A 272,186-nucleotide genomic window follows, 5' to 3' on the forward strand; every position below is an offset into this window, starting at 1 on the left:
GCTTTTTCTCTATGAACCTGAAACCAGATTTTGACTTAGTGAGATCATAGCATGATCTCTTAGCTTTCTCCTGTTGTCAGAAGGGAGTCCAGAGAGATGCAAATGTACCTTTAGGGTCTATCACCATAGCTGGGACCTCATATCTGTGATGCATTGTGCTCCAGGATTAGATGAGAAAGAAGACAGTTAAGCTTTTCTATCCCAGGAAGAGAAGATGGGTGCCCAGAGATGCTTGCAAGCATCCCTGTTCCTTATTTGAATATTGAAATAGGAAAACAACAGTTTCCAAATCAATAACATTCAACTTGTACAGAGAAAAATGACTGCAGACACAGGGCTTTGTGATAAAGATGTGTCATATTGGCTATCAAAGCCAAAGGCTTTGATTTTCAAAGCCTGTTATAATTGTTCTGGGTGTTGGATCTAATCCTGCTAGATCCCAGTGATGAAACATATGAATATCAAAGGAGGGATTATATTTACTGTAACTTCACAGTCTTTTTCCTACTCCCTTCAGGTGGATTTAGAAATGCTTGTTTAGTTTCAATTTACTATGGGGTTTAATCTCCCCAGACAACAGGAGCATATTACTTAGAAATTACTGAAATGGTGAAAATATTTCTCCTCTACACTGGTCACCAGAGAAACTCTTGACATAAAAAAAGCCAAAGAGGGAATAGGGTATTTAAGTAGATTTCCAGATACAAAATACAACTCTGATCAACCATATACTATCTTTTCCTCCAACTACTTCTAAAAACATACCTAAAAATTGCAGTGTTGCCCAGTAGGTGGTTGGGTATTCTAAAGTGCTAGAATAGCTTGTACATGGAGAGTACCATGACTTGTCTAATGTCAAAGAGCAAATCAAAATTGCTCTCAGGAAAAGGACATGGGGACTTATATGTGTAATCCTGTGCCCCACCCATGAAGGTGATGATGAAAAAGAAAATTCCTATCCAGAGCACCACTTTTTCTGAAAGTATCCTGAGAACTTAGTGCATCACCATTTAACACTTGTTCTATTAGTAAATATGAATGTCAATGAAATGTTAATGTGACATTTTGCCACAATCAGGGCATTAATTTAATTATGTAAAGATCCTCATTAATTAACTTCTCTAATTGCTACGTTATTTGCTTCCTACGCCCGAAATTATTAATATGATCTTCCTGCAATCATTTCCATTTCAATGTCTGCATAAAGTCCCTGGACCCACAGCCTTCTCCATGACCCATTTAATAAACTGCATTACTTTCACTGACGTTAGTGACAGGAGTGTTTGAGGTTTATCATTACAGCACCTCCTGCTTTTGATTAAAAAAACCCCTCTCTTAAAACAGGTGCCTTGAATTGAGGCACTTCCTTGATTTTGCAGAACTTCTTTATGAAGAGGAAATAATCTGACAAGGTCACATGTGATTTAGTGGTTTGGTTATATTTTATGGTTTGGTTTAGGTTATAACTCATGACTTCTGGCAAACACAATGTGAAAGCTCCACCAAACATGACTGGAACCAAAATCAAAGGCCACTCAGCATCATTTGTGCAAGGATATCTCAAAAATCTGCAGTGTCTCTGCTTCCAGTTAATCCTACCTTGTGGTTCTAAGTCTTTGTGGCTCTTTCTAGGTTTAGTCCCAATATTTCTTTGCAGGTGGTCAGGATTGTCTCTATTCCAGCATCACCCTTGAAATCCAATACCTGCTCTGGAATACAAAGTGCTGTCTATTTTGGGTTTTCTTCTAATCACTTGCATTGATTCTTTTGTAGTCAACCAAATTGCTTGTAAATCAGATAGACAGCCAAATAAAATAAGCTTTCTTTTGTACCTGCACTGTCTGTTTCTCAAACATCCTTCCCAACAAAGGAAAGCTTGCTAAATGACCCAAAATACATTTGACAGCAAATGTTTTCATCTCCATCTTGCCTCAGACTACCTGCCCCTTCTCCTGGGAAGGTGGAGCAGAAAACTTTGACAGATTATTTATGGAAAACTCGCTAAAAACAAGTAGATGCTGAAAAGATTTCCAAGCTTGGTAGAGGATCATATATTTTGCACTGGCCACTGGTTCAAACTCAGAAGCATGGGGATGTGTTTCTTTCCATTAGCCAGTAGCCTGGTGCAAATTCCACCCCCAAAGTTCAGCATCAGGAGCTCCATAGCCATCAGTGGCACACATAGATACACAGCCACTGTTTGCCTTTTCCCATCAATTCCAAGTGCTCTTTACAGTGTCCTAAAGCACCATCCCAGAATAAAATGTTATTTTTCCTTCACTTTAGCAAACAGGTACTCAGGAAGGTGGAGGGTTGGCTTCCTGCGTTGTCAGAACATTTCCAGCTGACGATGACAGGAAACAGAGAACTGTGTGGTGATGAACCACCAGTTTGCCTGACTTTGAGATGCTCAGCACCATGATGAGCTAAGGAACATTCAGCAGCAGTTGAGATTTGGAGCTGGAGAGCTGTGTGTCCGTGGGGTAATTAGGCACACAAGTCCTCTGATCCAATGCTCCTTGTCATTTGTGAGCTCCAATGTGCAAATTATCACGCATGGAGGGAAGAGAATGTCAGTCAGAAATAGCTGTTTGTGTCCATGTGGGAGCTGAGGAAGGTGGGCAGCACATGGGAGATCCTTGCAGGGAATACTGGGATGTGATGGGGGCACCAGGACTGTTGTTCCCTCCACATCATGGTTCTGCAGGAGGTGGGACATGCAGATCCTTTCTGCAGGAAGAGACCACACAGTCCCACAGGTAACAGGCCCTGTCCCCACAGCCTCCTTTTCGTTTGTTTTCCCCTTTCTTTCTTGTTCTTTCAAGTGGAAATGACTAATTTGTTCCAAAGGACACTGATGGAGAGCAACTTATTTATGTCCCTTCCACAGCTGGCCAGGGCCTGTGCAGGAAATGCAGGTGATTTATTGGAGGCTGTTCACAAGCACAGAAGATGGGCTTCCTGCACAGCACATTCCTGCTGCTCTTTCCCTCTTTTATTTCCTTTTCTTTTCCACTCTTTCTTTTTTATGAGCATTTCCAAATTCCTCTCCAAGGGCGATCATGTTTCTGTTAAATCAGATTCCTGTGATACCTAACAAAGTGCTTTGCCCCTTTGAATGCAAATTTTTTCCTGCACCTCTTTGTTTTCTTACATCATTCCTGGTTAACAGTCTGCTTTCTCCATCAGTTGTAACCACAGCTTTGAGCTAAATGTAGTAGAAAACCACATGAACATAATCTCTGTAGCGATGAAATGACTTCAGTATGCACCACAAATCTTAAAAGTTGTCCTAAAAGCATGAACTCATCACATCTGCATACATCAATTGTTACCAGGATCTCACAGTCATGAACATAAAGGTTTTCTTACTGAATGGAAAACTGGCCAGATATTTTCTGTTGGGTAGCACAGATGTATTTGCAGATCATCACATGAGCAGCCTCAAGGATAAGCAGAAGACGCCCTGGTGGGACCTGAGGGTGGTTTCTCACATCCCTCATGCCATGGCACAAATCAGGGCACAAATGCATGAGCTCATGTCCAGCAGCTGTTGTCCTCCTCAGCAAACCTCACTTTTCCCCCCCTCACTCCTTTCTCCTTCCAGGTTTTACCTCCTCAGCACCACCTTGTACTTTCTGCAACGAGTTTATGTCCATCTTCATTCTGACACAACCTTGAATTGCTGAGACCTACAGTGTCACATTTCCCAGCATTAGGTGTTGTCACAGAATCATGGAATCATTTAGCTTGGAAAAGCTCTAAGATCACTGAGTCCAACCCTTCCCCCAGCACTGCCAAGGCCACCACTAACCCGTGTCCCCAGGTGTCACATCCACACAGCTTTTAAATGCCTCCAGGGATGGGGACTCTACCACTGCCCCGGGCAGCTCTGCCAGGGCTGGACAGCCCTTTCAGTGGAGAAATCGTAATGTTTTTTTGGAAATACCTGACTTCTCTATTGCCATACGTATTTCTACAACACAAGTAGTGCTTCCTGCTATTATCATGCTTCCTGGCATCCTAATAAGAAGGATGTTCATGTTTCAGTGGGACCACTCCTGTCAGAATAATTCCCACATGCTCTGTACAGGCTACGGCTGTTCTGGAAGCATCAGAAGGACACTGACAGTCACACCCTAATTCCAGGAGCACATGGAGTGCAAGCACAATTCAAAATCTTTCCCTTATTAGTAATTGATGTGTTGTTTTCTTTCATCCGCGCTGGAGAAATCAGAGGAGTTAAAAGAGGCAAAATGATTTAAACCCTCACTTTCCTGTCCTGAGGGACTATAAACACCATTTTTCTTCCTTGATGTACCGAGTGAAGTCACTGACAGGTACTGCATTAGGGAGCAGAAACACTCTGTGCTTTTCAGCCTGTTATAAAAGCAGGAAAGGCAAACCCAGTCGGGGTTTGCAGCTGTGCTTGTGGCTCCTGTGTCTGCTGGTGACAGCTCACGTGTGAGCCAGGAAACAGCTGCACAGGAACGGAGCAGTGACATTTGTCAGAGTGCTGGTGACACTAAACTTCAGGTCCAGGCAGCTTGTTATTCAGCTCCTGTGTTGTTTTTTTTTTATATACTCTCCCTTCTAGAGGTATTAGTTGTCTTTTTTCCAGCCTATGGCTGAGTAAATCTGAGTAACTGCCGAGGATATAACCACCTTCTCTTTCACCCCTCTGGACCCCTGCAATTCTCCCACTGGAATTCCATATAGGAAAGGATCCAGTGACAAAGGGTCCTCCTGACCCTTTACATCCAGCTTCACACCCCTGTCCTACACCCAACAAGAGAGAGACTCACACACCAGGCATTCCCCTGCTGCTGGACTAAAGGGTTTCCAGGAGAGCATCCCTGGAAACACACGTCCTATTTGCATTGACATTTACAGAGGTCATCTCCCTCTCCTTTGAAAACCTGCTTGGAAAACAGGAGACACACATGTCGAGCTGGTGCTTGGTTGAAACTGTGAGGAGCGAACAGAATTTTTAGTGGGCCTGTCACTGTAAATTTTGAGTTTCAGTTGCATGGGGTAAGTCTTTCAGCTTGTCTTGGCAGTAGGTCACAAGGATGTCTAAGTAACTGTGTCAGGTAGTGAGGGCTTAAGTACTTTGAAATGATCATAAAAGTGTCCAATGACTAGCAATTTATGGAATATTACATTATTTTTAGGAAAAAATGAAACTTCATGCAAAATCATCAGTTAGTGCTTAGAATCTCAGATTAATATATGTTCAGTGCTAGAGGGTGGGAGAGAAGCACTTCAGAGATGTGTTGGCACTGCTAATCTTTTTTTTCTTGATATCCCTTCTGTAGCTCTTTTTCCTGCAGGGAATCACAGAGCAGAGGAGCAGAGGTCCAGAGCCTGTGAACTCCTTGCTGGAGGCATCTCTCAGATGGAGACAGAGGATGGACCTGTAGGAGAAGCCACAGAGCCCTGGGCTCACATACCTGATAAACTGCCTTGGTGTTCCCCAGAGAAGCCTCCCTTTGCAGCACAAACCCAGTAATTAATTAGGCAAAAGATTGATTAGTGCAGCTAATGAAACCACTGCTCTGGAAACTACCAGGAAAGGCCATGAGCCTGAGGGGTGAGGGATTTCAGAGACTGACACCAGAGCCCACAGAGGAGCACAGAATACAAGTTTCCTTTGTAGCAGCAATACTGTTAATCCAGGTAAATATTTCATTAAAAGAATGAGAGTGAAAAATGTTCCCCTAAGTGCTTTTATGTCCTTACATGGGGAAAAAAAGCAGGGAGATTAAAAGGTCATGTACTAATGCTAATTTTTCAGTATATGTTTTAGTTTGCCTGTGCCAAAAACTATTTTTTTGGGGTGGGAAAGCACAGCAAAAGGCAGGAAATATCGAGTGCAGACAAGATGCCAAACATCTCCAATTTACATCCCCAGCTGGTTTCCGGCCATTTTTGTGGACACGGATCAACTGCGGAAAAATATCCATAAGAGATCTGTACCTTCTTTCTTCCTTTTTCCTACCTGTGAGTGCCTTTATAATTCTGGGTTTCCAGTAAACGCTGTTGATTTTTACAGCTGAATAAACTAGGGATCACCCTTAATGAAACACCCTTCCCCAGGATCAGAGGACCATGGACACCATGGTCCCAAAACATTTCCCACCCCAGTGGTTCCCACCCTCCTTCTCCCAGGAGGAAACTCCAAGGATCCATCTCTATTCTAGCCACAAAAACCCAGTTTGCTTTGATCATCAAAATCTAGCTGGGAGTCATCCAGGGACAAGGCCCCGGCTTGGGAGCGTTCACGGGGGTTTTGATTACATTGGACACATCTTCTCTTTTCTGCCTCTGGTTCATATTTGTTCATGAGAGGGGAGTGTGTGATCTCTTTGTAGTCTATAGATAGCCAGCCCAACGTGTCAGAGTTCTAAAGCTGGACACAGTAGGCAATCCACACTGGATTAAATCCCAGGCCACTGCAGGGGCTTTGCAAGACAGTCTTATCTCAGCAAATAAGGGATTCATGCTTGACCTTCTCATGGCAGATAGAGTACAAATATGAATCTCTCTAGAGATTATGATAAAGACTTAGTTTAAACAGGTGTAAAGGACGCATCATCCTGCTCCAGTTTTCCCATTAGGAGCGGGGGACTTGCCAGTAGAAATCTCCTTGCCAATCTTTTTGTTCTTCGGTGACTGAAAGAAGAGTTTTAGCCATTTTTGCATTGATGCAGACTAGTAATTAAAACTGTGTGACCTGAGTGTGATTATAAAAACAGTGAGAACCTTGTTAAGGTTTTATACTTTATGACAGCAAAATTCTCCATTGAGTCACAGAAACACACATCCTTCTGCAAAGGTGAGATTTAACTGGGGAAGTCTCTAAATTCAAGCACAACGAGTTAGCAGGATGGGTTTTTTTAGATGGGTTGTCTCTCAGTCCTTCTCCTGGACCTGACAGGAGTGATGCTGGTCTGGGTGGCTGCCCATGGGGCTCCATCCATATGCAAGGCTCAGGTGATTCTGCTGGACAGACAAACAGAGGATGTGACCCTCAGTGGGCTTGGCTGTTCACCAGGAGTCTCCCAGGCTCTTACAGATATAACAGAATCACTGGAAATTCCCATATTTTCTTTCAAACAACTTTTCCTTTTGGACAGGAAAAGCCACTGAAGTTTTGTTTTGGCTTCCTTTTTAATCTAAAAAAGGCAGGCAGATGGGAACACATGTGAATGCATAAAAAGGGCTCTCCTGCATCTTCAGAAGAAAGACTCTTCCAAACCTCAGACCAAAAAAAGTTAGTTATAGTCTCATCTCAGAAAATAAGGGATTCATGCTTGACCTTCTCATGGCAGCAAGAGTACACATATGAGTCTCTCTGAAGATTAAGATAAAGACTCAGTTTACACAGCTGTAGCTCAAATCTCTGCCTAAACTCTGCTGAACTTTTAATGGCTCTGACAGCCCAGCCTCACCCTGTAAAAGCAAGCTTTGGTGCCTCCATGCATGCAGGACAGAAAAGTGGGACTCTTCCAGGAAATGCTATTTTCATTTCTCAAAAAAATATAACTACCTTCAACTGGTCTTTGCTCCCTGTGTTTTGGGTGCCACCATCCACGGGTGCCCACCAGTCATGGCAACCTGTTACATGTCAAACTTTGCGCTGGGGTTGCCATCTAAGTACTCAAACACATCTCCCTGGCTGGGAATGGCTCAAACAAACGTCAGAGTGTCATTTCCCCTGCTGAAGGAAAAGGCAGAGGAGCCTGCCTTTTTCCTTCAGCACCCTCCTTCACTAAAAAAAAAAAAAGCCTTCTGGATCCTGTGGTGTTACTTCCCACATAAGAATTTTTTCCATTGTCCTTGGCAGCTACAGGAGTCAAATGCCAAGTTGTGGCAGATATTTTCTATTACCATCAGGCTTCCTGGCTGGCTGCTCTGTCAGTTGTGCTGTTGACTGTGGAGTTAACTCTGTTCCCGTTAGATGTTTAAATTCATAGAGTTGCTTCGTCCCCATATGCTGTTTTCCTTTCTCACCTTTCAACTGCTTTGAACATTTTTCCAAAAATTAATACTTCCTTGTGTAATTTACACATGGGTTCAAGATGAGAGATTTCCCTGAAATGGCTTTTCTCCTCATGTTAGGAGAGATCTGGAGAAATCTGCCAAGTTCATCCACGGACACAATTATGACATCGCTGAGTTTTTTCCCATGGCTTTGTGACAGATGGTATTTGCTCTAAAAACAACCATATTTTCTGTTAGCTCAGTGCTGCTCTGTACTGGTGATTGTCTCCTTTGGAAAAATATGTGCCTTCCACCCTAAATCACTTTTTATCTAAAATATTTGCACTGTTGTTTTGTAGGAAATGTATTGATTTGGTTTGTTCTAATTACCAGGGGATACAAAAGGCTGGTCCTCAGTGAAAAATAATTTAAAGGCAGAGTTTTTCACAAAATTGCAGAACACATCTTAGACAGGAGAGATGCATAAAGCTACTGACAATAAACCCTGCTGTTTTGATTCACTGAAACAATTAAGGATTAGTAGGATCAGACTTCGTGATTTTGGGGGGTGTTAGTTTTTAATAAATTTTGTATAAAACCAGATTCTCAACTGTTATAAATCAACATATCTTTATTGAGTCAACCATAACAGCTCAACTAGCTCAGAATTCAGCACCTTGCTTTCACATCTATTGAGAAATACTTCCAGACAATTTTGGGAAGAAAGAAAGGGGGAAAAAAAGTCTTCCAATGACATTAAATTTCTGTTACCTGACAAGAAGTTCAAAGGCTGGCATTTTTTACCCATGAAGGGAAGCTGTCCTGCTGCTGAGCTCAGCACTGCAGAGTTCTCCCAGAAAAAGCCATTTCCTACTCATTCCTTATTAAAATGGACATTTCTCTTCCTCTGCTCCCAGTAGCTAAAAAGTGACTGCACTCATGACACCAGGGGCATGGGAATTTGTGCACTGCCAAAATATGCAGCCAATAGAGGGAGAGATGGGCAGATAGTGACAGGACAAGGGAGAGTGGTTTTGAAATAAAAGAGTAGAGATTTAGATCAGATATTAGGAAGAAATTCTTCCCTGTGAGGGTGAGGAGGCCCTGGCACAGGTTGCCCAGAGAAGCTGTGACTGCCCCATGCCTGGAAGTGTCCAAGGCCAGGTTGGACAGGGCTTGGAGCAACCTGGGATAGTGGAAGGTGTCCCTGCCCATGGCAGGGGGTTAGGAAAAGATGATCGTTAAGTTCCCTTCCAACCCAAACCGTTGTGTGATTGTATGAAAACCCCTTTGCTGGATGCATCCATGACACCAACAAGCCTCACTGGTGATGCATTGATGGTCCTGCCAGAACTGGAGCAAGATGGAGAGTTAGAAAATGACTGAGAACTCCTGTTCCTTATTGGGAAGGTGAAGAGAACAGGTAATACACCCAATAAGTGTTGCCTGATTCATCTCAAACTTTGCTCATCGTGATTTGACCTAAGCCTTGTTCAGGGGAGAGCATTAAATCACATCTTCCCTGAGAAGGAAAAGGGCAGTGAAGGAACATCAGTGCTCAGACAACTTCAAAAGAGGAAGGAGACTCATTCAAAAAATATGCACCAGTCTTGAGTTGTGTTGCTAAGCACTCTCACTCCCACCTCTAGTTTAAAGTCCTCGAGATGTGTGATTGGTGTTACAGCTAAAACATTCATTCATTCATACAGCAACTCACACAGAGCACATCTAATAAAGCACACAAAGAGGGGCCAGGAAAATCAGATTAACCCTAGAGCAGGCAGAGAACAGGCCTTGGATGCTCATATTCCTCCCCAGTCATATTGCTCCAAAGTACCACACCAACCTAGAAGGCCCTTGCTCATGCAGAGGTGACTGCTGAGCCCCTCTCTGATGGTAGCTGGGGGTAGGATGTGCTTGCTTGTCCCTTCTGAGTCCCCATGACATGAAAGAAATGAATAAGCAGCTGTTAGACATCACAGTTGTTTGGCAGACAGGATTAAGCCAGAGCATGTGTGAACTGAGGACCCAAATTACTATAAATCTCACATCTTATTAATTACACCCTAAGCCATGTATATTCCACAAATCAGTACTTTTACAAACCTGCATAACCCTTCATCATTGCAGCCTTTTCTGTTTTATACTACAACAAAAGGGAAAATTACTTTTTTAGTTTGGTGGGGTTTTTTACGTTCTGTGGTTATGGGTTACAATACCTTGGAAATTAAGGTTTATGCTACAATGTCAATGTTACCTCAACTATAGAGGAGAAGATTATACAATCTCAGAAGACCATCTGGTAAGAAATTGTTTTTGAAAGACATAAAAGCCAAAGGATAGCACTGTTCATCAGCTTCACACCATCAGAAAGCACTGGTTTTATCTTTGTACAGAGACCGTCCGTGTCATCAGTCACACAATTTAGAGTGAGAAATATATAAAGATTCTGTTCAATGGCAATTACAGTTATGAAGACCAATAGAGAAGTCGTTTACCATGCTGTCAGCTCAAGGATTACAGATTTCATGTGTGGTTTTAGTGACCTTAGGGCACTAAAAGTGATATCCCTCTCAGCACAGCAGATTGAAAACTATTGATGAGAGTCAAGATGAGAGAACAGCAGCTTGCTAAGACATTCCTCTGCCTCTGCCCATTTACTGCTACATTAATCTTTCCTTGATCTATTAAATTCCATTTTCTTGAACATTTATTCTGGGGACACATAGGAAATGAGCTAAACCTATATCATCCCATCAGCTGGCACCCTAAAAGGATTTCAAAGCCATGAACCCAAAAGGATAGGAAATATGTCACTTGGCAATGCAAGATATGAGCTTTCCACCAACAAGAGAGTGAGACTGTGACTTCCTTTTGCCCTACAGGTATTGACATCAAGGTTTATTACTGAAATTGAAAGCATTTTCATTTTGCCAAGTTACAGAACCACACCATAACCAATATGAGCTTCATGGTAAAAATGATCCTGCACAGGTAGGTGAGTAGGTGAGTATATTGAGTTCATTAGGGCCAGGAGTCCACCTGCTTGTAGCTACTGAGCAGAACAGTCAAAAACATGTGGATTTCCCACCCCTGGAAGTGTTCAAGGCCAGGCTGGATGGGGCTTGGAACAACCTGGTCTAGTGGAAGGTGTGCCTGCCATGGGGTGGAATAGGATTAGCTTTAAGGCCCCTTCTAACTCTTTTTACTCTCTGCAAGTCTCTGCCACAAAGACCTTCAGAGAGATAGTAAAACGTACCAAAAACTTAAGATATGCCATAATCAGTACTTCACACACACTGAAGGAGCAGTGCCAACAGCTTTTGTCACCACAGAGCAACAGGCTTTCTGGAGAAGTCCTTGCTGTAAAGCAGGAGGGCAAATTTCCGCAGCACAGTGTGGATTTCCCTGCTCTTGCACAGTATCCCTGGAGGAAAATTAACTTCTAGTTTTAGAATTGCAGATTCAATATTAATTCTTAGGAGTCTTGAAAGGCTTCAGTCTGCTTTAGTGCTCATGAGGTTTTAGCCCTCAGTGCCCCCCAAAATGTGCTCCTCAAGGCAATGAATGAGTTCTTCCTTTGCTGAGATGATGAGCTGTGACCTTGTGGGGTCCCAGTAGGACTCAGAGACATTCCTTTCTGTACAGCCTTTCTGAAAGGTTTATCATATTCCTGTCTGAAGGAACAGAAACTCCTCTTCTGTTCCTCATTACAGCCCCCAAATCCATGTGTGAGCTGTCCAGCCTGCACAGCTGTACTCTGGGGCACATTGTACTGCTTCTTTACCACGCTGCAGACAAGCTGGGGCTCCCTGAGTCACCAAAATTTTCACAGTGAAGCATTAGCAGAGGGAGAGGTGAAAATAAATAGTCAAAAATAAAACAGGCTTTCATTTGGTTAGATTCCTAGGAATTTCATTTTTAACAAAGGAAAACCTTATTTAATCTCTTCTTAAGGGGCAAACAACGCTCAAAATTGTTCATAACTTTGTTGCTCAAAACCTCAGCAAGTTTCAGCATTTAGAGGGGTTTTCAGTGTAAATCTTAGCTCCAAACTAGATGCTCTCTGGGGTGTGTTCCAACCCAAACTGTTCTATGATTCTATGATTTAGGGAGCAAAGCACCTGTACAAGAGGCACTTGCACTCAGCTGATGTACTCAGTTCAACAGCAACCAAACTTAGCTGGCTGTGCATCTCATTTCTTTTCCTTCCTTTGTGCTATATGATTTGTATTCCCCAGAAGTAGTCACTATTTAGGATTTAGAAAATAATCTACGTGTTCTGGAGAAAATCAGACTTTCTTTTTCATCTCCTTGTCTCTCTGGTAGTCAAAATCTTATTTTATGGCTTTCTCTCGCAATCCATCTTACTGATGGCAGTGACACAGGTGATATTTCGCTGTGCTTGGTGAACTGGGGGTCACTTGCTTATATAACTGGGGGGACAATGCTCCTGTCTAAGTCTTTGTGGAAGATTTGAGAGCATAAGGGGGAAATGCTGTATCCAAGCAGCATTTCATTTATACCCACACAAAGAAACCAGCTCTGCAAACCAGTGTCTCATCCACATTCAAAAATGAACGTGGATGAGAAAAATCAAATCAAATCAAATGTAATCAAATGAGCCAACACCCCAACACAGTGAGTCCAGCCAGCCCAGTTTGCCTCACCCAGGTTTATCATCCCTCCAACTGGTGTTGTACTGGATTTTCTTTATTCTGATTAGGAAGGTGATAAAACAATTTCTTACCAGTGTGATATTGGGTTAATAGATGTCTCAAAATCCCTGGCTGTGATTCCTCCTGATCTTTCATGACACTTTTTGTGTAACATTCATATCTGTGCAAGAAGCAATGGGACTAGCTGATAAAATACAATTCAAAAAGGAAATGCAGCCTTTCACAATGTGACATATATTTAAAAATCATTAAACTAAGCAACAGAAGCTAAACAGAAGCACACAGCCTAAATTCATTTCTCATTATTTCCCTACATAACAGTGTCTATCCTCAGAAACCAGCTTGCACAATGTGCCTTGCTGAAAAAAAAAGCAGATAAATATCTATGATGCATCACAAATGGTGGGGTTTATTTATTTATAATTTTTTTTTTTTTTACATTTCTGTAACTGCAGCACTCCAATTCACAAAGTTTTCAGATTTCCACACTGGAACTAGTCATGATGCTGAAGAAATTTCAGGGGAAGGATGTGCATAACTGAACCAATTTTGTCACAATTCACTGCATTTTTGTAAAAGCCTGAGAAAGGAAAAGATTTTGGGAATATTCTTGTACAGTGAAATTACAGGCTGGCCTTGTTAAGGGCGGTGATAACAATGAGGAATGAGCACTGATTGTTGTTACCTCTCCCAGTTATATTTTAAAAGACAGTTATTTCACATGAATAATGCATAAGCTTGAAATCACTTCTCAAGGCCTGAGCTGAGATGCACAGCACGGGCACATTGCTTTGATTGCCTTCAGAGTGTGCTGCTTTATTGTTCTGAAACACAGCATTATGACCTCCCTTAAAACACCAGTTTGTGTAACTCCCACCCAGCAGAAGTGGGGAGGATTTGTATGAATGAATCTCTTACAGCTCCTGTGCCTCACAGGCACCTCAAACCCAGGTTGGTCAGTTGTATCTTATAACCAGGAAACAGAATTTGGGGGTTTTTTAGACAGAATCATGTTCCTGCATCACCTCCAAGGTTGCTATGTGCCCTCTGCTTCTTTTCCAAAGGTAATGGTCTATTGATCAATGCTGATCAGAGGCAAACGTGCCTCTGATGAATATCAGACACAACATCATGAAGGCCCTGAGCATCATGATGTTTTCTACATGGCTGCATTTTCACCCCAGGTTTTTTTGTGGTTTTTTTGTTTGTTTTTTTTTTTTTATGACTCCCTTTGGATCTAAATTCAAATGGATTCATTTATACTCAATCCAACACCCAACAAATCACTTGGAAGACTGTTCCCTCAAAATGCCATGCCAGCCCTGAAGCCTTGCTATCCCCATGCTCTTCTTGCCAGATCTCTTCTCTAAAGACACAACAGTGAGGCTGAATGATGCCTTATTGCAAGGAAATTCAGCATCTCCCAATTATCCTGTTTGCAAACCTTTGCAGAACAGACAAAGTCAAAGCATCACCTTATTCCATTTTTAAACCTCTAGTCATGTGACTGCTTGTCTTGACAACTCTTACCTTCCTTTCCCGGTGTTTCTTGTTAAGGGACAGCATTTTCATGGCTCACAGCTGTGGTAGTATGAGTGGTGCCTCAGGTTTGCACTGAAGCCTGAAATGATTGGCTTCTCTTTAAATAACAGAGAATATTCTCTGACCCAAAAGTCCTTTTTCCTATGGAGAAGTATCAGGCAGAACTAGGGAGAACTATGGAATTTAAAGTAACAAGTGTTTTCATTGACAAAGTCCTGCAAACACACTCATAAAATGTTCTCCTCTGCAGCTTATTCAACACACAGGAAACTTTGGATAAATAGGATTTCTATTAGTGTCTCGGTTATGAATAGATGTAAAGCCAGGCAATATTAAAAGCAGTTTCACAGCTGTTTCAGGATAACAATTTCTTTGTAAATAAGGTGAATGTTATGTCAAAACAGCTGTGAAAGCGATTTTATTGAGTCACTAGGCACAAATATCATGTAACTTACTCTTTAATTATTCTGCAATTTTGTAGATTTCACTAATAAATAACATGTGACAACAGTATATTTATGGATTTCTACAGATTACTGTGTAATTTCCCTTATAGAGCTTTGTGGTGCGTGTACTATAAAACTGTTATGTCTTTATTTTGGTACGTTGCAGTCTTAAATCTCTAAAGCATCCCCTCATTCACCACCACTCCTGGCAGCCACTTTGCATTCATGTCAATGGAGGCTGTCAGGGAGCAGACACAAATCCTAACATGTGTCTTCCCTAAAAGAATTGACTTTTGCTGTGTTTCTTATTACTCTTTTCCCTGAAGGGTAGTAGAAGTCTTTTAGATTGAAAACAACATCATTGTGCCATGTGTGGAAAAAGCAGAGCCGGCTTCAAAAGTGGCTTTAGTGTAAACTGTGCTTCTGTTTAGGTGACAACAAAAGCATCCTTATAAACTCTGTATCCAAGGGACTAGGAATAAGAGTCTGATTTCCAGGGCAGTTAAATTTGCTCTGTGTCACTCACAGCTCAAAGCAAGCAGAAGCTGAGGTCGCCAATAGCAGAGGGTGACACGGCTCCAAACAAAGCTTTTGGTGGAAGCATTTAATGGCTTCAGATTTCTCTAACTGGAAGAGGCTCGAGGCTTCTCAACAGTGTAGCTGCCCATACAGCAATGACAAATCCCCTTGGCCTTGGTAGCAATATTTGGTGGAGCACCAGGGGGAAGTTGGGAAAATCATAAGGTGGTTTGGGTTGGAAGGGACCTTAAAGACCATCAGTTCCAACCCTTCCATTAGACCAGGTTCCTCCAAGCCCCATCCAACCCGGCCTTGAAGTCCAGGTGGTTTTGTTGGGAAGCTCCCAAGGAGAGTGGGTAGGTGATGCCATCACTCTCTTTTGTGGATATGCCAGGACCAAATCTGGATGCTGCCTTGGGAATGGGAATGTGACCACACTGGGTGCATGTGCCACCCTCAGCCACTTTGATCTGGAGGAGGAGTCTTTGGCTTCCCCACCCCATGCACATACCCCCTCTCCTCTCACCAGAGTGGGTTAGGAGAGCCTTACCTCACCATGAGAAAGGGATATAAGGGTACCAAAGACTCTCCAGGTCAGTAGTAGCTCTGCTGTTTTTAAAGAAGAGCTACCTAACATTTTTCCATTTCCACATCCCCGTGACGTGAAGGGTCAGGAGACTGATGTGTCTTATTGGTATCTGCGTCATTTTGATGGTTAAAAGTTTGGAAGTGGCTACTGTCAGCTCTCCTGACAAAATGGAAAACATGAGGCCCTGGAGAAAATGTAGATGAAAATTATAAATAAACTTGTGAGAAGAAGATTGCAGTGCAAAACGCATCACGTTGTTCTTCAATGATCTGGGAACTGACTGAAATTTTTTTAAGACATTTCTGTGACTAATTCTTCAGTAGCTTTTCAAAAACAAGCTTTTTCTTATTTAGTATTACTTTATTATTCTTTTTTTTTTTTTTAGTGACCTGGCTTCCAATGGGAATATTTTCCAATAGAAATTTGGTGCTAATTTAGTGTGGATATTCTTCAGTGGTTCATAATAAGATAACTGTTCACTAAAGCTTTCATGGAAATGACCATCATGCATTCAGCTAAAGGAAGAGTTCTGTGAAGCCACACCAGTATTACAGAGGACACTGGAGTGTCAATAATTGCCCAGTTTCCCCAGATAAACCACACCGTGTAAAGTACAATGCCCTGTAATAACAAAAACATTATTCTCAATAAAATTATGTTTGTCAGTCTCATGATTGTTACCCTTGACATTTCTTTTCCAGGCAAACTAGAGAAATACAGCTCCAGCTATGGGACAGCTGTACCAGTCTCACTTGATTTTTAACTGGCTGCATGTTACCTAGAAATCTTAAGGAAATTAATTAGTTTCATGTTAATTTTCTTATTTATTCCCAATGGTAAAAGAGTTGGAGTGAGTACAGAGAAGGCCATGAAGATGCTCTCAAGGTTGGAGCACCTCTGCTATGGATACAGGCTAAGAGGGGGGTGGTTCAACCTGGAAAAGAAAAGGCTCTGAGGAGACCTTAGAGTCCCTTCCAGTGCCTAAAGAGACTCCAAGAGAGCTGGAGAGGGACTTTGGACAAGGGCCTGGAGGGACAGGACAAGGGGGAATGTCTTCACGCTGCCAGAGGGCAGGGTTAGATGGGATATTGGGAAGGAATTCTTCCCTGTGAGGTTGATGAGGCTCTGGCACAGGTTGCCCAGAGAAGCTGGGGTTGCCCCATCCCTAGAAGTGTTCCAGGCCAAGCGGGGCCTGGAGCAACCTGGAAAAAAAATGGAGCCAGTGTTTAGAAGTGGATTGGTAAGTCAAAATGATAAAACCTGTCAAAATGTGTGGTTTTTTCAGAAAAATCGTGGTTTTCTGGTTGCCTGTCTTCCCTACAGCTGTGAGACAACACTTAGCACCCTCAACAGTCTGTGAGGCCCCCAAGAAACCCGACTCTGTAACACAGATGTGTCTGCCCCTGTGATTTTAGGGGTCTCAGTGGTAAAACAAGGCCATCTGAGGACAGTGAACAGCTGAAATTGAAATTTTCAGTTGTCTCCTCTGTTTTACTCTGGAAAAATGTGTCATGCAGCAGCAAAACTCTGCGTCTGATAGGGACAAATCTCAGAGAACTAATATATCATCTATTTTCCTTTCAGGACTTTGGGAGGTGTAGTGGTCACAAAAGTAAGAGTTGCTATTGCCATTAGTTTGGGGGCAAATATTAAAGAATTACAATCAAAAAGAGTAGAGAAGCCAAGTGACACTGAGCTGCTGAGCCAGTAGAGCTGTGGTGATTCATTTCATATATCTTGGGCTGTGAAGCCCAACCTCTTATTTTCCAACATCTGACTGCTCAACACTTTTCTAATCCAGCTATTTTCACAGCTATTTTCATATGGGACTTCAAAAATTGTGTGTCTAAAACTGATCCCATCTTCAGGTCACTGGCAGCAAAGACCAAAGAGAGCATTTTTTTAGCCCCCATCTCTTCTTGAATGCTCATTTTGAGCTGGCCTCATCACCCATGAGCAGGGTTTCTGTTCACAACCTGATTACACGCCAGCCCTGAGCAGAATGAGAGTAGGTTTTGAAGAGATCAAGCAACAATTGATAGATTAAGGCTGGGAATAAGCTCTCTTTATCTAGAAAAACTATAATGAAAATAATTGGAAAAATGTATTTTGTTACTTTCCCAGAGGAGATGATTAGGGAACCTGAAGGTGAAGGCAGCTCTATGGAATGAATGGTTTGGGTTTTAACTGAAAATGCTGAAGCTCAAATGAAAAACTGTTTTAAACAGCAGGAGGGGCTTTGCCCATTTTTTAAAATTGGGGGTTTTTTTATTTGTAGGAAATACATTTGCTTAATTTGTTCATCCAAAGTATACCAACTGGGACTAATTATCCACTGTGTTAGACAACATACAAACACGCACAGAGCCAACCTCTGATCTGGGAGTCACAATCCAGTGCTCAGTTTCAGCAAATAACACTTGATAAGCCAAAGTGTTCGTTCTTTTTTCTCTTTTTTTTCTCCCCATTTATTAAAAAGGGCTCCTAGCCAAACCCTCAGTGGCCCTTTCAGAAGCCAGAAGAACAAGGAAATACTGTGCCCTGGATAGTGCAGAGGGCTGGGTTTTGCAAATCAAAGCCAAGTCTCCATAGTCTGGAGCAGACTTTATGTCTGACATGAGCAGTTCAGCTCCTCTGTGCCTTCCTGACCTATTTGTAAAATGATAGTAGCACTCCTTGACCTCTTAGGGACAAGTTGAAGGTGAGGGCAGCAAGATTTGTAAAGAAAGTCCTGGAAGACTTTAAGATAAAATTAATATTTATAGATTTTTTTCATCCCGAGCCCCTGGGTCTGGATGGACTGGTCATTGGGTGCAGCTGTGTTTCCAAATGGAAGCAGTAATATTTTTATGCTTTCCAGTACTAAAACTCAGCACTTCCAAGGTTGGAGATGTGTTCCTCCATCCAACTTTGCTATTGCTGATAACATCACTGCTTATAAATGCCTGTTCCTGCCTCACTGGCAGGTGCACAGAGCAACTTCACTGCTTTTAACCTGATGCACACTCATAAAACCTGGGCTGATGTTCAAATCCGATTCTACCTCGTGAGCTGAACCATCAAAGGGAAAATGCCAGCCACAAAACTTGTGGAGTTCCAGCTTCTGGGAGGCTGTAATTTGCGATGTTCCAATGGCTTGTTGAGGTCAGTAATGAAAAATGAGCCAGTGAGGCTTTTATCAGATACATCACCAATTCTTTAGGATGGATTTCTCCTCTTTATTCACAGAGGGCAAAGCCTCACTGCAGGAGGGGAGCAATTGGCAATGGGAGCTCTCTCTGAGAGGGCAAAAAATCAGGAGGCAGAATTTTATTTCTTGATGGTCGTGATGAGCCGCAGATCATGGCTCACTTCAGCGGGATTATTTTTTGTTATATACAATAAAATGTATAGTTATTATATTATATTGTATCATATTATACTATATTATATATATGTAATTCCATTTTCTTAAATGTTTTTCTGGCTGGTTTGCTGCTTTTCCATCATTTTCCACCTTGCATTCAGGCTTGGTTACATTCATTTCACTGCCATTAATATCCAGCCTCCAGCTCTAGTCGGAAGCTGAATCCTTTGGAATCCTGCATCAGCCTGCCTCTCAAGGACCAAGCATTTATACCCCTGATGTGACCTTCTGTTTTTTGCTTCTTACCTGGGGATACCAATTTCATATCCTGGTTCTTAGTCCATATGCATACCTCCAGCATTTTAAAATGTGTCTTGTACTTTGGAACAGGCTCCCCAGGGCAGTGGTCACAGCACCAAGGCTGGCAGAGCTTAAGGAGCATTTGGACAACGCTCTCAGGCACAGGGTGGGATTGTTGGGGTGTCCTGTGCAGGGCCAGGAGCTGGGCTCAATGATCCTTGTGGGTCCCTTCCAACTCAGGATATTCTGTGATTCTCTGATCTTTTTATCCTGCACAAATACCAAACATTTGCAGTGAGATGTCCTGGTAAGCAACTCTGAGCTGATTACACTCAAAATTCTGCAGCTTCTCCAGAAACTTATTCTGAAGTCAGTATGCTATTAGTGGTAATGCAGAGGGGAAACACTGAGGAGGAGAAAGGCTGGTATGGGTGAAATCTAGTCATGAAGTAAGAATAAACAATCACTGTAAACAACAAAAACAGTGCCCACTTAGAGCAGTACCACAGAAGGGCATCTAGTGAATAAACTTATTATTTTCAGACCTCGTCAGACTCTTACACATACTTCAGTTAGGACCTGTCTAATTATAAGAGTGGGGAGAAGTGCTGCCAACAATACCAGTTTGCCAAATATTTTACTTTGCAAATGTATTCATTTGTTGGTTGAGCAGCAAGAGCTCTGGAATAGGACATTTCTACCCAACAAGATTCCAACTGTGCAACAAGATGCAGAGATGATGTACATGATCTGGGGCTGTTTGGGCAGCACCAGCGTGGGATCTCTGGGTAAACAGGGAACTGCATTTGCAGAACACTTTAGGAAGTTTACTGACAGCACTGGAGCTGCATGGTGGGTCACCACCATGCAAGAGTTAAAAAGTGTTCACCTGACAGTCTACCCTCCTGCTGCAGGAACCTGCTACCTGTAGGAGTTCAAGTGGGAATTAACTCTTTGTTGGCAGAAACCATGCCCTGTGCAGCAGGGAGGCTGTCGTGGGGAGACATGGTCAGTACCAGCAGTTCTGGAAGCAAAGCATCCCCTTTCTGTCCCACTACAGCCCTCCAGCTCCTGGGTATTACCTGAAAGTACCTTAAAATCAATTTTTATGAGGGCACTTCATTTGATATGACAGAAAAAATAAACCAGGGCCATTAAAAAAAAAATTTCTCCTTCTTTTTAAGTTTATGCAGAAAACAAAATGGGCCTATTCAAGAGTCCCTGGATGTAATAAATTAAATTTCTGGTTTGGTCAAAAATATCTACTGGGAAATGAAAAGTTACTCCTAGAGAGGTGCCCCACAAGTCAGCTATTTTAAGGGAGAGCAGAAACAACAGGGTATGTGGTATCACTGCAACATTAACCACTGCTGTAAGGTTATATGGGAGGGAGAACCTGCCCCCTGAATTAAGAGTGCCTTAATTATGTGTCTCTGAGCTTCTGCTGGGTCCCAGGCTCAGCATGATTCATGGCTTTGGGCTTTGGAGGAAAGCTGACTCCTCGCAGGGCCATGTGGAGAGGCACAAGATGAGCCTGCTGTGACAAGCCTCTCCTCTTCCTCAGCCAGAAGATGATGAGCACAGTGAGAAATCACACGGGCTCTGTACATGCACACAAGCACTGACATGTGGGCTGTGTTGTTTGGGTACTTTGGACAGATTTTAGAAGAAGCAAACCAGACTTGACTCCAAGATGTTACAGCGTCATAGCACCCAGATAATGTACAGACTGAGTGATAAACTGGGAGTGAGTGTAAAAGTGCATGTATCTACTGAAAACTCTTCCCCAAAGAAATAAAACTGCGTGGTTTCCACAAAACCCCTGGGGAGAAGCTTACGCCCCTGGAGGCAGCAATGCAGACACACAGGCAATTAAAAAATCATCAGTTCTTAATGATTCTCTCAGCATCCACCACTCACCTCCACAGCAGAGATTTTCCTTCACCCAGATTTGAACTCCTGTAAGATTTGTTCATTCTGTTTCCTTGACTGCCAATATACCATCTGAGTTATACAGTGCCTCTTGCTTCCTTAGGGGTATATAAAGGAAAGCCAACAAACTTTAAATTGCAATTAATTTATCACTAGACACATTATCTTCGGATTGCTTCACTATTGCCTCAACAGCATTTGCTGCCTGTCTTTGGTGAGGGCAGGGCTGACAGGAGCACATCAATCTCTTCCTGTTTGCCCTGTAGGTCTGTAAATACCAACTACTCCCAGGCACCTCTTGTGAAAGGAGTTGCACAGCCGGGAAGGTGTGTTGAGTCAAAACCTGCAAGCCCAGACATTCATCAGGAATGATAATAATGTGCCATTTTCTGAGTTATGTGTCTTCATCTAAGGGTAGGGAGGGGTACAGCTGGTTAGCTGGGGCTAGGGCAGCTGGGGTAGCCCAGATTGTCTCCTTAGGAAGGAGATTGGAGAGAGACTTCAGCCGAGGCAACTGCAGTGGGGGGATTTCCTTGGAGAAACTCCTGGGATAGAGTCTGTGGGAGAACACCAAGGAGACCATGGGGCACAGAAGGACAACATCCATAACAGGTGCTTTTACAAAAGCATATTTCCACGAAGTATGGAAAAATATGCCATGCTATGACATGGGATACACGCTTTGAGCAACCTGGTCCAGAGGAAGGTGTCCCTGCACAAAGCAGGGGGGTGGAATTAGGTGATTTTTATGGTCCCTTCCAAGATCCCTTCCTTTGGCCATTTCTTAAAACACAATTTCAATACCGCTATTCCAGGTAATTAATTCTGATCACAAGGTCCCCCCAGGGAAGGAAACCAAGACACATGAGAGCTGGGACACGGGGAAACTGAAACAGAGGGTGCAGTCACAGTACATCCTAGGCCTGAGAGGATGCAGGGCTGAGTAATCTGTATATAAAGAAAAGGTCATTTTGAGGGAGGATTTGCATGGAGGAAAGTGGTTTACAAGTAGTAGAAATAAATAGTCCTTGTAAACCACTGGAGGTGATATAAACCAGCTGGGATGAAAAGAATCAGGGGAAAAAAGCAGACTTTTCTATACAACCCCAAGAAACCATAAACCCCTTCCTGCCATCCTGCCCTGACGTTGTGTTTTACACACACCTCTAGCTCAGAAAAAAAAAAGATCTGCTGCTTTTTATCAGTCTAAGTAAAGGCAAAAATTTTTCCTACCCTTAAGAAAAAGGTTTGCTTCAAAGCCTTTAGCCTTATGCTGGAATAAACCTTCCATAGGGCCTATAATTTTAATCATATTTGAAAAAATCGGTTTAAAAGAACAGAAATTGGAATTGGGGGAAGTATCAGGCAGTGGGATAAGAGTCAGTCTAATGGACTGCTTCTTATTTCCTCTGTCTGGCTTAATAAAACCAGATCCAGCAGTTTATTGCTTAATGAAATGTCATCAGGCAACTTCAAACAGATCAAGTTCCTAAGCTAACGAACAAGCCTGGAATATTCCTTCACCATGTGTCTTCCACAAATTTGGAAGAGTGCAATGGAAAACATACAGAAACATGCTCCCCTTGACTGCTGAGCAAACCCAGCATTGCTGGGTCTGAAGGCAGGAAATGCAACAGTAGGTGCGTTCCTTCAGTATTTTGGGATTTTCCAGGCAGAACTGCACCGTCCCTGCTGTGCCCAGACAAACACCTACCATCAATTTATCAGTAAAAGCAGTCCCCTGGAAGCCACCCAGATATGGGAAACACACCCAAACTTGCCAGGTGGCCTCAAGGATGTCTGAGATGTCCTGCAGATGAAAGAGTCAAAAAGGAGACCTGTACAAATGGATGATGGAGTGGGCTGTTAGCAAGGGTGGCTTTTATTCCAGTGCAGGAGTGGAAAGGGTGAGCAAGATAAAGGAGAGATCTGGGAGCCCTGCAGACCACCTGTTCCCAAATCAAGGCAGTGTGTGCACTGATTGGTGTGATCTGAGCTGTTAAACATGTCCTGGTGAAGTTTTATAAGCCAAGCTTTTATAAGAAAAAAAAATACTTCAGGTTTCCAAAATGCAAGGCACGTGTTCTGTCATGTAGAATGAGGTGAGTCGGTGTTCAGTGAGTGACTTTCCATAGATGTGGACATTACATGAATGATGTTCTAACACAATTCCTCTCCCGAGGTATTTGTGGGCGTAATTAGGCAGACCTCTTAGAAATTGAAGGTGATGAAGTTATAATGAATGAAATTTTCACTTAAGTCAGGCTTAAAGAATATAATTAATGAGGAACAGGAAGAGTTGGGAGAAGGGAAAACATCCTGGGAAAGTCCAGTTGTCCTGGGGAAAGAGTAAATGCAACTGAACAGCAGAACATCCACTCCAGAACTTCCAGTCTCCTTACAAAACTTGCTGTTGCTGTTTGCTACACAGCAAAATGCTTTATTTATGTTCTGTGTTTCCTAAAGGAAAATATTGGGAATTGCACTGAATCTCTTTGGGAGGAATGAGGTAATTGGATATAACATGAAAAATCACTGTTCCCATTGCTTTTACCTATGACTTAACTATTTAATCATGCCCATTACATTGTGCTGATGGGTTCACCATGGAATGCAGATTTTAAAACAATCCCTGCCAACTGCTTCTCAGCCTTCAATATTTCTTTTTTGCCAGCCATGGAACAGTGTCAGACAGACTCAAAACACGTTTTTATAAATCTGTGCTCAAAAAAATGTGCTCACATCCAAACCTGGGCATGCACTGCCAGAGTTCTGAAGGCATGACTGCAAGGTGGCACATAAATCACATCACTGCATGGGTAGCCCTTGCTTTCAGCACACCAGCAAATAGGTCAGCACCAGTAAACAGGTCAGGAATTCAGGATTTGAGTTTAAAAATGAGATTATCTAGCAAAAGAAGAAAGCTGATCCCTGCGGTATGGACATTGCAAGAAACACAAGGTTTGGATTTTTCTAGTTCAGCATGAAAAAGCATTTTCACAGTGGGGTGAGGAATGGGAAAAAGAAGCTGTTAGGGGTTTTCCAGCTATATTTCTCTCACATCAGGGTGTGTATGATGGTATTACCCCTTCATGAGAGTACATCACATTTCTCACTTGAAACAGAAACTTTGGCCAGGGCATGAATGCCAGCTGGGGACACAGATGCAGCTCCCCCAGCATGTCCCAGCTGCCTTCAGGTCTTCTGGGACTGCTGGGACAATGTTCCACATGTACAGTCTCTCAAGATAAAATTGCATTAAGGCTGTGATAAAAGCCAAAGTACACAAGAATTAAGGCTAGAGTTGACCTCCAGCAGTATGGGGATTCTTCAGAGGTTTTCCTTATCTGAAAAGTGTTCAAATTGTTTGCCTTAAGAAAGTTTTTGTCTGATATAAATAATTAACGAGATCACTTGCCAGCACAGTAAACACACATCCTTTGGTAGTCAACACTGTGTGCACTGCTCTTACTTCTTATCTGCTCCTCCTTTTTTTGAAAGCATGTGCCACATTTTAACATCTTGGGAATTGCTTCCCACATTTGCCATCCTTATGAACACATGAATACACAAACTTGTGCCCTGGGAGCAGAGCTCGACTTCCCCTCCAGTTCCCCCCTCCTGTCAGGGTGTTGCAGAGCCAGAAGGTCCCCCCTGAGCCTCCTTTCTCCACCTGAGCACCCCAGCTCCCTCAGCTGCTCTTTGCAATGCAGACCCTTCCCTAGCTCCATTCCCTTCTCTGGACTTGCTCCAGCCACTCAATGTCTTTCTAATCATGAGAGGCCCAAAACTGACCCCAGGATTCAAGGTGTAGTCTCACCAGTGTCCAGTACAGGTGGACACTCACTGCCTTAGTCCTGCTGGCCACACTAGTGCTGGTACAAGCCAGGTGCTATTGGCCAGCTTGGACCACTGAGCACATGCTGGCTCATATTCAGCTGCTCTTGACCAGTACCCCCAGACCTTTTCCCACCCATCAGCTTTCCAGATGCTCTTCCCCACGCCTGGAGGTGGTTGTGGGTTGTGGCTGAGGGCCTGACAGGGCAGGGGTGGGAATCAGGCTTTATGTCGCTGGTGCTGGGAATGGTGATGGGACATTGAATGGATCCTGGTCTTCAACATGCTTAGGATATCACAGTTGGCACAGTAGCTGATAGAGCAAAGCCTCATGGGCTGAGACAGTTTAATAAGGAAAACAAACCAGAACCAAACAAGTGATGCAAAAGGCCACAGTGGCTCCAGGCCTGATGCCCTGCTGGTCCAGGGGCAGCAGCAGCAGCAGCAGTTGTGCTGCTGAGCAACATCATGAGGTGTGGGGCTCTCCCTGGGGTCACGGTAGCCAGCTGTCCTGGCTGTGTCCCCTCCCAACATCTGGTGCCCCCCAGGCTGCTCCCTGCTGCTGGGCTGAGGAGCAGAAAAGGTCTCAGCACTGTGCAGTCCCTGCTCAGCTGTGGCTCAGAGCTGTGTCCCCCACCCTGCTTTGGTCACAAACCCAAAGCATGGCCCCATGCAAAGTTAACTCCATCTTATCCACAACCAGTGCACATGCTCAGCGCTGCCACCGGCTCCACACTCAGTGAGGTTCCCATCTCTGGGCTTGTGTGTCCCCAAACCCCAAACTGTCGAGGTGGTGGTGATGTCACAGCAGGCACTGTGACATCATCACCCAAGCCAGTATTGGCAGAGCATGCAGTCGGTGGTGGCAATGTCACAGAAGTCACTGTGACACCATCTCCAAGGTCTAAGGCGTGAAAGATGGCTGCTTGTCAACCAGGAGAGAAGGTGGCTGAGGGGGGAGGTTAACTGGGGGGGGGGGGGGGCTCTGGTGTCCCTGAGGCAGCTCACATGCATCTCTGTCTTCACTCAGGGCTGGTGCACGAGTGTCAGGAGGAGAAAGGCCAGCTGTGTTGCAGCAAAGGCCCTCCAGACACTCACCATCAACCTGTTCCATACCTGCAATGGCACAGCAGGACAAAGTCTTGAAAGAGCAAGGTGAGAAGTCTCTCTCCCCATAGTTCCTATGGCAGCAGAGGGGATGCCAAAGCAGACTGTGAGCAGCCAAGAACAGTGGCAGAGGGAGGCAGGAGCTTCCCGACTGCCTTAGGGCAGGTACCCTGCTCTCCTGGGCCAGCCCAGGCTGGGCTGTGGGCACCTGCTGGGGCACCTGTACCTGCCCTATCCTGCCCTTCCACCAGGCCATCAGGGACAGAGCAGAATCTGGGGGACGATCCTGCAGGTGCACTTCCCCAGCCCCACAGAGGTGCTCATCCCAGGGCCATGTGCTCTCTCTCTCTCAGTGTGCCTGCTGTGTCGCCGGGCAGAGGCAGATCCGGACATCTGTGGGATCAAGAGGGTGAAGTTCAGGCTCTGTGTCCATATCTACTGCCAGGTGAGTTCTCGCAGGGCTCCCTCCAGCTTTCTGCCAGGGAAGGGCCCTTACTTGCTGAACTAAGGAGTTCCTGGCTTTTCCTGCTCTGCAGTTCTTTGCCAGCGGGCTTTTTCCACAAGAGAACTCGGAAGAATTTTTTGTTAGGGACACCAGACGCGTCATCCAGGAGGCAGCCAAGAAGGTGAGGACCTGGAAGGAGCAGGGAGCTTTGCACCAAGAGAGGCTCCTGGATTCCAGGAAAGAAACCCCAGCCCCAGCACAGGCAACAGCCTTGTGCACAGGCAGGTCTGGGGCTGTGAGCCCTCAGTGCCCACATCCCATGCCCTGCCCGGAGCTGCAAGGTAGCCATGCAGCCCTGATCCTGCTGCTCAGGGGCTGCTGTGCTCTTTCCAGCATTGTTTCGCTTGCAGCAAGATGGGGGCCACCATCACTTGCTGGAAGACTGGGTGTGACCGCAGCTTCCACCTGCCCTGTGCTCCACAGGGTGAATGCGTCACCCAGTTCTTCGGGCTCTACAGGTAAGGGCTCCCAGCCCTCGTGCTAGAGCCTTCTCGTTTGTCTTCAAACCACCTCCTGTCCACAGTGGCCAGGCAAAAGAGAACCCACAAGGACAGTTCCCAGCAGCCTCCCACAGCCAGAGGCAGAGCCCTCACAGGGGCTGGGGCTCCGTCACAGCTCCTCCGCCGTCCTCGCCATTGCTGGGGAAGGACTCGGCACTTCCCACCTCTCCTCACTCATCTCTTCCATCATGCCCCCAGGTCCTTCTGCTGGGAGCACCGCCCGCGGCAGGCAGTGCAGGCCTGTCCAAGGCAGAACAACACCTGCAGCATCTGCCTAGATACCGTGGAAGACAAAACATCCTACAAAACAATGGTGTGCCCCGCGTGCCAAGATGCCCACTTCCACCGGCCCTGCATCCAGAGACTGGCTCTCCATGCTGGCATCTGCTTCCGCTGCCCATGCTGCCAGAACCAAGAGCTGTTTCTGATGGAAATGCTCACCATGGGGATACGAATCTCCAAGAGGTTGTTTTTTCTCTTCCCAACTCACAAGACATCAGGCCCAAGTGCAGTGCCAGCCTAGAGACTGCCCCAGCAGGCCTGACTGCCTTCTGTCCCATGCCTCTTGTACTCAGCTTCATGGAGGAGCTGGAAACGGGGCAGGCAGAAAAGTAGGGATTGCCTGGGTCTACCTGGGGCAGATGGGGCTCAACACTTTCCCCTCCTTCTCCAGCAGACCTCCATCATGGGAGAGCGACCCAGCAGTCAGAGCATTAGATCAGAGGCACAGCCACTGCGACGCCAGCACGTGCCTTTGCCCGGGAGGCAGGAAGCACCCAGAGGAAGAGGGGTAAGTTGCCAAAGCAGCAATCCAGGGCTCTGGACAGGATCTTTGTCTCCCCACAGGCTCAGAGAGGAAGGACTAAGAAGAAGGGCTCTGCTGGGCCATCCCTTGCTGCGACACTTTATCCTCACAACCAGTATCTCGTTTTCTTCCCCAGACCCTGGGAACTGCTCCTGTGCAGCTCCTGTGCTGCAGAGGGCACCCACCGACGCTGCTCCTCTTTGGAGAGCAGCACCAGCTCCTGGGAGTGCAAGGGCTGTGCTGGTACAGAGACTGGTGGGTGGCAAAGCACTCGGTGCCCTGCACTGGGGCCAGAGGCCAGGCTGGGTCTGGCAACAGGACCTGGGGCTGGGCTTGGCTCCGGGAGGCCCGTGGGTACCAAGTGGCCTCTCCTGCCCAGGGGCTGAGTGCCCATCCTGCTGACCCTCCTGCCTCTCCTTGCAGCCTCCACTGACAATTCAGAGCTTGTCAGGCCCAACACCTCCAGCCAGGCAGCATCAGGGCTGTGCCATGCAAGCAGCAGCCTCCCCAGACACCCTGGGCCAGCCCAGATCCAACAGTGCACACAGAGACTACGGCAGGCACAAAACTCAGGCAGCCCCACGGTAAAATGCCCAAGGATCAACCGTGTGCCACTGCTGAGTGCTGAGACCAGCAGCCCCAGCACTTCCAGTCAGGCAGTGTCGGGGTTGTCCCAGAACACGTTTCCTGTCTGCTTTCCCTGCCCTCGGCAGTGCTTGAAGCGGCAGCGCCCGGAGCAGGACAACGAGTCCTGGACACCCTACAGCCCGCCAGCAAAACGCCGCAGGATCTCCGAAGAGCCAGCCCAGAGCGCTCCAGCCAGCGGGCCCAGCACCTCCAGTCAGGCATCGTGGCTGTACCGCAGCATTTGGGTGGCCAGCAGAGCAGCAGCACAGTTACTACCGCTGTACAGGCCGTCTTGGCTCTTCCCCAGCTCCGTGAGGGAAAACCGCTCCCAGCTGGGGCCGGTTCGGATGCGACACATCTCACGGCGGCGGCGGCGGGCGAGGAAGCCCTACAGCCTGCCCAGAAACCACCGCAGGACCAGGTGTGCACCAGCCCCACGCGCTGGGCCCCCACCACCACCACAGAAACACAAGAAAAAAAGAAAATAAAAGTTCGTTTGCACCGGGAGAGGCCACACTCCTTCCCCAGTCATCTTGCAGCCTCCTGCAACTGATGTCCCAGTTCAGGAAGGCACTCCAGCATGTGTGGCCCCTCAGGGACTCAAACTGTCTCATCGTGGCACTTGGTGTCAGGTGAAGCTTGTGGACTCAAAGTCCTGTAAATACATTGTATTAGCAGCAGGTGACGCGCAAAAATTCCACCTCCTCGCTGGAAAACATCTGGAATGCAATTCAGCAGCTCTGGTAGAATATTCCATTAGGAACCGGGGCACAGGGGACAGTCACTGCCCTGGTCCTGGTGCAGGCCAGAACGCCACTGCCATTGTCAACATCAGCTTGTGTTCAGCCACTGCTAACCACCACCTCCTGGTCCTTTCCTGCCAGGCAGCTTTCCAGACAGTCTTTCTCAAGTCACGTTATTCATGTTGTCCAACGTGCCATGTTCAGGGTTGACCTCAAACTCTTCAGGACATCGCTGATCACATGCATTAGGTGTGTTTTTACTAACACGTCCAAAAAAACCTTGAGTGATGTGCAGAGGAGGCTTTGGGAGCCTGGAACAGTCAGACAGGCATTTCTTTCTGTGCACAGGGCTACAACTCCCAACCAGAGATTAAACACCCATAGTCTGAGTGGAGACAAAGTGGCTGATCCTATAGCTCCCTACTAAGAAGGTGTGAAGGGAGGAGAGGTGGCCAGGCAGGGTGACGGGCTATAAATAGCAGCTGCAATGAGCTGCTGACTGTGATCTACCAATGACATAGGGATTTCAAGTCGGGGCACAGGCCCGGGTGTCTGAGATGTGAGGACAAAACTCATTCAGAGAGCTAGGATGGCTAACAGAGGGCTAAAAAATGCAAAAATAAAAAAAAAATCACATCCTCAGTCTCACAGAACATGTAGGAAAGTGTGTCCTAAGTGAATCTGACCTAGACTACATTTTATATTGGTTTTGAATATTAGATTTTCTTTTGAGCCTTTATCTTGAGCCTTGACAAATACACTTTTACTTCTGCTACCCCAGGAGCGTGGGGTTGCCCATGGGCAGTGATGCTCCTCATACTCCACTCACCCTCTGCCAAGAAAGGTAAAGAGGAGAAGGGGAGGAACAGCATGTTATTGTCCCTCAGAATTTTCTCATCACCTTTTTCTGCAGACCAGTGCTCTGCCCACACAGGCAGCCACAGGCAGGAGCCAAGAAGGCACAAGTTGAACCTGCTGCTCCCACAGCAGTCATCAAAAAGGGGCTCAGTTTTAGGCTGAAGAAGCCCAAATGCAGCTGGTGAGCCACAGTTTCACATCAAGACAGGGTGACAGTAGCTGTGTGCCCCAGCAGGAACAGTGCAGTGGAATTGTGGGATTCATGAAAACAGCCTGGGAGAGCTGGGGCTGTTCGACCCGGAGAAGAGAAGGCTCTGAGGAGACCTTATAACACCTTCCAGTACTTAAAGGGACTCCAAGAGAGCTGGAGAGGGACTTTGGATAAGGATATGGAATGACAGGACAAGGTAAAATGGCTTCAAACTGACAGAGGGTAGGGTTAAATGGGATACTGGGAAGAAATTCTTCCCTGTGAGGGTGGTGAGACCCTGGTACAGGTTGCCCAGAGAAGCTGTGGCTGCCCCATCCCTGGAAGTGCTAAAGCCCAGGTTGGATGAGGCTTGGAGCAACCTGGGCTAGTGGAAGGTGTCCCTGCCCACGGCAGGGGGTGGAATGAGATGACCTTTAAAGTCCCTTCCAACCCAAACCAGTCTATGATTATATAATACAGTGTGGAAACTAGGTTTGGAAATGGTCAGGGAATTGAGAAAATGCTTTTATTGTCAAAACCTGTGAGCAGCAGCTGCTTCCCAATCAGTTTTAATTCAATCTTCTGCCGCTTTAAACTTTTATGGATGAGCAGGAAGAAAAAATAAAACTTGTCCCTGATGAAGCTTTCAGACAGCGCTGGGATTAGGGACCTGATGAAGAGGAGGAGGAGGATGTGCTGCAGAGGCAGCAGTGGGTGATCTTAGAATCATAGAATCATAGAATCAACCAGGTTGGAAAAGACCTCTGAGATCATCAAGTCCAACCCTGGATCCAACCCCGCCATAGTTCCCAGACCATGGCACTGATGCTACATCCAGTCTCACCTTAAAAATCTCTACCACTTCCCTGGCCAGCCCATTCCAATGGTTGATCACTCTCTCTGTAAAAAATTTCTTCCTAATATCCAACCTAAACCTCCCCTGGCACAGTTTAAGACCGAGCCCTCTTGTCCTACTGCTGGGTCCTGGGAGAAGAAACCGACCCCCACCCAGCTACAGCCTCCTGTCAGGGAGCTGGAGAGAGGGATAAGGTCTCCCCCGAGCCTCCTCTTCTCCAGGCTCAACAGCCCCAGCTCCCTCAGCCTCTCCTCACAGCACGTGTGCTCCAGTCCCTTCCCCAGCCTCGCTGCTCTTCTCTGCACCTGCTCCAGCCCCTCCATGTCCTTCCTGAACTGAGGGGCCCAGAACTGGACACAGCACTCCAGGGGTGGCCTCACCAGCACTGAGTACAGGGGAAGAATCACTTCCCTGCTCCTGCTGCCACACCTGTTCCTGATCCAGGCCAGGATCCATTGGCCCTCTTGGCCACCTGGGCACACTGCTGGCTCTTGTTCACCTTGCTGTTGGTTAGAACCCCCAGGTCCTTTTCTGCCCAGCTGCTCTCCATCCACTCTCTCCCCAGCCTGTGGGGCTGCCAGGGGTTGTTGTGGCCAAAGTGCAGGACCCAGCACTGGGCCCGTTGGAATCAGCCCATCCCTCCAGCTTGTCCAGGTCCCTCTGAAGAGCCCTCCTGCCTTCCAGCTGATCAACACTCCCCCCCTCTTGGTGAGCTCAGTCAGATAAAACAACAGAGAAAGCAGCTGCAAGGATCTAGCTGTAGTATCCTGTAGGATCTAGCAGGGATGTAGCAGGGATCTAGCAGCCCACTCCGCCTACAACCTCTTCTACCACTGCTTAATATTAAAGTCTGCTTTAATTTTCTGAGATACATCTTTACCAGTATTGCTTGAATGACCCTCCTTCAGAGAGAGCTCTAAGGTGGTGGTTGGGGGATACAAGCCCATGGGCCAGTGGTCACCCACGCTGTGTGATGTGTTCCTGATGTTAATTGTCTGCTTGGAGTCTGGTAATGAGCAGGGATCATATTCTATTAATAGTCTTCATTCTTTCTCAGTGACTAATCTCCCTCCTTAAAAATTTCAAAGCCTCACATCCACAAGATGGATGGAACTTAATTGTGGAGTTTCTGGCTGCTCTGCTACTACTTTAATATTTCCTATTCAAATCCACAGTGACGTCTCACCTCTGCACTGGGTACTGTAACAAAACTCACCTCTCACACTGATTAGCAGGCAGGAAAACATCACTTAAATCAATGTTAGTCCCTTCCACAACAGATTGACAGTATTTGTGAACAAGGGAAAAGCAGCAGTTGTTGTGGATCCTCACACTGGGAAAGCTCTGGCTGCTGCTCTCAGAACTAAGCTCTGAAAACAAGATCTGCATGAAGACAAAACATCACTGGAAACATTTAAACATCTGGCTTGTTTAGCCTTAATAAAGAGTGAGGCGTCATGTGCTGAATCTTTAAGAGAAGAATGAAGTGTACTCCAAGCCCCGGGTAATAAGAGCAGGGAATCAAGGCATGAAAGGGATGAAGTGGGAGATAACGACCCCACTGGGCAAAGGAAGAGCACTTTTTGACACTTCCCAGGTTTTGGGAGAGAGTACTTGCCTGGAAAGCAGGGCTGAAAGTAGCTCTGTGACCTGCTGCCATTGCCAGCACTTTGTTCCTGCTCTTGCAAAGCTTCATCGCTCTGTGCAACCTCAGTGAGCTGTGCTTCCTCCCACTGAGCTATTCCAGATTTTCGTATCCTCATCACTTTTTTGTTCTTTAGATAAATATTGATCACATCCCAGGTTTGTCTTAAATTGTGCAATTATCTTAAATTCTCTTAATTGATCACACTCCAGGTTTCTCTTAAATTTAAATTCTCTTAAAACATATTCTCCAAAGATCCAAATTTTAGCTGTGCCAAGAGAAGGGAAACCCTCAGGACTCTTTCACAGGGCAAGGCAGGCAGCAGTACTTCTCTGACTGTGCTGGATTTCCCACCAGAGCTTGTTCTCCCCCTGTTCAGTATTTTTACCTTCATTTCTGGATTGAGATCTCACCTGTTCCAGCCTCACTGGAGCACCAACACAGTTTCATGGGCAGAGTTGGCCCAGCCATAATGAGACAAGGAAAGTTGTGCCACATGGGGAAGGAGGTCTCAGGCACCACCATGGTTGTCAGCCTTCCTTTTTGGTTTTAATTTATTTGTTATTGGTTTAGCATGTGACCACCCACTAGCCTGCAGAAGAATAGTGTGGGCAGAGGACTAGATTAAACCAAAATGTTCCTGCTCAAGCTCATGGTGTGTGAATTACAAACTGTTGACTTTCAGCTCGGAAAAAGAAAAGCCATCCCCACCCATCTCTGAGCACCCTGCACTCCCCAGGCCCCCACCACAGTGCCTCCCCCTCCTCATAAGAAGTCTGGGCTGCAGCAAACATCCATTTGGAGGATCATCAGGAATACCTTGAGACTCTCCTGGGAAAATCTGACAAGTGGATTCCTCACCCACAAAATAAAAAACCCAACGAGTCCTCAAAGGGCCTCTCAGGGATGAAGTTCTTCCAGGTTGCCTAATGACAAGCTGTTGCTCCCACCTGTGGACATAACCAGTGCTTAAAAAGCCCTGGTATGTGATCCCAGTTCATCTCCACAGGGCCACAGAGAGCAGGGTCTTTCAAAATTATAGTCTTTGATCAGCTCCTTCACCAGAAGAAGCAGCCCTGCTTGAACAGGTCCCTCTGCAACCACCCAATGTCTTTAATGATGCCGGTACTTCCTGCTCCAAACGCAGAGGCTGCACAGGGACACCTTCCCCATTTGGCTTTAATCCTGTTTTCATTTTTGTGCTCTCCAAGGTTAAATTCAGAGCTGGGAGCTCCAACCCAAGCCCTTTAGCTCTGAGCCTGTACCACATGCAAATACCAGTCCCTTTCTCACGCTGCCTTTGGCCTTGACGTGGAGCAACTGTTCCTGCACATGGGAGGGAGAGATCAAGGACTGTATCAGCAAGGCCACAGCTCTGTGTTTCTATTCCAACTGCCTGACATTTGTTGCATCCCAGACAATACAAAATGTCCCAATTGCATGGCTCTGGTCCATGCTCACACAGAGCCTCCCCCAGGGGAGCTCAGGGGGAGCAGCCTGATGCAGAGGCACAAAGCCATGCGATATTTTTGCACAACAGCATCATTTTCTTGGTCTTTTTCTCTCTTCCCCTTATTCTGCTTTGCAACCCTGGGTGTGTATCAGCACCATTTACTTAGGGATCACTCCATGATGGCACTGTTTAGATGCCAGAGGAGGAATCATGGTCCTGTCATGCCAGGCACAGGGCACCATCAGAGGAAGGGACACTCGCTGATGTCTCAAGAGCTTGTAGTCCATCAAATGGGGTGGCAGATGGAAAGCACATGGATTATCCTTGTTCTGTAGAGGGAGAAGGTGCTGTGCTCAGCAGCAGGGCAGTGGGATCTGTCCTGCATGGAGCTGGGTGACTGAAGGTCACTGGGACTTATCCTGCATGGAACTGGTTACCGTCCACAGGTCACTGCAGTTCTTTCAGCACCAGCTCCCCAGGAGTGACCTGGGACTGTCAGCAGCTAATGAAGCATGAAGTGCCATGGACTCCCCAAGAGGAGCTGAGCACTGAATGGTTAACGTTGTTCCACTCCTTACGTCAGAGTGAGCAGTCAAAACTCAGTATTGGGGGTTTTTCCCTGAAGACAAAATGGGGACAGAGCTGGGTACTCCTCCAATGGTTTCCTGTCCATATGAACAATATAACCCCCCATAAAGGATCCTTTTCACAACTACCTGCTCCAACAAGGCTCCCCCCACTCACCACAAGGACAGCCTGTACACAGTTACACATCTGTAATGCAAACAATGAGGAATTTCCTGCTAAATCTTTAGTCCTGACCAAGGTTTGTGTGTTAAACTACTGAAATACAGTATACAAAACTGTTTGAGTTTTTCCCCCTGCACCTCCACAGTTGCTGCTGCTCCCACCTGTGATGAAAGGGCTGGGCAGTCCCTGTGAGACTTACCTTATCCTGGTTATTCAAAAAGATGAGCATTTATCATCAGAGAAGGCAGGAGCTGCCAAGTAACTGGTGGCAGAAGGTGTGGAGCACAGAATAATCACCAAAACTTTCATGTGCTTTGTGATTTCCTCAACTGTCCTACCTCCATTGGGATGGAAGTGAGTGAAGGCCCCTGTTGGAGAAGCTGTTCTATTCATGTTATTCAGAAAATGCTTCCAGTATAAAAATTAATTCATATTTATAATGATATCTGATTGTAGTTAAGGGTAAAAGATGAAAAACTCTAGAGGACTACTGGAAAATAGATGTTCTTGTCACCTATAGCTGCAGGTAAGGGGAGCACTCCTGTGCATCTTCTCCCTCAAAGGTCTCAGGATGATTTCTGAATGCCAAGGAAACTCCCACCACATCCATGTGAGGCCTGTAACTCCTCCAGCACAGCCCTAATTGCCAAATACTTTAATACATATTGACCAGGCCTTGATTGTATTGCCAACAAGAGCCAGATGGAATGTACACCACTGCCATTCCTACCAGGACAGTCCATTTGAGCCATGGTTTTACTCCTTGCATAAAATTAGGCTCTGATACAACTCATCTGAGGCAGGACAGCCTCAGAGTCTGCTAAAAATACCTATGGCAGACAGGAACGGAGTGTTTAGAGGGTAATTACTCGCCTTTCTCATTTCACAGCTCTTCCAAATGACTGTATTAGCTCGAGGATTAGGTCTCCCATGAGTCAGACCCCAAGGAAGAGCCAGGAGTTCATCCAAGGTCCAGGCCTTTGTTTGGTTTGAGCATTGTGCAAAGGGTCAATACTCTTGAGGGGCTTTCTGTGCAGCCTAAATCATGGCAGATTAATAGGATTTTTTTACAGGAACAAGTAGGAGTTGCTTTCTACCCATATTTGTTTGGACAAGTGCCAATAACAGCCTGGGGATTTTCCAGACAGCACAGTCTCTGCTCAGATTTCTCCAAACAAGCCAGAGCAGAGGGGCAGAGAGCGTTGAGGGAAACAACTGAAGAGGGTTCATTATGGCCACCTCTTATCTGTGCCACGTCAACATCCAGCACAATGGGCTGCAGGGGGAGGACAGGCTGCCTCAAGGACAAAAATAAAAGCACAGTAACTTCCACTGGAAATTAAAAACAAAGCACCATTCTCACCAGCAGCCCAAGACAGCAGCTCTTCCTTGACCCCCGAGCAATCTGACTGCAAGGGGCCAGGATAACTTCCTCCTGCTCCCTGTGTTTTACAGATGAAGCAGGACAGTTGGACTTCATGGTCTTGGAGGTACTTTCCAACTTATTCTATGATTCCACGATTCCATGAAAATTACCACTCTCAAGCATTCGATGACCCTCCAAATGACCCCCAAGACCTGTTTCAAGTGATGCCCAACACAGAAGCTTTGTGGGCTTCCCACCAGAGTAGTAGGAGGAATTTTTAATTTAATTTTTAATGTTTCATAGTGCCAGTACCACTTTTTTCCTTGTCTGCTTCTCCTGCTGAGGGTTGAGTGAACGTTCAGCAAAGCACTTCTTTTTACTGCACAAATGCAGCAACTCCAACTGTTTAAGCCTCTCACTCAGGATTGAAGCGCCACAGGGAGGCCTAGGGAAAGCAGTTCCCAAGTTTAAAGGTATATTTGAAATTTTGTCTCAAACCTCCACCTTCTCCTTTGCTCTACTTCAGTACTGTGAGAAGGAAAGCCTCTTTTTTCCCCTCTCTAAGCTTTCCCTACATCCCTCTCAGCCAGAATTACTGGGCATTTGCCACGCTAGAGGTACAGGAATTCTTTTTACAATCCCCTTTCACACAAGATTAGCCACAAGAATGCACAGTGCATGTTACTTTGAGATAGTGCTTGGAGATGAGACTGAAGTTTGTGTCACATTTTGCTATTAGCCAAGACCAAAACCAAGTCCCCAGGAGCCCCAAACTTCAAAACTCTGCACCCGGCAGTAAATTCTCAGTTTAAAACCGAGCTTCTGGCTCCACCTGCTGCCGGAAGGATGGAAGAGATTAAAAAGTAGCTACAGCCAAAAAAAAAAAAACAAACAAACAACTAAAAAATAACAAAGAAACAACTAGGGCCTGCTTTTCTACTCAACTTGTCCACCAACATTGTTGTTAAAAGACAAAAACAAAAGAGATTGCTTCACCATGGAAAATTCTACCAGGTTCAAGATGTGCAGCTCTTGACCCGGTCATGACCACCAGGCACTTGGGTCCTATTAAGCAATCTATTTTGGTAACTTTTTAACTTTAGAAAATGCTGTTTGATGACACAAATTCATGGCTGAAAAGAAGCCCAGGTAAAGGACAATGTCATAAGCACGGTTCCCAAGACTGCCAGCAGGAAGGGGGGAAAAAAGGAAACCCTGCATTTTATGTTTTCCCATCTCCCCCTGTTCACTGTGCGGCTCTTGCCTCTCAGTGTTTCACTTGGTGCCTTTAAATCTTGGTTTATATTTGCCCACAAAGAGTCTAATTTTTTCTTTCTATGCCAGGATATATATTTTGTGATTTCATGCCAAAACCCACGCACGTTTCCTGTGCCAAAGTGCACAGGTGCCAGCACAATTGGGCATTATTTCCGCACACAAAGCTCCCAGTGAAGCCAAGGGCTGCCCTGGGTGCCCCAGGAATGCTGGTTTGGCTCTGGGGTGCTTGGATTACCTCCATGTGTTTGCACAGCACTGAAGGCAGAGTCACTGCTCATTTAGAAAAACATTGCATGCACCTGATGGAAAGAAACATTAGAAGCTACTTCACAAAAATACATGCAGGTCATATGACAGAGGCAGATTAGGCCTTTACAGCCAAATGCTTAAAGGAACATTTTGGAGATACATATTCCTACCTTTAGAAAGTTACATTCCTATATAGCTCTTGCTAAAGAAACCTAAACCCTCTGGACAAGCAATGCAAGCTCCTTCCAATGCCATTTTGAAAAGAAACTTCAATTACAGCAGCAAAAAGCATCACCAAAGCAATGCCATTTCCACACTCTCAACTCCAGCTAATTAAAACTTAAAAAAAAATACACTAGGAAGGTACAGAAAGGGCATTCTCTGAGTTTGCATTTATCACTTCTTCACCTCTTAGAAAGGTGTCATGCAGAAACCAAGCTCATAGTATTTTATGAAATGTCTTATATGTTTTCTTTGTACACTCTTGTGTGCATACTACACTAATTTGTAAATTATATTCAGTTTGGCCTCCTTTGAGTCAAACTTTGCTCAGCACCAGCCTTTGGCTGAGCTACCTGCACTTGAGCAATCAGTGGAACAAGTACAAACCCCAAAGCACTGGGTTTCTGGCACTCAGCAGGTGAGGGCACTTTAGTTATCTACATTTTTTTGGTAATAAAAAGCCCTGAAGAAAATTTCTGAGGCTAATTAGGATCCCAGACAATAAAAGCACAGACGGATTTACAAGCACATTAGTTATACAAGCAGCTGTATTTGAGTTTGAGAGGTTGGAGCAGCGTCACTGACAACAGGCCAAATTCCACTTTAGGATTGCCAAAAAACACTTTCCATGATAAAGCAAATCCTTCTTTTGCCCCCCCCCCCTTCTCAAAACAGACTCAACATTCCAAAGGCAGATGATCTTCCTGATTGCCTGTCATTTTGTCACTTTGTACAGGAGGAGGATCTCTGACATTCCCTTTGGCCATCCCAGCTCTTTCTGTCATCTCACAGACAACTGCCAACTTGGTTTTTATTGTTGCTAGGCAGAGGTTAACTGGTGACAGGCTGAGTGTCTGGAAAGAGAAATCCTGGGTACCTGTCTTCACCTCTGAAATAATACATATAATTGTGTACTTGTTCTGGCATTGAACTGTAATTAAACCAAAAATCAAACCCCTCTGTCTGTTCCAGCTCTGGCTGCAGTTACACACCCTGGTCCCTGCTTAGTTGAGAGGGTCAGAGAACTTTCAGGTTAAAACAGAAAACTCAAATTACCCCATCGTTAAATAAGGGCAATTTAGGATGACAGTTTCTGACTTGTCTTCAGAAAGTCTATACACACCCCGATTTCCATAAGCTTGCAAAAAAAATTAGACTCGTGAAGCAACTATAAGATGAACAAAAAGCCAAGAGATCCAGCACTGGTCTGCTGGAGAAATATTTCTCCAGTTCTGAAAAGTCTTGGCCTAGCAAATCTGCAACCAGAAAATAGGCTGGACAAGATTAGGGCTCAAATTGATCACCAGCAGCCAGAGAAATACTCTCAGAGGACACAAGTCAGTCGAGCAAGTTGCAGAATTTTACATGCATGTAATTCTTGCCTATTATACAAATAAAAAAGGGGGGGAAACAGCTTCAAAGCTGTTCTTCAAAGCAGTTTGCACAAAAAAAATAAAACCCACAATACTGGGGCATAAATCACAGTACTGCATCCAAGCCATGTGAACTAGTCTGCCTCTACCCAGCATTTTTGAGGGCACAGCAGAGCAGGGAATTGCAGGAATAGCACAGCAAGGGCTCTAGAAAACATTGTCTCTCAGGAAATACTCAGAATTTTAACCAGAGAAGGAGCAAGGACTGAAACAAGAACAATAACAGACTTTAGGTATGTAAGAGGCTGTTGCATGGAAGGAAAATAAAATAACCTGTTCTCTGTGGCCTTAGGGACACTGTAATGGGCAGCAAAACAGACAGATGTGGTAGGAGACTTGCTGCCAGTAAGGGCAGGGAAGCACTAAAACACACAGTGAAGCCTTCTGCCCTCCAGCCCTTTCAGGCAATCAGGCAAACACTGACAGAGCTGTAACTGGGGCAGGGGAACAGACCTGATCATCTCCTTCATCCTTGCCAGCCCTATTACTCTAAAAAAGTAAACTTTCGGGCTGCCAAGGAGTTTGGGTGTTTACCTTTTGCTGGAGTCCTTTCAGAGACCAAATGCTGTTTACACCGTGGTTTCCTTCAGTTATTTCCCTCCTTCCCAATCACGTTCCATAAGCACAGCTCTCAGAAATGTCAAACCTCCTCAGCAACACCCTGCTGCATTTCTTTCTTATTCCTAAGAATAACAGTCCCAGTGACACATTACCCCTTGCAACAATGAGGCTTTTCCAAATGGAAATCAGTCTCCCTTCACCCACAGATGACTAATCATTCTGTCTCACCCAAACCAAGGGGAGGGTAAATGGTTCTGAGAGCCAACCAGCAGATTGGTTCACTTCCATGAACTAAGCTGCCTTTAAAACAGCAAGGGATTATTTACCACTTCCCATTATGAACATGTGACTGTATTTAACCCCTATGCTCAGCAAAGGGACCATTTTGCACTAACAGTGATTAATCAGGGTTTAGTCTCAGCTAAAACCAGGTCAGTTAAGTATTAAAAACTCTAAGTTTCTATAAGCTTTGCTCTTTTTGAATAGACTGAGTATCTTAGTTGCACGTTAACATTTTTTTTTAATGCAAAGCATGTTTTAATATAAACATCCCAATTGTAGAAAGTTTTGTAACAGTAAAAACAGATATATATGCTCAGATTTATTTAACAAGACTGCAAAGCCCAAACACTGAGGCCAGGCTTGAAAACAGCATCTCTTGTCATACAATCAAAATATTGTACACACACAACACAGCTCGATGCTTCTCAAGTTCACCAGCATAACACCCAGTTTGTCAAACCTTCAGCATTAGAATTTTTTTTCAAGCTACAAATGAGAAACACAAATTTCATCCATAATGACAAGTGCTTCCTTCCTACAGACATCTCGCCGGGGGGCAAAAATGCCAAATGTTTTTGGAGAGTGACATGAGAGTGCAAGACAACCCTTTGTAAAATATAGATATAAATCACAATTTAAACTGTGGCCAGGACTTCCAGCAATTAAGCACATTTCTACAGATACCTCCCCTCAAACATTCCGACTCGACTGTTCAGTACCAGATGAACAGCGCCTCACCACTTTATTTCCAAGTATTCCAAGACTGGAAACTCTTTAAAATCATCCTGTATTTTCTTTATCAAGCCACTATAATTTAAAGATACAGCTACAAGTCCTCTTAGATAAAAGGAACGAGAGATGATTGCTTCAAGAGCAGGCCTTCATCGCACGTATTTCAGCACACCACCTCGGAGCAGTCAGCAGACAGACTGTAAAAGCCACGTTTTTCAGAAAGACAGGATGGTCTTGTGAATTATTTCGATGCACTCTCTGATTTCATCCTCCTTAATCACCAGTGGTGGTGCCAGACGGATGATGTCCCCGTGAGTGGGCTTGGCCAGGAGTCCGTTATCGCGGAGCCGCAAACACACCTTCCAGGCATCGTAGTCTGCAAGGACAGGAAAGAGAACAGGACACTGAGGGCATTTACACCACAGCAGAAGAAGTGTCACAACTGCAGCACGGGGTGTGTGGGGCCAGACTCTGTGTTTGCCACCCAGCAGCGAGATGGAGTGTGTTCACAGATGGAGTCACTCCGAGCAGCTCCCCGGAATCTGCACTGAGCAGAACTGCTGCAAAGTTCTGGGATTTGTCTCACAGGTTTGCCTCCAGCACACAGAGTTCTGGCCCCTTCACAGCTCAGTGCTTGTCTAGATAAAGTGCTTGTCCCCTTTAAAAAAGGGGAGCCATGAAAAGGGGAGGTAAAGGAACATCTGAACAGGACTTTAGACAAAGTTAGATTTGTGCAACCTGGATTTCAGTGCGCCATGTGCATGTCTTAGAAAATTACACCACCTCCCTACAGCACTTTATCCCTTGATAAAGAGCCTTGATATCCAGTTTTCTGATATAATTCGAGGTGTTAATCCCTAGAAACATACTCTCAGTCATTAACTTTTTTCTTCCCTGAACCCTCCTGTATTCATTGTACTCTTCTAACCATCCTGAAAACAACCAACCTCGGCCAATCCTTCCATAATCTGGCAAAAAATAGTGTTCCAAATGTGGCCAGTTTTCTTCCAATGAGGAGACAAAAGGGTATTTGTTGAGAGGCAGATTCACCATCAGGTTTGAACATTATCAAATCATAAAGGAATTCAAACAATTTTTAAAAAATTGTTCAGCCTTAATTAAAACCACTTATTTTCAACAGCACACACTTGAATAAATTTTCGGTAGGTACCACAGTACTATAGCCAAGATCTGAACACAAACGTGATGCCTACATACCATCTCCCACCTACAATTTAAGCTGAAAAGTACTTTTTCATGCTGTGATGGTGCAGTTGACTGCATTTCCTCACCTTTGGTTTCCCGGATTACAATTGCATTTAGCAGCCCCCTTCCTCTCACAGCAGTTACAATGTTGGACGGCGTCTTCATGAGCTCATTTCTTAGGAGGTTACCCATTATTTCTGCATTTTTTGCCAAGTTTTCATCTTCAATTACCTAAAGGGAAGTCAGATCTAGTCAGCTGAAGGGCACCACATTTGTTTTATGTACCATGCTGGAAGGGCAAATGACATTATATTTTATGTACCATGCTGGAAGGGTAAATGACATTACAGCTACTGAGATACAAAAGCTGTTGCAGCCAGAGTGTCACTGCAAAGGTTGCATATCCCAGTAGACTGGTAGCAAGCCTTTACTCATTTTTACAAGAAACAATAATATTTTTGAAATTTTGTTCAAAACTGACATTTGCAGTTATTTACAAGTCAACAGTGAAGCTCTAAAGATTCTTAATCTCTCCAGATCTGATGAGGCTTGCTGAGTGACCTGCATCCCATATAGTCAATTAGGCAGTCACAAAATAATTAAACCACACACTCTGGACAAGACATTTTAGCTTCTGTTTGAGCTCCAGTAGCACACACATTTTATCAGGCTCACAGAGCAGCAGCCTCTGCTGGTATATCCAATATAATCCAATTTCAAAGTGTCTTCATGAAATTAGTGAAGCTATTTGACCAAATTTACATAAGTGCCTTGAAACTCCCTCTGCATAAATTTTATTTTGACATTTAAGACATTAAGACCATAAGAACACAGGAATTAGGACACACTTCCAACAAAAACTTTTGAATTTGTTTTGTGATCTGTGCAGATAACCACTGCCAATTTTCCATTCGTACTTAAAGCTGGATTGATACTCCCAGCATAAGAAATAATATCATTTATTTAAGCAAAGATCCTGTCAGTGTGACACACTTTTTTCTTTGGATTCCAAAGCTTTATCAGGACACACAAACCTCCAGTGCTGCCATTGCCACACGGCAAGCCAATGGATTTCCTCCATATGTAGATCCATGTTCACCAGGCTTAATGGTCAGCATGATTTCATCATCACACAGTACAGCTGAGACCTAAAATGGGGAGGTCAGCAAATTCACTAACAGACATATTTAAAACAGTAAACTTTAATATCTCTGAAGCAAACTTTTCCTCAGGGCTCAGGAAATTTTTAGCCCATGGTAATAAATTACATTTACATTCCCAGCTCTGTACACAGCAGAGAAGATCTGGCAATCCCCTAATTAATCCCTTAAATATACTTAGATATAGTGGTAACATGTAACTCCCAACTACAGCAGAGAGGCATTTCTCCAAACTGAATATTATTTCAAGACCTTAAGCTTCAACACTTGGTTTAACAACTCAGAAATACCTTTAATCAGCCAAAATAGTTCAAGGCATGTTGTAATTTCCAGCCTAATCAGCAGGAATTTAAGTCACTCCAAGAGGATAAAATCAGTCATGCAGACATGCCAAACACATGAAATCATGCCAGTTGTTCCAAAACAGCTCCATAATGTGTGTTTTAACACATATTAGTATTTTATTCTCTACAGAATCCATCTAGAAACTTATCACAGTCTTGTTGTGATTAACTTACTCTCCAGAGAGAGTAAAAAAGACTAACCAGAAATTCCATAATGAAAAGCTGACTACTAGACACTTATTTTCCTGACAGAAAAACAGCCATTAGGTATTCCACTGTTTTATTATGTATCTCTCACAGGTTGGGCAGTCTGGTCATACATCATAGCTAATCTTGTAAGCAACAAATTCCAAGCACAACAAATATCGGAGTTATTGTTCTTCCAACTGGTAGATTTTCAATGTTAATTACTAAAAAAATAATTATTCAAGAAATGTTTGAATAATTTGATATTATTTCAGATTATTGGTATTTCTTTGCTACTCACAGGATATAAGCCACCAGAAAGGGCCTTTCCAAGAAGAACTATATCAGGTCTCACATTTTCGTGGTCAACAGCCAGCATTTTCCCTGTTCTGGCTAAACCAGTCTGTATTTCATCAGCAATAAACAGAACCTTCAGAGAGACAAAAAGAACAGAGATCAGACAACGAGTTTCACTCCCATCCCTAACTCAATTCAAACAATACAGCTCTCTTTTTTTGAGGTATCACAACAATAATAAAGACAACTTTATTAATAATATGTCAATACCTTCCTCTGAAGGTATAGAAAGAATTATGATTAGCACTTGCAAATTAAGACTGAATTCTGTTGGAATAGAGACACTTGATTTTTAAATCAGAGATCACTGATAACCATTTTCTTCAGTGTTTCACTCTGTGACCCACTGCTGTCACAAATTCTTGGCACTTATGTACTCCACCAACAAGGGCCCCTAATAGCCATGGTAATTATTAATTACTGCAGTAATTTGCTTTGGTCCCAAGAAACTTAGAATGTGAGAAAGAAATTAAAAGCTAAATTAATTTAAAATAAATGCAGTTCAAGAACATTCATCAGTAACTTAAACCAGTGACAGGGGTAAAAAATAGTGAAAAATGTGCATTGCTAAGAAGTACTTTCTGGTAAGGTATTAGCAGGAAACACAAGAAGTATCCCTGCCCTATTCCACTGAAATAAAATGAGATTATTAAATCATATATGAAGTCCTGCACCTAGTATATAATGATGATCTTACAAAATACAGCATTAAACATAGTAATGTTTAAACCACACTATTACAGTGAATTCCTTACATTGTGTTTTGTGCAGAGGTCCCTCACTCCTGTGAGATAACCCTTGTCAGGAACAACCACACCTGCTTCCCCTTGAATTGGTTCAACCATGAAAGCTGCCACGTTGGGATCTTGAAGGGCCCGCTGTAAAAATGGACATATGGGTGGGAAAGACAAAAAGAAAAAGCCTTTACTCAGGTCAAATTTAGAAAATACATGTAGCAGAACCTAATCCTAGCCCCAGTGTTTTTCCTCAAGGCACGATAATGGCATTTATGTCAAGCAGTTATCCCTGAGTGCCATTTCAGTTCCAACACAATGTCACTATTTGCCTTGTAAAATGAGCTGCTGTGCTCGCTTGGGAAGGTACAAACCTTAAAAATTGCAGACTCAGATAAGCAGATTATCAGATCAGTCCATAAATTACCTCAGAAATACCCTCAGTTTTGCATGACCCCATACAAGACAAACAATTGCTCAACTCTCCCCTCAAACAAAAAAGAACGGAGCCTCTCCAGAACAATTTTGCCTTACAGCAAAGTCCACAGGTACATTCTTGCACTATCAAGTTCAAAAAGGTTTAGAAGTCCACGAGACACAAGAGATGTGATGATTCCCAGCATGAATTTCCTACAGCTTTTCTCAGTATGGCCCCATAAACAGAATGGATTCAGCTCTAATGAAGCCATTAAATACTTACAGGCCTTTCACAATGGGCACCCTGATGTAGGTTCAAACCTGAGCAAGCTTTTCCACACTGCAGCTAAAACACTGAGAGACCTTTGTTCTCATCCTAACCAAACTCTAAGGAGACAATCAACTCTGTCCTACAATCCCTCCAATCTCCACAGCCCACCCCCTTGTACAAAGCAGAACCAACAAAACTTTTTTGCTCACGGAGATGATGTACCCAGGTAATGGATTGGAAAAAGACCATCTTTAAGATCCCTTCCAATCCAAAACATTCTGTGATTCTGTGACAAAAGTGGCAATGCCAACATTCCAAGCCCTTCAGGACTACCTGTATTTGGCTGGAACCCTCTTGCCTCCCAGGTCCCAGTTCCAGCTGCCACCAAGCCCAATATACCCTTTAATATATAAACCCACATTATGAAGGTGGAAAATTTCAGACAAATCAAGGTCAACCTTCTCCAACAGCTTGACAGGACAAAACTCAGGAAACCCAGGGAAATGCAGAATCCCTGGCATTTCAGTAGCTTAAGTGAAACACCAGCCCAAGCACAGTTTTGAGGATGCTGTGAAATGGAAATACTTATTTTCAACTGTGTGAATTCCAGTCATACAAGCACAGAATGGTTTGGGTGGGAAGGGTCTTTAAAGCCCATATAGTTCCAACTTCCCAGACATGGGCAGGGACCTTCCACTAGCCCTGGTTGCTCCAAGCCCTGTCCAACCTGGCCTTGGACACTTCCAGGGGTGGGGCAGCCACAGCTCTGGGCAACCTGTGCCAGGGCCTCCCCACCCTCACAGCCAAGAATTCCTTTCCAATATCCAATCTAAACCTACTCTCTTTCAGTTATCTAGTCATTGAAGAATGCACAGCATTTCTGAGAAAAGTAGCTAAAGGTATTAGTTTCAGAAATCAAGTCCTGACTTTTGGAATGTAAGCTATGGATGGATCTGAATTCCATTATGGTTTATCTGTTGGTCTTCATTTGTACCTTGAACATCTTAGTGAGATGTGAGAGGAAACAGATCATGTGGTTTTTCTTTTACATCCTAAAGCAAAACTGAAAATCAAAACCAAAGCAGAATTTACACACATTTCCTCTGCACATCAATAACATATATATTTATTAAATAAATCTGGGCACACGTATCTTAGTGTCAAAGGGATAAGCTTCTGATTTGCTTTATTATTTACCAAACAGACATTGTAAAATGATGAAATTGTCAAATACCTCAAGAGCTGGGAGGTCATTGTATGGGATCACTTCAAAACCTGGCATGAAGGGCCCAAATCCATCATAGCTGGATGGGTCAGTAGAGCTGGAGATGGCAGACATTGTTCTGCCCCAGAAGTTGCCAGCTGAAAAAAAAAGAGAGGGGGATTGTTACAAAACTGACCAAGAGCCAGAACAGTTTAAAGGACATCATACTTTCCATTTGTTACTGCATTTTAAGTTATCTAACATCAGCATATTGTCATCCTTCTTCTAATTGTTAGCATTTGGTATTGATGTCATAAATATACTGTGTTGCTATACCAAAAGAACATATCAAAAAACAAAATAAAATTATACTCTAAGACCTGGTAAGTTTATTCAAAATAATTTCCTTAAATTTTGTTAGTAGTCTGAAAAATTGAAAATAAGTCAGATAACATCTTTTTAAGGAAGATGTTCAGCTTTTATGTAAATATTACTTATTAAATAATGGGGGGGAAAATGAACACTATCCCTAATTTAAGTCCTAAAAATAAAGCTGCCATTAAGCCTAAATCAGAAAATACACTCTGTGCATTTCAAAGGCCCAGAAAACCCCACTTACATATGTAAAAATATTGTGATGTTGCACTATTCTATTTAGAAACATCAGTTAAAATGTTCAGGAACCAACTGTCACTAAGTCAGTAATATCTTCATTTTAATAGTTCAGTGAAATCAACAGACTCTCAGATAATTAATAAGGTGTTTAATAAGACTAAGGAAGATTAAGGGTTCAATATCTTCACAGCATAATGAGCTTTCTCCTCCCCAAACAACTCCTTTGTGTAAGTGTGATCCTGGGGCAGAGGATGATTCCACTCTGCAGGGAACCCCATAAACAACACTACACTGAGCACCACACCCTGTCCCCCAGCACAACAACCCCTGCTTGTCACCCCAAGGTTATGTGAGAGCAATTCCCTGTAACCCCAAAGCCCAGGAAGCAGAGCAGTGGATCTGCTGAAGGCAGCCTGTCTCCACCTGGATGCTCCAGTGCCTCACTATCCAGCACAGAATCCATGCTGAGTTCTCTAAACTGATGTTTCCCCTTAGCAAACCAAGAGAGTTCTTTTTTCCTGCCAAAATGGAGGGAATATCCACTTTATCAAGATGAGAAGCACTTACTATAAGTAAATTGTCTGAAGAGCAAAACAAAATATATGCAGAAGAAAAGGAAGGAGAAGTACCTTTGTTCAGAGAATTCCCAGAAGAAATTTGAAAAAAATCTCTATTCAATCCCAGAAAACATAATGCAATATTCAACTATGAATTGTAACTTACAAATGCTGTCTAATGGCACTTATGGTTCAGGTACTATATGTACCAGAAGTTAAAACTAGTATTTGTAGCTGTAGCAATCTCAGGGAAGAAGGTCAATATTTAAGTAGTAAGCTTTATTCTGAAAGGTTTAATAAAATACAGAATCATTGAACAACATTAGCACTGAACGAAAATACTTTATCTATAACCAAAGAGCACTAAATATCAGATTTTTTTATTATATGTGGGGTTTTTTCCATTTTTTTATTTAGCTAAGCACAGCAGTCTCCTCAGGGGCAAGTAACTTCTCCCTGTTATGGAGCCAAGCAGAGCAGGCAGGTAAAGGGAGGAACTATTTCAACAGGGAATCAGGGCCCAATATTTACCTCAGCAATACTACTTTTACTTTCATTATATGATCAAGAATCTAATATGGATTTACTGAGTTAATGTAAATCTCTGGAAGACTTCAAGGATGCAAAGAAAACCACTGGTAAGTGAAGCCTAAGAGGGAAGCAGGTTTAACCCTAATGTGCAACCTATGAGAGGCATGGCAGCAATTTGAGGAGTGATTTCACAAAAAAAAGTTATACAAAAGACAAGCAGTTAAGAATAAAAAGATACTAAGCTTCAAGTGGTTAAAAGAGCATGGAGGACTGGGTGTACTTTCCCTGTGACTTCAGGCTGCCTCTCAACAATCCAGTGTCCAGAGCTCTCTTCCTCCTCAATGCCTCAACTCATAACACAGAGTTTTAAGGAAGTTGATCAGCTCTGAACACTTTACATACCTGCAAAAATAATTTTAGCTTTGTATTTTGGGACTCCTTTCACAGTGTATGCCCATTTCCGAGCCAGTTTACAGGCAGTTTCTCCAGCTTCCACTCCTGAAACACAAAGCAGCATCATGATCACTCCTGCACATGAGAGAGGCCATCAGTGCAGTACCAAATGTTACACAGCTGCTGAATCTCACAGACAAGAAATAAAAGGGAAATAAAATCATTTCTTCACCTGTGTTCATTGGAAGAACTTTGTTGTAATTGAACATTTTGGTGACGAGCTCCTCATATTCACCAAGTACATCGTTGTAGAATGCCCTGGATGTCAGGGTTAGTTTTTCAGACTGAGCTTTCAGAGCATCCACGATTTTTGGGTGACAGTGACCTTGATTAACTGCACTGTAAGCACTCAGAAAGTCAAAATACTTTCTACCTTCAACATCCCACACATAAACACCTGGGAAAACAAACATATGGTCAATACACAGAATAAAAGATGACATGAGATAATACTAAATGGTGTAAACTAAGGGTTACAACACAACCTGGCCAATTTAAATGGTATTCTCTCTATCCCTGAGGGCATTCCTGAAAGGGTCTCCAGAAAATAATCAGCTGACAAGGAGATCACGAGCAACAAAACTAATACAGTATAAATAAGGAAACAAAAAAAAAAAGCATTTCCAATATAAAGCTGCCATTCCATGGAGTTAGTAATATCAGGCTATTACCTCCCCTCCAAGTTTCTGTTTTAGGTACTAAAGGGTAGATAGAGAAGAAAACTTCTGTAAGAGAATTAACTGGAATCAACAGAACCCAAATAATCTCAAAACTCAAGAAGCTGAAGGCTCTGAGCTGTCAAAATGTGCCCTGAAAAAGAGAAACTATTGGATCACTACGCTGAGAGCATTTTAACATAAACTCACAGGACAAAAAAAGCCCCTTAAACATAATTAAAGACCAGAGTAAATTTAAATTAAGCAATAATACAGGAACAGTACACAAGGACTTAAATATTAACAGTACACCTCCGAAAACAAGGCAAAAGAAGAAACAAAGTTGCTTGACAATTTTCCTGCTGAATTATTCTGGAGATTATCGGAACTTTGACCTTTATTTAGATAAAATATTTTAGAGACATCACCATTTTAACAGATGGCTTTATGCATAATGATCCAGCTCTCAATCCCACCCTAAAAAATGTACCCAACAAAGGTTCAGAAACTGATCCCATCCCACCTGCACAGACACATCTCCTCCACAACACTCAGGGAAACCTAAATAAAATACCTTTCCCTCTTTCCAGAGCAACAGGCAGCGGGTGATAGTTGTGGGCACCATATTTAGCCTCACGTTCATAGATGGACTCAGAGGAGACGGGCCTTTGAACAGTTTTTTTGGGAGCAACTGAGGCAGCAGAACTCAGTGATGCGTGGAGACCTCGAGAGAGAACAGCAACGCTCTGGGGGTGGCTCAGCTTGGAAAACATGTTGGACCTCAGGTATTCTGATATAGATCTGAGGGGGCAAAATAAAGACAGTTAATAATTAGCACTAACGACACTTTGGATGTGACTTGAAGGGGTTTTACTGCCAGGATTACGGGTTTCCCAACTCTTTTGCAACTCAAGCAAGAAATGTGAAGTATAAATTAACGTGGGATTAAGTTCAAGCTAGTATTTTCTTTCTATTTTAATGTACACTCACAGAAACAGAAAGAAAACTAAGCTGTGTGACTCACCGAGTCTATGAACTAGTTACACCATTTCTCCTGTAAGAGCTCTTTTTTCACTGTGCCTTAAATTCTGGTTTACTAATATAAACTACAAGAAGAAAGTAAAGTTCATCAAACTTCTTTTTCTACTGAAATGCCTTTTTTCTGCCAAAGACTACTGTAAGTCCAACCTTGTCACAAAATCAGAAAGTAAATAATATAATACGGGGAAGAAGCACCGGACACAAATCACCTTTAGCTGATAATATCAACAAATTTGATAAAGGATTGATTAGTTTTAACTGGGATCAGCTTTAAGAAGCAAAATTTGTAACTTTTTACAGAAACTGCACTCTGGATTTTAAAATGTTGCATTCTGGATTTTAAAATGCTGCCTACCATATAAAGCACTCACTGTCAATACTTTTTTAAGACCATCATTCTGTTGAGCCTGGAGAAGAGAAGGCTTTGGGGTCTTAGAACCCTTTCCAGTGCCTACAGGGGCTCCAAGAGAGTTGGAAAGGGACCTTGGACAAAGGCCTGGAGTGACAGGACAAGGGGGAATGGACTTAAGCTAAAGGAGGGTCTGTTCAGATGAGATACTGGGAAGAAATTCTTTATTATGAGGGTGGTGAGGCCCTGGCACAGGTTGCTCAGAGAAGCTGTGGCTGCTCCATCCCTGGAAGTGTCCAAGGCCAGGCTGGATGGGGCTTGGAGCCACCTGGGATGGTGGAAGGTGTCTCTGCCCATGGGAGGGAGGTTGGAACAAGATGAGCTTTGAGGTCCCTTCCAACCCAAACCATTCTGGGATTCTGTGATCAAAAAACAGATGGAAAGTAATCATATGTCAGATATTAATGATTATTAGAGCACTCTCTATTTTCTTAGTAAACTCAGCAATTTTCCCTGAACATACAACCTTGTACTGTTACCATCTATGATAATCTGAGGGTTTCATGAGACAAATGCACTTGGATTTCTTCCCTGTGCCTGCACCTCAGACAACACAAAGATACGTCCCAGAGAAGGGGAAGTGAGTTGGCACTTTTAAAGCTGTCCAAACAAGCTCTCCTCACAGCAGGGAACAGCAGAGAGCCACCAAGAGCTCTCAAAGCTCAAGTTTCTAGTCTTGCAGAACATCACACTTATAAGCTGCCAAATGGTTTAAGCCCCAAAGGAGGATCACAGATTATAATAAGTACTCTGAGTATGAAATGCAGCCTCCTCTGTATCACACTCCACAGCAAAGTGAAGAGCTGAGCAGCCCTGACACTGCTGCAGCACCCAACCAAAGCAGATCATAAAACCTAACCAAAATATAGGTGTTAAATGCCAACAAGAGAATGCAAGGATGGTTTACACAAGGGTGCTGTTATTTCAGGCTCCTTGCAGAGACAGAAGTGTTAAGTCATGGATTTATCCCTAATTTATTTTGGAAAAGATCAGCACCGTGGATGTGTCCCCTTGAACAGGGAGGCATTTCTTTCAGCAAACTCCTCAGGTATTACTTTGCTGTTCCTCACTTCTTACCAAAGCCAAAAGACTATTTGCTCCACCTACTAAAATCAGCTACCAGGAGTTTAGGAAGAGTCAACAGTCTCCATTCCAGCAGGAGACGAACAGCAGCTGCACAGCTCTGGGCATGTTTCCAGCTGTTAAATATTAGACATTTGTGTTAATACTTCTCAAGATGGTTATTCAAAGATTCTGCAAACAAAAAAGACAAATAATTCTCTGTGCGAGAAAAAATTCTGACCACACAAAATTGCAACCTGCTTAAGTACTAAAATGTAATTGGTCTGTGACAGCCTGGCCCCTGGCACACCTCCATGGCAGAGCAGCTAATCCTGTCACAAGCTTCTATATTTCTGCAGATTTCCCAGACATTCCTGAAATAATGGGTGTAAAAAAACTAAACTCTCATCTGCTCTGTATCAGAGAGGTACCTTTCTGCACGAAGACCTACAGACCCCCAGTTTGAGGTTCTTGTTTTACTTCTTTCAAAGAGGCTGGAAAATAGTAATCAGAATTTTTTAAAAGGGCTTTCCCCTCCATGAAGAGAAATGCCCTGCAAACTGTGCTAGTGAGGCCACACCATTTTATCCAAGGTTTAGGAGATTACATAGAGTAGAGCTGAGTGAAGCTGGGAAATTACAGACGAATCTGAAGTTAAAAGGTGGAGAAAAATCTGGCTTTGATGATACACAAGAGAAGATTAACAGAAATTTCAGGAAAGAGGAGGGGCAAAATAAGGAAAAAAAATAAACAAACCAAATGAAGAAACCCAATCTTGTTACCAACAATGAGGAAGTGAGAAATATGATCGTGCCCTGAAGCAGGCAGTACAGGAATCAGAAGACAGGGAATTACACCAAGTGGAAAAGGTCTTGCATCAGAAAAGAAGAATCACCCAAAGCACAGTTGTGAAAACCTGAACAACTCTGCTCAGCTGTTGAGCAAGAATATCCAGACAGGGGCCAGTGCCTGCGATTTCACAAGTAAATTGAATGGCTGTACGTCCCCAGCCCTGACAGACACTGAAGCACACCCCAAGGTAAATGGCAGGTACTGTCAAATACATAAAAACAGTCAGAGTCATGTTGATACAGCAGAGAGGAATCAGTGCCACACTGCTGCCTTTACCAGCTGAATGAAAGGGGGTGAACATTCCAGGGGACAAGCAGGAGGGACAGCAGCGTGGACATGCCAAGCTACCTTTGCAGACATCAGGAACAGCTCAGGACCTAAACTGGCAGAGAAGAATCCTGAATCACAGAATCAGTTTGGTTGGAAATGACCTCCAAGATCATCAAGTCCAACCTATGACCCAACACCACCTTGTCAACCAGATCAGAACGCTGATTGCCACGTCCAGTCTCTCCTCAAACACCTCCAGGGACGGTGACTCCACCACCTCCCTGGGTAGCCCCTCCCAATGTCTAATTACCCCTTCTGTGAAGAAATTCCTCCTGATGTTCAACCTAAACCTCCCCTGGCACAGCTTGAGGCCGCTTCCTCTCATCCTGCCCCTTGTTCCCTGGGAGCAGAGCCCGACCACCCTCCTGTTAGGGTGCTACAGAGAGCGAGAGGGCCCCCCCTGAGCCTCCTTTTCTCCAGCAAAAAAAAAAAAAAATAATAAAAAGCAACAAACCCAGCAGTGAAACAGGAGATCCCGCTCGCCATCCCCCCGCCAAAGCCAACGCCAAAGACACTGCAGAGGCAAAGCTGCGGCACCGCGGGCCTTACACAGCACAGCGGAGGGACGGGCTGTCACCGCCCCCGCTCCCCGCACAGCGCCCGCGGGGGCCTTGGCGACGGGGCCGGATCACACCCTGCCGGGCCGCGGGAGGCAGGAATATCCCCCGCGGGAGGGCCGGGCGGGCCGTACCTGGAGCTGGAGGTGCTGCCGGAGGTGCTGCCAGTACCGGGGCCCGCGGCGAAAAAGAGGGGGTGGCCCCGGGCCTCTGTCACTTCTCCTCGCCCCGCGCCTGACGTCACCGCCGCTGCTCCCGCCGATTGGCTGCTGCGGATGATTGACAGCCACGGCCCCCGCGTCCGGCCCCGCCCCCCGGCCCTTGTAGGGGGCTCTCCCCGCCCCTCAGAGCGGGGGATCCGCTCTCCTCTGCCGAATTGCTGCCAGGGACTGTCCAAAACACACTCGCCACTGTGGAGAAAATTAACTCTACCTCAGCCAAAACCAGCACAGGAACAGTCCTTGTGGCCACAGAACCCCCACACACCTCGGCGAGGTGAAGCCCCCCAGGCCCTGCCCGAGCGCCCTCGTGTCGCTGTCACCAGCCCTTGGCCCCGTCGGGGAAGGTGCTGCAGGACAGGGCGAGCACTGAGTAAAAACTGAGAGGGACTAGGAAATGGGAACTGTGTGGGATGGTGGTGGTAACTCTGCTGGCAGCTGCAAGTTGCTCCCTTGGGATCAGAGAATCGTAGAATGATGGGGTTGAAAGGGACCTTCAGGACCATCCAGTTCCATGCCCTGCCATGGGCAGGGACACCTTCCTCTATCCCAGGTTGCTCCAAGCCCTGTCCAACCTGGCCTTGGACACTTCCACGGATGGGGCAGCCACAGCTTCTCTGGGCAACCTGTGCCAGGGCCTCACCACCCTCACAAGTAAAGAAATTGCTCCCAATATCTGATCTAAACATACACCCTTTCAGTTTGAAGGTGTTCCCCCTTGTCCTGTCCCTCCAGGCCCTTGTCCAAAGTCTGTCTCCAGCTCTTTTGTAAGGGAAGGGGTTCTAAGTTCTCTCTGTAGCCTTCTCTTGTCCAGGCTGAACAATTCCGATTCTCTCAACCTCTTCTCATAGCAGAGGTGTTCTATCCTCATAATCATCTTTGTAGCCTCCTCTGGACTCACTCCAACAGGTCCATGTCCTTCCTGTGCTGAGGACCCCAGAGCTAGACACAGTGTTCTAGGTGGGGTCTCACAAGAGCAGAGTACAGAAGAACAACAAGAGTATTTCACTTTTTCTCTTACCCACCCCAACAGGAAGGAAAAAAAAACCCAAAACAAAACAAAACAAACCCACCAAGCGAAAAAAACCCCCTCAGTCTTAGCAGTAATGAATTCTGGGTGCCTCTTGCTCTTTGTTCATAGATTGTCCTAACAAATTTATCCGTGTTGGAAAAGAGTTTATTTCTTCCACAAAGAAAACAATATCCTAGTTGACACACGAAATTTGCATATCTTGCCTGCACTAAACAAGCCCTCATTTGAAAATATTCCTGAATCTTGTCATATCTTCTAACCAAATTGCCCAAACCTTGGATGTCAGGGAGCAGCACTGCTTATGCCTTGGGAGAATAATGCCCTCAGAAAAAAATTCCCCAATGTGCAGTCAGCTTGATGCAGCGAGGGCTGGGAGGAGAACAGATAATATTGTGCTCTTTATAAACACACAGAGAGTTAGGCTCAATTTGCTAATATGTTTATGTCTCCTACTAGCCTAATTCTGCCAACAAAGTGCCCTACATTGGCTGCCAAAGGTGGGTGGAGTGCACAAAGCACCAAAAGGTGGTGCCTTAGGGGCTAAATTGCAAAACGCATTTCAGAGTCACGGCTGTTGAATGAGTACACATTTGTACTGTGCCCAGTTTCTTAAGTCCAGAGGCAGTTGTTATCTAGGAGCTACTGAAACCCCTTTATTTCTAACTGAAGTTATGATTTTTTGTGAAATCCCTAAAATTTTAAGGCTGAAAATAAGCAGTGACCCAACTGTTTTGAGCACTACACTTGGTCCCAGCTCATTCTGCCCCTCTGCTCCACTCTGGTGAGACCCCACCTGCAGTGCTGCATCCAGCTCTGGGGTCCCCAGCATAGGAAGACATGGGCATGTTGGAGTGAGTCCAAAGGAGGCTCTAGTGACCAAGGTCACTAGAGGGGTGGAGCATCTCTACTATGAGAAAAGGCTGAGGAATTGGGATTGTTCAGCCTGGAGAAGAGAAGGCTTTGGGGTGACATAATTACAGCATTCCAGTACCTGAAGGGAGCCCACAAGAAAGCTGGAGAGAGACAATTTACAAGGGAATGCAGTGACAGGACAAGGGGGAATGTCTTCAAACTGACAGAGATAAGTGACAGATGAGATATTACAAAGAAATTCCTCCCTGTGAGGGTGGTGAGGCCCTGGCACAGGTTGCCCAGAGAAGCTGTGGCTGCCCCATCCCTGGAAGGCTGGATGGGGTTTGGAGCAACCTGTTCAAGTGAAAGGTGTCCCTGTCCATGTCAGAGGGTTGGAACTGGATGATCTTTAAGCTCCCTTTCAACCCGAACCATTCTGTGATATCTGGTGTAAAGAGGAAAAATGCATAATTTTGTTTGTTATATACTCACGTTTCTCAAAGCACATCCAGACATTCATAGTCACCTCCAGTCACCCTGCTATGTGTAGGGTCTGAATGAATTTTCAACACGAGATTGTCACCTGCAGGAGGTTTGTATTTCCTTTGGTTTTTTTACTAAAATTGTATCAGAAAGCATAATACTTTCAGTTTTGAGACACTGGATGCATTACACTACACTATAGACCCTCTGCATTTCTTCAACTGGACTTATAAAGTAATTCCCTGATTTTATCATTTTCACCAATCATACAGTTGCTCCCACAAATTAGGCAGCCTGAATAGCTGAGGATCTTTAAAGTTTCTAGGGAAACCTGAAATGGGAGCTGATTCCTTTCTTCCCACGTAATGCCTTGAGTATTTAAAGGCCAACATCTACTTGTCTGCAAGAAGTAGCTTTAAAGTGATTGATTTTACCTGTAAATAATTTATTACACAGCTGAAATCCCAGAAAAGAGTCTTTATAAATACACAGTGTATTTCTTGGGGTTTAGCAAAACAATAATGTCTGCTACTGTGTATTAGTAAACTTCCAAGCAGTTTTGATGCCATGCCCTAGTGAGAGAGGAGCCTGTAGCCTCGATTTCACTTTAAAAGAGAGAGTTGCTGTACTTTGTTCAACTAAATTTAGTCTAACAGGAAGAGAACAAAGCCTAGCCAGCAATTAAACTATGGATTGGTATGGTGTTCAGTTCCATACTCTAAGGAGCATTTAATATAATTTGGTACTGATTAAGTTCCCTTAAACAAAGTTTCCAAATATTTAAGTGCCTAAAGATAATGAAGACAATCATAAACTAGAGAGTGAAGAGTAGATTGTGTAAAATAAACAGAAAGAAAGAAAACTCATCCTGTCTAATGTCAGAATTTTATGTCCCTTGGATTCTCATACTCTGGTTCATAAATTCCTTTAGTCTTGATTAAAAAAATTGAATAATCAGGCCATCAGTCAAAGTGAGAGGATTTCTAAAAGGATATTTCAGTGCCATCAAGTGGGGTTTTCATGTTACGAAAAAAATGTTCCCTCTCATATGACAATTTTTACTCTATAAACAGAAAACACTTTTTGCTACCGCTACATGCTTCATTTTTCTTCAGTTTTATACATAATTATGTTGGATATATTACCGTTAAAATATTCGTGTTGATTTTTTTCTCAGACCATACCGTTTCTGTGTAAAAATAGAATAAATATCACCCAGTGTGGGAATATACTAAACTATATTGTGTACAAGGAGGAGGCACCATTCTCTGAGACTGACACCAATAATTTAGCCAGGCAACTCCCCACATGTTGGAAAAAAATACAGCTTCAGTTTGAAGATTCTGACTGTGGAGATGGATCAGATTTGTTCTGCTGACTAATTGACATGCTGATCTTTGTCTAATTAGTAGTTTGAATGTGTTGGTTGTAGTTTCTAGTCCTTGTTTTTCTTTATGTTCTCTTCCCTGAGGTTAAAAAGCCTTTTAATACATGGTATGTTCTCTGTGTGTTAGTACTTCTGTGCTACAATCAAGTTACCTTTCAAAATTTCCAAAACAGGTTAGGAGGGCAGAATTCCCACCTGATACATCTAGCTGGACAGGGCTTGGAGAACCTGGGATAGTGGAATTCTAAAAAAAGAAAAAAAAAAAAAAAAAGAAAAAAAGAAGTCAGCTTATGCCTGAACTAGAAGTTTGATACAGGATTGTACATGATACATGCAGTTAAATTATTTCATGATAATCTCACTATAGCACAAACAGGGAAAAGCACTACAGAACAATGAGACTGCTCAGTGGCTCAGTGTTCACCAAGACATTGAAAAAGGAAGTGTTCTAAAAATATTTTTAGCCCCCTGTACCAAAGCACAAAGAGAAAAATAAAAGTTCATTATTTATGGTAGTTGCTAATTTATATTTCTCAAGAGGCCAGAAAAACATACAGTTAAATGTTTTAAGATGTACAGGCCAGTGAAACTGAGGAGGAAGGGGCAAGAATAAAAAGGCAGGGGGAACCAGCCAGGAGAGGGGATACAGTTTTACAGCAAAACATGGAATTCTCAGGGCAGAGTGAGTTTTCATGGCAAGCACACACTACAACAAGTGTGAGAAGGCAGAAGTGAAAACAAAAGCCTAAACCCCAAAATTGCATGTTTGCTGTTTGAACCGACCTTGTCAGAGACCTTTGGGGAGTACAGCAGACGAAGACAGTAATTTTCCCTCCTCGGATAACCTGCTTTATTAATAAATGCACACTCAGTTCTTTTCTGCCTCTTTTACTGAGTTAAGAGCGGGCATGGAATTTCTGGGAAGTTCACAGTGTTGGTGACGAAACCTCTGGTTCATTCAAGAAACGGAATGCCCGTCAGCTCTCCCCTCCCCTCAAAGCCTTTTGGAAACGGAACTAAAACAGCCCTCATAAAGAACCGTTTACCACAGCAGCCACAGTAAAAGTTCCCGTAAAGGACCGGGTCACTTGTAACAACACGCTCAGAAAAACACTTCCCCTTCTCATGTGCCACCCCTTCTCCACGCCTGTGTTCCCTGTCCTGTACCCGTCAATGCCAGGAGCCCGCAGCGCTGGAAAACACACATTCCTGGGCTGCAGCTCCCAAAGGATGGCGCGGCCAAGAAATCCACCCGCCGCTCCCACCCTCCCGGCCGGCGACAGGTGGCTGCTCTCCGGGAATACCCCTGGAAGCGATCCCGCCTGCCCTCCGAGTGTGGGACAGCACACCTGCCGTGACTCCCCTCTGCCCAAAGTTTCCGCCGAGCAATCATTGCAAAGACCCAAATTCCAGCATTTGGCACCCTCTGAACGTCGCTGTGATGCACCTCCCCGGCAACCATTCAGCCCCAAAATCGTGCTCCGTTAAGCAGCGGGCAAAATCCCCTTCTCTTTTTCGCTTGAAAACCGGTCCGGCAGCAGCAGGAGGTTGCCTTTGCCCACCCGAGCCACCCCGCCCTGTCCAGAGCACCTCCGGAGAGGTGTTTGTGCCACACTTTGTCTCTCGTGGGGGGCTTCAGCAGCCAACAGCCCAGAACACAGAGCTGCCCGCGGGAGAGGCTGCCCGCGGCAGCTGATCCCTGCTCCGGTTGATCCCTGGCTCGGCGGCGCTTCTCGTGCCGACCCAGACACGACCACGGTGCTCGGTGCCCGCTCCCTGCGGGGGCTCGTCGGTAACTCCCCCCTCCTCGGGGAATGACCCGTCCCCAGGAGGAAGGGAGGGAGGGAGCACAGACCTTGCAGGGCTCTTGCCTGGCCACCCCAATTCTGTCCCATGCACCTGAGGCTGGGCAGGTGAGGCCAAGGCTCCCTTTCCTCCTGGGGAGTCATTGTCCGAGCACATGGATGCTCATTCTGGGCAGGACCTGCAAACAACACGGAAAAGGCAAAAGGAAAATGGTGTCTTCTGTTAGAAAAGGAGTATCTGTGAACACAAATTTTGGACCAGTGATGCAGCCATTAAAGGAGGAGAAGAGATTAGAGAAACTGAGGAATACTTTTATTACACACAATAATCAAAACCAATAAACACTGAAATGGACTTTATTGAGCTGCAACACCAGGACGGTCACAGGAGGCAAAGGCGAGAGGAGCATCAAAGCAGCACCTGGGAGTTTGTTTGAATAGGGTAGATACCTAAAAGACTCCACTTGACAGTACCCAAAATATGGAAAAGAGAATACATGAAGTGTTCACATATTACAGTAATTTGCCCTGCAGAACTGATGAAAACTCTGACCTACTTGAGGAAAGAGGGTTATTATATCCATTCTGCTTATCCAGAAAATACAATTTGACATGTGAGTAAACCATAAAGTTATAAGAAGAAACAAGTTAAGTCATGCCAGTTGTTAGGAGTAATTCTGCAGCTCTGTCTCTGGCAGAAACGCTCATTGAAGTCGTCGGGAATTAGGCATGTGAAGAGACTGAGGAATTGCATCCCAGTTACTGTGGTTATTTAGGGGCAGGGCCTGTACAAGGGAATTACAGCCTTGGCCTCGTATCTCTGTTGGGCTGCACAAGCTCAGTGGGTGCCAGGGATTCACATGCTACCCTGGATGCTGCTGAAGCCCCAGTGCCATGGCAGGGTTGCAGAACCCTCACTCAAGTTTAACGCTGCCTTAGGAATGCTGCAGGAAGTGTCCAGAGTGCCTCAGCAGGTGATGTTCAGCCCCGGGGCACCAGTGTTCAATTCTTCAATGGCATGGGAGAGTCCTTCACCTCACAGCGAGACCCAGACCAGTCAGCAGGCTGGAGATGGAGCTTGTCCAAGTCAGGAAGCTCGAGGTGCAGGTTCATAATTAGCTAAAACCAATACACATCAACAGTGCTGGCAGGAGGACAGTCTCAACCCTCTTCCCATCCGTAGCAAAGCCACAAGGGTAGTAGACTTCACCCTTTCTCCTGTTGATGAAACTGTGTTGCCACTCAGCAGAAAATTTTAAAAATGCTTTTCTGAGTTAAAGGCAGATTTGAAGGCAAACCTCACAGTCAGTATATTTTACTGGGGAACTCAGCCTTCAGTCCTAGTCTGATGATGAAGGATATAAAGCTATTGGGAAGTGTCCAAAGGATTCTACAAAGATGGTGAAGAGTCTGGAGGAGAAGCCATCTGAGGAATGGCTGAGGTCACTTGGATTGTTCAGCCTGGAGGAGACTGAGGAAAGAGCTCATAGCACCTACAGCTTCCTCATGAAGGGAAGAGGAATGCCAGACACTGATCTCTTCTCTGTGAAGACCAGTGACAGGATCTCAGGGAATGGCTGGAGCTGTGTCAGAGGAGGTTTAGGTTGGACATTAGGAAAAGGTTCTTCCCCCAGAGGGTGGCTGGGCACTGAACAGGCTCCTCAGGGCAGTGGTCACAGCCCCAAGGCTGACAGAGCTCAAGGAGTGTTTGGACAACTCTCTCAGGGGCATGGTGGGATTGTTGGGGCTGCCCTGTGCTGGGCGAGGAGCTGGACTTCAGTGATCCTTGTGGGTCCCTTCCAACTCAGGATATTCTGTGATTCTGTAATTCTGTGACAGCTGGTCCTTCATACTGAACAACCTTCTGAGAAGAGTGTGATGTTGTCACACACTCTACAGGCCAACCTTGCAGGTGTTTGTGTCACCTGAGCAAGGACTGACAAGATACTATCACACAGTGAGGGGACCCTCACAACACATGTGAACATGGGGACATGAGCCATGTGATATTCCTTGGTTTGCCCACTGTTAGAAAATGTCTGGTGTTTTACCAATCCTACACAGGGGGAAGGCTTTTCTGTGGCAGGTTTTCCTCTTTAAAAATATGTGTCTGGAAAAGACCCAAGAAGAAGATGAAGGTGATAAGACTACAATGGGTAGATGGGTGATTTCAAGAATTTTCTGCTTGTGCACTTTCATTTTCGTAAATGGGAGTTGAATTCATGCAGATTTTTCACAGTGCCTTACATAGAAAAATGGCTTTCCATGGCCCATGGTTGTGTTATTCTGGTTATTCACTGACAGCACAATTCTACAATAAGACATTTCTTGCAGGACGAGTAACTTTAGCCTTTCCTGCGTCACAGCTGGAATATTTCACAGAGCAGTGTGTCAGAGCAGTGGAGCAAAAAATCTTAATGTACGCAAAGCAGATCTGCCTCCAGTTCAGTTAAAGGTTTCTTTTTTAGCTCATACCCTTCGAGATAGTTTGGCAAAGCATAGCACAACCTCCTCAAAATAATGCTGTTTTATATGATGAGTGTTAGTTAACCCAGCTTAAAGCACCACGGACAACCCTTATAGCTGATGTTTCTATTGCAGTATAAACCTTGAGCTATAGTTAATACTTATCCACCCCAGTTTGTATGTTAGCTTATTCTACAAAGATTTCCATGACACTCTGTTAGATGACAGCATGGATAACTGAATCACAGAATGAAAATAGTTTAAATTACTGTCTTCTGATAGGCATTGTTCCCCATGTGTGAACTTACATTCTGTTATTTTCCTTTGCAGCTCATCACCTATATCCAGAGCCTTCCACATGTGAGACATTTTATTTCCATGTGAAACCTAAAAGTAAATTATAAGCCCTTTTATTTCTTGAACTTGTAGTTCATTAAATGAAAGAACCTTTCTACATACATTTCTGGTGAGCATCACATTCTTTGGATGTCATACTGCCGAGAGGACACAAATTGGAGAGAATTTGGCATAAACAGTTTTCAGATGTCCCAAGACTGTTTAAAAGAGCTTTATGAGTGGCACTTTCTAACATAAAACTCAGAAATGGTAAAATAAAGTCCAAAGAAAATGGGAGTGAGACTCAGTTTAAATTTCAGGCTTTCAAGTGCCTCGTATGTGACCTTGCTACTTCCTTGTACAAATGTATTTTGGTTTGGATCCTGCAGACACTGTGCTTCCTAACTTCCAATCTTCATTCTTAGATTTTATCAGGACAATGATTTCTGGAAAAGACAACTACTTTACGTGCTCTTCAGGCTTTCAAAATCTGACCCAGATGGCAGCTATAACTGCCGTGAGAGCCCACAGGAAAATGAACATAAATACATCCAACTGGGTAATAAGAATAAATACTTTGTCAATTTGGTTAATCTCAGGATTGAGCCCTGAACATCTGGATACACTTTATCTCAGGAGCTGGGAAACTCTTCTCAAAATTCTACCATGACACATCCCCACCAGCCCTGCTGTTCAAGTGTTGCTAACCTTGCTAAATGGTGAGCACCCAGCTGCTCAGGGCTGCTGTGGTCTGGAGCAGGGCTGCTGTGGTCTGGAGCTGAAGATCTTACATAATACTGCCACCAAGTCAGGCTTTAACTTGGCATCACCGTGGTGAAAGATTAGCAATGTAACCTATTGCATCACCTGCCACTCGTCATTACCTTGGGATGACCTGCTGTCACTTCCTGGACTTCCCTATTCATGACTTTAAACTATCCTTAGATTTTTTTTTAGAATACCTGATAATTCAGAAAATTAAAGGCTTTCTTGATACATGTTAGGACAAAAGACTTTTTTTTTTTTTCAAGTCCGTCGTTTCAAAACAGGTTCTTTCAGAATAATTGTTTTCAAAAATCACACAGCTTGAGGTATGGAAATATGGAGAGCATATTACCAGAAGGAAGGAATCTTCAGAAAGCAGAAAGACCTTGACAGAAAGCAGCTACACTTAAACTGTCATGTGGCTCTTTCTTAGGAGGGACAAATAAACTATAAAATAATGTAAATGATTCTTTGCCCTCTGCATCTTTTCTATCAGAGTTCCCTGCCCACAGCAGGGATGGTCTTTAAGGTCCCTTCCCACCCAAACCATTCTAGGATTGATTCTATGATTCTTCAAACCAAGGCTCTTCTGGGGCAATTTCAGTGAAATGCAGTATTTATACCATTCACTGATTCCTGTGACTTTTGGGGTAGTTCCATGGAAGTGATTGGAGGATAAGGAAAGCTGTCAATCTAATGGCACAAACACCACACAAGAGATGTTTGCACAGGTGTTGGATGTTGGGACATCATCACAGAACTGACCTCACCAGAGAGGACAAGATTTCAACTCACCTGACTCTCTGTTATGTCAGATTCTTAGAGATCCACAGATACAAAGCCTGACATCTTTTAAGGCTCACTTTTTGCAAAGTTTATGTAACTCTGTATATTCTCTCCTTGTTAAAAAAAAAAAAAAAAAAAAAGAATGTTTAAGGCTTCTTCCTTTAACCAGTAGCAGTAAAATAACTTCAATGATCAAAGCTACTATAACAAATCACCATGTGTAGAAAGGAGTAAAATCTTGTATTTGTATTGATCTTGTGCATAGATCTGGTTTTACTGAAAGTGTTTTTAGTCTGTCAGAGGCTGCTCAGTAGAAAAGCACAAATCTTGAATACTGCTGAAATCCCTCTGCAGTGTTCCAGCGTGCATAAGCCCCATGGAATACCACATTTTCAATTACAATTTTCCCTGTGGCATTACACAGAACACAGAAAATGAGATGATCAAATTGAGAAAGAAGATAGATTGGGAACTCTTTAGTGTTTGAAGGGGGAAATCCAGGAGAAGTGGAGTTCAGTATTTTTTCTGCAGTAGAAGGCAACAGTAGTGTTGCTACAGGCTACATGAATCACAGCAACCACAGAACAGCTCCTGTGAAGAAAATGGTAAAGATGCCAACTTAAGAGGCTAAAGCAAACCTGTCACAAGCAGCTCATAAATTAGTTGCACACATCATTATCTTCCCAGAAGCTTTTACTGACTACACTACCAGAAACAAGGCCCAGAACATGAGTTTTCTGTGTCAAGAAAGTGCTGTAAAGATTTGATCAAGGTGACTTCAGCTGATACAGGGTCATACTGGAAAACAAAAACCGTGTTCAGGCCTAGTGATGCTTGAACCCCATTATCAACTTTTCTTCAGGAGGACCTGACCCACTAAATATTTTGCCTGACATTTAGTCTGCCTGTGAGTTGTAAAGCTGCTGAAAATCAGACTTTGATCTCATTCCTAAGAGGCCTGTGGGACCAAAGCAATTCTTCTCAATCATTCCTGGCTCACTTGACCACGTAGTGGGTTGATGAGGCATTTAATAGATCACCTGTTATATTTTATGAGGCCTTTGATAAACACATGGGTTTGACTTTCATTGCTTTTCTGAACGTGGTGTGGAACTGGCTGGCCAAGAAGAGACAATGCCAGAAGACACTGCCAAGTACCTCTCAGCCTCTGCTGCCACCAGGAGGTGACACTCACATGTTCCACAGTGAGCACAAAAATCCGTGGTCATGTCTCTTCCAAAGGAACTCTTCTGCCAGAAGCAGGGACAGTAGAAGGCCTCTGAGTTCCCTCTCTGCCTGCTCCTTGTCTTGGGTCATCCTTGCTCCTCTCTCCATGGTCCTACTTGAGCAATCCCCAGATGGAAAACAGGGAATTCTGTGCTTAGCTCAGGAATTTGTGTGTGGGTAGCATGTAGCTTATTACAGATGTTCTAATAATAATGAGAGAGAGAGTAAGAGAGAGATTTCTAGGAAAGAGAGATTTCTAGGAGACCTCGAGGAGAGATTTCTGGAAGGAAATTTTCCAGTCACGTACTACACAGCAAAATGTACTGATTTTCTTCAAGAAAAATGCTTGGTCAGTGGCATTACAATAAATACACTTATCTTTAGTTCCTCAATATATTTAATTTTTCAGTGTGTTCTCCCAACTTAGCAAACCCAACTGCACGAATTGTTTTGGGGTTTTTTTCTTAAATACAGGTCTGAAAGTCTGGTTAAATTGACATTTCTAACATTTCCATAACTGTGATGCTGTGGCATTCCCTCGTGTACTTCTTTCATTATCAAGTTAAAGGCAGTTGGTTTCCAAAGTGATTTTGTGGTTCTTGGACCCAGAAGTTACCAGTAGTTTGGGCAGTTTGACACCAGCTGCTGCTGCTGCTGCCCGCTCACTGCAGACACTGTGAGTACAGATGATGTGATGGGAATCATGGAATCGTGGAATGGTTTCGGTTGGAAGGGACCTTAAAGACCACTTAGTTCCAACCCTCTGCCATGGGCAGAGATGCCACCCACTAGATCAGGCTGCCCAGGAACAAAGGAGGCTACTAACTTCCCTATTCTCTCTGGAGCATTTCAATTCAAAGCTCTTTTAATTTAATATAGAGGCATTCCTTACTTTTCACACGTAGGACTCACTTGTGATTCCCCTTAACATCTATATTCAGCTGTGAGTAAAGTCAATTTTTGTCTATGCCTGAAAATATTGCACAAATCCGCATTCAGAATTGTTAGAGATAATGGATACTCAGTGGGGCGTTTCCAGAGGTGTTACCAGTGTGAATGGCCTAATCTGGGCAAAGTGGTGTTTGACAGTGGCTGCTGCTTCCAGGACTGCTTGGAATCACAGCTGTAATAAGTGCCCAGTCACCACATCCCTAACGAGAAGCCAGAGATCACCCTCCCGAGCAACTCCACCTCGACAAAGCAGGGAGGGAAGGGTCTGTCCAAAGGGCTTGGAAGCATTTAGCCAGAAAAGCTCTGGTGGCCTGGGATCAGAGCTGGAAAATCTGCATTTCCATTGACATGCATTTCCCTTCCAATACTGTGCAGAGGCACAGGTCATGTAAAGTGGGGACCAAGACGGATATTAACTGTAATTAACTGTAAAAAATTTGGGGGAATCTGGGTTGGAAGTGACTAGACAGAGTGGTAGAATAAAAAGGCTGGAGTTTCTTGCATAGGAATCCAGATTTCCTATAAAGTTAATTGCTGGCAAAGCAGAGCCTTGAAAGGTTTATGAGCAGCAAAAAAACACATCTCAAAGGAGGAGGCAATTTATACTATCTGTTTATTTTGATTTGTAACATTCCCTGGGTTTTGGGGTTTTTTGCTATGCTTTACACTTCTTAAGGAAAAGAACTAATCATATGACCATAAGAGGGCATAAGTCTTTTTTACACCAGAGATTTGAGTACACTGTGGGTCACCAGCCATTTCATGCTCTGGGAACCTCTTAGAGAGACAGCCAAATGGTATCAAGACCTGTTTTTTTGCATGCACAGTGATGGTAATCACAAGTAGGAGGTCACGAATAGTCAGGAGGGTTTAAGTCTGGTTAGTCCTAACTTGAGGCAGAGAAAATGGACTGGACAAGCTTGCTGGAACATCTTTCCCTTCCTGCAGGGCTTGAGCTCTTAATTGCCCCCAGGGCAGCCAGAACAGAAAGATAGTTTGTTAGCAGTGGTGGATCCTGGTGGCTTGGACACCTGAGACTGCTGATCCACTGGTCAGAAAGGAGGGCAGCTCTGGATGTACACTGAGGGGCTAAAACAATCCCATCTTTTGTAACTCTAACTTAAATTAGAGATAAAAAGTTACTTTAATTAGCCTGCAAGTAAACACATTCATATAGCAGTTATGACTTCCCAAACCCATGACCTGAGGTGAACCTCATGTTCTGTTAATAGCTCTGCAAATCATTGAGAAGACACTGAGTACCTCCTCTTCTGCGTGGAAAGACAACTCAGGCCGTTTCAGCTGGCTGAAGCCTGCTCTTGTGGGTCTCACAGCTCCATTCCCTGCAAATCTGGGAGTGGAGAAGGTGGTTTTTGCAAGAGATGGGTGTCCCATGAACCCCCTCCTTGCAGCCAGCCCAGAGGAGATGAGATACAACCCTCAGCCACTGACACACAACACAGGGCACTGTCAATATCCACACAGGGAGGCAACCAGTCCACAAAGCAGACACTGCTTCACCCAAGTACAATTAAAAACAGCTAAACAGGGAATAATTTTAAAAAAAACCCTTTTTATTTAGATCAACACAAGAAGAGCTAGATAGGATTTATGAGCTAAGTTTTTTGGTTGGAGAGCCAATGTGTACTTTAAAGCATCATCAGAGACCAAGAAGATACAGTCTTGAACACCGTGTTGCAATAATTTGTAAAACTGCATGAGACAGATTTTTTTAAACCAATTACTTCCCGTCCACTCAGAGACAGATAAGCCCCCAGCTAAAATTCCTTTTCATTCCAGTGCTTGTAAAGATGAAGATGAAATATGATTTTCCTTCTAACAAGTGCTCCAAAAAGCAAAACCAGAAAAAGCACATGTTTCTCTGTTATGGAAAATAGGTCTCGGCATGCTGCAAATTCTGCGTTTTACTTACTTTCTACCACAAATGCCCCCTCATTAAAGAAATGAATACTGTAATCATTTTCTCAGATTTATGTTTTCTTTTCTGCCTCATTTGGCACTAATGCTGTGTTATTACAAGAACAACTGTTCGCTGCAAAAAGAATGATCTTTAGACTTCTCATCCAAGACCTTTGAAGTCACTGGGAATGAACTGCAAAGAAAGGCAGGGAGGCCGTGGACATGAGCAGCAGTTGAATCCTTTCCCACTGACCAGGCAGATTTTCTTGTTGCCTGATGACACAGAGCTGCAGTTTCCTACCCCTTCTCAGACAAAAACTCTCCTCCAGGTAGAGGCTTGCAGTTTTCAGGAACGGTAATAAAACGTGGGTCAAACAGGGTGCAAACAAGTCCCACGAGCAAATTCAGAGCCTGGGAACATCTTCACCGATGAGCGTCCCTGGGATTTGAAACGGCCACGTGCACCATCATCAGGATCAGGATCACAGCAGTGGTAACGAGTGCCACAGCTCCCGAGCCCTCGAGGGTTGAGACATGTGCTGGCAAGCCAAACGGCTTTAACAATGAACTTGGAGAAGAATCTGGAGGGAATTAGTGTCAGGCATGTGTAAAGAGGGTTACTTTTCCCATCTCCAACACCTATAATTACATCTCAAACGTGCTAATAAAATCCAGTGGTTACAGTGGGGTTTTTTTTTCTCTGTGTCAAAGTTAAGCATGCTGCCGTGATGCCTAAGAAAAAAAAAATCAACTTTCTTACACTTCCAATCGCCATGCAATCACCAGAAGCGATGACGGCTGGGTCAGAAGGGCCGAGGTGCGCTCCTGGCTCCCGGGGGCTGGGCTCGGGAGCGGCCCGCCGCCCCCCGCCCTGCTCCGCTCAGAGGTGCGGGGCGTAGAAGGGGCCGAGGTACGCGGGGCCGAGGAAAGGGGCGAAGGGGCCGGCTCCCAGCGGGAAGGGGGCGGCCGGCGGCACCAGGACGTTGGCGGCGGCGTAGGAAGGGAAAGTCTGGAAGGGCAGAGCGGCGGGGCCCGGCGGGCTGGGGCTGCCGCCGCCCGCCGCCGCCGCGGGGGATGCTGCGGGGGCCGCGCCGTCGGCGCCCGGGTGCTGCTTCTTCCACTTGGTGCGGCGGTTCTGGAACCAGATCTTCACCTGCGTCTCGGTGAGGCTGAGGGACAGCGCCAGGCTGAGGCGCTCGCAGACCGACAGGTACCGCGTGGCTCGGAACTTGTTCTCCAGGGCCACCAGCTGCTCGTAGGTGAAGGCGGTGCGCGCCCGCCGCGGTTTCCCGCAGCCCGGCTCCGCCCGCCGCCGACGGGCGCCCCGCGGCGAGCCCGGCTCCTCCGGCCCGGGAGAGGGCCCGCTCCCGGTCCCGTCCCCGCTCGGGTCCTCCTCGTCGCGGTCCTGCCCCGCGTCCTCGGCGCCGCTCTCCGCCGGGCCGTGCGGATCTAGGCGAGATGGCAGCGCTCGTCAGATGGAGCGCACCCTCCCCTCCCGTCACCCCTCCCCGCTCCGAACCCCGGGCTTCTTCTCCGACATTTCCCCCCCCTCCCTCCCCTCTCCCCAGCGTGGAAATATAAGGACAATCATTAAAAATAAAATAAAAGGGAGAAAAACCCCGCCCGCCGTGCGAGAGGAGCCCCCCGCGCCCACCCCCACCGCTGTGCCACCGCATCCGCGGCGGGGAGGGGGGAGGCGTCGATATGGATTTCTTACCAATTAAAAAAGAAGTTATTAAAGTCCCCTTCTGAAGCGAAATAAATCCCCTCCCCCCTCCCCATCCCCGCGCTAATGGAGTTTCAGATTTGCGAGGGCCAGATCGATAGATGTCATCTATTAAAGGTAAGTTTTAATCGAACAATATTAGGATCAGGCCGGGGGAAGGAGGTTTGAAGTGGGCACCTGCAAGCTGCGGGCAGGAGATAGGCGGGAGTCGGTAATAGGATATCGATCACCAGGAGCTAAGGCATCCTCCGGTGGGGACGGGCTGAGCAATTACCCAGCCGGCCGTCCCGCGGGCCGGGGCAGCCGACCGCTCCCGCCCCGGGGAAGGGGTGCGCCCGGGGGCCGCCCTTCCTCGTGGACAAAAAAAACCCAACAAAATCCAAAACAAAACAAAAACGTGCGGTGCCCCAGTAAGAGCCGCGGTCCGTCCGGAGCCGGCACGGGGCGGCGGCGCACCCTGGGATGCGCCATCCTTGTCGGGCGGTAGAGGATGCCCCGCACGCCAGGAGCCGTGGAGGACACACGGATACCGAGAACTTTTCCCTTTGCATCATCGAGACTTAAAATTCAGTTCCAGCCCCCCCTTCCCTCGCTCCTGCGGGAGCCCCGCCGGGCGCGGGGGCCGGGGGTCCCCTCTGCCGGCGCCTCCACCTGCGCGCCCCGCCAGCGCCGGACGGAGAAACTCGAGCGCGTTCCTACCATGTGCCTCTAGTTTATTCCTCCCGCTGCCGGGAGCAGCAGCGTCCTTTCCTACTTCAACTCTTCCCAAACTTTTCTCCCGCTCGCCCGAGCGGGGGGCGCTGCCCCAGCTCCCCGCGGCCGGTTCGCGTCTCCTGCTGAATTTCTGGGGATCCAGGATGTCTAAGATGGAGAAGGAGATTTTATGATGGATGGGGGCCGCCTTGGCCCCGCGGTCCGGGCATTCCGGCATCCCACCCCACCCTCCGCGCCTCCCGGAGACCTGCTGGCTGCCAGCGCTGCCGGGCGCGGAGCGGGGCCGCTCCCGAGCCGCAGCCTCGGCGCTGGCGGCGCGGAGTGAGCGGCGGGAGGAGGGTCGGGCGGGGAGGCGGAGGGGCCGGCGGCGGGGTGGGGGCAGAGGAGGGGGCAGCGCAGCCATTGGCACGCCGCCCCCGCGCCCCCTCCCCGCCGCGCTGGCTCCGCGGGGGCGCAGCGGGCGCCTCCCTCCATCCCAGCCTCTCGGCGATGGAGCTTTCCCCTCACCTGCCTTGGGATGGGAGGGGGAAACGCTCAGCGAGGAGGGCCGGGGGCGGCCAGGAGCCTGCTGGGTCCTCTGCCAGCACAGGGATGCGGCTGCAGTCGCAGCCCGCCGGCAGCTGCCGACCCCCGGGTCCGGAGAGCCCCTCGGCTGCTCCTGTCCCCCCACCGTCCGCTGACACACCTGCAGGTCCCCACTCAGTGCCGGCCCAGCGGGGTGACCCTCGTGTTCAGAGGGCCCCGGAGAGGAGGGATGGCTCCTGCATCCCTCTGCTGTGCCAGGTGGGCTCTGGGCTCCAAGCGCTCCCTCTGCCAGCGGCCACTCTGAGATGTGGAACTACTGCGTGCTCCACAGGGAGAAATGAGCAGCTTTTCGTTTCGGGGCAGCTTAGGATCAGTCTGGTTCAGACTTTGGGCCAAACTCCTGCAATTCACCCGTGGTGCTCAGAACTATTCTCAGTGAGTAGGGAGGGAAACTGAGGCTTGCCTGTGTTGGAGGAATTCCTGCCCCACTGAGCAGCCCCCCAGACTAACCCTCCTTGCTGCGGGGGGAAGCACTTTGTTGTCTGGTCATACTTATAACACAGGGTAGGTGACAGCAGGCCAAGCCTCTCTGCACCACCTTGCACCAGCCACATGATCACTTCTAGCCAGCCCTGCTTATTGAAAACATGCTAGTAGCGTCTTTCTGTACAACTCTCTCTGTTCAGGGGGACCCTTTTCTCTCTCCTTAGCATTTCAGCATTTGTTGGTACCACAAATCACCAGATAGATGAAGGAAAAGGCACCCTTCAGCCAGGGAAGACAACCCTCAGTAGGAATCTGCTACTCCACCTGATTTTATACCTAGGGAAAGATGCAGAGCACAGCCTTCTTCCTCTTCACAAGTGCCTGATCAGAACTGGGCTTACACATTAATCTCAGTGCTATTGCAAAGGCCTTAAGATAGGCCTTAAGATAACAGGAGAGCAAGATGATGAGATGCTGATGTGCAGGGTGATGTGATTACAAGTAGCTGTCGTTTTTAATTATGTGGTGGCAGGATCCAACAGCCCATTTGGCCTCTGGGATGGGATACCACAGGTATGTAGAAGCAAAGGGAGCTCTAGCCTGAGGAGTTCACACTCAGAAGCTACAGGTGGGTAAAGGTTGGTTTTGGGAATGCTTTGGGTGAAGAACTGGAAAAAAAAATTAATCTGATATATTTGAGACCACTTCTGTTAGAGTTGTTGGGTCTGCAGGACCTCAGAAGGTAAATTGTAGCACTGAGATTATTTTGTGAGCTAACAGACATCTTCAAATATCATCCATTTAACACCTGTATGCACAGCAACCTGCAAACACACACACACACACACACGTGGAAAGGCACAAGTGAAAAAGCACACACTCAGGGACTAGTTTTAGCACTCTGGAGTTGGTCCGTTTCCCAGCTCAAGCATTAAAATTCAGCCCGAGTGCTGTCTTCGAATTGCTTTGATGCTAGGTGGGTTTCAACCCTGACCTGTCCTGACGGCAAGTGATGGCTGTAACAAGCTGTGGATCAATATTCATAGCGGGTGTCCTGGACTGATAACACTATCCAAGACAATGTTCGCTATCGGTGCAGGCAGCTGAGATATTGCGCCATTAGTAATGTTGTTTTAAATAACCTGATCCATTTCTGGGTCTGTTTAATGAATTTCACAGTTTAGATATAATCTTTAAGGAGAAGCCAGAGGCTATTCCAGAAGCGGTGATGCAAATCAATGCTGCCAAGGCTCCTCTGCTTTCCTTAAAACAAAATGGACTATAATTCCACCGCAGCTCCTTATATATTGTGGGGAGTCGTGGCGTGCTATTGATGGTATTAGCAATGAGAAGGTATCTGAGAGAAAGCAGTGTTATCTGTAAAGTTGGAACGCACCTGATAAAATCTTATCCGTGATGCAAAATTCTTTATATGATGAGTCAGTGTGGTTTTTTGTTTGTTTGTTTGTTTTGTTTTTGTTTTTTTTTTCTTGGTTGTCATATGAATCAGAGAATGGCTTGGGTTGGAAGGAACCTTAAATATCATCTGGTTTCACCCCCATGCCAGGGATGCTAGACCAGGTTGCTCCAAACTTCATCCAGCCTACTTCATCCAGCCTGGGCTTTTAGCGCTCGCAGGGCCGAGGCAGCGGCAGTGTCTCAGTGGGAAGCTCAGGGTGAGGTGCCGCGGGGCGGAGCGGAGCCCGGGACTGCATTTCCCGGCAGCGCCCGGCGCGGGGCCGTGCGGGCGGCGATGGCGGGCTGGGCTCGGGCCGTGCGGGGGCTGCTGCTGGATGTCAGCGGGGTCCTCTACGACAGCGGGGCCGACGGCGGGGTCCCCATCGCCGGCTCGGCCGAGGCCGTGCGCAGGTGGGTGCGCGGCCCGGGACCCCCCTCCGGCCGGGGTCGGGGCTGGGGGTCCGCCCGCGGTGGGGTGGGGACACCCCCGCGCCTGGGTTTGACAGCCCGGGGTGGGCGGTGGTCACCTTCGAAAGGGCATTTAACTCCACCGAGTGCAGCACAACCTCGCAGTGCAGCCCTCGCTGCGCCGTGTGAAGTCCCGGACAGGACAGCAAACGGGACCTTTTGGGGTCGCCTTGGTGTTTTTTAGGGTTATCGAAGGTAAGGGAGCCCGCAGACCCTGGGCTGTTGGGGAAAGGAGCGTGGAGCAGCGCGGCAGATCGCATCGTGCTCGGGTTTGTGTTTGCTGTCGTCAGCGCACACGCAGCAGGGGCGGGTGATACACGAGAGGTCTGACACTGTCCCCGGTAGTAATTTTTAAAATACTGCACGCGCTGGCATGGTGCTTCTGCAAATTGATTGACTTTGCTCTCAAATTAGCTGAGACTTCTCGCGGAAAATTTGCAACCCAGCAGACATGGAGAATTTCCGTGCTGGAGTTAATGATTGCCCAGCTTGGAAGTGACTCCAAAGCAAAGTGTGGTTGGGATGAGTTAATCCCCGTGCCCACGGGTAGGGACTTCTTTCCCTTTTAGCTGGGTGATGCAATCCGTGTCACACAAGCCAAGTAAATTTGATTTAAGTAACTTGAATTAATTAGGTTGACTTGCCAAGTGTGTCTATACCGGCCCTGCTGGACCAGAGGAGCAGGATGGGGCCAGTGACTACAACTTTCTTTAAAGACAGGTATTGATTGGTGTATCTGCCCTGCTGGATGAGGTTGTGGGTTTGTGTAAGAGACTTTTGGCTCTACACTGATGTTTCACTAACCCACTGCAGAAAATCCAGGTCTGTTTCAAGTGGCAAGTGCTGGAAATGGCTTGGAGCAACCTGGTCTAGTGGAAGGTGTCCCTGCCCATGGCAGGAGGGGGAACTAGTTGGACTTTAAGGTCCCTTCCAACCCACACCATTCTGTGATTGTGTGCTGCTGTGTGTACCCCATTTGAAATGTTTTAAAAGTCTAAATTCTGAACCCTGAAAGGTTGACAGCTCGGTGAGCACCTGTGCAGTTTCTGTCATCTGGGGCCACTCAGCACACACACAGTTGTGGTGAGTGCATTATTGAGCAGGAAAATATGCAGGAAGAAATATTGAAAGCAGTAAAATTAATCATATGAGGTTAGTTAAATACGTGCCTAAATGTTTGTGGAACCAACTGGAGAAGGTCCAAATATACTAGCAATAACAGAAGTCTTTGCTGAGTTTTTTAATGATTATGTCTTTGTTCATACTTCTTGAAACACATGTAGCAGGCACAGAAAGTGTCATCAGATGAAGCTGATGAAGCATCTCTAGGATCAGAGTTACCAGTGCTGTCAGAGAGCAGTGTTTGAAGCAAGATTAAGGCTTACGGAGACTCGTGGCCTGTTTGTGATGCTCAGCTGGCTGGTGGAAGCTGCAGGTGCCAGGACAGCCAGTGGGAGAGCAGCACTTCAAGGGAATTCAGTGATATTAGGCAGAGGGAAAAGTTGCTCCTATAAAGACACTGTGTGGGAGTGCTGTGGCACCGGGGTCTTTCAAGGAGCTGCATGTGTGCAGTGCTTAGCATGGAACAGCCCAGATCATAGCCAAGGCCTCCAGGCATGGCCAAATCAAGCATAAATAGCAACAACTGCATAATTACTGCCAGAGATCAGATCATTCCTTTAAAATTCAGGACGTAGTCAATAATACCTGTGTTGTGGTTCACTGGATGCTTTTGACATACTGTTTTTTCCTCCTAGGTTTTTAAGCATCATTTTCTGTCGGGTTACAGGCTGTCATTTAATAACCTTTGTCAACTGCCTTTGCTGAACCCTCTTGCATGGAGGCAATGTAAACTGCAGTTTAACTTACAGCAGTATCAGAAATATGCTGATGAAACAACAGTAAAACTCTGGCCTTAGGCTGAAGAAATTATGGGATTTCTCTGGAAGTACTGGAAATGTCTAAGACCTTGTTCCTCATTATTTGCAGAAACCCCTCAGCAGCTAATCTGACCTGTCTGCCTGTCTGGAAGGGTTTGGGGGGTGTTTGAGGCAGGTTGGGAGATGCAATCCAGCAGCAGGCTCTGGAGAGCTGCACTGGGAAAGTTGATCTCATTTGGTCAGGATTTGGTAAGCAATGGAGAAGCAGCAGTCATAGCTGTGGGAACTGGGGACAGCAGAGTGGAATTGGGGACAGCAGAATGGAAAAGTGACAGGAAGGAAAAAAAACCCAAACCCAAACCACTGTTCAGGTCATTCAATGTAACTGGTTAAGAATAATCATTTTCCTTGGGTAAAGTCAAGTAGCCTTATTTATCTGCCTATTAGGTTGGTAATTGTTCTAGCTCACACCATTTAAAATCTTTATTGACTCATTATCCTATTGCCAGTTGGTCATTAATATTTGTGTCTGCGTCACAGTACAGCTCAGTGGTTTCAAGCAGATGGATTAAAGCTAAAAGGAGCTCTTTTTTAATTAATTCCTTTTTTTCTGTATCAATTAAAAAGTCATAATTGCAGATAGCTAGGAACCTGATAACTTATTCAAATTGATACGGTCTTTTGCTAGAAGAGCTGTCTAAAATCTTTCAGTGCATATATATGTCCAATAGGAGCCTTAAATACCATTTTGATAACTCACAGTACAGATAGGGACTCTGACAAAATGACAGCTGACCTCTTCTTTTCAGGCTGTCTTGCTACATCATCTCCCACACTATTACAGCAATTAACTTAGTGTAACAACATATAGTACACTCCAATAAAAATGATAAGCAAACATATTAATTTGTCAATTGGTTTCATGTGACTGAAGCCATTTTGACCTCTTAAAACTGTGTTGGCTGCATTATTTCTTTTATTTTCAGCCAAATTCTACTCTGCAATTATTTGAGTTAGTGTTTGAGGGAGTAGCAGTGGAATTTCTGCCAGCAGAATTTGGCCTGGTTCATATTTATGGTGGCTGCAGGGGGGAGTGCTTCTCTCTTGTTTGTTTGTTTTTAGCTGACAGTACAGTCAGATGGAGCAGAAAAATGACCAGAGAAGCTGATGGACACTGAAACATCCTGAGCAAGATGACATTCAGTAACACACTTCCCAGAGCTGTAGAGACCCTCCTGAGGAAGGCATCAATAGTCACTATCCAAGTTGGTATAACCTGTGGTCAAACACTAAGTGTAACCACTGGGAATGCTTTATTTATTGCTAATATACCCACGTCTCTGATAAATTTATCCTAGGATTCAGTGTGCACTGAGAGGGAGTTGGTGAATTAGGGGCTGAAAGGATGAACCACAGGAGTATTTGTTGTACAGAGCAGACCTTCTGCTGCACTCAAGTGGTAAGGTGAATGTAGATCCTTCCTGTTACTCAGCTATCCTATGGCAGCCAGACCTTACCTGTGTGCCAAAGGGTGTTGGCACCACTGGTTTAACCCAGGAGCCACCGTGCCAGGAATGTCTTTAAAATCTCCAGAGACTCTTGCTGTTAACTTTAGGTGGGGATATTAGAGCAGTGGATGAATAAAAAAATCCAAAAGCAGCTTGATAAGATTATTTGTCCCTTTAAAGCTTTTAACCTGTAACATTTCTTGATTGTTTAATTTACCGTGGGATACGTTTGTTGTTGTTTTTAAAAATCCTTATAACAAAGTTAGACACATCTCTTTTCAGTGTGTGTGGTTAACTGGCAGATGCCGTGGAGCAGATCAGAAAGCCCATGGACAAGATCAGAAAGGTGACTTAAAGGCTTGTCCTGGAGCCAGCCCTAACAGTGCCTCTGTGTTTGTGCTCTTATTGTCTTAATCGATTTACACAGCACTGACACGAGGTGAGCTAGTCCCTTTTTATCTTACAAATAGCAGGGAGCTGGTCTCTTACAAGACAGAAGGTGGTTAAACATCCATAAAAGATGCTCAGCCTGTGCTCTGGCATTTGCATTTACAGCTGTGTGCTGATAGTGTGTCCATTAGCATATCCATATGAAAAGCACACAGTAGTTGGACATTTACAACATCCTGTTGTTGGGCCGGGGACGGTGCATCTGTCAGCACAACTTTCCACTGAGTCCTTTAGAAGAGCAGCGGAAATCTGGGGAGCGGGGAGGCTGTGGAGCAGCTGGACAGTCCCGTTAAAATAAAATACCTGGAGAGTCTAACAAGGCGAGGATTGCGAGGAGAACAAGCGGAACTGGGACTGTAAAGCAATTCAGCGCGTGGGGGTTCGGGTGGGACAGTTGGGAGCTCACAAAGAGCCCTTTGGAAGTGTGTGTGCCACAAGGAGCAGGAACTCTTTGTTGTCACAGAAGATAACCCAGGCTCAGCACAGGCTGTGCAGAGTTTCAAGGCTTGCCGTGCCTTCAGGACGTGTGATAGCAAAGGAGTTGTTTCTCTTAGAAAGAGATTTTCAAATAAACTACACCAACTCTTGTGTAAATATCTTTTTGTTTGTCTTTCTACTTGACTCTCTTTGCACTTTCTGCCCGTGGATCCCGAAGAAGGGTAGGTGTCACTGCCCTTTCTGAAACAGTAGAGACACAAAAAGATGAAGCACTTCTGTATTGTCATATGGCTGTTCCATGGCAGAGACGGAAAGGGATCCAGGAATTGATGCTCAGTGGATGCAGAGTTGTCACAGCTCCACTCTGTAACATCAGCTATGCCCTCAGTTTTTGAGAGCAGCAGATGTTCCTAACCCATACTAGTTTTCCTAATCAGCAGTGTTCTTCTTTTTCTTCTTTTTTTTTTTTTTTTTTAAAGATCTATGTCCCTGAAGTTGTGGGTACTCATGTGCTGTCTACACAAATTGCATGAGTAAGTGCTTGCACTTTTGGAATTTAAACATCATTAAGCTTTAGGGTCTGAGAAATAGAAATAATTCTTTACAAACAAGTGCTGTTTGTATACAAACTAAGAATTCAACCCTGACAAGGATAACTTTGTTTTGACTGAATTTTTAATGGAGTAAATAGCAGCTTCAGAGGCAAAAAAAATCTCAGCTTTTCATGGAATCACAGAGTGGTTTGGGTTGGAAACAACTTTAAAGATCACGTAGTTTCAACCCCTGGCCCTGAGATCCCCCTTTTAGCACAGAATGAAAGCTACTGCAGTATCATTCACTGTATTGTCAATACAAATATTTTGCTTAATGCAAATAAATATATTCATGCTAACTGAATGCCCAAAGATCTGATTTTTTTTTTTCCCCTGACAGCTTCAAAGTGGAGATTTACCAACTATTTAAGCTCTACCAGAGTTTAGTTATTTACCCACTTGCAGTGTGGTTCAAGTCTTTCAGGTGTAATACATTAAGCTGCTTTGGTAATCTGCAGCAATTAAATGCGTCTTGTTACTGAATGTAATGGACCAGAGATATTTTTCTTATATTCTGCTTTGTGCTTCCTTTCTGCAGGTTCCTTTCAAAAGTATGTGTTGTTTTTATTGAAGGCTTAATTCTAGTTTACACTGTTGTACCATATTATTGTCTACCCTTCTGTTCAGGGAGGGGTACTATGATTTATGATGTCAGATAATTTGTGCAGTAATGCTGGTATCCAGCTGTATTTGGTGGCCTTTGTAGAGATTTCAGGACTAGATGGACTTTGTGTTTGTTTTGATGTGCAACATCCAGTTTTTTACCCCCGAAAAATTCTAAATGACCAAAATACCTAAATAAAGACATTGGTGGGGTTTTTTTAAGTTTTCTTTTAATTGCAGTTTAGTGATTTTTTGTTTTTAGTTTTTGCTGTCAGTGTCTCAAAGTGGTGTTTCCAGAGGGTATAGTTTTATAACTGTACCTTTCCTTATGTCACCCTTGCCCACCCTTAAGTAACATTGGCCTCTTCTCGTGGCTCCTTCATATGTGCCTATTAATCTGCTTTTATTCATGTTCAAAGGTAATGCCCTCCCATTTTTTAATCCCTTTTGCAATCCCTCCTTTGGATTGCCTCCAAATTATCCACTTCTATATATAGAGAGAGGTGAGCCATATGGATCTCGAGAGGAAATTGTGCTCGTGAGATAGCAGATGTAGAGATGAGTTTCAGACACAAGAATGCAAGAGGGAGTGGGGCCAGAAAGTGCTGTGTGTAAGGATTTGTCAGGCCAACCTTGCTATATGGAGCAGAAAGCTGGATCACCAGAGAATGGGAATTTTAATGAGCTTGGCTGTACTTGGGACCAATGACAGGACATCAGTGAACGGAAACACCAGGAGATCAGGGGACAAAAGTAGCATCAGAGATGTGACAGCAAGATTTAAGCAGTTTGGACGAGCTGTGATGGCAGAAATCAGAGGAATGGAAAGGTTTGGGCGCTGGGACAGAGAAGGAACAACCCAGGTTTCATCCACAGCCCTCATTACACACACCAAGTGAAAAAAACACAAGGAAGTTCAGTGTTTCTGTGGAATTAGGAGAGGGTTGTGCCATATAAGGATGGGTGAAGGCACTTATGGCTGGCCTCCTTCAGGCTTCTGAAATAATTAGTGTTGTTTCAGAAGATGAAATTAAAGGTGAAAAATTGCTGCTGTTGAAATCACCACTGGAATGATGGGAAAGCAGATTTGAAGAGAAAATACAATAGATTATTGCCACAAATACACTTTTTAATGTACTCCCCCCACAGGCATTTCCACAGCTGGGTTATCGCTGTCAGCCAAAACCCTTTTGCATCCTCAGGCCTGTGTGATGATCCCATGGAGGTTCTCCTGGGAAAAACTTGCAAGATCAGCCTCAGAATTAGCATTGATTTGTAAACATAACATAATCTGATACTTGGAGGTAACCTGTGCATTGTGTGGGCTGGAAGAGGGAGTTTTACCTTCCCTGTAGAGCAGTGGTGACTTTTTGGGTGAATTACTCCCTGGAAGTGGCAGGACCAGCAAGGGAGGCTTCCATGGCACCAGAAAAACATCCCATTGCCTACTAGACAGCTGTGTCAGAAGACACAGGAGATTTTGATCCCTCCCTTGCCCTGATCACTCACCATTCTGTGGTCTGGATGAGATTTTACATACTGTTACCCAGACTGCTGAGGACTAGTACTGACTTCTTGTTGCAAAACCTGTTTTAATTTGTCATTTTGAGTGTGTTTTTTACACGATGTCTAAAGCTGCATCACGTTCTGTGGTTTTCCATCATCCAGCCAGGCTAAGGAAGTATAAATTTCTGCTCTTTTCAAGCTTTCTTTTGTATTGACCTTGTAACTAGACAAGTCATTTCTACTTTTGACCATTATGCTTAGTTTTGTCTCAGCTCAGCTTCATGCCCTTCTGACAGGAGATGTTTTACCTGGAGCACCAGCACCTTGGCCCTTGTAGAGGGCAATAAGATGAGTCCTACCCAGGTGGGAGGAAGTCCTGGTTTTGTTTATTGTTTGGTTACAGGTAGATAACTCTCTGGTACTGTTGATTCCCTGTGTTTCAGACAAGGTATTAGAGTGCTGACAGGTTTATGCTGGAGCACACTGGTGTTTGTCCACTGATGCAAAAGACTCAAATAGGATAAGTGCTTAGCATGCTTGCTTTTAAATTAAGAAAACCTAAAACACTCTGAAAAACCAAAAGCAGGATAAAAGGCCAATTCTGGAAATCTCAGAACTAGTGCTCTTCCAAACCCCTTTGAAGTTGTTGTTGGACAGTTGCCAAGCTCAGGCTTGTTGCCTCTTCCAGGGTTTTTGTTTCTGCCCTCCTGCCCATCTCCTCAGGACCTGCTGCTCCTCCTGCTCCTGTGTTAGGAAAAATCTTTGTCACGAAAGCGTCTATCCAAAATCTGAAGTTTCGTCTTTTGCCATGTCCTTAGTTGCTTCAGCCATGTACAGTACAATGTGAATTTGAGGAGTGATGGCTTCCAGCCTAGATTCCAGGACCATTGCTTTTCCTACTGGTGTCACAACCTTTACATCATCTGAAAGAACAGTTTTTTGTGTTTCGTGTGCCCAAAGGCTGCCCATAAAGGTTGGCAAGGGCAGTTGGCTGAGTCTGCACAAGGTCAGTGAGGATGTCTAATAATTGTCCTAACACTTTACCTGTTATGGAGCAATAATGAGAGTTTTTTTCATTATTTTCGGGTGAGTGAGCCTGGCAGATGCTGACAGCCAGCAGATGTGTAAAGTTCGAGGTGATTTGTAAGGGACCGGCTCATCTGACGCATGGTAATTGCATTGTGGGACATTGTCACTCAGCCTCGTGTCCTGCTCCAGCAAGATGAGGTAAAGGTCAGTTCAAAGAGCTGCTGTAGTGTGAGGGGCAGCTCAGGGCTGAAATTAAACCCCTCATATCCCTCTCTTCCCTGTGCTTGTGCTCACGGTGTGCCTGGAGCGGGGTTGGTGCCCCAGGTCTGGATTTAGGGTTTGGGTTTGGGTGACTGAGGGGTTGTTTTGATCTGGAGGGGGCTTAAATCCCTCCTGTGGTAAGGCTTAGAAAAAGACTCCTTACTACCTGTTGGTGTGTTAGTTTGGTGTTCATCTGTCTGCTTATAATTTTGGGTTTGGACGTTCTGTGTAGCTTCTCTTCAGTGCCTGTGTGCTGTGGCAGTTCCCCGGCAGCTGGTGCAGAGCTGGTGCTGGCACAAAGCTGGAGGGGGACAGCTGGATTTTCTGTCTGCTCCCTGCTGCCCTGCCTGCTCTGCTGTGCCCTCTGAGAAGGGATCCAACAGGTTTGTTTTGCCATAGAGATGCTTTTAGCCGAGTTTGCCGTTTGTGGCACCCCGAAAGGTCAGAAGCTGCTCTCCCTTCAAGTTCAGGTTCGCCTGTTCCTGCTTGTGGGCATTAGGAGTGGTGTGAGTGGATTTGATCCATGCTGAGCCTGTGGATGGCCCCAAACAGGGAGTGAGAAGCAGCCTTGGGATGTCACAGCTACCTGGATCATGCTGAGTCCCTACGGCGTAAGCGCAGTGCTGCCTGTCCATGTGCTCGGCTTGTGCTCGGATCAGGATTGATTCCTGGTGCTTATGGAGTTGGAGCGGGATCTTTATCACAGCCACGATGTATGGAAGTCAGCTGAAGCCTTGATTGACTGGGTTTCCAGGGTGTGCTTGCGCCTCTGTAATAAAACTGCTGAGAAATCTGTAATACACTGGAGATCTTGATAAAACGTGTGTCGTGTATTTCATCTGCTGGTGTCTCATTCTTCTGTACCTGCACTCATCTAATCCCTTGCTCTTTATCTTATAAGACATCACATTACAAATCGTGTTCTTTATTCTTCTCCCGACATCCCCACACTTACCAGCACTGGAAATTGCAGTAACTTGCTCTGCACGTGCTTCCAGAGATATAAACAGTGGGATCAGTTCAGAGCCTGGCCAGCTCAGCAGCCGTGCCCCCAGTGCAGTATAGACTCACTGAGCAAAGCATCTCCCCTGTCAGACAGAAACCTTCAAGCCACCTCTTTTAGTTCCTCCTGGTGCAAAACCTACCTGACCAGGAAAACTGAAGGAGAGTTTTGCTGTAAACACGACTGCAGCCAGGATTTCCTCCATGTCGGTAAAAGCTCTCCCTAATTATTTAAGCTCTGAGTTAATAGTTGTTTCCTGATGTGTGTTTGCTGATACTGAGCATCCAGGGACTGATTCGTCCCAATATGTGTGTGTAATTATGCACACACCAGCAAGTGTGACTGTTCCATAAAAGGATTGACAGAGTAGCAGGGGGTCTTTTTAGGGTGCTCATTAGAAAGGAAAAGGTGGATCTACATTGGAAAGATATTTTTGTAGAAATAAGTCTCCTCTGGAGTTTTTGTTGATTTTTCTTTTGTTTAGTGTTCCGGGATATTTTTGAAAGTCCTTTTCACGTGGACTCCCATTTTCTGTCCAGCTTGGTCTAACACTCTGTAGACCTCACCTAAGCATTTGCTGAGCTTGTTTGCTGGGGTGATAAGTGATGGTGGGAGTTGGGGATGATTCCAGACTGCTCCTGCTTTGGTCAAGTCTTTCAGAAGTGTAATTCTGTTTTTCATGTAAAATGCTGAAAAAGAACTTAAGTTTGTAGTACAGGAAAAGTGAGTCTTTGCTTTCCCCAAGCTGACCTGTGAGGGTGTTTGTTTGTCTGTGCAAGTCAGTGTTTAGCGTTGTCCCTGGATTCATGTTGTTGACCTTTAATAGGAGAAAGAATAGATTCTCATTCAACAAAGTTCTGCTTCCAGGCACTTGTGATTCATGGGATTTTTTTTCTCCAGGACTGTGTAGATAGGTTTTGCATTTAGAATACTTTTTTTAACCATGGCACACTCTGTTAGAGTTTGTTATGTATCCAAATTACACTGCTTTGCTTTTAAACTCCAGCTGAAACCGTGTCTCGAATAACAGATGTGGAATACTGTCATCCCACTGTCACACCGATTGTTCATTGTTCTGAGAAGGTCACATCATAATTCATTAACAATAATTATTCCCTGGGTACACCCTGCACTTCTTCACTCAATTGCTTCATTAACTTGTGAGTGAATCTCACATTCAGTGCTCCAATCAATGAAGATATATTTATAATGTACAAGTGGATGCTATTAGTTACAATATATTAACTGCCTAATTTAAAATAGAAAAGCTATCTTTATGAAGGGCAATTAACCACTAAGTGTAATTGATAATTCGCATATCTATGATTAGGAAAGACAAATAATAAGAAAGAAATGAATCACCAGCGTTATGAAAGAAGACACTGGCGTGCAGTTTTAATGAGTAGAAGGGCCTCTCTGGGTCAGGACCAGATTTCCAAGAATCCTTTGACAGAAAGTTCGTCATCGGATGCGTTGCCTCGAGGTGGTTTTGGTGTTTGGACCAACCAATTGAGGTCATCTTCCCTAGAAAACAAACCCAGCATTATTTTGAGAATCGTTATTTTGAGACCCAGCGTTCTTGAGAATCAGTGCAGGGACTTTCTTAATAGAAAAGACCTTTTTAATCCTAACAGAAAGAAAAGTAATAATATTTTAATAAGAATTTAGAAGCCTAGTGCCATTTTTACCTAACTGTCTGAACCTGCATGAGCTCAGGTCCTCAAAGATAATTATACACACCTTCACACGAAATCTGACAAAAATTAGGAATTTTCACATATTGAGGAGCTGACTGACAGTCCCTTAGGCAAATATTTATTTTTTTTCTTAAATTGTGATACATTTTCAATGCTTCTGATTTTCCGTGGCCACTTTGAAAAAGACCGGGTCTTCAAAAAGCTGAAAACTCGAAACTCATCCTTTCAGAAATGGCCTTTTGGTGACCAATAGGTCATCACAGCTTGAGTAAGGAAAAAAGCCACTCAGAGGGAGAGGACTTGCAGGAGATTTATAGTATCTTAAAATGGTTTGGGTTGGAAGGGACCTTAAAGATGCTGTTTTTCCACCCCCTGCCACGGGCAGGGACACTTTCCACTAGACCAGGTTGTTCCAAGCCCTGTCCAGCCTGTCCTTGAACACTTCCAGGGATAGGGCATCAACACAACTTTTGCAGAATACCAGTCCTTGGCTCTGGACACTTGTGGCCATGTTTTCTTCCCCTGAGAAACATTTATTAATGAATCAGTTGAACTACCATATTTTTCAGGATTACCCACCAAGTGACAGCACAGGTGTTTTATGAGAGATGTAACGACAAAAGTAACCGAGTCCATGCCAGTGTTGCTGCAAGCATCACTGCAACTAACTGGCCTCTCACCTGCAGTCTGCAGAAGTGCCAAGCCTTGCTGTTGCCTGCAGCAGGTGATCAGTAAGTGGAAAGGTGAAAATCCAAGTTAAAATGTCAAGAGCCAGTGGTATCACACCAGTGGTCAGGTGTGACGGCATCCATGAACCAGTTTAAAGGAAAGGAACTAGATTTAAGTGTTTTTATGTGTGGAGGGAGTGTGTGCCTGATACACTGGAGTATTCTGGGGGTGGTGGACATCCCCTGTGCTACCTGTCCAGCTCAGCTGTGTGCTCCAGAGGGGCAGCTACGTGCTCTGGCAGCAGCTCTGCACATGGAAACTGCAGCTGCAGTGCCCAGAATCAGTATTTTAGGTGTGTCTGCTCCCGTTCTGGAGTATCATCTTAATATAATTTTTAGCAAAACTGATGCCCTGAGCTCGTTTTCCATGCCCAGTTCACCCCTGCACCGCTCTCCCTCCCCAGGATCAAAGCGTCTGGGCTGAAGCTGCGGTTGTGCACCAACGAGACCCAGGCCACCCGCGAGAACTTCGTGAAGAAGCTCCAGAGGATGGGCTTTGACGTCTCCGTGTCTGAGGTCACGGCCCCAGCCCCAGCAGCCTGCCACATCCTGAAGGAGCGAGGCCTGAGGCCACACCTGCTCGTGCACGACGGTGGGACAACGCTGCAGCACACGCTGGGACACGTGGAGGGACGGGAAAGGGTTTATTTGGCTCTTTGTCACAGGGCAGATGAGGGCAGCAGGAGCCAGTCTTGAACAGGGAGGTCTGAAGAGCAGTTGATCCAGACTTTGATTTAAAGGGAGACACAAACTTGAGGAAACACCATCAATTCAGTGGGCTCTGAAACGGTGAGGGATTTGTGACTGATTTTCTTTTTTTCCTCCTTCTGTAGATCTTGTGCCTGAATTTGCCGAGATCGATAAAACAAACCCGAACTGTGTGGTTCTTGGAGATGCAGCAGAAAACTTCACCTATGCCAACCTTAATGAAGCTTTCCGGGTTCTGATTGGGATGGAGAAGCCTGTCCTGATCTCCCTTGGAAGAGGGTGAGTCAAGCTCTGTTTTTTTTCCTCAATTCTTTGCATTTTTAAATTTCCACCAGTGTCTTTAATGGAGACCAGAAATTGGTGTGAGCGTTCATAGTACCAACTTTTAAGCAGTTAATCTGTTTGTCTGGGCTGAGAGTCTGATCTGCTCAGGTACCTGTCAATGAAGAGGACTTTTGTTGCTTTAGGAGAGCCTATTAAAAACCCATGGAAATCATGGAGAGTTTGGATTATGATGTGTGCAGCCCCCAAGTGAGTGAGTATTGCAAGAGGCCTGTAGGATTTTAGGCATTGCTTGTCTTTTTGTCTTTGCTCCTGCAAGATCTCAGAGGTGAGAAACATTGGTTTAACTGCTGCCTGTAGCCTGAACTGAATATAAATGATTTTTAATAGTGAAAGAAACCCAAAAATCCAACAGGCCACGCTTGGAAAAAGGACTATTGGTGTAGGTTTGTGATGCAATTTGATGCTTTTGGTGCTTTTGTAGAGACAGATCCATATTTTTTATAGTCTGAATATCAAGCAACATTTTTAATTATTCTCTGTCCATTAAAGGTAAATTTGATCTCCTGCTTTCATGTACAGGAAAAGTCCAGTCAGCAAGTTTGAATGTTTTCCTAAAACCAGTTAATTTATATGTATTCTGAGGTTTTTAAACAGGAGGTTATTAACACCAGTGCTGAATAATGCCAAATCCCAACAGCCTTGCAGGAGTTATTCTTATCTGTCGTGTGATGTATGGGCTTTAAAAAGACTGGGCACGTTTAGCTTGGGGAAACTGTAGTGACAACTTTTCTCAGTGGTTCAATAGACCATAATGGGCATGAAAACCCTCCATAGTTTGTAGGTTATTGATCCAGCTGGGTAGAACTTATCAGTGGGAAGGAGCAGTTAAATTCATTGTGTTGCCTCACCTGACACTCACGCTCTAATCCGACAGCACGGGTGAAAAATCCTTACTGCTTCTCAGAAGGATAAGGAGAAAATGTTGAACCCACAGCAGAATGGCTGATGGGCATAAAATAACCAGGTTTTGTGTTATGTAATATCATCTTTCAAAAAGGAATATAGAATTAACCGTTCCTTAGGAATTGTAGTGTGTTTAATGCAAAAATGCCTTTGTACCCTGTGCATATGAAAGTTTTTGTTTGGTCATTCGTTGATATAAATTAATTAAAACCCAGACTTGTTGTTACTTATTTTAAATATTATTTTTCATGTAAAAATATAGATTTTTTGGATATTCAGAGCTCAGTTTTCACCATGACCATTTCCTTTTTTTTTTCTTTAATGATTGATCATTTAGGTAATGTGACTATGAGTTCTCTGGTGAGTTCTCTGATTTGGAGAAGGGAGATTATAAATTGCAAGAAGTGTTCACCTGACTACAGAAGCCTTGTTGATGCAAAGGGCCATATAGAGAACCCAGCCACCAGTCAGCTTTGTTTTTAAAGTGCAGAATTGGCACAATTGGGTGGATCTTTGCAAGGTGGGCAAGTAGGTTGGTTTTGGTCGAAGTTTTAGTTCATTCCATAGAAAACCAAAGTGTCAGAGTCACTGAAGCAGAATGCCCTCCTCCTGAAAATGGAGTGATTTACATTTAGCATCTGTTTTGGGCTGAGAGTGGGAATTGGCTTTGTAATTTCTTCTGTCATGCCACTGTCAGAAAATTAAGCTGTTTACGCCAGACTATAGAAGGTTAATGGCTGTTCTAGCAAAGGTCAAGTGGTCATTTTAAAGGAAGGCTATGCTGAATAATCGAAAATGGCAGAAGGATAAGGCATAAAATCTTAACTGACTGCTCATCCTACTTTTTTTTCCTTTCATATAGAAACCTGTCTTTGCTCTGATCAGGAGAGCTTGGAAGACCCACATTAGTGTGAATTGCTATTCTGGAAAAACACTGTAAAGATAATATCTAATTTCATGAGCTTCATGGCAATAGGGACATTTTTAGAAGGAACAAAATACAGCTTAGAGGGCTTTCTTAGTCACAGCAAACAGTGCCCTGGCTTTCCTCATGTGGGAGGCGATGGTGGTCAACTGTTTGGGGTCTCCTTCCAGATACACTTGAAGGGGTCACAAATGCTGGTTGGTGCCAGCTATTTATCTGCCAGGGGGTCTCTGTCACTGTGCAGTAAAACACTGGCCAAGTTCATCCTTCATATGAGCTCCTTGAAATCCCTTTGAACCAGTGGAGTTGTGTCCCAGATGGGCATCTGGTCTGAGATCTTTTCCCCGAGCTTTGCGTGGTGCTGAGCCTGTCCTTTCCCTAATTCCTGGTGTTAAATTAAGGCTCTGGATTTTCTGATTGCTTGACTTTTTGTTGCAGCCATATGGACACCCATAAAGGCGCAGAAATAATAAAATGTGGTTTCTTTGTGTTTAACTGCCAACGTTTTCATTTCATGGGAACTTTATCACTTCCATTTCCAGACGCTACTATAAAGAAACCGATGGTCTGAAACTTGATGTTGGAGCATATATGAAGGCATTGGAGGTATTTTATGGCTTGAATTATGCTTACTTGCTCTGTGCACCTTGTTAAAAGAGTAACTGGTATAAATATGGGCCATCTTCTGTAATTACTCACCTTGGTGGAGGGAGTTCCCCCAGATCGGGAGACTCCTTTGCTGCATTCTAAAGATGGGTGGATTCATTTGTTTTCTGCCTTTGTTCTTTTTATTAATTTTTTTTTTTAATTAAAATGTGAACTTTTACCATTGTGGCACCTTATTTTGGAAGTGAGGCCCTTGAAAGGAGGAGCCAGAAAAGGAAAACATAGAATGTTGTCTGCGAGATATCCAAGAGAACCTGAAGGTCCATTTTATGTTTGGTGCAGTGTTGTTTTTGACACAGCCCTTGCCCTTGACAGTTTGCAGCAAAAGGCCCTTATTCAAGGTCAATCTTGCTTTAAAGCCTGATTAAATCTGTGCAGAACTGGAACCCGACAGATAAGCCAACCTAAGGATGAGAGAAGGAGAGAATCTTTATTTTCCCTTTTATAAGCTTGAAGAGAGATTAAAAAAGTACATAGTGAATGCAGAGAATAAGACAAAATAGGGTAATATATAAACACAGAACATATGTAATGTCTACTTGTATACTTATATAACATATACTTGTAGCAATTAATTTGTATCTATTTGAGTTTGGGGGGAGAATTTTTGCCTCCCAGATTAAGTTCAGGCTTCTGTCTAGGAACGAGCTAGAAACAACTGTTTTGGCATAGCACTGATATTTAGTTGCAGGAAAATGTAACTTTTCAAATCTGGCTGGTCACTTGAACCATTAAAATTAAGCCAGGTGGTTGAAGAAACCCTCTACACCTTTTAAGGCCCTCCAGTACTTTTGATAATTTCATACAAAGGATATCTATTATGTCTCTAAGAGTGATGCTCCTAAAAAAATGTGCAGCACTGGAGCTGAGTTTGAAGACTGTTCCATGATGGAGGATGTAAGAGACTTGTAATTTGAGATGTTTCAAGAAGAATTTCTTTCCTGCCAGAGGACTTCAACCACTTCTGATATCCAAATTCCCTGATGTTTAACTTCAGCCACTGATCCATTGTGTTATTTAAGGGCAAAAATCAATAATCACATAGTTTTCGTAACTGGAATTATGGAGTTGAACAAATGCTTTTCCAATCAGCATTTTTTGTGTCTCTCTCTTCTTTTTTTCCAGTATGCTTGTGATGTTCAAGCTGAGGTAGTGGGAAAACCATCAAAAAGGTTTTTTGAGTCAGCCCTGGCAGAAATGGGAGTTCCAGCAGAGCAGGTAAGGTTTCAGATGCTCTGACCACGGGCTGTGCCATACATTAATGCCCACTGATGCATTTTTTCTCCTTTACTATAACTTTGGAAGCTATAGAAGAGCCTGAAGGGAATGTGACCAGGAGGACATGGTAAACTTTGGGTGGATATGCAAGTATTTTTTCCATATGGTGCAGAGAAATGTTTATATTCAAGATCTTCCTATGAATTACTTAAAAAAACCCAAATGAATAGAAAGAAAAAGTTGTTGAGAAATTACTGCAGAGGGGAAAAACCTATGTTTGCTCATTCTGTCAAAAATGTGAAGTAGACAAAAGAGAATTGACAGCCAAGAGGGTAAATGCCAGCAGGTTGTATTTCTCCTTCCCTGTTCATACTTACCACCCTCCTGGAAGGTATGACATAATTTTCTCTACCTTTCTCAGGGTTCTTTTTAACTTCCTGCTGTTTCCCTTTTTATTCCCAGTGTCAGTGTGTCTTTCTTCTGGCTTGTGCCCTCCACACCTCTGCTCAATTTAGAACCTTCCATCCCTCCATTCTCTGCTGTAGTTTCTCCTTCTGCAACATTGTTGTGTTGTGCTCTCATATTCACCTTCCTCACAAACCATGTGGTTCCAAAGAACATGCACTTCTTTTGTGAAATTCCTTTATTTGGAAGCTAAAGAAAACACTGCAAAATAAAAGTTAGGTTTCCCAGGGAATTATGGAAGACTTTTTGCCTCACAAGAGAGAGAGAGAGAGAGACACTTGGAGACTGGAGGCTGCAGAACAGTGGAATTGAAGCCAAAATGTTGGTTTTTTTTCCTTTAGTGTTGCACTGATTACCTTCCTTTTAGTAAAAGGAAAGGCAGAAGTAAAATATTTTATAATTTTGCTGACTGACCCAAAACCTCCTCCTGTATTACTGGCTTTCCAGAAACATGCTGAATGTGTGAGGCTTCCTTATACAGGAAGCCAATTTTCCCCCTCTCTGTAGTTGTCCCCAGCTCCTCTTTATTGATTTGTTGTTATGTCACACAGGACATAAGGATGAGTATGAGATGACTCACAAGCAGCAGTGAATTACAACGTAATAATTCCATCAGGGGGGTTTGGGTGACATTATAAACAACAGGAGCAAAGTTTGGGTGCCTTGTAGGTCCCTCGAGCCTGGAGATGAAATTATGGCCCTGTAATTCGGTACGTGCTTGAGTTGTACTTTATTATAGAGTGGGGAGATGGAAAAGACCTGGTAGACCATCTAATCCATCTCCTTCCCAGTGCAGGAATGTTCCCTGCTCCACATTTATTAATGTTTGGTCCAGAGTAGTTTTCAGTGAGCCAAACACTCAGGCTGCTGTGAGTACCCCGGGGGCAGTGTTCAGGTTTTATGTGCAGGCAGCTTTTCCTGAGATTCATTGGGATACTTCCCTTTTAAGCTGCATCTCCTTATTCCTAATTTTACTCTAATTAACAACAAATAACTTCTTGCCTTCCTGGCTGTTTTCTCTCTCCAGTTATCTTTAGGCTTGTTATCATTACAGTAGTTGTCTTTTACTAGAACTGTGTGGTTTAGCTCTCAGCAGCTTCCCTCAGTTTTGTCCCTCTGGCTCTTTCCTGTGCTCCCTACAGTTTGTCCATATCTTTCCAGTTACAAGATAACTCAGCCTGAACATAACATCCCAGTTACAGCCACGGAAATTATTCAAACCATTCACCCAAACAACAAACACCCAAATACTTTTCAGCCACTGAGTGGCATTTGGGAAAAAAAATAGCTGGAGAAAAGAACAAAACAAAAGAAACAAACAAACAAACCAAAACAAAACAACAACCACAGAGCTCAGGCCTTGGGTACTGTTTGTGTAAATCACATACATAAAGGTTTGTGTTTCCTTTCTGCTCATATCAGAAATGGTTGGTTTGCAGGAGTAGGAGTGGAGGTGTTATTCCTGAGTTTTCTATTCTGGTAACCCCATGTAGTGGCATCACTTGTCCTTTTTCCTGGGCAGAGAGGTGCAGTTTTCCTCAGACACTGTTTTTCCCGGCTCATGAAATGCCAGGACCGTGTCAGCCCATGGCAGTGAGGGAAGGTATCATTGCAGGGATGCAACAGCAGAACTCCTGTCTCAGAAACTTTGTCCTGGGAAACAAATCTCATTTAATGCATCACCAGCCTGGTAAAAATGGTCCCACCAGAGAATGGTCCCTATCAGCTTCAGGAGAATTTGGTTTGGGTACAGAAAAGCAGGACTAGTCCCCAGCAGAGATTATTTATTCTTTTTCTAACTTCTCAGTGCTTGACCTTGCAACTTTAGTGTTCTTTTGAGAAGGATTTGCAGGCTGGTTTAGTTCGTGGAACATAATAATAAAACCTCAGTATATTCAGTTTAAAACCTCAGTATATTCACTTCAGTAAGTTCCTGTAATACACTGTATTGCATTTTAATCTTTCTCCTGGATGAACTGTACTTCTCTGCATTTGTAGTGACATGACAAGGGCTGGTTTGACTTGCCTTTACTTTTACAAAATGTTTGCCAGTAATTTTTTCCACCTGTGGAATGCATTTAATCCAAACCATCATTAAACCATTTTAGATGAGCTGTGCTTTTGGAAACATATTACAATTTTCTTTCACCTGACTTTTAATGAAAAATACCTTTTTAATAAAGCTGTCTCACCACAGTAATTCTAGACAATGGCAATTCTGAAATTCCTCAAGCTGCTTTAATCAATAAAGTTATCACCAGTCGTTTCCCTTGATAACTGCTTCTTACTGAGACCCTGACTTTGCCTTCTGCTGCTGAGATGTTTTCAGCCTGCACTTAGAATGGGAGGAACTCCCCAAAGTCCAATTTTCATTTTAACCTTTCCTCAATGGCCTAGAAATAACAGATTGCTGGTATTACTTTAATAGATTGGAAATTTAAACCTCTTAGAGGTAACCAGACCTATCTTACAATTCAGTAATATGACAAAGAATAACACATCTTAAAGGTTACTGAAATGCCTAATTCATATGTTTTAAGGCAGCTGTCACAGTGGATGATTTTTACAGCTTTACAATAAAACCTAAATAATGTTAAGGTTCTGGTAGTTTTATATAATCATAAAAAGTTCTCTCTGTAGCAAATTGTCCTGTTTTAATGGGAGTTATGGCAGGTCATACCGGAGTCCATAAACTACTGGTAGTTAACCAATTCCCATTTCTGCCACCTGCAAGTCTCAGGTGGGAGTTAGTGGTGCATGAGAGCAGAGGGAGGTCACCCAAGAGTGGCACAGACAACCTGCTGTCGTGCCAATGTCCCCTCCTTGCTCACTGGCCACGACAGGGGAAGATTTCCCACCTCCAAAGGAAACGTGAACTGGCTGAGTGAAGATTCAAACTTCAGTCCTGCTGAAAGCTTTTTGAAACCTGGCTGGCCCTGCAGCTTTTAGAAATCTAACACAGAAACATGAGTAATGTAACATGGGATCCTGAAGCCTGGGGGATTACCACTTGGACCAAGGAGAACAGAGAGAAAAGCAAACGTGTCGTATTTCTTCTGTAAAGGGGTTTAATACGTTAATCAAGATTTGATGTGTAAGCTTTATTTCCTTATGGCCCTGGCACATTTAGTTTGATTAATGCTATTAAGCCTATGGCAAAAATCTGTTTAGGCATAAATATGTTTGACTCTGTGTTCAATATTCTGGTGAAGTTAGCACACTGCCTTCTGTGCATCTCACTGTTTGCATCCTCCAAAGTACTGTGTCTGAGCTCATCCTAGTAAACCCTGCCCTGCAACACGAGTATGATTGGGTAAATCTGGATATTCTTATCTTTCTGCCTCGTTCATTTTCTTACTGCATGTTTTGTTTTCTGATCAGACGCTTTCCTGTGATTTTATTGACTGCTAGAGCTCTGTTTGCAGACAAAAATTACCCGAGGTTCCCATTCACCACCCCAGCAGCATCTCTGAAGACTTTACTAGCTTTGGCTGCTTCTGTGGGTAAAAAAGGTTGGACCCCACCTCCATTCAGCTCTGAGTCTGTGGCACAGACAGCACCAGTAAGATTACTGACCTGTGGGGATTATATTGTGCCTTCCCACTCCCAAATTCTTGGAGGTCATGTTCATGTCCTCTGTGATCACCCCCAGTGGGGGTTGAGTTTGATGGGGACCCTTCAAGAGCAGTGGCTTCCCTCAGCTATGGCCCATGTGTGCTTAGTTCACTGTGTAAACCAAACACACCATCTCTCACCAGCTGCGTGGCTTAGGGAAATATAAATCACATCATCCTGATTCTTTGATGATTTGTCTTGAAACCAGAGAGACTCACTGTGTTTTTTTCCTTTCTTTTTAGTAAATTTGTAGCTGATCTAAAAAAAGTAACTCCTGCAGAACGATTGAACAAATTAATGGTGTGATCCCTGTGTAAAATGTGAACACAGACAGGGATCTTTTAATTCCTGCTTTCAGTGGGTATGTGACCTTTCAGTTTTATATCTTTCTCTCTCTTCTTACCATATTGCAGTCAGAGAGGAAGTTAAACCCAGGTTTGACAGGTAGAGTTTTTTTATTTCCCTTGACAGCGCACCTTTTGACCTCTATCTTCTTGCCAATGATTTTTTAAATCCTAAATGATTTGGGAATAATTGCTCCTCCTTTAGTGATTATTGCCCTTCACCGATAGTAAATCTGTGAAGTCCCTGGGGGCTGGAGTACATTTTTGTATGCGTATGCCACAAGCTGGCCTGGACAGGCATCGCTGCTCAGCTGCAGCTGCACTCACAGAGCTGCCACAGTCTTGCAGGAAAACTTCCCTGGCTGGGGTAAAATACAGCCCTGGTGGGCAAGAGACTGTTTGTTGGGCTGCCCTACTCTGCCCGTTCCCCTTGTCAGAGGAAATTCATTTTTAGGGTTATGAGAACACAGGACTGAAATTGTCTTTGTTTCAGAAATCTCATCCTGAACATCGGGGTTCAGGCTGAGCAAGGGCATGCAGTTGGTGGAGGGCAGATCTCTTCCCTCTCTCCCTCAAGGAGGTGTTGGAAGGATTTTTGTAAGAAGAAGGGAGTATAAACTGTCAAAGACAGTGATTAAATATCTTGGAGCAGCTTGGGAGAAATTGGTAATGCTGGTTGGTAGGAGCGGTGTTGCCCTGTCCTGTGCAGCTCTGCATGAGTGGGGTTATTGTCTTTTCCTTATCCATGCATACCTGCTTTGTTTACTAATTCCTTAAATTTAACCCATCATTTTCTCCTCATTTCATGTTGGGTTCCTTGTTTGGAGGAGTGGCAAGGAAAGGTAAACTATCTACAGGAGAAGGCATCTTTTTAGGAACACACATGTTTCCATGAGCAGAGTGGATAAGGAAAACGGTCCAAAAATGGAAGGATGGACAAGGTTGAGCCCTGCATAGTCCGGTGGCTTTGAATGGGTTTGAAAGCAGAGCTGAAAAGGCAGAGCTGCCTCTCCCAAAGCCTGCTCTTCCCCTATATTTTTCCCAGCTCCAACCTCTTTGTCACAAGTCCTTATATCTCTCTACTCCCTAAGGAACCTCTCAAAGCCCAGTGGTGGGCTCTTCCAGGCAGAAGGAAGAAAAGGTAGGCATATATAAACTGTTTCAAAATAAACCACTTCAGTGGTACCAGATGTTGAAAGAGTGTCCTGTTACATCCCATCCATCTCTCATGTCAATACTATTCAAAAACAACCTGGCAGATAGACTGGGCTGGTCACTACTATTTATAATGTTACACACCCCAGCTCATATATTACTCAAAAGAGCATTTAGTTTTTAACATGGAGGTGTCACAGGTTTACGTGTTGCTAGGTCAGTTTGGTTTATGAATACTCTCAGAAAATTTAGATACATCCTGAGATTTCCTTTACATGCTATGCAATAAGTGGGAGAAGATCCCGTTGCAATTAGGTAATTAATAAAAATAGCTCTGGAGCTTTACCATTTTTAGCCTTCCTCAGTATGTATGGTTTAGTCCTGCCCAGCAGACAGCTCACAGAGTCAGTGACACAGATGAACTGGTTCTTGTGTGCTCTGTGAAAAAAGAGCTGCTTCCATGTGAAGGGCAAAGGAAGAGGAGGATTTTGTATTAAACAGAACTGGTAACTGGAATGGCACCTGCAATGCAGTCTTCCTATATGTTTTTGACCTTAAAGCTGCAGCCAGCTGAATGGAAAGGCTCAGCATTCCCATAGATCCCTGCTCCTGCCTGTGCATCACATTCCCACAACCTCTCTGACAAGGGCCTGTTTATCAGTTCTCCACAGATGGAAAAATGCTGGGTTGGCCTCTGTGCCCAGCAAAGTCCCCCTGGTGCTGCTCCAGGCAATCCTGATCCTTTGCAAACATCCCATTAACTCCCTAAACCCACACGTGAGGCAGGGACCCATCATGACAGACCCCAGGAAAAGCTCAAACCACTCAGAGCAATTTCTTCAGTAAAACAAGAAATACTTTGCATAGTGACCCCGTGTGTCTGATGTGCAGGTATGAAAATAATCAAAAGTACCTGGAAGGGATAGAAATTCAGGGAAGAATGTCTGGATTTGCAAGGTGCTGAGGTTGTGAAAGGTGAAGCAGGAGGTTGAGTCAACAAGATGAAAAGCAAATGGTTAAAGGTGCAATTAATTAATGTGTTTTAGATAAAATTCAACTTCGATACAAAAGGTGCAAAAACACGCTTTTAAATTGGATTGATAAACCAGATTACAGATTTTCAGAGCTGCTTTGTTTCCCTGGTTTTAAGTGCTGCCTCTGTTCTCTTCAGAGTAATCCAGAGCACCTTTGGAAGGTGTAAAGCTGATTTTTTTGGTTATTAATGGTAGATTACTCTTTTGTGTATATACTGGGGTTTTTTTTAAACTATAAAACCAACCATTTTCAATTTGAAGAATAAAATCAATGTAGCAATTTTTAATGCAGGATGATAATAAGCACTTGAAATTTTGTAGATGTGGTTGTCAAAAAGATATTAATTGATGCACTTTGATTTAATTAGAATCTTTAACAGGCAGGAAGGTGCTCTGTGCATGCTGTAAGTTTTCATCAGACACAGACAAATCTTAGCACACCCAGTTACCTTTTTTTAATGTAGTTTGTTTATTAGTATTTGCATAAACTTAAGGTGATGGTAACACAGAGCATGCTAGGCATGTACATATTGTGTCATATTGTGCAAAAGTGAATAAATTCCGTTTTACAGTGATTTCCCAAATTTCTGTATCAACCTGAGAATGGGTTGGAAGCAAGCTCCCAGTGACCACAAGCTTAAGCTTTTGACTAGTTTGTAGAATACCAGTTCTAAGAAGTTAAGCTTAATTTAAGCTGCCTGGAGTGTAACAGAAATGGATTGTTAGGAACAGAAGAGGCCTAACTTCATAAAATTTACCATTTTTTTGAACTGTGTGCCCAATCCCTTTGATTTTTGTGATTGATTACAAACTGTACAGGCGCGTGCTGCCCCAGTGCATTGCTGCAGGAGCCATAGCATGAATTACGTTCAAGGCAGGATGACTTTTAATCAATCTGATGACAATATTATCTTGTTTAATTTGTCTGATGGCGGTATTAAACATCAAGTCAGGCTGTTTGTTATGTCAGGGGCGTGTGACGTGTGGCAGAAATGGAATTCACGGCAGTTTTCCTGTATTTCCTTGCCCTGACAGGCCATCATGATCGGGGATGACATCGTGAATGATGTCGGGGGAGCCCAGCAGTGCGGGATGAGAGCCCTGCAAGTGAGGACAGGGAAGTACAGGTCAGTGCACAGCCCACACATTCACAGGACCAGACTTTTTCCATGCCTTTTCCAGCTCTTTTCCTGTTGGTGTCAATGTAGACTTGCGTTTGTTGTCTGCACAAGCACCTCCTTGTGCAGCACTGGGTGGATGGTGACATTTTCATTTGGGAAAGCACTGTGTGTATGAAAGTGGTGGGAAGGGGAAGGCACAGTGTCCTTGATCTTTTAGAGAAATATTTTCTGCTAAACTACAGCTGTATTTTTTTTTCATCCCAGTGCATAGAACCGTTGTGTTTCCTGGGGTTTGTTTATTTTTTTTCTTGCTGCTGCATGGAAGTGTTGTGCACTTGATATAAGACGTGTCTGAAACTCGTAGCAGGGTTGGGATTATAAAATTAGACTGTCGATTCAGCAATCTCTGTGGGTCATCTCCCACAGCTTTATGAAGGGCTCCACATGTCTGCTCTTCCCTCCAGACACATTCAGCGCTGAGGTGTCTGAAACACAAGAGCTGTTTCTCCACCTCTTGCCTTACCAGGGTGCAGGATCCTGCTCATCTCTTCCAAGTGGCCCTTCAAACCCTTCTCCCTGCAGGTGTCTCCATGATCCTGTGCTTTCACTGAGCTTTCACAAGACCTGCCTCCCTGCAGCTGCTGATGGGGGACCTGAGTGCCCCTATTAACAGGGTTGACTGGTAGGAAGTGAAGGAACCATCAGGTGCTCAGGCCAGATTAGGTTCGAGATCCACTCATGGTCCAAGTGCTGTGCAGACATCAGTCCCTAAATTTAACTTTCTGATCCCATAACACTCAAAATTTCCCCTTAACCATCTCCTCTTAACCGTGATCGTGCCTCCTTGTAGTGTGATTCAGCCACAGCATCTGTCGTCTGATGTCATTTATATTTTTACAGTTTTTCTTAATTTTCAAATACTGAGACTGTAAAAGAAAGATACTCCTCTGGGGAGGGATACAGCACATGAAAGTAGTACTTGCCACAAGATATCTGAAAAGGTACTTGGTTAGCTTTTCAAGACAATGTGTTTCTCAATTTTCTTATTTAGTTTCTGTAAGGAGATAAAATAATACCCAGTGCTTTGATTCTAATGGACCAGTAAGTGATGGTATTTTAAAAGACAGATACAGGGGTATTGTATTTTCTATAATTTTAAGATAGTACCTCTCAAAATCAGTTATTTATCTCAATGAAGCTTGAAAAATCTCAGTGATTAAAGGAGTAAGTATATAGTTTGTGCTGTTGGGATTATTTGTCTGTAATCTGTGCGGTCCCAGGAGTTTGACTCGATGATCCTTGTATATCCCTTCCAACTCAGGGCATTCTATGATTCTGTGATTCTAATCCCATTAATTTCCTAAAGGAGAAAATAAAGATTCAGTGGTTGATTTTATTCTGATATTATTTCACTTTGTGAATCCGCATCATAACGTCACACAGATAACGTCACACAGGTGCCACTGAAGGAAATAATCTCTGCACACAGAGGTAAATCAAACCTTTGCTACTGACGAAACCTCTCCTGGGCCATACTTTGCCCATCATAAAATGTGCCGCAGGTGATGCTGTATCCAGACTGTTCAGGCAGCTGACATAAACTGTGTGTACACACACATAAATATGTATAATCATATGCTGAAAAAACCAGTTTCTTGTATCGAGTTCGAGTCATGATTTCACAGCTGAAAGGGAGTCACCAGCTGTTCTAGGTTGTTTTCCAGTGTTTTGTTTCCTGTTTCAGCCTGTGCTTGGTGTTATCTGAATTCATGTACTATTGCACAGCAGTGAAATACAGATGAGTGTCTCAATTCCCCGTGTGGTGCCAGGCCTGCTGTTAGTAATTGGGAATAAAATGAAGTAACTCTTGTTTGCCAGGAGAGGTCAGAGGTGTATCTATATTTTTAAGAACGACTTAGAAAAGCAAAACACACAGTGAGTAGTGAGAGAGACAGAAAAAAACAAGCGATGGGCAAGATAAATTAAACATAACAGAAAATGTAGTTGTTTGGTGGTGGGTTTAGTTTAAAGTATGATATGTAAGATTTTGCATAGGCCCTGTTTTCCCTTTAGTCTTTGCTGACGCAGAGGTGTGTGCTGCACCCGAGCACCTCTGGATGGCATCGTTGGTTCATGCATATGAGTGTCAGCCACAGCCTGAGGCTGCTTTTCCAAAGGTGTAAAGCTCAGCGGTGTCAGGGAGCTGCTGAGTGCTGGTGCAGTGGGATTGCCACAGGTTGCAGTCACAGAATCATGAAACCATAGAATGGTTTGAGTTGGAAGGGATCTTGTTCCAGGCCCCTGCCGTGAGCATCATGCAGCTCAGGACGTGGATGATCACCCCAGCTGAGTTCTCTGTGTTTCTACAACCTTGAGTATTTTTTTTTCCATTTCTACCCCATCAATGGTGCCTCACTTCAGCACAACAAGTGCAGAGCTGATTTGTGTATAAAATAGAAAATAACAAAGGAGCTATCCGAGGAACCATTGCAGCATTTTGCAAGTCGTCCTGTAGGTCCAAGGGATCCTGTTGTCCCCCTCCATCCTCACCCAAATGCTGTCCCTGGCTGGCAGACATCATCAGCTCTGGTGCACAGGTGTGCTTTGGGGCAGCTCTCCTTGTTTCAGTGGTCAGTGCAGTTTACATGAACATTTTAGATAAAGGTTCCTCCCCCAGAGGGTGGTTGGGCACTGACCAGGCTCCCAGGGCAGTGGGCACAGCACCAAGGCTGACAGAGCTTATGGAGTGTTTGGACAACGCTCTCAGGGACAGGGTGGGATTGTTGGGGTGTCCTGTGCAGGGTCAGGAGTTGAATTTGATGATCCTTGTGGGTCCCTTCCAACTCAGGATATTCTCTGATTGTATGGTTCTGTGATTTTTGAGGTCTGCTGCTCACCCAGTGCCACCACGGGTTATGCACTGCATCACAAAAGACGACACATGAGCCAGGATTTACTGTGCCGTTTATGGTATTTCAGAGGGGCTTCAGCAACCACGTTCAATCCCAGGCTGCAGAACAATTTGGTGAATCTTACTTGTTTTAATGAGCCAGAAAATCATTTTATGGAAAAAAAGCTGGGTTGAGCTGCTGCTGCAGAGGTTGTGGCAGTAGATGGGGTGGCTTGGTTTGCCGCAGAGTGGGCAGCCTCCAGCCGGGAATGGGAAGCTGACTGCAGCCCACAGTGGCTGGAGCCTTCCTCCATGGCATGTTTATGCCCTGCTGCTCTGTGACGTGGCACTGGGTGCCAGCTCCCTGCTGAACTGAGGAACTGTTCTGTGAGTGCAGGGTGGGGGTGGTTGGCTCTGCGGGCGAGTCGAGGTCCAGAGGGGAAGCAGAAGGGATGTGCACAGAGAGCTGGTGCAGCCTCAGGGCTGCCTCCTCCCTGGGCTCTCACCCTCCTGGCCTCTGCAAAGTCCTCTTCACTGTTGGCTGCTCCCAGGGTGGGAGTTAAAATGTGGGTTAAGCTGCTTCAAAAACATTCAGTTTTACACCACCTTGCGTGGAGGTTCTGAAAGTTGGCTCCTTTCTCTTGCTTCTTTTACATCTTTGAAGTTTAATAAAATCTGTGCAGCCGATTTCCTGTAGTGTGACAAACTTTGCCTGTTCCACACTCCTGCATCATACTTTTCTCCTCTGGAGATCTCAGTCCTCCAACAGGACTTAATCTCAAGTGTTGAGCTCTTTCTCAGTAGCCAAACCAGGCATAGCATAGATCAGTCCAAGAAACGCAATAAATCCCAGCTTCACCATGGAATAAAACTTCTGCTGGCACAATTCAGGGCAATAATGGGAAGATGTAGGGATAAGGTGGTGTTTTGAGGTGACCTCAGCCATCATGGTTCTTTGACATGGGGTGAGTAGTTGGGTTGGCCGAGTATAGCCTTTCATAGGTGTAAAAATGCAAAGAAAGGGTCAGTCTGGTCTGTGGGTTTGTCCTCTCTCAGTTTGTCCCATGTACAGGACAGAGCAGGCCATTGCTTCAGGCTCCTGTGTGCTGAGAGAAGAAGCTGCAGTGAGGTTTGTCAGCACTGGGAAATGTGATGCTAATTCCCAAATTTCTGTGCACACCTGCATGGAGGCCCTTCATAGCCAACATCTTTCCCATCTAGGGAAGAACATGTACTTGCTTTCCAGCCCAGAGTATGTGCTAATTCCACTTGCAGCTAATTGGCCTTGACATCAAACCAATGATTCCCACAATAGTTATTGATTCTGCAATGCTGGGTAATACCCTCTTTGTAGCCTGCAAGTTGGAGCAGAGAAAAGTGACTTTGAGGCTTTTCCAGCTGTCTCCCTGTAACATCGGGAACACCTCTCAGGCGCTCAGGGAATCGAATTGCACGTGGTTCTTGGCAGGGGGTAAGAATTACTTACCCCCTTCTCCTTGTTATTTACAGGTCTCGATTTGTAGGTAAAGAACTTTCCACTGCTGGCATGTGGTGGCAGCCGGGAATATTCATGGCAGTGGTGCCCCTGCTCACCCATGAGCTCTGAAATGGTTCAGAATCTGGCACTGTGGGTTCACCCCCTCTCAGTGCCCACGTGGGGTTTTCTTCCTTTGATTAGGGATTTATCTCATGGCCATGGTTGATACTGACATCAGTATCAACATCCCAGAGCTTCCTCCTTACAGACATAAAAGATACCCCAGGAATGAAGGATAAAATGATCAAGGCCTGTGAGAGTTGTCATCTCCCTCCAGCTCTGCCACTGTTCTCTGGGAGAACTGGGTCAAGTTACTTCATGTATCCCTGCTTTTTAATTATCTTCTGAGAATGATTATTCCAACTTCCTTAATAAAGTGGTTTGTGATCTGTTCCTCTTTTGTGATCGAAGAAAACAGTCAGAATTTGTATAGATTTATAGGAAATTGGCTTGCCAGTGGAGAAATCCAGACATATCAAGACAGAAGTTGGGACAGAGGAAAAGTCTTCTGGGCTGCCATCATCAGCGAATTAAGGATTGAGAAAACCAGGTTGTCTTGTTGTCATAGTCTCTTAAGTGAGGTTATAAAATTTTTCTTAAAAAAACAGATTTCCACCCGCAGATAAATTCACAGCTGCCACTGTGTAAGTGAAAGCTCATGAAAACTTTTTGCAAAGAAATAGTGACCTCTTACTGCTCTGCAGAGAAGCAGCATCCCTCCACCCTCCCTTTCTTGCTCCTGCATTACTAACCACACCAAGATGAACAATTTTATTAGTTCTTTCCCATCTCCTGGGTCTCCACGGATCATACCAGCAGTGTGTAATGAGAAGGAGCAGGCAGAGACACTCCCTGTGTGCCGAGACACAACCAGAGGCATTCTTATGGCCTCACATCCTGATAATTAAGCCTGTTTCAAGTATTAAATGGAAAGACTTGCAGCCCGTATTTGCACTGTGAAAAGTTGTATTGTAATTCGTGTTGGTTAATGTCTTAAGCAATGCTTATTGAAACCTGGTGTCAGCAAGTCGGTGTTCCTTTGAGCAGGAGAGCTGACTGCAGGCAGTTCCAAGGCGTAGCCTTATCACTGTTTACTGCATATTCAAATCATGGCTTGCTCTGTCCATGTGTGGATCTTCACACTTGTTTATCAGTTTGGTTACCATAATCTTTGAATCAGCTTTGTAGAGGAAGTTCAGAGTTACCTCTGCAAACAACTTGCAAAAACTTAGCAAGCACATGCTCATCTGACCATGGCTTTACATTTTCCCAGTACATTCCAGCATCCAGACACAGAAAATAGTTTTAGTATCTGGTGCTTTAGGAATGAGTGGCCTCTGAGAAGGTTTAAGTTCTTGCTGTTGTAGCATGATTGCCCAGAGGAGCTGTGGCTGCCCCATCCCTGGAAGTGTTCAAGGCAGGTGTTCAAGGTTGGATGGGGCTTGGAGCAACCTGGTCTAGTGGAAGGTTTCCCTGACCATGGCAAAGGTGTTGGAACTGGATGGTCTTTAAGATCCCTTCCAACCCAAACAATTGCAGGATTCTTTGATAATCCAGCCATCCACTTTGCAGGGTAGGGCTCAATGTAACACATTGCATTGGGAATACTTACTGCACTTGTTCTTGAACTATGTGTGTTGAATTCAGGAAGCAGAAAATGTTACCCTTTTACTCTGAAGAATCATCGTTTATGTGTCTTGAATGTTTCTGTTTCCTTAATTGAACATAGCCAAGTGTTTACCTTCTAGCAAAGTTACTATTTGATATTAGAAATACCAGTTGGACTAGATGATCATTGTAGGCCCCTTTCAGCTATTCTGTTCTATTCTAGTCTAGTCTAAATCCAGGTTATACCTGAGCTAAAACACTCCTAAAAGGAGCAAGGTGGAGTAGGAAGTTCTACTACCTTTTAGCTCACGCGTAAATTGAATGATCTTCAGTCTAAAAGAGGAATGTGAGTTTAGGGGTTTTTTTATTAGCAGATAAATTTATTCATTGGTACCATAATAAACCTCAAGGAAGCAGAGCGTGCTCAGGCCATAGCCATGCTGGGTGCTGTTCTGAAAAAATTAATCTGAATATCAGAAAAGAGATCAATCTGCAATGAGAGTAGGATTAATAGGGGAGGAGTGGATCAGGTCAGTGAGGAAAAGCAATATCACTCAGCAGTCTTGACAATTCTGCTCTCTACCTGTCTAATGACTGATTTTTCCTTAGCAATCCTACTCTAATCAACTGTCTCATCTCCAACACTTAGGAAGGGGAGCAGTGTGCAAATCAAGGTGGTAGTGACCACGTCAGCCTGGGCTGCAGTTTTGCTTCCCTTCTCACTTCACATCCACCCAGCTCATGCAGCAGCAGACAGCTCAGATTTCCATTTCTCCTCCTCTGAAGCTGATAAAGGGCTGAAAGAAGAGGAGAGGAGGAGGTGGTACCTGCTACCTGAAGCCAGAGGCAGTGGGACCTGGGAGGGCACGTGGCTCTGCTGGCCTTGATGTGTGGGATTAAATCACTACCAGGCCCTCTCTGACAGCATTCAAAGCTAATGGCTATTTTGCTTTCATTCCCTTTTGCTCTGGTGCCTCGATGTCTTGGTAGTACGTGCTCCTTCAGCTCGGGCTGGCAGCCATCCTCCACCCGACACGGCCACGTGTGCTCCTGCATCGGCGTGAGGAACACCAGAGCCCTTGGCAGCTGCCTGGCCAAAGTGCATTTCCCTCCTCCCTGCAGATACAGAATTCCTGAGCTGAGGTGGTGGTGGCAGGAGGCAGCTCAGGGGCTTTCCAGGATTTCCACAGTGTGTGTTCATCTGCAGAACACTCGCTGTCACCACAGACATCCGTGACCCGAGCAGTGTGGTCTCGGAGATGGCACAGGGAGCAGGTCCTTGCTTATTTTTATCCTTAGAGGCCTTTTCTCAATGCCTGCATAGGGCTGTGGTGAAAAATTCCACAGTGAAGCAGCATTTCTCAACACTTGTCCCTTGTAGAATGCTGAGCTGTACCAGCTTGTCCAAGATTTGGCAGCACTGAAGAACACCATACCCATGGCAAACTACCTTATTTCCGTAAAAATGCAAATGAGTGTGCTGAAATGTGCTGCAGAAAGGGCACAGCTGGGACAGCTGCACAGTGTGGTTTCACTAGAGATTTCCTATTTTTAAAGAGCAGGTTCCTCTTCTCTGCATATCTTTTTCCTGTAGCTAAGTGTCCTCCGGGCTCACTTGGTGCATGGAGTCCTCTCAGTGAGCGGCTCGGGGAGTGTGGCAGGAGGGGAGACTGCTCTGATTGATATAACCAAGGCAGAGCATTGTTTTCAAAGGGAGAGGGAAGCACATGAGAGAGAGACAGGCCGAGTCAGCTGCTGATTTAGCTCCCTTGAAGCAAATGGTCCAGTATCTGAAATTTAATCTTCTGGCTTGAGCTCTTGCTTGTGCTGTAAACACGCTCAGGAGCTGCGATGCTGGAGCAGTACTTTGTGCTGGCACCTTGCAAGCACAAAACAATGGAGTATTCCTGCTTTAATGCTGTCCTGTGTGGCCCATGGATGCTGGAGCTTAGCTAGTGACATTTATTTTTTCTGTACAAGTGGGTTTAACCAACAAACCCAGAGTGGCTGCCTTCCATCCCTGAAGTGTTCACAGCCACTTTGGACTGGGCTTGGAGCGACCTGGTCTAGTGGAAGGTGTCCCTGCCCATGGCAGGGGTTAGGAACTAGGTGATCTTTAATGTCCCTTCCAACCCAAGCCATTGTGCGATTCTGTGGTTCCAGCAGCCACAGAGGTGATGGACACAGGTGTTTGTTGGGGTGTGTGGGAGTGGGGCTGCCAGCGTGTGAGAGCAGCCACAAGATATGGGGATTTCTGCCCTCCAGCTGCTTCTGCTGGGCTGGGGGCTGGTTTTCATCCCCTTTGAGAGGCATGATGTGACTTGCCCAGGGTTAAAAATAAAGCACCTAGCAGTGCCAGCTTTAGGTCTCCTGCAGACACTGCAGAACTCTGGTGTGTCTGTACATGAGTGCTCATGTACTGCAGCAGGAGTACGAGTGTAATGTGAGAGAAGGGGTTTGAGTGAAGGGCTCCCCTGCCACTGCCAGCACTGCCCATGCTCCTGGCTGGGGTGCAGACAGCCTGCAGCTGGTGTGGGATGTGACTCAGGTTCACACTTTGCCCCCAACAATTATGATTCTTACTTGTCTGTGGTTTTCAGTCCCTGTCAGCAGCATACATGGTTACACCTCACCCTGCCCGCTCACAGGGGGCTGTGAGCTTGTTCAGCATGAGGGGCTGGTGCTGTTGCACGGGGTCTGCATCCTGTACAGTCTTTAAGCTCAAGCCATCAGCCTCCCTAAAAACAGGGAGGGGTCTCAGAGCCATTGGGAGAACCAGAGGGCCACTTCTGCTGCATATGCTGTTGCTTTCCATGTGGATCTGCAGCTCATCCCAAAAGATTTTTCCTACTTAACTGTGCTCTGAGTCTGAAATGGCCCCATATGATCACCTGTGTCCAATGCTCCTGGTCTGTAGGCCCATTCCCCTTAAATATAGTTTCTGTGACGCCTTCAGGGACCCACTCCTGTCATTTTGGAAGGTGATCTTGCCTGTATTTCTTCCATGTTACTTTGTGCCAGTGCGTGCTTTTATTTTGCAGCGCCCACTGCTTTTGCATTCCTAGTTGCTCCCTGAGTGCCCCCTGAGTTTCAAGGAGAGGAGGGTGTGTCAGGTTTGTCTTTCCAGCTTCCACTCACTCCCAACCCATTGTAAGCACTGTCAGTGTCCTCATAAGCACAGTTCCACAGCCTGTCTGTCTCTGGGTGGAAACCTGGCCGTGCTGTGCAGGTGGATCTGGTGCTGCAGACAGTGGTCTGTGTTCCTGCAGAGAGAAGGGCCGAGAGTGGTCCTGTCCTGTCCTGTTTCCAACAGCAGCTGAGATTGGAATCTCCCCAGGTTACCTTTACACCTGTAGGTGTAAGTCATCTCATCCTAAAGAAGGCCAGGTGGATCTGGATGTGCCCTGGGGAAGCTGCCCAGGCTGGGCTTGGTAGGGACCAGCTCTACCCACAGCAACACATCACTTGCTTAAATGGCCACAGCACAAAATAGGCACTGGCTGATTAGGGTGTTGCAATTAGGGAAATTATTGCAATGAGTCTGATGAGGAGCAGCTGAGGGAGCTGGGGGGGCTCAACCTGGAGGAAGGGAGGCTCAGGGGGAACCTTCTTGCTCTCTACAACTCTCTGACAGGTTGTAGCCATTCTATGACTATGACTTGGCCACTCATGAGAATATGGGGAGGCATGGCTGGGTGATGGAGCTGTCAGAGCTGGGTGAGTGTGTGTGAGCTCACAAGCTGTGGGCTGCACAACACCCTTCGGCTTCTTCTCCATCCCCCTTCCCATTCCCAGTATGTCCTGGAGGGGAAATATTTCTCACTGTGAGAATCTCCAGAGGCTCCATGGGGCAGAAGGAAGCCAGGAGTGCTCCTCAGTGCCAGAACAAATTCCAACCCTGGGTTTGGATTTACAGGTGCAGTTTTTGGAGGGTGGGATCTTGAAGTGGTTTTCATGCTAGAGCACCGTGGCAAGCAAAGCAGCTGCTGCAGAGCCCCTTCACCAGCCCCAAAGCCCAGCTTTGGCCAAAACCTGGCAGGCAGGAATAACTGTGTTATTCCACTTGCTGTGGAATAACAAGAACTGTTCAGCTCAGCTCTTGGCTGCACGACACTGAAACCAGGCCTAAAAATAGGAGAATGTCTGACCCCGAAGTGAAGGATTTTCACTTGTAACCCAGCCTGGCGTCTACCCAGGGTGACATCATCCAGAGGGGAAGTTGGAAAGGCTTCCAAATTCGTTGCTTTGCGTGGAGAAGTGCTAAATGCATGTGTCAGCAGATAATCAAGTGGCACATTTGCTGTGGCCGTGAATCAGGGGAAAGAGGGAATGGGGAAGGAAAGACCTCAAGAGGGAGGAAGAGGATTGGAACCGCATGTTAGAAAAGAGTTTTGAGAGTGTTGTCTGTGTATAACTCAAGGGGAGATGGTAAGTGCAAAATGGTCCTGTTCAGGTAGAGTCTGTCCCATAAAGATGACACTTTTCTTTCCTTTTAAGTGTGCTAAAAGTTACTGAGCTACACTCAAGGTTCTGACCATCAGCCCCCCCAGTGGTATCTGGGGTTATTCATCACAGCTGTAGTTTGAGTCTGCTTGATTTAGGCTTACAAGTGTGTGGATGCTGCTCACAGTGGCTGTGGAAGCATCTGAGATGGCCAGGTACTGAATGACCTCCCTTGGTTTCAACTCTCTGGTTTGCAAGTAGCTTTTTTCTAGGCTAACTTTCAGGGATTTGCTCCATATCTGTGCTCACGTGGCATAGATGACCATGGCCATTGTTGTTCTAACTCCAAATTGCTTGAACACAGTTCCTCATTCTTCTGTGCTAAGCTGCTTTGTCTCCTTTAGAAGCGATAGTGAGTATAAGATGTGGTCACAGTTTTCCTCTGAAACTTGGTGTCTCTTCCCTTTGGATGCTGCCAGGAGACTCCTGTGCTCATCCTCTAATAAGGACACCTTTCCCTCGGTGTTGATGAGCACATGCTGAAATTTGTACCTCTTTTCAGATGATGAAAGCTCGGTGTGATATGGGATGTCTCCATTATCTGTTTTCCTTCTGCCTTTTAAATTCTCATTACCTATTTATAATACTGTTATAGTAGAGATGCCTGAAGCACAACTGTGGGCAGTGTTTGGTCTCTGAGTCCCCAGTGAAGCTGAAGAAACTGCTGTTGCTGTGTAAACACTGTGTCAAGAGCTGATTTCATGCATAATGCTGGGAATTTTTAATGAACTCTGATAATGAAAAGAGGGAAAGAGTTTTACCATATCAATGCAGACATCTGATAGGAGACCAATTTATTTGGTTTGATAGCAAGAATAGGGTTCAGGCATGCCAGCCTTTCCTTCTAGGGGTTTTAATACCCTTAGATCATAACAACAGTGAAACTTTTCCTACAGACAAGCTGGTTTATAGACATTTGTCAAGGCAACAGGCTTGAGAACGAGCTGGTTCTCACTTCATCAGCCTTTGGGTAGGATTTGTCTGACTAAGCAGGAGGATATTTCTGGTTGTCTGCTGGGAAATGACATGGCATGAAAGCAGAAGATGGCCCAGGCAGAGTCAGGAATTTACTTCCCATGTTGGGGTTAAGTATATGGTCTAGAGAGGAGCTTGAACAGTTTTTCCATAGTTTGCCTATTTTTCATGTGAAAGCTTGAAGCCCCTCTGACTGAGAGACACATCTGTATTTGCATCTAGATAACTAGATTGTGAATCTTCTTAGGTTTTGATCCCTGATAGTTTTTATTAGGTACAGCCTAACTGGAATAGCAGTGTGAGCAGCAGGGACCTGAACCTGAGCAGCTGGAATAAATCTGGTGTACTCCAGTGGTGAATGCCAGTCCTGCTGTGGGCCAGCTGCTCCAGCACAGACCCATCATTCCACGGAGAATTAGTGGAGCTGACAGACGTGAGAGTGAGCACACACTAGAGGAGCCAGCTCTTATTCTTGCAGACAGAGCACTTTATTTTTCCTTTCTGGTTGAGATGTTCTAGCAAACACTTGACTTTCTTGTCATCTGTAAACTATGTAGAGAGGTGGGGAGTTGCCTTTTACCAAAGCAAATGGACTTTTGCTTTGAAAAGTCCCTTCCTGCAGTTTTTGGCATGACTGATCACTCTGTTCTCAGCAGCCCCTGAGCTTCATGATACAGTAGTTTTGTACAAAGCTGTGTTTTTGTGCACATAAAGCTTTTAGAGCTGTCTTTCTTTAAAAACATGTCCCTAGATATCCGTCCTGGGGTTTTAACAGACAGATTTGGAGATGGGGCTTATTTGGGAGGAGGGAGTGGGCTTGGGGGCTGTGAGATGGTGGCCAGAGGCGCTGGCGCACACACGGCGCTGGCCAGCGCTGCTGCACGTAGCACAAGCTGTCAAATAGCATTCAGTTAAAAAGACTACATGTTAAAAGACAGTTAGAGCATGAATTAAGCCATATTTTCATTTGGTCTGAGAAGAAGTGCTTGATGAAACACTCACCACCCCTTCCCCATTCTGAATCCTCATCTCCCCATCGCACCAAGCAGACACTGTGGGGATGCTCACAGAGAAACGTTTTCCCCTCGCCAGTCACTGGTTTCCACGTGGGTTTTTCTACCATTTCTTTCTGGCAGTTAAATACAAACAGGCATGCATTTATTTCTGGAGCAGAGCTCTGAGATCCTGCCTTCCCTGTGCACACAGGGGCAGGAGGTTGAAGCTGACAGTGGCCACAGGGTGCTCACGTGCTCAGTTTGAAAGGACTCGAGCACTGGGAGTAAACATATGTTGGAAATGCCACTCCTGACCGCCACGGGGGCACTGTGTGGGCTGAGCCCTGCTGCAGATGGGCTCCCAGCTGGCCCTGGCCAGGCACTTGGAAAATCCCAATGCCCTGAGGAAAGCCTGGGCATCACAGAGGAATGGTGTGGCAGGGCAGAGGGAGAATCCGCTCCTCAGCGGGGCAGCACTGATCTTTCTCAAAAGCATCTCTGTCTCCCTTCATCAGGCCTTGGAGGTGCTGGTCTCCTTTGGGGGGCTCACAGAGGCTCTGCTGAGATGGCTCTTCCTTCAGTCCTGCTAGTGGAGTGAAAGTCCAGGCTTTGGCTGAGGACATGGAGGCCAGCTCGTGTTCATACAAAGTGGGTACAAAGACCTCAGTTGAAAGGGAAAAGAGAACCTGTCTGCATTTAAATCAGCCTAATTAAAGTGGCTTTTTCCAGGGGCTGGCAGGCACTGCATTGCCTGCCCAAAGTGATTTGTGCAATTACCATCTTTTGTGTTTGTCTGGTGGATTTTTTTCTTACCTCACTCATTTATGGGACAGTCTGTGACTGTAAGGTTAGAAATAAGGGTCTGGATTCTCATCTGCTCTAAGGAGTGGAGTAAATAAGCAGAGCTTTGCTGATTTACACCTGCTGGTGCTCTGGGTGCCTGGAAATAGCTTAGCAAGTGTAAAAAATAAAAAAAAAAAAGGAAAGGTTTCTCCATCCATCTGGAACACATTGCATCCATCAGGGGAAGGAGAGGCATTTGTGAGAGTGAACGTTTCATTTATCAGTGTATGAGCTATTGAAAAGCCTGGATGTAGCTGGGATAATTATAACCAAGATTAATCTTCTAGGAATGGAAAAGCAACGACAATCCTAATTTTACCAAATCCTCTGAAATTTATCGTCTATTTATTTAACACCCTGAGCCCTTTCCTACGGCAGAGGATCGGATGGATTTATGGAGGTGCAGTTCAGTAATCTAAATACTTGGGAGTTCATCTGTGGGCTGCTCTGGTTATTTTCACTGTCACCACTCGGAGGCCGTGGGAACTGGGAATGCAGATGGGAGCACAGGGAGGCACAGGCCAAAAATCGGTGGGAGTCAGTTGTAACACTCCCACTTGCTTTGCAGGTGAGAAATACCTGGCCTTTGTAGGCAGCTGCAGCTGTTGGTGGTAAGGGAAGGTTCTCTGTTGGGAAGAGAGCAAAGCTCCTCTGATTCCCTCCTCAGGAGCTGCCTGTTTTTTCTCTTTCTAGCATTTCTGTGGAGTTTTTTTTCCTACATTTCCCCATCCCTGGAAGTGTTCAAGGCCAGGTTGGATGGGGTTCTGAGCCATCTGGTCTAGTGGAAGGTGTCCTTGCCCAGGGCAGGGGGTTGGAACAAGATGAGCTTTAAAATCCCTTCCAACCCAAACCATTCTGTGATTCTCTGTAAGGAAAGGCAATATGTATTCAGAAATTCCCCGTGCAGGGAAGGTCAGAGTAGCAAGTGCACGTGGAGAGCTGACTGCAGCTTCCCTGTGCCAAGCCGTGGATATCACCTGTCCATCTTAGAGCCCTATCAAAACTGAAAATCTTGGCTAGAAGCAGGAATAGCAGCACGAGAAGGAAAATCCCTTTGGGACAATTCAGGCTTTGTTAAAGAACAGGGGTTATCCAGAATCTGTGAAAAGGCAGGTAAAGGAGCAGAGCCTGGAAGCTCTTTTGCTGCCATCATTTAATATTAGAGGAAAATGCCTGGGCTGGGGTTTAATAATTGTTGCTGGTCTTTTTTGTAATAAGTTCATAACTTCTAGGCCTGTCTGCATTTGTGGCTTTATGAGCTGTGCTGCCTTTTGGCTGAATATTTACTCTTTTCTTACCACAAAAGTCAGCGTCTTTTCCAGTGCAGCAGGAGCTGAAATGCACGGCCTTGATTTCCTGTTCAGCTCTAAAGCACTGCAGGGTTTTAGAGTTTTTACAAGCACACACAAAACCCCAAACAACAAACCCTGAAAGATGAAAATAATGGTCCAAAGAAGACAGAAGGAAAATTTCCTTTGCCTCCTTCTGAGTCAGGGTTTTAGTCCAAGGGGTTTGGTAGCACTCTTAAGCCTTTCTGCTTCAAGACACAAGCCAAATTCACCCTAATAAAATTCAAAAGGCATTTTTCCTTCAGGGCAAAAATTCTAATATAAAAATCTCCTACATTTTCCTAAACCACTGTCAGAAACTGGCCACTGTTGAAAGTGGAACAGACAATTAGCTCAGGCTGCCTGTCTGAACTAGTGTGGTGGCTCTGGCCTGCTACACCTTCCCATAGGAACACACAGAGGGGTACCTTGTCACCAGGAATGCCACCAGCTCAGATGGGTCAGGTAATCAGACAGGCAGAAGGGGTTTGGATGTGTGTTTGGGGGTGTATCAGGAAGCCTCAGTGCCCTGGTGGCCAAAGCAGTATCTTTACAGTCCCATGCTCCCAGCTCCTGTGCTGCCATCCCTGCCTGCCTCTCACCTTGGTGTCTGACTCATATTCCTGCATACATCCAAGTCCTGAAGAGTTTGGTTGAGGTGTTGGATGGTGTGGAAATGGTGGTTTATTAGGAAACAGCAGTGCTTTGGAGCCCGGGAGCTACAAGACAGTTTGCCTGAGCAAAACAAGGGAAGGAATCTTTGCATGTGCTTGGGAAAATGGTGGGACAGCAAAAGAAAATGTACCCCCTTCATCCAGAGGAGAGTTTAGTGCTCTCAGTGCCAGCTCTGCTGCACATTTAGCCCTTCTGTAGGCAGGTTGTTGAACCTGGGAGCCAACAGCCACTCCAGGTGTTAGGAAATCAAAGCGACTTCCTGAGGTCTTTGTATCTCACCGATTTCCTGCTGCAGCCTTGGCAAAGATTATACCAGTGAGGTATCTAGCAGTGGGAGGCAGGTTTAGGAGTGGCTCTGGCTCGTGCTGCCAGCTGTGCAGCAGCTGTGGACAAGGGAGTGTTGCCATCTGTACGTGACTGGAGAACCGTGTGCAGGTCTGGTCTGTCTCTGGCTGAAGCCAGTGGGAGCCTTTCTCATCACTCCTCAAGAGCTGGGAAAGGTCTTTCACCTCCCACATGTATTGTTTTCTTCCTATTTGCTTTTTTTTTATTACTTTTAAAACATCACACACTACAGTCACAAGAGGCAGAGGTGTTCTTGGAATCCTGACCTGGGATCGCTTTCAGCTACAAAAAATGCTGTGGCAATATTTGTGCTGTGTCTTGGGAGAGCGTTTTCATGCCATGTAAACACAGGTTGTCTTAGAAGTTTCTCATGGAAGGTTTAGGGAAGAATGTTACAGGAGATGTTAATAAGGATGGTTGCAGAGGCAGGGATGGAGTAACCTCCTTACCTTCCACCAGTGCCTTGGTCCTCTGTTCCAGCTGCAGTGAACATTATTTAGCTCCAAGCTGCTGCTTCTGGCACCCTCCTCCCACACCCTTGTGTGGCCATTCTCAGGGGATTTGTCCCTGCCAAAGTAGAGCCTGTTACCGAAAGGCAAAGACAATTAAGAGGAAGTGGTGGAGTTTGCCATATAAATGTTTAAAACTTACCCAGGCTGAATAATAATGCAGAGCATCGTTTCACCCAGACAGATGCTTCCTGGATCGAAAGGAGCGACTGGATCTGATGGGAATGGATAAACAGCTTTGCAGCTCCCAGTTCCTGTAGCTCAGATCCCAGGTGTTGTCCCAGTCCCTGCCTGGCTGTGGGTCATTCAGGAGAGGGAATCATGACCAGCCCAAGCCCTGGTTGTTGAGGAGTCTAGATGGAATCCTCTGTCCCAGCTCCAGGTTCAGGAAGGATGTACTTGGACACATCACCGGTGCCAGCAGCCCCAGCTGCCTCCTGACACAAGAGTGCTGCTGGCTGCCTGCTCTTGAGCCATGTCCCACATATATATCCTGGTCCTGGGAGCACAAATCACCTCTGAGTGGGTCTGGGCAAACCAGGGCAATCAAAAACTTCCCAAAATCCCCTCTCTGATCCTGGTGTTGTTCCCACGTGTGCCCTTCTGCCCTTCTTCCCAGATCCTCTGCTGCACAGGTTGATGTGGCTGAGCTGTTCCTGCTCAGTCCCCTTCAGGTGGTGGGACATCTTGGAGGCATCTGTTCCCAGGAAAAGCCAGGCTCTTCTCAGCAGGATGCTGTAACCCCTAGTGCCTAAGGGATAGGCTGTGTTCACACTCCTGGCTCTATCAGAGGGATTGAGGCTGTGTTGCAAGCTTGAGGGAAAGGTGGAGGAAGAGGTCTGGGGGAAAAGCAAACCAAGCCATTCCTGGGCTCTGTAGGTGGAGAGGAATCGGGCTGGAAGCAGAGTGCTGGATCAGCACAGCCTGTGCTCCAGGGCCCTGCTGCACTCCCAGCCAAACCCACACACAGGGCCAGGTGGGTTTTATCCAAGAGATCTCAAGGAAAAACAGATAGAAAAACCGTGGTGCTTGTTCCAGCTCATGTGCACCTGTGTTTTCTGGACAAAGTCCTGTGAGAGTGGCTGGAGAGAAACCCCATCTCGTAACCCCCTGCAGGGGCACTGCAAGCAGCGTCTGTATCAGCACTGCCTGGTTAGCAAACACACTCGTCCCAGGTGGCCATCATCTGGAAACAGGCTGATTGCCAAGTAAATCCAGGAGCTGCTGTCTTTATAGGAAACTCCTCGAGGATTGACGAGGCAGTAAAACAACAGTTTTCTGTAGCAATTGCTCTGTGGGGAATTTGGTCAGATCGCTGCGTTGCAAATGTATAGGACGCCTGCCTATGGAAATCCTTGAGAGTGTGATAGAATTTAATCAATCCCATTTGTTTGGATGGAGAGTCAGCCCAGATCTCTGTGGCAGATGCCCAGGAAATGCTGGAGGCAGCAAAACCTGTTCAACAAAGCTATGTGTGGCCCTGTGAACAGAATATACCGAATTTCCCTTTTTCTCACTCAGTCAACCCCTCCTCTTATTACATCTCATGTGTGTTCAGTCTTCACTCATCCTGTCATTTTTCTCATTATTTTCCTTCTCTGTATCTTTACCCCAGATTCCTGGGCTTTGTTTCTTTATTTATATTGTGTTCCTCGATCCCTTCTTGTGCTTCACACTGTGCTGGGAGGCAAAAAGAGGCAGTTGCTTGTGACAGGGCTGGTCTGCAGCCCTGCTCCCTCTGAGTCCCTGAAACTGGGCACAGGGTGAACCTGCTGGGGGTCCTGGTGGACTCCCAGGGATGCTGTTCCCTGTGATGTCCCTTCAGGAGCGCACAGCAGGCTGCAGAATGAGCCCCCCACCAGCAATGGGCTGTGGAGGTGGATCCTGACTTTGGAATCACACCAGTCACGCAAGTCCCAAATGGGTTCCTAATGATCTGTGTTGTTTTAAGGGGACTTTATTTCCAAAAAGTGACTTTCTCAAGCGTGTTTGTTACTCCTTTTGGAGACTCCTGGTTCTGCTGCATGTCCAAGCTGTGCACAGGCAACAAATAGTGAAAAAGAACAAGCTATTGGCACAGGAATGCAGGGGCCAGCTGGTTGGACTGTGTATTTATTGGACTGGAGAGACAGGCAACACAGAAATATGATGTTAGTTTAGGCTTCTCCTTTGTCTGGTTCTGCTGTCTGTCCTTAAAGATAACAGGGAAGTTTCATGTAGTTACAGGAGATTGGAGAGAAGTTTATTCTCTTGATTTATCTGTTCAAAGTTTGCAGTTTGTTCACCAACTGCATGTTGTTTGCCATCATTTTTACTCCTTCCCTATGGCAGCTAATTCTTTTTCTCCCTCTGTTTTCTGGATCTTTTGTACAAAGAGGTGAATTAGGACCTTCCCAAGGGCACAGAGCTATTGTAAAACCATGGGAGGGCTCAGCACTGGGATGGTACTCCCTGGAGGGGCCAGACTTATGGGGAAATCAGACCATGTGGCTGTTGCTATGTTGCCAAGCTCGTCTGAGGAGACAGTGCGGGAGAAGTGTGCTTTATACTGAGATTGCTGGGCCTGCCATCCAAGTCAATGCTGGCTCCACATCCAGCACATGCCTTGTAGTTGGGACACTTGGCAGTGATTCCCTATCTGCAAATCATAATTACTGGGACAGAAAAAAAAACAACCCTGTACCAGTCTTGGTCTTATCTGCTGAGATTCTTAAAGAAAAGGCACAAAACCCCCGATCAATCTCCCCAGGAGATGAAATATGGTATTTAACGTCTTCCTAAAATAGCTAGGACTCAAAAAATCCCCAAGTGTTTTCTCTTTGTCTGGCAGAGTGTTTGCAGGAAGCATCCTCCAGTGATTTTAAGTGCTGGAGGGGGAACGATCAGCACCAGAACAAGTTAAATAAGCAGATAACTGAGCTTTGCTTTTCCTGTCATCAGCTGGTCTTGGTGCACTGAAGGGCACATGGGTGAGGGGGAAAACTTAGCTGGCGCTGTGGAATGACTTGATGAGGATTCGTCCATCCTCACGGGAAAATCTCAGGGATTTCAGACATACCATCCAAATCTTGCTTCTCCTGTCATTTACAGGTAACTGCCCAGTTTAGTCTGATTTCAGAGATTGGTACTCGCACTGGGCTGCAGCTGGAAGTGAAGGAAGCCCTTCCTCCCTTAAAGGGCTGCTGCGTCACTCCTCTGCCCTCCTAGGAATGCCATAATCTCCCACAGATTGAATTTTACAGCCAGGAACTCCCTCTTCCTTGCTCTCCTTTCTCATGGCAGTGCTCATTCCTTGGGCTCTGCCTCCTTGCCTGTTTTTTTGGCCATCTGTGGGCATCCAGGAGCAGCACACCCTGTGTGAAATCCTCTGAAAACTTCAGATGTGCTGTCGGAAGTCCCAGTGCATCCGTGGATCCTGCAAAGCATCACTTTGGCCAGGCAGCCTTTCTGAGCCTGCATCCCACTTGCAGCATCCAGCTCCCTGTGGGAACAAGCCATAATTTTGTGTTGTCCAGCAGAGCAGCAGGTCCCAGGCCCTGGAACCACCGTTCCAGTAGATGGCATCAAAGACAGCGTGTTCCTCTGCCAGACCCGGCCCTGAGGGATCCTTCCCCACAGTCCCATTTCCCAACAACTCTGGAGCAGACATTCCTTAAAAAAAGCAAGCTCCTTAAAGCAGCTGAACCTTAAAAAAAAAAACCAAAACAAAACCCACCAAAAACCAAACAACCAAGCTGTACATTTCTTTTGCTTCATTAAGTGACATGTCTCATGTCATACATCAGTGTGATGCCCAATTTTCCACCTGGCAGTAGGGACTGGGTGCCTGCTGTTCCTGCTTTTTGCTTTCCTTCAAACATTCAGCCATAATCTCACCTGAAAAAATGCATTGAAAAAAATCATTATAGACCCTCAGGTGCAGGGTTTGATGTCTGATTTTATTTTATTTTATATATGTGTATGTAATTTTTGCACATGCCGTGCCCTGCATAGCAGGAAGGTTAAAGGCATTTCATCTTTTTCTTCATTTATAAACTGTAAATAGGCCTAATAATTGTTGGAGGTCTAATGGACGTGAAGAAATCCCTCTTCTTGATTCCAGCCTGTAGGATTTCCCATGATCAGCAGGTTTGGTTCATCAGGAGACTGCAGGTGACACATCATGTTTGAAAATCCAATCACTGACGCATCACATTTTTAAAATTTGATCACTGACTCACCATTATTTCTGATCTCTTTTGGATTATTTCAAAATCAGGTTTCCTACATTAGCAAAAGGAGGTCAGGAGCAGAGTGTGAGGGAGGAACATATGTATAGTTTTTACTTTTAAACTTAGACCCCTGTGACTTTTAAATGTAATGATTGTAACATACCCTGCCCTTGGGAAGTGTATTTCAGCTGCCTTCCAGTGCCTGCATTAGCCAGTAGACTTAGCAGGATTTTATGGATCTACTTTCAATTAAAAGGAAAGGGCTGGAATTTCTTCCTGCTGGGTTTGTCTTCTGCTCTGTTTGTAAATTCAAAGAAAAAAGAAGAATTACCGTCCCCTCTTTGCTAGGCTATAAATACCCCATATACCTTGGGCTGTACTCTTTAGTCCTCCCCTGCTCAAGGTAACTTTGGTTTAAACCCAGGATAGGTAAGATTTGGGCTGTTGGGAGAGGCTGAGGGAGGCAGCAGCGTTTCAGGCAGTGCTGGCTGCAGGAGCACACGGCCCTTGGGATGCACGGTGGTGCTCCCTGGCTGGAGGTTTTTCTGGAAAACTCTGCGTAATTGCAGGTTGCTTTTCTACCTTGAGGACTATTTATTTAGGAAGATCCTGCTGAGTGCAGAATCACTCCATGTCTGTGTTATTTCGGTTTTCTGAGGTTCTTAAAAGCCCCGGAGAGCAGCAGTGCTGGCAGGTTGCTGGAGGGGGGAAAGCACAGCTTTGTGCAGGACCTTGTCTTGGACCAACAGCAGAACAGGCCAGAGCTCAGCTGGGAAAGCAGTGTCAGGGCTTTGGGGCTGCTGTCCTTGAACTGGAACTGAACCCTCAGTGTTTTGACAACAGATTTGAATCTGGACCAAGGTGAAGGCAGAGAAATACTTAATGTGTTACCGGGAGAGAACAGTGGTTTGGCTAAAGGCAGGGAAGGGGCCAGAGGTCTGGTCGACTCTCCCAAGAAAGATGCAGATGGGGAGAGTTATAGCACAGAGTTATAGCAGCCAGAAAAGGAGGTGGACAAGGGTCTTTCTGCCTCTGCCTGCACCTCCCATGCCCCAGGCACAGCCCCAGTGCCCTGCACCCAGAGTGGACTGTACCACTCAGCCTGGCAGGATCAGCATCACACCCACACCATGACGTGACCTGTTCCAGCATTAATGAGTGTTAAGTGAAGGGTGCTGGTGCCTGTTGCCAAACTCTTGCCTGTCCCTGGCCAAACTAAGCATTTGCAGTCAGGGCTGAACTTGAGCTGGAAGCCCAGTGGAGAAGGGACTGGAGTGTCTCCTTAGTTTGCAAGGCCACTGCAAAAGTTTTGTCTTTTGAGAGATGTGACACAGAGCTGGAGCTCCAGGAAAAACACAGATCTGCATAGGGATAATGCATTTGTTTAATGGATTAGATCTGAAAACAGGATTAAGCCCTCCTGGGGGCTTTGAGATAGTGAACAGAAACCTCAGCCAGGCCAGTGGATGCTCCTGGGGCATGGTCATATTACTCTGCTACAAATGGCATTGGCACTGGTGGCACCTTTCAGTGGGTACTGGTGCCTTGGGGGATCTTTGAAGCTGCAAGGGGGCTGTCAAGCTGATGCACACCAGGGTCTGGGCCAGCTGGGAGCCTCCAGATGTGCCCCAGCCTCTGTCTCCGGTGGAAACAAACAGCATCTCCCAGGACGAGCAGCCCGGCTCCTCTTGAAACATCCCTGCTGCAGAGAGGTGAGGGAGGGAATCATTACAAATTTAGCACATGGTTTCTAAGGCACAAAGTTAGCCCAGGATGCTGGAAAATCTGCCAACACCAGTGAAAAACCCCTTTCACAGGGATGAAGCTGGACTGTGTTCTCCAGGTGGAAGAACTGTGCTGCCCAGTGCTGCAGTGCCAGGGAAAAGTTTCCTTCCCAGGGAAAAATGATGAAAGGTGCCAGTCACTATGTTACTGGTTATCCTATTCCCTGGGAATGAGGTGGGCAGAGCTTGAGGAGCAGGCATTATCGGGAGAAGGGGGAATAGAGGAATGAAGATGAAAGAAAACCAACCTGATGCTTTGCAAGAAGGGATCAGAGTGCCTGGGGCCATTCAGGTGTTATCCTGCTTACAAGAGCTGGAAAGCTGAGGAGTGCCTGAAACAGGGGTAGGAGGGACCTTTCCAGGTGACACTTTACAACAAGAAGATTTATCAGGCTCCTGAAGTCCACAAAAAATACACTATTAGGAATTTTGCTGAGAAGGGACAGGAGGGCATTCTCTCAGAATGCTGCTGTGCAATGGCAAACCCTCTGTCCCAAACATAGTCCTCATCTGTAGCTTCAGGAAGGTTTACACAATAAAACACCCCACTCAAAAATACCTGGGGACTTCACCCCACTGACCAGTCCACAGCCCTCAGCTCTCACATGCAGTCCCAGGAGACAGAATTTGGCTTTGCATGCGCTGAGGAATGAAGGAATAAATAAATAATCCTTCCTGGTCTGTGCAGTTCACCATTTATAGTCACCTAACAATATTCTGCATTCTGGTTTTCAGGGAGCTGGGGGCTGATGGAAGTGGGGAGAGGGAGAGCCTCTCCACCCCTCTTGGGGGAAGCCTTGTCCTACACATGGGGCAAAGTGTGTCTGATGGGAAAAGCTAAAAGGAGCCTGTGCTCTGCAAAAACCACAGGGAAGCCATCCAACAGCAGCTCCATTTGGAGTGAGCCTTGTCTAGTTTCCATGTTGTTCACATATATAAATATAAACAGAGAAACCAGAGGGGCTTGGATTTGTGCTGAAGACATGTAAAGGCAGCAAAGGAGTCTGTTATTGGGCTCACAAAAAGATTTGGCTGCTCTCCCATGACAGACAGGGACTCACTTCTTGTGCTTCATAGGTTTGGCCATTGGTTTTGGGGAGGTCTGGAAAATTCACCTCCTTGTTTCAGCGAAGGCAGCACATTACCTGGCTGGAACACCGGGCATGGAGAGGATGACGCTTTACAACCTACTTTGAGCAATCTCCTTTACATTTCAGCTTTTGCAGAGATTTACACAGAGGTTTCCTCTGTAGTTGTGCCAGGGAGTGCAGTGAGGGGCAGGTGATGATTCAGAGCCAGATGGTTCGTGACGGGGGGCGTCAAGAGCACAGGACACGTGAGGACAGAGCTCTGCCCAGAGTAGTTACACCTCCCTTCTTGTGTGCATTATCAAGTGTTAAAGGTTTGCTGTAAAGGGCTGGGATTACCCTGCTCTCTTAACTTTATGTAAACTTTTCAAAAATAACATTTAATTTCATCGTTTCAGTAAAAGAAACATCAGCTCACATTTCTGTTTCACAAGGGATCACACTTGACACTCTTGGGAAACAGGAGTTTGTTTTAGCCTGTGAGATGCCTCTTGTTGGTTTTTTTGGGTCTGTACATGTGTCCAAGTTCAGTTTATCTCTGCTAAAGTGGATTTCCTTTGTTTTATTTTCCTTTTCCTTTTTTGAATATCTAGTTTATGGGTCTGTGAAAACAGCCATACGTGGTTGCTGTTCTGTTAAACTTGAAGATATTACTCAGCTCATCTCTTTTCAGTGAAGCTCTTGTGCATTTACTCAGCTTTAACAAAGCCTTAATCTTGCCCCTTACTGAATCTGTGCAGGGTTCAGTGTTCACCATAACTCCCTGAAACAGCCGTAATACCAAATAAATTTGCCTTCTCCTGCTTAGTTCTCAGCATAATCCAGTGGGACACAAAATGCAATTAGCAAGTAAGGGCTTCACTTGAAATAATTTTGTCCCATTGTCTGCCCCAAAGCTGGAGCTGAGCAAGGAGAAGAGATTGAGTCTGGCACCAGAGTTGTTGAAGGCACATCCCTGCTCCCTGCTGTGCTCCTTGAGGATGTGTGTTCAGAAAGCTGGAGGCTTTAACCACGAGAGAGATGTATTATCACCCTTTGAATAGCCAGCATTGCTGTTCTTGTACAAAAACCCAGGGAAGGCTCTTTATCTGAAACCAGAATTGCATGAAAATTAGCTGGGGCTGGTGAAGTAGCATCTGTGTTATTTTTTTTACCCCTGCTTTACCTCTCCTCATCTCAACATGTAAATCCTGTCGCTAATGGGATTAATGGCACAGAAACCTCGGGAGCAGAATCTGTGGCTTTTGGAGGAACATATAGCTGAGTTTCCTCAGTAAATCCTATCACTTCTGTTCAGGTTGCTTAGCTGCAGTGTGCTCCTGCTCTCAGGTGCCTCCTGCCTTTCCTAGTTCTCACCTGAATTATTTGGCCATATTTGTGTACACACATATATACAGTCACATGCATTTGAGGCTTCTCCTTTTACATCCCAGAAGCAAACTGAGCCCAGCAAAGGGAGGCATGAAGGCAGCTCCATTGTTAAGCTGATGTTTCCTTTCTTGTTGCTTCCCTGTGGTTGTTTGCAGGTGCTCTGGTGAGCACAGGCTGCCTTGGATGGGTGCACACCTCAGTACAGCCTTTGGCTTGGGGCTGCCTTGCTGGGTTTGGTGTCCTGAAGTCCTGTCTTTATCCTTGAATTAGACTGAATCATTTTAGAATCACGGAATCACTTAGGTTGGAAAAAACCTCGGAGAATCCAATCTTTCCCCCAGCACTGCCAAGGCAACCACTAAACCATATCCTCAGGTGCCACATCTACATGTCTTTTAAATCCCTTTAGGGATGGGGACTCCACCACTGCCCTGGGAAGCCTGTCCTGTTCTTCTCCTTAACCTTGGAGAGGTTCTTCTCCTTAACCTTGTCTTTATTTCAGAGTGAATTTGTAGTGTGTTAGTTGTTTGGATGTGCCTACTTCTGGCTGCAGAGTCTCTCCTTTCTGGGGCTACCAGTATGAGTGACATTATCTTATGCTAATGTGTTCACCTTATAGCATCTTCTGTCCCTCCAGCTCCTGGCAACCTGATAGGCACAGAATTAGGTTTACTCCTTTGGTGCTCTCTCCTCTCTACTCAGTTGGTTGGGTGTCTCTCTTCTCAGAGATGATGGTTGCAATGCAGCCCTCACTGGACTGAAACTCTCTCTCTGCCTTCTTGTAAACTTCTACCACAGACTTGTACATCAGGCAAGCAGGATTTTTATATCAACTTCCAAATTCCAGTGTAAAGTCTCCTCCCTCTGTCAATGCAGGGCACACCCAGGCATGCACAGTCCAGGACTTGATATCCTGAGTAAACAGCAGTTACTGACTGGGTTAACGTGGCCAGTTAGGGCTGTCTAAAATGAGATTATCCTGGAACTGAAAACCTCACACATGCTGTGGCACTGCCATGGCAGGGCTCAGCAGCGGTGGAGTGGTGGATCCCAGGCTCCCTGTTCAGGCTGTGATTTGGGTTGAGAGAGGTGACCAAAGCTGTCATAAAAGTACTGATAAGGTGCAGTGTCACAGTGTGGGGGAGCTGCATGGCCACAGTTATGGATATGTTGTTGTAGGTGCTGTGACAAGACCAGAAGGGTTTGCACTGTCAAACTTGTTGCAAGAAGTCACACACCTCTGTCGTGAGTTGGAGTGAGGTGTTGCTGCATGGCTGTGCTGAGCTTGGTTTGCTTCAAGTGTGACCCAAATGAGATATTTTGAAGACAGGAAGCCTTTAGTTCAGACTGGTCTAAGTGTCACTTCACATGCTGCATGGTGACACCCTGACTCATAACCACAAGCTCTTCCTGAGCTCACACATTTTCCTCCCCAGCCCTGCCCTTGAGCATCTGCTGCTCTTACAGAGCCTTTACCCTGCTCCTGTGGTCAGGAGACCAGAAGGGAACTGCACATGTCCAGTTCTCCCAACAGGTCCATCTATCTGGCTAAGGGAAACCAGGTTGGAGAGGGATCCCTTCTGCCAGCCTCTGCTGGAGCGAGCAGCTGTGTGTCCAGCAGCATGTCTGGCCTGACCATGCAGGGGGCTCCTGGAACATTGACACCCCCTGGCCTGTTCCTCAAAAATCAAGCCCTGACACCAAATTCAAATAAATGATGCACCAGCTTGCCAGTGCCTTAATTGCCTGAGTCTGGATGGTGGTTTTGGGACCCTGTTCCCCTTCAGAGGTAAGTTTGCATTTCCCTTGTGCCCATCCAAGCATCTCCAGATGGTTTAGAAACAGGAAGGGTTACTGAAGACAGCTGAAGGTCAGGGCTGGGAGAAAAGGGATCACAGATGTTTGAAAATACTTTTTTTTGGTGGCTGAGTAGGCCTCAGGAGCGGTGACTTTTTGACTTTGCAAACATGTCATTTCTGGTAGGAGCTGGGTGGAGACATCACCTACAGCAAACAGCTTTCTCCTGCCTCAGGCAGCATCCAGTAAAAAAGAAAGGGTTCTGTGTTTTGTCTTAAAGAAGTACAGAAACAGGTACTGCCAAAGGAGTGGAAGAAATTAAGTCCAGTGCTTTCCAGGGAGAACGTCCTGTTTCCAATCCATTCTTCATTTGGCATTAAAAAGTTGGATTAAAGTGTGTCAGTTCTTCCTAGGGCTGCAAAGCCAAGAGGCAGAGCTGTAGCACGGTACAGACAAGAGCTGTGAGCTCTTCCCTGCTTAATCCTGCCCTCCTGGATTCCTGGCATTTCAACCCTGTGTTCTCTTGAGCTCTGCTTTGCTTTTCTGATCCCAGCTTTGCTTGGCCACTACTGATGTACCAACACTGAGCACCTTTTCCCCATGGCTGCTGGTAGCAAGGTGTGTTGTTTAATCTCTATCCACGTATTGCAAGGTAACAATGACCTCCCTCATCTACCCTTTGTGCCCAAAGCAAGACAGCAAATGGTGCAGCTCTTACTGCAGTGGTAGGGAAGATGCTCAGAAATTAGATGTGCAAAAGGTTCAGAAATACAAGCTGTCCCCATCTCTTCCCCAAGCCACGGGGCTGGAGGGGACTGAGAAAGTCAGGATTCCAGTCCAGACCTGAAGAGCAAAGGAGAGGTAGCATGGAAGTAACAGTCCAGATCTATATTCCATCTGTTTCTGAGTGCACAATAAAATCTTATCTGGATGCATCCTTTGAAGTAACATGAATTCCACTTGGATGAAGAATCTAATTAAGTGCTGCAGGCTTTAGACAACACATTAATATTTTCAACAGTTTGACCCCAAACAGCCATTAAAGCTCTTTCTGATAGCTAAATATGTGTTACACGTTTTTGTTTTAATTAGAGCGAGATTGTAATCCATACTTCAGTTAAGTTCATTACACTTAGAAACTTAATACAATCAAAATACCAATTGGTCATTAGCTAAGTCCACTGTAATTAACATTTGCAGAAAACTTTTAATTGTGTGCCTGTCCTTCACAGCAGGTGATGAGGGGAGTGAGGCCTTTCTCCCTTCTGATTTTTAAATCAGCACAAGCTCTATTTTGTGTGTCCCTAACTCATGGAATTGGAACCACAGAATGGTTTGGGTTGGAAGGGACCTTAAAGATCATCTAATTCCAAACCCCCTGCCATGGGCAGGGACACCTTCCACTATCCCAGGCTGGCTGTGTCAGGGGATGCTCTGGCAGTGCCCGGGTTGTTGGGTGGGCAGAGACAGGCACCCACAGCGAGCGACGCCGTGGCCGCTGTTGGAGCCAGAGATTGGCACTGGCTGATGGCCAAGCTGTGGCAGCAAGCTGTGCCTTTTTGCACTGGCAGCCCCAAGATCTTCTCCAAAATTGCTTGTCTGCAGATAGTAATGAATAGTCCCTTTATGCACAGCAACTGAGTAGTACTGGTGTCGCCTCACTGAGAAAAATCAGCATCCCTCCTCGAAGGGATGGAATTATGCTCCTTTTTCCATACAGAGGCTGCATAATTCACTGTAATTTTATTATCTCTGTGCACTCAGAACTGCACCACATGGCTCTTCTGTAAGTGGTGAAGGTAAGAGGCTACACCAGCATGAATTTTCTTTAATAAGATTACACCATGATAATAGGCTACTAGAATAATTTAGCTTCTAATGATTTTGTTCTTCCTTGCTTCCACATGATCAAGGGCAGTATGCATTAAAGTTGCAGAGGCTTTTTTAATTATGCAGCAGTAAGTATATATTTTATCTAACAGTTGTAATATTCAAAGGGAATTTTTGCGTTTGTGGGGAATACTTACTTGGTGTTGCCATTTTCAAGGCTCCCTGTGTAAGCACATGCAGGCATATGGTCGAATTTCTGAGATATCGTGGTGGTGTTTTTTGTGGGAAAAATCCAAGTGTTGAAACATAATGCAGCCAACCAAGCTGTCTGGAAGGGGATCAACCTTGTAATACTTTAATCTGATTAAAAAAAAAAAAAAGAAAGGTAAAAATTGTAAATGATTTCTTCATGCAGATGAGTTGCCTAACATCAGGCATTCAAATTAGGAATCGTTGGCTCGACTCCCCTGGGGCCTCAGTTTCCCTTTCAGTAAAACAAATGAAAGAGTCATTGGCACTTCCAAACCTGCCTCAGTGGGTATCCCAGGCGGTTTATATTGCACCCTGGGAGCACTGAGAGATTTAGATCCCTAATGTTTGTAAAACTCTCCAAGATCTTTAAAGAAACAGCGCAAAGTCTCATTTTAATGTTCCCAGAGGCAGCGCTGGGTAACGGCTGTCACCTGGATTATATCCAGTCTTTGGAGAACATAATTTTATCCATGATCCTACCTGGCACAGAAAGCTTTTAGCCCTCCAGGGTGGAGTTGGCTTGACCTTCAGAGCTATCTGAACCTGCTCTGCCCTGTGCCAGCCTCCCTCCAATCTCTGCTCTTCTGGACAAAATATGGCTTAATGTGGCCCGACTGGAACAATGGCTCTTCAGTTTAATTCATATCAACATAGTTCCTGACACAAGTGGAGAGGGTGGAGGCCCAGTGCCACACATCTATTAATCAGGGCTGGGTGTCACTTTGCAATTCAGAAATGGTTTGTGCAGACCAGAGCGGAAGGAAGCAGAGCTCTGCAATGAAAGACTTTTGAGGTTTGCTCTGAAAAGACTTGTCACCGATCATGATGTGCTTCCCCACCTCATGGCCTGGTCTTTGTGCCTTATGTAGTGTAGCCAAGAGGGCAGAATTCAAGGATTTCTCTGGGTCCACATGGAGAAAGGAGAGAGACAGATGTCCCTGCATCTCACAAAGCTTTGGAGCTACATAAAGGATGAGGGTTTACAGCAGATGGTGTTTGCACCAGGATTGTTTGGTCTAGGGCTGCTCACCACTGCCAGTTGGGCATGGTGGTGGGCACACTGGTTTTCACCTGGGCATGGTGGTAGAAAACTTAATCCAGGTGGGACTTCAGCTTCAGGGTCAGATGGAGAGCACCAGCATTTCAAACACTGCCTTGCTCTGCTGGCTGGAAAGAGGGTTGTATAACCCAGTGCTGAGAAACTCATCAGCTGCCTGAGCTCTGCCTGCACTGGATCTCTCACTCCTTTTCCAGAAGATGAGAAATAGTAGCAAAATTTTTCCAGCTAGTTGAGGCAGTGGAATTGAGAAATGGGAAAGGATCAGGTGAGTTTTTCTTTGTGGTGGCAAAGACCTTTCCCCACTGCTCTTAACCAGGAGGAATTAAGAGTGAGTTCTTCAGCCACTCCTCTGCCATCGACCTCAAGCTGAACCCTTGGGTTAAGAGCTGAGTTTTCATATGGGACTTACGGACTTGCAAGCTAAATCAGAGCCCAGATGGCTTAGAAAAGCCCAGAGAGCTCCAACCTGAGAGCAGCTCTTGCCACGCACGTTCCCATGTTCTTTCAACAGGCCGGGGCTGCTGTGCCAAGTGTGATTTCAGAGGAAGCTTGGAAAGAAAGTCCAGCCACGTCTGTCATCCTTTTTTCAGAGAACTTCTGGTGCCTTTGCAATGTACAGAATAGCTGAGAGAAAGGGCTTTTACAAAGCTCGAGGCTGGGCTTCTGTGCATCCCGCTTCCCGTCTTCCTAGGATGCATCCTCTTTCCTCCATGAGTCACCCCGTGGATGAGAATAAGAGACTTTGTAGGACAAAGCAGACAGAACAGCAGAAGCTGGCTCTTCGGGGCGGTTGCGCCCGTGGCCGTTTGTTCGTGGATCTGGAAGCGTCTGTCATCTTTAGCCTGGGGAGCTCAGTCCCAAAGAGCTCCGGCGCAGTCCGGGCTGAATCGCTGCGGCGTGTTTGTATGCGCAGCCGCACGCTGGGCCGGGTGGCTGCCTGCCACCCCTCGCCAAAGGTGGATGTGTTTCAGAAGAGAAGCAGCTCTGCACGTACGAAAATATTCAGCGCCTGCGGCTGAGCCGCCAACTGCGCCAGTCGGTGCGTTAAAATATTTCCTGAAATTTGCCGGGAGGGGTGGACGCTCCGGGCCTGCAGGATTTGCCTCGTTGGCAGTAAAACGGCGTGACTGAGGAGTCAAACCTCTCCTGCTGTGGTGACACCTGTGTCTGGCCATGGCCCTGCACTCCCAAGGAGGTGTCTCTGCTCTGACATTGGCCTGGGAAGGGGCATTGGGAAACTCTTTGCTGCTCCCTGCTCTTGCGCAGTGCTTTATGACTCTAAACACTTCAAAGGTGGCTTTGCAGGTGTCCATCCAGCCTTGTCTCAACACTCAGCTCCCAGCCAAGCACACCTTGGCTCTGTTTAAGCACCCCTGCCTTCCTCCTGCTTCATCCTCCTGCTGTGAGCCACTCACTGGAAAGCTTCTAATTAAAGCCAGATTATTGGTCTTGGCCCTTCTTGTTAGTGTTTTGATTTGGGGTTTTCTTTTTTTAAGTCCTTTTAAAATGTCTGGATAGATGGTATCAAGGTTAATTTGTTTGTGATAGAAGAAGCATTTTCACACGGCAGCTGAATGTTGTTGGAAAAGAGCAAAATTAATAGCTGCTCACTTAATCCTGATTAAACTGGCAGCTGGGAGATATTGATCAGTGTGTTCTCAGCAAACTATCCCTCTCTAATGCTCAGGGTAAACAAGCCTGGGATTGTGGTTACCTTAACCCTTCCCACGTTGGCAGCCTCAGGCACTGGGCAGGCACCTAACCAGAGCATCCTCCTGCTCCCCAGCAGAGGGGCTTTGCATGGCATTAGCTCCCTGGGGCACAGCCAGGTTGGCTTTACCCCAAAATCTCCTGGGATTGCAGAGCAGTCACCCAGGTCTGGGTGTCCCTGGGGAGCCCTCTCTGCTGGGGACCCTCGGTGGCCCCCACTCCCAGCCACGGCTGCAGCCGTCACAGGGGATGCTTGAAGTGGATCAGTGTTTCGTAGAATCCAAAAAACCCTCTCAGAGAAAGGACCCCATTGGTTTGCAGCAACTAATTTAGGGGTTTAAATCAAGAACAGGGCTCGGCCAGAGCGGGCACCAGCTTGGGCCTGGCCCAGCTTTGCTGGTGTTTCAAAATCCTGCTGCTTCCATTGCTGCCGGTCATTTTCCCACTCATCCTTTTTATTTCTGACACGTGCTCTCTGGGGACAGATGGCAGGATAAAACCTCTGCACCTCTCAGCCCACCTGTTTGATCATGCTCTCACCCCCAGAGTCATAATCCAGAGGCAATTCTGAGGCTGCCAAGAGAGAGAAGGAGGCTCAACAGCCCCAGCTTTCCTGTTAAGGTGTTTTATTACTCTCACCAAACACATGTTCCACATTCAAGTCTGTGCATTCTTAATGCAGCCAGTGCCAGATTGGCTCCAAACAACACAGAGTGCTCTGGGTTGGGCCTGCCTTCACTACTCGCAAGGTCACTGCATTTTTGCACCTCTGGCTGCTGCACTGTGGGTGAGTTTCTTGTTTCCTCCACTGCCCATGTTAACACAGACCAGCTCTGGAGACACCTAGAAGTGTCTTCAGCCTCCCAGGGAATGAGTGGGACTGCTGGAGTGGATGGACAGTAACATGACAAGGCAAAGAACAGCTTTCCAGAGAGCACCCAGAAATGTGCTTTCCCCAAGGAGATCAGTATTGCCTGGGCTCAGTTTTATCTTTGCCAAAAATTCCATTTAAAAGAGCACAACTCCTGCTGTTGGAGGTACCAGGTCAGGCCCAGAATTAATTCTTTGTGGTCGATCTTGGTGCTGATCTACCACTCAGTACTTCTGGAAGAGTGTTTATTTTGTGAATGTCAAATAACTATTTTTCCAAGGGGTGAGTGGGAGACATGGAAGGGAAGTGATCTCCCTGATACCTTGGGCAACATCACTCCCAAAAAAGGCAGCTGGCTCTCCCCACCCCCTCCCATCCTCATCCTTGCTCTGCTCCTCCATCCTGGTGCTTGATGGGATGAGGGTTCCTCACCCTCCCAGGTATCCAAAGAAAGATATTTCTCCAGATGTTCCTCCTCACGTGGCACGTGACAGCAGGAACATCCATTGTATGCTGCAAAGACAGGCACTGTTATAATCACTGTCCTTGGGCAAACAGCCTCAGGCTTCCTGTTTTCCTTGTTATCCTTATTCCACCAAATGTTCTCCGTAGGTGCATCCACACAATAGCTGACTCTCAGCCCACACTTGTATCCTCTGTGCTCTGGCCTGGATGATGGATTGCTCTTGGATTCTGGATCTCTCCAGGATGCTGATCAGCCTTTACCAAGCACACTGTTCCTGACCACAGGGCCACTCACCCTCCTTGTGTCCAAGTTTGTGAGGTACAAAGCTGTGGCAGATGAAACCCAGTAGGGTTAAGCTGTTTTACAGCTGAGGGAGCAGGTATAAATCAAAATGGGAAAATTGATGGGAGTTCTGGCTTTGTTGCAGGGGGCTGTTATTCTCTTTTTCACGTGGTTGAGAGTGTTGTTGCCTCTGAGCTCGCAGTTCAGTTTTCCCTTCAGGCTTCAGTGCCCTTCCTGCACCCCCTGGGGTCAATGGCATCACTCAGTTCTCCCTTGGGCACATGCCTAACTCCCAGAAACCACCCTGTTGGCACAAGTTCCTTCTGCCACTCCCCAGGGGACCTTTCTGTAAGCGATCCTTCGGCATATTTGCGTTTGGATTTTCTTCATTCCAGCCTGGGCATGTACGGGTTCTCTCTGCAGCCTGTTCAGCCACCGAGCCCACTCAGAACTGACCGCAGAATTTTTGTGCTTTGTAGAATTCCTTCAAGTCCCAAGAAGGTGGCTGGTGAACAGTGGGAGTGTGTGTGGGCATCCAGAGGCTTTCACTCCTCGTGCTCATCATTACCTCTGAGCGATGAACAAGAGGCTGTGTTTTTTTCCATAACCCCTGCCAAACCTTGGCCCTTTCTTCCTCCATCCTCCCTCCATATGCTGGCCTGACCAGTCATCTCTTAGGTCTTAGTTTGTCTCAGGAAAACCACCAGTTAGTACAACATCCTTAATTAACCTTACTGAGTTATACCTAAGAGCAAACCAGACCTACCGAGCTGCTGCTGCCCTTGCAACAGGAGCTGTTCCTGTTTGTAGGAAGAGAGAAGACACAGGTGGCGTTTGCTCCCTCAGACTTTGGGATTTGGTGTGCCCCAAAATGCTCCTGGAGGAGGCTGTGGATCTCCCATATTCCCTTTTCTATCCTTTGATTTGCAACAGCCTTGCAGTTACTCATTGTCTCCTTCTCTCTCAGGTAAAATCTGAAGGAGGCAAAGTTTGGTTTCTTACTCAGAAGTAAGAAGTGTGGAAATTTGAGGTCACTTCTCAACAGCCAGTTTCCCCTGAGGCTCTTCTCTCGGGGTTATTTGCCCCAAACAGCTTCCCTGTGGGAAATCTGGTCCTTTTCCTCTCTTCCATCTTCTGGGACTGAAACAGGATGGGAAGTAGAAGCATTTAGCCAGGTGGATTGTGATCTGGACAAGTAAATGAATACATGGGTCAGCGAGGTGATTATTTTAGCATCTGGGGCAAAGAGAAATGCTGCCTTCTTTTATTGTTATTCCTACAGACATGGAGGAGAAGACTCTTCCTTGTTAAGTTATATATCTGTACAACCTTGAGGCTAGATCCTGATTCCAGCTTATGTTTGGAAAAATCTGGTAGAGTCACACTGTGGATTAATTCACAGTAAGTGAGACCTAAGACAGTGGAAGGTGGTGGGTGAATTATCCATTGGGTAGGATAGCGCTTTGGAGGGAAAATAAAGAGGCTCCTGTCATAATTCCTGAAGTCAGTGCATTATTTCTGTTTGTTTTACTCCTCTGCAGTGTAACCAACACCACTGATCCCTCCTCTGCCTTGGGCGACACGTGTTCCATGGCCATTAAGAGAAAGCAGCTCAGCCTTTCATGTTCACAGCGTGCTTGCATTTCCCCCTTCATCGTCTCGCAGCTCAGTATCACTGATATTATGACAGAATGTGTTCAGTGCACAGAACTATTAAAAATGTAGCTCAGATGGTGCTGACGGGAGGCTGACATCTCCTGAATAATTTATTTTAACTGAAAAGATTTGTAACATTTAAGTGTTAGCAGAACTCTTTGTTTTAACTCTTTCTGAGGCGGCTGCCAGTTGTCATTCACTTGTTTGGGCAAGAAGTGGCTCGGCCTGTTCAAGCATGGGTCAGACATCTCTGCCAGCCAAAGCCACCACCTCCCTCAGGGACAGTCAGCCTGTTGGTCATGGGCCTTTGGAGGTTGGAGAACCCCGGAAGGACTCCAAAGGAAAGCTGGAGGTGTTGGAAGAGGCAGTCACTGACAGTTGGATTGCCTCTGCCTTGGGAACAGCAAGCTTTTTCCAGGGCGGAGGATTGAAACAGGCTGTAATTATTGGCTGCAAAATATTTACAGTAAGCAAGGAATGGCTGGCTACCTTTAATTCCTGGCAGCAGCTCCCTTCCTTGAGGGCAGTGACTGTGAGTACTTGCTCTGAGGAGTAGCTGCTCCTATCCCCCTGTCCAGGAGGAAGTAACCAATGTGTTGCTGGTCCAGGGGTTTGCACAGAGTGGGTAAACCAGAAGGAAGGACAGCAGTTTGTGTGATCGTAATCCTAATGCTTCACCCATCTCTAAAGCATGTTGGAGTCTTGGGAGCACATGCAAATAATGTCTAGGTGGGAAAAGGGGACTTGGAACATGTTTAGATGATGCTCAGAGCGTGCTTTTGTCAGTGCTCTGCTTATCATGCCCAGCTCTCTGGTGGTATTTTTGCTCTGCTTTGTACGTTTTAAAATTGCAGTACAGACTAATTGGTTTGTGAAAGGTCACAAAGAGATCATTAAACGTGGGTGTCAAACACGAACCTGTGGGTTCTGATTCCAGTGTCTGCTGTGGGGCTTCCATGACTGCTGCAGAGAGCTGTGCAGTTAGTGCATGGAGGATGCACTACCAGTCCCACCAGTTAGTTGTTGGACTCGATGACCTTAGAGGTCTTCTCTGACCTTAACCATGCTGTGATTCCATGGGTATGGCTTTGCAGGCCCAAGACTTGGTGCAGTGGAAGGAAAGCAGGGCCGTAGCTTTCTTGTATACATTTAGCAGAAACTTTGTGCAGGGAACATCCTTGCACGCAAGCAACCAACCCCAGTTTCCAAATTTTTGCTGGCAGAAAGGCAATCATGAGGCAGAGACCGGCTCTAGGAGGTTTTATCAGTTGTATTCTTGGTACTGGTGTTAGAAAAGCCAAGATCATTTCTGTGATGATTTTCTGAGAGGGCTCTTCCTCCCTCTTTTTTAATCATGCAAGACATTCCACAGAGACAAATCCTGCTCTCAGCTGTGAGGAACCAGTTCCCACTCAAGTCAAAGGAAGCTGCTCACAGGTGGTAGAGGCCAAGATTTATCCCATACTTTATAGACAGATTTGTCACTGAAATGTGCCCACACCAGGTGCCCCACAGTCAGCTACTCCAGCCCAGAAGGGCTCAGTGCTGATTCACAAACAACTTCTCCCTCCTGCTCTCTCACTCTTCTTCCTCTTATTGCCAGTCGTGTTGCTTGCAGGGTTATTTCATTACCTTTCAGTAATCCTCCAGGTTCCTACCAAAAGAGAGTTTAACAGTTTAGGTGAGACACAATCTGTCTTTGAAGAACACAAATCTGTATTGGAGAGAGGGAATGGGAAGACAGAAATCCTTCTGTTTCTGGTTTACAGGTTAGGCCCTGTGACATAGGTCAGACTGATGTTCTTGAAGTCAACACCAAAACCCATTTATGGGTCCCAGCTGGCCAGGGCATCATCCCAAACAGTTTGTGACTGATCCATCCTCTTTAGGGCTTGGCCACAGATTCTTCCATCACTGAATCTTCTCCCCACCTAATCGTGAAGGGACTGGAAATACCTCATTCTCCTGTATCTGTTTTTTCCCTAATGAAGTTTCAAGGTGCTCACACAGTTGGGGAAACCAACGCACAGAAAGGCCAAGTGATGACCTCAGGTCACACACCAGGGCAGTGTCAGAGGCAAAAGGGTGTTCCTTCCCAGCTTCTCTCATAAACCCAAATAGCAATAAAATGAAACAAAGGTTCATACCAGGAAAAGTTGGATTGGGACCTGCATCAACTCAGGATCAACCATGGAGTCACTGTGGCTCAGCGGAAACCCTGGAGTTAATGATCTCTGCAAAATTGATATATTTTTGCATAAGTATATTCCAAGAAATAATTAAATCCCTATTAATTATAGAGACAGGAACTAATGGGAGAGAAGAGCCAGAGTCTCTAAGTCAGATTCATCTGAATCCATCACCTAGCAAAAATTTGTTTTATGAATAAACCCTAAAAATTAGTCTAATAAATTTTTCCTAGTGAAACAAGCTGTCTTCCTGCTTTATGTATCATTGTAAAGGAAGATGATGGAATATAAATTTTCTTCATCTTCAGAGAAACAGACATTCAAATGTGTCTGTGTGTATCCTTGTTTTGGGGATGGTGCTGACATCTGGGCAGGACATGTTGGACTGAGCCTGACTGACTTCAAGAGCTGTTGGAGTGGATACCAGCACTGATTTCCAACCTGGGGAAAATTCCCCTCAATTCCAGCTTCTTTGTGTATTAGCAATTACTTTCAAATGTTTAAAACTCAACAGCAGTTGCCAAAATCTGCGTTGCCTCCCAAGGAAAAAACTCCTAATTTCTTCTTGTTTAAATGCCAAATATGTGGCTAAACTAAGGTTGATGATAGCTAAGGTTTGGTTTTGGGCAGATTCTGAGTCCGTGCACAGTTGGTGTCTGGAAAATGCACACAGCTGTGACTGTGCTGGGGCTATGTCTGTGGAAATGTAAAAATATTGCTCTTAAAAGAGATTAATCTTTCTCACATTTCCTGCTATGGTTTGAGGTGATTTTCACATAGTTTTGTTCTCGGCTGTCTCAGTGCTTCGAGTCCTCCTGCCTAAGACTCTCTTCTTGCAGTGATTTTACAGCCTCATGCATTATGAACCTTTGAAAAATGGTTGGTTGAGTAAGAGGTTTCTTGGTTTCAACCAGAAAAGAAATACATAAAGTCACTAGGAAGTCACTTCTGTGAAGAAAAGCTCATTATATATCATAAAAGAAACCAGAAGTGTCTCTGAATGAGATATAACAAGAGTGGCTGTGAGCAGAAGTAAACTCTTTGATTTTAAGACTCGATGTTTTAATGCCCATGAAATACATGAGCCCATATGCACCTCACTGGCTCTGCCAACTTCCCACAACCTTTTTTTACAACACGGTGAGCAGTCTCAGGGTCACGTGAAGTTGTCAGACACAAGAGGATGTTTCCTGCAGCCCTGTCCCTGCAGCAGCAAAGATTATTGCATTGCTTCAAAACCGTAAGGAGAGGGTTATAAAATTATCATGCCTGTAAATTCCAGATGCAAACCATATGATTGCAAAGCCCTTCTCTCCATCCTTGTTTAAACTGACTCTCTCCTAAGCCTCCTCAACATCTGTCTGCCCTGGAAGTACAGTTTTCCCTGTGCTCAGTCACATGCTCAGTGTACACCTTGTGCTGGGACTAAAAGGTCTTTTGACAAAAAACACTATGCAAGTGATGAAGTGTTTGCTTAGGATTAGGTGCTGTGGTTAATATAAGCATTGAAAAATGTCTCTGGCCACTGTCCTGTGTCTCAGTGGCCTCATATTTCCCCTGCTCTGGAGACGGATGTACATTTGGTTTGAGTGGCTTTTGTCCTGTTCCCTGGGCACAAAAGAAAAAGGAGTACTGGGCTTTTAAGTATGGAAAGTTATGCAGGGGTGCTAAATATATCAGTATTTCTTGGACCTGAACTTACCAGGATACGCTGTTCCAGCAACACTTCCAGCACGAATGCGGGAGAGGCAGGTCTGCTTGTAAGCACTTGGAGTTTTGTTTTGAAATAGGGAGGTACATCCACGTGTAAGGGCAGTGGTTCCAGGAGAGCTGGCGTGCAGGGCTGCCCTTGGGGTCCTGCCTCTCTCTCCACTGCTGGGCTGAGCCCCCGAGAGCCCTTCGGATGCGTCTCCTCTTCCCGAGGACGATCCAGTTACACGCCTTGAGCTTTGCCATAGTAGCAGAGGAAGGGGGAGTACAAAGGTTATGGAAAACAAAACATTAATTTTCTTGACCAGCTGTGTTACAAGCGAAGTGCAGCTTATTTATACCCACGGCACAGTGTTCATAAATCAGGGCTGCTCTCCAGCAAGGCATTTAATGAGAACTATTAAATGATTTCACGATGTACTCATCGTTACCATCTGATAAAAACCAGCGCTCCCCTCCGAGGACCAGGGCTTTCCAATTGCAGCTTTTTGTGCTGGGGGAAGGAGGTGGGGGGGGGGGGAAACAAAGCCCTCGGCGGCGTCAGACGTGTTCTGCGAGGCTCTCTGCGGGCACATTGTGTCGGGAGCACTGATTGCACGCTCAGCCCCTGAGCACGGAGCCTCCCAGCCCTTAATTAGGGAGACGGGCCTCTGACGTGAATGGCCTTTGGTTTTATGTAATACCTTTCAGGGAGAAAATGCCTGATCTGATCTGGCCTCCACCTGCCAGCGTAAATCACGGCGGGTGCCGCTCCCCGGGGCTGTGTGAGGCTGGACCCCGCCCGGCCCGTGGTGCACGAGGAGCCACAGAATGGTTTGGCTTGGAAGGGACCTTGAAGGCCATCCAGTTCCAACCCCCTGCCATGAGCAGGGGCACCTGCCACTGGACCAGGTTGCTCAGGGCCTGGATCAGGAAGCCGGGGAGCTCCACACACCCTGCCTGTCTCCCATCCTTGGAAAACCAGTATATTTGTGGAATTTGTGGAAGTTCAAGTCAAAGGGATCATCCAGGAGGCTCCCTGCACTGTGGGGCAGTGTGGGTGACCCCGAGAGCTTGTTCCCATGGGGGGCACAGGTCTGTCTACAGCCCTCTGGACTTTCCCCTGCAGATTTCCAGGCAGGAGAGGCTGGATCCGATGGCTGCACAGAGCCCTGCGAGGGCTCCTTTGTCACGGGCATACCCAAGCCCTAAAATCACAGGATGGCTAATTTATGTGAGAAGGTTTTATATGCATCAATGGGGAGGGCATTGCTGCCCAGAGCCTTGACCCTCTCCAAGTGCTTAATTGCTAATCAGAGCCTGGATTCAGCAGCTCCCATTCTCTGACACTTTCTAGCCCCTTCAATAAAACTGGAGAGGCTCTTGGGTTTATGACAAAGATGTTTATCTTGCCTGAATTTGTGGGAAGCTGTAGGAGGCTGTCCTTTCTTACTGCAGAGCTTTAATGGGGTAAACAGTTGCTGTTACTTAGTTTCCAGCCAGACTTTCTGAATGGGGGCTGGGAGGAGGATTCCTTAATTAATCCTTCGGGAAAGTGGTTGGGATTCTGGCTTGTTGTTTTGGGTTTGTATCTAAGTAGCATCTCCCGGATGCTGAATAGCTAAACTGAGGTCCAAATGTCACCTTGCATATCTGCCTCTCTCTGATAGGTAATTTTTCTTCCTCCTTGAAGTGACCTGCTCCTTCATCTGGGATGGAACTAGGTGACCTTGAAGGTCCCTTCCAACCCAAAAACTTCTATGGTGCTATGATTTTTTTCCCCTCAAAGAAGGAAGGAAACAGCTATGTGTGAGGAAAATCGTGTGTGTGAATGGCAGCATGGTTTAACATTGACTTAAAGCTTGTCTTTATCAGCAAGTAATTTTCAGTAGAGAATGATTTCACCACAGGATTTACTGTGATCTGCTGATAACTACCTGAGGACCTGGGTTACTCTGCATAAATATTAATTAAATATTTTTCAGGCCCTTTTTTTCTTATTATCTGATTTCTTCAAATTTCCAGAGCTTCAGTATTCCCTGAGTGGTATTTGCTAGCTTAGCTGCAAAAAAAAAAAGGCTTTGTCTGACATCAGTATGCTGACATGTTGTCAAAGACTGCCATAGGATACAAGGTACCAGTAGCACAGAGGCTACTGAGGTAAAATCAGATTACAGTGATGTAGGCAGAGATAGCTTCAGAAACTGGAAGTGCTCAGAGGCTGGATGGAAAGCTTCCCCAAAGTGCTTAGTCCTAGGCAGAAGATAAAAGTCTTTCAGCAGACCTGGCTGGAGCATCACTAACACATCATTTTACTTATAAAGGCTGGACAAGTGACTTCCAGAGACAAGAAATACGCTGAACTCCCTGGAGCCAGGACTCAGGCAGGTGCCATTCAAAGTCGGAGTTTGTGGATTGCCTCTAGCAGATATCAGTAGGTATGTTTTGTAATTCTGATTTTGCAGAATGTCCCAGGCTGTTTTTAACTAGAGTTAAAATCAGGAGCACTACAGAGACTGTTGTTCTCCCCAGCCACGTGCCTGTTTTTTCCTTCAGATTCCTGTAAATGAAAGCATGGTCCCACCAGTGCCTCCCTGCAGGCACCAGGTAGTAGTTATTTTAGGGGCACACAAGTGTCTTCTCAGGCATTTTTTTTTTAAGTATTTTTATAAGAAAGGAGAGGCTGTAGAAGGGAGGCACAGGTGGGGTTTGAAGACTGGAGGAAACGCCTTGAAAAGTTTTTGTGCATGTATTTGGACGTGGATCTTGTTCTGCTGCAAACCAGGAGGGTTAATGGATATGTCACAGATCATAGAATCCTAGAATGGTTTGGGTTGGAAGAGACCTTAAAGACCATCTCATTCCACCCCCTGCCATGGGCAGGGACACCTTTCACTACCCCAGGTTGCTCCGAGCCCCGTCCAACCTGGCCTTGGACACTTCCAGGGATGAGGCAACCACAGCTTCTCTGGGCAACCTCACAGGGAAAGATTTCTTCCCAATATCTAATCTAAACTTGCCCCCTGTCAGTTTAAAATCTCAGTTTAAATGCCCTGTCTCACTGTTGTATTAGGTCACTACAGGACATCTTTAACTCGTACTGCCTAATTATAAAATTATAAAAATGATATATACAATCATAAAACCTGCTGAGCACTGCATATGTGATGAGCTACTCAAACAGCTTATACCAAACACATGTGGCATTCTTAAATGTTCGTTGCTTTCTCAAGACATTCCCATTTGTATGGACTTCAGACAACTCCAGGCTGCCTTGCTGTTTCCATCCATGTGAGTGTACAGAATGGGAGTGAGGTGCATAAACAGGTCTGGAGGAAGGTTTGCCATTAGCTGCAGGTAGTAATTTATGGTGGGAAAGCAACAGGCAATTAAACTCCTTACATTGCTGAGCATTAATGTATAGTGCAGTAAGTCAGAACATTTCCTTTAATGTTTTACTTAATGAAGATGAAGTCTCTCTCTTTATGATCTGCTGAGGTCCTTTCCACACAAGGGCTTGGGTGGTTTGTTTCAAAACTTTATTATGTTTATATATATTATCCTTACATAGCACACACTCCCCAAGCCTGCATTCCAGGCTACTGCTTCTCATTGTAGACTGAGAAAAAACAGCAGGGAGGTTTGATTAGCCCTCCACAGGTTGCTCTGTGCTGCCTTCAATGCAATTTGAAGGAGACTGGGTTATTGTTGGGTTGTTTTTAACTTCATAGACAAATATCTCCACCCTGAAATACCTTACAAGAATTTAGCAATATGTGCAGAGACTACAGTCTTGGCTGTCCCACCTCCAGTACAAAGTGAGCCTTTGAAGTATTTTAAGTAGTGTATTTTCTCAAAGGTATCGAGCATGGTATGTAAATAAACTTCATTTCAAGCCAGGTTGGGTTACAGAAGCAGCTGGTCCACAGCTGGAACCAGTATTATGGGCTGTTCATTCTACAAAGGATCAGTCTTCACTTGAAGGGAGGAAACTGGTCTCAACCACAATGCTCAGATGAAAGCAAATACTACAGATACCAAGAAGGTAAAGCAGTTACCATGCCACTGTTCTTGTTTATTTGGGTTTTTTCGTCCTCTGTTTTAAAACTGTGAGTCTTTTATATTGATTTAATAGTTAAGAAATGTTGCAAGTTCAGTCTGGTCCTAAGAAGTACTAAGCACCATCCCTAAGCAGTTGGTGCAGCAGTGGGAGCTGAGCTGCTCAAATAGCCTTACTGGTGCTGTGAGTCCATCATTAGAAATCATAGAGTGACTGAATGGCTTGTGTTGGAAAGGACCTTAAAGATCATCTTGTTCCAACCCTCTGCCATGGGCAGGGACACCTTCCACCAGACCAGGTTGCTCCAAGCCCCATCCAACCTGGCCTTGGACACTTCCAGGGATGGGCCATCCAGTACAGAAATGCAGTTCTGTGCTCTGCCACGGCTTGAGATTCTTTAGGTTTTCCCTTGGGAGAGTTCAAATACCTGCAATGGAAAAAAGCTGACATTGTGCATTGTGCTGGAGATGGAGGTGTCCGTGCCCCTGGGCCCCCCCTTTCACTGCCAGCTCTCCTGGGCACGTTGCACTGCCAGCTCTCCTGATTCTTGGAGCTCATGAAGAACTGGCTCAGAAACCATTTTAGCCCTGCAAGGATGAATGTGGCAGGGTGTGAAAGCAAAGTGCTGGGAGCAGTGGTGGCTGGTGCTGTTCTGAGCATGCCAGGTGTGGTACAAAATGGTTACATTGGTGTCCTGATGATTTTGTGGTTCCGGACTGTGGTTTGTACGTGTGATAACAGCCAGCAGTAAACTGCCATGGGAAATATCTAGTCAGTCCCAGACAACCTAATTTTAAAAAGCTGTTTGGAGGTGGCCACACTATTTATTAACCATTGTATTTATGAAAGTGGCAGCTGGGGACCAACACAGGAAACGATGTTGGAGGATGTGCAAGTTCAGCACAGGACACAGACCTTACCTGTGCAACACCCCAAACTGAAACCAAGCATCCCAAGTGCTTTACTGCTCAAAGCCAAGTCAGTTGTTTTACATTTGGGATTATTTATTGAACAATGTAGAGCAAAGTCTCTGTTGGCCTTACCGGGACGAGGCATTTGACAAAACCCATGGAAGGCTTCAGCGGGGCCAGGGGTTGGGGCTGAGCCTGCACTGAGCACACAGCACGTCGGACACGCCAGCAGCCTTCATCTGAGGAGCTGGAGCTGGAAGCTGGAAGGAAGTAGGTATAAACCTTGGCCTGCTCTACATGTCCGAGCAGAGGGCTGAGCGCCAGGAGTGCTGGGGATTTAATCCTTGCACTAACGGTGTTAGCTTAGCATACTTTCCGTAATCCATTCTTAAGCACGAGTGTAGATGTGTGGTTTGACACCTTGAAAAATGTGCTCGCTGGCTTTCCTCAGCCCTCCCGGATCCTGCCTGGTGTGAGGACCAGGTGGAAGAGAGCCAGGAGGAGCAGGAAGACGCCGTGGCCATCCCTGCTGCCTCCCTGCAGTACTCATGTTTCCAGGGCAGTGGTGCTGCACGTTTCCTGATAAACTTCCAAAGAGCTTGAGATCCTTGGATGAAGCACGATCCATAAATGCAGCACGTCATCATTCTTTGAACAGCTTCCCATCTTTGTGAATGTAATCAGCAGGGGACATCCTGCATTCCTCTGGAGGGAGGTAGCCCAGCCTAAGGCCTGGATGACTAATTTACAAAAAAAAAAGGGATCCAGTGTGGGCTACCTGTTACTGGTCCAGATGAGATTGTATTGTTTGCTGTTGGATTTAGGATCTCACTCCCCAGCAGCCCCATACAGTATCCTAGAGGCTGCAAGCACATGGCACAAGGCTTCCTTCATTACCTGCTCAGCTACTTAGCAGACCTGGTTTTTTTCACCTCTGAAACAAAGCAAAAAGCAAAGCTGATCACCTCCATCACTTCATAGAATCCCAGAATGGTTTGGGTTGGAAGGAAACCTTAAAGCTCATCTCCTTACAATCCCCTGCCATGGGCAAGGACATCTTCCACTAGACCAGGTTGCTCCAAGCCCTGTCCAACCTGGCCACGAACACTTCCAGATATTGGTGAACATATTTCCTAGTCAATTGAAGTCTCATCTCCTTGACACTGTGGTCATGGAAGCAAAGGTAGGGAGACATTCATGGCATGCAAACTTCCAAAGAGAAGATTATGAAGATCTCATTTACAGAGTGGCTTAAGCAAATAAGCCGTAACTTGAAATAACTGTAGCAAAGTTTCTACTTTAGAATGGGCAGAAGTTTCTGAGAAACAGGCACAAGTTATTTGGGTGGGCTCTGCATGCTCAGATGTTTCCAAGCCCTTTCAGAGGGCATAAATAATGCACTGACTCAAAGCTTAGGCAGAACTCTTGGGAGTTAGTCCAAACATGTATTCCCTTTTGTGATATCAGTTATAGCATGAGCATGTTTAGAAACAGGTGGGTTCCTGACATCCTTGAGTGTAGTGAGGTTGGATACAAGATTCCTATCTGGTCTGGGAGGAGAAGTCAGACAGACTCCACGCTGTTGCCTTCTCCAGGCTGAGCAACTTTGCAGACAAAAATATAAATCATGCCTGAATTTTCCAGTGTAGGTGCTTTTTTGGCTTCTCACACGAGAAAGGTTTTGGAGCAGGGAGGTGCTGGTTCCCAACACGTGCATGAATTGGCTGTTCCTGCCCTTTGGAAGGAGAACTGGCTGCATGTGTGTCTGTCTGCTTGGGTTTCCTGGGAGTGGCACAGATAGCTCATAGTTTCATTCTCATTTAAAATTAAAGCTGATTTAGTGAGCAGCATCTGGAGACAAATATTATTCTCCTTAGGGTAGCTCAAATTCTTCTTTGGTGAGAAACAGTCTTTTAATGCTGTAACTTTGAGTGTCTTGTCTCTAGAGTTGCATTATCAGTGCCAATCTGGCCTAATACTTTTACATCAAACTTCTCCAAACAGCATTTGAAATCTTAAATTAAGACTTCTTTTTTTTTTTTTTTATAATCTGCAAAGCTTTTTTCTTGCTAGAATCTGCGTCTTCCAGAGTTTTGTAACTTAAATCTCCATGAGATGCTTTGCAAATGCAGGAGCCAGCATTCATTTTACACATTTCATAGGGATTTTGTAAGGAATGTATTAAAGGAAAGCAATGAAATAATCTCTTAGGTTAAGGTCTTTAAATGTAACTAACAGAGTAAGATGTCTGAGCACCCCCGAGCTTCACATTCAAACCTTAAAATTAATCTTTCCCGCTCCTGTGTAATATTAAGTCTGATTAATAACTAATGCATCAGTTGCATTTTAAGATGCACATCTGTTTGTGTGCATGCACAAAGAAAATATTTATGTCCCAATTCTTTCTCAGGGGCGTTTAAAATTGTTTTCTACTGAATTGAGTAAGGTCATCTGGCAAAGCCGAGCAGGTCATCAATAATTAATCCAAGCAGGCAGAGCTGAGTCTCACGGTGCTTGCAAACACCCTGTTAGACTGGATGGTTTGGCAGAGCAGGGGCAGTTCTCAGATTTTCTCAGCAAACAAGCAAATGTGCGTTTAGCTTTTTGAGGGGGAGAGGGAGGCTCGGTTTTATTGGAAACAGCTGTGCTGTGCTTGCACTGCAGGACTTGGAGCATCCACATGTACAGGCAGAGCTTCTGGTCTCCCAGTCCACCCCCGTCCAGCCTGGTGGTCACTGCCCATGCACCAGGGCCTGCCATTTGTGGCTCGTTTCCATGTGTTTGCAGGCTGCACTAACACCAGAGCTTGGATTCATCTCACTTAAATTTTTCTAAACTTTATTGAAATTTAGGTGCTTTACACCCAACCCTGCCTGTCCAAGGGTTGGCTCTGGGGTACGAGCTTGTCACCTGGTGTAAATAGAGTTGATTTGGGAAAAAAAATCGTCTCTTTCAGAGGGTATTTCCTATCCAGGTTTGTTGTCTAAGAAGATGGGATGAACGTGGGATGAGTAAGGGGAGCAAAGCTGGTGAAGGGTCTGGAGCATGAGTCTGACAAGGAGCAGTTGAGGGAGCGGGGGGGGCTCAGCCTGGAGAAAAGGAGGCTCAGGGGGGACCTTCTGGCTCTGCAACTCCCTGACAGGAGAGGGGAGCCAGGTGGTCATCAGGCTCTGCTCCCAGGGAATAAGGAACAGGACAAGGGGAAACGGCCTCAAGCTGGGCTAGGGGAGGCATAGATTGGATATTATGAAAAATTTCTTCACTGAAAGGGTTGTCAAGCCCTGTCACAGCTGCCCATGGAAGTGCTGGAATCACCATCCCTGGAGGGATTGAAAAGACCACTGTAGATGTGGCAGCTGGGGACATGGGTTAGTGATGGGCTTGGCAGTGCTGGGTTTACAGTTGGACTTTGAAGTTCATCAATGATTGATGACCTTAGAGGCCTTTTCAACCTAAGTGATTCTGTGTATACTCTTTCTTTTCCACTTGGAAGGGTTTGTCTGTCCTGAGGAGGAGGCTCCCAAAGAGGTTCATGTCACCAGCCTGGGCAAAGCATTTTGCTTTTGGACAGACAACACTGGTTGAAATCGGTCTGGGCTGGCATGATGGGAAAACCCCAAGTGGCTGAGGGGTAAGCGTGCACCTCTGCAGTGGCAGAAGCATTTTGTGTTCACAAATGTTTATCTCTAGCTGTTTCTGTTGGCCTAACAGAGTATGTTGCACAAATGTTATCAACATACAACCTCACTGCAAAAGGTAAATGGAAATGGTTTCTGTGAGGCTGAGGATGGCAGTCACCAATGCAGTAACTCCCTTCCTCCTGAGTCTCCTCAGAAGTCCAATCCAGCATCCAGCATCCCAAGCACGGAGCCAGCATGGATTTGGAGGCTTTGGAACCATCAAGGCTTAGCCTTTGGATTTGGGGTTGTATGGGACCGTGGCAGGTTGCAGCTCAGAGGCCACATGATACCTTGATTATGGGCAGAGAAGAAGGAACCAGATCCCCATGTGGCAGAAGGGACTGGCTGAGTATCCCACCATCCTGATGGCCACCAGGTTCCAGCTCTCCCTGGCGTGCCATCCTCTCCCAGGACACATGTGCAGCTGTTTTGGGACAAGCAGGCTGGGAACCAGTCCAAAGCCAGAGTAGGCATATGTGCTGCTCCCTCTTCTCCACCGTAACGCTGGTATGCACACTTTTAATGCCTGGCCCCTGCTGAACTGCTCTGGCTTTACAAGATGAGAGAGCTCTGCAGTTCTGACAGGAAAATTGCTGCCCAGATGCCGGAACACCAGTGCTCTGCTTGTTTAAATATTTGTTCAGACCAGCTTGACTTTCCAATGCGTTTTTCCATAAGGGATTTTGGAGGTAGGGGAAAGAAGTCAGTGCTAATAAAATCCCATGCTCTGGTGTACTCACATGAGAGCATTCAGCCAGCAGTACCCTCTGTCCCGACAGCATCACGTCTCCACGTCGCCGTCCTGCCTTCCTTCATACCTGTTTCTTATAAGTGTGTGGATGGATCTATATATGTCCTCTCCACAGAATTTCAGGACTTTTAACATCCACAGCTCTTAATCTGGCTTGTTCACATGTGCTGTGTTTCCTGAGGGAGAAAATAAATAGGAATGGGTGGAGGAAAACAGCTGCTGTCATCCACTTCCTCAGCGCTGTGTGTTCCATGACTGGTTGGTGCCCTGCACCCTGCAGAAATGGCAGGAACTGGGATTATCCAAGGGTTGACTTACAATCACCATGACTAAATGTCATGCCTGTGAATACAGAAAAACACTTGTACAGAAAACACTTGTGCTGACCCTCTCCCAAGCTTTACATGTAATGTCCATGGAAGTTTGCTACTGCCAGCCTCCAGCTTGTGATCTGTTCTGATCGCTTCTGATCCTTTAACTTCTTTACTTTTGTCAAAGTCCCACTTGCTCTCCCTGAACCACTTCATATATATGGTTACAATCCCCATTTTCAGTCTCCTCCCTGGCTCCCCAGGGTGATGTCCTGCACCAGATCTTGGCAAGTGCCCATTTAAAAAGACCTGCTGGAAAAGCTGGTGGAGCAAAGTGCAGCAGGCACACCAAGCACTGCTCATGCACCTATTTCAGTCCTATCAGTGCTCTCAGCATCCCCTTCTAAGGAATTGTGTGTCTGAGCTCACTGGTTAAAGCATCATCATGCAGCCAACTGATTAGGAACAAGCAAATTACCACAACACTTCAAATTAAATTTTCAGCTCATGTATGTTTGAAAAGTGCAAGTGTTCACCCCAGGAAATGCCTTGAAATTCAGAAAAACAAGGATATGGCGAATGGCAACCTTCCAGTACCTAAAGAGGCTCCAAGATAGCTGAAGGGAGACTTTTCAAAAAGGCATGGAGTGACAGGACAAGGGGGAATGGCTTCAAAGTGCCAGAGGACAGGGTTAGATGGGATATTAGAAAGAAATTCTTCCCTGTGAGGGTGGTGAGGCCCTGGCACAGGTTGCCCAGAGAAGCTGTGGCTGTCCAATCCCTGGAATTGTCCAAGGCCAGGCTGCACAGGGCTTGGAGCAACCTGGGATAGTGGGAGGTGTCCATGGCAGGGAGTGGAATGAGAAGAGCTTTAAGGTCCTTTCCAACCCAAACCATTCTGTGATTTCCAGCATTTTTGTTTTATTTTGGTTTTGGGTAATCTATGCAGAAATATAACTCCCTGTGCCCTCAATCTCACTGTTTTCCAGTATGTTGAGAAACATTGCCTGGAGAAGTGCTGTACTTCAGCTGGTTTATTCTGCTCAGTTAAAACTGCAGCAGTTTAACATAAATGGGAATGATGAAGTCGCAAGCCCACAGACTTCCTTCAGGTGTCAGCAAACAATTTGACTGTTAATATCTACCTGTTTGTGGATGCTTAAATTTGAATTAGGCACAATTAAACACAATTAGCTGTGTGTGCAATTCTAGGAGGCAAGAGAGGAGCAGTGGAGGATGCTGGTTTGCTCTGACATGGGTTTGCTTTGCTTGGAGACATGTTGAGCAGGAGGAGATGGCATGGCAAGGTCATCTCTAGGGGCTTCCTGCAGCCACAGAGAAGGCATCTTTGGCTGATGGTTTGTGGTTGGAAGCTTCTGTGGGTGGTGCACACCTTTCCAAGCAAAAAAATCTTCCCAAAAGAAAGCAGCAAAGCAAAGGAAGGTGCTTTATGAGGACAGACCTTCTGCTCTGACTCACAGCAGCTCTCCAAAATCCAGTTTTTTAACCACAAAAGCCTCCCTTCTTATCCCAGGGAGATCTGTCTGTGACATGATAGTGATCCAGATATGGTCTTCCCTGGAGTTCTGGGACCTGCTCCAGCCCTGGGTGCTGTTGGTGGCTTTGGTGCAGGTTTGTCTCTCATTGTCCTGTCAGGAAATGTGTTCCACAGCCATCCCTCAGCTGCCCATCTAACAGTGAGCTGTTAGTCACTGTGTTTTATCTGGGTTTTCAGTGCCAAATGATTAAATTGCATGTTTCAAGAAAAAGAGAGGGTTTCACTCATGGCACCGAGTCTAATTATTGCATCTGTCCAAAGCAACAAGCAAAGGTTACAGTGTCTGTTTGCATTCCTCTTAAAGAAAACCTTGTTAAACTCTGTCTTGCATATTTTACAGCTATAGTAAGAGCCCCTGAAGAATATACTGTCAGGAGAAACAGTTTCAGGCTTTTTTATCTCATTTTATGGAGCAGGAGTGTGTGCTGGTTAATCAGGGAGTTAGTGGGAAGTCTGAATGGTGACACAGAGGTGCCTTGTACAAACAGAGGGCAAGTTTGTGGGATGGAGTTTGCTGACAGAAAGTGGAGCTGCTGGGAAGGTCAGTGATCGTGGGACACAGAGTTATGGATCAGCCAAATGACTGCAGCACTGTGCACTGGAATGCGAGATCATTTGTCTTTTTATAATTAACTTTGGTGCCTTGCTTTGGCCCTGCGTGGTGTTTTTCCTACCCACCCCAATTTTCAAAGGATTATGTAAAAGCTAATTTTAACCTGTGACACTGATCATGTGTCGATCAATCCCCCCCATCTGCTCTCGTTCTCTGAAGTCAAGTTTCAGCAGGTCTCAGACTGACCTGGATTCTGGGGCTGTTTCCATCCCTGTGGCCATGACTATCCATGTCAGCTACCTCCACTCAGACTTTTATCTGTTAAATATTTTGTCCATGCAGTAATCCAGCTGTTTCCTTTTTGTCCTCCATATGTTTTGTTGGAAATGAGCACAAGTGAGGCGCTGAGGAAGTAATTCCAACCGGTACATGAAGTTTTCTAGGACAGCACGACATGAAGGTCTGGAGCTCAGACAACCCTTCCTTGCTCCTGGTGGGATGGTTGGCTCCCAGCTCACAGGACACCTCAGCACCCAAGTCCAATCCCCTTTGCAGAAATTCTTCCCCTTTAAAATGCCATTAGAACTGTCTGACAGCACCATCCAGTCCTCGCCTTGACCCGCAGTCTAAAACTGGAATCCCATCTGGTGTGGGAAACAAAAGAATTAACTAAAAGTCTGTGGTTTTTGGGTCATCTTTTTACGTTGTCTCTTCTCCCTGTATTTCCTCCATTTGCTTCCAAGACCCCCAATAGTTCCTGCAAAGGACCAGGAGGGCCAGCGTAGATGCCTTTATCCCTCACAGATGTTCAGCTGCATCTGGGTGAACCATTGCAGAAAATGACACTGAAGTTAGGGCAATTCAAGACCATCCCTGATAGCTGAGTCTAGGTAGGGAATCTGGCTTGTCAGAACAGGCTTATCCAAGTGGAAATCTGACCCAGACAGTAAGTGAACCTTCTGATTGTTGCAACAGCTGATTTTTCACAGCACATTGTGATGTGGGGTTTGGTTTCATGCTTCACCAGCAGTAATCCATCGATTTTTGCCAGTCAGTAGTTCTGACACTGGACTTTCCCTGATAGCTGGAGCTTCTCTTACCAAGTAAAGAGTTAAAATAGCAGAGCCAGTTTCCTGCATCCCCCTGCTGCTTCCTTGATGTCTCTCAGCAAAGCATTGATCTGAACTAACCAGTTTAGTATGAGCACGGGGTCTGGCTCAGAGCTGCTCAGCTGCTGCAGCCCTGACAGTGATAAATGGTCCCTGGGAGAGGAGGATGTTTAGTCATCTCCTGAGGATTTGATAGACATGAGTAACTACCGAGCCTCAAGACCCCTGTCTGAGTTGCATCATGTTAAAGATGCTTCATATCGTTCATGTGTGGTGAGGTACCAGTCGTTTTGGATGGTTTTGGCTTTTCTTTTGAAGGACATACTCTCTTAACATCACCCTGAGCGCAGATCATGTGTCTGCACAGGCACTGAAGAGGACCACCCTGGATTTTGGAGGGATCCTGTGCTAGTCTGCTTCTTTCCCTGACCCCTTCATACCCCAGCAAAGTAGCCACCAAGGGGCAATGCAGCAGTGCAGTGCCACATTCCACAGTGCCGTGGCCAACGTGGGCTGGAAAATGTTCCTTGTTTGTGCACATCCGGGCTGGGGTGCTCGGCCACTCCAAGGAGTCCTGCTTTACTGGAGAGTGTTTCCCAAGGCTGTAGTTGATTTTTCACAAGCAAGTTTGTGCACTGGCCAAGACTGCTGACAGCTCAATGTTCAGCTGCAGTATATAATTTTCTGTCATTTTGATTTATGTTCTTCCCTGCAACCAGAGTCCCACGTGAGAAAAAAAATCGGAAGGAGTCTATCCTAAAGTTAGCTCAGTGCTAACTTCTTCAACTGACCTAGCAAATTAAAGATATTTTTAGATGGTTTTTTTTTATTTATTTATGGAAGATGAAAGAGAAAAGTATTAAAAAATAACCTCTGCTGTCAGTTCTGTGACCTGCAGTTGTGATGTCTGCCAGGCAATGCGAAGGGTCATTGTCACTGAGAGAGAAGCAAAGCTGGAACTGTGAGACCAAGATCTGCTCTTGGCTGAAGTTTCCACCTGCACTTGATGACCCTGTCCAGGGAGGCTCTGATGCACCAAAGCAATGCCCAGGACATCAGGGCCAAGCTCCAGAGCAGTGCTTCACTTCAGGGGATCTTAAAACTCTCAGCATCTGGGGGTTTCTCCTGGGAAAAAGCCCAAATTCCCCAGGGAAGAGGCCGGTGTAGAGCCACGGTCTCTGCTCCCTCTAGACAGCAGAAGAAGGGCTCATCCTCCAGCATCTTGGGTGTGCCCGGAGGCTTCATGGCACAGCTCTCTCTTCTGCCTCACTTCTGGCACCCAGACTTGGGCTCCTGAACTGTTTTGCTACACTTGGAGCTTTGCTTCTTGGCATTAGTGTTTGGGGCTTATTGCTTGCAGTTTCCTTTCCATGGATGCTTAAAAGAGGGAGAGGGGGGAACAAACCATCGCTGGGCTGTTTGCGTAAGCTACAAAGCGTCTGTGAGACAAAGGAAGGGACCACATGAAACAGCGCTTGGGGTGACACTGACAGGGAGAAAAGCTCCACTCACAGCCCCAGGAAAAGGCAAGAGAGCAGGGAAGTGTGTTTATCCCAGCTCTCTGCTTTCCTACAGAGTTCAGACAGTTTTTATTTATTGCGTTTCCCCCCACGTAGCAGCGATGAGCACATAGGTAATCTAAGACATATGACATGGCTCAAAAGGAGAGCTCCCAAATGGGCTGTGGGCTGAAATGAAGCTCACTTCCTAGCCCAGGGGTAGGGATTGCTGGTGAGGGGACAGGGAGGTGCTACAGGGCTGTCACAGGAGGGAAGCAGGGTCCTGGCTGGAGCACCTGCAGCACTTCTGGGCTCTGCTATGCACCCTGTCTGCTTTAAGGAAGACATCTACTTGATAAGGGCTGCATATTCCTCTCATTTTCTTCTGGATAACACCAGTAAAGTATTAGCAAAATGATTGAAACCCTTGTGTTGTGAGCAAGCCTGTCTGTCTGCAGCATGGGCAGCAGAAGAGGATTGTAGGGTGCCCAGCTGTAACCCTGAAGGGTATTGGACTGTGAAGCAGAAGGGAAAGAATGAGACTTGGATCAATAACAGGGGTGCAGCAGATAGAAATAAAGGCTGTGTCTACCCTAAAGGTCCCAGAGGGCATTTGGGCAATGCACCAGGGTGAACTTGGAGCTCCCCTGAGCTAAGGTGGGTTTTATTATTAACCTCAGTGGAGCCAGGAGTTAGTGGCTGGCCAGTCTGTGTATTGTGATCCCATGGTATTTGGGAAATGGATAAAAATACCTTATTTCATATATATTTATATCTCTCTCTATATATATATATATACACACACATATACACACACCCCACACACACCCCTTTCACAGGACACATCAAGCGTATACAGGGCCTTTCCTTGATGGCTGGCATTTAGCAGCTGAGTTACAGATGGATTTCTGTGTAGTCAGCACAGATAATAATCACAAAAATCCTTTTAATAGATCAGAGAGTGCTGTGGAATTGAAAATTTCTTTTAGAAGCATTCATTTTGAGCAGTTCTTAAATTTTTCTCCTAATGTATAAGCTAGGAAAAAAACATTTTTCAGGGGGTAAAATGGAAAGAAGTTTTATTCATCATTCTATTTAGATCTCCACTCAAATTAAAGATAAGTGACAAGAAGTGGATGTTTTACTATACTCCCAAAGTTATTTCTGTATTCATAAAAGCCACTTGGTTAAATCAGGGGTGAGCACTGATGATCCTCAAAGGGATAGGTACACACTGGATTTTTACTTGTTTTACGTTTGAAGGGGTTTTTTCCATCGTATATTACAACTTTACCTTCAGCAATCTAAATTCTTTTTCAGTTGAGGAAAACCTAAAAGCCATCATAATTACTCTTCTCATTGCACCCTAGCCCTGTAACAAGGCAGAATTTGGATATTTAAAGATGCATCTGCTCCTTAAATAAGACGCTCTTATGACAGCCAGCCCCAGTGCATGGAGCCATCATCCTGATGCCAGACATGGCTTTGCAAGTGGCACAAGGAAAGCTGAATATCAGCTGAAAATACAAAAATATATTATTTTTCCTAGTTGCACACTGTAACTTTGCAGCAAGTAAACCCTCGAGCAGCATGGGCTCTTGAAAGAGGCCGTGCCTTTGTGAGGAGCTCATGTGCTTGGACATGAGGAGTGCGGCTGAAAAAGGAGCAGAAAGGAAATAGCCCTGGGGAGCTTCAGTGCTGGGACTGAAGAAATGGTTTGATACTTGTACAGACAAGTGCTCACCAAACTCTGCACGTCGTAAATAATCATCTCCCTGTCTCCCATGCATCCGATGGGAAAAGCATCTTCCCCACTGAGGCACTGTGCTAAATAAAGGTTTGCCCTTCGTGGGGAGTGGGAGAGGTGGGAGGTGGACATTCAGGCTCTCGTCTCATTCCCAAAGGAAAGTCATTAAGCATACAAAATACATATGTTTTCTCTTCAGCAGCTGTTGGGTTTCTCAGCCCAAGAGCCATAACAGGACCACGAAGTTTGGAAAATTTCTGCCTCCCACATCTGCCCCACTCCCCACCAGCAGTGCTGCTGAATCAGCGAAATGGGGTTGTGCATCTGCGCCTCGTTAGGACAGTACTGCTAATTAAGTCACTGGCAAAAAATGGCTTCAAGCCTCTCTGCTTTGGGGTGGTGACTCACTGTGGAGGGTGAGTCTCAGCCTTGTGCTGGTGGTGTCTCAAAACTCCACTGTTGCATTTACAAGCAGATGGTGGTCCTGCAAAATGAAAACCTGGCAGAACCCTCCTTTTCACCTTTCATATCTCTAGGTTGGAAGCGAATTCTTCTTTTCTTTACCTCTTTCTAGAGAAAAAACATGGGGGAATAATTATTTGCAGCTTGTAAGGTCCTAGGCTTGCAGTGAAGTGTCCTTACACTGATCCCTGTCTGCTACTGCTCTTGCCTGAGTGAAGAGGTGCCATGTCAAATGTAGTGCATTGATTTGGATTAGTTCATTAACTAATTGGAGATTCTCTTCCAATCGAGGCTTTGCAAAGCTTTGCCCAGCTCAGTGGCACAAGGACATAGGATCTACCTGGGCATGTGGGAAAGATCTGGCTGTGGGGGAGAGAAGGGGAAAAGGGGAAAAAAACAGAAGAGGAAGGAATGTGAACTTTAGGCTCACCTGAGGGTGCTCCATTGGGGGTCACCTGGGTGCTGCCCTGGGCTGTGTGAGCAGCAGGAGAGCCAGGGACATGGGAGCTGTTTGGGAGCCTGCCCTTGCTCAGCTGTGTCCTTCTGTACCCTTTGCAGACCTTCAGATGAAAACCACCCCGACGTGAAGCCTGACGCCTACGTGAACAACCTGGCTGAAGCAGTCGACATCATCCTCCAGGAGATGTAAAACCAACCAGCAGGAACAGGGATGAGTCCTCGTGTGCATCCCCTCCATGGAACCGCTTCATCCTCTCCCACCTCCACCTCACCTTAACAAACTCAGGCCCAGCCTGGCCTGGGGTGGTGAGCACCCGCTTTCCTAAATATTCCATGTAATGGTCCTAAAATGATCTACTGACCTCATCCAAGGGAACACCAAACCCGCTGTCTTGAATGTTCTCCTCTTGGTGCCTGTGAGGAGCCTCCTCCTCCTCTGGGTGATTCCTGGGGGGGGCTGTTCCCCCTTTAACTCTTCGCCCATGCCGGGTACCCAGCCTGGAGGTGAGAAACAGGGAACCCAGCATGCCCTCACTAAGAGACTTACCTGTTTAACCCATCTGTACTGTGCCTTTTGAGGTGCCTGAGATGGGATGGAGGATGTCCTTGAGGGGTGATGGAGGCCACCAAGCCCTGGTGGGGGCTCTGTGGGGTCCTGTGTGTGCCTTGGGTGGCACAAAAGCCCTGGGGAGGGGGGACACCCCTGGATCCAAGCCAGTAAACATGGTTCTGGTAGGATTAGCCTGTCTGGAACAACCATGGGTTAAGGCATGGGAATGTGGTAATGCTGTGACACGTTAGGGAGTATCTGTGCTGTCCTGTCAGGAATAAACCCCGTCCTTTGGATCTGGCCAATTTGTCCTTGTGTTCAGTGGGATCAGCACTGGCAGGGATGTTTACAGGATCTGAAATGCTTTTTCCTAGCTGGAATAAGCTGGAAGCGACCATGGGACTGATGGGCTTTGCCTTCCCTCCATCCACAAGCAGACATGGCTGTGTGGGAGGGAATGTAGGTTTCCTACCTCTTCCCAATAAAATCCTGAACATGCAGCCAAGGGCTCCCCTGTGCCAGGGAGCTGTTGGTGTTGAGTCCCACACAGGCCCAGCTTGAGAGGGATTTTTCACAAGGGCATGGAATAACAGGACAAAGGGGAATGGCTTTAAAAAGGGTAGGTTTAAGTTGGATGTTGGGAAGAAATTCTTCCCTGTGAGGGTGGTGAGGCCCTGGCACAGGTTGCCCAGAGAAGCCGTGGCTGCCCCATCCCTGGAGGTGTCCAAGGCCAGGTTGGATGGAGCTTGGAGCAACCTGGGACAGTGGAAGGTGTCCCTGCCCATGGCAGGGGGTGGAACAAAATGGTCTTTGAGGTCTCTTCCAGCCCAAACCATTCTGTGATTCTCTGTACTCACTGAAGATCCCCTGGGACTGATCCTGCACCAGCACCACGTGCCTGCCAAGAATCTGCCACATCAGTTTAGCTCCAGCTCAGCCCCATCCTGCTGCCAGGAGCTCTCAGCATGTGCAGGGCTGCCAAGTGGTGCTCCATGGAGCAGGGGCAGCCACGAGATTTGCCTTTTCTCTTCTAACCACAATAAGGGTTTCTAAAAGGAGCTGCTTCCTGCTTCCAGGCACTGCAGCTCTCCAGCACATCCCCAGGGTTTTCAGTTTCTCTCCCCCATCAGTTTTGCAGTACAGGTGTTGCAGCCTGTGTGGTAACACCTGTCCATTCTGCACGTGGCAAGAGCGTGGCTGGGACAGGGGCTCAAAATGGGTGAAAGAATTAAAGATTAGGGGTTGCTCCGTCACATCCTCTGCCCACCCTCACCGACACTTGGCAGTGTTTGCAAGGGTCACCTTTTAGAGGCAAAAGTCCCCTTTTAATCATCACGTCAGCAGCTCTGCACCCTCTTGGGCTCTGGGCAAGACTTTTTGGGCTTTAAGCTGCTTCAGACCTCCCATGGGACCATGGTCAGGTGTGTAATTCTGTTTGTGTTACGTATATTTATATGTAATGTGCTGGCCAGTGCCTGCATTCAGCCACTGCTTCCTGCATCTGCAAGCAGGAGGTAAATGATAATGCCAGATCCAGCAGTCTCAACAGCTGAAGAAGACCCTGCTTGCTGAAGGACACCAAAGTGATTCTCCTTGTTTCTGGAGCAGCCTGTGAGTGTTGGAACACTTGTTTTTCAGAGCTACCAGCTGGCCCCTGAGCTGCAGGGCACCCCTTGGGGACGGCAGGGGAAAGCGGGCTGGGAATTAAATTCTAATAAAATAAACTACATCTGGGAATATGACCTTAGTGCAATTTTTTGGTCTGTTTTTGTATCTTTTATCCTCTGGATAGTGGTACAGCCAGAGGACGTGGTACTGTCAGCACCCACACACACGGAAGGATGCCATAAACCCTGGTTGAACATTTGGGCTGTGACGGATCACTGAGAATTTCTTTTTTATCCCCTAATTCTTCCTTTTTTGTTCTATTATACTAAGCCTATCACTTCAATCTGATTAAGTTTAGGCAGATAAACATCCTGCCATCTGTCATGAAACTTTTTATACTGTTTGCTTGCTGGAGGAAGGACAGCCGTTTTCCTTTTTGGATTATAAAGGGGAGATATCACCCTGTTTCCTCAAGTATTTATTTAACACCCCTGTGTGCCCTTGCCCTGCTGTCAGCTCTGGCCTTGCCTGAGTTTAGGGGTGGGACATTGAGTTTAGGAGTGGGACATTAGCTCTGTCCTTAAACACAAAGAATAAGATGCTACTTGGCACTTAAATTTGCATTTTGTTGTTATATTTTCAGCATTTCGTTATTGTATTTTCAGCTGTATTACAACTAAGTGACAGCCAGGGTCAGGCTGGGGGGACAATGGGAGACAACCCACGCCACAGTGGGATGTATCGTGTCTGCCTGCATGTGAGTATCACAAAATGTCCATTTTCCAGTGCAAGCCATGGCTGGGAACTCCTTCCTATTTCTAACACAGACACCCCGATGGAGGGTCCCAGCTGGGGGATTTGCCAACACACACACATTTTTGGGACACCCCCTCCCAGCACCCATGGAGATGGCTAAGGGGGTGCAGCCAGACCCCCTCTGGGAGAGGAGAGGAGGAGACTCCTGCCCCATCAAACTGCAGCCAGTGCCACAACCTGGCTGCCACATCCCCGAGGGGCAGCAGTGTCCCCGAACCCCTCGACCCCACATCACAGAGAGGCGAGACACCGGCCGGGGGTTATTGAACCAGGAAGCTTTATTTACACAGTAAAAGTAACAAGCAATTTCCTGAGATTGAGCTGCTCTAGTGCAATCAAGTCATGGAGGGGGTGGGAACGTGCAGCCTCCTCGCCGGCCCGCGCAGGGGGCACCTCGGGCAGCCCCTCCCCGGGGACACGCGCGTCCCGCGGCGCTTGTGCAATTTTGCCAGCGAGACTTGGCTGCTACAGGTCATAGCTTCAGAAGGCTTTGTTTTTTATTTTTCTTCTCATCCTTTTTTAATTTTTTTTTTTTTTTAATTTGGCCGTCCTCTTCTTTTCGCTTTCTTGAAAACACCAAACTCAGACACGCCGGAAAGCACTTCTACAATCCTAGAACATCCTACGTCAGTCTGTTCGCCTGGGCAGCCAGGAGCTTTAAACAATGCACTTGAAACACGAATTTATTGGCCAAACAGGCTATGCTAGAACGTAAAAAAATTACAATCTATTTTACAAACACTTCTTTTTGTTGGTTTTTGTTGTTGTTGTTGTTGTTGTTTTAAATGTACTCTTTCATAGAACTGGCTCAAAGAGCTACATCTGCAAACACACAGCAGACTCCCGTGTGCCTGCTAAGACTTTTTGTGTTAAAATCCTATTTTTTCAGGATGATTGCTGCTGACACAGCTTTGCTGTCATCCTAAAACAGTGGCTGCCCAGACTGTGTCACACCTTGGACAAGCCATCGGGTCTCTTCACAATAATAAGCCTGTTTTAGCTACCTAGCAAGGAATAACATCCTTTCTCTGCATATTACTTTAACATCACATTCTGGCAGCCGGCAGGGATTTGTCGGGGGGGAGTTGGAGGGTTACCAAAGCATCTGTGTAATAGGTGAAGTCCTTTACAAACCAAGAGCAGGACTCCCAGGGGGATGCCCTGCTCTCCCACTGCGGGCGTAGGGGACGGATCTCCTGACGCCAGGGAGCAACGCCACTTCTGACTTTACAATCAACAGGATGTCCCCTGAATCTGAGGCACATACTATATTATATTTAATATTTTTTAATTACTTTATTTATATATATATTTATATATATATAAATCCACAAACGTTTTACCTCTACAGAGAGAGAGAGAGAGAGAGAGAGAGAGAAAAGAAATTTAAAAAGTAAGGCTTTCTTAAACTGAGAATAAGTACATGAAATCATACAAACCCAACAAGAAACACCCAGCAGAACACCACCGTGGCCTCAAAACTGTCGCTAACTGTAGTCTGTGCCTACGCCAACGTGCCCAGTATAAGGCCATGACTCATTGGAGAAGCGTTTTTAGTAAGGCAAACAGGTTGTGCTGTATGTAAACTGAATGCTACGGCTACGTCCAGTACAGCTGGATCGTGGTCCATTGGCCACCTTCCCACACTGGAGGGTTAGCATGGCACCAGGAGCAGCCCTTGGAAAGAAAACAGAAGCCCTTAGGAATTCCCCCAGTGATGCACATGCAAGAGCCCACCCGGGGCTCTGCGGCAGCAGCCGGACACGGATTTGGGTGACTTTGCCCCTTTTCGGCCAGCTGAGGAGGTGCCTGTGGCCAGCAGGAGCTGTGTGCCCCAGGACTGGGACGTGTCAGTGGTGGGAAGGATGGATGGAGCATCAGGAAGACTCAAAGCCAAGAACTGTGCCGTGGGGGTGACCCTGCAGGGGCACAGACAGAGGGGCAGCAACCTGGGAAAACACTGGCATGGCTGGACCCTCCCAAAATGTCTGAGACCAGCAGCGTCTTCCACAACAGGAGGGCTAAAAATTAACCCACGGTGTATTTTCTTCTAAGTGATGCGTCAAGCAACACTTAAAAGAGCTGGAGGGTTCCCCAAAATGAAAAGGCATCCCTGTCATCCCCTCCTCAAATACCTGGGGCTGGTCCTGCTTTCCTGGAGGGAGCAAAATTTCTGGGGTGCCAGGACAGAGATAAGAGCTAATGGGTTCCACTGTGGTGAGAGATGCCACACGTATCCCAAACCACTGCAGAAAAAAGTGCACTAACAACCAGAAATGGTGAATGAAACCTGTACCAGCAGCTCTCAGTCTTTCTGAGTTATGGACCCTCAAAGCACTGCCAACAGGGGTGCTGAACCCCATAAAAAATGCCATGTCTTCAATTGCTGTTGGTATCCATGATTTTTTTCCTTTCTCGCTTTTGCAACGCTCGGGAAGTGAACCCTGAGCTTGAAGGAACCTGCAGAGGATGCTGTAAGCCACTCGTACAGACTCCCTAGAGCTTTAAACAAACAAACAAAAGAAAAAACAAAGGGAGAAAAAAATATATATGTCCTTCTAAACCTGTTAGCAAGTGGACAGCTTATTTTTAGCAAAGAGAATTCGTATTGTAAAAAACAGAATGGTCACCATTTTATCTGTGCTTAAAAAAAGGCACAGGAAGAGGAAAAGCTTTCAGTGCTGCTACCTGGATTTTCAGCCTTTTGCCAGCTGACTTTGTCAAGTAACCCCGCCGTGACGTGCCTTGGGCACACAGCCCTTCACAGTAAAGCCAAAAAAAGAGGGTGGCAGCCGTGCCCTGGGTAGCAAAGAGGGCACAGCTGCTGATAAATGGGTAAACAGCCCAGCCCCAACAGGGTGATGGGAACCCAAGCGAGGGTGGCACCGAGCCTGAGTGGGGCTGTTTCCCAACAGGGTTGAGAGAGGGGGCTGGGAATTAAAAAAACAGGGAAGAAAGGCATTTGAGTATCCCCAGGCAGCACCCGGCAAGAGCTGCTGTGGACACCACCCCACATGAGCCAGGGGTCCCTTTAATTCCTCGTCAGGAAAACTAAAAAAAAAAAATATATATATATATATAAAAAAAAAACCCCACAGTAAAAATCCAGCTCTTGCCATCATTAAATTTAAGCAAAAGACTTCACTTGTGATTTCCTTCTCACGGCACTGCCAGGGACACGGGGAGAGAGGGGGTGCTGGGGCTGCACGGGATGTGGCGGGAGCAAAGGAGCCACAGCCACGTCGGCAGTAGCCACCAGCCAGTGCTCGGATTGCAAATCTCAATATTCTGGTTTCCCCCCACTTTTTCCAGCCCCAGGGGTGGTGGTTTCTCCTTGTGCATCCTTTTTCTGAACTAGCACAGGTGGGACCCAGGGGAGCATGGCCAGCTCCATCAGCTCCAACCCTGTCCTGGGAAAAGCCATTTACTCGCTAATGGCGAGATTTTGGCAATCCCTGTGCCTGGTTTTCCTATCGGACAGGCACTTTCCTCCGACTTGGCTGATCTCTGGCTACAGTAGTTACAAAGAATTTCAAGATTTACACACGCATGCACACAAATTGCTCTAAATACCTGATGAAATTTTGGCAAAGCTGCTTTGTCCCCTCCAGCTGGCAGGAGGGGGAGCAGTGACAGGACCCCGCAAACCACGGCGAGGAGCCCTCCAGGGCTCTGCTGGCAGCCCCCCGACACCGGGGCGAGAGGACCCGCTCCCTCCTCAGTTGTTCTCGATCTGCTCGATGTCGATCTCGCCGTCCAGCTGGAAGAGGCTCTCAGCGCCTGTCCCGCTGCTCCGCCAGGTCACCCTGTCCTCCTCCTTCCCGCCGCCCTCCTCCTCCTCCTCGCAGGAGAGGTCATCCCTGCTGGCCCGGGGGTCCTCGGGCTGCGGGCGCGGCGGCTCCGGCACCGGGGTGCAGGCGGGGGTCCTGCCCGGCATCACCTCGGGGGAGCGGGGGGCTGCGCTCCAGGGCGGGGGGCCGGGGGGCCGCTGGGAGCCCTCCTCGGCCGCGGCGCTAAGGCAGGTAAGGCTGTTGAAAGTCTGGCGGTTCTACAAAGGCAAGGGGAGAGAGGCAGCTGAGTCAGGTGTGGGGACAGGGAACGGGGGCAATCCTGAAGCTGGGCTGGGATAGAAGTTACACCAGGTGAGCTGAGGGTACTCCCGACCCCATTCCGACCCCATCCCAAATCTGAGCCCTCCCATCCCAACAGAAAGCAAGAAGAGCAGCAGAAACACTCGCAGCCAGCTGGTCCCCAGGAGGTGAGCAGACACTGCAAACCCCCATCTCCCCATCCTTGGCAGGTCCTGCACCTCTTCTATCCCTGCAATGGGTGATGGCATCAAAACTACCCCCAGCATGCTCTGGATCAGTTACATGATCATCTCCACCCCACACATCTCCTGGCTGCATGTTTAAGGCAGTACAGAACTCGCCAAAAATAAATGAACATCAGCTCAATAAATCCAAGGTACTTATGCTGAGTTCCCACTGCCCCAGGAGGAGCTGGCCACTGCCCAAGCTGGGAGAACCTACATTTCACATGGCCTTCAGTCTATGAAACCTTCAAATACCTGAAAGCCCCAAGCCAGTGTGAAAAAATAGGCATTTGCCCTCTAAATATGCAACTTCAGTTCCCCACGTCATCCTTCTCATATTTTTTAAATCCCAGCCGTGCCTCTCCATGAGGTCTGTCTTCTGGGTGCTGAACATGCAACAGCTTCAAGCAGAGATCTGCACGCTGTGGTTAATGGACAACTCTGTAATTACCACTGGAGGCGGCCTGAGGACATAGGAGAAATATTTTCTAAGTACTTAAAAAAATTTGCAAGCATATTTCCAACGGTGATTTAGGTACTTGAAAAGCCTAAGTCTCCTGAAAGTCAACAGCCCTCTCAGAAGTGCAAATCCTTTCTACAAACAAAACTCTGGCACTTTCAGGAATGTTAATTTTTCTCCTTCTTGACTGAGTTCATCTCCTGGTTCCGTCGCTTCCCAGGGCTTGGTACTCATGCACAGACATGCCGAGCTGCTCCAGGTGGGATAGAGCATCCTGAGAGGATGGGAGATGCTCTGCAGTGCTTCAGAGAGGGAGATGAGTGATCCCTGTAGTGATGAATAATGAAGGATGCAGCCTGGAGAGCAACTAAAAAGGTCCATGGCACATTCTTCCCATCCAAAGGAAAAGTATTTCCAAGCCTGGACATGTCTTGGAGAACAGCCATGAAGATACCTGACTTTCAGGGAAATTTTGCATTTTATGGGACTTTGGCAAGACAATGAAGCTGACAGCCTCATTTTCCCTGTTCACATCCACACATGCTGCAACCCAAGCCTTGAGTTACTCCAGCTACTATTTCTGCCTTCCCTGCAAGAGGATGGAAAACCCTTCTGATGGTCCTGGTGCTCCCAGCGCTGCTGCAGCTGCTGGTGGAAGAAGGCCACGTGCAGGTGACACAGGTCTGACAGCTCGGAAAGCAAGTTTTTATAGGTACTGGCTGCCACAAAATCCCTCACCTCACCTTCCCAGCAGCTGGGTCAGAAGAGTCCCCCCAGGATGGTGATCACCAAGCCAGCATTCCGTGAGCTGGCTGTGGAGCTGCGGTGGATCAGCCACCACCGTCAATGCGGCGTCTGTTCTCAGCCCATCAGGAGTTCTTTACTCATTTTTTATTTATTGGGTGAATTTAGCACGTGCTGAAGTGCTGAGCTGGCAAAACTGGGCAGTCAAACCCTGTACTGACATCGGCCAAGGAGCAAGTTTGGTGGCACAATGCAGCACTTGTTCGCTATGGCAGGCAGCCCTGGGCCCCTTCCGAGCCCTCCCACAACCTTGGCCTTCACTGCCAGACAGAAAGGGGTAGCAGGCACCTCAAATGCTGTTGGTCTCAGGGAAACCATGGGAATCCAGATACCCTCCTGGATCTGACACAGGTGGCTTTTGAGAGATTTCTGCCCATCCTGACTTCACTCAGAGAGCATCTGTAATGTAACTTACACCCAAACCCCCTTTGCCAACCACAATGACCCATTTTTGACCATTTGAGGTGCTGGCTTTTCTTCTCCCCAACTCTCCCCAAAGGTGCTGCAATCCAGCATGCTGGGCAGTACCTCAGGAAAAGAAATGAGATATTTCTAATGCAAGGACCTGAAAAATCATTTAAAAATACAAATAACAAATGCTCGGCCTCTGGAATGAGCTGCAGGGTGTTCCAGAGCAAAGCCCTTCTTGCATGCTGGTTCCCAAACTCTGGCTATGTCTCCATCCCACAGGGTCTCGTGATGCTCCACTCTGTGCAGGGACCAAGGCTACAATCTGGGAGGGCCATAGGAGCCGACTCACCCCCCATATCCATCCTTTTCCACAGGTTTCTGCTACCTTTGAACATGTGTCTCCATCAGGGACAGGGGCTGGTGGCTGCAGCTGCAGCCCTGAGAGCAAGCAAGCTGGAGAAATCCCTAGCAAAATTCCTTCATATGACTCTTCCCCTGGTAAAAAAGCCAGCTGTGAGCTTTTCCCTAGAACACATCCCTGCAAACACGGTGGGTCTACCAGAGTAAGTATCAGCAGGACTGTGATCCCTGTGGCGATCACGGCTATTGCTCAAAACACCTTTCTTCTCTTCCACCCTGCCAGGTGATTGCTGCAATTTTCCCGGGAAAGGTGTAACACTCCAAGCTGTCAGCACCACCAGCCCTACCTCCCAAGCTGTCATCACCTCCTGTTGGCTCACTGGGCTACAGTTGCTTCAGAAAGCTGAAAATAACCCGGTGCCAGAAGGGAAGGGGGGAAGCGGGTGGTGAGCAGTGCTGCTCCATGCGGGAACGATGTGCCTCTGCCAGCCCTCCCGAGCCAACAAAGTCACCTCCACTGGGGGATTCTCTGCCTGGCTCAAGTTTAAATCACTCTCCTAGGCAAAATTCTCCTGTAAAACACTTTCAGCCTGCGTTGTTATCTTTATATCATTATATATAAATGCTTTGGTCGTTTGCATCACAGTAAATCCTACCTGGCATTTGTGCCAGGGAAAACGCTCATCTGTGCTGCCAAGGAGGAGGGTCAGGTGCTGGAGAGTGGAAAATGAAACTGGAAAATGGGTTTCCTTTGGTTTTGAAGCTCTGTAGAACTTCATAATAGCAGCTGGTGTGATTCAGGCCATGCACAGACACACACACACACACACACATCACTCAGGTTCAGTGCTCTCCACTGCTCTTAAGGTACCCAGAATCTTCTCCAGCTTCATCCCCAGGCTGGTTTCCCAGTGAGTGGGAAGGGGAGGGAGATGGAGAGGGAGCAGCAGCAGGAATGGCTCAGCCTTGAGGCTCCAATAACCAGCTCTCCCTTTATAACCAAAAAGCATCTCAGCAGTTTTGCCGACAGGTCCAGGCTGCAGCACAGGCACTGGGGCCGTGCTCTGGCCAAGCACGTTATGAGCTCAGTGAAGCCCCAGAGAGGTCTCACCAGGACCTCACTTGCTGCAGTTTGGACTCCCCAAAAAGAGGGAGACACAGCTGCCTTCCCCCCAGGAGCACCAGTGACCGCTGCCACGTGCAGCTTCCAAGATCAACATTGCCATCGGGAGGAGGTCGGGGGTCTTACACATACCCTGTCCTCCCACAGAAGGAGCCTCAGAGCGATGAGGTGTTGGGAAAGAAATGACTGAAATACCTGAGGAAGGAAAACACCGGAGGCAGTGATGGGGTGTGTGAAAAGCAAACAGAGCCCGTGTGCCTAGCGCAGAGCAGAGCTGGGTTATACGTGGTGTTGCCACGTCAGGGAGATCAGACTCATCCACTATTTCATTTAATTTTTAAATTTTATCTATGGAGGCATTGAGTAATTCATAAGCACCTTCCTTCATCAGGCTGAGGTGCTGCAGAATGTGCCTGCAGCAGCAGCCCCAGTACAGAGGGGATGGCTCCCTGCCCTGCTCACGGTGGGTACCAAAATCCTGCTCTGGTTTTCCATATCTGCCTTCCCAGCTCTTCCCTTTTCATCCACTAAAGAACAATATTTACTCAGCTCCAGTCCTCATTTTGCAATAACAGGCACCAGTGCTTACTTGGTGCACTGGAAGTCTACAGCTTTAGCAAATAATTTTGCTTTTATTCTGTTTGGTGTGAAAAACAGTTTTCACAAGTAGGCTCTGAAATATCTATTATCCTACCAAGTCACTTCACACCACAGTATTAAACAAACAAAAAAAAGAGCAAGAAAGAGGCTTTAGTATTGTCATTAGTATTGACACTGCCTTTGGAGCCTGTGGAGATAATTTGGTTTTACTCATGGATTTGATCTTGTCTTTGGAGATCTGTAGCTGCCCCAGTGACAGTGAGGATGTCCAGGGAGATTCCAGAAGTGCAAAAGAAAAAGCTGTTATATGACCCACCAACAGGAATCCTTCTGGTGCTACAGAGCCCCAGGAAGATGTTGGAGAGATGAATCCCAGAAATCTGGAGAAATACAGCAGGCACAGAAATGCACGGAATCGGAGAGCAGGGAACACTCCAGGACTCAACTGTCCCACCCATGTGCAACATCTCTCAGCATCCCACACGTGGGGACTCAGTCCCAGGGCAACCCCCCAGCCCATTCCTATTCATAATAATAATTGGAGGAAATCCTCATTTCCTGCCTAGAACAAATATTTTCCCTAACAGACACCGAACCCTTTGCTATGAGCTGGAGAAATCCATCTGCTCAGACAGGTTATCATTTGCTCAGCCAACCCCATGAGTGATCACTGTGCATTTATTTCCAAGTTGCCCTTCACAGCCTTTCACAGCCTCCCTGCCTTCTCCTCTGCATCCCAAGAGGCTGTGGTAGGGTACTCTGGAGCAGTGCAGGACCCCCATGTCAACACACTTGATGCTGCTGAAAGCCCAGTGGGGATGGTGGTAGCAGGCCTGGGATGCTCTGCTGATGATGCTGTTGCACTGCCATGGATTTAAGTGGAGTGGTTCTGGCATGAGCAATGGTGACCCTGTCTCTGGCTCATCCCCAGAGATGGCAAAACTTCAGGATTTGGAGTGGCTCATCTTTGGGGAAATTCAGTGGTGTTGGTAATTCGACTTGTGCCAAGTCAGGATGAAACATCACTAATACAAATTTTTTAATTTTTTTAACCACATTTGTTGAGAACCTCAGCCCTATTCCATTTTCATACTATTCACATAATTTCCAGCATAAAAGTAATATTTCTATTATGCCACTGCAGTCTCACTTCAAGCCCTGAATGATAAGGCAAGACCTCATGAAAATCATAACCAAACTTCATGTCACTGTTGCAGCAGCACCAAAGAGGGACTATCAGCAAGTAAAGAGATGAAATCATGTTGTGGATGACCATAAACCCAGAGTTTATGGAAATGAGGTACTGCAGTGTGTAAATCTGGGACATCAAACACGAGGCAGGAGGTGCAGGGGGGCACCTAATCCCAAATAATTCCTGTGCCAGCATCATCTCCCACAACACACCCAGGGCTTAGCCTACAGCAACTGATTTCAGGTGATAGTGGCTGCCTGCTTTTCCCCAGGCATTAAATTAATGTCAAGTTGGATTAAAAATGTGAGGGGAGTGAGGAATCTGGAGTCATGTACCTGTCCATACTCCCAGGACACCTGCACCCACGGCCACATCCAGGACCTGGTATCCTACAAATCCAGTGCAGACCCGAAATACACCTCACTTTTCTGACACAGTCTCCACTTTGGGCTGACTCTGAGCACCTTTCTCTTGAAAGGAAAAATGAAGTGCCCTTATTCATTTATCTATCTATCTATTTATTATTATTATTATTATTTATTTATTTATTTATTTATTTATTTAGAATCTGAAATGCTTTGTGTCCCTGAGACACCCTGATAAGAGTTTTGCAAGACAAGAGGTTCCCAAATAACTGCTCTGATCATCACTACTGAAACTTTGCATTGAAAATATATTTTCTGCAAACTCACCAGCTGCTCGGGAGGTCACAGCCACAATTCCCTGTGCCCAGAAGAGCCATTCCCACAGCTGCACTGGGCTTAGCCACGAATCTGAAATCTGCACCCTGCTCCAGCCTTTGAATGCCTCCAAAATCCTCCAGCAGAAGATGTGATCAATGAAGCATCTTTGAGGGGAGAAAAACCCAACCACCATCTGCAAATCCTGCCACCACCGCATCCACCTGAGCTTTGGGGAGGGAGCAGTGAGCCTGGAAATCTCCTGGAGTGCTGGGTTTTGGGTGGCTTTTTTTTTTTAAACCAGCATGAAAAATTACTTTTGGCTTTTTTGAGCCAAAATGCCACTTTGGAGCATGCCAACTAATTCAAGGATGAGTCTCTGTGATTTCTAAAAACTGTTTTTCAGGGTCACGCAGTGTATGAGCCCGGGGGCTGGAGGGTTAAACAGCACGTGGTGAATCAGATGTGCATCCTCGGGATACAATTGGATTTTGTCTGTGATTGGGACAGACACTGTCAAGCTTTGTTTGTGTTCCCAGCCCTGTCCTCCCATGTGAGTGCAAACAACGGTGCAACACCCAAGCCCACACCTTGGAACTCATGGTGGGATAGAAATGGGAGCAGGGGATGCAACCAGGAACAGGGGATGGAACAGGATGGAACTGGGAGAGACCTTAGAGCACCTTCCAGTATCTAAATGGGCTACAAGAGAGCAGGAAAGGGACTTTTGACAAGGGCATGGAGCAACAGGACAAGGGAGAATGGCTTCAGACTGTCAGAGAGCAGGGTTAGATGGGATATTAGGTGGAAATCATGAGGGTGGTGAGGCCCTGGCACAGGTTGCCCAGAGAAGCTGTGGCTGCCCCATCCCTGGAAGTGTCCAAGGCCAGGTTGGATGGGGCTTGGAGCAACCTGGGATAGTGGAAGGTGTCCCTGCCCACGGCAGGGTGTGGAACTGGATCTTTAAGGTCCATTCCCCCCCAAAACCATTACGTGGTTCTACGGTTCTGTATCAGCAACATGGGCTTGCACCAGCAGCAACCTCAGCAAGTACAGATTGGTCTACACTCTCTCAATGGACACCAGCTGAGGTAAGGTTTGCTATACTTCAGTAACTGTGGAGAACTGTTTGTCAAAGGTATAGAGAGGGGACAAACCCATGAACAGTTCATGCGAGGAGCAAACATCATTATGAACTTCCAATACTGAATTAAGTTTTTTCAGCTACTTGTGTATTTAAGTAAAAAAAATACCAGGGCAATGAAAAGATGGCAGCATGTGCAACAGTCTGGCCAGAGTTAAAACCAGCCAGCCTTCGAGGTCCTCTCTGCCCTCTGAACCAAGTCAGATCCTTTTGATCCTGAACCGAAGGCTTTTTCCCACCAGGCCACAAAATGACCTTTGCAGACTCTCGTTCCTGTTTATTTAAAAAACACTGGGGCTTGGAAGCTGGAATCTGTCTCAAAAGTTACATCAATAGCAAACTATTTCCTGGGATACGTCTGGAATTTAAAACCTCCAGTTTTTCGCCTATCACTACATTTGGCAATATTTGTCACTGGCTCAAGTGGGTGCTGACGCCGACCAAGATCACTGTCACCCCTCCTGCCCTGCCAGCAAGCCTGAAAGGTGCCAAGATTTAAACAAAAAGTCTTCTTAGGTGAAAATGTAGAGAATTTTACCCCTCAAGGAAAGTGCTGGATGCTCAGAGGCCCCTTTTTCCATTCTGCAGTTCAAACTTCTTCCCACTCAGTGTCAAGACCTCAGCTTTGGGAGTGTACGAGCTCCTTCGTGCACAGATCCTCATGGAAACTGTCCTTATTCCTTAGTTTGGAAGGCAGAACAAGGGGGGTGGCCAGCCAGGCTCCCAGCCATTGTGAGCATTACACACTCCACTGTGTGTGGAGATCCTCTGGATCTCCAGCCCAGACTGGAGCTGATTTTAATCCTGAAAATCACAAGTACCACACATCTTCATTTCAGGGGGATGCTCCTGTGATTCCTGGTGATTCCATCCTATGAAGGCACATGTTCCCTGCAGGACAGTGAGGTCACCCCATGAATGGCTCTGTCTGTCCACGGCAGCCAGGGAGCAACGTGAATAGTCCCGTTGTACCCAGTGCCTTTCCCACAACAGGCGTCTGTCAGGCACAAAGTCTTCCCTACAACTCATCCTTATCAGGCACACCCAGTGCTTCATCCTCACCACGTCCTCAGCTGGTGTCCAGCACCCTCTCATCCATCCATCCACCCATCCATCCATCATCCATCCATCCATCCATCCATCCATCCCTCACAGCCCACCACAGGGACAAATCTATTTATGGCGAACTCATAACCATGGGATGCTCTCCATAACCCAAGGAGATGCAAGGGAATATTGTATTTTAATTGCCTTATTTATTCTAAAGCAACTTGCTGTTCTATATACTATAAGACAATACATAATACAGAGCTTCGCAGAGGACAAGTACTTTGCCAGTTGCCTGGGAGTTCCTGGTGTTCATGGGTACAACCTCTGTAGAAAATTAAATAGATATAGAGAAAACTCAGGAGGAAAAGACCAGTAGTACAGTATTTGGTATGAGGCGTAGCTCTTCAAATTGCAACTGCTTTGAAGGCTCACAGAGAAGCCAAAACCTCGTAGTGACATCAGAAATGGGGCACAAGTGCCATTCCCAAATCTTCATTTACTACCAGCATACAGATCCCAAGCAGGGTACTTACAGCTGGGAGGAGCCAATATATCTCCCCACGTCTGGCAACTACTGCCAGCAGTGCTATGCTTCACATTCCACAGAGAGGTTTTGTGCCTTTCTTTTCATGAAAAGTTGTAGTCTCAAACACTACAAGACCATCCTCCATTTCCAGCCAGGGCTACTCCTGTTTGGGGTTAGTGTTGGAGGGAATATGGCTGGGGTTGAACAAATATCTATATCTGTATCTATATATCTATATCTATTTATAGAGATATATAGATATATCATAGAAAAATATAATGGTTTGTTTGGAAGGGATCTTAAATCTATCAAGTTCCAACAACCTGCCATGGGAAGGGACACCTTCCACTAGACCAGGTTGCTCCAAGCCCTGTCCAACCTGGCCTTGAACCCTAAATACATACATTTCTCTCTCTATATATATAAAAATATAAATGGTCCATTTGAAAAGCACAGCTGCATAAAGGATAGCTGTGTTTAGAACTATGTTAACACAAATTAAAATCTCTCAGTGACAATCACATCAAAATTTTAGAAGGCAGGAAGCAGAATGGGGAAGAGACAGCGCGGGCTCGCGTCGCCGCAGCCGGGGACGATTCCAAACTCCCATTCCGGGCGGCCGCCGGTGTGACAGACATGTTGTGTCTCCCGTGCAGCTCTCGGGAGCCTGTGTGAAGGAATACAATCTGCTCAGCCCAGCACACGCCAACATCAGGGCTGGCCCATGGCTCGGCTTCCCGGAGATGACTCAGACAAGCCACCAAAGCCAGTGTGTGCGCTGCCACGAGGCGTTTCAGCACACGGCACCCCGGATCCCAGGAAACGTTGACACGGAGATGTCACAAAGCAGCAGATGTGGAGGTGAGAGATATCAAGTCCCTTTGGAGAGGAATTGCACTGGATTTTGGGACAGGAAAAGCACGAGGGGGTCTCTCTGCCACGCAGCATCCCAGGCAGAGTTTGTTTTTATTTTAGAAAATCCGTTTTTATCACCTAGTACACTGAGATGCTTTTCCTTGTGCCTTGCAAAGGCTGAAACCACCCGCTCCTGCCAAAATCAGCTCAGCCTGAAGTACATGTGGGGTCTAAGCCACCTCCCATCACCTTTGCGACATTTCTCATCTCTTGTATATTTTAGGTGCACCCACATCAGGAAAAGAAAGCCAGGTCTTTGAGAAACCTCCCAGCTTGTGGAAAAACCTGATTCCAGACATTTCTGATCACAGCCTGCTGGTACAGACATGGTCCCTGGAGCTGTGAGACGGAGAGCACTGTGCCTAGGAAGGAGAGCTTGCTGTAAGGAGATTAATTAACACGCTGTCAGGGCAACTGCCAGGATCTCAGAGGTGGGATGTTGTCCTCTTTGGGCTTGTGCTTTATGTGGAAAGAGGGAATAAAAGCTGAGATTGGAAAGAAAGCCCAAGCCCTACACTGAAATGGGAGGATGGCTGATGTCCTCATGTTAAGGAGGTCAGAGATGCCAGGTCAGGCACTCAAACTCTCCTTGATTGGGGTGACGAAGAGAAACCAGCTTCTTCACACCTCACCTGCCTCCAGACACGGGATAATTAAATGACACATCACCATCACACACGCACCTGAGTGTGACCTGCCAGGTTCATACCCAGTTCAGAAGCAAAGAGGCACAAAGCAGAGTGTTGGCATGCATTTAAAAAGAGCAGAAGGATTGCTGTGGTGCTGTGGCTTTTAAAAATTGTTGCTATTTCAATGACAACCATGTTCATGGTTTGGTTTCTGCCCGAAGTTGAAGCCTGCCTGGTTTGGTGCCACATGAGTAAGTAATAAGGGGAGGGATGTGGGCTCACCTCCCCTCTCTGAGCTATGGGAATTGCAGACAGAAAAGACACAACCAGGATTCTGAGGAATTAAAGGCAATGTTTTCCCAACTATTTTCCCTCCCAGCTTAACTTTAACATTTAGGTCTCTTTCTTAATTAGCCCAGTTATGTGGCCATGTAATTGCTTCCAGGAGCGGCTCCCTTCCCTCCTGCCTGGCCTAAATATCCCTCCTGGTATGAAGAAAACATTTCTTTCAGGTCAAATTATTTTTATTTTGATTATGGTACGGGGTTTGAGGCCTATAAACACATGTGGTCACCAGCACAAGCAGAAAATTAACCAATCCCCTGCCAGAGCCAGATGCTGATCCAGCACCCGGCACCCCAAGGCTCAGTCCCCAGCTCTGCCTTTAGCACTCAGGGAACTCATGGAATGCCCTGTGCCTCATTTTCCCATCTGTAAAGAGAATAATCTGGACATTTTGGTTTTCCTTTGCTTTGGATCCTGAAGACCATTGCACACAAGGCATTTCTACACCGTATAAAGCCAGATTTGAGCACACGTGCAGCCATGCAGACACCTTGCCATTATTTCAGCTCTTTCTCTGAAATCACCCAACTTTCCAGTCTCCTGGAGTGGACACATTAAAAGCAGCCTGGGAAGGTCCCCAAAACTGCAGGGTTTTCTTGAGCACACTTATCCCCGTCTCCTGCATGAGGAATTAGTTGGTTTTCCCGGCATTCCTGTGCTGGGGAGGGCTCTGACCGTGCCCCACCAAAGGCAAGAATGCTCACCATGACTTGCCTCATCGTGCTCGTCCCTCTGTGCCAGTCCTCCCACGCGGGGAGCAGCCTGCCAGCGCTGCTTTCCACAACCCAACAGCTCTGAAAACCCCGGCCCTTGCACAGCTCCCGGCCTTGCTTTCTTCCCTCTCTGCTCCAGCCCTGCTGCCCCAAACCCAGCAGCACATCCATGCCTTGGGGATTCGCCCACTGCCAGGGCACCCGAGCCCGGCTGGGTTTCCTGTCTGGAAACTGAGAATACTCCGTGGGACCTGCTTGGACTGGATCCCAGCGGTGGAGTTCCTTAGTGACACTGTTGTTGGTTGTTGGTTGTAGCAACCGCCGGGCATTCGGCACTGGCCACCCAGCCTGGATCAGCGGGAAAGGAGGGGGTAGGAAGGGGGGTGTCCACTGACACTGGGGGAGATGCTGCTCCAGGCAATCCCTTCTCTCTGCCTACAGCACTCATCCCTTGCAGTGTGGAGCTTCCAGACCCTTTCCTTGTATCGTTTCTTGCAGAGGATGAACCACCCCAATGCTGAGCAACGCCGAGTGCTCAGGCATTGCTTTCTCACTTTGGATATTTTGATATATCCAAAGTGTGGAGGACAGCAGCCAGAGAAAACACAGCTATTCCTCAAGATGAAGGTTTTCCAGGAACATGGACTGAGCTGCTTTTGGACGTACAAGTGATTAGATTTTTGTCATCCTTGGATCACCTGCCCATGTCAGAGGCTGTCCAAATTATAAATGTGTGCCTGGGCCCAGAATCCACTGCAGGGAAAGGGAAGCTCCTGCTGACTTGCAAGATATCCCTGACCAAGACCTTTGTTTCCTAGCCAACAAACTGTCCCTCTGGACTAATGGGCTGGAGAAGCTGGCTTTGCCCCACATCATCTTCAGAGGGCAGGGAAGGTCAGTGCCCAGCCAGGGCACTGGACACTCTCCTTCTCCACTGTCCATACCAGAGAATCACAGAATGGTTTGGGTTGGAAGAGACATGAAAGATCATCTCATTCCACCCTGCTGCCATGGGCAGGGACAGCTTCCACTAGACCAGGTTGCTCCAACCCCTGTCCAACCTGGCCTTGAACACTTCCAAGGAGGTGAAACGACACATGCCTTCTTGTACAGAGGGAATTAGGAGGGGACAGTTCTGCTATTCCACTCTGTGGCTAGTAAAATACAGTAACACTTGTAAGTGGTTTTTACTGCCCATCCAGCTTATTATCTAATAAAATAAGCTTAGCATATTAAATGTTGTTGCTGTGATTTATCAAAAGACAAGAGCAATCCTTGTGTTATCCCCCTGCTATGACCCAAATGCAGGATTCCCTTGCCCTTTTTATCCTCTAAGCTCCTCTGGAGCAGGAAAAGCTTATCTCTTGCTCCAACACCACTGCACTCCTTCAAACACCCTCTGCTCTGCCAGGCACGAAAGACCATAAAATATCATGTTCTTGAAAGACCATAAAATATCATGTTCTTGTAAGGAGAAAATGCACACACAGCAATGGATGTCACCCACTGGGTATTTCCCAGCTGTTTCTCCATCCCACCTGCTGAATTGCTCCCAGTAGTTTTCCTGCAAACAACAAGGGGATGCCTTGCACCAGACAGGCTTTGCTGGCCTTACAAAAAAGCATCAGGACAGATGCTCCTGTCACAGGTGACTCTGGTATGAAGCACAGAAGGCAACCACATTGAACTGAAACCATGAGGGAAGTTTTCTGGCAAGCAGAAGGTGACAGCTCACCCTGGGAGGTGGCCAGGGTGCCCCTGCTCCCACAGTGGGAGCCCTGGGGTTTTCACACCCCTGTTATCTCCATCCCACACAGAGCTGGTGGTATCACTGGCTTCATGACTATAAATTACCGATGTGGGAAATGTCAAGTCATAAAACTGCAGGAAAAGAAACCTTATGAGTGTGAAATGGAAACGTTGCTCATGCTGTCCCTCGATGCAGCCTCTTGGCTCTGTCTCTCACTAGAGCCCAGTCATTTGGTTCTGCAGGGAGAAGACTCAGGAGCAAAACTCTCAGTGATTTGTGCTTCAGATCTGTTATCTGGCTCTGCATGGCAGATTGAAGAGGGAGGTTGTGCTCTGTGTTTGGAACTGAAAATGAAACGTGATAACATCTCCAGAGTGGAAAATTACAGAGGCTAGAAGTGAGTAAAGCCCGTAGCAGTAAGAATTAAGCTCCTGATGGAGCCAGGGCTGGGTGCCTCGAGGTGCTGCCTTCATCTCGCCATGGCAGGCCCAGGACTCCTCTCACCTGAACTCAAAACTGTGGGGTTTAACACACTCCTGCTTGAAACCTGTGCCAGGAGGAAACAACGACATGGTGGACTCGGTGTGTGAAAATCAGTGTAGAACAAAAATGCAGGAAAGAAGTCCATTTGGAAGGGAATGGATATTCTGCTTGGACAGAAGGATGTCTTTCCCTGTAACCCCTGCATTACTCTGCGTGCCACAGACCCACCTTGGAGGATGCTAAAAGCTCTTTGGCAAAGTAGAGAACAGCTCTTTATGTCCCCTCGCTGCCGAGCCCCCTCGCAGGGACGGCCCCGCCGCCTCTCACCTGGGTCATCTTGGCGAGGTCCAGCGAGGGCCGTTGCTCCTGGACCTCCTCCGGTCTCCGCCGCTTGACTCCCACCTTTTTGTCGTTGAGGACGCAGGGCTGGGAGCGGCTCCGGGAGAGCCCCCCGGCACGGCGGCCCAGCTCCGGCGTGGAGGCGGGCGTGCTGCTGGCCGAGGGCGGGCCGTACTCCGAGCAGGAGAAGCGGTCGTGCGAGCAGGACAGGGACCTCTGGATGTCCACCCGCTCTCCCCCGTGCCCGCCAGCAGCCGCTTTCCTGGGCTGGCACCCCATCCTTCCGCCAAGGGCGGGATGCTCGGCGCAGAGCGGGTTGGAGCGCGAGGGCAGGCTGAAGCTGGAGCTCCTCTGCATGGTGGCGAAGCCGTTGGAGTAGCGCTGCACGCTACCCCCGCTGTAGCACCGGCGCTTCTCCACCGGCGTCCACACCTTCGAGCCCAGGGGTCTCCACGAGGTCCCGCAGCCCGACATCTCGTCGGAAAAGGAGAGCGAGCGGCACTGGCGCTTGCTGGGGGGGGCCGAGGCGTTGCCGTGGGGGTCGCTGAGGCTCAGGTCCTTGATCAGGTTGGTGACGGAGCAGGTGCTGGTCCCCTCCCTGGGCCAGCGAGGGCCCTCCTCGCCCTTGTCCGACAAGCAGTCCCAGATGCTGGCGCCCGGCTGCTCGAGCTGAAGTGGACACTTCCTGCTGAGATCTCTCCATCTGTCATTTTCTGGTTCAGAAAGGAGGAAAAAAAACAAAAAAGAAAAACAAAAAAACAAACAACACACACGCACAGGCATTAGAGTTAATTAATTCTGCGTTTCGCTTTTCTATGTCCATAAACAAAAGAGTAGCATATGGGACGTTTTCCAGTACAAATTAATTAACTCTTGGAATATGGTTTTCCGAACTGCCAGCAGAGTAGGTTGTACGGTGTAGGTGGAGAGAGAGACAAAGTGACAATCCCAGCAGGAGCAAAACTGCTAGAAGATGAAAACATGGCTTTGGATATTCCAGATTTCACTGGCTGAGGGGAATTCAGCAGTATAAAATGGTGTGGCCATTGGTTGTCTCTGTGCTAAATCACGTCTCAGATGTGGGCGGTTTGTCCTGGGTTCCTCAACCAATAACTGCCTGAAAGGCTCACAAAAACTGAAAGCAAAGAGTACAAATCTGGGACAAGATAGACCCTGGGGGACAAAATACCAGAAAGGAGACAAGAGAGGTGTGGGGATGGTCCTAATAGAAAGGGGGGTGTCCCACTGGGCACTGATCTGCCTATCTGCCTGGCATAGCACAGAAACCCCAACAAGGTCACAAGAGCCTGTGAGAAACCAAAAGCCACCCCAAGACCCATCGAGCTGTCCTGCTCTCATCCACTGCTAAAACAGCATTGCTCCAACAAAACCAACTTATCCCCACTAAGGCTCTGAGCATCTCTCCCGAACTGAGCCCAAGATAGTGTCAAACAGAAGCCATGTAAGATGTTGTTCTCTAGGTCCCTGTTGTGAGGCTTGTCATCCATCTCCCCTCCATCCCCCAATATCTCTGGTCACCTGGGTGCTCTGACCCAGGTGTCCCCCTGTCCAGTTACCCCATGGAGCAGGAAGGTGCTATGGACACTGGCTACCCACACTCTCCTACTCTGTTGCTGCAACCTGGGTTTAGCATCCCCGGTGTACCTAGCACAGCCAATTGTTTGCATCTCTCTAAGAAACAAAAGGCTGAGCATTTATTTAAAGGAACAAACTGCTTAATAGGTTCACCATTCAAAAAAACCACACACTTATTTTATTCCTCTCTTATACAGACTTAATTATTTATTTATTCCTCTCTATTTCATTCATCTTATTTACAGAGGAATTTGTTCCTCATGCAAATTTGGCTTTATTAAAATCTTTCAATGCAGCACAGTAAAAGATGTGCTGCATGGTCTCAGGGTCAGCATAAAGATATTCCTTTTATCAGATGGGGTTTGCAGTGCCTGAGTAAAGCTCCAAGAAACCTGGACCTCCAAAGTCTGCAGGCTGAGATGTATAGGGCTGCAGGCAGCTTCAAGGAGGAAGACTGCAAACATGGTTACAGCTGTATTCGGAAATCATAGAATCATAGAATAGAATCATAGAAACACAGAATTGTTTAGGTTGGAAAAGCTGTCTGAGATCACTGAGTTCAACCATTCCCCTATCACTGCCAAGGCCACCATAAACCCATGGCCCCAAGTGCCACATCTACACAGCTTTTAAATCCCTCCAGGGATGAGGACTCCACCAATGCCCTGGACAACCCTTTCCATGAAGAAGTTTTCCCTAATATCCAATCTATACCTCCCCTGGTGCAATGTGAGGGTGTTTCCTCTTGTTCTGTCACTTGTTACCTGAGAGAAGAGACTGACCTCCGCTTGGCTACACCCTCGTTTCAGTTAATTATTGAGAGTGAGAAGGTCCCCCCTGAACCTCCTTTTCTCCAGGCTGAGCCCCCCCAGCTCCCTCAGCCGTTCCTGGTGCTCCAGACCCTTCGCCAGCTTCCCACCAATGACCACGTCAGAAGAGAGGATCGAGGATGATGATCTCATTCCCACACACATCCCGCTGACAACAAAAGAAGAAAGCAAAGCACTGCCAAGGCTGGGCTACCCTGCACGGGCTGCTCAGGCGGACGGGGCTCTCAGCAGATACACCACTGACGCTCAACAGGAAAACCATGGTAGGACAACCCCGCCGGCTGCTGCAATGGAAAAAAGTCATCACCCAACAGACTTTCACTGGTGCCTGTTTTTGTCGTCGGCTGCTGCAAACAGAGGCCAACCGTGCCAGCCAACCGTCACTGCCAAGTTTCACATGATCGTATCTAAGCCATGCAATATTTTTGGGGGGTTTTTGGGTATTTCCACTCCACTGAATTCAAAGCCGTACCCAGCCCGCAGCTGCAGGTACCAGCCTGATAGGGAAGATGCGGCAGTAGGGAGTGCTTTCAACAAAGGTTTCAAGTCAGGAGGTCAGATTTGGGGCCCCTTACACCACTCTTGGCCAGTTTTCCCATTTCTCCCTGCCTCCAGCTCCAGCCACAAACAGCCTGGCTCTGCCCGCAATAACCGCATGGCATTTCAACTGCTGCTCTCCTCATTTTAATAAACACAATGAAAAGTGAGAAATGTGGGCTAAACAACTTCATCTATGTTTAGATCTTTATTATTTTTCCTCTGTATTATGCTGCCAGCTGAGAGGTTTCTTAGGTCAGGTCAGCAGACAAAAGAAACAGAAATAGAAGCCGATTTTTCATGGCAAGCTGCCACGATCCTCTGGCCGGAGACTGTACAAAGGGCCTTGGTGAGGAGGATACGGGACACCTTCCTCTTTCACCTCTGCTTCAGCACAAACAGCTATAAATCTTCCAAACCTTGCAAAGAAAATGGTAATAGCACCACTATCCCCAGCCCCAGCTTCAGGTTAATTTGCCTTTCCCCTTGCACCATGAAAGGTGGCACAGCCTGGCCCCCCCAGTCCCATGGACATCACTGACCAGTCCCAAAGTGGCAAATACTCCAGAAAATGGGTTTTCAGTGCAAACAGAAAGCAGGTTTCACTGAAACAGTTTGAAAATTGGGTTATCTGAGGGCTGAAGGTGTAATTAAAGAACTCTGGAAAGCCTTATTGAGGAAAAGCAGCTGGTTTTCTGCTCAAATTTTTAAGAGTAAGATTCCCATCCTGCGCACACTGATAACAATAATTGCACTGGAGCCATTAATTCTACTGCAGTTAAACATGTATTAATTTTCTTAAATTACAAACCTCAGCCTGGTTTACCCTGAGGCAGTAATTTGTTCCAGGATAAAACCCACCATAAGAACCCCTTGATTTGCAAGTGAGATGTTTCACTGGGAAACTCTCCTTTGCCTATTGGAAAATGACGGGGCAACCAGAGCACAGTGTAAGTGCGACTCGAGGGACTTCCCTCCTGCTTAAACAAGCCCTTCTTGGCTGTGAGTGTCCTCGAATGAAACAGCACCTTACTTCTGGATTTTGACTTAAAACTGCAAAAACAAACACTAACACCTCAGCAACATCCACCTGTTCTCTCATGTAACCTTCACCGCAACAAACGAAGCCAGTGGTCCAGGGCACGAGGCACTCGTGGGCTCGAGTCACATCCCAAAATCAAGGAGATGAGTGTTGTCCTCCACACAGCCCCGAGAGCTTTGCACAGCCCCCACAGAGAGCAGGATCCATCCTCAGAGCATCGCAGCCAGGCTTCCAAATGCTGAGCTCCAGGTTTTACAGGAGCAGCGCACGGACACGTCGGGCACTTTGCAGCTCCAGGACGGCCCCAGGCTTTTTAAATGCTCCTCTGGTGACACCAAGTAAATTTTAATGATCACTCTCATAACCACAGAGAAGGGTGTAAAACCAAAACGCTGACACAACTTTAACTACAGCGACACAAATGTGCTGCTATAATATTTTTACAGTTCTTTTTTATACATAATGCATGATCCTTCTGCTCAAGTCTCCTCTACGTTCTTTTCCCGTGAAATAATTTACATTAATACATAATTTATTACAGCAACTTGTAAAGCAATTAGAGGTTTCAATCAATTTTTCTTATCCTTTTTGGCAGATAAATTCTGTTTGGATCTTAACCCAAACATTTCTCTCCACACAGGTGTGCATCCAATTCCCTTTTTTCACATGTTGTTCAGGTTGGATTTTGGTCTCACAATCCCCATGCATGGTGGAAAGGCAGCCTGCATTTTCCACTGCCCCCTGTTTACGTTCAAGAGATAATTTCTAAATGTGGAACACATTTAATGGCTGTAATTAGCTGATGGCAGTGCCATAGAGCCTTCCCAGCACAGAAATAAGAGGAAAATATGATGCACAGACTGTGCTTCAATGGGAAATGAAAACAATGGCCCCAAAATCTACTCTGGAGAATAAACACACCTGTGGGCTGCAGGTTGCTCGTGCCAACAGCCTGCATGGGGGAGGGAAATTCCCCACCTCGATGGCAAAATGTGCCCTGGTGAGGTCTCCCGGCTCCAGCTACACCTCACCAGGATTCCTTGTGTGGCTTATTCTCTTTGTGGGTTGCCTGTGCTTGAACATGCATCAAGATGCTGCTCTGCACTGAAGGCCTTTCCAAAAAAATGCCCCAAAATTCCAGGAAAGCCTGGTTCAGCAATAGGAGACATGCAAGCCCAGCAAGTGGTTTCAGGATGCAACCAAGGGGCATCATCTGGACTTGATCTTGGAGGTCTTTTCCAGCCTTAATGATTCTATGAGTTGGCTTTTCTTATGTTTTCTTGGCTTTCTTCTGTCATCCACACAGGGTGAAAAACCACTTCCAAGTGAGAGGTGTGCAACAGTGAACCCAAGGCTGCAACCCCTGGCACACTTGGAATGATGGTGTTGCCAAATGGTGCTGGTGGAGAAGAGTCCCAAAGGACAGACAAGCTGACCTGTGTGCTTTATCCATCACCCCACTCTGCCACAGTGCCCTGCAAGGACAAATTCTGAGAGTGCTCTCCCAGGGAAAAAGGAAGTGATGGTTACTTTGAAGAGCACTTCACAGCAGACGTATGCAGGATCTGTTCCCAACGGGAACAGGAATCTGTTCCCTCCTCCTCCCTTTTACAACCAGGGCTGTGCATGCAATGCCACTCCAGGACTCTGATCCTGCAGCCACAGCGACTGCATGAGCAAGCACCTTGTTCCAGCCTTAATAAAACCCTGACTGCAGCTCACCTCAAAGATAATTTCTTGCTTACACAGAAAACAGGAGGCCACAGCTGTCAGCACACGCCCACTGAGCTTCTCTTACAAGGCCAGGTTGGACAGGGCTTGGAGACACCTGGTCTAGTGGAAGGTGTCGCTGCGCGTGGCAGGGGGGTTGGAATGAGATGGTCTTTAATGTCCCTTCCAACCCAAACCAGTCAGTGATTCTGTGATACATGACTGGACTAGTGCAACCTCTGGTGCTACCAACTTGGATGCTGAGCGCTTCTTACGTATCTGCCAGGGAAAAGTCAGTCAATGCTGCCAATGCCTTGTTAAGATATCGTAAATTTTCTTCTGTCATTCACGCAAAACCAGAAAAATTTCACTATAGGAAGTCAAAAATAGTAGAATTGCAGAATGGTTTGTGTTGGAAGAGACCTTCAAGACCAACCAGTTCCACCCCCTGCCACAGACAGGGACACCATCCACTATCCCAGGTTGCTCCAAGCCCCATCCAACCTGGCCCTGAACAATTCCAGGGATGGGGCAGCCACAGCTTCTCTGGGCAACCTGTGCCAGGACCTCACCACCCTAATGCCCCAACTTTCTAATATGTCACCTTCTTTCTCTAGCACAGACACCAATATATTCACTGTGAACATGCGATGGAGACTGCTGGGGAATGAAAGGGGGAAAAGGACAATTCTTACCCTCCCTGGTGTTTCAAGGACCCATCAAGGAGAAGGGAAAACAGAAATTATTGAATTTATACTTTTAGGCATTTCATCTTCTATGTTCCTCCAGGCAAAGGACTATATAAAGATAACCCAATCTTTTTAGTAATTACTTCATCACACCAGTAGGGCTATTCCTCATAAATCTTAAAAATCAAAAGATTATTTAGGTCACCTTGAGAAGTGGATCTAACATTGCATCATCTAATATCAAGTCTTTAACAATGTTTACTCAATACATTGAGTTCTATTACAACCAATAATCCTTTTTCAAATTCTTGTGGCATTTAGTACCTTACAAGGGAACTCCAGGGTTTGGATGATGCCCTCCCTGGCAGAGCATGGGCTTCCCTGCCCCCTGGTCACCAGGACCAGACATGAGCTGCCTTCCTGCCCAAAGCTGTCCTCACCCCAGAAGCACCAGGAAAACCCTGTTCTAAGATCCTCAGCCTCTTCTGGTTAAAACCCCAGAAAATTCAGCCAACCTCCCTCCAAACCCCCAGTATCTTACATGACTCTATGAGTCTCAGTCTCCCATTGGCTGTGCTACCAGTCCAAACTTCACTGTGTTTATTTATCTCAGTGCTTTCCACCAAGAGGAACTTGGCCCTTTGGCCTGAAATATTGCCCCAGTTTTGCATTTGGTGCTGTAATAACCATGGGGCTTATTTAAGAAATCAAGCAAGTTTTGATAGTGGATTAGTCTGTGATCATGGCTCATGTTTGGAGGCATCAAGAACACTCAGGAAAGACGCCTGAAATGAAACCCAAGCCAACTAATGGCCTTCCATGTTGGAGAGAAACAGGCTCCTCTTGACTGGCATGGTGAAGACCATTACAGGGCAAGCTGAGGTCAAGGAGGTGACATTCAGTTCCCTCAGAAAGAGGATGATTTGGCAGACACAGAAGACCATCACAGCACCAGGAAGATGCAGAAGGCTTTGTAGAAGCTCTTAAAAGACCAACTGCTTTTCAATTAGGCAGAGACTCAACATATCTGTTGAAGAGCCTGCCAGTGCCACAGCGCAAGACAAAACCATCTGATTTGGGTCCTTTGTTCCTCATTCATGTTTGACAGGCCAGAGAAAGGGAACAGGCTGTCTCTACCCTTTCTTGACTTTGATGCTTGTGATTTTCATCTGAAAAAAAACCCCAAATGCTCTCCATCTCCCCTGCACCCCCAATTGACTGGAGCTATCAGAGAGCTTGGGAGACATCTCCTGTCAATGCATGTGCCCGGCTCTCATTAGCGCTAATGAGACTTGTGTCCATGAAGAGAAGGGGCAGCCTCTTTGTAAAGTATTGGCTTTCACAGCAAGTAGCTTGGCTCAAACCTGACCTACAATTTTAATTGGGTTTTGAGACTTCGCCCAGTGTCTGGCTCCCTGCTACGAACGCCAAAGAGCTAAACCTAACAGCACATCCTCTGGCACTATCAGTTTTCAGGATCACCAACCAAGGCACAAATCCTCCATCAATTTTGGTGGCTGTTCAGCATAAAAATTGATAGCAAGCTCAACATAAAAGGCATCAAACATCCTGTATCGTGGTTACTGCCAACGGCAAAAGTAAGTCATTTTCCTTTACTGTTTGAGGGCTGTCCAAACACTTTGTGCCAAGTGGTGGAACATTTTGGTGATAATACTGTTATTTATTACTTGCATCGTGCAAACATTCAAGAGCCACGGTCATGGGCTGGGTACTCAAACTCAACCTCAGACCCCAAATGTTTATAATCTCTCTGGATGAGTTACTCTAAAAATAAGCAAATATATCAAAGGGGAGGGGAAAGGAGACAAGCAACTCCCTCAGCAATGGCAACAGGGCACCTCTGGGGAGCAGAGTGGCACAGGCGTGATGGCCACCACCAGTGGGTGGTGGGGTGGGTGCCCCTCTGTTCCCACTGTGTGGGACAGGGTGCCCACCCCAGAGTCTGCAGGGCAGTGCTTTCTGGAGACATCCAGCTAGTCAGGACATCTTCCCGCCCATCGCTATGAGGAAGCGGGAGTGGAGGTGGAGTAAATACAGACAGAAGTTTCTGTTACTTACCCATCACGCCACAAGAGAAGAGGGTAGGTCCTTGACTCATCTTTGGAGTGTGCTGCAAACAACCAGAAAAACTATTCACTTCTCGCAGACTCGACCTGGGCACCAGAAACCTCCCTGCCTCGGCAAAGCGGAGAGGAGAACCTTGGGAGCCTGCCACGGTCTGGCTTTGGCAGGGACGAGGGGACAGACCCACTCACCTTCCCTCAACAAAACCAAACTTAATTAAACGCTGTGCAGAGTCGTTGTCAAGGCCTGAGCTTGCAGATCATGGGTCCTGCAGTTAGTCCTTACCCATAGGAATAGCTGCAGAGAGGTCCCCACTCCCGGGACCCAAAACACCAGAAAGTGGGAGCTGCATCTTAGTGGTAATTCTGGATTAGGCAAGAAAGCAGCAGCAGTGGTATCTGAACCACATCCAAGCCCATTAAGGCCCCCTTGTCTAGGTACAAAGCAGCCATTTAGTTTTTTTAAACATAAAATGTGTTTCTAAGGCAAGGCGCTCTCACCTCAGCATTTCTGGGGAGTCTGCACTTGGATTGTGCTGATTTGCACTAAAAATAGGGAAAAGTGCCACTATATGAGTACAAAATAATCCCAGTTGCTTTTTACACTTTTTTTTTTCCCCAAGAATTTTCCTCTTGACAGCATAAGAGACACCATCAGACTTCTAAAAATGAGCATGGATGGTTTTACATATAATAAATCAATATGTCATCTGCAGCTGCATGCCATTTCAGCTATGCCTGCAAAAACACACTTTCACACTAATTGTTCTTTTATTATCCCTAAAAATATCCATATTCTGGCTTCTGAAGTGTCTATCCTGGCAACACCATGCCATCTGACCGAAGTTTTACATCATCTGAGGGGAGCACCAGCACGGCCTCCACGTTCATCTGCGCTGCCATAATTGTGTTTTATCTGGCATTAGGCCACTGCATTCACACCTCCTCTCTCTGATCCATGTTTTACACGTTGCCTGCTCTCATAACCATGGAATCACAGAATGCAAGGGAGCTTAAAGACCATTTAGTTCCAACCCCCTGCCATGGGCGGGACCTTCCACTAGCCCAGGTTGCTCCAAGTCCCGTCCAGCCTGGACTTGAACACTTCCAGGGATGGGGCAGCCACAGGTTCTCTGGACAACCTGTGCCAGTGTCTCCAGTGCATGCTGAGGATCATCATGATCATCATCATCATCATCATAATAGTGTACCAAATGGTGGCATCTGCCTGTACAGAGCAATCCAATAAAGGATCCCACTTCATATACAGAATGCTGTAAATATATAGAGGGATGTGGAGGCAGAAAGCAACTATGGGGTGTTAGATGTGGTGAAGGTAAATAACAGTCAGTCACCTTCTTTGGAGCATGTGCCACTTTTCTAGGTGCAGTAAGGATATCTCTATCTGCCAAGCCCCACTCTAGGAAGTGGCAGGTAGAATTAATCAGGGGTTAGAGAGGACAGGCAGCTGTCTCCAAAGAGTGGCCAAAGTGGAGCAAAGATGGAAGTGGGAAAAGTCCCAGAGAAGGCAGTGGCTGTGCCAGAGCATATTTGTGTGCCAGCCTCAGAGACCAGCCACTGTCTGCAAATACAGGAGGGAGAGGAATACAACATATGTCCCATATTGAGTATAATTACCATTTTGTAAGGATTTTGTGCTTATACCAAATCGGGCACTGAGCCAAATGAGCCCAATGGCTGCTGGCAGGGGTTATTGCCCCATTGCTCGGACATTTATTTCCTTTCAGTTTTGCTTTTTGGCCTTGCCCACAGAGCCAACGGAAAAACTCTTGCTTTCTTTGGTGGATCAGGCCTTCCTGCGATGGTCTGCCACAATTTAACAGCTCAGGCAACCCAGCAACTCCAGTTGTGTACCCAGGACTATCACTGCACTACCGCCCCAGCCCCAGAGCTGCGGGAAGCACTCAGCAAACACGGGAGGGCAGTTTCGTGTCACAGCTCTGCATCTCTGCTGTCTGCCATCAGACAGCCCAAGCACCCACCCCTTCTTGTAGGGAAGGAACTACTCTCATCTGCCTCTCTGAAGCCAGTTCCCCTTCCCCCGCCCCACACACCTCCTGGGATACAACCAGCATCAGATGCTCATGCTCCCCCCTCACCACCCTGAGCAGCAGCCACAGGAGATGCTACCCTCCCAGCAGGAGCTAACACTAGAACAAGGATACTCTTTTAATATATCAAAATCCTCCCAAAATTTCACCCTTTTAAGGCAGGATTAAACACTGCCCCTGGCTTGCTCACCTTCTCCTCTGCTGTTCACTGCCAGGACAGACTGCCTTCCCTAGCACACTGCGCTAGCTGCCCGGGGAGCCCAGCTGGACAGTTTGTCATCCTCAGCAAACCGAGGCATTTATATTTCTTTTAGGTTCAAAATGCCCATTTATGGCTAATCCTGCCAGATGCTTCCTGCTGTGTTCCTTGCATGCCCTTATCTGAGACTCTCAGTGCACCCTGCCCTCCGGTCTAATTTCTTCTCAGACCATGACCATCTCTCCAGGAGGACAGAGGAACAAGTGTCCACAACCAGCCTTGCTCTGGGTTCTCTCAGATGGCTCTCCATCACCCTGCACCTCTTCCCCCTGCCCCACTCCCGACCCCCATTTGCTCTGATCCTGCCTCCAGAGGTGTTGTCCCCTATTTGCCCCACCATAGGTATGTTCAGCCCTACAGCCTTGCTCACCCCTCACAGCATCCTTAATCTGTTTGTTGCCCTTCATTTGGGTTTTTGTTGTTGCCTGCTCCTTCAGTGTGGTTGGATTTGCATCTCTCCAGGCTCCCAGTGAAATTAAAAGTACCACAGCACTGCCCTTTGCCATCTCCCACTTAATCCTGCTCCCTACTTGCTCATTCTCCTATTAAAGATGAACATCTGTTCACTGTTGTTCACAGCAACTTCTCACCTGTGTTATTCACAGCATTGATTTGTTTTTTTCCTACTGTTTATCCCACTGCATGCTTACTGAAATCCACATATGCAAAAGCCACAGCACTCCAGTCATTTACTAATCACCTGCTCCTTGGATATTAATGCAGCTCGGTAGAAATCAGTGCTACAAACCACCTAAAGATCCAGCCCTGCAGCACAGAAAAGAATTATTATAAAGTTACAGCCAAGTTCTCAGCAGTATAATGGTTTTGAACACAGAATTCACAAATCTTACCAGCTCAGTCCTGCATGTTACGGAGTCAGCACCTTTGTTTTCCCGAGTTTTGGTTAAGATCATCACCATGGTAATGCAGTCCTTCCTCAGAGTCCATCAGGGTCCAGGTGAAGGGTGCTGGCAGCTGGGGTCTGCCAAAGCTCCTCTTTCAGTCCATGTTCCCCCGGGAAAGGCTGGGCCCCGCCGGCTCCTCGGGGGATGCACAGGGACAGCCTCGGAGCGTGGAAAACTCCCTGCACACAGAGAGAGAGAGCAACAGCCTTGAGGGACTTGCCCGGAGGGTGGATGCACTGGGCAAGGGGCAAGCACTGCCCAAAAAACACACTGGTGGCAGTCAGTCCTGAGGAGTGTTTATTTTAGGCTCTTAAAACATTGTTGGTGTCCCTCTGCACCCCATCAGCACAGAGGCATTTAATGGGATGGGCACTTGCAGGAGCTGTGGGAAGCACACAAGGGACACACATATTTCAGTCAAATAAATGAAGTTTCCACTGAATTCTCCATTTAGAAAGGGAATTCATATCCCCTATATTGAAGACATCAAGACTTTGAAAGAACGGCTCATTAAAGCCCTGGAGTTGATCTCACAGAAGCCCTTGCCATCACACCAGCTGGGAGCAGACATCCAGAAGAAAAAGCCTCTCCATCATCATTAAGGCTGTTAAATCCCCTGGATGCCCCTATCCCAAGCCGGTTACTTCCCAATTCCCAACCTCTGAAGAGCCCTTTAAGGAAAAAACAAGACAAAGAGTAACCTGCAAGGAAGGAGAGAGCTCTCTGCCCTGAAATCCTAAGAGCCACACCATGCCTCTTGATTCCTTAACCTATTTCTTAGGTAGTTTTAGGTAGAAAAAGCTAAAGGCTGCACAACAGGGCGTGTCTATAAAGCAGAGTATAAAGCCAGGCTCATACAGCACTGCCCAGCCCTGACTAAGAGCCCTGCCTCACCTCCTGGCGTCCTCTCTGACAGACTGACTGCTGTGTAAAAGCAGACAGATTGCAATTCTAATCTGATTATCGAAATCAGCATTTTCCCCAAATCACTCCTCTAATCCCGTTTTGCTGTTTTGTCGCTTTGCTGTTAATGCAAACAACCAAACCCATCCAAAGGGCATAAAACACTGATCCTGTACCATCCAGTCAAAGCCAACTGTGATATTTAAGGACAACAGTCGAGAATGTGCTGCTAAGTATTAACCCTCATTCCGAACTGATATGGCTCCTCTTCCCAGCTCCTAAATCATCCTGTCCGTGTTTACTCGGGTTAGAGCTTGTGGTGGTGTCAAGAGTAGCTCATTTAAAGGCCAGCTGGCTGGTAAAGAAAAATCACCTTCTATTCTTTTGTGAGGACAAAGTTCATTCAGAGTGCAAAGCCAAGATTGGGAATCAATACATTTTCCAAAGATTTACTGCTCCCAAGGGCACCTGGTGCAGTCTCCAGCTTTTTATGAACATCAGTGGGCTAATAACATACAATTTACTGGTAACTTAATCATAAACCTCTGGGCAACCCAATGACCAGAGGAAAGTTGTTAAATAAAAAAGTAAAACATTTCAGACTGTCAAAATGACACATAATTTGTGTCAGTTCATATATTTATACTATGGATAGCCTGGACTCATGTCAAGAGGGCACAGGTGTTGGGGTTGTCCATCCTGGAGGAAGAGGAGGCTCCAGGGAGAGCTGAGAGCCCCTTCCATGGCCTAAAGGGGCTCAAAGGGAGCTGGAGAAGGACTTTGGACAAGGACTTGGAGAGACAGGACAAGGGAGAATGACTTCCCACTGCCAGAGGGAAAGGTTAGATGGGATTTTGGGGAAAAATTCTTTACTGTGAGGGTGGTGGGGCCGTGGCACAGGTTGCCCAGAGAAGCTGTGGCTGCCCCATCCCTGGAAGTGTCCAAGGCCAGGTTGGACAGGGCTGGGAGCAACCAGGTCTCATGGAAAGTGTCCCTGCAGTCTTTAAGGTCCCTTCCAACCCAAACTATTCTGTGATTTTTATCTATCACAGTCTTAGCTGTCCCTGATCCTGACACAGATTTAGGAATGCTGGCTTCAGTGCCAGACCCCCCGTGTTTGGGAGGACACCAGGGCCATTGCCGGCACCATACCAGCAAAGGGAGTGAAGATCAAACAAACATTCAGAGCAGCGTGAAAGCAGTTAAGCACAGTTCCTCGTTCACCAGGTATGATTTCTCTGGGAATAATTACCTTTCCCTAAGGTAATGGTTAGTGCTGCTGCAGCAGACTCAGGCACACACGCAGGCGTGCGGCAGCCAGCAGGCAGGAGCAGCGGCAAGTACGGGCAGAGCCTCCTGCCCAAGCTGGCCGGGATGCAGCACACACCACCTCCCACCTCCCCTTCTCCCTGCCCCACTGCATCTCCTGCAATTAACACAACCCTAATGACACACGGCACGGCAAACTGCCTGCGAGCTGGCAGCCAACACCACCACCACCCCCCTCCAAGCGCCAGGTCCGGGTGCGCTTGCAGGTCTGAGCAATTTTAACTACTGCTTGGTTGGGTTTTGAAATCACCCCCACGGACAAACTGCAACCAAAAGGAAAACTTTCCATGAAACGTGATCTTTGGCTCCCCATCCTGCCTCGCTGGGCTCCTGATCCGGCGCGGTCCTGCCCTGTCATGTCCTCCCGATGCAAACAAGTGCCACGGGACAGAAACTGCAGAGCTGGGATGGGTCTTGCTGGTGCTGAGGAGGAAATTACTGTGTATTTATAGACTGGACGCTTTCACACACACACATGCTAATAAAAAGATACTCTTCAGGGACCATTAATTACTTTAAGAAATGTATTTCCTCACTTGCAATCAGATAAAGGAATTATCTTCATCCTGATGTCAAGGTCAAGTTCAGACTCGGGCCATGGTCACGGGGGTTGACATGATCTCCCGAGCTGTATGAAGTGCCCCTGAGAAGCACTAGTGCATGGAAGCCCCCAAATTTTAGCAAACCCTGCTTTTTCCTTGGGTTTTCATTCAGAATACAGACCGAACAGAAGCCAGTGTGGTCTTTGCAGTTGCAGAGGTGGGAAGAAGTTTCTCCCAGAGCTGCTTCCTGGACAGTACCACAGTCACGGAGTGTTGGGCTTGGGAAAAAATTACACTGCAAAAAGAGTAATTCAGATGATCCAGCTCTTACCCATGGGCTTGAAAGGTAAGGCTGGAGAACAAACATGCTCCTTACAAGGCACAAGCAAGGAGCACAGCCCTAGAGCTGCTCACAGGGGACAAACAGCCCTTCCCTGTAGGGAGGTCCCACTCCCCAACCCACAGCTGGTGTTACCACAGCAGACTCCAAGCACCAGTCACAGCCATGCTCTGTTCAACTCCTACACTGACCTGTATGGAAAAGACCTCAGGATTTAACAAACTGTCTGTCAGATGCACTGCCATGGTTAGAGGGAGTGTGAACAGTGACCAATAACGCATCCCCATACATTCTAGGAAAAATTTCCTCACAGAAACGGTTGTCCAGCCCTGGAAAAGGCTGTCCAGAGCAGTGGTGGAGTCCTCATCCCTAGAGGGATCTAAAAGACGTGTCGATGTGGCATTTGGGGACATGGATTAGTGCTCGGCTTGGCAGTGCTGGGAATTGTTGGACTTCACGATCTTAGAGGTCTTTTCCAAGCTTAACAATTCCCTGGTTCCATAATCTGAGCCCCAGCAGTAACTCTTCATGAAGATGACTGAGGACCAGCATCACACAGATTTCCACTTGCTGTGGGATCACCACCCTGCACACAGAAAGCATTCAACCCCCATCGAGCCCCATAATCCATCTCCAGACACACACACTGACACAAAACCTATTTGCAGTGGGAAGGGCACACGGGAACGAGGAGCTGGAGCTGTATTTTGCATACTGATACACCTTGCAAGCACAACAGTGTGATCACTGTCAGAATATAAATCACCTGCCCCCGATGGATTTTTAATGCTGCTCCAAGTCTCCAGTGAAGAAGCCACAACCCACAAAGGACCCTGCTTCCCACCCCCTGCCCCAGCACCATTCCCTGTGCTGTGCCTGAGAAAAACAACAGGCTGAGTGAGGAGTCACCGTGATTTATTTAACACAGTTTAGACCCACATGTCTGAAGGACCAAACCTAATCCCTCTGGGCAACACTGATCACAATTCTAAGGCTTAACCACCCTCCCACTCTCACCAATGAAACAGAAATTCCCCCACACCGTGCACATCTTGATTACTCCGTGCAGACAGAACCCTGCAGGGACCAGGCACTGACCATCCCCTTCCAAACCCTACAAGGGGCTGCAAAGAATTTGGGGGAATAGCCAAAAGTGGTGACTGCAATTGAAAATTGTGGGGTTTAAGGCTTTCTGCAGAGCATCACATTGCAATGTTTACCCAAACTATAAAACATGCTTCTCTCCCCATCCTTCCCCTTCTTAGAAGGGCTTGGGGCTACACTGACTCTCCTCATTGAACAATCTGTCTCACCATCAGGGCTTTGGACAGTGCCAAGAAGTACATTTTCAATTTGTTGATTTACTGCATCATGAATTTGGAAAAATCCTCAAAGCCTATCATTTGCATGTAGCTAAGTTTCGGCTCATTTCCTCACTCAGGCAACAATTTGCCTTCTGTAGCAGGGCTGAGGGGGCTCAGCTCTGGGCAGTTTGTTCCCCTTGCCTGAGCAATCTCCCACATCATTAGTGAATAATGAGTTTATTTATGGGGTAAGGTCCTCCAATAAACGTGAAAAATGCCATTCAGGACCCAAGAAGAAGTCTGTACACTCCGAAAATGCACCATGGACTAGTCCCGAGTCAACAGGATCACGAGTCAGTGCACATGACTTTCAACGGACAAAACTTCCACGGATGCAGCAGCATCAGGATCACCCCCTGGGATTCCATCAAGAGGAAAAAGCTGCCCCAGGCTGCCCAGCCTTCAGAGCAGAAAGGCTGCAGCCCTGCCCCATCTTGCCCTGAGCCTGCAGTCAGCTCCTCCTGCTCCACAGGGTCTTCCCCAGCTGCTGGAAGGGCAAGCACCATCCTTCCAAGAGGCAGGAGAAGGGCTCCAGTGCAGAAGGCCCCGGGTCCCACACGGCGCTCCCCTCCTACCTGATTCCTACCTGGCAAAGCCTTGTCCTGCCACATGCTCTAAGTACTCAGATGAAGGAATCAGAGATTATCAGCCAAAGAAAAGGAATGAGGAAATGTCTTCCTCTGCCTCCTGCTTGAATCTAGACTAGACTTTTCCAGGACTAACAGGATAAAGACACACTTTCTGCACTAATTACTAAGTAAAAGCCTTATCTACATGTAACATTTTTAACGTCTGGCACAGCAAAGGGGAAAACAGTGACAGGTGGTGTTTGAGGTGAGCATCATCCTGGAGGTCTGCACAGCTTCAAGCACCACATCATCTCGTTGCTTATGACCAACAGCTTCACACAGGAATACCGGTTCTCCCTAGCATAGCCCAGAACTCCCATGTCCTGCCAGTGCAGGACAGCCTGGACAGAGCCAACATCTACAGCCATGCTAATAAAACCCACAGCCAGAAGGAGTCTGAGGTCTACCATGACAGTACCCATCCTGAGGGGCCAGGTTAGGAACCAAAAATACCATGTGCAGCCACCAAGGAGGACCTTATGCAACCTGGCTTAACTCTCACCACCAGGCACAACACACATTCTGGGGTCCTGCCCACAGCCATAACTTAATCACTGAGCAAACAAAAATCTATTATTTCAACTCGATCCCTTGCTCCAAGTGCCTGTGTAACACCTCAGCACCGTGAGCCCCAAACCACACATCCAAACAACCCCAGTCTCCTCTTGGGAGAGCCTGAAGTCTGAGCTCACAGCCAGATCTACAGGTTTGGGTTGGACCTGATCTGCAGGCAGGCTCTCACCAAAAAGAAATAAGAGCAATTAAGGAAAGTTACACACCATCTAGTTGAGGAAAACACACCAGGTTTATTGTCCCCCGTGCTCTTAGGGAATAGGAGTGGCTGGGGAACAACTCCCGTACACACCAGCAGTGGAAGCACTGAAAGGACAGGTCAGGGGCAGAGGTGCTTTGTCTCAGCATCTTTAGGTTGAAGGAAATGGTGCTGGCAGTGACTTTGCCTTTTCCTTCCTGGCAACTGAAAAGGAGAAGAAGAAAGCAAAATTAGTCACTGCAAAACAGCAACCAGCAAGCGAGAGGTGCAAGTGAGGAGACAGCCAGCCTCCAACGGAGAGGAACCAGTGAGATGTGGGAAGCGACAGGATAAGGGGGAATAGCTTCAAACTCAAAGAGAGCAGGTTTAGATTAGATATGAGGAAAAAATTGTCCCCTGTGAGGGTGGTGAGGCACCAGCACAGGTTGCCCAGAGAAGCTGTGGCTGCCCCATCCCTGGAAGTGTCCAAGGCCAGGTTGGACAGGGCTTGGAGCAATCTGGGCTAGTGGAAGGTGTCCCTGCCCATGGCAGGGGGGTCGGAACAAGATAATCTTTAAGGTCCCTTTCAAGTCAGGCCATTCAGTGATTCTATGATGATTCTGTAAAGTGACTACACTTCCATAAAGTGACCCAGCTCGCTGCACAAAAACTCATGTGGGGGGGTTAAAGAGAAGACCAGACACATTTGGAGCACTCATGTGAGGTCTTCAGTATCTCTTGGCTGCACATTCAGTCTTCACGAGTTTTGTTGAGGACCAGTATCACACCTCCTATGGGATCATTCCTTAGCTGGCCACAGGCATAGGCTGGTGATCTGCTCCAGCTTGAGGGTGCACTCCCAGCTCATCACTCTGCCATGGAACAACTCCCCAGAGCCACTGACACCACACAGCAGAGCTCAGCCCCAGGAGCCCAGCATCCTCCTCACCCAGCAGGACTGGCCCCGGAGAGTCCTGCAGCTCTGCTGCCTTGGGGACACACACCACCAATATCCCTGCATGTGTGGGCCATCCTATAGGATGCTCTTAATCCCAACAACCATAGAAATGACATTTTCTCAGCAAATCCGTAATCATTGCCTAGTTTGCTTGTTAGGGGACTGCTTCTAACTTTGAATAATATTTCCAAGGAATAGTGGAAATATTGGACCAAGGATTGTCCTTGCAGCTGAAGCAGCAGCAGCAATCCAGCCTGCTGGTCCAACAAACCATCTCACCTTTCTGTGGGTTCCTCCCCCCCGCCTCAATTGTGAGATTTATTACAAGAATTTGCAGTGGTCTGTGAGACACTGTAAGTGTTGGCCATGCTCCCAAAAGCTGAGGAATTGCTGAATTGAGAATTGCTTTGGCTGCCTAATCTCAACAACTAGGGATGCTGAACAAGCCAGCAGGGTCCAGGTTTACTTTTAATTACAGCTCAGAGCACACTGCTCTAGTAAACAGACACAAAAAAACAATTCTTGTTTCTTCCTTATATTCTTTTCCCATATACAGCCTGAAATGTCTGAGCCAGAGACGGTAAGCAGCCCCACCACAACACTTTTACTGACTCACTTCTCAAGCACAAACAATTTCAAACAGCACATAAACCCATCTGAACACCCACCTCCATGAAACCATGTCCATCTACTTACAGCCAGATCATAATGCTCTGAGGGTCAGAATCACCGAATCGTTTGGGCTGGAAGGGACCTTAAAGATCACCTCATTCCAACCCCCTGCCATGGGTAGGGATACCTGCCTACTGTCCAGGTTCCTCTAATTCCCTTCCAGCCTGGCCTTGATGGGATGGGGCAGCCACAGATTCTCTGGGCAGCCTGTGCCAGGGTCTCACCATTCTCAGTTAGGGGGGGCTTCTCAGCCAGCCTGGGCTTCCTGGCTGGCTCCAGAGCTCTCAGGGTCCCTGTGAGAAGCACATCCTAGAGCTGCAAAGTGAGGTAGGTACTGACTGTAACACTGTTACTCATCAGTGGCCACCAAAAAACCACCCAGATCAAGCACGAGCCAGATCTGGGACATCCCACGGTGTAATTGGGGAACACTTGCCAAGCACCACAACACCATCATCACTGTCAGAACAGATTTGGATGCTGCTTGCAAGTCAGATTTCTCCTTTTTTCAAGGCTGAGCTGGAGAATAGGTAGAGGCTGACAGCCCCTACAGACATATCTGGATTTAAAGCAGGGAAATACTGGATGTATGGGTCAATTTGCAGACTACATTGTCTTCTACCAGCTCCCATTTATGGATAAATTACCCTAAGACTCCAGAACCCTCACGTGCAGTACAGAGAAATGACCACTTAGAACCTTCCAAAAACTGAAAGTACCTCCCTGAAGCAGGCAGGCAATATTTTAAGAATTTCAGATGCTTTCAGTGGACCGTCTCCATGCCCACATAGGGTAACACACGTGCCCACTGTCACCTGCACACCCTACACTGTTTGCATTACACCAGAGAACTTTGCCCCTTGGCCAGTCTCTGGGGGTTCATTCCTCAGCTCAGAAATAGCTTTCAAAGAGCTCCTTGGCTCCTGAAAGACGAACCCAGAGCCTCAGTAATCCTTCTAGTGACTGAAAGGCACTTTTCCCTGCTGTTTGTCCACCCGTTGCCATCAACACTGGCAAGGGGAAGGCACAGTGAAGGGAGGGAAGGAGCCCTCTGGGGCCAAGAAACAAACCTTTGCCCACGCTTTGCCACCTCCGTCTCTCCGTAAATTTCTGAGTGCTGCATCTTCCATAAATCTCTTTAACGAACGAGGATCCAAACATCTGTGAGTTGTCTGAATTAGTGTGAATTTGGCAGACTGAACAGCAAACTCGTATCGCCCCGCAGCCTTCAAATTTCGTGTTTTCCTCGGGTTCATTAAATACACAACAATCTGTTACCAGAAGATGGTTCCTACGTGCACAGGCTGCCAAGGAGCCAGTTTTGATGGCTCTGGTGGAAATGGGGGAATGTGTGAGGAGCAGAGGGGGGCTCTTCCTAAAGTAGCAGGACAAGGAGAGGATGGGCTGCACCCACCCTGCCTCCTCCAGAGACCACCCACCACGTGGCAAAGGCTGTCTCTGATGTGTAATCCCGGTGCAGCCAAAGCTGGAGGTGATTTTGGGAAGCTTCAAGGCAAACAGAGCAGAGTGTGGGTCAAGCAGGGGGAGATGCCCACAAAAGCCAAGGAGGTCCTTGGGCATCATCCCAGCTGGGATGACTGTGCCACAACCAGATGGAGAAACCAGGCTCTGCCAAGATTATTCATACTCTTAAGCAGAGCCATCCTGATACTGGGGAAACTGGGGGGTTCCCACTGCTGCTGGGCAGCACAGGACCCAGGCAGGCAGCAAAGGCATTGCCAAAATCATGCCACAGGCAGAATGGTCCAATGCTGTGACGGGGAATAGCACTGGAGGCTTCGCCTTCCCTCAAAGGAAGTCTTTCGCTCTGAGGAAGGAGTCAAAGCAAACACCCACTCACCATGTTTACCCGTTCAAATCAAAGCCAAAGCAGCACTGAAACGTGCCCGACAGCATTTCCACGGAGTCATTCATTGAGAGTTTGGACTTGGCTTTGAGATGGTGTTTTTAATATCGCAAGGCAGACGCTTGTGAGGCTGGAATAATACAGAATCTGTTGCTGTAACACACTCCCAGCTCCTGCGAGGTGTCAGTAGCACGTAGAGCCCAAACCTTCTGTGGGTTTGGCTCCATCGGGGGCTCCCCGAGGGCCAGGCAGTGAGATGCTTCCCCCCGTGCTGCTGCAAGCCTGGAGTGCAGCTGAAGTGAGCCCAAGGTACCACTGCCTCAAAGCAAGGTACCCCACCAGGTGATTGCCCAGTCAGAGAAGTGACACCCACAGAGGACAATTTTCCCAGCCATTGGGATGTTTCATCCCCTGGAGATGCCTAAGTCACATGGAGCAGAGCAGGATGAGCTCCACTGTAGCTTGGCAGCCATAAAAGCCCAGATTTTTGCAGATCGTCTCAGAGGCGAGGAAAATTAAAGAAAAAAAAAAGTAAGTGGAAATGCAAACAGCCCCTGGTTTTATTTGGGCTGGCAGAAACATCGTCCTGCCCAGCCTTCCTCAAGCTCATTTATGACAGTGTGAACATGCAATAGTAAAGGGGAAAAAAAATTGAAGTCTGCATTTTCCACCCCAAGAGTCTCCATCTCTGGATAGTCTCCATACAGCCCTCTTTCTCTCATCCCACAGGTGAAAATCAGGAGGAGAAATAGATTTCTCTGTGCCGTGGAAAGGGGAAGCCCAAAGGACAAGGAGGTTGGCCCCGGCACCAGCGTGGTGTGAAACACAAAGCCCACTCCTGAAACGGCATCCCAAGGAGAACTGACCTAAATGCTGCATCCCATCCCTGCTCCAAAGCTGCCAGCAGGCTAACAGGAAGGGAACTGTGCCAGGTATTTTGTCAGTGCACAAACATGAATGATTGCCCGGGACAATTAGGGCAGCAAAAACGTCCACCTTCATCACATGGAAAAAAATATGTACCGACTTGCAACCCTAATAAGTGAAGGAATTAATGAATCCTAGAATTTGTAAATCATTGTGAAGTCCCTAAAATTCTGACACCATCTTAAAATGCATGAGAGTGCAAGCTAAACATCACGTTCTGTTAGAAAACAACCTACACAATTTTTTATAGATAATAAGGACAACAAGAAGTGCCACTGACAACAACAGAAAGAACAGTGGAAACATTAGTCACGATGCAGAAAAGTGAGAAATGGAGAGTATAAATGTCCTAAGGAGAAAGGAAAAGGACACGGTCATGTTTGTCAGGAGTAACCTGGCATGTTATTAAACAGCAAGAACTAAATATAGATCGCTCTTAAACAACAGCAGCAAATAATTTACACCTTCAACTGTTATAAGATTGTGCCAAAAAGTTTTCTGAGCCATCACCACCCATGCTCCCTGAGGATTGGCACAAGCCAGGGTGATAAAAGTGATGGCCCCGAAACCTAGAGCCTGGCAAGGCTCCGGTTTCAGTGGGAGGTCAGAGAGTCAGGAACCACTCTTACAGCACCAGGGAAAGAGCTCTCACCTCAGCCGATGTCTTTGTGCAGTTGAAAGGGAGCACTGGTATAACAGACCTCATTAAAGCACACACAAGTGTATGACAGCTATCGACAACTCTGTCACTGGCAGATCTCAAACAGACCTGCAAATAACTGGCAACACTGGCTGCAACAGGAACTAGACTGTCACCTTAGGCCATGCAGTATTTCTGGCAGTATTTGGGAAGGAAACAGGAAAATCAGTGCTGTGTAAGTGACTCAAGACCAGTAAAGCACTAAATAGAGAGAACGACTTGATAATACAGAATGAAGAGAAGCAACCAGTGCTGTTTGTAACAGAGACATTAAGATACACCTTAAAAAACTAAATTGCTTAAAAGCCACTCACCTCAAAGGCAGGGGCATGTCCCCAGGCTCCTGCATGGTGCAGTAGAATACCAAGGTATGCAGGGATATGGCCACAGGCTGAATAAACTGGGGCTCTCCAGGAGGAGTAGAGAGAATATTGTCTCCATGCTCTGCACTCCACAACTGCTATGGGCACCTGGAGCCTCCTGTCACCTCCAGCCAAGGTCTGGAGCAGACCCCAGGAGTAACTGAGGGACTTGAAGACACAGGTACAGCACAAGGCTGGGGGAATGTGGGGTGGTAACTTCTGAGGATGACCTGGCTGCCTCCAGAGAGGGCAGGAGAAGCCAGGCAGGTCCCTTGGAGGGAGCAGACCGGCACTGGGACACATCCCAGCACGGCGGGAAGCTGGGACTACGCAGGTCCACAGCAAGGGCAAAGTGCAATTTTTTCCTGAACCAGCACAGACAATAATCATCATAATAAACTACCAGCACAGCAGATGACTGCAGAAGGCTCCCAGTCAGTGCTACAGTTTTGTCTCTGCCCTGAGTGGACTTCCTAAAAGACGCTGAATCATAGAATCATTCAGGTTGGAAAAGACTTTAGGATCATCGAGTCCATGTTCCAGCAAGAATTAATTTGGAAAATTACCAAAAATGGTGATACATAGAGCAGTCCCCAGGAGAGGGGCTCTCTTGGCCCACTGCCCTACACCCTGAATGAGCTGCTGCCCCCTGTTCCCAGTGGCTCCATGTCCCAACAGGGTCACCAGGGTGGGATATGCCAGGATCAGGAGGATGGACTGGCAGAGGAGACCCTCTGCAGGCTGGCCTGGCTCTTGTCCCAGTTTTAACACTGATCCTTTTGAACCTGCCACCTTTATGATGTATTGTGGGGTACACAAAAGACAGGCACGGGGGAGGCATCGACAGCACAATCCATCACACTGGAGAGTTGGGACTTTTAAATTAAGTTTAAAATACTTACATCTGAAACCTCCATGGGAAAAATAATTTCTACCAACAACATAAACCATGTGCAACTGAAAATGTGGGTGAGAGTTTCTAAATGAAGCTTTTGGTAACTGTAAATCTTCATTAACCGTGATGCTTTGACTTTGAGAAGTACCATCCCATTGCATTGCATTTCATTTATAGCACAACTGATATTCCAATAAAAATAAAATCATAGAGTGGCCTGGGTGGGAAGGGACCTTGAAAATCATCTAGTTCCAATCCTCTGCCAAGGGCAGGGACACCTTCCACTAGATCAGGTTGCTCAGAGCCCCATCAAGCCTGGCCTTGAACAGTCCCAGAAATGAGGCAGCCACAGCTTCTCTGGGCAACCTGTTTTTCTGAATTAACAGTGAGCCTACAAAACCAAATGTGGATATTTTTAATGCTCTCTGTATCTTCATAATTATAACAGCTCTTCAGCTTTGGCACACAATTGTAGCTTTTGCCATCTAGTTCACAGTATTAAAACTTGTCCTTTCAAATATATTATACAACATCCATTTGCAACAGCCGGGACAAAAAAAAAGAAAGCACATGATAACAGGGTTAATAATATATATACATGAAGTAATTTTATAACATTGACAACTATTTCCCAGCATGCCAGGAGGCTGAAAGTTTTCAGTAAGATTAGGACAAGCCCAGAAACACAAAACTCACCGTTATTGTGACTTTCCCACATCACTTGAAATGAGAAATGGCCCCCGTCACCTGGCCTAACTGTGCTGCCAGGCTGTCCTGACCAGGCAAGACCCACTGTCTGCCTTAATGCCATTTTCCTTCCCTAACATTTCCCAGTGGTGCAGAATAGTGATGGCGGCACTTGTTCAACTGGGGCAACTGAGGCAGAGGAACAGGAAGGAAAAAGCACAAGAAAAGAAAATTCTTAAATACAAGTATAATAACAAGTTTTAACTCATCCCCTTGGATTCAGGAGCAAGGTGAGGGGTGTCTCTCAACTCCCCCAGTCCAGACCAGTCTCTGAGACCAAAGCAAGCTGCTGATGCACCTTGAGAGCCACATCCTCTGTACCACCACCTCCCCAAACCCCGCTTCTCCTCTGCCATCCAGAGGGTTTCTGGTCCTTCCTTTCGAGGGCTGGTTTTGAGCAGAGAGAGGGAGAGCAGGTTTTCCAGCTGCCGGATCAAAGCTTGCCAGATCCCATTTTTTACAAACCCTGGGAGACGCAACGATACATAAGCACAAAACAGCCACAAAGTAAAACTCCTCTTTCACTACGGTCCCATACCTACCGCACAGCACAAGCCCTGAGCTCTGGCTGCTGAAAGCAAAACCTGTGGCCAGGAGCCACAAGTATAGGGAATGATGTAGCCCAAGGGATGCTTCAAATGGACTACAGAGGAGTGACACCAATGCTGCTGCTATATTTAATCCTCTAAAAGCAAAAAACCATGACCAGGTCTCCCTTGGGTACGTTTTTAGGGGGGAGGTATAGAAACTCAATGCACCAGAACAGAGTTTTTGCACTCACTCAACCAGTTCTTAAAATATGACTCAAATGAAGTGGTGATTACTGAGCCAAATTCACCTGGTACCTCCCACCCATCCATGCAGGGACCCATAGCCTGCAGTGCTGGGATCATCCATGCTTCACACAGGGTTTGGTGCTCCTCCAGGTCAGTGTAATGCAGTTTGCTCCTTTGCGCATTTCAAAGAAACTTCCAACATATCAAATCTGATTTATCTTACACAGATCCGTAAGATGTGGTATCTCACACATCCAACGTATCAAATCCCATAGGCCTCAAAATTCATGGATCAACCACCTGAAGCCAGGAGAAATTCTAGTTGTAAATTAACTGCGTGATGACGCTTCTTAATTTTCAATTCCTGCGTCACCTGTTGATGACTAAAGACTCACACATCCACAGCCTGTACTAGCATAGGCACACCAGCCTGGTGAGGTTTTAGAAACAGGTTCTTGCTAGGGAATTTTTGTCTCTGCAGAGAGCCAACTCAGAAAAGTTTGGAAAAACAAAACAGTCCACGGATCTGCTCTCTGGTTCACTGTACCAGAGCCACGTTCTGCATTGCTGCTCTACAGAAATAGCTGGGTCGTGGGCAGCCAGGCTGCAACTGTGGGTGTGGAGTATGACCTTGGAAAAGTCCTTTTTCAGAGTTAAAGCGCAGGGAGGCTTGTGTGCAGAACCAGAGCTCCAGGGCTCAGGTCTGCCAGTGCCCCGACTGCTTTCAAGGAATTTATGGAAGGTCTCATCCCCATAGAGAGTGGTGGCACTCACCCCGTGCCGTGCTGGGTTGGCAGGGAACAAGGAGCAGACGCAGGGAGAGGGGCTTCCCCAGGCTTCATGACCCAGTGGGCACAGATGAGTAGCACGGTGGAAAATTCCCTCCTCTTCGCTGGTGAGTTTATATTTAGCTCTCCGGAGAGCAGGCGTGCTGGAGGAGCTGCTGTTTCGGTGGTGTTTTTGCACAGCCCCGCGGGGACCCCTGCAAGGCGAGCCGCGGCTGCCGGGCACAGCCCTCACCGCCCGCTCCGGGCGGGCACGTGAGACTGACGGCAGTCACAGAGTGGCAGTCGCAGCCCTCTGCCACTCGTCAGACCTTCTTTTTTTTTAGTTCTGTTTCCCCGAGTCAGCAGGCTTGCTTCCTCTTCCTCCTCCTCCCCGTTTTGGGGGAGAAAGGAGCAGAAAAAGTAAGCCAAGAAGAGAACTTGCTTGAGGAGCTACAGAGAAGCAACATCCCAACTCCTCTGCTAGCCTGGTCCCCCATAGCCACGGGAATAAAGCCTGTCTTTCTGAAGGTATTTGCACTCTAGGAAAGAGTGCAGACCTGACACCAAGGCTCTGCTTGCCCTCTCTCTCCCCTGGGACAGGGCAAGGAGACTCAGCCTCTCCAGCTTGAGCTCTCCAAAGAGCTCCGAGCATCTCTGGCACCTTGCCCTGTCCCAGCCCAAAGTTGGTCCAAAGTCTGCTCTGCCACAGATTAATGTTCATTAGGAATATTTCCCAGCAACATCGCTTGACAAGCCATGTGATACAGGAGGGGGAAGGGAACAAAACCAAAATCACCGTTTCAACTCGGGGTGTCCCCTTTTCCATCTGAGATCTTACAAGGCAAGTACAAACTGCCTCCATCCCGACAATGATCAAGAAAAACTCTATGCAATGTCATAAGAAAGAAAGAAGGAAGCACAGTCTCAGAGCACACAGCTGCCATTTGAGAAATCAGAATTTAACCAGCAATAATAAAATTGACAAATTGGATAAAACTCATCCCCCTCCCCATCCCATCAGGACACAGCCCATGGTGCCTGTTCTGCACAGAAACACAGGTGTTCTGCCAAAAAGCTGTATATCTTGTTCTACCTATACTTTTGGTAAAAGTACAGCAAGCATTTGATACTAGAAAAAATATTAATTGCATATAATTAACCAAAGCATATTTGGGGATTTATATTGGTATATGCTTGCCTATTTGCATGTGTGTGTATTTATGCATATGCATATATTTATGCAGGTATCCATACCTGAAAATTAGCCTACATTGGTGCTGGCTCTGTCCCACAGTCTGCCTGATCTCCATATACAAAAATCTGGATCTCACTCACACAAATCAACTGTCTGATTTGCCCAGATTTTCTATGCTAAGTCTTGCATTTGCAGCAAAAGGCCATCTGCTTTCTATAACCAATGTGGTTCCTGGACACCTTGGCCCTGCGGAGAGCTGGAAGTCTCAAAAGTTTCCCTCCCTGCTCTGGGTTTAAGCTGGAAGTGAGAATCTGGAGACAGGGGTTCAGCTGCAAAACCGCCAGCACGCGTGGCTGTGCTCCCTGTGTCCGTGGCCATGCTCCCTGTGTCCGTGGCCATGCTCCCTGTGTCCGTGGCCGTGCTCCCTGTGTCCGTGCTCCCTGTGTCCGTGGCCGTGCTCCCTGTGTCCGTGCTCAGCGGGGCATCCTCCTCTCCTCTGAAGTGGACGGAAGGAAGCAATTCCAGGGCAGGTTGTTCTGGCTGGGTTCCCCCCCCCCCCAGCTTGTGAAAGCCAGGAGGCTGCATCCATCTCCCAGTAAAGTGCCTCCAGCACGGGGTGAACAGCCCTAATCCTGCACCCCTGAACCCGGCCGTGCCAGAGCTGGGTGTAACCCACCCACCACCACAAGCACTCTCAGGCTCATGAGGACTTTTAGAAAAGAAGAAATAAATCAGAAACTCTCTTTAAACCTGGATTGAGCCACAACAGGTAAGGACAGAGCAAGAGTCTCTGAAATTCAGGGTTTTTACTATCACACTAATTAATCTGTTTCATGACCCACCCCAAATATTTTCCCTAGAAACATTATCTACATTGTTTTGGGGTTTCTTTATTTCTTTTTCTAGCCCTCATCCAAGCCCTGGTAAACATTTCTGCCCACGTCAGAGGCAGGCCAAGGGAATCTGGGCTTTGTGATTTCAGCAGCATCTGCTGTGCTCAGAGACACCCGACCCGGGGCAGAGATGCTCATAGCACTCTGTGTTTTTACTGGATTATCACAAGGCACTGCTACCTCTGCAATTTGCAAGTAGTTTTTAATCTGTCAAAATAGACTTTCGTTATTGCTTGAGGATTCAAAAGGAAAATATGCACATCTGGTTTCAATCGCGAACTGAAGTTTCGTCTATCAGCCTATTTCATAACAAATTACGCTTACTTTTTACTCCAGAGGATTTCCTAAGGAGGGGATGAGCTGCCAAGGTACACCAGCGTCTGTGGAGACTGCACGGCACTGAGAGGCAGTGGCACTGCTCAGTGACAGGCACCGTGCTGCTACAAACTCAGTCTGTGTCAAGTAAATCAAAATTATTGAGGAAAAACCCCTTATTCGTGAAATCTTTGCATACAGCTGTAGGCGAAACCTTCACGTACTGCAGAACCTGAACTACCTGACGTCACTGAACGGAGAAACAAGACTTAGGGACTTTCTAGGACAACTCCACTGCCAGGACACTTCACACAGTAAGCAGCTGCCACGTCCCACCGCAGCGGAGTTGGATGCTCGAGACCCCCCACCCGGGGGGCAGGCCTGCCCCTCTCCCTTGCTGCCGGGAGCCACCTCGCACGTACCAGAATGAAATCTGAAGCGTGGCACAGTGGAAAGAGTGTGCGTTTACCCTGGGAGAGCATCCCTGCAGGGATGCTCAACCACGGCTCCTCCGGTCTGCAGCCCCCCGTGAGAACTCGAGACTCGGCATCCGAGTTTCAACCCCCTTAAACATCACTCTCGGCCCAGAGAAAGGAAAGCACGTGTTGATTCGCTTGCAGGAAGAAATTCCAGTGGCAAAGGCAGAGGAATCCGATGGGGAGAGAAGCGCTCGCTCCCCGCACGCCGAACTCCGGAGAGCCGCCCTTGCCCGCACGTCGGGCGGGCGGCCGGGGCTCAGCATCCCGCACCGCCCCGCCGCTCCGGGCACACACCCCACTGCCCCGCGCTCCCTCCGGGCGCCCAGGTGGCTTCTCCGCGGTGCCCTCCGCTCACCCCGGCGCGGGTTAGACCTGACGGCACAAAGGTGGACATCCCCCAGCCCGCTCCTCGGTGATGCGGCAGCGGCGGGGGGTACCACCATCCTCCCCCCATCCCCTCCGTGGCGCCCCGGGCCGGGCAAGGCGCACCGCCGCCCTTTGTCCACCCCCTCCCCGACACCCCCCAGGGACGGTACGACCCCGCTCGGCTCCGGGCATCGCTTACCGGGCGCTTCCCGTGGTGGCGGCGGCGCGGCCCGGCCGGGCCGGCTCTGGGCGCCGCTCCGACCGCGCTCCGCTGCCGCCGCCGCCGCCGCCTTGCTGCGGGCGGGGCGGGCGGAGGGAGGGAGCGGCGAGGAGGAGGAGGAGGAGGAGGAGGAGGAGGAGGAGGAGGAGGAAATGCTCTTGTCACTTCCTGAGCGGAGCCAGCGCGGTCAGAGCCCGGCCCGCACCTGCGGAGCGCCCGCCCCGGAGACCCGCGCACCGGAGCGCTCGGTGCGAGGGAAGGCGGGGGAGACCCCCCCCGGCTGCCGCCCCGAACGGGCATCCCAGGGGTTAAACATGGCCGGAAAGAACGTGGGGGGGGAAGGAAAAAGTCCAAAAATGATAAAAAAGGGGGATTCCGTGCGGCCATCAGGCTCTGCACGACGGGGTCCCCGGGCTGGCGCTGGCAGCGCTCCCGCGGCATCACTGCCCGCACCCGGCCCCGCAGCCCGGGATGCCGCGGGTGCGGCTCGCGTGGGGCTCCGCGGCTCGTTCGGAGGCCGAGAGTGACTCCTGGTGGCACGGCCGGCCCGGGGAGGAGGAGGAGGAGGTGGAAAAGAGCTGGGCTCCATCAGCCACGAAAGGAAGGGTCCGGTCCCCGCAATGGGAAGTAGCGCTGAAGTTTGGGCACATCACAGGTACTCACCATCCACCATTGCACCCATGGGAGGGATTCGGTAAAAAAAATGCCACTCCTTAATTTTTCTCCATTTTTCATAGAATAATGGAATGGTTTGGGTTGGAAGGGACCTTTAAAGACCATCTAGTTCCATCCCCCTGCCATGGGCAGGGACATCTTCCACTATCCCAGGTTGCTCCAAGCCCTGTCCAACCTGACTTTGAAAACTTCCAGGAATGGAGCAACCACAGCTTCTCTTGGCAACCTGTGCCAGGGCCTCCCCACCCTCACAGCCAAGAATTCCTTCCCAATAACCAGTCTAAACCTACTGTTTTTCAGTTTGGAGTCATTCCCCCTTGTCCTGTCACTCCAGATCCTTGCCCAAAGTCCCTCTCCAACTTTCTTGGAGCCACTTTAGACACTGGAAGGAGCTCTATGGTATCCCTGGAGCCCTTTCTTATCCAGCCTGAACAACTCCAGCTCTCCCAGCCTGTCTCCATAGCAGAAGTGCTCCAGCCCTCAGAGCACCTCTGTGGCCTCCTCTAGACTTGCTCCTACAGGTCCGTGTCCTTCCTGTGCTGGAAACCCTGGAGCTGGTTGCACTACTCCAGGGTGAGGGCTCACCAGAGTGGAGTAGGGGAGAAGAATCATCTCCCTTGACCTGCTGCCCATGCTGCCTGTGATGAAGCCCAGGTCATGGTTGTCTTTCTGGGCTGCACGACCTTTCATGCCAGGTCATGTCCAGCCTCTCATTCACCAGCACCCCCAAGTCTGCTCAGCAGGAATTTTTTTCCAGCGTGTATTTTGGGAGAGGGCTGTTATTTGACAGAACAAGCTGAGCAAAATACTACAGGAGTGAAGGTGGCCATGGGTCCTCCAGCAGCATTCAGAGGCACATCTGCTTGGCCTCACGTGGGAGATGGCCTTTAGGAGTGATGTGCTCTGACAATAACATTTTCCATCCACCCAAGCTGCACCGCACACAGCACGTGGGCTCCTCCCGAGGGCGGGCGTAATTAGTGAACAAGGAAACGACATGACAGCTAAAAGGAAGATTTAGAACTCATTACAAAACAGAGCCTAAACATTAATCTTAAACATATGCGAGCAGACAACACAGATGTCATCAGGAATGAATCTGGGGCTGAATTTCATCCGCCCGCCTGGATGGCCGGGCACTGTATCCCTGCTGGGGATGGCATGTGGGGACATGTAAGGGCAGGAACAGCAAGGGAGGCTCTGGCTGGGTAACTCAGCAGTGCTCTGGGTGTCCTGCCCTGCTGCTGCACAAGCCAGGACACCAAATAACTGTTGAGGAAGACTATCAGTTAGTGTGATTAAGAAGAAAGAAGTAAGTAAGCAGAAGCAGCGGGTGGAAATTTAACAAGGGAGCTGCTCCCACCAACACAGCGAGGACTGATCTCAACAAAAGTGGCTCCGTACTCAGTACACATAAAATTAGGAGTGGCTGGTTTGAGTGGGCGATGAACAGGGAGAAGGGTTTGATGATGTGAAGGGGCTTTCGCATCAAGCTCCTCCATCCCACTCAGTATTTGCTTTTCTTATCACGTGTTGAGGCTGGTAGCAATAAAACACTTGCTAACTCCTTTTCCAGAACTTAGGGAATCAAGTTTGAAAATGTTTTTTTATGGCTTCCCAGTGGAATATTTCAGCAATAAAGCTCGGAGTGTAATTGAATCCATTCCCGTGGCAGCCTTGGGCTCCAAGACTCAAGCAGAAAGTTGCTTTCTGTCTGCTCCTGCAGCTCGCTCCAAACGCAGCATTTTCTGCCTCTCATCCTCTGTGCTTCCCAACAGATGAGCTGGCTGTGGAGCACTCCCAGCACACGTGAAAGCCTATTGCTGAAGCACAAACCTGTTTTCCACAGATAGTATTTGCAGTAAGGTTGTTGAAATGTAAAGGCTGCCCATAGTTCCCTGCTCTGGGCAGTGCAGAAGATTTTGCCAGAAGGGGAAAAGACAGAAATAATTTTCAAGCTTTAAAGAACTGGCCAAGAGAGTTTAGTTGTCGTGGACAGAAAAATCATTCAGTTCAACTCTTGAGCTGATTTAATTTGTGTTTTTGTCTTGGATGTCAGCAATTTTGCTACCCACTGACTAGGAGCCTTCCTGATGGGAGATGGAAACTGTGGATAGGGAAAAATCTAATGATCTCCAAGGTCCTTCTGAAATTATTCTGGGGTTCAAGTCATTAAGACCTGTCGATGTAGCAGTGCTAAGCCCTGTGGATAAACACCATTTCCTTCACTGCCAGCTCACAGGATTGCAGCCTGCTTTCCATGTACCCTTTCCAATGCTTCACTGTCTGCTCCAGTTCGTTGTTATTCAAGTCATATGCACCAAGTTTACTAATAATTTCAGAAGTGTCCCTTTCACCATGACCTACAACTCTGCACTGTCCTAAGCACTGGAGCAATCCCAGTTATTTGTGGGTTTATCCTTCTGCCTCTCCTGCTAGACAAGGAATACAGGTAAGGGACTTGCCCAAGGCCAGAGAGTCAGAGTGTCCCAGTCACATGATGTCCCAGCCATCCAGCTGTGCTGGGTACCACGTACTCACAGGGACATCTTGGCTCCACCAAAGGTCTCCAAGAGCACAAAAAGGAGACCAACTTCAGAGGCCACAGGGGAACTCCTGAAACACACAAAATCTAAGTAACAGCAAGCACAAGAATTTTTAACAAGTATTTCACACCCAGAGAACAAACACATCTCCGTAATATGATCGATGTGCTCTGGGTCAGAAAGTACTGAATCGCTAAACAACTGATACCAACTGAGACCTGATACCTAAACAACTGAACCATTGCTGTGCAGAGGTTTGTAATGAGGAGTGTAGTTCTAACTACATTTGGCATCCAATGGGATTTCCACCAAAGTTAAAAATCCTATTTGATGTCAGGTTATTTGCTGCACATGCAACAGCTTTGTGTTTGCTGCCTCCCTTCCCACCTTGGCAGAGGGCATGACTGCTGAGCTTTGGGCTGCCCCACATGAGGTGCAATGGAAACAGCTGATGGATAAAATAAACAGACCATGAAAGACATGGTCTCTCTTGCCTAAATGTGCTTATCACTTTTTCAACCATGTTTGTGTCTGCACTGGCTTAAGATAAGCCCAGAGTTACTTGTGCATCATTCACAAAGCTCAAGGCAGCTGCAGACATGCCCCAAAGCAGCACCCTACCTTGGATAAGCACCCAGGGAGTTCAGGAGTAGCCGGAGAGGCTAATTAACACCACAAATTGGGGTGAAAGAGCCTAGATCCTTCTGCTCAAATCTCAGTTCTTGACCCCACCAACAGTTCAGATCTCTCAGTATATGCACACTCTTCCCACCTCAGCTTGACACGTGATGCTGTCCATGAATACCTGGCTGCTGCAGGGACTGTGCTGAGGTTTGTTTCTGCTCCCTCACTGGTGTTTATTAGCTCTGGCTCTCCAGCATGGGCTTATGCATTCGTGATTATCCAGGATTTATAATGCTACCTGGCAGCAATTGGTTTGCCTGACAGCACTCAGTTTAATTTCCAGCAACATAAAAATGGGCTCATTTCAAGCTATACTGTTCCCTAACAAATTGAAATTAAGCCGCAGGTCGGCTTTTTCCCTTGCTTGTGTTAAACAAAACACGCCAGCGCTCCTTCTCCTCCTTTGTCTCGAGGCTATAACACCTCATCCCCTTTCACTGAAAGCCCTTGGTAGCCATTAATTGCTCCTCAATTTCGCTTCTACCCACAAGGGTTGGGTCATGCTCAGCGTACTTCCAGCCAAGGCACAGGATAGAGCCATCCCCTCCAAGGCATCCGTAGCACCCCTTCACCCCTGGATCAGGTAACACTGTGAAGGGCAGTCTCCCCCTCCTCTTATCCCAGAAAAGGCAGGGAGCAACGGGAATGCACAGGCAAAGCTCCGTATGGCAATGCAGAGCCCTGGTCCAATTATTTCTTAAGTGCTCTCCACATATTTTACAGGAGACGATTCGATCCGTTAAAATGCTTAGAGGGCCTATAAAATAGAGCAGTTATTGTTGTAGCAAGCTGTGTTCTTTACCTTTCGGCGTGCCAAGATCAGGAAAGCAATCCCAGTGCCAAAACACTGAAAATTTTGCTGTATGTTGCTAAATACCACACTTAAAGATTTTGTCTGGTATGAAATAACATAAAATTTGGCAGCCTTATACCAGGCGCCCTGGAACACAGTGGAACAGACATAGCAGAGTACATATACATGCAGATTTTCCTTACAATGGCTTCAGTGCTGCCAGTGCATTCCTGGAATGTGGAAATACATGGAAGCCAGTGTCAGTGATGGAGAAAAGCATGCTGTGCCTAATGTACCAGAAAAGCTATTCAAGAACTCGTCCTGACATAAAAAAACTCCAAAGAAGCTGTGTCAGCTCAGCTTTGGAGCTTCCCAAGTATCTATCTGTTCTTCCTTGCACACTTGGCTTCACCCTGCACACCTGGCTACAAACCCAGTCGTTCTAAGGGAGGGATTGCTGTTCATCCCCTTGTTTGCCCATTCAGGCTCACAGATGTCAGAGTCTGCACCAGAAATGTGTGCAGAACTGAAATAATTTCGATACAAATGATATGAGAGAGCATTGTTTTCTCTCCAGAGACTCACACCTGAGACCCGTGTGGTGGGACATGCACTTCTTCGCTCAGGTCTAACGAGCTCTCCTGTAAACAGCAACAGCAGGTTTAAAACCCCAAATACCTGAAGGCTCCTTTTTAGAAAAGTACAAAGTAACAACAACAACAAAAAAAAGCTGAGTCTCCTTTTGCTGTAGGTGTTAAATACCCCAAACCCTACGATACAATCAAGGCAGCTGGCTATTCCCAGATTTCAGAAATGGTGTTGCAACACCAGATTTAAATTTGAGAAGGTGAGCCCATAATGCAAACAGTTATTTCAATCCGATGCTCTCAATAATGATTTGAAGAAATATTCTCCTGATGGGACAGAGAGCCTGTAATTACTTGCTTCATCATTGCTGGCCCTGTCTGCAAAAGCAGCTGCCATAATTCTGTTGGTGTTTCTGATGTAACCCAACAGCTCTTAAAAAAGAAGAAATGTAGCTCCCAGAAATTCTTCATGTTGCATCACAAAATTACACTGAGTTTCAAGAACACAATATTAATTCTATATCTTATAAGCCTCCAAAAAAAACAACAAACAAACCCATTTACAAAACAGTTGACGAACAGGACTGCAGGCCAGGCTGCACAGGGTTTGGAACAACCTGGAATAATGGAAGGTGTGTCTGGCCATGGCAGAGGATTAGAACAAGATGGTCTTGAAGGTCCCTTCCTACCCAAACCATTCTGGCATTCTAGGACTATTCCTGCTCCTTAAGGACCGTTAAATGAGCATCCTCTCTTATAAATAACAAGCTGGTCACCAAAAGGGAAGACAAGGAGTAAGGGAATATTAACCTTCCATCTGAATTTTCTCTGTTCATTGAGTTGTGTCACGATTTTCATGTCTGGCATTTCTCACTCCTTAATTTGTATAAACATGATTAGAGGAGTATTTACTTCAAGAAAGTACTGTGATGCTGAAAAGGCAAAGGCTTTTTGTCTCAAGAATCCATTTACTTCACACTCTAGCAGAGTCCCACGTGTAGAAACTCTCTTAGATCAGACATCTCAGATCAATAATTATATCATTAATATGGCTTGGTCACCTCTCTCAGGTATTTCATGCTGACAAATCACTTTCGTGATACACCCCATAAAATTCCAGAGTAAAATGCTCCAAGCTCTTTCAGTAGTACAAGCTCCACAACAAACACAATGGCCTCTCCCAGCAAATGCCTCAAAAGAGAAATCCCTGGACAGTTTGCTTGGCAGGAGGAGCTGGGTATCAGATGTCTGAGCTGCACCAAGCACAGAGGTTGGTGGAGGTGCTGCTTCTTTGGGCTTAGGCACTAAAAGCCATCTCCCATCTCCCTGGAATAAAAGGTCAGTCCTGAGAGCATTCCCTCCTTCAGCACACTTTCAATGAACAAGGGAACACAAACCCTTTCTGTTCTGCCCACGTTTTATGCAAAACTCCATCAGAAAGGTTTGCCAGCTCCGCAGCGTCATCCAGCCTCACCTCGGTCCTGCAGGAAAAGCCTGTGGGCTCAACCACCTCCGAGATCCATGGCAGATGTGAGTTTTACTACCCACAAACCTCGTATTTGACAGTGAAATCACATACAGAGTTTTCAGATAGCGAAACAATAGGAGGAAAATGCGTTTTAAATGCTGCATTTATTCTCCTGTAGTCCGGCGTTGCAGCTGAAACCAAGAGTCACACAGCTGTGTAGCCGTGAAGATTCCAGCCTTCAGGAACCATCACGAAGCACTCCCCAAACCTTCAGCAAATAGTCGCCCCTCCTAACCCACTGCTTATTCCTCTGCCTCTTTTTCAGCTGTTTTTTCACTGAAATGCATCAACATTTAGAGATCACGCCTCCATCAAGAACCTCCTGGCAAGATGAACTGCCACAAATCAAGGACATGTCATTTCCAAATCCTAGCAGCCAAAAAAAACCTCATTGCTTAAGTCCCTATTTGAGCTGCTACCTAGAGTCCATTATCCAGAAAATACAGGTTTCCAACAGAGCAGATTTTAAATAGTAAATCTTTGGTTATTGTTGCCTTAAAATAAATCTCCTAAAACATGTTTTACAAGCACTTTTCTACTCTCCAGTGAGACCTGAGAGTGCTTGGGCCTGAGAAGGAATATGCAAACTATGGATGAGATGCAGAAATCCTTAGTTTCAAGCAATTTTTGGAAGCTTATTTTTTGCTTTACAAATTGTATAAAAATACTACCTGGAGAACAAAAAGTAATAATCAATCCTATGAAGAGGAAAAACAATACTTGCCCTTAACTTTACATATCTTAGGGAGTGTGAATCAATGGTCAAATTCCAACTAATTGATTAAAAGAAAATCCGAGACAGCCAGGATTTTCTTTTCGTTCCATGATTAAACACACATCATGCCTTCCTTGGCAAAAATGACAGATGGGAATAAAACAGATGCCCTAAACACATCCTGCCAGAGTCCTTGACAATTAAAATTTCCTTGTATTAGCTGTACCTGATGCCAAATCAGCTACAAAAATGTCACAGGCTTTTTACTGAGGGTGTTATCAGGAGTGTACTTTGAATCCTTTGTACCACTCCACCAAAAAACCCTCTGTCTGGATTCCCTGTTACATTTCCTATCATTCCAGTCGGCTGCTGGGCAGAGACAGCACACAGGACTACAATAGTTACCCAAATGGTAACAAGACCTTGGTTTTGGCATTTGAGTTAGGAACTCAAGCCTGACCAAATATGCAAAGAACTGTTGACGGGGATTATATCTGCTCACCACTGCTGATAAACCATTCTTCCAATGGAATATATCCCATTTTGCAAAAAGATGTGGAATTAGGATTCCTACCTTGAGGATATCGACAGATGGATCACAGAGGGAGGACTCACCACTGTGCAAATAATGCCTTAATTCCTGTCCTGGGAAAGGACTAGAAGCATTTATTGACCCTTAAAGATCTCCCGAGCCCTGGGAATGAGGAGAACTGTGGAAACTAGGAGAAGCAATTCCCTGATAAGCAAACATGACCTTGCCTGTGAAACAAAACCTGATTGCCCAACAGGGCCTCCTGGATGTTTGAAAGAACAAGTTTATTGTCACCTGCAAATGGGTTTGTCAAGGGATGAAGAAATCTCGTCTTCCTGCCTTTCAAGCAACACTAATATTCAGAGAATACAAAACAGCAGAAGAAATAAAGGCAAAGAAATTAGGCAAAAAGATCACACACAGAAGTTTAAAAGTTATATTAAAAAAGATGAACAAGGAATGGATAGTTATGCTTTGAATTATTTTGGATTTATGCAGCTAAAATCTGTCCTGAGAAATTCACCGGAAAAGCTAAGGTCACCGTGGATCTTAAGACATTACTATATAGAAAATCAATCATGAAGGAGGCACATGTCACTCACCAGTGAGAATGCAAGACTGTAACATCCCACCTTTATGTATTTATGAGACCAGGGAAAATAACTGACCAGGCATGAACACACTCAGGCAAGTGAGGCCTTCAAAGACACTCCCTCTGTGGGAAAAAAGCTGAGCTACTTCAGTGGAGACAGAACCATGCTGAGCATGAGAACCTCTGAAAATCTGCATTTAAAGCACTTTTTTTTTGCAAGTGCTGTGGTTTTTGTATTAATTTCCCTCCTTAACAGCTACATTCATGTTCATCAAAGAAAAAAATTAAGGATTTTAATTAATTAATATTAATACATATTAATATAAGTGCCTTAATTAATATGAAATTTAATCAATATTAAAGCACTTACATAGCAAAAGCTTGTTCCCTATTCCAGTGCACAACAGAGAAATGAGATTTTTGCTTTGTAGAATACCTTTACCTCTATTGGTCACTGATTACCAACGCTAAAATTAAATACCAGATAACCTTTATGTTCCAAACACAAACATCATTCAGTTATATTTGTTACCTGTATGTAGAATGTCTTATTTCCCTCTCACTCCCAAACATGCAGCTTCCTTAAAATAAGTGAGGTTGTAGCAAGGACAAAATTTATGGGCAAGCTATACAAAGCTGAAATGTTTCTAGGGCAATGTTTTATAGCCCCTTAGAGTTCCATACAGAGTATTTTACTGTGCACTCAAAAAGCATTTATTTACACACGTGTCTGAGGTTTTCTGTCAGGTTTAAAGTTCAGACTTTTCTCATCTAATCTAATTTGTCCAAGATGGATGGCCTCGTTTCTTTCCTTTGGAAAACCAATGCTGTTACACTGTTTCCAATTCTTCCTCCAAAGCAAAACTTGGGTGTTGGCAGCTCCTCCAGAATTTCAAATCCTGCCAGACAGAAATTAAAATGCTTTTATTAGAAGGAAGTCGTTTTATTCGCCTCTTGGATAACCCTTTGCAAACCATTCTTTATTTGTCTGGAAAACTTGCAAGTCAGTTAATCTGTGAGTTTATAGGATTGTATCGTTGCACTGCACCACTGCTTTATACAGCTGAACCTCTTCCATGGATAATAAAAACCTCAGCTGGCTGACTCACACAAATTAATGGCAGAAAAGATGAGAACTTGCCAGTAACTTCAGTTCCTCACAAGGGATGGTTGTTTCAGATCCACACTGAGTTTCAAGTCTCAGGTAGGAGATTCAGGAGCTGACTGGCACGTAAAAAAACTCTATGATGGATCAGAAGAGCAGCTGAGGAGGTGACACGAAAGGTCACAGACTTGCCAGTTCCTCTAAACATAGGTAGCAATGTTACCCCAATCCCAAAGCAATCAGAAGGGTGACTTTGGTATGGTATAAAGGGCTCAAAGAAAAAAAGTATCATCTGGGGACACATTTTCCCAGTGTAATTAGACTGAGAGCCCCAACCTCCAAAGTGTAACAGAACCCGTCCTCCTGTGGCACCTTGGCACTGGCAAACACAGGAGATGCAATTCCAGACGAAAGGAGATGCAATTCCAGACGAAAACAGAGGGAAGGCAGGCTGAAGCATTTACTAATCTCTTTACCTTCTCTAATCCTGATCTGGGAAAGTCAATATGCTAACACTGACATTAAAATTCACTCATCCCATCCTCCAACAACCCTCAGCTGGCAGAGGGTTCTGTTCAGCTGCTTACCTTCTCTGAACTCGTTCAGCAGCTCCTCCTTGGTCCAGTTGCAAGATGTGATGAGGAAAAAGCCCTGTGGTTTCAACACCCTGCACAGGGATCTCACGTACTGCTGCCGCTTCCCCGCCGCGTTGTCGGGATTGAGGCTTATGGCATCAAAAGTCCCCTTGTCAATACAAATGTCAAAGCCTGACAGTTCAGCTGATGGGGCCAGGAAGTCTTCTACCTAAACCAGAAGTCTACAGCTGTGAAAACAATCTTCTGCTCAGCAGCTCCTGAAACTTTAATGCGAAGCAAGACTTTAAAATACAACGTTTCGAACCTGACAATAGGTGTGCTTGGGAAGGGGTAACTCACAGCCTTTTCAATGCTATGGAAGCTCCTTTCTTCTCTGTGTGTTACGTGATGACCTATTTGCTGTAATCTAAAGCTCAAAATAACACACTTGGAGTTCAGTCTATAAATCATAATTTGTACCTTGATCCCTGGCATGTGCCACTGCACAAATGCAGAAGAACAGACGGTGCCTGCCACAAAGAGATTTTACAACTGACACAAGAACAGAACCATCACACAGGTACAGAGCTGGAGGATAAAACAGCACAGCAGACAGAGAGCTCAGAATTACAGGCAGTCACAGAATCGTGGGATGGCTGAGGCTGGAAGGGACCTTTGGAGGTCATCTGGTCCTACCCCTGCTCCAGCAAGGCCTCTCAAACTTCCTGCTGCACAGCTACTGATAGGGATCTATCATTTAAGGATTTCTTCCTCTATCTCAAATCTGAAGTTCAGAATGTGGCAGCTAAAATATAGAACTCCCAAAGGGTGAACCACTCTTCTGCTCCTGCTCCAAGCAGGGAAATCTTGTTAGCCCTAATGACTGCTACAACAGAAAACAAAAATAAAGACCAAAAACCTTCTTGTAAACAGAGATTTATTTGGTTAGAGTTCTTTCACAAATGAATGTCAAAAGACATCATTTGTTTAGTACCCCGAGCACGTCTGAATATCAATTAGGTCATTTAATCTCGGGTTCAATTACTCTCTATTTCCTCAATAAACTTTCTCTCAAGACTTACCTTTAATTTAATGTTAGATATCCCTTCTTTCTCTCTTACTTTTTCTGAAAGCTGTATTGCAGAAGGAGAGTAATCAATCCCTGTGAGATTCACGTAGCCAGACTTTGCCTAGACAGAATCAGAGAATCTTAATTAGTGCACTAGCGATTTTTTTATCCAGCGAGTATACTCCCTATCTATAATCCATCTCATCTCTCCTCCTCTTACTGACAGGAAAAAAACCAACCCAGCTTTTACTCATTTTTATACCTGTTACCTTTACAAGAGCTAAGTAGCTCAAGGAATGAGCTGAAGTAAGTCCACTCTGCCTAAATACCTCATCAAAAGAACTTCTGACTGAAAGCTGGTTTATGTCAAGTGCAAAACTGAGCAGAACTGTGAAAAGTAACACCCTGGAGGGGAACAGGCTCTCTTATCTACACCAAAAGTAAGCTAGAAAACAGGAATTTTCAGTGATGAGAACATGTGACAATGCCAGATGCTTCAAAATGAGGAAAAAAATACTCTCTGACACATAACGTTTGAGATTGAGCAATTATTTGGTTTATAACCCAAACTGTAAGAGCCAAACCATGTAATACATTACACTACTACAGAAATCCACTGCAAAATCATACATTTCTCTAATTATTCATGCTAAATGCCTATTTGAATACAACTATTTGCATGCTGCAAGGTCTCTGTATCAGCAATTTTCAGGCAGGTTATGCATCACATAAAAGAGCATACAGAGACTTTGTTAATCTAAGTTTGGAGGAGATAACGATAACCCAGCTCAGGGAACTCGGGCAGTGAGATCCCAGCAACCCTTTGGCAAAGCAGGTGGGCACCCAGGTGGAGCTGGGCACGTGGGAGGGGAACAGGGACACATCTCTGCACTCCGAGGTAGAAGCTGAAGGGACCAGCTCAGGATGCCACGTGTGTGAGTCGGCCTGTCTAAACCCAAACCTAACAGCAAGAGCTCTGATCCTATGGCCAGCTGCAGGCTGTCACAGCACAGAGAGGGAGGAGGCTTTCCTTTGTTTTTATATGGAAAAACACATGGACTTGAACTGGCATTAAGCAACCAGCTGCGTGTCTACTTGTTCCAAGGGCTGACACCTCAACAGCGAGGAAAACTATGAGGAGTTTTCACAACAGTCCTTCCTCCTTCCAGCAGCCCCTCAGGCCTGTGAGCTCAGTGCTAACCAGCTGTTCTGAACTGAGGGCTAATTGCAGCTCAGCACAAAGACAGTGTTGTTTGCATGTGATGGAGAACAGCTTATTGCTCAGGCTCCTGCCCACGTTCCTCCCCAGAGCAAAGCAGGCTTCCTCAGATGCCTGTTCTGAAGGCTTGGGGGTGGAAGAGTAGTTCCCACAACAGCTCCTCTGTTTGGAAAGGAAGGGCTTGAGTCACTTCAGGGAGTTCCCATTCACTCCTATAGTCTCCAGGGCAGAGAAGGAAAGGTTAGAGATAAACAACACTAAATGCTGCTAAACCTGTAGGGCCTGACTGTGACAGGAAGGGATCCTTCCCTCACGTGCCATCCTGCAGCTGGACTCCTGCCCTGAAGGTGGTATTTATGGCACTCTTCTGATGCTTCTTGGAGAGGCAGATTAAAGAGTAGAAGGGAGTTTGCAATGGTATCAGCTCTGCCCTGTGCTTGGGCCTCTGCTGCTGCCAGACAGACACCCCAACGTGGGTGAACATCCTTCGCTCCAGAGAAGCTTTTGAATATTTTCAATATTGTTGGCTGCCACAATACTCACAAAAATAAGAGAAGATCAGAGCTTTGTGTGGCAGCAACATTTCCTTAGAAGAGCTAGAATTTTAGGAAGGTGAAAGAATTATGTCTTCAATCCAGCCTATCACATCCTTGAAGTTAACAGGGGTAGGACCATGGTCTACTTCACATATAAAAAGGGGTCCTATTTATGTGGTACTTAGGTAGACTCAAGTAGTTCCCTTTTAGAGAGGTGCTACTAATGTCTTCCATGGCTGAGTCTTTTCCAGTATTGCCATTTCTATCCCATTATGGAGTCCAGCTCCAGTGGTAGAACAGTCCTACAGCACCTGCTGTTCTTGCCAAAAGAATCCCAACTTGATTTTCAAAAGAATCTCAGTCTGATTTTCAAAGCCTGGCAGCTAACACATTAAAAAAAAAAAAAAAAAAAGTCTTTTAAATGAACTAAGCGAGATCCTGAATTATTTAGCAAAACTAAACAATATAATTTTTGAAGTCACTTTTCAAATGAGAACTGGACTGAAAATTCCCTACAAAAGCAACCACAGTACTCTGAGGTGCTTAATGTAAGGAAAGAGGGTGCTTTTACAGCAGTTTAATAGTTTTTAAAAGCTATCAGGCTGTCATTTTCCCATTACAGTATGAAAATCAGTTTCCTATTTGTAAGTGGGGTCACTATAAAACTTCTGTTGGATATTTCAATGATGATAGAGCTGGCTAGCATTGCACTTAATAATCATCACTATTAGGCTAATTTCCCTTAATGAGATGGGCAGTTTCTGCTTTTGATGACATAACTTCCCCTGTGCTGTGGTGTAGCAGCCAGTCCCCATAAAGGCTTTAAAGTGTTCTAAAATCAATGCCCATGTTGAAAAAATTTCCATTACAAACCTGACTTTGACTTCCAGCCCTTTCAATTCCTACAGTAACTAATGGAGCCAATAGAGAATGCAGAACAATAGAAGCTGTGAAAGTATGACAGTCCCTTCCTTTACCAACTGCCCTGCAGTATTACACAAAAAAAATCAATTAAAACCAGGAAAAAAACCCTGGAACTCCTAAACATCTTGTATCACTGTAAAACAACATTGTAACACCTCAGACCATATCACTGTAAAACAACATTGTAACACCTCAGAGTTTTCACTCTGACAGAAATGGACACTTCACGAAAAGAAGTGTTACTTTGTAAGTAATTTACTTAGAAGCCCCTGGTTTGACCCACTTTTTCACAACAGTAATGAGTTTTATTGTCAGTACTGAATGCAGAGAAAGGGTCTGCTTTTGCACATGAGGGTACTTCGTGCATTAATCAACTTAATGCCCTTCTCTGGAGGAGTTTACACAACAATGGGAAGAAATGCAGTTTTAAGTGTAGGGAAACAAAGGTAAAGTTAAAATAAGGGATGCTCGTGCTGACTGATTTCAAGAAACACTGTACATTTTGGAACCTGAAGTATTGACTCTCTGTGTCTTTCACACAGCTTACATACAACAGCTCACCAGGATTATTGCCATCACTTGTGAGAACTGGATTTTAACTGCTCCGTTTGGAGCTCTGATTCTGTATAAAAAATACACAAACTTTGCAATATACCAACCAATTCAACCAGTAAAACACCGTTCCCAGTTCCAATGTCAAGCACAGAGCTGTCCAGGGGGACCCCGTGTTTTTCCAGCCACCTGATGATGCGCACCATGCTTTCCTCTCCAAACCTGTGTAAAACGAGGGCTCAGGGAATTAAAACAGCAAAAAAATCTACGTAAGGTACAGCAAATTTATGTCATCACTCGCTCCCTCCAGCTTTTGCAAAGCCCCTCTTAGTGTTACTGAAGTAACAACTGCCACAGCTCACAGTTCGTGTTTGCTCTTTTCAAATTAAAATTAATCCCATGGCCTTAAAACTCACTGAAAACCCAACTCTGGGAGGTGATATCACCCACATATTAAAAAAGGGAGCAGCAAGGGCAGCCTGTGTAGTTAAACCTGAGCTCAGGGATAAAAAGAAAATTTTTTAGTGACGTACACCTCAACTACCAGCTCGATTTCTGTGTCATGACACTTTGTCCCAGTGCAACTGAGAAACCTGCTTTGCAAAACTGAGCAAGAGAGGAAGTGGTGGCTTCAATGTTAAAACTCCCCATCCTTTTGTCAGCAACCCACCGGATTGCTGACTGTGTTTCTGCAATGTCTGTTTTCATCAAGAAACAACAGAAACACACTGTAGGAGTCATTTTATTTACCAGATTTCCCCAGCATCTCCAATGTCTTGAAAAGTTTGCAGTTCTCTCTCATATGCAGCATCCCAGCTGGAGTACGGGAGGAAGAAAAGACAGGATATTGCAGTTAATACTGGGAAATATTCAGATTAAAGAGTGAGGGGAAGAAAAAGTGAAAGAGGGGAAATTTAGGCCAGATATTAGGAAGAAATCCTTTACTGTGAGGGTGGTGAGATACTGCTCCCCACCACAGGAAGAACATTAAACTGTGGGAACAAGTTCAGAGGAGGCCACAGGGATGCTCCAAGGGCTGGAGCCCCTCTGCTCTGGAGCCAGGCTGGGAGAGCTCGGAGTGTTGACCTGGAGAAATGAAGACTCCAGGGAGACCTGAGAGCCCCTCTCAGTATCTAAAGGGCCTCCAAGAGAACTGGAGAGGGACTTTGGATAAGGGATGGAGGAACAGGATGAGTGCTTCCCACTGTCAGAGAGCAGGGGATGTGGGGAAGGAATTCTTCCCTGTGAGGGTGGTGAGGGGCTGGAATGGATTTCGCAGAGAAGCTTTGGCTGTCTCACCCCTGGAAGTGTCCAAGACCAGGTTGGACGGAGTTTAGAGCAACCTGGGATATGAAAGGTGTCCCTGCCCATGGCAGGGGATGGAACGAGATGGTCTTAAGGGTCCCTTCCACAACCCAAACCATTCCGTGATTCTACGAAAGGGCGAAGAGGCTGTTTCTATGTATCAGCGCCACTTTACATAATTACGGATTGTATAAATGAAATAACACACGAAGCACGGAACGGTTCGCGCCGGAAGGGACCTGGACGCTCCCTTATTGCGGCTCCCCCCGCCGCGGGCAGGGACACCTCCCACAGCGCGGGTGGCTCCGCGCCCCGTCCCGCCCGTGGGGCCTCACGCCTGGCTCCCATGCCCGTCCCTGCCCCGGCACTCACTGCTCCCGGGTGCCCAGCACCGAGGGCACGAAGGGCTGCTCCGCGGGCCCCGCCATGCCCGGAACCGCCGAGCGGGGCGGGCGGAGCGCGGGGACGCTCTGGGCGGGCGGAGCCGCTCGGTGGTACCGGTGTGAGGGGGGGAGGATCGGCCCGCCCCGAATGGGGGGGTTTGTGTGACCCCTGCGGGGTGTGCGCGGCGCGATCGCCTCAAATCCCATCCCCGGGAGTGTCCGAGGCCAGGCTGGACACTGGCGCTTGGAGCGACATGGGATAGTGGAAGGTGTCCCTGCCCGTGGCAGGGGGGTGGACGTAAATGATCTTTGAGGTCCCTTCCAATCCAGACCGTCCTGGGATTCGATGAAAATCGGCGCAATATTTAAAAGAAGGGTTTATGCTTTTCAGTATTTATTAATTTCAAATTTCACAAACGTGGCTGCTTTTACAAGGCGCTTTTTTTTTTTTTTGAAGGTGTATTAAATAAAAAAAATAGGAGTGATGAACGGCACCGCTGCGGAGCCGCCTCCTGGTACAGCTCCGTGTGTGTGTCATGGAATCATGGTATGCTTTGGGTTGGAAGGGACGTTAAAGCCCATCCAGTCCCACCTCTTGCCATGGGCAGGGACACCTTCCACTATCCCAGGTTGCTCCAAGCCCCGTCCAACCTGGCCTTGGACACTTCCAGGGATGGGGCAGCCACAGCTTCTCTGGGCAACCTGTGCCAGGGCCTCCCCACCCTCACAGGGAACAATTTCTTCCCAGTATCCCATCTAGCCCTGCCCGTGGCACTCAGTGCTCTGTTCTAGCTGACAAGGTGGTGATGGGTCACCGATCGGGCTCGGCGACCTCCACGTGCTCCATGAGTGTGTTCCAAACCCAATCATTCCTGACTCGCTCCCGCCGTTCCATACCCCCCTAACCCCTGGACCTCCGTCGCCCCTCGGGCCTACACTGCCCATGATGCCCCGCGGCGCCGCCGGAAGCGGCCGTGCGCGGCGGCGCGCGTGCGCCGTGGCGTCGGCGGCGGTGTGTCCGTCATGGCGGCGTCCATCTCCGGCTACACCTTCAGCTCCGTGTGCTACTGCAGCGCCAATAGCAGCGCCGACCACGTACGTGCCCCGCGCCACCAGCCCGGGGCCGCGGGGACACCCCGGCACCGCACACCGAGCGGCGCCCGCGCTGCGGGGCTAGCGGGCCGCACCGCCGACCGTGCGGCCCGGCCGCGGGTCACAGCGTGCGGGGGCGGCCCCACACGGGCGCGGCGGGGCGAGATGTGGGATGCCCGGGAGGGATGTGGGGTATCCCGGCGGGATGTGGGGTGTCCGGTCTGTTCCCCCCGTGTGGGATGTGGGATACCTGGGTTGTGGGGTATCCGGGTGGGATGTGGGGTGCCTAGGCGGGATTTGGGATGTCCGGCATTCTCTCCTCGGGATGTGGGATGGCAGGGCTGTTTCCTGGGATGCGGGGTGCTCGGAGTGCTCCCCGCGAGATGTGGGGTGTCCAGGCGAGATGTGGGGTGCCCAGGCTGCTCTCCCCAGAATGTGGGATGCCTGGGCAGGATGTGGGGTGTCTTGGCTGCTTCCTGGGATGTGGGGAGTCTGGGATGTGAGGTGTTCGGAATGTGGAGTGCCCGGGCTGCTCCCGGGGATGTGGGGTACCCTTGATGCTTTCTGCGGGATGTGGAGTGTCCGGCGGCTGCTCCCCAAAGGATGCGGGGAGCCTGGTGACCTCCCCCCGGGATATGGGGTGTCCGGGGTTCTTCCCTGTGGGATGCGGGGTGTCCGAGCTGGTCCCCGGGATGTGGGGTGCCCGGGCGGGATGTGGGGTGTCCGGGGCTCTGCCCCCCGGGATGTGGGATGCTAGGGGTGTTCCCTGGGATGTGGGGTGCTCGGAGTGTTCCCCCCGGGATGTTCCCGGCGGGGCGGGGCTCCCGCGGGACTGGGGTTGCAGGCAGGGAACACGTGTGTAGAAGCTCTGTGGGTGGGTTTCCCGCAGCCGCGACTGACCAGCGCAGAGCTGGGGTGTTCCCGAATCCCACGGTTTTGCTGGCATGATTTTAGGCTGAGCTTGCTCTTTAGCTCTGCACCACCATCTCGGTGCTTGTGCCAAAACCACACAATTCCTGCTCAGTCTCCTTCCTCATTTTGGGTAGGGATGGAGAATACATTACTTTATTTTACCTTTAAATTAACATCTGGGTTTTATAATCCCTGTTGATGTTCAGGGTCCAGCCCAGTCTCCACACAGAAATTTGAGTAAGGCTCTGCAGGTGTAAACTCCACTTCCCTTGGATTTGCAGGAGCAAAGCAGCCTCGTGCTCAGGCCTCCTTCTCATCCCTTTGGGGCTGGGGCAGAGCCCTCCCTTCTGTTCCCTTGTGTAAGTTGTGTGTAGAATGTTATTTTTGGACAAGCCATCCCTGCAGTGTTGTGAAAGGATGTTGGCAAAGCAGAAAATCAGCCTTGGTGAACCTCAGGGCAGGTTGTACCCACTGCAGCTCAGATGGGTGCTTCAAACTAAATCTTTGGTTCAACTTAAGGACTAAGAAAGTTACACTACATGACTGTATGCAGTGAATTTCTTTCCATTTTTAGTCCTTTCATTTTCCTTTTAAATTGTAGGAAGGATTTCTGCTGGGAGAGGTGAGGCAAGAAGAGACCTTTAGCATTAGTGATTCACAGATCAGCAACACTGAATTTCTACAAGTGATTGGTAAGTGATGTAACTTTGAGACATTCTGAGATTGGCACTGCTCAGGTTTTAAGTTCTCAGGACAAAATTTCATTAAGAATCACTTCACCTGTGAGACCATCACAGGGTGTATCATATTTGCCACAGTGTCTATGTGTTTGTGGTTGTGAGGAAAGGAAACAGACCTTTGCTAGTTACAGGGGTTTTGTGCATCTCCTTGTGTGAAGAAAAGATTGTTTATTGAAGACATTTATCTGCATTTCATGATGGAGAAATTACTTACTTAGCTGTTGGTCCTGCAGAGAGTTTCTTGATGCAGTTGCCTAAATACAGCATGTGCTAAAAATGAAATGAACTCACTGCTTGATTTACTAAGACTGGAAAGGGGCAGATTTTCAGTAGAAGGTTTGGATGGACAGCTGGGAGCTGGCAACATCATAAACTGTCACAGCAAGACTGGACAAGAAATATTTGTCAGACAATTTGTTTGAAAAGCACAAGGACTCTACAGCTGATCTGTGTGAAAAGTGAAAGAAGATTGAAGCTCTTGCTGTTAAGTGTTAGTTGAATTAGATTTTTCCTACATGAGTGAGAAGCCGTCGCATGTTTTTAGCTCTTTGGTTTGTAGAAAGTAGGAAAGCCCTGAAAGAAAAGGCCTTTTTGTTTCTGTATGTATAACCAGATGTTAAAATATGTCTAAACCTTCCTAAAAACCCAAATGTGTCCATACCTAGCTTTGTGAATCTGATCCCAGGTAAGAAAGCAGGGTCTGCATAAAGCTCAGGTAACACACAAACATCTTTGGATTGACTCTCAGTTGTTTTTCTGACACAGAACTGATGATCTGAGGTGATGATGGTTGTGTGCACAGCAATCCAGAAGGTTGAGTAGTTTCCTGTTCTGGTTATTCCTAAGAGATCAAGGGTGGTAAATTGACTGAAGTGTCAGTTAATTAATTAGTTAGTTGAGCTAAATTACAGAAAGTAAAGGCATAGCATTTTTTGTGTGCATATAATCACTATCAGAGCACTGTCTGAGGGAAAGCAGCTGATAGCTCTGTGTGTTCAGACTAAACTGACAGAGCCAGTCACTTTTTGAAGTTTCTAAAGCAGACACTGCTCTGCAGTGGTCACTGATCCTGGTTATTATTGGCAGTGATGTCACCAGCTGCAGCCTTGGCCTGGTTTCCTAAACCAAGTGTTTGTGGTGTTAAAAATCACTCCCTTTTTAGATCACTCCTTTGTCACATTATTAGTTACAGTTACTTTATGAAAATGGAAACTACCCACCCCTGAGGACCTTCTGGATTTTTTTTTTGTTGTTATTTACCAGACTTTTACTTCAATATTTATTTGTGAACATTAACTCTTGAACTCCCAGTTCTGCTCAGGGGATTGACAGTTTTGTGGCACTGTTGTCACAGATGAGTTTTAACTTCCTTTTATCTGTAAGATCAGTGGTGATGTTTGAGTATATATGTGTGTATATACAGTATGCATGCTAGATCTATAAATAAGCCAATGTGTAAGCCTTAAATTTAGAATGTTGGCTGCTTCATGTGGTCTGAGCAGGAGGCTTGTTGCTTCCTGTTTTTCAAAACACAAGGTCTGTGTGGCAATATCATAACCCAAGGATCAAGTATGTTGTTGAAGTCAATATATTTCCTGGAAAACAGTGGTCTAAGCTTCAATAATTGCACTTACTGGCTTTGTTAGCAGATTGTTTCCTGCATGATGATGCGAAAATACTGGAGTTGATACAATTCTATACAATTCCTAAGAAAGCAGCTCTCACAGCAGCATCCTGAGGAGTTCTTGCTAGTGAGGATGCACGGTTTCTTGGGCAGTGGGCCTGGAATGGATGCTCTGGGCCTTGTTTTGATAGACACCAAATATGCTGGGACGTTAATGTGTGCAGTCTGCTGTTCCTGGGAATTGTCATCCCAGTGTGACTGTGCTGAGATGGCAGCCCTGAGCAGCAGGTGGTGTGTCACCCTCCAGGAAAGAAGAGTCTGAACGAAGTTGTTGCTAAACACTCCAGTGGGGTTCTGCTGTGGGAGCTGGAAATATTAGTGCTACATCATCATAGAATCATGGAATGGTTTGGGTTGGAAGGGACCTTAAAGCCCATCTCATTCCAATCCCCTGCCATGGGCAGGGACACCTTCCACTAGACCAGGTTGCTCCAAGCACCTGATAAAATAAGTCATGTTTGGTGTTGGAGAGATAATGGGGATTGGATTTTTACTCTTTTCTTACTCATCTCTGAGATTACTGCCATGCTACAACCTTTGCTCTTTAAATAAGCACATTAGCACTTATTGCAACCTTTTCAGTGAAAAAACGCTGCTCTGAGTTTTTAATATCGCATAGAACAGAATTACAAATTGCAGCTAAGTGTTTTGAAATGGGTTTGAACCCCTTTTCTCATTATAGACTGTTTGCCTTGCCTCTTGAAACACTCCTGTGTATAATATTACAGTGATTGCCTTCCCCATCCCTTTTTTTTCCTTCATTGCTGCTGTAACAAAGTGTCTGTGAATGCAAGTAAACTGTTGTGGAAAGGGATATCCAAGAGAAAAAATGCTTTTGTGAGGAGGTTCCAACTATAGTATTAAAATATTATTGTGTGTATTTGAGGCTCCTATATCTCTGTGTATCTGAGCAAGTGTGTGTCTTATTAAAATATTTCCCTCTGTAAAATGTTAAATTATAAAGAGAAGCCAGTTTTCCGGGTATGGTGCTGTGTCATCAAGTGTTGCTGAGACATTAAGGGCAGTGTGTGGTCTGACACAAATGTTTATTTGCTCAGTAGCTGTGATGTGGAAAGTTCATGCAAGATATGCCACTGTAATTTCCCTTTGCCTTAAGCAGCTGGACATATGTCTCTTTTTTTTCTTTGTTGTTGCAGAAATCCATAACCATGAGCCTTGTTCAAAACTCTTTAGGTAAGCTTTTTTTTGTTGTCTTCCCTTGTTGGATGCAGAATATAAAAATAGGGAGCTCACTGCAATGTATTAGCATTTCAAATGTCCCCACCAGTGTTTGCTCATCTGATGGTATTACAGAAATCCATGGAAATGGCACCAACCATGACAATGAAATTATGGGATCACAGTTTTAGTAGCACTTACCTTAGGTTGGAAGGGGCTTGTTTCTCTATCTCCTTGAATTTCCATCTTGGGTAGCTGGTGTAGGTAGAATAGGAGTCAGTTCAAATCATACCACTCTGATAATGAGGATGGATGTCAAAATCAATTGAAATTATTGCAGTTTTAGGTTGGCTCTGCCTGGGCCTGGTGGGTCACAGCACACCCTGGTGCCCTAACCCTTGTACCTTTCAGGGTTACCAAGTTGTTTTGGGGTTAGTTGTACTGACCTGCACCAACTAATTATTCTGAATCTTTCAGCTTTCTAGTGATTTTTGCCTTCTGATCTTCTGAACTCCAGAATCTAAATTAAATATGGGGCTAATGTATTCTATTTAACAGCTTCCATCTATTTACATGCAGATTTTCTCTGTAGTCTTCACTTGTTAATACAGCGATGGCTTCTAAAGCATTGTCTAGAATTCCTTTTTAGAAGGAATTCCCAATTAATCTCCTCCTGTCTTTATCTGGAGATTTCCAGCCAATTAAGAAGACACAGTAGCTTAGATATTATGATTGACAGTGGTTGCATTAAGAGAAAAGCTGCAGTCAGTCACTTGCTGGTTGATAATTACAGAGAGGGTACTCTGAAGGCAGTGATTTAAATGCTGCAGACTCCACACATGGAGATAATATCCCAGTGTCTGGGAGGCTCTTCCTGGATCCCAGGGACGCTTTGTGCAGCACATATCCAAACGGATCACGTTCCCTGCTTCCCCCCAGCCAAGGAATGGGTTGTTAGTGCCTGAGCTGATGGAGGGAGGGGAGGAGTGTCCCCTGTGTGCTGCTGCACAGGAAAATCCATTCACTGCAGAGCACGAGGGAAGCTCTCACAGCTCATGCACTTTTTATCAGGACCAGAGTGTGCTGTTGGTTGTTCTGCTCCACTGATTGTAGCAGATGCTGATTTGGGCTTTTTCTGCCTTGTCCTTTTGACTTAATTGTAGCCAATGTGAGGCCTATTGCTCATCCACTGTGTCCTTGTAAGCTGGCACTGCTGATGTTGGGTGTGACAGGCTTGGTTCCAGTGCTGGTACTGAATGAGAAGCAAGGATTTTCAAAAAACTGATTTCTCTGTCTGTGGAGTTTTCAAATGGATGTCTTTCATGACATACTAGTTGCTCATCCTATAAAAAAAATTACTCTTACAAAGCACAGAAAGAGAAAGAATTGCATAGCTGCTACTTACCAGAATGCATAAATAAATACTGTGAACATGAATTGAAAAGATTATGCAAATAATACGTATTTCAAATTAGTAATTAGTTGTAGTGGGAATTTTCACTACAGCTTGCATCTTGAAGCAAATGGTATTTCCACCCTTATTTACCAGCCAAGTACAGAGCTCTCTTGTGGTTTTTACCCCCCCACATAAGAGCTGAGATCACACACCTCTAAACCAGAGTGTTTTCCTGCACTGCTTGAGGTGTTAGTGATACCAGCTCTTGAAAGAGACCAAGGACTTGGCAGGTAAGGCAGGGAGCAATCTATTTTCAGATGTTTCTCCTTTTATCATGCAGTGTGATCTACTTAAATTTCTAAACCTGTGTGTGTAGGTAGGTGTATAAATGCTTAAATCTGCTGTGCCCTCAAAATAATGACATGTCAGGGTTTGGGCCTCAGTTCTGGAAGCAGAACCATATGGAAAGACTATGATACTTTGGATTATTGCAGCCTCTTTTGGCTTCAAGGGTCCAACCACATGAGTCTAACTGCAGGACTGGAGCTCAAGAAACTGATTTGAAGTTGCATGTAAAATAGCCCTGCTTCCCTTTCTTTTAGGCAGGGTTTTAACAATTAAAACAGTGCATTTATGTTGGTAAAGGTAAAACTCTGGAAATTGCTTTGTATTGTATAGAATGCCACCTATTTGAAGAATGTTCAAAGTGTAAATTGTTTACTTTATGTATAATATATGTGTGTAAACTGTGTGTCTGCCTTTCTCTCTTCCTGTTTGGTTCCAGCTTTTATGATTATGCAGGCAAGGTTAACGAGGAGAGTTTGGACAGGATCCTTAAAGACCGAAGAAAAGTAAGTTTTCTCTCTTTTCCTCCTGTTCTGGTCATTAGAAAGAGTGGGTTTGGAAAACAAATGAACAGAAAAAGGTAATTAACTAGGAGAAATATTTTCTTTCATAAATCTGATGGTTTGTTTTGATCCAGGGCTTATCCTGTACAGAAGTTGGTGGATTTGTGGTGCTTAGGTTAAACCAAGGGCAATGTCTAATTTCCCTGAAGAAATGTGAAGGATTTAAGTGTAGGTCTCCAAAAGTGAAAGGCTGTATTAACCCACTCAGATTTCTGAGCTAAAAATGTGGCATAATGATTGTGTACTTTGCTGCTGAACCCGCCAAAAATGCAGTTGATCTGAAAATCTGTTTGAAAGAGTTCATTTGAAGGTATTGTAACGATTCAGCCTTGTAATTGCAATTTTTACACTGTCAGTTTTAAACTGAAAAAACTCTTCCATCAGTTATGTCACAGCTTATAGATGTTTAAAGATATTGTCACAGCTCTAAATCATGGTTGTTAGTAGCACAACCAGTATTAAGAAGATTAAATTTTATTAGTTCTTTGGAGAAGACTCAAACCTTTTCTAATTATCCAAGAGTTGTTTCAGAGGTTCTCATGAACTGATACATCAAAGAGCAGAGCTGAAGGTGTGGTCCCTTATGTAGTGAAGTGGTGGAGTGAGACTCCAGTATTGAGTCCTGAATTCTGTGACCCTATAACTCTACTCTAGAACATTAAGTTCCCCCTCAGGAAATGAAGCAAAAAACATAATTTAAAGATATTTGTCTCCCGCTAGTTTTCACTGGAATGTTATTTTTTTAGGATCTGCCTTACAGGGAGACTGGCAAGGTGCATAATCTGTGGGGGGAACGTAGGCAAAACCAAAGAAAATAAAACTTGAAGTGTCATGTGACTACAGCATCACAGATTTAATGACATTAATTGTCATAATGTCAAAAAAGAAAGAAATACTGCTGTCTGGGAATAAAGACAGTCTTATATTCTCTTTTATTAGCAAACTAAGCAGGCTTTATTACATTCAGGCTAAATAATTTAATATTTAATATAAAAAAAGTTAAAAACAAAGCTTCCTGTTCTTTTATTTAACATGGGAGTTATATTGTTTTATATTTGATAGTCGTGTTGTAACAAGATGCTACACTTTTTGTGGTGCAAAGGTGCAAATCTCTAGGAATTCTCTTCTTTTAATAGGTGCAAATCTCTAGGAATTCAGTTTGTTTTGTTGTAATAAAGCTTTTGGCTAATTGTGATACCACAATTTTAGGAACTTTATTCTCAGAAGGTAAACGTGTGTCTCTGAGTTAACACTTTTCTGATGTACTTTGATTGCAGAACGTTATTGGATGGTACAGATTTAGGAGAAACACGCAGCAGCAGATGTCATATAGAGAGCACATCATTCATAAACAGCTGACACACATCCTTGGAGTGCCTGATCTTGTCTTCCTTCTCTTCAGCTTCATTTCCACTGCAAATAACTCGACACATGCTTTAGAATATGTGCTTTTTAGACCAAACAGAAGGTAAGCCATCTCTGTATATGAGCAAACCTCATTTTTTGCTTCTTGCTGCTATTCTTCAAACTATTTAGAAGCTTGTACAATTATATGTAAATTATATGTTTGTCTAGTAATGTCTTGGGGTGCACTTGTTAGTGTAACAAACCACTACTTGTTAGTGATGGCAGCTTTTTTCCCTGTGCAAATAATTTATGAGTTAAAGTTGGAGTGAGCAAAAATTCTTTTCAGACTTTAAGTCATCAAACAAACAAAAAATATATTTTAAGAGATATCAGATGTCAGTACCATGTTTCTTACAGTGGACCTGAATGTGTCTGTGGTAGTTCAAGTGCACATTTCAAAGGTCCTAAGAGGTATGGAGGTAGGAATTTTTGATCCTGCATTTATTTTGAACACAACCTGTAATATTTAGCAGCTTTTATAACAAACCTAATGCAGAAGCTTTAAAATGAGAAGAGTTGTGATCATCAGAGAGCTGGGATAATATCAAGGCTATTGTAAAGGATCTTTTGCAAATGAATTAAGAAGTCTTTCCAAACTTTCTCTACAGGTATAATCAAAGGGTGTCGCTTACTATTCCTAATCTAGGCAACACTAGTCAACAGGAATACAAAGTTTCTTCAGTGCCAAATACTTCTCAAAATTATGCCAAAGTTATCAAGGAACACGGGTAAGGATTTTTCCTTTAAAATGAATTAGTCATCCAGCTCTGCATCCTGTACCTCCCAAAGAATACTACAAGGAAAAAAACTAGTTCAGGAGGAGAATGGTCAGTTCCTACTGTGCTTTTTTCCTGCTTAAAACTGAATCTTTCAGGGAACTCGGTGCACTCCTCAGAAAAGCAGAGTTGGTGTGGCCAGTCCATGCTCTGAGCCTTCTGGCTGGAAGCTTCTGGTTTGATTTCCACCCACCATCCACCTCCCCAAGGAATTCCGTGTGCAAGCTTAATTTAAAACTTGAACTCTGACTTGGAAATCTTGTTGTTTTTCTTAAGAATTTTTACTTACATGCTGTAAATGCCAAGTAGCTTTTCTGGCTGTTAACAATCAAATTGTACAAGCTTAAAGATTTCTGCATAAGTTTAATCTCATTCAAATGAGACTTTGTTGTTCCAGAAGTAATTTTGGTATTGAATATGCTGCTGTCCAACTGGATCTTGACAGGACTGTACATTTTTAGCAATATACTATTGCTAAAATAGCATATTTAGCAATAAAATACATTTTAGAAATACAGTGATAGTCTGCTTAACAGCAATTCAAAGACAGCATGAACTAGAAACCTGTGTTGTCTTTTCTAACTAGTGATTTCTGCTTTGCTTCCTTTTTTTAGTACTGATTTTTTTGACAAAGATGGAGTGATGAAGGACATCAGGGCTATCTATCAGGTTTATAATGCACTTCAGGAAAAAGTACAGGTAACATCCTTTGCTTCATATTGGTCAGTATGTCTGTGGCATCTTTTATTCATCCTGTGGTTAAACCAGGAGTGGAGGGGATGGAGATTTTTAGAGCTCATAAAGAATTATCATGAACTGTAGGAAAATCAGTCTGATTTTAATAATGAAATATGTCCATTTCTATTTGATGTGTGCACTTCCAGTCTGTAAAAGTGGTTGGTATGAATATCATCAATTCTTTCTCTTTTTCAAGTAAATGATTCAATACTTAGGGATTTTTGGGAGGTGTTAGTTATTTTTTTAAGAGTATGCATTGAAGAGAAGCCTTGCTGAAGGCTGTAGGGATTTGCAGAGGTTTAAAAATGACTTCTGGGTATGAAACATCAGCAGAGCTCCATCTGTTAGTTAAAACTTGTGTGGAGCATGAGTGAATCCTGCTCCAAATGTGCCAAAGCATCTGAAAGTGCCTGGAGTGTCAGATCTACTCAGTGTGTGCCTGTCAGTTCACAACTTGTCCTGTGTGAAGAGCAGCGTGGCTGTGCTGCCCCAGGAGCTCACACAGCTGCTAATTGTGCTGCAGTCACAGCTTGTTCCCAGGCTTTCCCTCTGCATCTGCCCTGGGGGGATTTGTGTCTCTGCTCCAGCTCAGCTCTGCTGGTCTGCTCATGGAGCAGCAGCAATCCCTCCAACCATCCCCTGGCCCTGCCTGCACAGGGGAGCTGCTCTTTCTCAGTGGGGAGTTCCTGCTTCCCAGCCTGCCTTGTAAGGTGGGTATAAGGCACACACAGAGAAACTTCAGGGGACAGAAAAATTTATCTTCAGAGCTCTATTTCATTAGCTCCTGGCATTATTTGTAACACTGCTTATGCCAAGAGCGCGTATGTCCTTTGTGCTCCTGCTGTTGTTTGAATTACTGGGTCTGGAAATGGAAATGGGGTTGTTTAGCCTGGAGAAAAAGAGGCTCAGGGGGACCTTATTGTGCTCTACAACCACCTGAAAAGAGGTTGGAGCCAGGTGGGTGTTGGGCTCTGCTCCCAGGGAACAAGGGACAGGACAAGAGGAAACTGCTTCAAGCTGCAGCAGGGGAGGTTCAGACTGGGTATTAGAAAATGGGTTTTCACAAAAGGGTGTTGGCACAAGCTGTCCAGGGAAGTGGTGAAATCACCATCCCTGGAACTGTTCAAAAACACGTGGATGCCCTTGGTTTAGAGGTGAACATGGTGGTGCTGGGTTGATGGTCTCAATGATCTTAAACATCTTTTCCAACCTTAACAGTTTCACGATTCTCTGATCAACAGGGAGTTGTCTTCCTACCTTTTAGAATTTTAACTGTTGTATGTCACTGTGTAAATCATGTACAAGGTTTACAGAGCTCAAAACTAATTTTGGCGTTGGCTGACTTGAGGAACTTTTACCTTGGAAGTGACTGTGTAACAGAGAATGTTACAGGACTGGAAATCAGTTTTCTGGTTAAGCAGCTTAGACATATATTTGCATTATTCCCCAATTAAACTTCTAAAAATTAGATACAGAATTGAAAGCATAGTTCATGTTTTTCAGTTCTGCAGGTAAGGCCACTAAGAGTCACCTTTTGGAGAAGAAACAGCTTTTAGGGTTGTGTGCTCTTCAAAACTGATCATGGTTAATGATAATGAATCACATTGAATCACAGTTGGAAGGGACCTTCATGATCATCTTCTTCCACTATTCCAAGTTGCTCCAAGCCCTGTCCAACCTGGCCTTGAACACTTACAGGGACGGAGCACTTAGTAACTTTGGATCTTATTACAAATCTTCTGTAATGATGAATTATTTGGAAATGCTTTTCCTGTAATGCAGCAGTGGGGAATTGGCAACAGCCAGTAAAGAAAACGATCTTGAGCTTAAATATCACGCTCTGATACAGTGAAGTCCTGCTTTTAGTTTTGTGCTTTTAATGGCTTCCTGTCTGGTAGGAGCTTTATTAATGTTGTCATGGAAATATTTCCCATATTTTTGCACAATCTTAGCATATCTTATGTTTTTCTCCCAGGCAGTATGTATAGATGTAGAAAAAAGTGAACGTGTTGTTGAATCCTTTCAAGCTGATGTGAACAAGTTAAAAAGGCAAATCGCACAGAAGAAGAATGAAAAAGAACAAGAAATAAGTAAGTTGCCTTTTAATTACTTTTTTTTTTTTTTCAGGAGCAGATGCTGTAAGTACAAAAGGTTTTGTAGAGTTAAAATAATTTTTTTTATTTCTGATAACTCGTGGGAAAAAAGTCCCATTGGGAAGTGTGTATGATGGATTTACGTTGCATGACACCTGAACTGTGAAAGTGTGTGTGAAATACTGCAGGTATTTCTGTTGGAGTCATGCAGTGCTATCAAGCTTAAAATATAGGAGAGAGACAACACTGTAGAGAAAGAATGAGAAAGTCAATTCTGGAAATAATACAGGAAAAGATCAGCTGTAGGAAAGGAAAAGTGGAAGAAACAAATCTAAACACTGGAGAGACTCCTGTTACAGGAAAGAAACAGGGTAATGTGTTTACAAAACAGGAACTATCCATGGTTTTATAAAATCTTCATTCCTTTTCCCACTCTCATTTGCTGTGTTAGTGGTGAACATGTTTAGCATTGAAATACCACTTTTCAGTGTTGAACTGAATCTTTTCAGGTGTTTGTTTGTCTCTTTTTGCTGCTCCGTAATGTCCTGAATCAGTGAGACTTGTGTGAGCATATTTGCCTGGTTGCCACACTGTCCCTCCTGCCTAAAAATTGAGTGTCACCTCAGTAGACTTTTGTTTAGGAGTAGGTAAGTTTTGTGGAGAGCTTGGACCTTTCCAAGGAGACATTGCTGATCCAATTTAATTTGTGAGTGCAAGGGAAGACCGAAGGTAGAAAGTAGGAGCAGAGAGAATAGACAAATGGGAAGTAAGATTAAAACCCAAGTAATTCATAAGCCAATTACATATTTCAGTAAACACTGTCTCTTTTTTTATATTTGAAGAGATAAGCAAATAACCAAATTTCATCATTTTAGCTACAAGATGGCTTTTATTACTTGTGTGTCCTGTTAGCTAAAGCTGTGTCTGACACTGAAAGATGATTTAGGTGGGTGAACACCCTAAACTCTGCAATGGCCCTGCTGCTGCCATGAGTGGATATTTTTTATTTGCTCCAAGCAGCAAGGTACTGTTACCACATGAACATTTCAGAGCACAGTTTGATCTGTCAGCCCAGGTTCTCCTTCCTCTGAACCCCAGAGATAAGGTAAAAGAGCCAGGATTAGCTCCAGACCATTTAAAAGATGGAAGTGCATGAGTCACTGCTGTTTCCTGCTTGGCTGTAGATGAAGCAGGCAGGGAACTGCTACTATGGAGAAGTAGAGGTGGGTATTTAGTGTGCCTGGAGCTGATCCAGTTATATGGAAAAGCTGGGGGAGGAGGAGGAAGAGCAGCCTGTGCTCGCCTCTAGGTACTACCAGTGAGATGCAAATGCTGGACTGAGAATTCACCCAGAGCAGATAATCACGTGAGAGGGCTGAAACAAGAAAACATGCAGCTTGTAACTGCAATATTTTTAGATGTGAGTAGTTTAATGCTGAATCTGGCCTTGTGTTCTCTCACTTGCTCAGTATTGGGAGAATTTCCTTTTTTTTACTGAGTTAAATATTCCAGTTAATCATTCTCTGGGCTGGAGGAAGAGGGAGCATTTGATTCCAATTCCTGCAGCAGTGTTTTGTGAAAGCTTGTTATTCTTACAAACTTTTGGTTAACAGGCTGTGACTTTACACTGCAGCATAAAAGTCAGTTGAGACTTTATTTGCCAGATCAGTGAAGTAGTTTTGTACACGTAACGCGTTCCAGGGTATGGTGAGTGCTGTGCACTTCCCTGGTGCCAGGAAATCTCCCACTGCAGTTCTCACATTGTGGCCCAAAAATGGAGTGCTGTTAGACAGCCACTGGAGGGAATATGCACCTTTTATTCCTAAGGGACATCTCATTGACTTGATGAAAGGAACTGTTCACCCTTCGTTTGTGTTTCTTCCAAAAATATGGTGTTACAGTAAGTAGAGCTGATCCTATTTTGGCTGTCACTTTACCTATCCCAGTGTCAGTTCTGACAGGTGTCTGGAGGTTAATAACCATTTAGAAACCAGTCAAAAACTTCAGTCTCTCCCAGTGCTTAACAACATTCCTGCCAGGAAGTTTTTCCTTGTGTCTAATGTACATAACTTACCTTTTCGTAGCAGCCTCATAGGCACGTTTGAAGAGTGAAACTGTTTCCTCAGGTCTTCCCTTCTGATCCCTGTTATTGCAGCCTTTCCTCTTAGGTCATGATTTTTAGATCTCTAAAGAGTCCTTTCCTTGGAGTTTCTCCAGTTTTTCCCTATTTTTGAAACTGTGGTGTTCAAAATTAGGTGTATTCCAGTTGTATTCTTGACCACTGCAGTGAAATAATACATACCTGTATCTCAACAGCTGAACACACTTCATGCATGTTGACATTTATAGTTGACTTAGATCAAGTGTTTCTTTTCTGCAGAGGGATGCAACTGTTCCTCATTTTGTAAGGTTTTGCAGTTCGTTATTCCTGTGCATGTCTTCCTTAAAATATTTGCCAAATCATCTCATTTAAGATGACTTTTACATTCCTGTTCTGATAACCCTGTTACACCTGCAGCTATAATTCTATCACTTAGGTTTTTAATGAGAGTACGGTTTTTAAAATAATAATTTGAGGGAAGAAAACAAGGTAATTTCTTTGCAGGTATTCATGAGATTGTCCCCAAGCACAAGGGGCATTGGAAGAAAAAGTAGAAAGTGGTATTTTTAAGATGTAACATCAAAACTCAGTTATCACAGATGAAAAGTTAGTCAAGCTTTGAGTACTGAGTAAGACACAGGTGGAGAGGAGCAGCCACAATGAGCCCTAACTGAGGTTACTATGCTCTTGGATGTGAGAGGGAACAAAAATACAGAGGTGGAAACAGCAACAGGCTGTGGAAACATCCTGTAGCTGTGCTTTTTGGGAGCTTAAACTGGAGGAAATGAACTGTGCAGGATGACTGTGCGCATGAAAACATAGCACGCCTGCACTCGGGTAGTTTATTTGCTTTCTGACACATTTTGTTTTTGAAATGTGATCACTGGGATAATTGGGTTGTGCTGATACTGATGAGTTCCATGGCTGCACTGCTAAATTTAGGGCAGTTTGTCACGCTCCAGGAGTAGGATGTAGCAATAAGCAGGATTTGATGCGACGGTCAGGGATAGTGTATTGATGACTATATAAGACAAAAATCAGAATTAGGAAAGATGAGTAATGGAGGCTGAGAGGACAAAGTCAGGTGCTGGAGTTGGAAAGCAATGCCAGGGATGAACGTTTAATAACAACCAGAAAGAAAGCAGAGAGGACAGCGCTGTGTGGTGGTCACACCTCGGGTACGTGAAGCATGTTGCCAAGAAAGCATTGAGTACCCCCATGTTCTTTGTTTTGTAGGAATGCAGCAAGCAATTTTAAGCAGGCAAATGCCACCAGATAACTTGGAACCCATGTTTGTTCCCCGGATGTCCTACACTGGGTTTGCTGTGGAAGGCTGCACACTGGAAGATTCGGATGTCTCTGATCCTCCCCCTCCGTACTCCGATTTCAATGCAACCAGCCAGGACAGTGCTGCCGGCCCCGGGCTCCTGGACAGCAGTGTCTTCATGCCTCGGCCTCAAGCAGTAGGTTCTTCCAGTTATGTGTCCACAAATGCAGGATTGAAATATTCTGGTAATGGAGCATCCATGCCATCTTCCCAAAGAGCGGTCGGTGACAATGTTGACGAATCAGAAGACAGTGATTATGAGAATTTGCTTGAACCCACAGAGTCCTCTGACAGTGAATACTCACAGACAAGGGATTCACGGCCTCCAGCACATCCCGATGGTGATTCCAGGAACACTCAAACTTCTCAGATTTGATGGGGGGGGAAAAACAAAAGAATCCACCTGACACTGTTTTTTCATAATTGTTACCGAGAGACTTTGGGGATTTAACCTGGAGGAGATGAACTACACAGGATTACTGTGCACACAAAATGTAGAAGACTTGCACTAGATGGTTTATTCACCTTGTGATACATTTTGCAAGTTTTATAATGGAATCATTAGGATAATCAAGTTGTACTAATACTGATGAGGTTCATGGATGTACTGGTAAATTTAGGCAAAATGAAATTTATAGAGATCTTGTAGCTTTTGTTGCCATATTTTCTTTAAGACAATAAATTGGGATGTATAGTAACTAAGCACAGTTAGTCTACAGATAATGTTCTCAAATCAAAACTTACCTCTTGCACTATCATGCCTTGAATTTTAATTTTTGAAAGGGAATAAATATATCAGCCGCCTTCAAAATAAGCTTTCGATGGTAAGCCAAATTGGCCTTTGCAAGCAGAGAAATCTTGATAATTCTGAGAAGCCTGATTGGAAAAGATGTGGTCAACCTTCTTCTGTGGGCATGCTCTTATCAGAGGAGGGCTTTGGTTCGACCTTTTTTACAAGCAGAATGTGTCTCACTTCAACTGATGGTTGCCTTTTTTTTCTGTAAAGGTGGGGGGGGGGAGGAGTTGGGATGCCTGGTAAATCATCCAAATGAATGTCATAAATATAATTATTCTGGTCTCACTGGGTTTACAATGACTTTACGCCACACTGGCCTCATTTATTGTCTCATTGGTTATTTTAGTATAAATACAAAGTGCACATGCAGGAGTAAATGACCGACAGAAGTAGTAAATTCCATCATGATTGGACTTTGGAGTCTGCAAATTGCAAACATCAGAGACTGCTTCTTGCATTTTATTTGCATCTGAGTATTGGATTTACGCTTCTAGATGAGTTTTTTATGTATTAAATAGGGGGATAGGGTAGGAGATGATTGTTTGGAGAGTCCCCTGGGTTTATTACCTCTTTTCCTCTGGGTGAAACGTGTAAATGATTATTTTAAATTGAATTACAGCTCTTGTCAGAAAACTGCCGTTTGGGATAAATGAAGTGTGGTATATTTAGAGAATTTCATGTTTGGATGCACTTACTTTTATTTAAATACTGCTTGTATGCTAACGTTGCCCAAAATATGTGAAATTGTGCCACTAAGAAGTTTGTATTACTGGACTTTATCCCTGATGTGTAAATGAGAAAATACACATTTTAAGATGAGGTTATCTGCAGCATTTATCACTCGAGGTGTCAGTAACCACTTCCTTGGTTTACACCCAGAACAGTCCCTTAAAAATTTCAAATCTGTCAGATTTACACGCTGAAATTTTAGTCTTTTGGATCGTATCTGTAGGCAAAAGTCTGTTCATTGCCTTCTCCTGACCTGTACTAAATTAAGCAAAATAACTTTGGGAAAAACGAGATGTTAAAATTGCCACTCTTCTACCGAGTGTTTCCACCTTTAAACATCCAGTGCTCTGGTTTTAACTACTTTACATTATTCTCATTAGCCTTAACTTGATGGATTTTGCTTTGGAGTGTTGCAGTCCATGGGACAGAGACCTTGCTCTGGAGTTTATACCTCTGGCTCAGGTATAAACGTGTCACTGTTGGAATCAGGATTGACAGGTTGGCAACCACCGTCTTTTACTTTTATTCCGTACAGAAACCTGCAAAATGTACATCTCTGACAAAGCAGTTAAATGTGACAATAAAATCTTATTTAATCCTGTAGCATAGATTTTAATACTTGTCCGGTTCCACCTCAGTGAAAGAACTCACTGGGCTACAAACATGCAGCTCAAAAGTGGGGGTTTGTTAAGGCTGCTCTGTTTGGGGGACTGAGGGGGAGAGGGCAGCACTATGCCGTGTGTATTCCACGTTTATGTTGATACAAGATCCTTGAATTCTGGGGGTTTTATACCAAAAACTGCCTTGGTTTTACATACAGCATGCAGGTGATCTGTGGTGCAACGTGTGTGTCATCCTGCCCTGTAGCCAGTGCCCATCTGCAGGTATTTTCATTTACTGTAACTGCTGACTCATAAGAACAAAGGGTATGGGTTTATTTATATATATTTTTTTTTAAATTCAGATAATATCCTGGCAAAAGTACACGTGGTTGGACTTTGCAGTTTTCATTACAGTCCTGCTAAATATAGCAGTGTGGGGTTGTGATCTGCCTGAAGGCAACAGAGAGCAGCTTTAGTCATAAAACTGGAGCTTCACACCCGTGAAACACCAGTTTTCCACATCTGAATCATGGACAGTCTCTCCTGGTGATTCCCAGGAGCACAAAGCCCAGCAGCAGGGCCTGCAGCCCTGTCCTCTCACTAACAGGGAGGCAGCACTGAGGAAAAGCCACTGAAAACTGGTATCTGTGCCCTTCAGTTCCAAGTCCTGGAGTTTTCCTGGTGCAGTGAAATATTTCTCGTTTTAGTGCTGTGAGAAACCTGGAATTGCTGTTTATTTCCAAATTTGCTTTGATTCCCCCTCTGATTGTTTATAGTAGAAGAACAGGAATGTGCCATATGGAGAGACTCAGTGGGTTAGAACTCTCACATATGCTTACAAAAGGAAGCATCACCAAATATTTCTGAAATTAGCTTGGATTGACACCACAGGAGCCTCCAAGTCCCCTCTTTGCTTAGGGAGTGGTGTGTGTTGGCAGAAGGACACGTGAGCATCGTTAATTTTGACATATTCATGACTCTGCAGGTTTTGAGTTCATGTCTCACATCTCCTGACAGCTCGGGATCATTTCGGTGCCTCTGACATGTCCTGAGTTAAAATTTAAAGGGAAGCTGTCACTGTTCAATGTAGCAGCAAAGTAAAATAAACAAACAGATAAGATTTCCTGTTAAGTGGGAAGATGCTTCAGACTATACTGAACTTGACTAGAATCACACTGAAACTTGGCTTTTTTTGGTGCTTCAAGGTTTATTTTAAGCTTTTTGATACTTTGCTTGGCTCTGCCGTGGTTCTGCCTCTGAGCAGTCCGTGGATCAGCTTGAAAGGTGTTGGCTTTGAGGAGAATCTTCCCCCAGCTTTCTCTTGGTGTATAAAATTACACTGGTTTCACACACACATTTCTCTGTCAGATTTGGGGGGGGGGTTATTTGCATCTATGTGGAAAACCTTTATACTGCTCGCTTTTACAGACCTGAGAAGAAAACAGAAGTTTTCATTAGAGTTTCATTAGCAAATTGGTAAGTACTTGGACACCTTCCAGTGCTTAAAGGGGCTTCAGGAGAGCTGGAGAGGGGCTTTGGACAAGAACCTGGAGGGACAGTACAAGGGGGAATGGCTTCTCACTGCCAGAGGTCAGGATTAGATGGGATATTGGGAAGAAATTGTTCCCCGTGAGGGTGGTGAGGCCCTGGCACAGGTTGCCCAGAGAAGCTGTGGCTGCCCCATCCCTGGAAGTGTCCAAGGCCAGGTTGGATGGGGCTTGGAGCAACCTGGGCTAGTGGAAGCTGTCCCTGCCCATGGCAGGGGGGTGGAAGAAGATGATCATGAAGGTGCCTTCCGCCCCAAACCATGACCTGTCCCAGCCTGTGGTCAGAACAATGACAGGAACATCACATGGCTCAGATGTGCACTTGTCCCCCTCAGGGCGCTCCTGCGGAGCTCTCACGTGCTCCGTGTTTCACACCTCGTGTAGCCAAGTGTAAGGATGTTTCTTCAGGTTGTTGAATCTTGTGTTTTCTTTTTCTTCTTCTCTCTTAACCATAAATAACCTTTTATAGCATTGCAGCGTCTCAGCTTAAGTTCCAAACAGGAGAAAAAAAGGAGATTCCCTTGCTGTGAAGAAAAAATACCCGTGGATTCCCCTCTGGCAGTATTATTCCCACTGGTGGAAGCAGAGAGGGCTGTCTCTTTTACTTACTAACTTCCATCAAAATTGGATGGGGAGATGATCATTGTTCACGAGGGACAGAAGGGCTGGAACAGGTGAAAAACCATGGTGTTACTTGGAAACCCTCCTCCAAAGGGAGCAAATCCTGCACTCCACAGGTTTGTAAGGCAGGGAGGGCAGAGGGTTGGGAAAGCTCAGTTTACACGAGCTCCAGGCTCAGTGAAGTGAGCACTGGGAGATTGTTCTCCTTACTTTGAGAGAATTTCAGGTTCAGCTTCCCAGGGCAAGTCCTGCAAGTGAAGATGGATGTCAAAGCAGGTCAGCTGGATCCAGTAAAAGAGCTGCCTTCGGGAAAGAAGGGATCACCACAATCGCATTGGCTTCGGCGTGGGTGGGTCAGGATTAAATCCAGGAGTGGGCTGTGTGCCAGTGGAAATCTAGGAGGTTTTTCCACCTAGGAAAGTAGATTTTTTTTTTCTTCTCTCTGACCTTTAAACAAGATACTAACTTGGAGCTCTTTATCTTTCCTCTAAGCATTGTCCAGGGAAAACAAAACATTATTGCCTTTTCCAGGCTTATTAGGGAAAGGTGCCTGCTGAGCTGTGCAGAAGGAGCTCAGGGATACCAAGGCTGGGAAAGCTGCTGCTCTGCAGCACTCCAGGTCATTGCAGGGTTTTGCATTAATTATGTCCATCTCTCTTGGGATCCTGTGGTGCCAAGCCATGCTGGGGGCTCTGCTGGCACCAGGAATCTTGGTACTCACCTGTACCAAAGAGAAGAGTTGGTTGTTTCCCTTATGTGGATTTGTGTACCTTGCATTTATTTCCTTTGGCTTTATTGGAGAAGGTGTTAGGAAGGGTAGACCTGAAAACCCACAAGAGACAAGTCATTAGAATAAACATACAGGTGTGTTTTGAAATTCTTCCATTATAAGCAATATGATTTTTTTTAAAAAAAAACAAACACTTCCACCAAAGTTATTTTCCTGCTCAACATTTTGCTTTGGGCAAATGTGGCTTTTTTTTCCAAAGGAGGAAAACCAGTACTGCTAAGAGTTTTCCCTTCAGAAGGCCAATTTCCACCACGGGGATTGTTCCTACAAATTTTTTTTTGGTGCCAGTTTGTGATTTCTGACACATTTTCAAGAGCAAGAGGCTGCTGTAGCTGTCATCCTGGAGGTGTGAGCAGGGATCATTGGTGATCTGGAGCACTATAAAGGAGTTACTAATTTTAGCCATAAATGGAGTAATCTTTAATCAACTTTTCCCATAAGTCCTAAATACGAACATTTTATTTAACAGAGTGATGGCACTCAAATGCTGTGGCTGTAACTTTCTGGTCTGAGCAGCTGGAGTGCCCAGCTGAAAGGCAGCATGGGAGGCACTGTTTGCTATTCCACAGGTTTTTATCTTTAAGCCTGTGGAGAGGTTTGAATCATGGAAGGGTTTGGGTTAGAGGGGACCTTAAAGATCGTCGTCAGTGCAATAATCCAAGGCTTTGGCGTGCAGGAAGATTAATGCTTTGCTGACTTTGGGTATATGAAATGAGCTGTCACCTGCTAATAATAACTCCTAACGAGCTGATGTTAAATTTAATACAGCCTGAACATTTGAAAGAACAGAAAGCTGAGCTTTCCAGGAGTGTGCATCAGCCATGCAATGAAGTGGGAGTCTGGATTCCCACTGAAACGAAACCTTTGTTTCATTAAGTGCTGTTGTGCAGGTCCCTCCTTTTCCTCTGATATCAGAAATGCTCAGTTGCACATTGAATCCATGGTGGATCTTTTGCACCCTCAGAAAGCATGAGGAATGCAACATCCCTGCTCCCAAGGGCAGTTGGGTAATGCAAGGATCCCAGGGAAACCACGGGGAGTTATTTTAGCAAGGAACACAGTGTGGAATAGGAGACAGCTGCACCAACACAGCATCACAGCTGCAAAACGGGAACTGCCTCCTCTGCCAGCAGGATTATAGAATGTAGAGAGAGGATGGAGAACACTCCTACTCACTTCAGCAAGGAAGACCTCTGGCTCTTTTAATCCTAGATCCTGCCTTGAATTTTGAAGGGCCATACAATAAATCCCTGAACAGGAAATGAAGAGATAGTTTGAGCAGAGGGGAGCTCCCATGGGGTGCCCACCTCCTGCACCTCCACAGCCCTCACACTCCTCATCCTCTTGGAGAAGTGCTGGTAAAGTGGGGTGAGGGATGTGCCAGTTATCCTTATAAATGCTTATTCCAGGCATCTCTGTGGAATGAAGGTTGTTATTTTAGCTGCAGGTTTCTCACTGACTCCCACCCCTCGTCAATCCCTTGGCTGGGTGGAGGTGACCGGGGTGGGGTTGGCTCTTGCTCTGACGTTTATATGTGGCTGTGAATTGTCCAAATCCAGATGAGGTGTTGGCTTTGGCACGTTTAAGGGATCTTAACCCAGGGAGACCAACCACAGTGCCTCTCCCTAGGAAATAAAAATGGGCATGTTATGATGGATGTATGAGACTCAGTGCTGCTCTTCTCATTTTCAGCTGCTCTCCCAGAGCTTGCTAAGCAGGGAAATGTTTGCTTGCCGAGCTGATGATTTCAGACTAAAATCCTTAAATCAAGCTTTTATTCCCAAGTTCAAACTCTGCCTGTTGAGCCTATCTCCAAAAACCTGCCTGAGCCTTGCTGCTGGAAGAGCAGGGAGCCTGCGAGATAAAGGAGCAGGTTCTCCTGCGCGGCAGAGCAGGAAAAGGCGCTGAGGCTTTAGCAGGGATTCAGTGAGCACCGCCGTGAAAAATCACCCTGTAATTCCGGCTGTTCGCTCCGAGCCGCTCACCCGTGGAGTGGAGGAGCCGGGGAACTTCTCAGTTCATTTATCAAAGCACTTGCAATTCAAAGCAGGTGAAGCACCAAAAAAATATCGAGCAGTGAGAGATCGCTTCTGTGGCGCGTGTAGATGCTTTGTGTACGATCGATGGGGACAGGGGATGGGACTTACTGGGCATTACTCCTGTGCTGACCTTCCAAGGAAGGTGATTGATTTTTGCCAGGCTTAAAAAACAGCCTTGGCTTTCAGCGTTGTGGGAAGGGTCACTTCAATAACAAAAGGTGTTAATGGTGTGGAATTAACCCCCAGGTTTTCGACGGGCTTGCCTCCTTCAAACAGTGGTTTCCAGACACCGGGAGCTCCCCGTGCCAGACCCAATCATGCAGTAAGTCCCTCTGTAACTGGAGTGACCACGGTGGATGAGGCAGAGCCGTAGGACTGCTTTGATCTTAGGCTTAAGCTGACACGGGTTCCAGCCTGTATCAGCGGAAATCCACCTTTGTAATATCCGGCATTGCATGGAAAGCTGAGTGGTTCCCTTTATCTGGTTGTCCCAGAAACTCCACCATGGCTTATTTCATCCTTTGCTCTTGGGAATCACAGCTGAGAATTCCCTCCTCAGCAAGGGAAATGGGTCAGAAATGGTCGCTTATAACTTTTCTACTTGGCTTGAATATTATTTTCTCTGTTTCATTGTTCATGTCTTTGTCATTAGGTACAACTGCTTTGGTTTTATTTTGCCATTTCATGGTTGGGTTTGATTTGTGGTGGGCACTACAAAATTAGAAGGGATGGGATGCTGAATGCAGGACAAGGGCTCTTCCTCCCTCCACCCCTGCCCTGCTTTGTGTGTGAGAGACTTTGCTGTCCCTTCATCCCTGTTTTGTTTGAGAGGTCCCTACTTTGAAGAGCAGAAAATCTGTCTTTGTGAGACCTTGAATTGGGCAGGCCCTTCCCCTCTATTGTAATGCATATAATAAATGTCAGGCTTTCAATTTCAGTGTTAATGCAACTGTAATGGGATTGCAGCAGCAAGAATGGAGGCTTCTCTTGGCTGTAAAGTGAGGGAAGGTTTTATTCCCAGCAGAGTACAGTGGCTGTGAAGAAGCAGCTCTCTGAAGCTGTTTTAACAAAGAAAATGCAAATGAAGACAGAACGATTGTACTTGAGCAACCACTGAGTGCAACTTTCTTCAAGATCACAGGATCACAGAATGGTTTGGGTTGGGAAGGACCTTCATGATCATATTGTTCCACCCCCTGCCATGGGCAGGGACACCTTCCACTAGACCAGGTTGCTCCAACCCTTGTCCAACCTGGCCTGGGACACTTCCAGGGATGGGGCAGCCACAGCTTCTCTGGGCAACCTGTGCCAGGGCCTCACCACCCTCACAGGGAAGAATTTCTTCCCAATATTCCATCCAACCCTGCCTTCTGGCAGTGGGAAGCCCTTCCCCCTTGTCCTGTCTCTCCAGGCCCTTGTCCAAAACCCCTCTCCAGGTCTCTTGGATCACCCTTAGGCACTGGAAGGGGCTCTTAGGTCTCCCTGGAACCTTCAGTTTTCCAGGCTGAACACCCTCAGCTCTTCCCATGAGCCGCTGGCTCTTGCCCTGTCCGCAGCCTCTGGACCAGCCTGTGGACACTGCACAGGGATCTGTTACCAGCTCTCTGTAGTTTGAAGCTAAAAAACAAGCTGCTGAATCAAACTAAATGTGTTTTTCAAGCTTAACCTAATCCTTTTTAAAGCTTTATTAACACAAATTAAATTCAAGTCTATCTGTTCATTTTTATTTCCTTTTAGGCTTTATTTCTAATTTGTTTGAAAGAGTAAGTCTTTCAGCACTCATGATACCTTGGTTACCTTTTAGAAAGCAGCAAATCTTAGAGTTTTCCAATCTATCTTTTTTCAAACCTGTGAGTTTTCATTCCTTTTTCATTTAAAATGCTTTCACAATTTAAGTTTCAATGGTCTGCAACAAACCCCAGTAGCATTTCCAGTTGGAAAGAAATATGTTATGTGTAACTCAGAGGGGGAATTCTGCTTGCAAAGTGATGGTTTTTCACCAAGGTGGATCAAGTAGGAGCTCAGCAGGATGCTGGTGCTGAAGCACTTTGCTCATTCTTTGAACTGTCAGACAACTGAAGGCAACAGCCTGAGCTTTTAGTGGCAGTAAGAAGGGATTTCCTTCTGGTTTTTCCTCTGAAAACTGTCACTCATGCAGTATTACATAGTTTGTAATTGCATCATCCAGCCTTACATAGTTTGACTTGTATCTGCTCCAAAACCTGGTTAATTCTTTTATACTTTTATAACTTTTTGTGTCCCACTTGCAGAGAACAAGAGGGTGACAGCTATTTTTTGCAGGGGACAGACACTGACCTGGGAGTGACAGAGTCCCCCAGATCTCCCCGGAGCAACCTTCCCCTCTCAGCCCTGCTGCTCCTCAAGGATGAGCCAACCAGCTGCCTGTGCCAGGGAGGGCACACAGCTTGTCTCCTGCTTTCAGCCCAGGTGATGGAGGGGGAACTGTTGGCCAAGGGCCTCATGGTGACGAAATCCGCTCCGAGGGACCTGGAAAGCCAGAGGTTTTTCCCTCACTCTGTGCAATTGTGTTTCTAATTTTAATTCAGCTAATTGCTTCCTAATCCTGGGAGGTGCCAGGGGGATGCCCAAGGGGGCACAAAGACAAACTTTTTAGCAGGGCCTGTTGTGATAAGAAAAGGGGTGATGGCTTTAAACTGATGGAGGGTCAATGAGATGTAAGGAAGAATTTTTTTAGCATGAGGGTGGTAAAACATTGGCACAGGTTGGCCAGAGAAACTGTGGCTGCCCCATAGCTGGGAACATCCAAGGCCAGGTTGGATGGTGCTTGGAGCAGCCTGGGATAGTTGAAGATGTCCGTGCTCATTGCAGGGGAGTTGGAACTAAATGAGCTTTAAAGTCCCTTCCAACCCAAACCATTCTGTGATTCTATGAGGCAGTGGGATGCCCTTCCTCCTGCCTGAGGCTTTTGGAGCCTTTTGGAGCCTTTTTCCCATTGTGGGGCTGTCTGAGTCCACCCACAGCTGCTCTCAAGCCAGTTTTCTGCACAGAACCCCCCCATCAACAGCCTTGTGTTCCCACACGATGAGGGAAGGAGGGAAGGCTGCTCCTCCCCAAGCAATGATCCTGGATATGTGCCATGTGTCAGGGGGAGCAGGTGTGATATTTGGCATAAGAGGCTCAAAGTGTCCTCTTTTCCAGCATCGAGCACAGAGCAATCCAGCCTCCCACCTCCATCCCCATGGAGGACTGAGAGGGGATGTGCCAGATCTGCTGAGAACTTGGCCATCGCCCCTGATGTGGCCATGGCACTGCTGGGCAGGAGCAGTGCCCGCTGTGCTGTGAGGGATTAGCTTTGCTGTGGGATTAGCATCTCCTGGACACATTGTCCTGCTGATCGTGTCCCAGCTCCTGCTTCCCAGCACAGTCACAGCGTCACAGAGTGGGAAAGGTTGGAAAGGACCACAGGAGGTCACCTCATCCAACCTCCCTGCTCCAGCAGGGAGCACCTTACTCGGGAGTGTGTCCAGATGGATTTTGAACATCTTCAGGGAAGAGAAGACTCCACAGCCTGTTCCACCTTTACATGCTAAAGGTGTTCTTCCTCGTGTTCAGGTGGAACTTCATCCCAATGGCACCGACACACAGAGTCAGCCTCAAGCACTGAAACTCAGCCGTTTAAAAGAAAAAAAGAAGGGAAAAAAAGATCCTTTTCTTTAAAATTCTTCCTTCAGGATTTGTGGCAGCACCTGTGTGGAAGTGGAGCAGACCCTGATTTTCCAAGAAACCCATTCCTGCTGATGGGGGAATGGTGTATTTGCTGGAATATGATTTTTAAAAATCCTTGTTTTGAGTGCACACAACAGGACTCGCCTGCATCAACAACCAAAACTGTGCTCATGCTTACTGAGCCCCTGGAAGAGCTCCCAGGGGGAGCCCAGGCACTTGGGGGCCCCAGGCACTTCCACAATGATGGCCCCAGGTTTTCCAGAGACATCCTGGCAGTGACTGAGACTCATCCTTGGGGAAACACCCCCACCAGAGAAGGGGAAATGGTGGTTGGGGTATGAAGTAAGAAATGTGTCAATGTGCCTGTCTGGTAAACCAGTGTTCCCAGGGATCAGGGCTGCCACTGTGACAGAACCTGGCACCTCCCTCAAGCCTCTCAATCATCACTCCCCCAAGTCAGGCTGGAAAAGGACCTGGGGGTGCTGGTTGACAGTGGCTGAACATGAGCCCAGGTGTGCTCAGGGGGACAAGAAGGTCTTCAGTGAGGGTGATCTTACTCTCTGCACATGCAGTTTTATTCCAATTGCTTCAGGTCCTAGTTGTGCCTTTTTCTTTTTCCTTTAAAATGGGAAATTTCATTTTTCAAAGAAATCCTGTGCTAAGGATCACTGTAGGTCCCTACCAACTGAAAGTGTTTTATTCTACAGAAAGGGGGATGTTTTCTCTGATGCATTGACCAGCAGCAGTCAGAGCACTGCGTTTTGGCAGAGTACTGCCAAGTGAAAAAAGGGATTTAGTTTCTGAAAGTGGAGACAAAAGACCAAGAACACCTGCACATCATCTGAAAAAAAGCATATAAACGCTGCAAGTTGAATGCCCAGCAGTGGCAAATTCCAGCCACATTGGCAAGTTCATTAGATGTAGTGTTTCATTGACACAACACACTTACCTGTCAGAGGTGGGTAACTGGTGGCTCGGTCCCTGACCTGACAGAAGGCACTGGTCTGCCTCACATTTTCCCTATTTCTACTTTTTTTGGCAATGATAATTTTTAATACCTTTGAATAATTCTTAGCTGCAACTGCACAGTCATTGTGGGGGGGAAATGATCATCAAAACGTCTCTGATTCGAACGCCCTGTGCTTTTTCCCTTTTCCAGAAATACTCGTGCAGACTGACACCTGCTATTGTGCTGATGCTCTTTTTGCTTCTTCAAACTTTTCTGGTGATATTTAATCTACTCTTTTTTTTTTTTTTTTGGTTGCAGTTACAAAAGGCACTGACTCAAGTCTTTCACAGTTGTCACTTCAAAAATGGATTCAGAATAACAACGAAAAAAATGTGGTTTTTTTTTTTGGGGGGGGGGGAAGGCAAGAGAACAAGAAAAGTACTAAATAGAATAAAGTTAAGCAAAGTTAAGTATAACTTCTTAGCAGGTGCTGGGAGAGCAGATCAGCACGTTTATCACCCGTTTGGAATCCACATTACAGGATGTTTCATGCAAGGGTGAGACACAGGCAGTGTTTGGGAAGAGCTGGTGTCGACAGTGTGCTGCGCTCCGGCCAAAACTGCGCTTTGGAATGGTCCCATCAATAATGGAATGGCAGTGAGGACAGAGAGCTGGGATGAGCAGGAGAGGTCCCAGAGGAGAAGCAGGGGGTCCTTGCAGGGTGCTGGCTCTGGAAGGTGTGCAGAGCTGAGCGTGGCCCTGGCAGGACGTGCCATGGCACCCTGCCCACCGCTGCCAGCCCATCCCAGCGTCTGCCAGCTTATCTCCCAGTGAAATGTAATGTGCTGTTTGCCATCTGCACAGCATTAAGTGACCTACCCCCTTTTAAATCAGAGACTGGCCTGACAACTGCTGTCTGCAGCAAGGCTTTGGCTGGCTCCCCTCCAGGGGAGGCTGGAGCAGAGCAAAGTGTCTTCGTGAGGGAAATCCACCGGTAAAAAATGGATGAGGGTTTTTTAAAGTATGTCCAGAACTATTAACATCATTTATTTGCTAAAAATCCAAGCTGGAGTTTTTTGTTTTATTTTCTACATTTTATTAAAAGCTTTGGAAAACACTTAGTGAAAGTGACTGTGAAGTATTTTGAACCCCAGGGAATGGGAAGTGTTTGAAGACACGAGGACTGAAGGTCGGCTGCTGGGACAAGGTAAGGTCCCTACGTCACTTGGCTTGTGTCTCATCAAAGATATGTGCACATTTGTTTTCAGGATGTGACCTGGCAGTCTCTGATTTCATAACTGGAAGGACAAGTGAGCTACTGAGTCCTTGGGCGACTTCACTCAATCTCTTTTTGAAACTCCTTAATTTTAATAGACTGACCCAAACCATCCCATTGCAGTTGGAGTAGATGATGGCTGTATCCTGACATCAGGGGTTTGGCTTTACTGGGGTGCCAAATAAGCACAGTATTTCTGTTAAGACAGGTTGAGCATATTGGGGTTGTTCATCCTGGAGAAGAGAAGGCTCCAGGGAGACTTTAGAGCCCCTTCGAGTGCCTAAAGCGGCACCAAGAGAGCTGGAGAGGGACTTGGGACAAGAGATGGAGGGACAGGACAAGGGGGAATGGCTTCCCACTGCCAGAGGGCAGGGTTAGATGGGACATTGGGAGGAATTCTTCCCTGTGAGGGTGGGGAGGCCCTGGCACAGGTTGCCCAGAGAAGCTGTGGCTGCCCCATCCCTGGAAGTGTCCAAGGCCAGGTTGGACGAGGCTTGAAGCAACCTGGGCTAGTAGAAGGTGTCCCTGCCCATGGTAAGGGGTGGAACAAGATGGTCTTGAAGGTCCCTTCCAAACCAAACTGACTCTATGAAATGCAGTGCCCAGGCATCTCATACAGGTCCATACCAGCCCCTGTGGCTTCCAGGGAGCTGCAGCCACACACCTGGGGAAAAAAGAAGGACAGACTGTGAAGTCCCAGAGCCTTTGCTGCTGTGCCATGTGCAGCAGGATCAGGGCCCAGGAAGCAGCTAAAGGAAAGGGGAGAGAGAGCTTCAAACAGGTGAAAGACTCATTGTTGCTACTGGCAACATCTCTGGATTGCAGAGTGTTTGATAAGACGTGGGAAGTCAGGGAGGAGGTTGCTTCATCCATCTAACGGTACCGTAGGATGGGAATGCGTCTACCACCCATTTTAAGCTGAGCTCATTATAGAATCTAAACTGGCTATTGATCATAAATTTCCTATTTAAACCATTTTGAAAGAAAAGCCTTTTCAGTCCACAGCAAATCTTTCCTGACGTATTTTTCAGGTTAATCCACAGTTTTCATCCTTTATGAAAAATCATGAAGCACGTTTTCTCTCTCTTAACACAGTTCTCTCTCACTTGGAAACCTTCTCCATCCCTTCTGTTTTCCAAAGCAAAATAATTAAAATCAGAGGTTGTTTTGCATCCCAATGTAGCTATTTTTTAATGTTAACTGAAAAAACCAGCACAGATGATTTTACCATGAGAATATTTTAACACACATGCTATTTCTCCCCAAGCAGGGTAGACATTACAGTAAAAGCTTTCCTTTCTTCTAATGGGTTTTCTGAGCTTCCTGTGCTCTGGGGTGGTGCCATCCCTCTGGATTTTCCCTGGGAGCCAAGCACTGAGCTCAGTACTGCCCCAGCCCCTTGCTCTGCCCAGCACATCATTTCTCCCATCCTGCTTTTCCCTCTCTCACTGCAGCACCAGCAGCTCAACCCATCTCCCTACTGAGTGTTCCCCAGCCCTAGCAAGGGGATAATAATGCTGTGCCATGCATAAGGATTAATATTTTAAAGTGGGTTGAGGTTAAAGGGTGTTACATGGATCTGATCTGTGCTGCTGGAGGTCAGCAGAAGCTTTAGGATAAGGATGGCGCAATAGTACTTTAAAAAATAATTATGGTTTATTCTTTTCAAATCCAATTATTTTCCAGAAGAACAGCGAGTAGTTTTAGTGTAATGGCCGTGGAAGTTGGTCACAAGGCATGCAGGCCCTGGTGCCTCACAACACGTGGATTAGCTCTAATGCCTTCTCTCCTCAGCACTGAAATGTCTGCTCGCAGAGTAGTTTATAGTAAGCTCTGCGCTGCATAAATATTAAAACATATAATCAGATGATTTCCCCACACATTATATTTTCCTTTCCAGGGATGATTTTAACTGGCAGCAGTGGCACAGCATGCCATGGAGCCAAACCCAGCCCACGCAGCCCTGGATTTGTCCCGTGTAACTCATGTCATGTGCTCCTGTGGCTTGGACATCACCTCCTGCGTGGGCACCCGATTTTTGTTTGCAGATGAATTCCCAGGCACAGACCAAAGCAGCTGCCTCTTTGCTGCTCCTTAAGCCACACAGAGAGATTGCCCATCTGTAGGGTGTGCCCTAAGGTTGGGTGGCAGCAATTTAGTGCCCTTTCTCCTGCTCGCTGCTGTCCAGCAGGGATCTGCACCACTGTCTGTGTGAGGATCGACATCCAGGTCACGCCACAGAGCTGCAGGTGGGCACCAGATGCTGCCTGGCTGGAGTTCCAGGTGCTGCACATGTGCAGCCCAGAGCGCCCTGGTGTGCAAATCCAACTCAGGTTAAGTGGATCCATTCCTGCTTTTATCCTCTGAATGAACAGGCAGCCCCGGCCCTGCTGGTGTTTGGTGTCATTTTGTTGGAACATGTTGCCTATCACCTTATGGAATGTGCTGCATTATTCATCAGGGAGATTAAAAAATGAAGGAGCCATTGTTGGTCCTGTTTAAACTCTCTGTTCTTTCGACATTGAAAGGAGTGGTCATTACCTGTCTCCTCTTTCAGGGCAGATCCAGCTTGCTGAGATGCATATTTCCCGGGAAGCTCTGCAGGACTCCTCAGGGCCAGGATGATTTATTTATAGGAATGACCTCACTGCCACTTTGAAGACCGTCTGCTGACATCTGTGCACTGTAGAGTATTTGTGGCAAGAAATTCCCTGTATTTCTAGTTCCCTTTCCAATTTGAAACAGTTTTTGCAGTGTGCGGTGCGTTTGTTAAACTCCAGAGTAAACTACTGGCTGGTCACAGCTGAGATCTGTTCCTGGCTCACTCAGACCACCTGCTTGTTTTCCATGCCCCTATTTTCCTGTTCCTTCTCCAGATCCAACAGCACTGCCGACCTGCTGCATGGAGCAGCACTGTTGTGTTTTCTTGCAGGCTGCTGTGGGATGCAGCTCCACAGAATCCCACAAACCCCCAAAAGACACACCCCTTGTGCTGCTGCCCGGCTGCTTTCCCAATTAGGCTGGAAATGTCCCCAGGGTAACCCAGCATTACTCAAACCTGCTCTGATTGAGGCACATCACTAAAGTGGAGGCGCCTGATCCACGATCCATGGACTTGGCCACGCAAAACTCCGGGCACGTTCTTGATGAGCAGGAATGCCTGTGTTTTCCCGAGGCAATGTGACTGTCCCTTTTGTGTCCTGTTTGTAAACAGCCAGGCTGGGCTCGCCCAGAAGGGTTTTGTTTGTACCCGCGGTGCGCCGGGATGTGAAGGGCTTTAAATAGCTACTGACAATTATTTTAGGATTTTGAACAGGGAAAGAGCTAGTAGATGTCTTTGGAAAAGGTCTGATTGATGCAGAGGGAGAGGAAGGAGGCGTGGATGCAGCGGGATGCACGGCTGCCCGTGAACGGTGGATGTGCAGTGAAATGACTTTTCTGACCACTAGTGTGTGTTTGGGAAAGACAAACCTAACGCCGAAGCCGTTGAGCTGTTTCTCCAGTTTGGGATCTTTGTTAGTTATGACATTATGTGGGTAAGAGCAGAGAGAAAAATAAATTACCCTAAGACCCATCACTGAGTTTTTACCACGGCAGGGATTATAATTTGGCAGCCGATGCTCACCTTCCTTTTCGGGAATCTCAGCGGTATCAGAAGTCCCCAGGCATCTGACAGACACGGCACATCACCCTGAGACCCTGCACTGACCCCTTCTGTCCAGGCTGAGTCTCCCAAATTCCACAGGCAGCCCCTGAACAAGTCCTTGCATCAAGCCTGCCCCTCACTGGGCAGAGCAGAAATCCAGCCCAGGGCTCCTTTAGCACGGCACCACAACAAAATATTAAAATTGGAAGGATGGGAGATCCAAGCAGGTGCCACGTTTCAAGCTGCAGCTTGATGTGGCTGCAGAGAAACACCGAGCACGAGGCAGGGAATGGTGGATCCTGTTGGTTCCATGTGGGAATAAATACACTCCCGCCTGGCACAGCCAACCTCTTAACAAGCTTCTGGCTTCATGCAGGGAAAATGGTGATCTCAGCAAAGCAAAAGCCTTAAAAATGTTCCAGGAAACAACTGTTTGTTGTTCATAGGGGGAGAAAATGGGACAGCTGAGGGAGAGCAAAGCAGGAGGATGTCAGGGAAGGCTTTGGGGATGTGATGGCAGGTGGCACGGACACCACATGGAGCTGCAGGGAGGGCTGGAGTCTGACCTGGAAATCATGTGGCCTGTGCTGATGCTGGCAGTCACTCGGGCTGCCAGCCAGGGGAACGTGGAGCTCCAGCCTTCACTGGTTTATGGGGTGTTTATTTACAGCCCTCCTGTGAGCCAGGTTGTTTTCCAGCCTGATTTCCCAAGGAAATCCCGCTGCCTGCGGGTCACTGGGCTCACTGCTCAGGCTGTTGGGTGTGTTGCCCCCCTCACATGGCTGGTGGACAGGGAGATGCTCAATCCACGTGCAGTTCCCAGAGGTTTTGTGAACACCAGTGGTGGGTGAAGTGACTGTCTGTCACTGCTCTCCCAGGGATGGATCCATCCCAAGCAGCAGGCTCCCTCAGCTCCAGAGCAGAGCATGTGGAAGAGCAACCAGTGGCATTTGTGTGACCACCACCAGCACTGCCTGTAAGCCAAGGTGCCCATTTGTGTGAGCACCACTGATCCCTCTTGAGCACAGACCCCAAAAATCCAGGAGGAACATGCAGTCACTCATCACTGCAGCTGCCTGGTTAGGGGTTAGCAGGTCTGGATCATGCTTACTTGGAAACTGGCTGCTGTCTGAGGGACAAAACATCTTGCAGCCAGGCCCAAATTTTGTGAAGTGACAAGAGCTTATCCTGGTTTTGTCCCCCATCTCCCTACTCTGTTCCTGCAGGACTGTGTTGGTCACCTGAGCCATTTAATGCTGTATAATCTGCTTTGGAACATGGGCTCTGATGAATGCTTTATCCCACCCACAGGCTTCCAAATGATAAAGGATCTGTCTCAGAGAGGTCCCTTTGATTTATTTCCAGGTACTACACATTCTGCAGCAGAAGCTGAGATGGTCCATGACCTCTGAGACATTTGAGTAAGAAATGACAGCAATGTTCCATTTAGATGAAGCAGATATTGGCAGCTGGGCTGGAAACTTTCTGAGAATGAGGTGAACTAAACAGTTAATAACTTTTAAAGTGTCATAATGATGAAAGGATTATTAAATCCTAAAGAGATGGGATCGGGTCTTGACCCTTATCTTGGGTTAATTGTCTTCTCTGGAGATAGTCCAGGACCTGATGTTTTTCACAGGGCTGTTCAAATGGTTTGTACTTGAGCAAAGAGAGAAAAACTACTGAGCTGCAGTTTGGACCAGGGGTAGGAGTTATCTGACAACCTATAATTTGGAACCTCTGAGGTCTAGGAGAGAGCAGTCCTTTTAAAGTATCAAACTGGTGGCAATTCCAAACTGGGACATCATGTGCCATTAGGGAATGGAAATTCAGTCGTGCAAAACAGCTAAACATATCAACTGCTAAAAGAGAGCCTGTTTCGTGGAAGAAAATAGGGAGGCTGAGCCTACAAATGTGTCCTTTCATGTTCTGCATGAAGGTTTTGGAAATTCCCGTTTACACAAAGCAAAGGTTAACCCCTAGTTGGAAGAATCCCTAAAATGCTGCCCTGCTCCAGGTGTTCCCAATGTGTCTGTGTGGTTAAGGGTTAAACCCTGAAACCCTTTGTCAAGTGTCTCCTTTAAATCAGGTAAATTGGACTTGGAACCTGCCTTTAAGCTCTTCATCCAGCCTGTTTCTGACAATTTATGCTAAAATATGTGACTTAGGAAAAATTTTATTACCAAAAATCTGAAAGCAGATTTTTTTCCCCCAGTTTGATTTATAGAAAATATCAAAGTGTTAAGTGTGTGGCCTTGACCACACATGTTAACTGATGGGGTAAACAAGGGAAGATTATCTGACTTACCAGGGGTTGTCATGACCTACCACAAGGTTTGTTTGAGCATTTTGCTTTTCACACTTCGTAATTTTGGGTTTTTCCTTGCAAAGCCATATCTGTACTTAAGAAAACAGAAGCACAAAGGCGTCCAAACACAAATGTGAGTGTACCACAGAACCCCCCACACCAAACCACAGTTCCCAGCTTCACACAGCTTTATAAGCTCTGCTTATTTCAAGTCCTATGTGGGGTTTCCATAGGGTTTCCCACCTATAAACAGAAGAGAGGGGAATTTTCACCCTTGTAACAAATATTTATTACTTTAGCTTCTGGTCATCACAAACACTTATCTAATATTTTTTAGTAAATCGTGATTTTTATTTTTTTTTTTTTTTTGTGCCAGGCCTCATGTTTCTTCCCCTGTGCTGATTTTTCATGCCTATGCATGATTCATTTAATCTTTCCCTAAAGAGCCTAGGGAATTAGATGAACGAGGCAAATTAATAAACTACTGTAGCCATGAGACCTCTTACACTTTACTTACCAAGTACAGTACATCATCCTTAACTCAGATTTTTGCCATTCTCGTTGCTGGGTGGCTACTGCCCACCAGGATGCTGCCAGCTGGAACAGGGATGGCTGTGAAATGCCACAGGGATTTGGTGAATTTGGAGGCTGTGCCCAGGGTGCTGAGACAGTGGATGGCCACGGGGGTGCTCTGCTATGGCTCAGGCACCGAGGTGTGTCGGCTGCTCTGAATCCCTGCCAGGGAAATGCACTGTAGAGCTGGAGATTTTATCACAGACCATTGTAACTCGACAACAATGAAGCAATTAGAGCTTGGACCTGAGCCTGCAGCTCTTGGAAGTGTGACTGTGATGGGCCTCACCTTTATGGGGACTAACAGCAAGGTTTGGTTCCTTCTGCTGTGGCTTTATCCATCAGTCTCAAAGTGACTTACCTCCCCACAGGCTTGGTATAAGGTCAGTTTGGGGCTGTGCACCCTTCTCTGAGGTTTTGAGGTCTCTCCCATCACCAGGCAGATGGAGATCAGAGGATTACCCCACCCATTTCCATGTCGAGGTCAGTAAAAAGCACGCCCAGACTTTGCAGAGGGTCGGTTTAGGAGCAGTATTTACGTGTTCTCTCAGCACTTCCAGCCCGATGGCTGGGGTGAGGTGGAGAATGACCAGCTCAGGACTGTGGGATCTGCCTCCAGGAGATGAGTCCATGCACTTGTGACCGTGCCTGGGCTGTGATGGGATGGATTCTGTGTGCTCTGGACAAGCTCACACTCCAAGGCAAGGCTGCAGACCACGATTCTGATATCGATCTTTGTTTAATATAATATATTAAAGCAATTTGAACAGCGAGCACCTGGCAGTGCTCTTTGGCAGGCAGCCCATGCTCTGGGGAACATCATTTGCTGACTTCTGCTGTGCCCAGCCCCTGTCTGCCCCCCCAGCAGCTTTGGGAGAGGGACAGAAACCAGGAGGGACTGGCAGGGCAGGCAGCAGAGACCCTCTGGCTGAGCCCACCCCCAGACAGGTCTTCTCTGAGCAGTACTATTTTATCAGTACTATTGCTTTTTCTAGTGAGCTTTTTCCTCTGTGGTGGCCCATGGATGGGGTGCAGAGGGAACACCAGGGAAGGCTGTGTTCTGGAAGGCAGCTGCTTTTGCTGTTCAAGGCAAGGAAAGCTAAGGGACAAGGGAATGCACAAATCCAGATGAGATTTGTCTTTTACTAGTGGCCTCCTTTGTAAGTGCACCTGTGTCTGCCTGGAACAGTTTTAAGAGACACAGTTCTGGGAGCGCAGGGAGGTGGGACAGAGCAGGGGCTCCCATCTGTCCCTTTCAGGGTGATCTCAGAGAACCTGAAGGCTCCTGACCATGGCAGTGATGATGTCCTGACTCCCCCAGTTCTCTGCTGGCACAGGATGTGGAGGTAGACACCTCGGAAACCTGGAGATGGCAATGCCATGGAGCATCTGCTGGGAAGTGGTTACCTTGGCTGTGGTTTAGTCAGACCCTAAAGCTTCACCCATCCAGGCTGGAGACAGAAGCATTTGTCTCACCAGGGAGGGTAATTTCTGTGCATCCTTTCATCTGGGAACCCCACCTTTGTTAGGGAGAATGGATCTAAGCACCTACGAGCATCCTGAAAAGAGAGCAGACTGGATCACTGTCTGGAGCTCTGGCAGGTTTGGGAGTGAATGCCTTCCCAAATTCCTTTATAAGCAGAATTTTCTAGTTGTTTATGTCAGTTTTGCCATGTGTAATCTGTTTGGCTTGCCTGGAGGAGCAGCAGGACACTAATTAATTAATGATCACAGGAATGACTCACTTTCCTTGTGCCCTCCTGTGGCACCTTCTTTGTCACAGTAGGAAGCAGGTGCACAGATCCTGTTCCAGGCTGCTCTGGCCAGTCTCCTAGGGAAGGAGGTCAGCAAAACAGGAGTTTACAGAGGCCATGCAGCATCTGTCACTTGCCCAGTGTCACCACAGAAGAAGCAGCGTGGTGTGAGTGTGCTGAATACTCAGTGTTCCTGAGGAAAGCTGGGAATGTTGAGATTTTCATAGCATTGGGACTAATGCTGCCCATTTAAATGAAGAAGGTAATAGCTCCGTAATTAGTGTGCTGTGACTTCCCAAAAAAAAAGGAAGCTGTTTGCTCTGGTCCCAGGGCAGGCTGGGCTGCATAAGGCTCCTACACCAAGGAGGATCCTACATCACCACTGCTTCTCCCAAAAGTCCTGTAGAAGCTCCACTGCTTGTACAACTCTGCATGCAGGAATCCCTAAGGGTGGGAAATTCTGCCAGGGTTAAAATTCTCCCCCCACCCACAAGCTGTGGTGTAGTGAGAACACAGAACTTACATATCATTTAGGACAAACTAAAATCAATCCAGATTTGGCCACCTGGTCTGGAACAGGAGAGAGAAGTGATGCTGGAGAGGGGGAAGAAGCTGCAACATCACCATGCAGGGGTCAGTTTTATTTGCAGATGGGCAACAAGCTATTTGTCGTGGGCAGATCCCTTCCCTCTGAGATTATCCCAGCTGCCTGTCATCAGATGGGGCTGAATTCCCCATTCCCAGACAAGGCTTGGTCATATCCTCTTATGACAGCTTAGAGTCTGTCATTACTGTTCATTACCAGGCTGACAGAGGATGGCAGGGCCCGTCCCTGCTGCCCTGCCTGCAGCTGACACAATGGGTGATGGATGCAGGAGTCAGGAAACCCTGCTGCCATTAGAAACCATTAGAAATCCTATAGGAAAAAAAGCCTCTGAACCCCAAATCCACCACCATCACCAATGTCACTGTGCCAAAATAAAACATATATATATGTATGTATATAAATATATGTTTTTTAACTGAAGGGGGAGATTTCCACGTAATTTAGCATTCTATTAGAAATCTTGCAGAAAAAACCCCTCTGAACCCCAAACTCAATGTCATTGTGCCAAAATAAAGCATATACATAGATACTATTTTTCAAATGTTTTTAATTTTGTTTTTGTTTTTGTTTTTTTTTTTAACTGAAGGGTGTGATTTCCATGTTTTAAAGAAAGTCTTATAGGAAAAAAGTCTCTGCACCCCAAACCCACAACCCATAATGTCTCTGTGCCAAAATAAAACATATATATATATGTATAGAAATATATTTTTTTTAACTGAAGAGGGAGATTTCCACATAATTTAGCATTCTGTTAGAAATTTTGCAGGAAAAAAACCCTGTGAACCCCAACCCCACAACCCTCAATGTCATTGTGCCAAAATAAAGCATATACATATATATTATTTTTTCAAATGTTTTTAATTTTGGTGGGGTTTTTTTGTTTGGTTGGTTTGTTTTTTGTTTTGTTGGTTTTTTTGTTCGTTTGTTTGTTTTTTTAACTGAAGGGGTGATTTCCATGTTTTAAAGAGAGTCTTACAGGAAAAAAGTCTCTGCACCCCAAACCCACAACCCATAATGTCACTGTGCCAAAATAAAACATATACACACATGCAAGATATATATATATATCTATGTATATATATATATACACACACACAGACACATATTTTTGACTGAAGGGAAAGATTTTGATGTTACAGCATTGCAAACAGACCAAGGAGGGGCTGACTGAGCCCCTTAGTATTCCCCTGTATATTTTTTGTTCATGCTACACTACGTGAATGTAAGATAAAACATCACACAGCTTCCTTTGGCCCCTGGCCAGGCAAAGGTTGGAAAATAATCCCCTTTTTAATGGATGTCTTTATCCATCTAGCATATACAAGTTGAGCCAAGAAGGATGTGAGCACTTCAGGGAAATTGATGTCCAGTAAAAGAAAAGCCCCACTACATCCTTCCTTATTTTCCTAAGGATATTATGGAGAAACTTCAGATGAACTGGAAGCAGGTAATGCAACACGGATCTCGGCAACACATCGAGGTGAAAGCTAAACTGGATGTTTACTTTCCTCCCACTTCCATCCGTGATCCATAGCTAGGAAGACAGAGTCAGTTCCCTATTTATTTAATGGGAGATGATAGAATATCTCAGGATACAGCAGCCTACGTTCTGCCAATTCTCAGTATAAACAGACAAAATATTTCCTGGGGTTGATTTGTAAGGAACAGCTGCTCTTTAGGACGTTGTAGGTATCTTTCCCTCAAACTAATTCAGTCAGGACTTAAAAAGCCCTCCACAATGTAAATACTAGACAGGTCAAGCAGACACTGCAGCTGCTCGCTGAGGAAGGCTTGAGTTATGGAAGCAGGGAAATTGCTGCTCCACAGGAAGATGGAGTTGAATATTTCCTCTGGCTTGGGAAGTGTTGCCACGATGATGGAGAAAAACAGAGCACCCAAGGAAATGGGGACCACAAGGAAGGGCAATTAGTGACTGGCTCTAAGTGCTTGGTAGGGAGGCTTAAGGACAATTACACAGGAGCAGGACTCACCTTTTAAAAATATTCTGTATAAGGAGACAGAGAGAATGTGCCTAAACAACAAAACACCTTCCTTTAACATTGCTTTCCCATTTTTTTCCTTCGTCTCTTCTTAGTCATCATTTTTGTGGCCGAATGTTTTAATTTGTCCCCAAGTGCAGGTCTCCATCCATACCAGGTAACCTCTGTTGTCCTTTTAGTCTTAAAACTATGCAGTGTTTTCGAGACCACTTATTTAAAAAAAGCATTTAAAGTGAAGGTGGTTCACTGCATGTAACCCCTGAGAGAGCTATCAGGAGTGCAGCATAAATTACAGCCTCTTCTACTGACCATTTGCTGCAAGGAAGATGGAAAAAACCAGCATGCAGATGATGATGAAAGCCAAGAGCATTTTTCAAAACTCAAGGTCTTCACGCTAATAATAAAAAATTCCTTGTCTTTGCTGGGGGTGACCTTGTAAAAACCAGCTTGCCTGTGTATCTCAAAACATCAGGACTAAATTAGGCCTTCATAATGTGACTGTAGTCTGAAGTAGACTGTATTCCCTGGAGAGGTCAGCGTGCCTGGGATGTAGCTTGTTTAGCCCAGTTTAGATGCAGTGAAACGTGCTCAGATGTGTTCAAGTGTGGTGAGCTGCACATGTTGTTTTCTCCTTGCGTTTAGAAGACAGGACAGCTCAGAGCAGCTCGTAGGCAAGTGGCTGAGGGAGAGATGGCTGCTGGATGATGAGGGAAATGCTTCCTTTTAGATGGGAACTGTTGCTCTCAGGACAGTTTCCAAAAATGCAGACGTTGTGGTAAAGCACAAGCTCATGAGCTTCAGCATATTTTTGAGCTACACTGAAAGTGCTTCCAGGTTTTCCAGGATGATGAGGAGATGACCTGGACCTGATGGAATGTAAGCCCTGTATTGTGACGAGGCGTTCTCACCTCTTCAGGGTCCACCTCTGAGCCAGCCACGCTGGGCTCCTGGGCTCCCTGGCTTGGACCCTGGCTACCTCAGGAGATCCCACAGAACTTTGGAGAGCAACTTCCAGAGCTTCTGGACGAATTACAAAAGCCCCAAATTCTGTGATAATTTTAATTTTTGTCTTAAATAATAGTTTTCTTTTCCTGGCAAGTTTTCAGTACTTCTTCTTTCGTAGAGTTAAGTATTTTAAACTTTGGCAATTGACACAGAAAAGAAACAGTGGCCCTTAATCAGCTCTAGTTATAAACTTGGATGAGAAATATCAATTAGATTTTTGTCATGGCCCTTCCAGTTTTAGGCCGGAAGAAAAGGAAGCCAAAACTGTTCTAGTTTAATGGCTTGTGTTTCTAATCCATAATCTCTTTTATTTCTCAAAGGCTCACCAGACTTGGGACTTCATGATCTCTACTCTGTTATCTCTCAAGGAAAAACAACTAAATGAAATTTTATTTGGGTTTACAACACTGAAAAGAGGCAGAGTGTACATGTTTTGGACACAACTAGCGCAAAATTAGGCTACTTATTAGAAAAAGAATAATCAGTGTCAGTCAGACCCTGGTCTCCATCCTTGGAGGGACTCAGGCTCAACACTACAAGGCCCTGAGCAATATGATCTGAGCAGGGCTTGTCTAGACTGTGCTTTGGCCAAGAAAGGCTGGACCAGGTGATCCTTGAGGTCGCTTCCAACCCGGTATTTTGTGATTCTGTGACATTATCCGATACACATCTAACAGCAAAACTGTGTAGATCTGTAGAAAACACCCACAAGTACATAAAAATATTGTAGCCAGAGCTATGGCACAGTCACCTCTGGGATGGGCTACTGCAGCCACACATCCAACTGCAATGTCTGATGGCATGGAAAGAAAAGGAATATGTAGGTATTCTGCTATAGGAGAAAATTAGCTAAACAGAACATAACTACCCAACACGTAACCCAGAACACAGATGCCAGTATTCCTTCTTTTTCCTGGCCTGTTTTAGGAAGACTGTGATTACTGCTAGAGGTAAGGACGGTCTGAGTGAGCTCTTAGAGCAAACCTACTCATTCCCCTGTACTAAGCTGGGATATTGATCCAGCACTGGCCCAGAAAGAAGTGCCTTCTGCATTGTGGAACTGGCAGTCAAAAACATCAGGAAAACACCGCAACCAGTTTGTTTATTTTTAAATAAGAACTTTTAGAAAACTATATTTGTGGTTAATTTTTTGTCTTCACTTCTAGTTTCTGGACCTTCAGCTTGCACTGAGGTTATATTTAGTTCATATTTGATGCTTTTCTGTGGTGTCTTGAGGATTAGAAATCTACTTTGAAAATAAGACCTCAGAGTCTAACTTAATCACTTGACTCTGGAGGCAGAAGGTCTAGGACTGGAAGCAAATATTCCAAGATAAACATAAAAATACTGACAGCTGACAGAACTGTGATGTAACAGTGTTTAACTGAGAAGATCTAACAGGACCATATGCCGAGGCAGCCAACAGCTCTAGGGGGAAGTCAAAGTCCAAGGGACTTTTCTCAAGGGGTTCTCAAACTTAAAGAAGACGAAACTATTTTGATTTTGAGCAACACACCAGCGAGGCCTTGTTTGCAATGTTCTCTGAGGTGAGAGGAAGACAGCCAAGAAATGAACACGGTTCAGCTTCAGAGCCGTGTGCTCCGAGGGAAGCCCAGCTCCACTTGACCCCTTCCCTGAGTGCCCAAGGATGACGTGAAACCTCTTGAACACTAAATGATCCAGGCAAGACATGCACTTGGAATAGGAGAGTGAAAATTCAAAGCCAGCATGGCAAGATAAGAGAAACAGCAGCAAAATGAAAGGGTAGAACTTCTGTTTCTTTGGCAGAGTGGTCGGAAAGCGCTAATCCAAACATATATCTTGCTCCACTTTAAAAGTAATCTTCCTAATATGATGCAAGTGATCAGCCTCATTCATCTGAACAGCCACCTTCTGCTTCTGACATGCGTGGCCTGGACTCTTAAATACTTCATATCTACTCATCATACTCTGCTTCAGGCCAGGTCTAATCTACATCATCCAGGCCAGTTTGGACAGAGCTTGGAGCAACCTGGTCTAGTGGAAGGTGTCCCTGCCCATGGAAGATGTTGGAAGGAGATGATTTTTAAGGTCCCTTCCAACCCAAACCTCTCTATGACTACATCATCAGTTGTGTAATAAATATCACTAATATAGTCAGTGTAATGTGATTTTTCTATACTGATCAAATCTGGCTTGTGGTCAAAGGTCCAAATCTGGACTTTCTCCCTTTAAGGGGCCTTGGGTGTCTGCCCAGGCCCCTTGATGGTAACAGTTGACTTGGCAAAGGCATGTACTGTGGGAAATCTTGGGGAACTGGGCTATGTGAAAGCCATATCCAGGAAGAAAAGCACATGAATCCTCCCGTGTCAAGGGTTTCAAAGGTTCCAACCCCAGCAGGGGAACGTGACCTTTGTGAGACCGAGCAGCTTCACCAACTTCCAATTATTCCAGCAGGAGCTCGACATTTTGCATAATTTTGTAAAATTGGTTTTATTGATTAAGCTGAATTGCATTGGGCAAACATAAGTCAGCGGCTCGCCCTGTCTGCTGCTGTTGTGCTTGGCCAGTAATGAGATGTACAGACAAATGATTACACATGGATCTGGCTGGCTTATGACATCAATCGTTTACTCCTCAGTTAAATACACTTCTGAATTCTCTAATGCTCAGTCCTTACTCTGACCTCTGCAGAAGATCTAATTCCCTGCAACATTTAAGCAATTTCAGCTGTATAAAACCCAAACATACAGTCTAAACTGTCCTTTTATGTTAAAGCCCAGTAAATTCAAAGCTGTCCCTGGACATAGGCAGCTCCAGAGCTGCCTCCCCTATAGAAGTGGAGGCTTTTGAAGCTCGAACTTTTTTCGGAGAGGTTGGGCAAGATACAGTTGAGACACGTGGTTGGAAAAATGAAGCAACACGTTTCTGTATTTCTCAGGGTGGCAAGGATTATTTGGGAGACAACAAATGTATTTTTCGTTCAAAAGCAGAAATGTGAGTTACAAAAAGCCTGTTTATAAGGCTGTTTACCTACCAGATAGCCACGTCAGAACTGTCAACGGAGAGAGGAAAGACAACAAATTAATGACCTCCTGCTGCTCAGTGAATGTCTCAGCTTTTCTTCAGCATCTTTTTGTGCAGCAGGAGGGACACAGTGATCCCAGACAATGTTCTAGTGCAATTATTTTATTCTGCTTCTACCCATCACTTTAACATAACATACAAGAAAGGAGGCACAGCAGCTTTTGTGAGGCCTGACACAAGTAAACAATAGTTGCTCAAGGTGCAGTTACTAAATTATTTTCTTTTAATGTTGGAATAAAAGCAATCAAAGAACTGTCCTTACAGAAAAGTAATCTAGTTTGAAAATGATTTATTTTTTCTATTCTCCTCATTGTATCTGTAAATAAGGCAAAGCACTATGAGGTATTCTACTAGATGGATTTTTGCAAGATTAAAAGTAGATATCAATTGAAAGTCACTTTTTATGCAGTTGTTGAAGCTGCCTACTTGTGATGAGGAATGCTGGGAGAAGGTACAGACTTTTTACAGAACACACCTCTAAAATATATTAAATTATATTAACTATAAATTATTAAATTATATTAAATGATATTAAAGTAAAAAGAATTAATGGCTCAGGCTAGGCCTGAATTAGAATAAAAATCTATTATCTTCCAAAATTCATGACTTCCGAGAAAAACATCCTTTCCACATTTTAATTCCAGACTTGTGTATTCCTTATCTTCCTGAGTTACCATCCGAGGTCTGCACTAATGGCTTTAAACTATCCCTAATATTCTTTCACCATCCTGCTGAACCAGGACTGTGGCAATTGGCACCACTCCCTGGAGTCTCACTCTCACCTGGTTTGTTTTCTGGTTTTTATTTGAGCCGTCTGTGTTTAATCCCAGATTTGCTCATAAAAGGGATAAGTCTCGATGAATAGGTAAAGGGAAAGGCTTCCGAGACACAGAATGAAAATATCCAGAATCCTTAAGCAGTCTGTCGGTGGATTACGTCAACTCGAAGATAGATTTTGCTCCCTCTGGCTCATCAAATAATCAGATTAGCTGGTACTGATTATGCTCTGCACGATGGGCTGTGTTCTGTAAACCAAACACAGAATGTCCCTTCTCTGTTGCCTCGTGTGCTCCTGGGGAGCCTTGTTTATAACAAAGCCCATTTTCACTTTCGCCGACCACTAACGGCTTTGGCTCAGAGTTGGGGCATAATAATGCCACCTGATAGTGCTGCCTTGCTGCCCCTGAAGTAGAAAAATGCCTGAGTTTTTGCCTCTCAGCTCCACAGCCACTGAGTTCAGCACCTGTGACTTTTATAGGACGTTTGGGGAGGGGTGATGCCATCGGGGGGCTCACAAAAGCCAGTAGTCAGAGGAGGGGGCTACCCAACCCAGTATCAAAACCAGTGGCTGTTCAATGTGGTATTTTCATCTCTTCCAGCCTCAGCTGGCAGTGTTGGAGCAGTCAGTGTTACACTGACCCCACACTCCATTTCCTGCTGGCAAAAGCACTTCGGAGAGGTCCTGGGGCTTGATAGTAGTTAAATCTGTCAGCGTTGAGGACAAGAGAGATGCTGGTCATTGCATGGAGGAATCCAGCTTCTGTAGGCCTGACATTTCCATAGAGCAAATAGTTAATGGATTTTACTCCTTTTACTCCGTTTTTGTAATGGATTTTTGTCTCAAGTCCTCAAAAATGTCTCATATGTCCCTGAAGGGACTCAGGCTTCTGCATCCTTTTATAGTTGTGTTGTGACTTGTCACTGTGGTCCCTCATGACTTTCTTTAGGAGAATATTCAAAGACCTCTCTGCATTTTCCTGTTTTATTTTTCTTTTCCCTTTGTTTTTCCCTGTCTCACATTTTCCTTAGTTCCCTCTCTCCTCTTCTCCTTTCTGTCCTCCCCCCTGCATTCTTTTGCTGTGACAAACCTGCTGATGCATGTTTAGAGCGGCGGCAGCAGCCACGCTGTGCTCACCATCTGGGACAGGCAGATCCTGCAGCCTCACGGAGCCTCCAGATCCATACTGAATGCACATGATGGATTACAGCCACCTCATCTTCTCCCAGTTTCCCGTTTTTCTCCATGTGTGTTGCCTTTCTGTTGGCCACAGACTCCTTCCCCTGCTCAGTGTCTGCTCAGCTGAGGCAAGTTTCTAAGATTCCCCGATCATATGGCTCAAACTCTTCAGCTGGAAAGCCCTATCCTGATGGATTTACTCTGTCACCCCCCTCCTCTGCTCCATGTGGAACCAGAGAGAAAGCAAGAAAAGTATGGAGCATGTGGAAGCTTCCAATCTAAGCTCCCCACTTAGAACCTTTTTCTTTTTGCTGTTGATGTACATTTCAAAGGGCTATGTGAAAGCTTCTGAGATAACAACTCAGAAGAGGCTTTTAGCATATTTCTGGGCAGTTTTTCTGAGCTGTATTTATTTATTTATTCTCTATCTCTCCTAGCTATTTTGTCCCTAAACAATCACACACACAGTATCACTGTTTGGAGAGCTGTGAGGGGACTCTTGCTGGACCCGTGCACAGACACAGCACTTTTGCTGTAGAACAACAGAATTGTTTAGGCTGGAAAAGCCCTCCGAAATCATGGAGTTCAACTGTTCCCCCAGCACTGCCAAGGCCACCACTAGCCCATGTCGCCCCAGTGCCACATCCACATGGCTTTTAAATCCCTTCAGGAATGTGACTCCACCACTGCCCTGGGCAGCTGTGCCAGGGCTTGACAACCCTTTCCATGTAGAAATTTTTCCTCATATCCAACCTAAACCTCCCCTGGAGCAAATTGAGGACATTTCCTCTTGTCCTGTCACTTGTTATTTGGAAAAAGACTGACGCCCATCTGGCTCCAGCCTCTTTTCAGGGAGCTGTAGAGAGCAAGAAGGTCCCCCCAAGCCTCTTTTTCTCCAGGCTGAGCCCCCACAGCTGCCCATGGCAGGGGTTGGAATAGATGGTCTTTCAGGTCCTTTCCAAACCAAACCATTCAGTGGTTCCACGATTATGCCTTCTCTGACCTTATCCTTGCCTGGAGAGAGGGGATAGTGATCTAGCAACAGCTGAATATTTTTTACATTTCAAACTAAAATGGGAAAAGAAGCCACAAGTATGAGATTTACTGGGTGTGAAGGCTGAGGCTGACTCAGAGAGAGGATGGGGAAATCAGTCAGCCATTTAAAATATCCTGTTCTCAATATCTCCAAAACATGTGCTTCCTTTGGGTTTTTGTGCATGTCTATTCTTCACCCTTCATCTAAGTGTCTCACTTCAGCTGCAAACCTTCCTTGCTCATAAAGAGCCTGAAAACACAGAACAAAGCAGGGTTTGAGGAGGGAGTTCTGCATATTCAAAGTTCAGCTAGTGAAAAATAACCATCTGGTGAGCACGTACATCCCTGCTCCTGGATAAGCCGAGGATGAATCTCCTAATGGGAGCCGGCGCTCTGTCTGAGAGCGAGGAGTTACCAGGGTAAAGAGAATTACATAAGAGCAAGATCTGCACTTAGACATCACTAACTAGATGTAATCTTTGCACTCAGGCTGAGGTAATTCTGCTGCAGCACAAAAAAAACCACCCCATGCCAGCAGAAAATAATTCGCTGTTTGGCTTTTTCCTTACCTGAAGCACAATTTTGTTTCACAGAGTCCCCCCAGCTATTGCTCACAAAACGCTCCTGTGAAACGTTTCGATGCCTGCTTTCTAATTATAGCTTTGGGTATCGTTTGCTGGGATATAACCAGGGTGAATCAGAACAGAAACATCAGGGAGGGTTGAGGGGAAAAGCCTTTTACCAACAGTGAGCAGCAGGACAGAAGAAAACAGGGCGTCTTGTGAGGCAGCGCAGTGCAAAGGGCTCCTGTTTAACAGGAAACAGCGGCAATTTGCGACTGGATTATTCCGAAAGAATCCTAAACTTATAAATTCTTTGCAGAAAAGGAAGGGAATTTCCCAGTCATCTGCCAGCGAGGCTCACACCTTGGAGGCACAAAGGGTTCCAGCGCTGGTGGGGCAGCTCCAGGCTGACAAGGAGCGGGAACAAGGGGGGGTTTCTTAGCTGGGGTCCACGGATATTCCTGCAAAATCACATCGTGTGTGCACGTTGCTTGGTTTTCATCAAACCTGTGAGGTCTGACAGGGAAACTTACTATCAGTTCTTTCTTGTTCTAGAGGAACCAGGAGAAAGGAGATCAGACTCAGGGTGGCTGAGGAAGGTGGGCAGTTAGAGGAACAGGGATTTATGATGTTTGAGAAGTGGGGGAAAAAAGAAAGCTGGAACACATGCATGTGCAAATGATATTTTTAGATGTGAGTGAAGGCTCATAGTTCTGCTGTGGGTTTATTCTGAGGTGCACAGGGCAGTTGCACAACTCTGTGTGAAGGCACACGATCTTCAAGGCCTGAGCGAATCCAGCTCTGCAAAGGAAAAGTTCCCAAAATAACATATCTAGCTGTCAAATGAGTATGACTGTTCCAAATCCCTCACCAGGGAGTTAAAATTTCTCCTGAAACTGGTGGAAGGAAAGGAAAATTTTGGGTGGAATATAGGAAATTAGCACTTGCCTACAACTTTTGCTACCTCTAATAAAAATAGAATTATCTTTCTGACATTTAAAAACCAAGAAGATGATCAAGCACCTAGTCTATGGAGAACTTAGTTATCAAGTCATGTAGATTTTGATTTGCTTCCAAATTAGAAGTCTGAAAGCTCTTATTGGATAAAATACATGTGTAAATATCAATGTTCTAAATGGCTGAAAGGTCGTTCCTATTGTATTTTATTGTTTAAGTCTAGAACAAATGGCAAACTCCTGCAAGTTAAACCTGGAGGGAGATGCCAGCAGCAGACATTAAATCTTTGGCTTAAAGGAATAAAGTCACCAACACCAAAAAGGCCTGGTAATTTGGAGATGCAGCCAGGATTCACTTTTAAAAGTGACAATGGTAAATATTTTCAAATTCAATTTTACCACATGTTCACCTTTGAATACTATCCAGGGACCTGTTTCACTACTCTGCTTCTGTTCTTCAGGACAACGATGCAGAGATTAAAATCACTTGCAATCATAGAATTCTCTGAAAATATTGTTCCACTTGGTGATGTTTTTGTCTTAGCTATACAACAAAAGTCTCTGAAATAATATGAGCCAAGCTTCATTAAAGCTCTTTTCTGTGTTGTGAAGGTACATCACACACTCCTAATGTGCTACAGTGCACTGTGTTTTGTCTAAAATATGTTTCCATGATCACCAAATGGTTTCCTAGCAGTTCCAGGAAATATTCTGGAAGAATGTGAAGGGATATTTTCCTTCAAATTACATACTCCTGCCCATAGCAGGGGGGTTGGAACTAGATGATCTTTAAGGTCCCTTCCAACCCAACCCACTCTGTGAATCTGTGATATTCCTTGTATTTTCATCTCTTGTTATGCAGTCTAATCTATAACAATTATTTCTGGAAATTTCTCATTGTCGTACAGTTGTGGCAGCATTTAGGATTTATCCCAACAGCTCTTCCATCACCTTGCCTGGCTGTCAAGAGCAAGGGATACATTTTCTGAAAGATTTCTAAGCATAGAGATGGCACAATTCCTTCAGATAAGGCATAATTCATATTTATGACTTATCCAAGAAAAAAAGATAAAGTTGTCTCCCTGTTTTCCATAGCTGCACTTTGAGAAATGCACCAACTTTTTTTCAGTGGAGCTGGAAAGAGAACTTAGTAAATAACTAGTCTGAGAGAGACAAATCACATTACCCTCCTCCTGCAATGATTCTTGATGTTCATAGGGAACTAATTTAATTCCAAATGAAGACAAATTTCTATTTCAGTCTCCATAAGTAATTACATTTTACTTGTCCTGACTCCAGTTCTAGTTGTTTGTCTGCTGGACAAAGGGATTTTTTCTAGCATTGCTCTTCTGGAACATTTCAGGTGCTTTTCTTTTATGCTGATTGAGCAAGAAGGCATGGATCCAGCTGGTCCACGATGAGTTTCCCCGTGCAACATCAAGCCTGAGGCATTAGCTAACAGAGTCCCCCCCTGTCACCATGTCTGGGAACGGGGAATGAAAGCATGGAAATAAAAAAGTGCTAAAACAGCTGAGAAAGCCTGAAATAAAAAGCGGGAACTGCAGTGGGGAAAAAAAAAATTCAGGTACCACAAGGGAAAAGCAAGTATGTGGGCAAATACACTTTTCCTGTCAGTGAGCCTGCAAGAGCAGCTTGAGGACGATGCAGACTTGCAGTTTTTGAGTAGAAAGCAAAAAAAAAAAAAAAAAAAAATTGCACAGCCATCACGAGGACTGAACTCAAGGACTGGAGGAGCAGTTCCAGAAGAGGAATGGGCTTGCACTGTGCGGCTGCTGCTTGGATGAGTCCACCAGGCCAGGGTGGACATCCTGAATTTCAGACCCCACACACTCAACACTCAACATGCCGAGTCAGGAATTGACACGTAAAGGAAATATTGACAGTTTATTTCAAAGAATCACAGAATCAATTCAGTTGGAAAAGACCTCTGAGGTCATTGAATACAACACCACCTTATCGACAAGACCATGGCACTGAGTGCCACATCCAGTCTTTCCTTAAACATCTCCAGGGACGGTGACTCTACCAGGGCAGCCTCTTCCAATGTCTAATTACCCTCTCTGTACCCTCTAATTACCCTCTCCTAATGCCCAACCTAAACCACTCCTGGCACAGCTAAAGACTATGTCCTCTATTTCTTATTGGTGCTCAGGGAAATATTTTGCTATGGAAGAACTGAAGGAATTAATGGGAATCCAGCAAGGGCCGGGAGGTGTACACCCTGAGTGTGAGACCTCCTGTCATGATTTTCGCTTTATTTCTCTTTATTCTCTGTATTTATTGTATGCAGGAAAAGTTTCCCATCAGGACACTGGATCCCAGGCTACTAGTGACAAGACAGGGGGGGACATTGTCTTAAGCTGTGCCAGGGGAGGTTTAGGTTGGACATGAGGAGGAATTTCATCACAGAAAGGGTAATCAGGCATTGGAAGGGGCTGTCCATGGAGGTGTTGGTGTCACCGTCCCTGGTGGTGTTTGAGGATTGAAGACTGGACGTGGCATTTGGTGCCATGGAGGTGCTGGGTCATAGGATGGACTCGATGATCCCAGAGGTCTTTCACAACCGAACTGATTCTGTTCTGTGACTAATTGCCACAAAGCAGTGCTCTCCACGGCTGCCGCCTGGCCGCGTGCCATCACAAGGGGCTTTTTGAGGGATTATTCCCACAGGAAGCGTTTATGTCCATATACTACCCACTGTGACGGACGCGGAGCCAAGGGGGGGGATACCCTCGTTTCCTCTACTAACACGTTCTGCGCGTTACCGCGCGTGGCTCGGGGAGGGC

General features: G+C 46.1%; 7 protein-coding genes across 15 annotated transcripts; 3 read left to right on the plus strand and 4 right to left on the minus strand.

The window, feature by feature from the left end:
• The first annotated feature begins 26,027 nt into the window (after positions 1-26,027).
• LOC116790553 (PHD finger protein 7-like) lies at positions 26,028-29,432 on the plus strand. Of its 9 annotated transcripts, none has more exons than XM_032695629.1 (9): positions 26,068-26,121; positions 26,207-26,331; positions 26,637-26,728; positions 26,873-26,909; positions 27,139-27,246; positions 27,487-27,753; positions 27,965-28,078; positions 28,230-28,348; positions 28,517-29,432. In XM_032695629.1, the coding sequence occupies exons 1-9, from the start codon at positions 26,095-26,097 to the stop codon at positions 29,206-29,208; spliced, it is 1,581 nt and encodes a 526-aa protein (XP_032551520.1). In that variant the 5' UTR covers positions 26,068-26,094; the 3' UTR covers positions 29,209-29,432. The 9 variants fall into 9 exon arrangements, with proteins under 9 accessions (XP_032551526.1, XP_032551523.1, XP_032551520.1 ...); XM_032695628.1 differs by having other exon boundaries at positions 27,962-28,078; positions 28,517-29,429; XM_032695631.1 differs by having other exon boundaries at positions 26,074-26,121; positions 26,820-26,909; positions 27,122-27,246; positions 27,962-28,078; positions 28,517-29,420.
• An 11,405-nt stretch (positions 29,433-40,837) lies between these two features.
• OAT (ornithine aminotransferase) lies at positions 40,838-54,519 on the minus strand. The gene is made up of 10 exons (XM_032694856.1): positions 54,415-54,519; positions 50,604-50,830; positions 49,546-49,770; positions 49,323-49,418; positions 47,248-47,375; positions 45,347-45,469; positions 44,536-44,664; positions 43,579-43,692; positions 42,631-42,775; positions 40,838-41,714 (listed from the first exon to the last, which is right to left on the minus strand). Exons 2-10 carry the CDS (start codon positions 50,800-50,802, stop codon positions 41,554-41,556), a joined length of 1,320 nt encoding a protein of 439 aa, XP_032550747.1. The 5' UTR covers positions 50,803-50,830; positions 54,415-54,519; the 3' UTR covers positions 40,838-41,553.
• A 14,870-nt stretch (positions 54,520-69,389) lies between these two features.
• NKX1-2 (NK1 homeobox 2) lies at positions 69,390-73,004 on the minus strand. The gene is given in 5 exon segments (XM_032694967.1): positions 69,390-69,958; positions 70,935-71,169; positions 71,171-71,290; positions 71,293-71,569; positions 72,955-73,004. Coding segments are annotated over 5 exon segments (1,251 nt in total).
• A 679-nt stretch (positions 73,005-73,683) lies between these two features.
• LHPP (phospholysine phosphohistidine inorganic pyrophosphate phosphatase) lies at positions 73,684-155,937 on the plus strand. The gene is made up of 7 exons (XM_032695104.1): positions 73,684-73,829; positions 85,987-86,174; positions 86,416-86,569; positions 89,006-89,069; positions 90,255-90,347; positions 97,996-98,087; positions 153,745-155,937. Exons 1-7 carry the CDS (start codon positions 73,714-73,716, stop codon positions 153,833-153,835), a joined length of 798 nt encoding a protein of 265 aa, XP_032550995.1. The 5' UTR covers positions 73,684-73,713; the 3' UTR covers positions 153,836-155,937.
• A 1,220-nt stretch (positions 155,938-157,157) lies between these two features.
• Positions 157,158-204,218, minus strand: FAM53B (family with sequence similarity 53 member B). The gene is made up of 5 exons (XM_032695187.1): positions 204,159-204,218; positions 186,129-186,361; positions 182,942-182,993; positions 174,447-175,171; positions 157,158-160,667 (listed from the first exon to the last, which is right to left on the minus strand). Exons 2-5 carry the CDS (start codon positions 186,195-186,197, stop codon positions 160,338-160,340), a joined length of 1,176 nt encoding a protein of 391 aa, XP_032551078.1. The 5' UTR covers positions 186,198-186,361; positions 204,159-204,218; the 3' UTR covers positions 157,158-160,337.
• Positions 204,219-211,784: 7,566 nt separating this feature from the next.
• Positions 211,785-220,573, minus strand: EEF1AKMT2 (EEF1A lysine methyltransferase 2). Its single transcript, XM_032695068.1, has 6 exons — positions 220,489-220,573; positions 219,562-219,627; positions 218,919-219,033; positions 215,594-215,701; positions 214,524-214,740; positions 211,785-213,730 (listed from the first exon to the last, which is right to left on the minus strand). The coding sequence occupies exons 1-6, from the start codon at positions 220,542-220,544 to the stop codon at positions 213,603-213,605; spliced, it is 690 nt and encodes a 229-aa protein (XP_032550959.1). The 5' UTR covers positions 220,545-220,573; the 3' UTR covers positions 211,785-213,602.
• Positions 220,574-221,492: 919 nt separating this feature from the next.
• ABRAXAS2 (abraxas 2, BRISC complex subunit) lies at positions 221,493-238,980 on the plus strand. The gene is made up of 9 exons (XM_032695067.1): positions 221,493-221,594; positions 223,105-223,195; positions 226,085-226,121; positions 228,287-228,353; positions 229,688-229,878; positions 230,426-230,545; positions 231,208-231,292; positions 233,307-233,421; positions 236,762-238,980. Exons 1-9 carry the CDS (start codon positions 221,523-221,525, stop codon positions 237,226-237,228), a joined length of 1,245 nt encoding a protein of 414 aa, XP_032550958.1. The 5' UTR covers positions 221,493-221,522; the 3' UTR covers positions 237,229-238,980.
• The last annotated feature ends 33,206 nt before the right edge of the window (positions 238,981-272,186 follow it).

This window comes from Chiroxiphia lanceolata, chromosome 8 (assembly GCF_009829145.1).
Source record: "Chiroxiphia lanceolata isolate bChiLan1 chromosome 8, bChiLan1.pri, whole genome shotgun sequence".
NCBI classification, from domain to species: domain Eukaryota; kingdom Metazoa; phylum Chordata; class Aves; order Passeriformes; family Pipridae; genus Chiroxiphia; species Chiroxiphia lanceolata.

Coding starts and splice junctions, on each gene's coding strand:
- LOC116790553 (XM_032695628.1), top strand. CDS start 26,095: ATGGCTGCTTGTCAACCAGGAGAGAAG. Junction 26,332..26,636: donor CAAAGTCTTGAAAGAGCAAG/GTGAGAAGTCTC, acceptor TCTCTCTCTCAG/TGTGCCTGCTGTGTCGCCGG. Junction 27,754..27,961: donor GGGATACGAATCTCCAAGAG/GTTGTTTTTTCT, acceptor CTCCTTCTCCAG/CAGACCTCCATCATGGGAGA.
- OAT (XM_032694856.1), bottom strand. CDS start 50,802: ATGTTTTCCAAGCTGAGCCACCCCCAGAGCGTTGCTGTTCTCTCTCGA. Junction 47,376..49,322: donor AGCTAAAATTATTTTTGCAG/GTATGTAAAGTG, acceptor TTTTTTTTTCAG/CTGGCAACTTCTGGGGCAGA. Junction 45,470..47,247: donor ATGACCTCCCAGCTCTTGAG/GTATTTGACAAT, acceptor CCATTTTTACAG/CGGGCCCTTCAAGATCCCAA.
- LHPP (XM_032695104.1), top strand. CDS start 73,714: ATGGCGGGCTGGGCTCGGGCCGTGCGGGGGCTGCTGCTGGATGTCAGC. Junction 86,570..89,005: donor CTGATCTCCCTTGGAAGAGG/GTGAGTCAAGCT, acceptor TTCCATTTCCAG/ACGCTACTATAAAGAAACCG. Junction 98,088..153,744: donor GTGAGGACAGGGAAGTACAG/GTCAGTGCACAG, acceptor TACCCTTTGCAG/ACCTTCAGATGAAAACCACC.
- FAM53B (XM_032695187.1), bottom strand. CDS start 186,197: ATGGTGATGATCTTAACCAAAACTCGGGAAAACAAAGGTGCTGACTCC. Junction 175,172..182,941: donor CTTCTCTTGTGGCGTGATGG/GTAAGTAACAGA, acceptor TTTCTGAACCAG/AAAATGACAGATGGAGAGAT. Junction 160,668..174,446: donor ACCTCGCCAAGATGACCCAG/GTGAGAGGCGGC, acceptor TTGCCTTTGTAG/AACCGCCAGACTTTCAACAG.
- EEF1AKMT2 (XM_032695068.1), bottom strand. CDS start 220,544: ATGGCGGGGCCCGCGGAGCAGCCCTTCGTGCCCTCGGTGCTGGGCACC. Junction 219,628..220,488: donor GTGCTGGGCACCCGGGAGCA/GTGAGTGCCGGG, acceptor CCCGTACTCCAG/CTGGGATGCTGCATATGAGA. Junction 219,034..219,561: donor GGAGATGCTGGGGAAATCTG/GTAAATAAAATG, acceptor CGTTTTACACAG/GTTTGGAGAGGAAAGCATGG.
- ABRAXAS2 (XM_032695067.1), top strand. CDS start 221,523: ATGGCGGCGTCCATCTCCGGCTACACCTTCAGCTCCGTGTGCTACTGC. Junction 223,196..226,084: donor TGAATTTCTACAAGTGATTG/GTAAGTGATGTA, acceptor TTGTTGTTGCAG/AAATCCATAACCATGAGCCT. Junction 233,422..236,761: donor TGAAAAAGAACAAGAAATAA/GTAAGTTGCCTT, acceptor TTTGTTTTGTAG/GAATGCAGCAAGCAATTTTA.